Source organism: Callospermophilus lateralis, unplaced genomic scaffold (assembly GCF_048772815.1).
Source record: "Callospermophilus lateralis isolate mCalLat2 unplaced genomic scaffold, mCalLat2.hap1 Scaffold_103, whole genome shotgun sequence".
NCBI classification, from domain to species: Eukaryota; Metazoa; Chordata; class Mammalia; order Rodentia; family Sciuridae; genus Callospermophilus; species Callospermophilus lateralis.
In genome coordinates this window covers 1,334,002-1,622,359 of record NW_027510486.1, presented here as the reverse complement: position 1 = coordinate 1,622,359, position 288,358 = coordinate 1,334,002, and the positions used below count along the sequence as shown (strand labels likewise).

General features: G+C 38.9%; 1 protein-coding gene and 1 pseudogene across 1 annotated transcript; one reads left to right on the top strand and one right to left on the bottom strand.

The window, feature by feature from the left end:
* Positions 1-5,165: 5,165 nt before the first annotated feature.
* Positions 5,166-83,772, top strand: LOC143639971 (VPS10 domain-containing receptor SorCS1-like). Its single transcript, XM_077107977.1, has 14 exons — positions 5,166-5,250; positions 6,476-6,591; positions 7,172-7,307; positions 16,622-16,693; positions 16,959-17,035; positions 30,907-31,093; positions 37,173-37,306; positions 38,867-38,990; positions 44,242-44,354; positions 48,374-48,505; positions 64,728-64,827; positions 78,562-78,667; positions 78,796-78,956; positions 83,693-83,772. Exons 1-14 carry the CDS (start codon positions 5,166-5,168, stop codon positions 83,770-83,772), a joined length of 1,623 nt encoding a protein of 540 aa, XP_076964092.1.
* A 40,359-nt stretch (positions 83,773-124,131) lies between these two features.
* On the bottom strand, positions 124,132-261,414 carry LOC143387483 (integrin beta-6-like; annotated as a pseudogene).
* Positions 261,415-288,358: the final 26,944 nt, after the last annotated feature.

Here is a 288,358-nt window from a genome sequence, read left to right as displayed (position 1 = left end):
TTGCCTGGCATCCTCTGTGGAGCTAGAGGTGGGAAGTCTGTTGTTTTCTATCTTCTTGAAAGTGTATCTGAAGCTGGGCTTGGATGCAGACCAGCTTGGGAATTTCACAGGGCTCCTGTCCTCTGCGAGAGACCTGCATGCCGACCTCAGGACAGCAGAGCGGCTTCCCACATCCACTCACCCAGAGCCCCCCTTGCAGCTCCCAGGGCAGGAGCTCCAACCAGCCTACCTGGGCCGAACGGGAGGCCCTGACTCTAGAGGGAGCGGGACCCAGCTATGTCTTCCAGGAAGCAGGTCCCCCCAGGACCCAGACAAGGGGCCCCAATTCGGAGCTTGCTCACTGTCACACTTATGGTGCTGGTGCCTCAGCATCACAGTGGACAAAGTCTGAGCCCGAGTCTAGCACATGACAGGTGTTTAATAGACACTTTCATTCTAAAAAAAAGTTGAGCCCTAGCATACATAATAAGAGCCGTCCTGTGTGGTGGCATTGCAGAAATACCCACCAGGAGCTGGGGGAGGACACATGAGAGGAGCCCGTGGGCTTGGAGGGGTGACCTGGGAGGGCTTCCTGTGGGACACAGCTTGTGGAGCTGCCAGGCCAGAGGAAAGGAGATGGCCACTGGTTGTGGGGATCCTGGTTCTAGCAGACATCCACCAGCAGCCAGGGCAGCTGTGGAAGGAGGAAGGCAAGTTCCAGACCAGCCTGAGCTACTTCATGAGGCCTTGTCTCAAGATACAGTAAAAAGGACCAGGTGTGGCTCAGTGGTGGAGTGCCCCTGTGCTCAATCCCCAATACCAACAAACAAAAAGAAAAGAAACCCAAAGAGTTCAACTCTAGGCTTGAGGCTGTCAGAAGGTGGGGTGGGGGTGCACAGATGAGACTGGAAAGGGGGCAGACACAGGCCACAGTTGTCCCTCCTGAGCAGCTGGCACTGGGGAACTGGTGAAAGATTTTCATGCTGGACAAAATCCTCCACCCAGATTGAAGCCGGACTTGAGCAGTGGCGTGGGCCTGAAGGCCATCAGGTTTGGCAGGACTCAAGCAGGGGATGTGGAGGGCCGAGGAAGTCTGCAGTCCTGGAAAGGGCCACAGACTCAGCGTGCTGGGCATGGGCTTCAGAGGTTAGTGGTCCCATCAATAAAGGAGAGTCACACAGAAGACTGCTGCCAGTCAGGGCAGATCTGAGGAAGGCGCAGCTGGGGACCAGACAGCAAGGCTCAGGGAAAGATCTGTCTCAGAATCGGGGCCTCCCTAGGTGTGCAGAACCTCGGCAGAGGCCTGGCTCATGGCAAGGGAAGCTAACCAGGGGGTTGCAGGGTAATAAGAGTGTCACCAACAGTCCAGGTGGGACCATGGTGATCTGGGGCCCTAGAAGCTGGAAGCAGGTGAGATTCGGGAGGGACAGGAAAGGGCACTGCTGGTGAGAGTGGAGGGGGTGGGCCAGCACTGAGGAATGACACTCCAGGGCCAGGAAAGGTGGGGAAGTGTCTACCCAGAGCCCCCGGGGGAACAGCCTGGCTGAGACCCAAGTGGGACTCCAGCTTCCAGGTCCATAAGCCCCCACACTCCTGTGGTCTTCAGCCCCCAAGGATGAGGTGGTACAGGCGCTATGAGGTTGGTGCTCTGCACCGTCAGGGGACTGGCCAGTGTGGCCTGCTGGAAGGCTGGGAGCCAGCTCCTGAGTCCACCGACAGGAGAGCTTGGTGTGGTCTGTGCGGGGTGATTAGCACGGGTCACCTCAAGGCACAGCATGCTGTGTGATGACCTGAAGTCTGGGGTCCAGCTCAGAACAAGAGCATGAAGGGAGAGGCCAGAGAGAAGAGGAGACTAGGGAGAGGACACGGGGAGGGGGAAGGTACCAGGAGGCTTCCTCAGCAGGCCCGGGGCTCAGGACCGCTGGCAGCGACCACATCTCCAGAAGCATTGAGGACCTCTGGGCAGTTCCAGGGGCAGGGAGGGGACTGTCCTTCACCACCTTCAGCACTGCTCTATGGGTCCTCCCTCAAGCTGTTCCTCAGAAAAGACGTGTGAGGCCCAGTGTCTGGCCTGGACCCTCCCAATGCACACAGCTGATTAGCAGTTCTGGGGGTCCCCTATGACCAGCAATCTCGCTCCTTCTCATGCATGAAAAAGGAATTCTACTTTGCTCTTCAGAAGCTGTTGAATGAAGAAGGACATTCGGCTCTCTGTGGTGTTTTCTCTTAACCTTGGAAGCTGATCTCCGGCAGCAGCTTCTGAACTGGGCCTATGACATCAGCGGTCACAAATCCTGAAGTCTGAGGAACTGACTGGGGGCTTGAGGGGGAGGCTGAGGACCCCATGAAAGTCTCCAAGGTCCCTGGTTAATATCAGAGGAGTGGGGGTCAGCCCTCAACTTGCAGGATGTACTGCTAGAAGGAGCAGGCTTTGTCACGTCCATCAACCTGAACATTAGAGGATTTGGAAACACCCCAGAGTGGCCTGGAGAGTGGTCTATAATGCAAGATGTATGGCAAGTGGACAGTACCCATTTGCATGGGCTCCCAACTAAGGATGGATCCCAGGTGAGTCAAGTGACCTTACACATCCCCTTTTGACTCCTGGCCTCCTCTTGTGCTGGCCTGTATTTCTCTTGAAGTCTCTTCTCCAGGTCACTGTTGTCTCAAGATCAGCTTTTCCAAGTGACCAGAACATCCCAAGGTAAGTGTTGAAGTCAGCTTTTTTTGTCACTGTGACCAAAAGACCTGACAAGAAGAGAAGAAGAGCACAGAAGAGGAAAGGGTTATTTTGATGCACAGTTTCAGAGGTCTGTGCGTAGATGGCCGACTCCTGTGCTCTGGCCCATGGTGAGGTGGAGCAGAAGGGCAGGATGTCAGGACATGGCAACCAGAAAGCAGAGAGCGTCACTCACCAGAGACGGAATACAAACCCAAGACAAACCCCCATTGACCCAGCCGCACCCTACCTGTTTACAGTTACCACCCAGTTGATTCCTGTTAGTGGATTCATGTGCTGATTAGGCTAAGGCTAGCGTAGCCCCATCAGGTCACCTCTAGACTGTCCCACATTGTCTCACATGCAAGATTTGGGGAGACCTCATGTCTAAACTGTACAGTAAGTACCTAGGTTATGGTGCCCCTCACCTCCATGTTGTGGGTACCCTGTGGGGTAGGGGTGTGCATGGCCGGTGGACAGTTCACAAACAGGCCTAGGCTGGATGCTGTGTGTGTGGCCTGGGTCCCCTTCAGCACTTCTCCCCTAAGACCCTTATGCACCAGCCCAGGAACAGCACCCACCAGGGGCCTTGGCTGGGCCCAGTGGTCTGGGGTTCGTCTCACAAGAGTTCACGGGAAGATGGACAAAGCAGATTTTTGCTTTTCTGAAGCTACTCCCCATGCAAAAGATGGGCATGCAAAAGTAGGCAACACCCCCAGCCCACCCGGTCCTCTGTCCAGCTCTTCCTGTCCATTGCCAGCGTTGGCACCGGGTTGGCCTCCCTGGACTCCTGCCCACTTCAGAGAGCCAGCTCCCCGGAGAGCTCATTTCACCAGCCGCCCGGGGCTACCTCCCAAGCCCACCCTTCCACTTTCCCTCTTTCCTCGCTCTGCCTCATCCTTCATTAGAACATTCCTTTTCAGGGTCTGACTTTGTACAGATATTCAACGTTTTGAGTTTTTCAGGCCCTTCCTTCTGCAGTGCAAATACCATGGTTGGTATTTCTAAGTGTGGTTCCTTTTCCTCCCACCCAGGAACTTTTTCAGTTATCCAGTGGCTTGGCTCTTGCCCCTTGTTATAGGTTGGGTTTTATGGCCCTATTGCCATGGACTGTGACTTATGCAATTTCTATCTCTGTTAATTTTTCTTCTCTTAGTTCCTTTGTCACTTCTCTGTTCCATTTTTTTTCCTTTGGGAACTCCTGTAGGCCCAGTCTCCTGAGCAGGGATCTGTGTTCTGTCCTTTCTCTTATCTTCCTTGTTATTCATAATTCTCACCTTGTTTTCTTCTGACAGCTCAGAGAATTTCTTGAGTGATTAGGTATCTGTACTATCCAACATGCTGTTCACTGGTTCTTTTGAGCTAAAAAAAAAGATAATAGTTTTTACTTCAAAACACAGCACTTTAAAATCTCAGATGGTTCTCAAGTTTCTTTGAGAATAAAGTTTTATTTTTGTTTCTTAGTTCGAATTCACTTCATAGCAAAATATTTGCTGTGATTTCTCAATGAAGCCCCTTATCTTGGGTTTAGAGATGTTTTTGTATGTCCAATTGTTTTTCTCTCTGATGTTTTGAATTTGAGATGGATTTGGCTGAAAACTATATTAAAGTATTTCGGTCTCCCACAAAGGAGTGGAGAAACTCTCATCCTCCGTATTTTAATTTTATTTCACTGAAGGTCCCAGGCACCCTGAGGTAGAAAGCGAGAGTCAAGGTAGAAGCTGCACAGCGACAAAACCCTCTGTGATGGCAGTGGCACTGGCACTGAGGGGGCTTCCTGAGGCTGTGCATAGAGCGTCATCTTTGGCTTCAGGGCTGTGCCTGCCATGCTCTTAGGGGGCACTTTTCCCAGGCAGTGGAAGGGGGCTCCGTGGAGATGGCCGAGCAGCACCTGGGGGCTTCTAGTGGACTCAGGACCCCAGTAGGGTGCTCAGTGAGAGGGCCTTAGTCAGGGGAGAAAGCGAGACCAGGGTGACTCTGACAGTGAGTGGGTCATCATCCTGAAGGAAGCTGGGGACAGCCAGTGCTGGAGGCCTGCGAGGGTGTTATTTTTGACAATATGAAGGAAAACATTTAGGCAGTCATTAGAGAGCATGGTCATGGGGCTTGTCACTTGCTCTTGGCGACAGCTTTACCTCTTCTAATTTCTCCTGCGCCTCCAATTACCCTTCAGGGCGACTTGGTCCGCGGTGGAGCCCTCCAGCCAGCAGCTCTGTGAGAAAACGAGGTCCACGCGTCTTGAACGTGCCTCTCGGAAAGAAGACTGAGAAAAGCAATTAGAAGTTTCCGGAATTGCCTGGAGAGGAGAAGGCCCGCTAGGGCCAGAGAGGAAGGAGGAGGCGGACACCCGTCAGGACCGGCTGTGCGTTGAGAGGGGCGCCGGGGCCCCAGCTGGGCTGTGTCCTGGCCTCCGCCAGGGCACAGAAAGGAAGGGCAACAATCTCCATGGCAAGGACTTGGGTCAGGCATGAGCCGCCCTTCGAGTCCTGACTTCCGGGAGATGGCCCATGGCTCAATGAGACGGGGAGCTGCAGCCGCTGGGGATGGCACGGGTGCAGATGGCCTGCCCTGGTCCCTTGGAACCATGTGGCCATTTAAGACCAAGGCTAGCATCCCCTCAGGTCCCATGAGCCCTTGGACGTAGGGGCCTAATTACAGCAGCTGAAAGGCCTTTCGTCCCTGGGCTCAGAGCGTCCTGGCAGGAGGGCTGCCGCCGGGGAGGGGTGGGGTGAGTGGTGAGCAGCTGAGAGGCCCAGCAGGCCTCTCAGTGGCTCCCTCAGTGGCACATGCTAAGAACTCTGCTATAGTCCTTAGAGCCAGGAGTGACCAGAACATCGGGGTCTGTGCAGGGCCAGGTGTCAGGACGCTGGCGATTCCTCCCTTTGAAGAACAGGCAGATGAAACCCAGTGTATGAAAGCAAAGCAAAGAGGAGCCCATTCAGAAGTGGGAAGAGAGAGCTCGACAGGCTGTGCCCTCAGCACTAGGGACATATGGCATTTGTCAGTCAAACACAGAGCAACCTTCACAAAGCCATCAGAAGGCGGGCCCATGCCTTCTCTGCCATTCATGCCGACTGATGGCTCCCCTGTCCTCCAGGCCCCACAGACGAGCCGTCCCTGGGACTAATTAGCCTTCCAGAGGGCAATCAAGGGCCCTCTCCTGGAACTTTCTTAGGAACAGAGCCGATGGCTGGCTTCAAATGGACACCACTAGAAGTGGAGAGACCCAATTAAGCAGTGTCTGCATCCCAGTGATGGCCAAGGGCGCTGCCGGGGCGCCAGCCTCTGCCTGATCCTGTTCCTGAGCCAGGGAGGAGCCGCCAGCATCTGCAGGTGTCCTTTCTGATGCTGTCCCTTATCTATGTCATGTCATACAGCCCTGGCATTGATACCATTAACCTTACGCAAAGCCCCGTGGGGGCAAACTGGGGTCTGCTCTCCACAGTTGGGTCTTCAGAGCCCAGATGGCCCCCACATAGGTGTTCACTTAATGTGGCCAAATGCTGGAGCGCTGTCCCCTCTGGATGCTTCCCAAGGCAGTTCCTTTGAGGAGTGTGCTTTCAACAGGCCTAGGGTATTGGTTTCCATCTGTCCTCAGGCAGTTGGGCCCTACTGTCAAACTCACCACGCCCACTGGCCCCATCACTGAGTCTCTTCAGGGTGTTCTCTGTGCACCTTCTAGGGATGAAATCCAATAGAGTCGAGAGGAACTTCTGGTGCCAGCCAAGGGTCAGGCTGGTGCTTGTGCCTCACCTTCACCCTCCCCTTCCCTTGCAGCCCCAGATAAAGGAGTATCTGCTCCACTGACCATTGTGCCCTACCCAAGAGGGCCTCCCAGTTACTACAACCCTTCCAGGACAGGACTGGCAAGCCCCCTTTCACCTGGAGTGCAAGTCAGTTTCCCACTACTGTAACAAAATGTCTTAGATACTCAACTTAAAAGAGGAAAGGTTCATTTTGACTCACTGCTCTGGAGGTTCCATTCCATGATCCATTGGCCCTGTTGCTTTGGTCTGTGGCAGGGTGGTGGGTCTTGGTAGGAGTAACTCACAGAGGATGATGCTTACCTCATGGCTGGTTGCAAAAAAGAAAAGGGTGGGTCCCCCTTCTGGGGTCCAGCCCTGGTGGCAACTCCCTTCCAGGAGGTCTCACCACTTAGGGGTTCCATTACCTTCCAACTGCCCCAACAACTCAGGACCAAGGCTCCAACACGTGGGCCTTGGGGATGCATTGCAGATCTGAACTATGTCCTGGTTTCTTTGCCCTCAGGACAAAAAACTGGGGTCAGGACAGACTGCAGGTAGGAGAAAGCAATGTCTACCAGGGTAAAGCCAGAGCTTCGACAGCTTGATGCTCTGGGACATCGGCAAAATAAAACTCCATAGACCCAGGAAGGGAGAAGTCTTGAGGCATGGCAGAAAAAGGCGTCAGAGACCATGAATCCACCCAAGTCTCCTGAGTCTGTCCCCTCAGGGCTTGAACCAAGTCCAGACTGTGGCCCACAGGTGGCCTCGGATGCACTGTGGTCTCGCCGTGCACCAGGAGGCTGAATTTCCAGCGCTGCTGTTCTTCACCTGGAGTCAGTGGTCCAAGTGTGTCCAGGGCGAGGGTGTGGCCCAATGGGGAGTGTGGCTCGCAGGGTGCGACTCGGCTTGTCCCAGGCCCTGGGTTCCAGCCCAGCCCAGCATAAAAGATAAGAAAGGAAAAGAGGAAGATGCAAAAAAGAAAGAAAGAGGAGTGACACATCCATTGTAGAAATTTTGAAAAGTATGGGTGCATAAAGATAAAAATCTAAAATAAAAATTACCTGTATTCTGGCATCTAGAAATATCTACTTCAATAAAATACTCAATTTTAGAAGCAGACTTTAAAATTTATTACAGCATGAACCTCTTCATGTCATTAATTTTTCTAAACTTTAAGCCGTAGTGGCTACCTAGGGTTCCATTTATTTCACCAATCCCTGCTCATTGGACATTTATGCCTTTTCCACATTTTCAACCATCATAAAAAATGCTGCAGTGAACACCCCAGAAGATAAATCTTTGTCACTATCTGTAATTAATTCATTAAGACAAATTCCAAGGAGTAAAAACAGTGTATCAAACAGCATGACTGGACACACAGCCTACTTACCCTCCCGAGAACTTCACATCTGTGAAAAGTTCAACCTAAGAATCTCGCTCCTGAACCCAGCCTGTGCTGGGAGCCTTCCCCCACATTACTGAGGAAAAAAGAAGGTACGTTTTCATTTCTTTACCAGCAGACTTGAACTTTTTCAAAGATGTTCTTAGCCCCTCAATATTTTGTCTTTTAGAAATTTTCTGCCTGTATCCTTTGTGGATCTTTTTCACCAGAATATAAATCTTTTATAAAAATTGATCCAGTTTGAGATATATTCATTTCTTTAAAAAAATCCTTTTCTTTAAAAAATCACTAGTTCCTTTGTTTTTTTGAACTCAGTTTTGTTTCAGACCTCAGTCTCTTTATCTGCAAAATAAAACTCTGGGCCAAATAACGTGCTGCCCCCACCCCCCGTCATTCAGAGAGCGCGCATCTGACCTGTCTGTTGCCAGCTGCGGCTATTACAGGGCTCCTCATCCACGGCTGCTTGTGGCAGAAAAAATGGAATTGCACATGTCCGCCTGAGTTGGGTTTCCCCCTTGAAGAATCAAGTTGGGTCTGCGAACCAGGCTCCCAGGTGTGCATAGGCACCAGTCCCTGCCAAGGAGATGTCCAGGCCCAGGGTCCCACTGGGAGGCTCCGGAGGCTGGAGGAGGCTCAGTGGAGGCAGTTCTGAGGGATGCAAAAGGACACAATGGACCCACCTTGCCCACTGACTGGTTGAGGACATGGTGACATCCTCGGGGTACATTTGTGACAACAAAGAATTTACCTGTACACAGGAAATGTAGATTCAGAGCTCTGAAACCCCCCTCCCCCCCTACACACACACAGCAGGTACCTACAGGGAGAATGTGACCCAGAAGCACTTCTTTCAAGAACCAAAGGTTTCCACCCCTAGGAGGTACCAAATTTATTTCTTTTTTAATTTGCATTTTCCTGTATAAATGTGACTGTAGTTGAGTGAGCGACACCATCTCTCTGTTCCTCTCCTTCTGAGGGGCTGCTTCCTCGTGGATGGCTTTTAGGCAGTCGCTCTGAGGCCACCTGCCATTGTCAGGTTAGCACTCTCGACCCCCCTGCCCCTGGAGTGCATGAGCTGGCAGACACAGGCCCCAGCCGTACTGGAATGGGAGTTTTCTCTCAGTGGCCGCCATGTGGATCTGTAGGACTGGGGCCAGAACCTCTTCAAATAGGGATTCTCAGGAGCATTGGGGCAGAAATCATGACACTGCCACTTCTCCAAGTCACCAGGCAAAAGCGCGGTCTAGGAACGGAACACTCCCCCCGCCCCCCCCCACCCCCGCACCCGCTGGCTTTCTGGTACCCTGGGGCCTGGAAGTCCCTTGCTGGCTCCCAGGCCAGGAAAACAGCTGTTTAGTGTGACAGGTGGGATCAAGGCTGAAGCCCAGGGTGGGCGGCTAGTGAGAGTGGACCCACACTCGGGCAGTGCTCTGAGGCTCCTGTCACTTCTGCTCAGGACATGGGACAGCACACCTCTGTCACCACGGCCATCCTGAGGATGGCTGGCCCTGGTGCCCTGAAGCCCAGCCCTGGCTGCTCGAGGATCCCAGACAAGTCGCCCTGAAACAGAGCCCTAAGCTAGGATCCTTCTGGCCATGCCAGGGTCGGGGCAGACAAAAGCCCCCTTGCACATATCCCAGCCTCAGAGTAAGTGACCTCAGAGTGAGTGGAGGGGCAGTCTCCACCCTGAGAGCTCAGGGGCTGCACGCAGGCACCGCCCAGGAGGGCGAGAGGTGCTGGGCCTGGGAGGGCCTGCATCCTGGCTGGGCTGGGGTCCTTCCAAAGTGAGACACACATCATCAGGATTCAGAATGGCCACCGCCTGGGGCTCATGATGTCCCATCCATGTTTCCATTCCTTAATTCTTTAAAGGTAAGAAAATGCAGTTTTCATCTATTACTTGGGGATAAAGTGGGAGTGGGGACAATTGGAGTCAGAAAGGCCTCAGGCAAACCACATCACCTTCCCTTTACAGCGTCCTCACTTGTAAACAGGAATCGTGTCCAGATCTCCCAGGAAATGGGGGTTCTTGTGGCATTCCCTGGCAGAATTTTAGGAGCCCTGTGGGCAGGTAGGAAATCCTGCCTCCTTCTCCAGGTGCCCATGAACCAGGAGGAAAACATTCAGGTCAACAGGAAGAGGCTGAGCACCTGCCCTGGGTAGAGGGCACAGAGAGAGGAAAGGTAGAGACCAGAAGAGTCACACACACATGCATACATGCTTGCTCTCCTGGTCTCTGGTCATGTGATGCCCTGTACCAACTTGGGACTCTGCAATAAAGCCATCACCAGAAGCAGATCTTTGACCCAGACCTCCAAAACCGTGGGCCAAAATAAGCCTCTCTTTATAAACTAACCTGCTTCAGGTATTTTGTCATAGTAACAACAAACTAATATGCTAGCCCTGAAGGATTCATGTTCAGTAAGAAATAGAGAAATTGGTTAAATCATTATAATCATGGCAAAATATGTTTATAGACTCACTGACAAAGTGACATAGGGAGTCCAAGGAAGGGGAGATTGAACAGTTTCATATTTGTGTATTTATGATATATACATTAGGTAATTTTGTGTACATAATATGAAAGAGAGGAGTCCATTCCATACCAGGAGCTATATATATAGTGTGAGTCAATCAACTTGGACGCTGCACTCCAGAGACATGGAGGGACAGACAAGAAATAAGACAGACAGATGAACAGTTGGAGGTGGAAATTCAGTGTTATTATTTTACACATCAGAAAAAAAAACCCTCCCAAAAACATAGTGGGATATTTCCACCACCCTAAAAATCCATCTGGGCTCTTTTGCAATTAGAATCACACTCCCACCCCTAGAAAACCCACTCTTCTTCCTTATATTAAAATAGATTTCTTTTCTCAAATTTCATAAAATGTTATCAACTTAAACTTTTGAAAATCCACATCATATCTCTCATTAACTTCAGCATTGAAATGGTTTTCTAGTTCAAATTCCTTATCATGACTGACAGGTCCCATATGATCTGGCCTCTGTCTACTTCTCCCTGATCTCTAACCTCTGGTTCAGAGGGGTGGGTTCTTTTCACACCATGAATAGATATAATGTATTCATTTATGTCTTGGAGTGTTTGAATTTCTTATTATTTCTTTTAAAATGTCCTTCCATTAGTCACGCTTTTTCTTGGTATTCAGGTTCCTACTTCTCAAACTGCTTTCTTGAGAACCCAGTAAAGTTATATTCATCCTAATTCTTTTTTTTCCCATGACCTCTACTCTATCTGAAATCAGCACATATATCCATTGACTTTCTCGTCCACCTTCCCCTGTTAACTGCTTCACCAACATGGGACTGTGCCTGTCTTTCTGGCCATTCAAAGATCAGCTCCAAGAATCATATCTGCCACAGGGCAGGTGCTCAACATCTGTACCATGTTTGGGAGTTATGCTTGGAGTATACTTGAGAGTGTTGTTTGAGTTTCACATTTGGACTCCAGTGGAAGCCATGTGTTCCCTTGGATGATGACAAAGAAGGATTTGTTGTAACATCCATCTCCTGAAGCTCTTGGGCTCAAGTTGGCTTCAAAGTCAACAAAATCACAATCCTCATTAAGATTGAGGAGAGATGAATTACTGTGATGGAGATGTGTGGTACCCAGGAGTCCTTTATCCTTCCTCCTTCATTAACCCTGTTGCTTACTGCATTTTCAACAAGGATACTTAAAAAACAGATAGCTGACTGACGAAGGTAAAATGGCAAAGGGGTGGGGAGGAGAGACCAAAATCACTTTTTAAAAATCTGCCAAAGGCCACAAAATAGCAAGGAAATTCTTTTAGCTACAGGAGACCCAGACTGTTGAAAACCTTCTTTAGGCTCAGGAGCTGGTTGGCAGAGAGGAGATAAAAAGTGATTTTAGATTGTGAGGACTTGGAAAGTGACACTATCACCGAAAGCACAGCCTAGTGATTAGAAAAGAGATTTTTTTCCAGGAGGGCTGTTACAAATGTGGAATGAGTTCAGAACTACAACCCCGAATGGAATGTTCCTGGGAAAATGTATTCTATAGAAATAAGACATCCAGGGTAATTTAGGGCTGTATTTTTAGGACTTTCAGATTGATTGTTTGAAGGACTCAGCTGGGATTTCTTTCCTCAGAAGACTGCATTGTACAATTAGATAGGGTATTACAGGTCATGGTCCACTGGCCTCAAAGCCCCGGGATCGGGCTCCCAAGAGGCAAGATGTGAGCTGAACTGGGCCTGTGACAAATCCTTGATCCCCTGGGGAAGGTGCAGTGTTTCATGCAGAGGGGCCCTGACTTCTTTATAGATTCCTTTGGCAGTATTTTACTGGAACTGAGCAGGCAGTTGCCCCAAGAGATTCATGACTCTGCTTTCCACCTCACTGCGCTGTGTGTGACACTACATGTTGTGCTGGTTTGGAATAGAACCGAACACCCCACACCCAGCCCATTGTCTGAGGGCCTCCCTTGTCTTTGCTATTAAATCTTTACTGAAGAGCTAATGAGTCCTAGCTCCAATTCAGAAACAGAAATGACACATAAATGTGTGTATGGGGGTGAGGTGGTTATAGGTATTTGGGAATTTGCTTGCTGCCTTGTTATTTATGAAATTCTGATCAGTCCTTTCAGTAGAATATTCAGATCAGTAGTTTTTTGGGGAAAGGTACTGTGAAGATAGTATCTAAAGGCTGTTATAGAGGTTGGAAGGAAAAAGAATTTTAAGCTGGTTGACTCTCAAATATTCTCTAACCATTTGTTACGTTCATTTATATCATAGTGTAGAAAGGTCTTCTATCATTTGGTAATTCCCCACTGGTCGTGAGAGTGCCTCAAACAGGGTAGATAATTAATGATTCACCTGGAAAACATTATGCTAAGTGAAATAATCCAGGTACAGAAAGACAATTACCACATGTTCTCATTTATATGTGGAAACCTGAAACACTCAGACTCTGAGGAGCAGAGGACAGATGGTGGGTGAATGGGGAGATGTCCATCAAAGGGCACAATGCTTCCATTAGACAGGAGAAGTAAATGATAAGTATTTAAAGTGAAAAACTAGTAGTGGTTCAATTAAATCTAGCAGACATTTATGAAATACTTGCCATGGCCAAACTATCTTGTCAGTTAAAATAAAACATAAAAGAAGAAAGGTCGTTAGAACCTAGAATTCCACCGATGGTCTTTCAGGGTTTGTGAGCTCCCTGAAATTGAACAGAAGCTGTGTGCTTGTCCTTGTGCTTTTATGTGATCCTTAATTTGTATCAGATTTTCAAACATTATTCCTGACCCTGAAATGATTAAAGACTGAGGATCCAATTGTTCCTAGAATTGACCAATTGATGATGTGCCATGGCTCATGCATATGTGCAAGTCAGGCTTGTGACTGGTCCCGCCACCCTCTGTAAATCAGCTGCCAGGTCATTGGTGATTTCAGTATGCATTCCTGTATTTTTTTTCAAAGATTTTGCATATTTTTCTTTTTTCACACTTTTTATTGGTGTATTATAGTTGTACATATTGGTGGGATTTGTCGTGCGCAAGATATAACAACATAATTTGGACAATATTATTTCCCATTATTTCTGGAATTTCCTCCTCTATACCCCCTCTCTCATCCCTTTTCTCTGCTCTATTGATCTCTCTTTCATTTTATTTTTTAAAATGTGGAAATAGAAGAGATACAGAGAACTGCTATTGGAGCAAGCTGTGCTTTGACTCTGTTGCATTTGAGACAACCCTGGAAATATAGAAGCAACATTTGTGACCATTAGCATAGGGTAGGTAGGTGTACAGGGCCTGCTTGCTAACTTGATAAAAGAAGGCAGGAAAGAGCAGGACATGGTGGCCTGCACATGTAATCCCATCTACCCTGCAGTGTGTGGCAGGATGATTGCAAGTTCAAGACCATCCTGGGCAATTTAGTGAGACTATTGTCTCAAAATAAAATTTAAAAATAGCTGGGGATGTAGCTCAGTGGCAGAGACCTTGTCTATCTTCTGTGAAAGCCCAGGTTTAATCCTTAAGACTGGGGGCGGGGGTAGGGGGTGGGGGGTTGCTGTTGGGGAAAGTGTCTCTGCATGGTAAACTGTTCATAGGAGTCCCAGAGCCTGGTCTTGTGTCCTGCAGGAACTTGGAGTCACTTGATCGTCATTATAATAAAATCTCTCAATTAGTTTTAACTTTGGTGACTTTCAACTTTTTGACAGATGTCCAAAGCAGGTACAGAAGTTTAAATTAAAAAGTGACAATTAATCACTTAACATTGTTATTCTTCACATATTTTCTTCACAGACTATGTAAGTGCTTTGAAAAATAATATGAAAGAAAGGGGGAAAAAGAAAACCACAGAATATTCTCTATGTACCAGCTGGGGGCAATCCAGTACTACAATTGTGAGAGTGGAGAAAATATGTACCAAAAAGATCATTTCTAATGTTGCTGCTACTGTGCAAACTGGTGTCTTTTTCTCTCCAATAAATATGTCTTGGTCCGCTGAACACCATAGCAAGAGAGCAGTGAACATCCAGCCAATTGAAAACGTCCTGTTTCCTTTGTAATGGCAAGTTTCCCACACCAAGTAATCCTTGGCTCAAGTGGCAACTGAGCTTCAGTCTTCCAGCTGTTGCAGCAGCTGGCTCAGGATTGCAAGCTGGGTATTCCCCAGTGCAGGAATTTTCTACACTCTTTAGAAGGTGCAGCAGGCTTTGCATTAAGCCTAGATGTCTAGTTATGGTGCCCAACCAGTATGCTTCTTGGGATGCCATGGAAATGGTCACATTACTCAGATTGTATGATTTGTGATCAATTCCATGTACCTCTGGCATTGTTCTGAGTAGAATAGTTAATCAATGTCTTTCATGCCCCAATTAAAAAAATACAGTACTTGATATTGTATCCTTTTATTGATTCATCTTTTGTATTGGGATTCTATGCACAATTCCACAGAAGATGCAAAGAAGCAGTTGACGTGCTCTCTTCATTTGTAGAGTGTCTCTTTAGGAGATAAAACTGTACCATACCTGAAATAGATCACTCAGGATTGTGCACCATAAAATAAATTGTAGTTTATCAGAGAAGGGGAGGCTCTTTCTGATAAGCTGCAGTTGTCAGGAAAATGTTCACAGAGAATATGATTAATGTCCCCACTCTATCCTGTCTTAATGTTGGCTGAGCATTGGGCAATACTGACCTGGGACATCTACAGCATTTAGCAGTATCTATTCTAGTTTTCCTCTTGGACAAAAGGATGCCAGATACATGACTCTGGTGTTTCTTTTTAGAGGGGCTATCTTTCTTACTTTTACAGAGCATTATAAAGTGAAATGTTGTTTGAAAGTTTTACATGCAATTTTCATACAATACCAATTGATTGTTTCTTGGGAGTTTTACTTTCTGTGTTGACAGGAAAACACTCTCGTACTATCTGAAGTTTTATTTTGCCAGTATTTTGGTTACTTTTATTCCTGAGTTTCATTTTTAGCTCATCATTTACTCCATCCTATATAAATTTAATCATTGTATCTCTGTAGTCCTCTGAATATCTGTTGACTGAGACTTACAGAGCAGAATAAAAGTAATAACAGAGATACATTAGTGATTCCAAAGACTCAAGTTGATAAGATTAGAAAGTAATCTTCCTGGGAGATGAAAAAAAAATATGGGTTCAAACACAAACTTGTATTTTTTGACAAGTCAGTACAAGGACTATTTTAAACAAAATTTGTAGAAGATTTATTGTCCTCTTTTTTCTTTTTTTGGGAAGCTGTTGATATCTTAATCACGGAACTTGTTCAAGGTTTTCAGACATAGATAAACAAACCCCTCATATTTTCATTTAAATTTTTGTTACTAGTGCATTTTGTTTACAAGTATGACTACTGTATTGAACAGATTCTAGAAGGTAAGGAGGTGCAGGCCAACTTTGGAATTTTAATAGAGACACTGTGTCTGTTGTTTGGAGAATGTTAGGACAGGGGTACATGTCACACAGCCTTTTCCCAACTAAGACTGGGATTTCAACTGAAGAATGATTAAAAGATGCCAGCTGGCTTTTTCAAAGTTCTCTTGGCCTGACTCAACCTTTTCTGGCTTCAGATTCCATTTCTCCTCTTAATCGTACCTGGCGATACCCTGCAACTCTTCTTCTCTGTTATTGATGTTCCCCATGTCTGAACATCTTGCCCACAGTTCAAAGCCTACTCATCCACCATTTTCTCCTAGGAACTCCCCTTGCCCAATCCAAAGTTGGACTGTGCCTCCTCACTTTCTAGAATCTCATATAATGTGTTGTCTGTATTTATCTTATGGCTGTTAAAATACTCTCTTTATAGTAATAAATAGAAAGATCTCATGTCTTCTACTTGAATTGTAAACTCTCAAATGACCAAATTTGAGGCTTTGCAACCCTGTCATAAACTTCCTCTAGAGTTTTATGTATGTGGTACTTAAATACTCATCAAATTACCAAATTGGCACTTATATCAGGAAATTACACCTACAGTGAAGGAGTTTTCTATTCTTACAAACTTGGCAATTGTCTTACACTTAGAAGACACTAGATATTTGTGGAATGCAAGGTGGTAGTTGGGTGGACGAATGGGTTGTAAGAGGACACAGGAATGGGGAAAGTTAGATGGTCTGATGGGATGGACAGATATATGGATGCATGAATGCTCTGAATTGGGGCTTTAGGTGACCATTAGCTTTTGTGCTGTTATGACTCTCATTTCTTCCCTGTGTAGCCCTATTGCTAACTACACCTTCACCTGAAAGTCTCTGAGAATCCCTACACATCAGGAATCATTGCCAGCAGAGATACAGCTCCAAGCATCATAGTTGCTTCAGGTAAGAAGCTTGTCTCCTTTGCTTGCTGCTGTAGATGGTGCTGATTTTAAAAAGCTAGATATCCATGGTTGGAATTTAATGAGCAGGCTAGAAATATTTTCAAAGGCACCTAAACCATTAACCCTGAAGCAAGTATGTTGAAAACCCCTGCTTGGACAAAATGCTTGCCGTCAAAATCCTTCTCAGGCCATGAAGACTGCTGATCTAGGCCATTGTTAGTTTTTGTGGAAAGTTCTTTTCACTAAGGGTGATGTGCTCTTTCTAGGTAATATAGGTTCTGAACTGTCAGACAGCGACATCAGTATGTTTGTCTCTTCAGATGCAGGGAACACTTGGAGGCAGGTAAGAAAAGACCCTTGGTTGTATTGCCAAAGTTTAAATAGCATAAAAATTGTTCAATTTGGTTCAAGTTTAGGAACTTATTTAGCAGTGGTACATGCTACATATGAATCCAAAAACATATTAAGTGTTTTTTTTTTTTTAATAAAAGTCTCAGGCTGGGGTTGTGGCTCAATGGTAGAGTGCTCACCTCACATGTGTGAGACCCTGGGTTTGATCCTCAGTACCACATAAAAAATAAATAAGTAAAATAAAGGTGTTTTGTTCAACTACAACTAAAAAATAAATTTAAAAAAGTCTCAAACAAATCTTTTGAGTTTAGCAAATTTTTGTGCAATTTCATTTCGTTTGTTATTTAATAAAGATAATTCTTAATTAGGGCCTGGATGTAAAAACATTTATAAGTGAACATTTTTTTTAAATTAGATCTGATGGAATTTTTCCCATAAAAGAAAAAACAGAATCCCTGTGGATTTATCAAATAGGAACTTGGAACTTGAAGGGTTGATTATATATCTAATTCCAAGTTGCCACCATAAATTCCCTTTGCCTTGAAGCCAGAACAGAGAAGAATGAAATGATATAGAAATGGCCATTACCCAGATGGTATTTTGAGATGCTTAAATCTCATGTGCAAAAGACAGAGTAATAACCATCAGGATGCATATGTTAGATAAAGTAGAAATGGAATCACTTTAAACCAATGTGTTTAGCTTAAATGCTTCCTGCCTTTCTTCTGAATGAAAATTAGATATCCATGGCTTATAAACCAGGCAGTTAATGAGGTTTAGCAATCATAACAAGATAGGAGCCTAATGCATGGTTGTTACACTTCAATAAATATGTTTTAATAAGCCACTGATGTTTAATTATCATACAAAAACTAGCACTGTAAATTAAAATCTAATGCACAGGTAATCACACTTGGCAATGAGAGCACTCTACTTTGAATTTTAGAAAAAAAAAACATCTACATGATAGTCCAGTTGCCACTTATTACCTTCAAACGTTTGAAGAAAATCTGTGGGATTCTCAAATTTTAGGAAAAGCATGGCAGGGAAGAAGAATTGCATAAGAAACCTCAGAGTAACAAATCTTAGAGCTACGCAGAAATTCTTTAATGAAGAAGCTTCCTCTGGAAAAGAGAGACCCACTATTTCATTTTCTTCCTCCCAACACCCTAAACAAGCCATGGAAATCTCTACTTCTATGGTCCTGGTGTGTGTCTTGGGTATAAGAAAGAAACAAGGGGAATAAAAGTATCTGTGTATAACATCCAACAAGGCTCTTGTAGCAATCTGACTATAAGTATGGCACACATCTGGTAGAGAGGATTTAGAGATGTTGCCTCATGTTTCCATTTAACTTCAAATTATTTGCTTCATATTTTGAGAAAGGCCCACTAACACATGTGTCCAAGGTGACAATTTCATTTTGATCAGAACTACTTGCAAGTTGGTGGAACTTTTGTGAATTAAACAAGAGTACCTTTCTTTGGTAACACTTGGAAAGTTGGAATAATTAGATAGAACAGGGTACCATAACACAGCAAGTCCCAGTTCCCATCAGGGACTGTTTGCATGGTCTTTGGCAAGTCGCTACATCTGTCTAAACCTTAATCTTTTAATCTGTAAAAATGAAACTATTGAAGAAACCAATCTTTAAGACTCCATCCATCTAGAGATACATATGCAGTTTTCTGATATTTTGAAAACATCAAAAATGAAAATACATGGATATTACCCTAATGATAAGAGAATATTAACACAAACACATACTAGATGTTTTTAAATTCATTTTCTTTATACCTAAATATTATTTTTACATAACGCCAATGGTACATGTAGCCTATGTTGGGAAACATTGTTTAGCTCTATTCCCCGCCAAATTTAGGGAGATCTATTTTTCTCCTGGGAGGAATTTTTGCTCTCATATGAAAACTAATTCTCTGTACAGTAGGTGTGTGTGGATGTGTGTCCATGTGTGTTCGTTTTCCTCATCTAGATCTTTGAAGAAGAGCACAGTGTTTTGTACCTAGATTAAGGTGGAGTCCCGGTGGCCATGAAACACAGTTCTCTTCCAATTCAACATCTTTGGTAAGGACACCTGCTGCCTGGGGACATGCACCTGCTGGTTCTGCACTACAGGACTGCCCTGGGAATCAGGCTATCACACTGTGACTGTGCTTAGTAAAGTGTCAAGATGAGCTTGAGTTTTATCTACACCTTTGCTCCACTAAAAGAAGATTGTTGCCTGCAGTTTTTGGCAGGGGGAAGGTAGAAGTATAAAAGCGGGGGGAGGTGGTGATTTTTGTTCTGAAAAGAAGAATTGTGTTATGGTTTTCAAATGTGACAGTCACAACCTACCACCAGTACCTTTTTCTCTCATTGCAATCACGGGTAGAAGGATGTTCACTACTACTCAGTCTCTGAGTAGTTAAACTACTTGGTGTTATGTCCCAAATAACATCTCCTCAAATACAGAATGTGTTATGTACATTCTGCACAGAGATTAGCAGTTTATGATGGTCATACTCCTGTATCTCCCGTGAAGCTTCCTGAGCTTCCTTTTTGAGGTGACATTCTGCCACTTTGCCTGTATGTCGTCCCCTGGTGGATGTGCAAGGTCTACCTTCCAGAGGGGTTTCCAGTCAGCTTTTTCCTCTGTGTTTGTAAGTGACTGTCTCACATGTGAGCTTGTTCGAAATCAAAAGCCTGGTTTTCCCTCTAAGTTGTCAATTTGATGACTAAAGAGAAGGCTACAGAAGAAAAAAAACAAGGCTTAGTTAGCCTGGGGAACAGAAATCCACAGAGAAGGACAGCAAAAGAAAATCTCCTGTAACAAAATGCCAGAAGCTGGTTCACTCATTAAGAACAGAAATTTATAGCTCTCAGTTCTGGAATCTGAAAGTCCAAGATCAAGAACGCACTGACCAGATTCAGTGCCTGGTGAGGACTCTGCTTTCTGGTTCCCAAATGGTGCCTTCTTGCTGTGGTATCACCTGGTGAAATGAGCAAAACAATTATTGAGGCCCTTATAAGTCTTTAACCCCGTTCATGAGAGCTCTGCCCTTATGACCTGATCATCTCCCAAAGCATCCACCTCCTAATACTACCAACACATGTGAGGGCACAAACATTCAGACCATAATGGTAACCCTCAGAGTGGCACACTTCTCCACTCTCATTCTCAAGGGCCCATCCTTCAGTTCTCATCCATTAATTCAATGAGGGGAGCTATGATTTATAACAATGTAAAACCTGCCACATTTTGGAATTTGCCATTTAGAGATAGGTCTGTTGAAATCTATCTTCAGGATCACATGCTGCTAGATACCAGTGAGGATTTGGAGAGGGTCACACTGAGGTCTAAAGACTAATAAAATAAGTTAAAAAAAAAATCAGCCAGACACTCTTATTATTCCCATTTTGCACAATTCTCCCTTATTGGGATTTTAATGCTTGAGTCCCACTGGTTTGGCTACCTGTATTTGTGCCCTTTGATATAATGAAGAAGGCCTAATCAGATGGAAGGAGGGCTTATTTTGACAATGCCCGAACTGCCTTTAAAAATGCAGCCTTTCTTGGTTGATAGCATATTTTCTTAGAAAGGACTTTTTATATTTTCTCTTGAGATCCTTGACTGTTGTTTTCCTCTATCACTAGGTTGAGTTTTGATGAAGGGAGATCTTGGAGCAAATACAGTTTCACTTCTATTCCACTTTTTGTGGATGGGGTTCTGGGTGAACCTGGAGAAGAAACACTGATCATGACGTAAGTGGAAAGCTATGGTATGGTTCAGCCTTAATATAGGAGAGTAAATCCAAAAAGGTATTTTATAGCTGAGACTGCTTTGATTTGATGCTGTTAGGTTTGAAGTTGTTATCACAGTCAGTGCCCCCTGCTACAGGAGTCCCTAGCAAAAAGGAGGAAAAAAATGTGGGCAGTCATTTTCTTGGCTCTGATAAGTTTGAGGAGACTCAGACTGGGGGTGGTAGCAGAAGAGAAAAGCTCTTTTCTTTTTATATTCAATGAGTTAGGGAAATTAGAAGGAATTATTTCAAGAACAAATAAAACTATGCATTTAAAATTTTAATATAAGCAGAGTGTATATGCAGAAAATCTCAGGCATCTAAGTATATTTCTATTTCAGTCAGAAGACAGCATTTGATCAAAACCCCACAAGGGACTTTATTTTTCTCTGGCTCTTTGCCTAACCCAATTGTGAGGCATATTAGGAAAACCATGAGAACAATTTGTTCTTGTGAAATTGCATTTACACTCATTCTTGTCTGAAAAGTACACATAAGTTGGGGTATTGCTGTTCCTTAGGGTCTCAAAGGAGAGATGTTTGCAAAGAGTTTTGCTCCGCCTTGACCAGCAAAGGGAGATACCTGGCTGATTACTGAGGGTTTCAGCTCAATGAATATCCTAGGGCTTAGAGTCCTGAAATAGTCTTCAGTTTGGAATTTTACCCTCCTAGCCTGCTTGATTGAGGCTCTAATGTTCCACATCATTAACAGGGTGGCAACCACCCTCCAGTAAGGGCTTCACCACACCTGCCAATCCTTGACTGTGGATAACTTCCTCTAGCTCAGGCTTTGCAGTTTACCATTCATTATTCTATGCCTTAGTTTCAGGAGCTCAGTGTTCAACCTAATCCATAACTGATGTGCAATGGAAAATTTCTACCATGTCACAGCAGCACTTGAGTAAGTGCTGCATGTTCACCAGAGTTGAGATGATCCCATCAGCCCAAAGATGTATTAGGATACGTGTGTGTGAGTGTTCAATACCACCAATGATAAGAATAATGGAATTATAAAAGTCACTGCCTATCTGAACTAGAAATAGCAATAAGGATCCTTGGGTCTGCCCATCTTTAATTTAGAGGCAAAGAAATTGAGATCCACATGTTTAAAGTATTTCAAAGGACATGCAACTATCTGTTCTAGCTGACCTCTGCAAGGCACCTCTTCCACATATAGCACCCTGCTGGATCTCTGTAAACTCATTTTGATTCCACAACAGCCTACTAATTTGGAAAGGGGATGAAGCAACTTTAAGGGTAAGAAATGGTGCATCCATTTCATAGAAGGGGTTGTGTCACTTGGTGAAGTCCACCAAGTGATGACAGGCATAAAAACTGAAAGGTATGTGAAAATGTCTACAGCAAAATCTTCAAATAGCGATTCCACAGCTGTTATGGTAGTCTTGGTTATGTGTATGTGTTCAGGAATTCTCCTTGATTAAAATGATAGTCACTAATCTGTTGACAATCTGCTTTCTAGGTGGCAAAATTGTGTGCAATTTTAATTTTTTTTCAGCATTTTTTGACATTTCCCCAATGAATACACCATGACTTCTCTCTCTGTTTCTTTTCATAAAGCTTACATATTTCTATTACATCTTTTACTACTAGGAAAATCTGGTTGCCCAGGTAGATTCCTAAAGGAATCTTCCTACTACTCATTTAAAAAATGTAATTCTGTTCTTATTACATAGTTGAATGTTTTACTTTATGAGTGATTTTAAAAGTCACTCAGAAACATTTATAAGATTTATGTCCCTTGGTAACTCCATTGTTTTCCTGCCAAAGTCTACTGAGATAATTCCTTAAGCCACCATGTAGTGGTAATATAGAGAAAATTCTTAGTCATTTAAAAATATCTACATGGAGTAGAGAGGCCCCAATTTATAGTTATCTCTCTACTTACACAAGCCAAGTGTGCCTCTTCTATGTGCGCTGTTCTACCCTAAGCCAGGCACCAAGTACAGAAGACATAAAAACAAAATTTGAAAGTCTGTAGTTTCTTCAAATATATGGTGTTATACCCATTTGAAAGTGAAGGAGCAAATCATTTTTGAGGTTCCTATTGGAAGTTCTTGATCTGAATGTTACATATAGAAATACCTGGAAGTTTAGTTGGCAAATCCCAAGGATCAAAGTCCTCAGAGAAAGGCTTACAAACCGAGCTAGTTGCCATCTGATTAATAAAAGGTGAAATTATCATAAGTCAAGTCCAATGATGCGTTGGTCAATACTGTGGTCTCTCTGGTATCCCTGGCCTTGTCAGGCCTGACTTATGCCTCGAAACATTACTTACCACTCTCTTCAGTGTGATGGCCATTCCTCCTCCAGGTCAGACCATACAAGTTCATGTTGCCTTTGCTTGCCAAGAGGCCCAGGAGACCTGTGTACCTGGGGAGACACCTGTGCTTTAGAAAACCATCTCTGAACAGGCAAGGGGAGGTGGCTGCCTCTGTTCTGCACCTCTTCATGTGGTTCAGAGCTCAGGTTTGAAACTAAAGAAAAGCCCATAGGGCATGATTCAAACCAGAGGTGCTGGGGAGACTCTCTTCCAGCTGTTCTGGTGTGGCAGCCTCAGCTTTCAGCATTGGCAGCACCTCTTGAAAGGAAGACAAGAGGCCCAGGAACTTGCTTGGAGACAAAAGATAGTACAGTTGTAACTGCCTTTTGTCATAGAGTGGTTTGTTCTGCATAGGAAGTTCCCAGATAGATCACCATTATAAAATCTCCCCTGGGAAGGCCCAAATGGCAGTTATAACAGTTACTTCCCAATTACAGTTTCTCATTCATTGTTCAAACACTCACACCACCAGGGGTCCTCATAATCAGAATTTTGTAGCTTCCATGGTATTTTATAGAGCCTGGCACATTTCACTGGGAACCTCTTACATCAGTATTTTCAGAAGAATTTTTTACATGTTTGCATGCCCCTAAAGAAATTTAATTAGTGTCTTACTCTGTTTTGTACTGGTCTAACAGACTGAGATGAGTAATTTATAAAGAACAGAGATTTATTTGTTACAGGTCTGGAAGCCGGGAAGTTCATAGTCAAGGTACTTACATCTGGCAAGGGTCGTCTCATGCATCATCCCATGGTGGTAGGTAGGTTGGCAAGAGAACATGTGTACTAATGAGAGAGAAGGGGCCCACATTCATATTTTTATCAGGAAGGCCACACCTCTCAGCACTCTTAAAATGGACATGAAGTTTCCAGCTCTTGACCTTTGGAGGGCAATTTCAAACCAGAACAGTCAGCCCTCTGATTTCATGTATGAATGAATGCTCACTCTAGCACCCAACTAGACATGAGCACAGCAGAGCAGGATGAGTGTCCTGTGAATTAGTAGGAGTGTGAGACTTAGAGTTAAAAAGGACCAGTCTAATGATTCTAGGAAAATTCAAACAGGCCTGAGTCTTTCAGGGTTGAAGATTAAATAAGATAATACACAGAAAGCAATTTCTATTATTTCTTGCACAATAAACTTTCAAGAAAGCTTTCTCTGCTTCTTAGTGACCACCAAGGTATGTTCTAGAGTAATCCAGTTTGCACCCCAACTTTGTGTGTGAGTCACATGAGTTCAATCCTATTGAATAAGTGCAGTGTAGATAAAACTTCTATCCAGTGCTCCTTCCACTGGCTGATTACACATCTTATTTGAAGTCCAGGGTAAAAGGAAAGCGAGGAATGGGGAGACAGGAAAACGAGAAATGAAAGACGGAGACCAGGCAGAGATACACATGGGATTTTATTTGTCAGAGCCAACAAATAAAGGCACATCTCTCCATAGATGGAGAGAGGCAAAACAGGCTTGGGGATTTGGACTTTTATGGGGTGGTCTCAGGGATTAGAGAGCCAGGTGGGTCCTGATGCTGTGTGTGTGTGTGTGTGTGTGTGTGTGTGTGTGTGTGTGTGTAAGTGTGTGAAGTTTCAGGATTGTTACAAGGGAGTGATGAGCCTTTCTCAGAAACACCCTTGGGTTGGAAAGTGAAATGTTTCTTAAAATGGTGGCTGTCACTTAAGATGGCCAGCCAGATGCTAAGCAAGGACCTTACACAGGACACTTTGCTCCATAGTTTTCTCCTTTCCCACTTATCAAGATCTTGCTAACCTGGGTCTGCCTACCTGGAGTAGTATGCTAGGTAATGCTGAGTGACTTGCTCCCTGCCTAAAGATTGCCATAGGATAAAGGGCTGAGGTCTATGATTTCTGTTTAGGATGCTCAGTGTAGCATAAGGATTTTTTATTTTGGTCTCTTTTTCTTTTCTTTTTTAAAAATTTTTTATTTGTTCTAATTAGTTATCCATGACAGCAGAATGCTCTTCAATTCATTGTACACAATGGAGCCCAATTGTTGACTTGTCTGGTGGTACACTAAGTAGAGTCACATCATTCATGCAGTCATACACATACCTAGGGTAATAATGGCTGTCTCATTCGACCATCTTATTTTGGTCCTAATTTGTGGTCACAAGAGTACTTAAATAACAACAGACACCCAAACTAAAGTTGACTATGTTTCATCATCATCAAATATAATATCGGTGTCACATTCTGCTTAGGTCCCATATATTTAATCAATATTTCAATACTTATGGTAATAGTGGAGATAAAATATTGTGATTTGCAATGCTTCTATCCCCCTTTTAAATCTAATGGGATCACCATTTCCCCACTTTTCTCCCCTGTCTTTCAGAGCTCCTGTTGTCTTCGGGCCCCTTCCTTTACACCACCCAGGCCAGAGTAATCAGCATGGTTACATTGGTTAACACCCTTCTTTGTTCTCATACCCACCCACTTAGACTTATGGTATATACACTGTGACATTTTTTGTTTATTTTTAAAGAAATGGGATGTACTAACTCGGTCTCTACAATGCAGTTTTTGTCGGATGATCTTTAAGCTCCTTCGGAGACAAAATGTTACCGAAACCTGAGTCAAGCCTACTGTCATACTCTGACAATGAGCTTGGTTTCATGCAGCGTGTCTCTGACACTTCTGTGTATCTCTGTGTCTTGCTTCTGGACTGAGGCCTCGATGTGGAGTTATTATGGCATTTATTTTCTTCTCTGAGTCTATGTCACAGAATCTGATAGACTCACACACCTTTCACTGCTTCGGTTAATCTGGGCTTCATTGTGGCTGATTGATACATTTGTTTTTCTATTGCAGAAGTCAGTGATGCCCTTGGAGAATCCCCATCTGGATTTCTTGTGGCTTTTCTGCTTTTGCCAGGCACTTATTTGAGCCAGTCTTCTCAGTTCTGCGTCTATATTAGGGCAGGTGACTAAAGGGCTTTGGATGTAAAGAATTTTCTGTGATAGTCCAGGGGTTTGCTGGCCTGGGTTCAGGTGCAGAAACAATGGCTTTCATTCATTAAATTCAAGTAACTCTCAATTATACATAAAGTTTCCCCAACCATGGATTATGGAAACTGAGTCTTTCTCATATTCTCTATCTTCTCTATGGCTTGAGCATGATACTGCTTCACTGGGGCCAACCCTTCTTGAGTTAGAAGTGTCTAAGTCAAAATGTTGACCAAGCAGAAAATGTTCAAAGCTGCGAATAGAGTCAAACAAGAGAAGAAAGTGAAGCCTCATCTTATCATCTTTCTCTCACCCTGAAAGGTATTATTAGGAACTCTCACCTGAAGAAACTCAGAGAAAACTGTGCTAAATGGACAGTCTAAAACACCTCTATAAAACTCTTAATAGCTGTGTGACTCTAGGAATCTTATTTAACATGTCTCTGCCCCAGTTTCCTACTATATCAAAGAGAAATTGCGTCTGTTCTTTCAATCTCCCAGGTATCTTAACGACTAAATGAGATAATATGTTAAAAATTACCATTTTGATAAACACATTTTAAATGCACAACAATCAAACTGCATTAAAAATAATTATCTGAATCCAGACATTAACAGAATACATTCCAGCCTTTAGGAGTTTGCAAATGAGTGTGGTATCAGACAGCGACTCATTTTCCTAGAGAAGGCAGCTAATCTTGACTGCACATATCCCAGAACTTCTGTGAGTGATTGTGCTGTGTTCCAACAACAGGGAGTTTAGTCCTTTCGTTCCCGGCTTTATTAATGCACCTTTAGCACTTCAAATCCTAGAGCATCCTGAAGAAACTTTATCATCACATTAAAATCTAATAAGAATAGCATCATTTTGTGCTATACTATATTCATCTTTGGATGAATTCAATCACAAGAAGGCCTGCCATTCAACAGTCTGAACCAGAGAGCCTCAACCCTGAGTACAGCCCCATGTAGTGGGGGACCTTCGAGATCTGCAACAAGACTGAGCATCCTCCCCAGAAATCATGAAACATGGTTCTTGGGAGTAGTTGGGCATCAACATTCAAAAAAATATCTATAAGAGATACTGCTGTTAAATGCTCTGAATAATTGATTATGACACCAATAAACTATTTGTGAGTTAGTTTTCAGAGAGATGCATGTAACTTCATGAGGCAGCTTTTGTTTTCAGTCTGCCATTATCTACCCCAAATTGCCTGCTCATTAGCTTCCCAGCATACATGACCCCCTTCATTTCATCCTCCACATGGTAGCTGGAGAGATCATATATCACCATGCATCTTACCCCAAACTTCTGCTTGGCACACTTTAATGGCTTTCCATTGCTCTTAGAAGAAAGGTCAAATTCAGAAACTGGACCCTCAAGTCCCAGAAGGCCTGTGTCTCCTCGCCAGCCTCATTTTACAAGATGCTCTTGTCAACTCTTTCTTCTTCAGTCTCCTTTACCTGTTTCCACTGTACCATCTCCCCTTGCCACAGAGCCTTCCACTCTTCTTCCTTCTCTCTTTCTCATCGCCTCCCTCACCTCCCACTCTCTCACTCAGTTTTTTCATTTGGTTAATTTATTTTCTTCCTTCAGGTTTTCTCAGCTCAGTTATCATTTTCTCTGGGAAGACTTCCCTGAAGTTCCCAGTTCATGAGCTTTGCAGCTCTCCTTACTGTATGAACTCACCATGCCCCAGGACACTCCTTTGCTGGGAGCCATCAGCCAAGTAGGTATGACAAATTCCTTGCCAGCTTACTCCCATGCTGTCTAGTGGAAGGACTTCTGAAAGGTGACCTTGCTCAAGGACCAGGGCAGGATCCGTGTTTAGGGTGTTCCCCCTTTAGAATAGGGCAGTTTAGCATAATAGGAGAGTAGGGTGTTTCCCCTTTAGAATAGGGCAGTTTAGCATAATAGGAGAGTAGGGTGTTTCCCCTTTAGAATAGGGCGGTTTAGTATAATAGGAGATTAGGGTGTTCCTCTTTTGGAATAGGGCGTATCCTGCTGCTGAGTTCCTCTTGAGTGCTTAGGGTCAAACAGTATATTTTGGGAGACAGAAGCCCATGCGGAGTGGATTTGGGAGAGAGTGGATTTAGGCAGGAGGGGATTTGGGCGGATTGGATTTGGGCAGAGAACCTGGATTCCCCCAGAACGTGTTTGTAGACGGCCGGTGTGAGTTTGGGAATAAAGAATTGCTGTTTGAATCTACAAGCTGTGTGGAGACTCGTGATTTGTGCCCAGCCAGAGACTGCGGCACTCCTTCATGCCTTTTTCTTTCTGGTGTGATTATTTAAAATGCATTTATCTCACTAATGATGTGGGAGCTCATGAAATCTCAGGCCATGTTTGTATTGTCGATTTGGTTAATATTTACCTCCCTGCAGAATGTGTGTGTGTGTGTTTAGGAGATATATATGTATATTAAGGTTAGATATATGTCTATCTAGATATATGTACATACATCTAGATAGGTAAATGGATATTCTAAGAACCTGATTCTGCTGTGGTCTTAGATAGTGTTTGGGCCTCAACATTTTAAAATATTTAAAACATTTTCCATTAGAGATGCTTATCGCTGCATTCATGTAAACATTGAGTAACTCCCTTCTTTCACCAACTGTATGCATAGAGAACTTTATCATAAATCAAGATGTCAGAATATTATCAAGCCAGAGGACCACATGAAATCCAGACAGATAGAACTTGGAGGGGTTTATGTAATTGACAAGAGGTATAAGTCAAGGCCAACTAAGGGAAAATAGTGAATACCTAACAGGAAATTCACACCAATGTAGACTGAAATGATGTTGGCTGACATTTTAGTCTTGCCGGTTCTGTGGGTGGCTTCTGTCTCCTTCACTCTCTGTCTCTCTCTCAAGGGAGAATGAAGCAGAGTTAGCTGTAGGTGGAAATCTCCCCTCCGTCCTCTTGTAAGCGATGACCCCTGTCTGACACCTTCTTTGTCCCCACAAAGCCTGTCTCTCTCCCTCTCCCAGTCCACTGCTTGTTGAATGCCCTGGAGAACCCCCATCTACCCCTGATATTTACCCCAGACCCTCATTTCAAAAAGTGATCTTTTCCCCTCAGCACACACCTAGGGTTGGCTTCCCAACTACTCTGTCAAAAACCCAGAAGACCTGGAAATGGAAACTCACCAGAAACAGAAAGATGGATTCATCAGTCCACTCTGGTTGCCCAAGCAAAGGACAAGTTAGCAAGAATAGTTGACATTTATATTTATTAGTGAAGGGAATTCAAGTAATTGCACAATACTTGAGCTTGTGGATGTTTGCTTCATACTTTTGAGTCTAGTTTCTTTTTCCACCCCAGGGGAGGACTTTGGCCTGTGTGTTTCCTGAGAGCTGTACTAGGTTCTCAATGAGCGTTAGCTGCTGTGTGCCCCTCAACAGTGCTCGGCTAGGCATAGATCAGAGGAGTAGGTCACACAGATTCATAGGATTTGAACTGCTTTTCCTTTGGTATGAAATAATCCTTTAACCATCAGCTTTTAAATTTGGCCTTTTCAAAAAATGTGATACCATATAAACCTTACTTAATCAAAAAGGCATTTCTAGTTCAAAGGTATTTTTTCTTTTTCTTTTTATCTGAAAATGGGAAAGACTATCAAAAAGAATGAAACATGGTTTGATAAAGATGGACTGTGTGAAAGAAGTTTTTAGTTCTTGTTTTTTTGCCAATTTGCTCTAAGCCACTTTGCTTCTTGAGAAACTAAAGAGGTCTGAGGTTTTGGATTAGAGACTTTACCTTCTGTCTGCTCATGGGAGATTTAGAGTCATATAATCCCAGTCCATCTTTGCAGAAGTATTGTAGGTCTTTTACAGCTGTGTTGTTTTTATAGTCATTGATTTTTGTGTAACACTTTATGGATTACTAATTATCTACATATTTTTAAGAATCTTTTGAGTTAAGATGGTGTGGTAGTATTGTGTCCATTTCATAGATTTGGTAACTGAGACCAAAGCAGGCTGAATGATAGACCCCATGTATGAAGTCATCTAGCTTGTTAATAACACACTGGGATTCAAGCTTCAGGGGCTTCAACTTTACTCACAGTGGTATGTTGAAATGGATGAACCAAAATCCAGAGGACCAGGTCAGAATCCCGGTCCACCAGTTACTAGCTGTGTTAACCTGAGTGAACGATGAAACCTTTGTAGACTTCATAGTCTTCATCTGTCAAGGCATTTGAACTGTCCCTGTTCTTTTATCCAGACTCAGATTCTGTGAAGACTAAAATAAGACCATTTTCTTAATACAAAATACTGAATTTTAAGAGAATTCATTGTCCTATCTGATGTCAGGCTAGGTGTCCTCTACCCTTCCTCCAACATGGTTAGGGAACCAGAAACAAAGAGAATGATTCTGGAGAAGCAGGAGGTACCTGGTGACCACAACAGGTAGGCTGAATTTTTGAAGCCACCTGGGTGCAACTTTTATTGATGTGGATGATAAGACTGTTAACAAAGCCTTCTTGAGTAATTGAATATCAAATTGAACCTGATAATCAAACACTGTTAATCTCCCAAGCCTTGAAATTTCTGGTTGTTGGTGCCCTACATGTTTGGAGAGTATCCATCTTAGCAAATTCCTGTCTGCCAGGGAGTGTCAGGAGGGATTCTATCAAAACAGACAGATGTTCCCAGCTGTTGGAGGAGTCAGGACCAAAACAAAGCCCCAGGCCCCTAGAAAGTGCAGCCAAGCTCTGACTCCATTTCTGCTGACTCTGGGCTCTTTTGCAGGGTGATGTCCAGCGGACACTCATCCAAGTGGACTTTGGTCATGGCATTGCAGTGTCTTACGTCAATCTCAGCTCCATGGAAGATGGGATCAAACACGTCTATCAGAACATGCGCATTTTCCGAGTGACCATGCAGGTGGACAACAGTCTGGGGTCTGACAGCGCCGTCCTGTACTTACATGTAACTTGTATGTTATTACTGTTGTTGGCTTATGACATAGCTTAAATTTGTGTCCTTTTAAAATGTGATCCCACATTTCTTATCCAGAAGAAATACAGGAGTTACATTTTAGCAGATGGGGGAAAGGAAATGAGTCAGAGGGCAAAGTAGAGATAAAGTAAGAAGAAAATCCACGAGGGGAATCTGAGCCATCTTGGAATCTGAATTGCTTGAAATTGTAAATGCAGTGAGATTATTTCTTCCAGATACCCCAGAGATATAGCACCTGCGTGTGGGTCTGAATCTGGGCAATTTTCAGAACTTCTCAGTTGAAACATGGCATGAGTTGCCCCCCACCACCAGCTCTTTGGTTACAAATGGTCAGAAACAAAGAAATGCACAGTTCAATCAAACTAGCTCAGGCAAAGGAATTGCTCCCCTAGCCACTTATTTCTGTTTTCCAAGTTATGTCTTGCTAAAAATCATCCTTTTAACATTTTCACTCCTTTTTTTTTCTTTTTAATATGATTTCTGGGCTACTGTCTAATGATGGTTTGGTATTCCAGAGAAGGTGATATGGAGGGAAAGAGTGTTATGAGTGTTAAGAAAGCTACCCTAGGAAAGAGTTCCAAGACACGCTGTAGCTTTTCCCCATTGAGGAATCAGAAGGCACGGCTGGCTGTAATGAGATAACAACTAAATTATGTTGGGTATATTGTGTGTCATAAATATCGTATGCATGAAGTTGTCCCCCACAGTCCTCAGACTCATTTTTGGTTCTTAGAAAAATAGTTTACATTAAAGTAATTTCTTTACATTAAGGCTTAGCACAAATTTCAAGTCCCCAGATAAAGAGTATTAAGGCCTGGCAATACTCTATATCTCTCCCCTGCACCTTGTCCAGGGAACAAAATAAGAATAATGAAAGTGACATCTAGGTCTCTGTCTTTAAATAATAAGAATAATATAAAAACTGTGTGAAAGGACAGGACTATTTAGGGATGCCCAAGAGACAGTGTGGTTGCTGAAGACTCCAAATGTATTACTTCTTCTCCATCTTTGCCTATTGTACACTCATGGTTGGGGTTCTCTGAGGAAGCACACACTCCCTAATTTGGGTCTAAACAGAGTTAGACAGGGTTCCCACTTTGCTAACTGTCTCTCCCACTTTGGCTACACTTTATTAAGCTCTTCCTCTGTATGCCAGGTAGGCTTTGCACTATAAGCTCTTTATGTGTATTACCACACTTCTCAAAACAATCCTATGAAGTAGAAGCAGTGAGAAACCCTGCTTTGCAAAGGACCACAGAGCTAAAAGTGAATTGTTTGAGGTAGCTGATGTACTACCTAACAGAGCCAGGCCCCAGACTCAGGCCTGCCAGTCTCAGGAATTTCAGTTCTTGATCACTAAAGTTAGGGTCAGTGTGAAGGGTGGCTTGGGGCTGCAGGAACTATCTCCATCAGCAGGTATTCTCTCCCTCCATACCTTGGCAGACATCCTGAAGACACATGAGTGTTTAGGTTAGAAGTAGCTTCCTTGCTACACAACTATGCAGGTTTAAGATGCATTGCACAAGTTCCCCTCCATCTCATATAGCCCAAGACACAATACCCCCTGTCCATCAGTGTTGAGGGCAATAAAGGGATGATTATGAGAATAATCTAAAAATCTCTGAAGGTACACCACAAACAAACGTTAATTATTGGTAACAAAAAAATGACTTGTGACACAAATGACAGTCCATTTGCTGAGAATGGTGGCCTTTCTAGTAGCTTATCATTTCCTACAACTTGTTCTGTGAGGGTGGATTTCTACTAGACAGCGACCCTCCTTGGGAAATGGAGCTGCAGTCCACTTCTCATGTATTTATTATGCATGCACCTCACTCCAGTCATGTACAACTCTGGACCTAGAATTCAGGAGTGGCTCTGATCTGTGCTTCTCAGGGCCTCCCATTGAGTCCTCCCTGGCTCAATCTCCCTGTGCCCCTGGGCACTTTTTCTCATTTCTGTACATAATCAGATCCCTTGAGGGATCTACTGCTTCCCCTAAGGATTGTCCCAGATTTTCTAAATCCAGGGAAGGAAAATAATAGATAGTTGACCTCTGTCAAGATTAAGGCCTGCCAAAGCCCAAGGCTTCTAAAAGAAATGAGTTTCTTTGTTTCTCTGCATTTTTTTTTTCATTCCATCAACCTGGTTGATCAGGTAAAATAGCAGGAGATGATTTGTGATTGAATGTTTGTGTTCTGACTTTAATCTCTCAGACTCTTCTTGGGTGAAGTTGTTGGGTAAGCCCACCTCCTCATATTAATGGAACCCCTTTCTGAGCTTGGCCTTGGGGATGAGAATTCACTCTTATATACAGATTGTGTTAAAAGCAGGATCACATTTAAAGCTGTTTGTAGCTCACATTAACCTAATACCCACACCTCAGCAGGGTCCACAGGTTCTGACACATTAGCTCAGCACCTCTTCTAAAGTCTCTGGGGTGCTTTACTATGCCCTTAAACTCATTTTGTCTGTTTTCACATCTGTACGATAATAAATGACTTAGGCCCTTCCTTTCAGGTAGAAAAAACAAAGATTGGAGAAGCTCTCTGATTTTGGCCCTGTTTTACAATAAAAGGAAGTCACAATAAGAGTAGCACTGAGTCACACTCCCAAACTTCTAATGCCTGGGAGGTGTCGTAAGTAATTTTTAGTGCCTAAGTGCAGGTGGGGGACAGAGTTGGCTTTGTGAGAGAAAAGTTTTTAAAAGTACTGGTCAGAGTTTCTGATGTGCTGTTTAAGTCCAAATGCTAGTCATATTACTCTGTCTCACTGAACCTAGATTTTCTTCTCTATCAAATGGAAGCACATATTATTCTCAAAAGATCTATCAAGCAGTACCCTGTCAACTAACAACATTTGGTTTTCCATCATCTTTAAGTAGCATTTGGACTTCGTGGATTCTGAGGTATAGAACTAGCCACAAAGCTTGCTAACCTCCTCTCTGCCTCTGTCCCACTGACTCCCCCATCGGTAAACTCCAGAAAACCCATTTCTTGTATTACATACACATTCTCTCCACTCTCCAGTGCAGAAAGGTGATTTTATTCCAAATCAGAGGTTTTTCAATATGGGTTTGCAAAGGTCATCAGAAACAAATGGAGCCCATGTTCCTGCTTTAATGCATGCAGGAATGGGCCAGCTGCTCTGCTCTCACAGAGCACCTGGGTAATTTCTTGAAGGCTGACAGTTGGAAATTCCTTGGGGATGGTATTCACTGTGCTCTGCTGTTTTGCAAACTAATGAGACACATGCTGCGGCCAGCATTGCCTTCAGCTGGATGGGGCAGAGATTTTAGAGAGCATGCAGATTTTTGCTCAGAAAGCTGCCCTATCACAACCATCTTGCAGAAAAAAAAAATTGAAGACTCTGCAAACTTGCAGGATGGGAGGTGAAAGAAGATGAGGTAGATGTTCTAGTTCTTCCTCAAACATTTTCCTTAACTGCTCCCTTACATAGGAGCAATTTGAAGATATCTCTCTGGCCCCACCTTAGGGTAAAGTCATCCATATGGCTTGAAAAAAAACATGTGGCTTTGCAACTATCATGCCATCATTATATTGACTGGCAAATCATAACAGATTTTTTTAAGTGTGGTTGAATGAGCCACCTGCTCAAAATTAAATAGTAATTTTCTATTTCTGGGTTCTATCCCTAACCTACTAAATTAAGATAATAGGAAATGTAGTATCATAGTGTGCTTTGAACACAGTAGTATGCTTCTTATATATGCTGAAGTTTGAGAAAGTCTGATTTTGGTATATCTTCCTTATAGTTCAAATCCCCTTTACTTCTTCTAGTGTCTTTTTGAAAATCACTTCAGATAAATAAGAATATTACATATTTGCAATATTTAATTAAATATTCAGGACATAAATGCTAGAGGGAGATCACAGCAGTCAGCGTGCGTGTATACACACACACACACACACACACACACACAATGTTCAGTCTCACAGACATCAGCTGTTTCCTGCAGCATGGGAAGGCAATACAAAAAAAGGATAGGGAAACCCAATTCACCCAAGTAATTCCTAATTCTCTCAACCATCTTGCCAGGAATATTCATATGGAGTGATGCAGCGCCACCTGCTGTCCCTTTTGTGTATCACAGGCACCTATATGTAGAGCAGCATCTACCAATTTGTTTAGCTCTTTGAGCAGAACCATCAACTGGGGACTTCCATAGGGTGGAATTTTACTCTGTGGCTCCTTTAGGGAAGACTTCACCCTCTGTGCAGAACAGAGATGCTTAATGGTTAGGGTTCTGGACAACAAAACCCCACGTATTTTATACCCATGAAAAGTAGGTAAAGACAAGAGGTCAGGCAAATCTGAAAAATGTCACACTTTTATGGAGGTATAATGTATATACATGCAAGGATAAACTTATACAAGCCCATATATATGTACTTCAGAGCCTACAAGGCCAATGTGCTGTGTGTCCTTGAACCCTGATGGACTTGCTCGGCTACATGTTTTCCTCCATTTTTCCACTTAGCTGTTCTTGCATCCTTGCTGGTCGACTGATATGGAAAGGGCATCTTCTCCTCAAGGTCTTACACTGGAGCATCACAAACAGACACTTGGTATAATCTTTCACTCTATCTAGGCCACTGTCCAAACATCATTTCTTCTGAGAAGGCTTCTTTAACCACTCCATCAAAATTAGCCCTGCTTTATGTTTTCAATAACTTTTTCCCTTAAAATTACCTAAGCTTATTAAGTGCTAAATATCTCTGGGACCTAAGATTATACTCAATACCTAACAGTACTGATTAGTTAGCTTTTTCATCACTGTGACCAAAGGACCTAGCAAAAAACAATGTTTAAGAGAGGAAGTTTATTTGGGGCTCATAGTTTCAGAGGTCTCAGTCCATAGATGGCTGACTCTATAGCTCTGGCCCAAGATGAGGCAGAACATCATGACAGAGGAAAGTAGTTCAGGATCTGGCAACAAGGATGCAGAGAAATCTTGACTCCCCAGGGACAAAATATAAACCCTAATGGCTCACCCCAGTGACCGACCTCCTTCAAGCATACCCTACCTGCTCAGAGTTACTGTCCAGTTAATCCATATCAGTGGATTAATTCACTGATCAGATTGTATCTCCCAATTCTACCATTCTGCATCTGAACAATTCTTGCATTGTCTCAGACATCAGCTTTTGGGGGATGCCCCATATCTAAACCATGACAAGTGCTTAAGAATTATTGATTGAATGAATGACCATGACTCACTAACAAGGTGTCCTATTTGTCATTGACACAATGACAGGGAGAGCATCACAGAGGAGGTGATGCTGGAACCGAAACCTCAAGGCTGACAGGGCCGTGAGAAAGGTGTATAAGCACAGGACCTGCAGAAGGCAAAGGTGTGCCTGCTGGGGGAAAAGTGTTAGTGGCATTGGCAAGATCTGCACAATCAATGATGGCAAGACCAAGGGGCATGTTCCAAAGCCCGGAGCACACTGGCACAGAGCCCTTCCTGTGTGCCTCTTTCCTGGGCAAGCCTAACTCAGCCCCAAATATAGTGTGTTCCATGCTTACCAGGCAGATTCTCATTCACATGCTCATACACACAGGCACACCTATACACACCTTTGAAATGCAAAAATAATAAAAAAAAAATTACTTGTGAAATGATTTGGGGATTTGCATACTTCTAACCCCAATATGATTCTCAGCAGGTCCCCATGATTCTGGTTTATCACCAAGGCTATAATCTCTTGGAAAGACCTTGCATCTTCCTGGGAAATCTTGTCTGTTCATATAAGGACTTCATAAACTACTTGTAAATTTTTTTTAACTTTCACACATCTATAACTCAGGTTATAGACCTGGAAGTAAGATCTGTAAATACAAAATGACAAAATGACTTTGTTTGCAATATATTTCTGTTCTCCAAAGTGGTGAGAGAACCGGGCACTTCCCTTAGGGAAGGTGGCTGTGATGTTTGCGAGGCTTCTGAGTAAATATGTGTTCTCTCAGAGCAGGGAAGGCAGAATAGCTGAAGCTCTTTCCTCTCCATGGCCCCTCTTTTTCTTGTGTTTTAGGTCCCTTGGAGCATGTGCACCTATCTCTTCCCTTTGTCACCACAAAGAACAAGGAGGTCAATGCAAGTGCAGTGCTGTGGCCCAGCCAAGTGGGCACCCTCACTTATGTGTGGTGGTATGGAAACAACACGGAGGTGAGTCTGCCTTCTGTACAGGGCTAGTGACTGAGGCTCAGCTTATGCTGGCTGAAGCCAAATGGAAGGGAATATGGCTTATGAATGCAAGAGTTCAGGGGGAGCCCTAGCTTCAGGGCCAGCAGGCGGTCTACGTTAAGTATCTCATTACAAAGAGGCAACCCATATCCATTACAAACCCCTCCCCACTGCCACATAAATGCATGTACACACACACACACACACACACACACACACACACACAAAATGACCTCACATCCTAAATCAAACATGGTCCTTTCTTTAGGTCAGCTTCATTTTTTATGTTTTCCGTAAATATCCTGGTACTCAAAAGTCAGCAATAATTTTAAAACCAGTAGAGACCTGTGGCTTTGCTCTTCCAATGCTATACACCTCATTTTAGTAAAAACGTGATTTTGATAACTGAATTTTGGCTTTAAATAGCTGTGCACATGCAGGGAGGAGAGCTCTCTTGCACCTAGACCTGCTGCAAGCCTGATAGGGAAGGAAGCTCTTGCCCCCACTGCTGACACAACAGAGTACAAAAGAAGCTCCTTGATTTCTTCTGAAGCCATGCATGCAAATGTAGCCCATTGGGCCCACTGTCCAGAGTGGGAAAGGAGAAATCAATGCTATTTGCCCGAAAGCTGGTATAGACTGTGAAAGCACTAAACAACTTTCTTCTCTGCCTCCTATTATTTTTTTTCATAATTTTAATATAAAACAAAATTCTCAGCCGACCCTATTAAAAATAATTCTTATGCTGGACTTTAGTCTGCCCTTCACCATACAGGGAATTAAATGAATTTTGATTTTAGAACTAATTAAGATGGGAAAAAATATTTGTGAGGAGTGAGTCATGGGAGGTCAGCAGCTTAATAATTTTTTCTTCTAGAAACTTGGCATCTGCTTATTTTACAGCACTCCTCCAATACTTGTTTTTTTTTTTTTTCTTTCTTGAGTCCTGAAACCACAATCCAATAACTACTTATTTTCACGGAAGCTACTTCCAGGAAACTGTTGATGGTGCTTCTCACAGGGAGCCGCCACACCTCCCATTTCTATCTATTGTCCAATTTAAGTGTCCACGGTTGCTGTGTTCCATTGGAATTTCATATAATGGTAGAGCCTAGAGATGAATGTTTGGCAATGTATAGATTTTCTGTGCCTGCTATTAAGTTTAGATAAATAAGAGATCCCCTTTCTTGTTTGATTTGAAAGTGTGCTTGGATTAAAACATGTTCTTGATCAAAATAGATTGTGAAAAAAGAGAGACATGTAACCCATCAACAAGAAAGACCTGTTGATTTTCCAGTCCAGAGTCAGGATGATACCAGGAGAGAGGTGTCCAATCCCCCCAAAATGGATAGAATTACATGGGGCCATTGTTGCAATAGACAGCCTCCCCTCTGGCCTGCATTTCAGGTGATGGGGATGCATAGAAAGTTCCATGCTAGTGTACCAAGAAGAGCCCCTGCAGAGTTACTGACCAGCTGGTTCACGGCTATTTCAACTTTAACTAAGAAGCTTTCTGCTTGCTCTGTTTCCTATTTATTATAGCCCTTGATCACCTTGGAGGGAAGCATATCATTCAAATTTACTTCAGAAGGAATGAACAGCATCACAGTGCAGGTCTCCGCCAGAAATGCCATTCTGCAGGACACAAAGACCATTGCAGTATACGGTGAGTGCCTGTCTTTGCTGATCTGTCCCTGCCCCCATGCTCAGATGAGGATGTCTGGTACCATAGCACTGGGAGTCCTTCTGGCTTAGACTTTCACCTGGACAATTGAGAAAGAGCTGAGATGATTCTGGTCTCCTCCTTTAGGGAAATTTGATTCACCAACAAAACTGTGGCCACAGGACCAAGAAGGAGTTTGTTCTGTGTTTGTTTCTTTTCTTTCTTTCTTTCTTTTTTTTTTTTAAAAAGAGAGAGAGAGGAGAGAGAGAGAGAGGGAGAGTTTATTTTCCAGTTTTCAGTGGACACAACATCTTTATTTTATTTTTATATGGTGCTGAGGACAGAACCCAGTGCCCTGTGCATGCCAGGCGAGCACGTTACTGCTTGAACCACATCTCCATCCCTGTTCTATGTTCTTGAAGTTGGTCTGAAGCACTTAGACTGTTGGCTCACTCACCTTAAGTGGAACAGGCTGGGTTTCATTATGAGTAAAGCTGGTTCATTTCACTTGAGATGCTGGTAGCATTTGAATAGCTAAAACCAGTTCTAAAAGAAAAGAGCTAATGCTGCGGCATTTTTTGAAAGTTCAACTTTAAGAGAAATCTTCCATTATCAAATTACTTTTAAAAAACTCTTTCAAAAGTCAGCATTTAAAAAAAACACAAAAAAAAACCCCGAACAAACAAAAAACCCTCTATTCGACTAAAAGCAAAGCAAAGGAAGGGTCATAAGAGGATATCACTTGTAGCAGTAGACTGGCTATTGAACAATCTGATGTACGGAACAATTTTGTGATCAAGCTGGGAAATTGAATGTGGTCAAAGCATCAGATGGAATGAAAATGTGCTGAAATGGAAAAGTGTGATCATTGCTTGGAAATGGGATATAAAAACAATATATCCAGATTGATACCATTTTGGTAAGTTTTTTTTTTCTGCATAGAAAGCTGTTCAGGTGGATATGAACAAGGTGTTATCAGGAGAGGGTTAAAAAGGCAAACATTTAATATTAATATGGAAGGGGTACATATGTATCACAGAATAGTTGGAAAAGAGGATTTAAATTTAGGTGAGGAAAATATATGCTGTGCCGAAAGAGAGAACCAGAAGGTGGGAAGGAGAAAGACAGGCTGAGAAAGGGCAGCAAGGACCCCAGTTCTGTAAATTAATTGATGCTGGTGAGATAATTTGGGACTTCTTCTTTCTGTGGAGAGTCAGATTTTGTTTTTCATTTCTCCTCTTGCCAGTTTGATGTTCAAAACCTGAAAATCATTTGTAGGCCACTTCAAGCATGTCGAGGAACCAAGGGCCAAGGACACTATTCCATGCATGGCCGGCCAGGAATTAGATTTCATGATTTTTCTTCTCTCCCTTCCTCCTGAAGAGACTTGATCAGTCCAGATAGTAGCAGGAAGTAAACAAGGGCTGAGAATTTTCTAACTAGGCCCCATCAGTGAGTACAGCTTCTCCTCCAGGTGGCCATTGAGTGGCTGTGTGCTTCTCTTTCCTCCCCCACCTCTTTTCTTGGTCCGGGTAATGCATTTAATGCATTTAATCTTCTTCGTATCAAGCCTACTACCAGGCAGGTGATATTATTAGTCATTTTCTCCTGGAGGTAAATAAGTTGCCCCAGTTAGCAAGAGGTAGAGTTGGACCTCCAACCCAGACCACCTAGTCCCAGGGCCCATGGTCTGAAATCACCCTGATTGACTGACTTCAGTTTCTTTTCCATTGGATGCTCTATTTCCTCTCTCTGCCCCTTCTGGATGTCACAGGCTGCACTAATGGCACTCAGCCATTAGCCTGACAGATGTCCTCTTGGTTAAGTGTATGGACAGCTTCCTCATTAGAATCACAAAGAAAACCTTAAATCTGGAAAGATTTTGGCCTTTTCTTAACAGGTGTCATTTTACAGATAGGAACTTGAGACCCAAATTTGGATGAGTACTGGTTTAAAGTCATTTCAACAGCAATGGTCATGGTGAAGGTGATAATAACTAACACTGATGAAGCACTTACCACCTGTATCTGTTCTAAGCACTTGATGTATATGGTCTGTTTTATTGAATCCTTTGAACCGACAAAAAAATATCTGTAATTATCTCTGTTTTACAGATAAGCAAAAATGAGATAAGTGTAATGAATAAACAGCCTAAGGATTCTGAACCCAGAAGGCAAGTTTCTATGCACCTTCCACCCCACTGCTGTTCCTTCTTCCTCTTTCTGCAGTCTCCTCAAAGGAATCATCTGAGGGTGACTCACTTTACAATAAATGCATTCTCTCTCTTTTCATTAAAGATTTGAGCAGAGGAAGTGGTCTCCTCCTCCTTTAACCAAATTCCTGAGCCACCAACCATCCTTAACTCATCCTCAATCAAACGAGTTATCCAAGATGTCTACACATGATTTGGAATTTTTAGTGGCAAGTGTGACTTATTAAGGGAGAATCACACCAGACAGAATTAAACAGGCAGGATTGAACTCCACTGAAACAAAAGGCAGAAGACCCAACATGCTGGGATTAGCTAATAAGAAAGTACTGGAGGATATTGAGGAGTACATGGAGTTATCAGTGTGATTAGTCCTCTGCTCGAATGAATGACCCTTTGGGGGAAGTTAGTTTCCCATCCTCCCTCATAGCCAAGGAGACAGGGAAACCTTTATTTCTTGATGATACTGAACCCTTTCCTGAGTTGTAGCAGATTAGAATCTTGAGCATCTCAGTGGGGCAGAGAAAGAAATTACAGCTGCAAGTTATTTAGAGTAAATGCTCAAGGAAAGGGAGGTCAGGGGCCTCCTGTTAGACACCTGTCTAAAGCTTAGTCAAAGGGCAGAGGATACCGTTATGGTCAGAGGAAGAAGGCATTCCACAGAGAAGTGAATGGAGGGGCTGGAGGTGCAGCCCAGTAGCAGATGCTTGGCCAATATGCATAGCATACAAGAGGCCCTGGGTTCAATCCCCAGCACTGCACATACACAATAAAACAAAATTTGGCTGAGGAAGGAATAAAATGGAATTCCTAATAGAATGGAAGAAAGAAAATCTAGTTTGCATTGCTTCCATTAATTTGCTCCAGGGGATGGGTTTGCCTTTAAATAAAAAATGCAAATACTCTTTCAGCACCTGCAAAAGAGCTATATTTCTGGTGTTTGCCTGAAGTCCTCCCACAGGCAGCCCCTGTTTATTGAATTAATTCCGCCACACCATCACCACTTTTCCAGCCATCATCATGGAGGCAGCTGTGTCATCCATGTCCTTTCACTAAGGTGAACACTGTCCCCTGTAGATAACTCTCTAGAGCTTGGTGAGAGGTGCAGAGAAAGTGAGAGTAACATAAATCTATACCATCACAGCTGCAAAGTTACGACTCAGTTAGTGCATCTTCAGTGCCACGGTTTACCACGCTGCTAATTAACATGCATTTCATTTTCTCCATCAGAAGTGAATCAGTGATATTCACCTAGGTGACCAGTGACTCATAAAATAGTCAAGCTTTGAAAAATATGTCTTTGGAATCAGGTTACTGCCATAAATTCACATCTTATAATGTAAGCATCTTCAAAGCATGTGTTGGATAACCCATCAGCATCATTAGGAAGTGCACAAGGGGGATTTTATGTTTCCTGAATTTATAATTGATACCAGTGACATCGCTTAACCCCAACTGAAACCCAAGGACATGCTTAAAATAAGGACTGTGTACTGAAGAAGTAAACATAGAAATAACAGAGAGCCTTCACTATAATTTAACCATTTATTTATTCAATAAACATTTACTAATTAAATGTCCCAGAGATAATAATTGAAAACCTACTATGTTCTAGCACTCTCTCACAGCCAGGAACATAGTCCCTGTTCTTAATCATTTTACATTCCAGTTAGGGAGACATGTAGTGAAGACAAATTAGATAATATTAGGTATAAAGAAGACAAACAGGATCCAGAGATGGAGGGTATACAGGGCTGGTGAACAGGAGGCTGCCTGAGGTCAGTTGGTCAGAATGTCTGCTAGCAGACTGAATAATGAGAAGAGCTACATGCTGCAATGTGGAGAGGCAGAGGTGAGCTGGGGTAGGAGAGTAAGTCTACACCAGCGTGTGGGGGAACAGGAAGGCTTGGTAAGAATCTAAACTTCACTGTGGAGTCACTCACAGGTTGTAGGGGAGAGCTTACCTGGGTGTGTCCTTTGGCAAACACTGCCCTGTGTTAAGGTATAGAAGCCATAAAGATGCACCCTAGAAACTTCCAACTCTGGGAAGCAAAACTGACAAACCCTGGATGCTGTGCTCTGGAATTCCTCACTGTCCTGGGCCTGGTTGCTTCTTCTAGGGATGGATCCCAGCCAGTGATGGGGGTTCCAGGGGTACCGAGGCTGGCCCATTCCTGGGACACAGGGGACTCCTTTGCAGGTCAGCTTTGGTTCAACATCTCCCAGTCATCTTGCTGAGCTTTCTGTATGCTGCAGGGCAGTCACCAGCCCTCTTCCTCTATCTCACAGCCCTGCAGGCCTGTGAGCTGATGGCTCTCCATGCCTCCCCTGGGTCCCTCCTCATTTTCTCCCAAAGATGATTCTGTTCATAAAATCTTTGCTTGTTTAATCCCCAACCCATTTCCTGGAGGATGCAGATGAACCCAGGCCTAATTCAGGGGTTACACAAAAAACGAGCACAGTCCTCAACATAAGGAGCTTAACATTCCTTTCAATGAAACTTCTTTGCAGACAAAAGATAAAGTAACTATAATAAATAAAAGTATATAATTATATAACTATTATTATACAATCAAATGATAAAAGTATGTGAAAAACATAGTAGTTTCATTAAAAAATTAAAATGTTTGGGGTTTGGTAGAATGGTCAGTCGGGAAAACTTAAACTAGAGCTTGAAAGCTTTGTGGAAAGACAGTGGGGTGAATGGGCATTCCAGGTGGAGAAAGAGGACAGGCAAAGGCCCTGGGGTCATAAGTATATTATGTATTCCGAGCTCAAAAGTCAGTTAGGATCCAGGAAGGCCAAGTTTGGAACTGGGGATAATAGTCAGAGTCTATAGAGCTAGGAGTGAGCCAGAGTCCTAGAATTTGGTTTATAAAGTAAGGAACTAATGAGATACCAGGGACAGGGATAGAAAATTTTCTTTCTCTGGTGAGTGTGAAAGGAGAGAGGACCCTTCATGAGGGCTTTGCATCAAATACAAAGTTTATGCTGCTTGACTAAACTACCTGACTTCCAGTAATCCACCTGCTGTTGTATCCCCAGAGGAATTCTGTTCTCTTCACTTGTCCTTTTCTCCAAACCTGGATGACTACAACCCGGACATTCCTGAGTGGAGGAGGGACATCAGCAGAGTCATCAAAAAGTCCCTGGTAGAAGTGAGTGGCAAGAGTTCTTCTTTCATTTGGACCCATTTTCTCTCTTTCCTTGGAGAACTTTATGGAAGAACACCTAAAAAGGGACAGGAAAGAGATGGAGCCACAGGAGGCTAGTTCTGAGGTGTGGTGTCACCGGTGCTGAGCCCCCACATGCAGGCCTGTAGCACACACCAGGGTAAAGAGCAACCGTGAGGGTCACGAGGTGCTTGTCCCTCACAGAGTTGATTCTGCTTAGAGAGAGTTCACGATGGATGAGGCCTTTAGTGTAAGATGAGCCCCTGTGAATAATGATGGAGGGGCATGTGCCAGAGTGTCCTCGTGGGCAGGTGTAATTACTAAGAGCAGCCTGGGTGCCAGCCCCACCACTGTGTGCAGTGAGGACTCATACCTGATGGTGGGTCATATGTGCTGCTTCTCTTAAATAAGACATTTCCCTCCTGTACCAGTATCAAGAGGAAGCTATTACTATTTTATTTTCATAGATGAGGCAACTGAGGTTCAGAGAAGTTATAAGACTTTCATAAACTCTCACAGACAATAGGTGACAAAGCTTCAGAATTGAAATGAAGGGCCTGAGTCCAGTGTTTAAGGTTTGTAATGCAACATGATCTCCTGAGGTTTCTAGGGGCATCCAAGAGGGTACACTTTATCCCTCCCTGAGCAGATGTTCCTGAAGAGTGGGTAAGACACCCTTTGTGGGGGTACCATCTTCCCCGACATACTCCACTTGCAGGAGTAAGCACAGTGGGATAGCAGCTCCTTGGTTGCTTAGACTAGGTGCACAAACCCAGGACATTAGGCACGAGCTGTCTTTTCCTGAGGTTCTAAACCCACACAGAAAACCAGTTTAAGTTTCTGTATATCCTACTCCCAACACATGTTATCACTGATGGAAAATGGTGTTGTAATAAGACCTTCAGAGAACCCTGGTCAGAAAAGAGATCCTATATCAGCCTCTCAGCATTCCAGTCCTCACACCATCACCTTTATTGACATTTGTTTACCACTTAAAATATTCTAGACCCTCCCGTCCATGCTTCATACTGTTTAATGTTAAATACCAAGGATAAGCCTATGAAGCTTGTACTCCTTTTACAGGTATAAAAGATGTCAAGGAACTTTCCCAAGGTCATGCCGCTACAAATTCAGGCTCAGACCTTCAAGGCTAGAATCTCCATTTTGTGGTTTCCTACTGTTCCACAGTACTGCTGTCTGTTGTCTTTCTTCAAGGAGAAACAGGGATGGAAGCCATATTGGGGTAGAGAAGGGGGATCTTCATGTGTCTCCTGGTAATTGCAGTCCAGTTCTGTCTCCATGGCTTCACCAGGCATGCCCTTATTGAAGCTTCAACACTATGGCCACCAGGAAGGGCAGCTACTAGACTAAGGACTTTCTGCCTTTGGAGCCATCTTTCCCTGGAGTGACAATTGGTTTCTTTCTTCTGCTATTCAAGCGAGATGACTTACAACTTTTCATGAACCCACCCACAGCCCACTTGGTTCACTCTGCAACCTTCTAGAGACATGGGATCCCCTAGGGACCTAAGTATCCCAGCCAACAATCCAAACCCACCAGGTGATTGTGGGCACCAGCTCAGCAGTGATTAGCCTTCTGGGATGATTTCTCTTCACATTATCTAGAGGTCAGATGTCCTGGGCCACCTCCTTCCCACCAGCTGCCCAATAGGCCAGAAACCACTGCTCATCAGTATTCCTAAGGCTGCTGCATATTATAATCAGCTAAACAAGAATAAATGTGTTGCTAAGCATCCTTCAGGACAGGGTGGTGGTGGTGGGGGGGTGGTAATATCTTTTAGTACCCAAAATTTTCCAGTTACTCCATCCCAGTAGGCAGCTGATCCAGCCTGTGGTCCCCTGGAACCCTGTCTTTGAGATCAGTAATTACACTTGGCTACTTTCCTAAGTCTTAAGGGACACATTGCCAAGTGTGCCCAAACAATCCCTAGAAAATGTACAACTTAGAATCGGTTTATTGGCAGTTTTCTTCCTATTCATTTATGTGAGAGAATTTGGTATAAAATTAGTGGTACATTCCTCATCAAATTGGCTTTTGCTATTGACATATCATGATGAAATCTTTAATTAAATGTCATTCAGGAAGCATTTTTGTTATAATGAGGATGATTTAATTTAATCTCTGAGTTTACAATCTAATAGGGGCATTAAACAGCATGTGCTCAGCTGTAATGGGAGCTGGTATGTGTGTTTGTCAGGAGAAAGGAGGCCTAGAGTTCAGGTTACCATCACAGGCTTCACTGGAAATGCAGCTTCATAAGCCTCACAGCCTCTTCCTAAATGGTCTTGAGCCACTATTTCACCTGCCCTCAGCACCCATCTTTCCTGGGGTGGAGATAAGGACACATACCTAGATCCTGGCTCAGGAGAGATTTGTCTTGGCTGCTAGGGAGCTGTGGGCAGAGGCTTTACCTGCCTTGTCGTGGATCATGTCATCTCACAGGGTAGCTCCAGTCAAGTGATGGACATGTATGGTTATACACACAAAGTCCTGGCCATCTCATCCCAACCTACAAAAACTCTGAAGGCCAGCCTTTCTCTCCACAGGTCCTTTGAGACTGGACCTACATGGCTGTTCAGTTCCTCCCCTATCCATGCCTGCTAACCTTCTCTACCCCATAGGTGTTATTCTCAAGCTCTTCTTACTAAGTTCCCTGAACACTAAACTCAGAATGAGCATCCTGAGGCACCAACCTGTGATGTGATTTTTTACCATCCAAATGAGATGGAACTATACTTGCTTGCTTTATTATTTATTTATTTATTTTGCATAAAACAATATCTATAAGTTACTTAGCAAAATTCCAGGCACACGATAAGGAATCAAATGTATAAAAAAATTGTGACTGCTTCAAAAATGTAGCTCCAAGACAGTCACCTACTTGAGAAACTAGGGAACAATGTACTGAAATGTGTGGATTTGTAAATGACTCATGAAAGGTAAGCAGAGTTCTATCTGCAAAGAGAGAGAAAAGACATCCTGAGGGAGGTGGCAGGCACACAGAGAAACACAGGTAAAACTTGATGGGGTACACATAAAGATTGAATTGGGATTTCAGTGGTGGATGTTTAAGTGAGAAGGAACCAGTAGGATCATTAGTGTGGAAGAGGACTTGTCAGGGTCTCATAGGATGATTGCATGTAACAGAGTGAGGAGGGCATAATACAGGAGGTGAGTGTAAGGCTTCAGGCTAGGGAATCTGGGAAGGGCCTACTTCCTGTCACCTCAAAGATAGAATGAAAATGGCGGGGGGTGGAATGGCAAGTTCTTTTTTTGACACATTTGTTGGAAGTCCTAGTGAAGAGCCAAGCAGTGTGTTCTGACTGATCATGAAGAGAAAAGATGGGATTATAAATATTGATTCTAGAACTGTCTAGAGAGAGGGATTGGGGAACACCCTGGGATATAAGCTCAAGGGAAAGCTAGAAAAAGGCAAAGAGGAAATTGAGTAATATTTCTAATTTTTAAGAGAAGCGTGAGCACAGCAAGTGAAGAGCTCAGAGTGCTTCATGGAGCAGGACTGGCCATCAGCTTCTGGTACTGGACAGAAGTGAACAGGAGCCCCTGAGGGCTGTCCTAGTTGGGTTGATAATTAGAATATGACTGGTGGATTTGAAGAGTATCTCCACTTGGGTGACAAAGGAAGAAGCTGGGTTAGCATGGATGATGGCTGGGGGGGACAGATAAAGAAGTTAGTGAGGGTCCTGTTTTCTATTTGAGGAAATATAGGCAGTGAGAAGATAAGCGATGGGTGAGTCTCACAGTGGTGGAGCTGGGAAGAAACCTCTGTGGATCTCTCTGGAGTCTGCACTTGTGATCCAGGGGTGCCTCTCCTGTGCCTTCCTGCCAGGAGCACCCAGGCCTCTGCCTTCATGTCCCCCACACACTTCCCTGTATCTTCTGCCTGAACCCACACCCCAGCTGAATACCTGGTTCCTTTTCACCATTTTCTGAAGGACCTCACCTGAGTCTCTCTTTCTCAGGCCACAGGAATTCCAAGCCAGCACATCCTGGTGGCAGTACAGCCTGGTTTACCCACCACTGCCGAGCTCTTCGTCTTGCCTTACCAGGATCCAACAGGAGAAAACAAAAGGTCACTGGAGGATCTGGAGCAGGTAAGTCCCCTAGCAACAATTTTCAGCTTCTGCTTGCAGTCTGGGTCACCCCACTGCTAGTTCAACCATCACAGCAGCTCTGAGGAGTTCTGGGGAGCAGGGTCTGGGGGCACCACCTCTTTTGGGAAATCTTCTGCTTTCTGGTTCCATTTCTCAGTCACACACTGGTGGTCCTAACTGTAGTTTCACCAAATCAACACATACAGGACCGAATTGCTCATAATGCAAAATACTTGGCAACATTTATGATTAGTTAGAGAAATCTATGTGCATAGGCATGAAAACATGTCCAAGACATTATGAGAAAAAAATCAAGTAGCTGATTGACACATGGACAAGAAGCCCACTTAGAACTTACTTGACTTCTTTCATTTTGAGTGTCGTGGGAGTCCAATGACACCTGTTATAAAAGCTACAACTTTAATTCAAACATTGATCCTTTTATTATCACTGTGCTAAGATGATCTGATTTGTATTCACAACAATTATGTAATATCTGCTCTAGAGCTCCTCTTCTGGCTATGTGAAGGTTCACCTTCTCTTTATTTCAATCACTTCTGGAGTGTGTGTGTGTGTGTGTGTGTGTGTGTGTGTGTGTGTCCTGCCCTCTTTGGTCATTTTTTTTTCTTTCTCATCCTTTTAACTTCAAAAGGCTCTTCTCTTTCTGTATTGAGGAAGATATTTTTCTCCTTTATGCATTCAACTAAAATGATTAGTCTTGGTCTGTTGTTCTCATAAAAACCTAAGGATTTGGGTTTCTCAATTCTTTCAGGAACATAGATTTAAAAAGGGATTCTTCTCAACCACTAAATAAGTATTGGATTTGGCTCCTCAAGAACTTGGAGCTTTTTAATTTGCTTTGAATAAACCCATAATCCAGTCCCATGATCTCTAGTCTTCCAGGTTGGCCTACGAACTACAATACCCTTACTAACAACAACCGAAAATTAAAGCTCAGTCCACCTCTCAGCATATATTATCCTTTCAGCTGCTACTTTCTCACCCATCAGAAAAATTGCCTCTCTAATTTTCTCTGTATGTAAATCATGAAGAAAATAGCTGTCCTAGAAGTCCCGGATGAACCCATTTCCTAGCCAGATGCAATTGGAGAGCAGGCGGCAGGTAACCTGTTGGATTTGCATCTGACCTTGCCCTCTGCCATGCTCAGCTTCCCATTATATTATACAAATTATTATCTGCACTGTAATGTAATAGGAGAAAAAATGAATTATTTCTTACCACAGAATGCTGAGAACCTGAGGGGGAAGTTAATCCTTATCCAAGATATGGACATTTGTAGCTGTTCCTTTTCTGGAAATTTTAGGAATTTTCTATGAAATCCAGATTATAATTATTTTAAGTATGGAAGAGTGTCCAGAGATAGAGCCAGATATTTTCCCAGGCATAAAGTCATCCATGCATTTCTATGTTTCATACTGCCCCCCCCCTTTTTTTACTGTAATATTTTCTCAATGATTCCTTGAGGGGAAACATGGAAAGATGGGTCTATTTGTTAAACATGTTTATACAGGATGTATCTTGCTTTGACTGCAGATTTTTTTTTAACTTCTTTCCCTCTCTTCTCTGTCTCTTCTGGGTGCTTCCTTCACAGAGGCACACAGGTTGCTGAGGGAAGGTACTCAAGCAGCCTGAATGAGTCATTGAAAAACCATTTTATCAGAGATCTTAAGGCAGCTGATTCATTTGAAGAAAGACTGTGCAACATAGCACCCAGCACCCATGGAGGGGCATCAGCCATTTTGGTAGAAGATCACAAGTTTAGAGAAATGCAAACCAGGCTTCCAGTTTCAGCTCTGATATCCATGTGTCTATTTCATAGTGGAGGAAAATAAGGAACAGAAAAGTTAAATAATATAGCCAAAGTCACAGCGATTCCATAGGGTGTTTGAGAAGATAAAATAAATAATACAGTTGGGGAACTTGTTTTGATAGAAGATATTCCATAAGTGGCAAGTTGATAATAGCTATATTTATGCTTATTTCATAATAGGAAGATATATGGAAATGCAAATTCAAAGTTAAGGCTTATTAACCAGGCACGGTGGCACATGCCTGTAATCCCAGGGATTTGGGAGGCTGAGGCAAGAGGATCATGAGTTCAAAGCCAGCCTCAGCAACAATGAGATGCTAAGCAACTCAGTGAAACCCTGTCTCTAAATAAAATACAAAATAGGACAGAGGACATGGCTCAGTGATTGAGTGCCCTCTCTGGGCTTAAAAAAAAAAAAAGCCAAATCTCATTAAATGGACCATATAGTCAGGGACGTATGTTGGAAGAGAGGGTGTGGAGAGTAAGCAAGAAAAAAATTAGTGAATGGGATTTCACAAAATGGAGACAAAAACAAGGACAATATGAAAAGGCAAGAATGTATATTATTGATGTGAGTCCATGTAAATATGCAGATTTAGAACAGAAGTCTTATATCATTTTAAAAGAAAATAGGATACCAAGCTAGAGACTGTAACTCTGATTAATAAGGTTGGCTGCAGTCTCTTCCAGGACTCAAACCAAAGTAAACATGGTGACCACACAGAGCCCCTGAGAAAATGGTGTCTTGGTTGTGCATAACATTATTACCCTGAGAGAAAAGTACAGTAAATCAACTTTTGAAACAAGACACTTTTGGAGAGCCTGTGAAATGGGCTGCCCACTGGAAACCTGTAATTTTCAATCTAGGTGGATCTTTCGAGCCTCTGTTCTGACTTAGTCTCTTAAATAACTTCCCGGGGAAAGCAAGTGAGCTTATGAACTCACTTAATTTAGAAGTCCAGAGATTCAGTCCCTGCATGGATGAATTCAGAGCCGTTCAGAAGTGCAGAAGTGTCTACAAATTGCTTCCGTCTGTCTGTCTCTCTCTCTCTCTCTCTCTCTCTCTCTCTCTCTCTCTCTCTCTCTCTGTTTTTCTTGCCATCACATGGGTGTTTTGGAATGAAGCCTGAACATAGAAAGCAAGGATGGCCACAGCACCAGCTGCCATGTGGCCATTTTGTCAACTCCATCCCACAGACAGCACCAGCCACAGCCCCAGGTTTGCAGTTCTCACCACTCCAGCCTGGGTGAAGTGGGATCTCTTAACCAATCCCTGAAGGCTTGAACAGAGTGCTTTCTGTGACTACCCCAGTGTTTTATGTGCTCTCCGCCTCATGGGGTTAGGGCAGCCCTTCCTGAACCAAATGGGCTGAGAGCAGGGCACTCGGTCCCTCACAGAAAGATGAAGGGGGAGGGAGGAGGTCCACTGGGCAGGCAAACACAACTGACTTTCAATTCCATGAAATACACACAAATTAAAAAAAAATGCACAGAAAATCCAAACAACAGAAATGAACCTCTCCCTTGAAGATTACTCTAAATCTTAGAGGAAAGTTGGGAAGGGCTGACCTCATTCCCTCTCCTCATGCTTTGGCCTCCTTCTTGTAAACCTAAGTGTGCAGAAGCCCAGCAGGGAAGAACAAGGATCCTGGCCAGCGGGCCCTGAAGAGTGGGAGGTAAAGACCCAGCAAAGGCCCTGGACTATCTTCCCTGAGCTTCCTGTGGGAGCTTTCCCAGGGGAGCAGAGATGCTGCCTTGGATCAAGCTCTCTTTTCTGTGAAATAAATTGAAAACTCTTCCCTGTGATAGTACTTGATACTGTTATCAGGATCACATGGGCTGAGTTAATCAAGTGACCTTCTTCCAGGAGGCTTCCAGCCAGTCTTTCTTTCAGCTCTCCAGCAACTCAGAAAAGGCTCTCTTGGCCTCCGTGGCCTCTCTAGGGGTAGTGCATCCTGCTGTGCTGAGGCCAAATGTTCAAGCATGGACCAGGCTCAGCCTTCCAGGCACCGCATTTCCCTGCTTTCCTCAAGTCCTCAGGGGTGATGAGTCTGCACCCTTCTCTCCTGATGGGAGGAGGGAAGGTCACAATGCTCAGGGAGAATTTTTGTGATGCTGTTCTGGGGCGATGATGTTGTTCAGTGTTATCTTTCAGAATCCTTAAAGGCTATGAGAATGTTCAAAAGGAACAAAAATAGTCCATGTAAAATGTCAATCACAATACATTTCCTTGTCTGTTTGTATTAATTTTCACATTTGACAGATGGCAGAATACAAAATCAAAGGGAGAAAGCAGAGGCAGATATAAACATAGAATAGACTATTGGCAGCATTTTAGAAAACTAAAGATTCACTATGAAATGTAGTTAATACTTCCAGGTTGTATTCTATATCCACCTGGTCTACTTTCTTTGTTCTGAATTTTAATGCAAAGATTTGGATTACAAAGGTACTCTGGAGTTCACAAGGAAGGTTACTGAAATAGGAAATTATAACTAAAAGTAGAGTAGGTAAGAAACGGACCTTTTGGGGGGAAGAAGTTTAAAACTGGTGATGCAGAAAGAATTATTAGGGGTTTGATTTGTTTCTTCTTGTACATTATCCAGGAAACTCCTTCAGCATTTTCATCAAGCTGAATCTTTTCTGATAAGAAAGAATTGGATTGTGTGAACTGTGTTAACTCTTAGGTAGCTTTTGGCTGCATTGCCTCCCTGTGATTTAATCCTGACACTGTGTTGTGTAAGTTGGGGAAAATCTTCCTCCATTGAATATAAGAGAAAGATTCCTCAAATGCTATTTGAAGGTATCTTAAAATGTGACAGCATTAGGATTGACCAAGTGGGTCAGCTCTGGGGTTATCTCAGGCCAGGCTCCATCTCAATTATCCTGCCACAGTGCTTTTTTATGTTCATTAGGATTTGTGCTTCTCATACCAACATCATGGCTAATCGTTATATTTTGGCCAAGGTTAGCCTTATCATTGATAAATTTTCCAAACCCATTTTTAAACCTATATCTTCACCTGATGCCACTTGCTGGGAGCCATCAGCCAAGTAGGTATGACAAATTCCTTGCCAGCTTACTCCCATGCTGTCTAGTGGAAGGACTTCTGAAAGGTGACCTTGCTCAAGGACCAGGGCAGGATCCGTGTTTAGGGTGTTCCCCCTTTAGAATAGGGCAGTTTAGCATAATAGGAGAGTAGGGTGTTTCCCCTTTAGAATAGGGCGGTTTAGTATAATAGGAGATTAGGGTGTTCCTCTTTTGGAATAGGGCGTATCCTGCTGCTGAGTTCCTCTTGAGTGCTTATGGTCAGACAGTATATTTTGGGAGACAGAAGCCCATGCGGAGTGGATTTGGGCAGAGAACGTGGATTCCCCCAGAGCGTGTTTGTAGACGGCCGGTGTGAGTTCGGGAATAAAGAATTGCTGTTTGAATCTACAAGCTGTGTGGAGACTCGTGATTTGTGCCCAGCCAGAGACTGCGGCATCTGGTGGCTCGTACGCGGAACGTCTGAAACTTGGAGGTAAGTGAAATTGCTCGCCCCTGAGGGAAGGCGAGAGAATGGGTGACCATTTCAAAAAACAATGTGTTCTTCTTTTGATTTATTTTGTTTTTCTTTCAAGCTGCCTATCCCTAGAAATTTCTCAGGCAAACTGGAAAAAATGGTTGACTAAAGGCTTGAAGTTTGTCGGCCCTGAGGAAGAGAAAATTGATACAACGATTTTTTATTCCGTTTTTGCTTCATTCAATTTCAGTTTTGTTTTGTGTTATCTTATTGGGTTGTGTTATCTTTATAGTAGATTAAAACAAACTGAAAAGATGTTAAGTAAATTGTTAGAGGTTCAGAACATGGAGAAAGACATTTTAGATCAAGCAAAAGAGAAGGTCTCTCGAGCTAGTCAGACAGAGGAAAAAAATTTAAAGGAAAAGGGGTTGTTAGGAAAAAGGCCACAACAGGAGGCTGTTAATAACTCCGTTTTATCACAAGAGGGTTTAATTCAACCAACAGCCCCACCGATAGAGACAGCTGAGTGGCCCTCAAACCCCGTAGTTGATAATTGGGATCCTGAGACAGGACCTCGAAGATTAGCATGCCCTGTACTTGAGCAGGCAGGAGGGCAGCGAATTCACCGTGCTTTAGATTTTAAAACAGTGAAGCAGTTAAAAGAGGCTGTAACAACCTATGGTCCCCAAGCTTCCTTCACGGTGAGCATGGTCGAGTCCATTACTAACTTGGACATGACGCCAGCAGATTGGGCTAGCATGTGTAAATCTGTGCTAAATGGAGGACAATATTTGTTATGGAAGGTTGCCAATGAGGAATTTTGTGCAGAGACAGCTAGGAGAAATGCAGCAGCCGGTTACCCTCAAAGAAATTTAGAAATGTTGCTAGGAAAAGGACCTTATGAGGGTCAGCGGCAACAAATTGAATATGATCCTGCTATATATGCACAAATTGCTGCAGACGCAGTTAGGGCATGGAAGACTTTACAAGGACATGGAGATTTACAAGGTCAGCTATCTAAGGTAATACAGAGAGCTAATGAACCTTAAGCTGACTTTGTAGATAGGCTAATTCAAACGGCTGCCAAAAATTTTGGGGATATGGAACAAGCAATGCCATTAATAAAACAACTGGCTTATGACCAAGCTAATCGTTGCTGCAGAGAGGTTATTAGACCATGGAGACATGAAGATTTAAACACATATATTAAATTATGTAGAGATATTAATGAACAAGGGCAAGTCTTGGCAGCTGCAGTACAACAGGCTTTAGATGCCAGGCCAAAAACATGCTATGATTGTGAACAAACAGGACATTTTAAAAGGAGTTGCCCCATAGGAGGAGGATTTAACAAAACTAGGTATCAAAGAAATAGAATACCGGGTATCTGCCCACGATGCCGTAGAGGGAGACATTGGGCTAATGAATGCCGTTCTCAAACTACCATAGAGGGTACTCCCTTATCAAAAAACGAACAAGGACCAAGTATTTACCCACGATATCATGGAGAAAGGCATCAGGCTCCATTGCCAAAAAACAGACAAGTGGGCCCAATGCTCTGGGGCCCACAACCACAAATATACGGGGCAGTGGAGGAAGCCAGCAACACCATCAGAGTAGTGCCCAGGACACATTGTCCATTAAATCCCTCGTCAGACAAACCCGAGGAAGCGCAGGGTTGGACATCTGCGCCTCTGCCAGAGCAGTACTAACTCCAGAGATGGGAGTTCAAATCATTCCCACAGGAATAAAAGGACCTCTTCCCCAAGGGACAGTAGGCTTATTATTGGGATGTAGTTCATCTACATTAAAAGGACTTATGATAAGTCCTGGGGTAATTGATCCCGATTATGTAGGTGAAATAAAAATTATAGCTAGTTCTCCAAGAGGTATATCAGTAATTTCACCTGGAGACAGAATAGCACAGTTGTTAATAATACCCAGCCTACATAATAAATTTCCTAGTCATAGTGTAAAAAGAGGTTCCAGGGGATTAGGCTCCACAGGTGTAGATTGGGCTATGTTGTCTTTAAATTTATATTCTCGCCCAATGTTAAAACTAAATATTCAAGGACACGACTTTAATGGGCTACTGGACACAGGTGCAGACCTTAGCATCATATCTAGTAAGGAATGGCCAAAACATTGGCCATTACAACAAGCCACTCAAACGCTTCGAGGCCTAGGAGTGGCGACTAATCCCCATAGAAGTGCAATGATATTAGATTGGAAGGATCCTGAAGGTTGTGAGGGAACTATTCAGCCCTATGTATTGGATCATCTTCCTATAAATTTAAGGGGACGAGATGTCCTAGATCAATTAGGTTTGACGTTAACAAATAACATCAATCCTAATGCGCCCACTACTAGGGCTAGACAAGGTTTTAGGAAAGAAAAAAGATTAGGAAAACAAGGACAAGGTATAGCAGCACCAATTCAAATAGATCAAGGAACAGACAGACATGGGTTGGATTTTCAGAAAGGGCCACTGAGACAATAAAAATTACTTGGAAATCAGAAAGACCAGTGTGGGTTCCTCAGTGGCCCCTGACTAAAGAAAAGATACAAGTAGCCCATGATCTGGTCAAACAACAATTAGCGGAAGGACATATACAACCTTCCGTATCTCCCCATAATACTCCCATTTTTGTCATTAAAAAGAAATCTGGTAAATGGAGATTATTGCAAGATTTAAGAGCCATTAATAATGAAATGGTTATTATGGGACCTGCTCAATCAGGGATTCCTCAATTGTCTGCTTTGCCAAAAACCTGGCATGTTTTAGCCATAGATATTAAAGATTGTTTTTTTTCAATTCCAATTCATCCCGAGGATAGTCCACGTTTTGCATTTACTATCCCTGCACTGAATCATGAAGGTCCTGATCAGAGATATGAATGGAAAGTACTCCCTCAAGGGATGGCTAACAGTCCAACTATGTGTCAAATATATGTTAATAAAGCAATCCAGCCACTTAGAAATCAAAATCCTGAACTACAAATATTTCACTATATGGATGATGTATTATTGGCACATAAAGATAAAAACATATTGCTGGAATGTTATGCCACACTTACAAACTTATTAAAAAATTATAATCTAGAGATAGCAATAGATAAAGTACAATTAAATTTTCCAATTAATTATTTAGGAGTTCTATTATCCTCAACCATGGTCCGTCCACCAAAAATTCAAATATGAGTAGATCAACTCAAGTCACTTAACGACTTTCAAAAGTTATTGGGAGACATAAATTGGATAAGGCCTTATCTAGGCATACCAACAGGAGAATTGGGACCTTTATTTGATATTCTAAAAGGTCCATCAGATCCAAACTCACCTCGCATGTTAACTCCTAAAGCAAGAAAGGCATTGAAAATTATTGAAACATATATGGAAAATATACATTTGGATAGAATTGATATAAGTTTGCCTTTATTATTTATTGTACTACCAACAAAAAATATTCCTACAGGAGTATTTTGGCAAGAAGGTCCATTATTGTGGATACATTTATCTTATTCTCCTAACACTATTCTTACTAGGTATCCTGAGGCTGTAGGACAATTAATACTCAAAGGAATAAAAGCAGCAAAGGGAGTGTTTGGAATTTCTCCCAATAAAATTATTACTCCATATACTATGGATCAAATTGATGAGTTAGCTAATGAGTTAAATACTTGGGCAATAATCATGTGTAAATCTAATGTTTCATTTGATAATCGCTTACCATCTAATCCTTTGTTGTCTTTTTGGTCTAAGCATCCTGTAGTTTTTCCAAAAATGACAAGAAAAACCCCTATCATGAATGCTCCAAATATATTCACTGATGGGTCAAATAATGGTACAGCAGCAGTAGTTACCCCTGATCAAACTTTTACATTTTTAGTACCCAAACAATCAGCTCAAAAGGTAGAGCTTAATGCAGTATTACAAGCCTTTTTAATGTTTAAAGATTCTGTATTTAATTTATTTTCTGATAGTCAGTATGTAGTTAATGCTATAGTATCTCTTGAAGATGCTGGTAGGATTTCCCCTTCTTCTACTGTTTTCTCTTTGTTTTCCACTATACAAAGTCTAATCTGGGACAGAAAAGATCCATTCTTTATAGGACATATTAGAGCACATACAGGATTGCCTGGAGCCCTTAGTTTGGGCAATGATTTAGCAGATAAAACTACACATGACATACATATTTTCTCTACACTAGAAGAAGCTACGAATTTTCATAAAAAATTCCATGTTAATGCTAAGACTTTACAAAAGCGTTTTAAAATAACTAAGGAACAAGCCAGACATATAATAAAGCAATGTCAAAATTGTGTGACCTTTTTACCACAAGTTAATCTTGGAGTCAATCCTAGAGGACTGATACCTAACCATATTTGGCAGATGGACGTCACACACTTGCCAGAATTTGGAAAATTAAAATATTTACATGTTACAGTTGATACTTCTTCCGGATTTTTGATGGGCTCCCTTCATGCCGGAGAAAAAACTAAAGATGTTATAGCTCATTGCTTACAAAATTTTGCCACTGTGGGCGTTCCTAAACAGTTAAAAACTGATAACGGTCCTGGCTATACCTCTACCTCTTTTAAACAATTTTGCTCATCATTTGGTATTACTCATATAACAGGAATTCCATACAATCCACAGGGACAAGGCATAGTTGAAAGAGCTCATCAAACTATTAAAACATACTTATTAAAGCAAAAAGAGGGAATTGGAAAGGGGTATATATCCCCCAAAGATAAACTTAAAATAACGCTTTTTACTCTAAACTTTTTAAATTTGGATTCATCAGGACTTAGTGCTACAGAAAGACATATGTATCCAAAAAATGTACATAAGACTAAAGTACTTTGGAAAGATATTCTAACAGGACAATCGAAAGATCCTGACCCAGTGATTTTCTGGAGTCGGGGCTCTGTTTTTGTTTTTCCACAGGAGAACAGCAACCGATTTGGATTCCAGAAAAACTAACTAAAACGATTTCTACAGATCAAAAAGAAGATGATTTGACTCAAATCCATAGCAGCTGATATCCAGAACTCCAGCTTGGCCATTCTTACATCTGCAACAGTGATTAACCAGGATGCTTTTTTCAATATCTATTTTATTATTGCATTTTTCCACATCATAAGGTTCTATTTTTATTTTTTGAGCTCATACAAACCTAGGTTAATGTTTTTCTGATCAGTTTTATTTTTTGACTATAGAGTTTTTAAACATTGCAATGGAGATTTCACCTAGGTAAAGCTACAAGGCCTTTATTATTATCTTATGTGTTGTACGTTTGTTTGCACATTTGTGTTTTGTGTTATATGTCTGTGTGTGCGTATGTTCATATTTCATATATGAGGAGCGCTCATGAGAAAATGGATCCAAATTATTATTTTTTTATTCATGTGATTTAAATGGCTTAATTTAAATTAGGTAAACAGCTGTTAAAGATTATTTTTAAAGGTGGTTAACAGATCTGCTTGTTTACTAATTTAAATCAGGTAAACAGCTGTTAAGGATTGTTTTTTAAGTAGGTTAACAGATCTGTTTGTTTACTTTCACCTTTCCTTTTCATTATATTTAATAATTCTTTTCAGGATAATGTCTTTTTAGCATCATTGCCAGAATTCCTATCTTCATCCCAATGAATATAACTCAACAAGTATGCTCAATCAAGAAGTCAACTTACTTTGGGAGGAAACGGACTTTGGGAAGAGACGGACAGATTGATAGATACTTCCCCTTTGAACTGCTTACAGAACTTGCCTGGACTATGTAACTATAGTTTGGTACAGCGAATTGTGGTAACGCTGGCATATCTTTGCTGATGGTGTCACCAGTGATCTTTGCTGATGGTGTCACCAATGATGCAATTTTTCCAAAGGAACTGTCAATTGGCTTGGTGTCGTGGCATTTCTGTATCCTCCTCCCTTCTGCTAGTGATGGTCTAAATTTGGGGGCCAATGGCTATATGCTGGACCGGCAGTCAGTGACGGGTATGATCCAATTGCAATGGTATCAACCTAAGACAGGAGGCTGACGCCTAAAGGTCAGTTGCCTAAAGGTCAGTTTTCCGATGACGGGTAAGAACCATATGTTGAATTGGACAACCTACCAGGCGCGGTCCTTAAGCCACATTAACCTCACTCCCCCACTGGCACCAAGGCCAAATTTGGGGGCCAACAGAGGTGAGGCAAAGAACCTCACCCCCCCACTGGTGCATAGACCTATCCACAAGTATGGCTGTATGCTGGACCGGTAGTCAGTGACGGGTATGATCCAGTTGCAGTGGTATCAACCTAAGACAGGAGGCTGACGCCTAAAGGTCAGTTTTCCAATGACGGGTAAGAGCCATATGTTGAACTGGACAACCTACCAGGCACGGTCCTTAAGCCACATTACTTGTTGTTTAATTAATCAGAAGGGGGGAGATGCTGGGAGCCATCAGCCAAGTAGGTATGACAAATTCCTTGCCAGCTTACTCCCATGCTGTCTAGTGGAAGGACTTCTGAAAGGTGACCTTGCTCAAAGACCAGGGCAGGATCCGTGTTTAGGGTGTTCCCCCTTTAGAATAGGGCAGTTTAGCATAATAGGAGAGTAGGGTGTTTCCCCTTTAGAATAGGGCGGTTTAGTATAATAGGAGATTAGGGTGTTCCTCTTTTGGAATAGGGCGTATCCTGCTGCTGAGTTCCTCTTGAGTGCTTATGGTCAGACAGTATATTTTGGGAGACAGAAGCCCATGCGGAGTGGATTTGGGCAGAGAACGTGGATTCCCCCAGAGCGTGTTTGTAGACGGCCGGTGTGAGTTCGGGAATAAAGAATTGCTGTTTAAATCTACAAGCTGTGTGGAGACTCGTGATTTGTGCCCAGCCAGAGACTGTGGCAGCCACTTCTTTGTGCTACACGTTCTATAAATGTGCCAATTGCTCTATTGTTCTTAAACTTCTATTTTTTCATATTTCAATGATTGACATTTTTGTTCTGATAATCTGAGACTGATTATCCCTAATGAATTTAATTAAAAGTGGTTTAGATTTGTGTAGTAATCATCACAGGTGTTGGCTAAATGTTTCCATCCCACTGCCTGTGTTGTAGTGTAGGATCATACCTGTGTATCTCTTCTGATTGGGCAGAGCCCCAGTACTTATTCAGGCTAATGAATAAGTGATATGTGATACGTGTCACTTCCAGTCTGACAAGTTCAAGTGCCCATAAGCCTTGATAACTGTTTTCTCCTCCCGAGGTATAGCAAATAGAAATGTTTAAAATTACTGCTCCACTAGCTTGGTTCCCTGTGTGATCATTAAGAAATATCTATCCGCAGTGGTTACTACGTGTCAGCAAGAAGTATGCCTTTATTGTTTCAAGCCTCCGAGAAGTTACCATGCTTCCTTCAGTGCACCCTAGTTGATTCCCACTGCTGTACTTGATCTTCATCTTTTATGAAGAAGGCAAGAAGAAAGTTGGTATTTTTCCTCTAGCATGTCCCCCTAGCTTTTATCCTATTTGTATTGAATCTCCACTGTCCTCTAATGTGGTAATTTAACTGAAGTGTGGGCTACCTTTGAATAATGTGCATAGTCTACCTTATAAGTAGACACTGGGAATGATTTGTGTTTCTTTGACCATGATTGTTTAGCTACAGTACAGTAGGAGGTGAACTGTGTAGGAGAGCAGCATCAGGAAGATGTCAGTACAGAGGATAAATGAAATTGGCTAAAAAAAATGCATTTTTAAGGCTATGAACACCAAAACCTTTAATCAAGCTCATGTTTTGGTTTTAATTATTGGGATGTACTTTCTAAGAATTTGTGTTTTGTTTTCCATGTATTTTTATTGGTGCATTATAGGAACACAACTTTACAGGACAGAAAAAGAAATAGAAGTAAATTCTACCTGTTTTGGCAGGTTCAGTCTCCCAGATATCACATATTGTTTCACTTGGATCTTTATCAGGCCAGTGTTTTTGATCTGCTCATTTAGGTCTTGCTGTGCCTCTCTGTGTATTGCATTTATTGTACTCTTCTCAAAGCCCAGATGCTCCCAAATATTACAAAAGGTGCAGACTTGTGAAAATAATGTGACAGTCCTGAGATTAGAAATTGCCTATTCCTGTGGTCCATATTAGTCAGCTGACTTTGGGAATGGTATTTTAACTTGTGTGCTTCATGGATGAATCAGAGATGACAGTAAAATTAATAAAAGAAACCTTTCTTTTTTTCTATCTCCTATGCCCACTTAGCCAGAACTTTCTCTACATATCTCTGGTGGTCTTTGTCAACTTGTTCACAGACTTTCTTTTTAAATGAAAATTCTCTAGATTATGGGTCAAACAAAGCTGAAGTCTAGTCTCAATTCTTCAAATATGAACTAGGTAAACTTAGGTCTGTCCAGTAATCTCTGTGTTCCACTCCACATAGACACCAGACATGTAGTATTAGGAATAACAGCCAGAAAGAAGCAATTTTATCAAAATAAAGTGCTCAATGCAGTATAATATTCTTAAAAATATATGCAACCAGCTCATGATCTGATGCAAACAATCCAAGATTTGCATTTCTCCAAGTAACATAGTAAATATTTAAAATGTTGTCAAAATCTGTCAACAGTCTCACAGTAATTTATTTGAGTAGAAAAGTACATGGTTCTAATTGAGGTTATTCTTGTATGGAATGTAAATTTCACTTAGTTTTGTTTCTTATGCACAATTTCTTTCCCACAGAGTATGTGTTCTTTATTGAATGTCCTTTGATGCAAGTTAAATACATGAAATATACTTTCTGCTACCTGATGATTTTTGCACAGCCTGCTTAGTTTTGTAAATGATACAGAAAAAACCAATGAAGCAATGCTAGGAACCAAACACATCTAGGAAGTTAATCATTTTCAGAACGGAGTTTCCTGAAGATTATAAATGAGAAGCATGCAGTTCTGATAAAATCTATTTTATCCTTTGCTTATTTATTTTTCTCTCTTGAGGAAAAACATTTACAGGGATAAGAAATGAGTATAGCTTCACCTGGTTGAAAGAGGAAAGTCTTTCTCTTACAAGTACATCGTTCTCTTTTGTTTGTGATAATTTCTACATAAAAAGGTAAACTTTTAACTTGCTTATGACAAGTCTTTCATATTGAGTTAAAATAATTTTTATGTAATTACATATGTTCATATATGTATGTATATTAAACATTATTATATGTGCATGTTTGTATCTCACAGACAAAACCTTTATTAAAGAACCATTGTCAGATTCCTATCAAGACCCTATCAATTGAATGATAAGAATAAGATAGGAGGGCTGGGGTTGTGGCTTAGTGGTAGAGTGCTTGCATAGCTCATGTGAGGCACTGAGTTCGATCCCTAGCACCACATAAAAATATAATAATAATAATATCCCAATAATGTTTAAAAAGAGAAAAGAATAAGGTAGGAAAGGACCTTACAGGACATATAGGTAATCCATTTGATGGATAATTGATTAGAAATCCATTCCTCCTATAAACTGGAACCATTCTGGAAGATTGTCAGTACTCAAGAAAAGGAGTATCTTAATAGAGAGGAAAAAGTTGTTTTCAACATAGTTTTAAAAGTCTAATTTTTCTCTGTGGTTTGCCAAATGAAAGCAATTGATGTACTGGTATTACTCAAGATCCCGGGTGTCCATCCATAGTGCATGGAGAATTATCCCAGGCTCCTGTTATTCAGCAGAGAAGTTCATCTTCAGGTCTATTTAGTTCTATTGCCAACCAGGGCATTCTTTAAGGGTCTCTGCTGCCAAACTAAGCCATCAGGCCCTGTTTAATTATTAAAGAGATCAAAAGTGTCATTTTGGCAACTCAGTGGAGAAAATGAAGCTTGATAAATTGAAAAAAAAGGGGGAAATGAAGAATTTTACCAGCATAATGATTCTCAGAAAACATCTATTTACATTTAAATAGTTTATCAAATAAAATATGAACTTTATGATTAAAACAGATTATTAAAAATAGATAAGGATACCAGATAAAAATAATAGGAGCGTGATTATCCCTCATAGCTTTGCATAAATTCTTCAAAAGTATAAGCAAAACTGGGTAAAAGTCTACTCTAAACAAATGAATACAATTTTACCATATCTATAAACCTTGCATTGTAATATTTACCAAAACTAAGTTCTGCATCCCATGGTCAGGTTCAATATTCCATGGTCCAGAATTCTACGTTTCTGTCCAGTTCATGTGCCAGCCCAAGGAGCAAATAAGATCACTCCCCCTGTTGGTTACATTTTGTGTTTGTGAATACACTTTGTTTCAACTATACAATTTATTATTTCATAAGAATTTTATGTACCATTCAGTAGTACCCTCAAAGTACCTTGTCTGGGAGAGCCATGGGGTATGGTTTGGGGGAGGAAAGGAAAGGCAAATGAAATCTCATGAATCTTACCAGAATGTGTATATTGGGGTTGTGGCTTAGTGGTAGAGCGCTTGCCTAGCACATGTGAGACATTAGGTTTGACCCCCAGCATAACATAAAAAATAATAATAACAAAAAAGAAGTTTTTATCTACTTCATTTAAGTCCTTATGCATAACAAATGCTTTCTGAGAAAACTGAGAGTGACTTATCTAAGGTAACACAGGGTAAGTTTTAAAAGTAGAAATGATCTTATTTGCTAATATCTTGTTTTTTAGCAATCAGGATGTAAAGTCTGGTCATTCTTAAAAATAGTTCTATCTACATACTCCAGAATATAACTCAAAATCATATAAAACTTGCTTATACAATTTACAGGTATAATGTTGGGATACCTCAATAAGAATAGTAATATTTCTCAGCATTTTTATTCATGGTCAGTGTTAACAGTTTTGATAGCACTAACTATAACACTTCTTCTTTCAGATATCAGAAGTACTGATCCATAAACTCAACCAAAACTCAGTGCACTTTGAATTGAAGCCTGAGGTCCAAGTTCTGGTCCATGCAGCTCACCTAACAGCAGGTCAGTTTCTGTGTCCCAGGACTCTGGCTAGTGACCCTGTCAAAGGGAAAGCCCAGACCTTTGAAAAGAGGTGTGAAACTTATTTAATTAAATTTTCTATTCTGTTCAGAAAGCAGACTAGATCTCATAATCCTCTCCTGTGGCCACTGGAGCTACTTACTCCCTATGAATTTAGAGGTTGAAGAGCAACTGAACCTGATATTCCATACTGAACTCCATTTTAAGGGATCACTATCTAGTCCATCTTTTGTGGTCTAAAATTTGCTTTATAGCATAATCAGCTTCTGAATAACATTCTCAGGCTGTATGTTGTGTTCTGCACTGGTGTGATTTATCAGAAAACTCTCCTTTTACCAGAATCATCTACTGAAAGGGGGAGCATCCTAAGTCAAGCTGGATAGACAGCTAGCCTCATGTTTCCAATTCTTCAACTCTGGAGGTACGCCAACATTTCATCATTCTTCTTTCTCTCATAGTTCTCTCCCATAGTTTATTATTTCTGTTTGATTTTCATTTGACTTATTATTTTTTTATTATGTGCCAAATATTGCTCAGATTTTTGGGAGGGATTTGAAATATTAAATGCTATTTTAAAAAATGTTCATGCAAGAAGAATTGGGTTAGAGCTGGGACCAAGTTGAAAAATAGGAATTTAAGAATTTGGTAATTAACTGAGACTGGTTTGGCCAAGACTTGTGTCAAGATTAGCACTTTTCAAAAATTGAAACAAGGAAGCCAAATTTAAGAGGGTTCAGCTTTTTGTTTGAGATTGATTCTAAGTTAGAACTAGCTATCTGATTTAGAAAAACAATACAAAAAATATTTTAACAGGTGTTAGACTCTATCTACCAAAGACAATAGAGAGAGTTCTCCTTTCACACATGGAAAGACTGACACTTTGAATGAAGGATTTGTGGGATGAGATAATTGCCATAATTTCTCTCTTTCTTTGTTTTCTTTTTCTTTGGTACCAGGGATTGAAGCCAGGGGCACTCGGCCACTGAGCCACATCTCAGCCCTATTTTGTATTTTATTTAGAGACAGGGTCTCACTGAGTTGCTTAGTGCTTCACCATTGCTGAGGCTGGCTTTGAACTCACAATCCTCGTGTCTCACTCAGCCTCCCAAGCCACTGAGATTACAGGCATGCACCACAGCACCTGGTTTTGCCACAATTTCTTTTAATTTGAAATGAACATATTCATTTTGGGTGCCTAGAAGAGAAGCAGGAGGAAGTCTGAGGAAAAGGAGGAAGAGTGAGGAAGAATTCTCACTTCTCTTCACCTTCTTTTCCGTTTCATCTCCCTTGTAGGGAGGGAAAATGTTTTTTTTTGTTGTTGTTGTTTTGTTTTGTTTTAAGAAAAGGACCACTGTTTTGCAACATTTCATGTCTCATAAGCAGGATCGCTAATACCTTCCCAGGGACCATTATAACATGCTGCTGCATTCCATTAATTGCTCAGCAGATGTTCAGCAGTCATGTTTTAAAAATGTTCAAGGCAGAGTCTGTTGCCAGTGAGAACGGCAATTCATAATTTGGGTTGTCTCCAAGGGAAAAAGAACTGTCTCCTTCCGGGAATTCACTAGCCTTATTTTGGTTTTTAAATTCCGTTCCCTGTTTTCTTTCATGAGAATACAAGATAAGCATTTGCAGATACCTGAGAATCATCCAAGATTGGTTTTGCTGGTTTCCTCCTACATGTCAGAAAATCTTTAGGAAATTCTCTTTGCAGGAGAGATTTGAAATTGCATGAGAATAGGAAGGAGATGAGAAACATGTTATCAATAAGTTTGAGAAACATGACCTCAGTGGCTCCCTTAGGCATTTCTGACTTTGTGGCTGCCAGTGACCATGTTTAGCAGACAAAGTCTGGGGCATTACAGAATAATCCAGAGAGTTGGAAAGGGAGTAAAAACCACCATGTGGGAATTGGACTGGAAGCACCAGTGTTTTGACCAAAGTGTATCTTTGCTTATGCTATCCCTGATTGGAATATTTTCCCCAACTTCTTCATCTTTCTTCATCCCCTTATTCTATTTGTACTTTAAGGCTCAGCTCAATGTCAGTATTCACATAGAAACTTTCCAGAGAGCTTTACCTAAATAATATCTTCCCCTGGTCTGAACTCACATGTACTTTTAAATCTATATCTTTCTGATGATAATGGTCATGACCAATTGTTACCATATTTTTCATCATTCTTATTTAAATCCTGTGGGTGTGGTTCATTGTATATTTATATTGTCTTCATCATTGTACCTAGCAGAGAACTTGTACATAGCAGGTACATATTACTTTGGTAGCAATTAGATGTGTAATGAATGTATAACTTTAGCAATGTAGTCAAAATCTCATTCTCTCAGTTAGTTTTTAGATTCAACTTATTCAGTTGGGAATCATATTCCCTGTCACAAAACAACTGGTTTGTGGAGACTTGCATATATTTATCCAATAAGCATCCAGGGGAAATCCACCTCATTTTTCCCATATGGCATTAATTATATGTGGCAAGCATTGGGAATGGGCAGGTTGAAGGAAAATTAGATTCATGCTCTCTAGATTTTTGTGTCCTAGAAAAAGAGGTCTGAGAAGGACTCAAAGAAGGACCACCAAGAGGCTGTTGCTGAAAGAGAGTGAATCAAGTACAACTTATTAACCCTTATTCTATGTTCTGCTCCCATACAGGAGAGTTTCCAATATCAGAAATCAATGTTACATCATGATGGGGATCCAGGTCACATACCTGTTATGGAACCAACCTCACCTTACCAAACCAACATTTTTTATGACATTTCCCTTGCCTTCCCTCTCTCTCTCACTTATGCATTTTCCTTGCCCTTCTGAATTACACATATGTGTATATATACATATATTACATATATATGTGTTTGTGTATATACACACATATATAAAACGTATGGCATTTATTTATGTATTTATTTATTTTGGTACGGGTGATTTATCTCAGGGGCACTCAACCACCAAGCCACATCCCCATTCCTTTTTTTAAAATTTTATTTAGAGATAAGGTCTCAATGAATTGCTTAGGACCTTGCTACATTGCTGAGGTCAACATTGAACTCAGAATCTTCCTGTCTCAGACTCCTGAGCCACTGGGGTCACAGGCATGCAACTCAACTTGAATAATATATCTTAAGAGCAGTGAAGTCATTTTAAGGGGAATGTTTTCCAGTGATTCTGGAAAACTCTGATTCAAACCATTTGGTTTCTATAAGTTCTTGTGGAAGAACAAATCCCATCCATTAAGAAAATATTCATGAAATCCCAAAAGTTGTTTCATTGCTTCTGGTAACTTGAGATGTATCATCTTATTCCTCACATGACTCTAGCCCTAGTTTTGCAATTATTACTTTAAACCTGTGGTTTCTCAGAGGTCGTGAAATGAATTAGGACTCTCATTCACTCTATACTGGCTAGACTTGAAGCACAGGTGCTAGTACATGAACATTCACTAATTGTAACTACAAAGAATAAAAAAAATATATTAGTTGCAGAAGGTTGGGTAAGGATGAGACTTTAGGTTGAATGGAAGTTCACCCAAAGGAGAGGCAATAAGCCTGCCGGGTTGAGAGGCTATTTGAACAAAGTTGCAGCAACAACTGGTTTATGCATCCAATTATGCACTGTTTGATGTGGTTCAGGGCATCTAAACATGTGCTGTCAAATATTCATAGTTGGTGTGTTTATTGTAAGTAAATTATGACAAAGGGGAAGGGAGCAAAAATTCAAGGAACACAAATATGCCAGTGTATCATAAACTTCATTGACCCTCATCCATGTGTACTAGTGAGGAATCTCATTAGTGTAGGTTGGAGATAGTAAAACATGATAAATGTGGGGAAAAGAAAAAGAAGTACAAGAAAGAATTAAAAAAAATAATGTTTGAGTAATGGTCCACAATCCTTTCTCTTTATAACATAGATGTTTTCTACCCCATATGTCAAGATATGGTAATTTATTTGATGGCAATGAGGATCTAGCAGGAGAAGCCTCTTTCTTGGTTTTCAAAGAAGATAAGTTTGGTGGTTTATGTTGGGTTTGATGTCATAAAGCACATAAGTGAAACACCCCATCAGGAAGCTGGAAATCAGAGCTTGAAAACTCATGTGAGAATATCAGGACCTGAAAATACATTCAACTTTGAGTTCAAATTTACCACCACCTACCAGATTCTCAGGTGAGGGGAATCTGCTGACAGGTGGTAAATTAAAGCCCTAATTTGCTGGTACAAATCTTTCAAGCTCCATCAAACCGCAATCTTTGTTCTTGTGGGCAGTCATGTTCATGAATAAATTTAGTCCTTATATTTGACTGGGGTCAGGGACATTGGGAAGTGGCATAAAAATGTGTTGATTCTTCTACCATAGAACAGATAATGGTTCTGCATGAGAATAAAGAGACAGCAAGAAAGGGGTCACACTGACATTTTATTTGAGTAGGCAAAAGTCTAACTAGATTAATCCACACTAAACTGTAAACAATAACTTTTCAGGGATTATAGGCATTTCTCAAGAGTTGTTTATTGGGCAAATGAACTAAAATCTGAGTGGTGATATTCCTGTGCAGAATGACTAGTAAGAAGAGGGCTGACTCATTCCTTCTACCCAATTAGAATGAGTGAAAACCAGTTCTATTGTTGGAAAAGCTATTTCTAACCTATGGTAGGAGATATCTGTTGTAAATCATTTATTCTCAAACCCAAGCACATTTCAGTAAACTTATGAAATGTTGAAAAAAGAGAATTTTCAGACCTCACTGCATTCAGTGAAGCATCCCAGGAGTTCCCAAGGGATGATATCCAGGAATCTGCATTTTTTTTAGCAAGTTTCCCAAATCATGCTTATACAGCCATCACTTTCACCAGCCTCAACAACCACTCTTGGAAATAATTCCACAAATGAAAATCCATCTTCAAAACAAGGGAAGGTGTTGGCACCATCTCCATCAATGAATCTGATTTATAACTAGTAATCCACTCAAACAGAGAAATAAGAAGGGCCTGCGATATTAAATATGAGAGAAAATTATTAATATACATTAAAATCTAATTTCCTGGCATAGTTGGAGACAATGTAATTGGCAGAAAGGTAGATGACGGGGAGCAAAATGAAATGTGCCTCCAAATCTGGGATGTGCTCTATCTATAATCTAGAGGAATGGCAAAGGCCAGCCAAGCACTGTGGCCATGAAGCTGTTGAAAAAATGATTAAAGTATGAGTGAGAATCTTAGTGGCAGATATAATTGAATAGCCGTGAGTTCTATGAGAGTTAAACAAATGATATTATCTAGATAATATTCATATGCTAATAGGAGCAGAAAATGAACGATAAATCCACATCTCACTGGATCCCTACACATACTTCAAAATAAGGATGCTGTTCTACCCTTAGCTTTCCAGACAGGTCATTGTTCTCCTGGAATTTTGGACACACGTGATTAAAAAAAAAAGAAACAAAGGTTAATATTTCTCAAAGGAAGAGCCTCAAATCTCAGGTTAAATAAAATATATATTAAAAATTGCACAGTAATGTCACTCATACTGCCTATCAGTTGCCTTTTTTAAGCAGTTACATTTAGGATAACTGTCCTTTGTCAAGGGTATGTGTGGGTTTTGTAATAAAACTGTTATCTTGTGTCATCTTGGCTTCCATGGTTTTGCTGACTGGTTTAATTTCTTTTGTGGGTATAATAAAAAGATATTATCACAGAGATATTAGAGAATTAATATTTCCAGGCTTCAGTCGATGCCACTGGACATGTGATAAGTAAGGGTGGAGCATTAACAGCTCCAAATTTCAACCTAGGTTGTCCAACTCATGAATTCTGCCCTCCGGCTTCCTATTCAGAAAGACACTTCCTGTGTGAGGGTAGAACTGGCATTTGTCAAGAAGCTTTGAACGCTACAACGTCATCTAAGTTACAGCATTACAGATGCTACTGTCAAATGTTTGTTGTGGAGCTCTGAAATGTAAAGTGAAATAAATTGTTCCCATAACATTTTCCATTTAGGAATGGAATTAGTACTAGTGAAACTTCCACAGCCTATACATTTCTCTATTTAGTCTCTGGTTGCCTTATTATCCACACAGTGATCATTTAAAGGTCTCTTGTGAGTAACTGAATAGTGATAGTATTTGTTCTTCATTTTGTTTTTCCTAAAATTAATTTTTTTCTTCTTCAAATAATTCAGTTGTTTCACAGATATATGCAAATGTGGCTTTTGACAATTATGAAATCATTATGGTGTTAAGATGAATAATCACAGGTGCTCAGAGATCTAAATAGATCCCTTATCCCAGCGTGATGAAATGAATGTGATGTTTTCATAAATCTATCAAAGATAAGCAATGGAGCTATTCCTCAGCTTCTAATAGATTCTTTTGTCATCATCGTCTTTTTTTTTTTCATTTTTTTCAATTACCTGAGCTCATAAAAGAACTGATCAGGGTAACTGGCCTGAGTTGACCAGCCCTGAGGAGGCAACTAGGAAGCGCTGGTCTGGGGGGAAAAATCAGAAAACACATAAAGAGAAGAATCCAGAACCTAGGTCCAGCTAGTCTTCAGATACTAACCAAGTTTCTTATACCTAAAGTGATCGGACTGTCCTGGATTATACCTATTTGTCAGTACAAGCTCTAATACTCCTTTATTCTTAAAGTGTTCTCTTTAAGATGGGTTTATTTTTAACCTGCCTTACCAATTTCTTACCAAGTATTGGATAATGTGGAACCCAGAGGTGAGACTTGCCAGTTGGATTTTAACTATTTGAAAGAGAATTTTAAGGAGAGGAAGTAGACGTGGCTTTGTAACAAACCACCTAGAAGGTCAGCATCTTAAAAATAAGCTTTTATTGTTGCTTCTGAGTCTGTGGATCAGCTGGGTGATTCTTCTGGTCTTGTCTGTGTTCTTCCTGCTACCATTTAATCACCTCCTTGATCTTGCCTGGGCTGTCCCACGTGGGAAAGGGTAGCTGCATAGTGACTGCTCTAGATTGGTGTTGGTTGGGATGACTAAACTGTCCTCCACGTGGCTTCTCATCCTTTAGGAGACTGTTCTGGGTTTGCGCACCATGGCAGTGTTCCAAGAGGGACAGAGAACAGAAGGACACAGGTCTTCAAACACATGATGAGCACACCATCACTGCTATTACATTCCATTGTCAAATGCATGTTGTCATGGTAACCCAGACTCAAGGGGTGAAAGAAACAGATTTTACCTCTTGGTGGGAGAAGCTTCAAACTCATTGTACAAGGCCTGGACACAGAGTGTTAGAAAATTGAGCCAGCAATGTAGTCAGTGCCCATGAGGCTGACAATTCACTAAGGGGAGACTTGAAATGTTTATAGGTAATTTTTAGAAAACTCTGAGAGCCATAGTCAGATTCAGCTACTAATAGCAACAAAGAGATACTTTTGGTTTGGTTTGGTTTGGTTTTCATGACCTAGAAAATATGAAAGTCAGGTATGCCCTAAAGATATGGGCTAGATAATTTTATGAGTGATAAGTCTCAACTGATTGTGCATAATAGTCATTTATGTATATATATGCAAATGCACACACACGCACACATATATGTATATACACACACTCATATGTAAATATAGATTTTGGAGACTTAGTCTCAGAGATCATATTAGTCAATTTTGCATAACTGTAATGAAATACTTGAGACTGGGTGACTTTATAAAGTCAAGAAGTTTATTAAGCTCACAGTTTTGGAGGTTCAAGACTCACATCTGATTATAGCCTTCTTGCTGGTAGAGTATGGAAGTGGACATGGAGCATATGTATATGTCTGTATTCTTTGGTCCCCCTCTCTCCTTATAAAGCCATTAGTACTCACTCATGGGAGCTTTATTCTAGTGATCACCTACTTCTGATCACTAATGAAAAGCCCCATCTCTAACCACCATAGTCATTTTAAATTTCTACCGCCTTAACTCATAATGGGGATTAAATTTAACACCTATAACCCTGTGGGACACACTCAAACCATATCCAAGTCCTATCATTCAAATTTATTTTCTCCATTGCAGCATAAGGATCTGCTTTCCCACAGTCCAGGTAATTCTGATTAAGAAATTCATAAACTACATTTTGAAAAACAATTTATAGAGTAACAAGGGTTTCTCATTGAATCTCTTTGTGTATATGCACATGCACGCGTGCCTGTGTGTGTGTGTGTGTTTTATTTTTTTGTTCTAATTCATTATACATGACAGTAGAATACATTTTAACACTTCACACATAAGTGGAATATAACTTTCATCCTTCTGGTTACTCATTGTCTTTCAACCGTAAAAAAACCAAAGACCTGTCTATTCATTATGATGAGGTTTGTTCTTGGAGGTTCTCATGACTCATGATTGTCTTTACTCAGTCAAGTGACCTCAGCTCTCTCTGACAGGATACTTCTGAAGACTAATCCCCAGTTTAATTTCCATACAATACTTCACAAATCATTGAAACTATTAAAAGACAAACTGAAGCACTCTTCAAATACTGAAGAGGTAGAGTTAGATAGCCAACAGTTTGGGGATCCCCCAAGGGGCACTTGGGAATGGCCTTCATGGGTGGAATGTTGAAGCAAGACAAAGAAAATAATGTGACTGGATGAAGTGCAGGAGTAGCCTTATTGGATTATTCCAGTCAGAAGCCCTTGATTAAAGATTCATTGGTAATTTGTGACTGGTTAGCTTAAATCTTGTTTTCCTACAATATGACCATTTATGCTGAACTGGGTTTTGGAAAAGTTCAGAGGAACCTGAGCTGCCTCAGTCTACCAGACTCCCAGTTACTTACTTAGCCAACTTCCCTGGCAATTCCCATCTACTCTGTCCAGTGGTCCCACAGCTTTATCCCAATACGGTACAGCAGTCATTAAGACCATCACAGTTGGGCTTGAATTTGGCCAAGTGAGCATGAGTTTTTATGCCCGTTTTACACTCTAGGAAAGCTTTTTCTGTGCTATTACAACACCACCTTACTTTCCCCCCAAAAGTTCCAGATCACATGGATTTTCATATTGCCGTTCTACAAGTTGGACTTGGGTGTGCTTTGGGAGGTGGGAGAGGGTAAAAGAAAACCAAGTTAAGGTGAACTAATATGCTTCTGTAACTTCTTGACAGCACCAGTTCTTGGGTTAGAAATATATAGTAGTAGCTGAGAGTTTCAGAATCATAGTGCAGATAGAAGTTCTCCAAGATGATGCCTTTAATAGAAGAAGAGGGAACGCAAGGTAGCCACCATGGATTTTTTGCCTGGATTCACTGGGTTATGCTACCATGTCCTTGATTTCAGAACTTGAAAATCAAGTAAGGAAAGGGGAAAAGCTGCAGTTCAAGGGACAGTGGTTCTCAGGGTGAGGCAAGCGCTTTGTGGGAAACTGGTATGATGAATTGGTGGAAAACTATAGGAAAGGTAAAGGAGTTCCTTTCCTGCAGGCATGCAGACCTCTGATGTCCTAATGTGCATCATAAATCTTCAGAAGGAGGTTTGCCATTTTCCAAAACTAGTTCACCATGGAACTCTCTAGCACTATTTTTCTACAGAATACGCTTTCAGACACATGACAGTAATAATGACAGGGTAAAAATATTAGGCATGTACTGTGTGCCAGAAGCTGTAACAGTGCTTTGTAAATCCCATCTCATTTTATTCTTACAACTTACTACACCAAACATGATTTTTATCTCTATTCTGCAAATGAGGAAACTGAGTGTAATTTGAAGTCTCTTAGCCTGAAGTAGCAAAACCAGGATTTGATTCCCAAATGGGACTCTATCAGTTACTTAACCCCAAATAGGGAGTTTCAAATTTACTCTCAGATGTGCAACTGTGACTATATATGTCAACCATTTTTTACAAGAAGATGTGTTTATTAATGTGAGCATCCCTATTAGGATAATCAGCTCAGATCCTTATAAATAGAATATGATCATTCAAAGCATTGCTAAGATCCTCATAGGATTTTTCAAATGATGTGTGCCAGCTTTGGGGCTTAGAAATGTTGAGTCACTTGGAGCAGTGCTTGTATCTGTGTTTTGCTCTGTGCGCTTATAATGGGGGAAAAAAACTGCTCAGCACTTTTCCTCCTGCACATCTACTTTGTTTAGGCTGCAATTGAAGAGGGATTAATTTATGCTAATTACACACAACAAGCCAAAGCCCATTTATCACCACTTTCCATTCCTCAGCAAAACACACAGAAACGCACCTAAGTATTGGACAAACTAAGATATGCAGCCGCTGTTGTGTGGAGCAATAAAAAACCGTTTATATCCAGGCACACATCAACAAGCAGAAGCCACCCACAGAACACAGAGGGCAGTGGCACTCAATCCCTCTCCACTGCTGTCTGCTGTGTCCCACTTGCTGCCTCTGAGAATTGACTAAGTGAGGAGAGAGAGAGAGAGAGGGGATAGCATGAGTTTTGGAAATTGGGAGGGGGGTCAAAAGCTGCTTTTCCCCCACAAATGTGCTAATTGCTAACAGTGTTAACACTGTTTCCTTAAGAACCACAATTTGAGTGTGAATGGTTTAGGATTAAAAGATTTAACCTTGTGATGGGAAGAGAGATGGGAGGAGGAAGGCAAAGATGGGCGGTAAAGTTCTAGTGTGTGTGTGTGCCTGCGGGTGCATGTGCATAAGTGCATATGTAAGTTTGGTTTCATATGTGTTAGTGAGGACCTAGCCAAGGAATTTCCTCTTAGTTTTTCATTTATTTTAGATGCCACCCCTTCAAGTAAACTGTGTCTTCTTCTTGGTGGCACCAAGAAGCTATGCTGACACAGCTCACGTCCAGGGTTGGAAGTTTAAATACTCTTGACTCTAACCACCTCTAGACCTCCATTTATTACCTGACAGATGAAGGGTTTGCCTTAGAAGATTACCTTGCAAATATCTAGTTTTCAATATGATGATGGTTTCCTGATAATCAAGAGAGAGGAGAGAGATTTTATCTTTTAGATTTGCAGATGATGAAATTGTATGATAGAAGCTGCTTCAAAATAATCCAGTGGTTGAGACTGTGGAGATTAGATGGTGGTGAAGAGAAAATAAGATTGGCTGTCAGTTGATGGCTGCTGAGACTTAAATAATGAGTATATTAGGATTAATTTCTCTATTCTCTCTCTCTACATACACACACCCACCCACACACACACACATGCACACACCCACAAAAATTAATGCATATGTATACATGCCATCTACGTTTAAAAATGTATGATCTAGGATTCTAACTGTTTCTTTTAAAACAAAATTTTAGCTTGTCACTTGTTATTTCTTCCTGTACTATATAGTTTTAGTCCCAATGCCCATATTCATAAATATCTTTTAAAATTTCTAATTATCTCCCAGCAGCCTGAGTATATAGCATGTGTGTGTATGTGTATCTGTGATGACTTGGATTCAAGTATGTGTGCTTCTGTTTATTAGTTCCAAGTCTTTGGAGTGACAGGAACCAAGGAGAACTTCTCTGTTCTTATCTACACAATAAGGATCATTGTCCCCATTTCATTTGTGAAAATCTATGGAGATTTTGTCCATGATAAATGGAAGGTATTCTCCTGCCTGATGATATCCCACCAACCATAGTGCTAATTCTGAAGTGTTCCTGGACTTGGCTGATGGCACTGAGGCTTTATTTTCTTATTTCATATGGAAAGCAAATTTTCCTTGGGTGTTCCACACGAATAGGGCTGCACCCATCTTCTCACACACGCCAACACAGCTATTTCACAGCTTAATTAAGTGCTGCTTGACTTAGAGGAAGAGAAAAGAGCAGGGAGCTTCCTTATATTCAGTGAGCCAATTCTACTAAACTCACTAAGAGAAAGAAAAAGGCTTGGCTTTCATTTTACACTGAACTGGGTGGTGACATAAATTATACTTTCTAGTGGTGGCCACTGAGTGACAGTGATGTAATCGTAATGGTCTGTACTGAGACAATTAATATTGCAGTCACTTATTCTTGAATGTTTTTACCTTGATGACCAGAATGTTGACCTCTCGGCTCTCAACAGAAACAAGCCACAGAAAATGGTGCTTAAAGGTCACCTGCATTTCTGGGCATCAGATTCTGCTTAAATTGATGGAAGGTAAAGGTCAACATGCTGGCTTCCACGAGGTTCATGTGGATTGTTGCGCAGGCTGGAACTGTGCCAGATTTGCAGAATGTCAGTTCTTGAGAGGGTAGAAATTAATTGTAAACAAAGTCTTTACAAGTACAACAGGTTTCACCCTGAGGTGGAAGAAGATTTGGAGGTCAGGAGAGATGCTTTCCAACACTGCATGTGTGCGTGCCCTTTCAGGGAAAACTTGAGAAGACTAGTGATCGCAGAAGCTATATTTTTTGGAGGAGAAATCACTGCATTTGAAAGACAGGGGCTTGTTGTCAGGACTTCATGAAGTCATGGAGCCCTCTGCATGTCACACCTTCCCCAGCATCAGAGTGACTGCCCTTGAAAAATATTCACTTGGCTATCCACACCTTGTAGTGCACAAAAATATAACATGCACCATCACTTTCCAGTTCTGGTCCTTACAACTGCTAGAATAGGAGCAATAGAGATTGGGTAATTCACAAAAAAATATTCCTATTGGTGGTTTTACTGGTTATATGCTTTGCTTAGTGGGAAAAGCTTGCATGTAGAATATGGGAAAATTTAATAACATTTAGCATTATATTATTATAAATATGGATGGTCCCTGACTTAAAATGGTTGGGCTTAAGAGGTTTACTCATACCAGTGTTCAGTTTTTAACTTTCAGTATAGTATTTAGTAAGTTATATAAAATCATCTAACACAGACTTGCCCTCCACAGGGTGGTCTATAGTTTAATGTTTTGATCTGGTCCACTACACCTTATTCCCCAAACTCTTGCCAGCCCTCCAGTCCACCATCCCCAGCCTCTGAGACCTCTCATTCTTGTATATTGCTCATAAACATTTGAAGCCCAGTGTTTTAGGGAGGGTTTTTGCAAAAGGGGAATTAATTAATGAGAAAGGGGAATAAACTAAATAGAAGCAAGAAAGAGGCATCTTAGCTGTTTCTCTCAGGGATGAATCTGTGTTAGATGATTTTTTTTCCCTACCGTAAGCTAATGTAAGTGTTTTTTGCAAGTTTAAGGTAGGCTGAGCTAAGTTGTGATGTTTGGTAGGTTCAAGTTACGAAATGTATTTTGACTTGTGAGTATTTTCAATGGTATTATCCATGAGTTTATCAGGATATTATCCCAACATTAACTCAAGGAGGACATGTATTAATTAATAATGATAGTAGCAGCTGTAGAAATAAAAGCAAACCTTATTGAGTTCTTAATAATAAGGTACATTAACTCATTTAATCTTTGTGACCACAGAGGAATAGACCATTCATCTCCTCTAACCACAGAAACACATTAAGATGGAGTAACTTGCCCAAGATTCTACAGCTAGCAGGTCGTGGAGCATGGCTGGAATCCTTACAGTCTGGCTCCAGGGTCTTTGCTCTTCATTGCTCCAGTACTTGGTCAGGCCAATTGGAGCATCTGGGGGCTAGGACAGGCTCAGGTGCATACATGTATCAGCTGTATGATTTGTACTTTGTATGTTCCTCCCATGTGGCTTTCTGGGACTCACCAAGCCTGTGTGTGAACTGTGTGAGTCTCTCATGGAGTCTTACCTGCCTGAGTCTCTGCTTATGACGATTCCTTGTTTTCTTCCACAGCCCCACTGGTGGAACTTACTCCAACCCACAGTGGATCCGCCATGTTGATGCTGCTCTTGGTGGTGTTTGTGGGGCTGGCCATGTTCGTCATCTACAAGTTTAAAAGGTGCATGTCCCTCCATCCAGGTCTCCCCTACCTCTTCCCCCTCCCTCTTTCTGACAGGTTCCGAAGCACACATGGCAGTGTTGTGCTTCTCCCTTGCACAGCAGTGATGGTTTCTGTTAATGTTTTAGGAAGATCCTGGGGATTAATGTTTATGCCCAGATGCATAATGAAAAAGAACAAGAGATGATCAGTCCAGTCAGTCACACTGAAAACAGGCCCAATATCCCTCAGACTGAACTAAGAAGGCCTGGCCAGCTTAGAGATGAGAAGGTGGAATCACAGCTCGTAGGTAAATGATTCCCAGTAGCCATCAGTTGTTCAGCCTCTGTAACCAATGGCTGACTCTCCCTCTAACTGCTTTCTGGCTTCACATAACCACTTGCTTCTGTTCTAACACTCCCTGAGAGAAACAGCTAAGATGCCTCTTTCTTGCTAATATTTAGTTTTTTCCCCTCTCTCATTAATTAATTCCCCCTTTGCAAAAACCCTCCCTAAAACACTGGGCTTCAAATGTTTATGAGCAATATACAAGAAGGAGAGGTCTCAGAGGTTGGGGATGGTGGACTGGAGGGCTGGCAAGGGGTTGGGGTCAAGGTGTAGTGGACCAGAGCAAAACATGGCAGCCCAACTACAGACAACCCTGTGGAGGGCAAAGAGCACCACCAAAGAAGGGACATAATAAGAGTGACAAGTGTGACCATCCAGAGATTTTTTTAATGTAGCAATTATCTAGAAACTGGTTCCTGAGAACTTGAGGACAAGAGACACAAAGTTTGGGAGAGAGGATCCTAAGAGAGCCCAGTTACAGGATTAGACTATCACAGAGAAGATCAACAAATGCCTTTTTTTTTCCAACTGTCTCATATCAGATACCTTAAAATGGACTTCACATTTCAGTAACCTCTCTCCACCTGTGAAGTAAGCATGGGAGATAAGCAGCTAGGTATAGCATGTCTGAAGCTCAGTTTCTGAGTCCTAGTATTTATTGCAGAAGAAAGTTTCCAGGAAGTTAGACAAATCCATGGAGCCATCATTGCTGATCCATTTCTTCTGGGTTCCTCTTGTCTGTTGGCCTCAGGAGTTGAAGCTGTAAATGTTCACATCTAGATCCTGCATTACTGACCTTGAAGAATAAATTATTACATAAGTGTTTGCACTTCACTCTAATGTCATAACGCCAAACTGTCTAGAAGGCTTTTACATAAGATTTTAAATCTTTTATTTTAGGGGAAAAATGAGCATGTAAACAGAAACAGAACCCTGTCTTTTACATGGATATGGGACAGGTCTGTGGAGACATTCAGGGGGAATTCAAATACAATGACTGGCTCCTGTTGTAGGTGGTAATAACACCTGCAGCCACATCTGGTATCCGGTTTTCACCATGCATTTTCTTTTACGGGGGACATAAGCTAATAAATTCATACCCCCCACCCCACCCTGTCTGTTTACTTACAAAGCATCTAAGATGCTGCATTTTGGGGGTCATTTGCTTCTCAGTATCATTTCCACAGGGTATATGGCACATTGGCTGCTTACTTTGTTAAAGTAGCAATTCCTCCTTCTCCAGGAACATGTCACACCACATTGCAAATTCTCTGACACTTTTCCATTTCCAGTGTCATTAAATGAGTAAGTGTTACACGTTTTCTCTTAGGAGAGTAGCTTTACCCTCCCCTCCCTCCCCTTCTACTCAACCTGGTGACTCATCTCTCCAATTGCAAAGAGCAAGACACACCACTCCACCTTCAACGCCAAAGCGGGGATCTTCTGGGGCACAATTTGCAATTTAAGGAAAAACCCCAAAGGCTACAGGCGACCTGCTGAACAGGAAAGAATTTCGCTCTTGTCCAGCGCATCATCCTTCATGACCACTAACTTTATGTTTCTTTTCTTTCCTCTGTTGTTATGTTTCCTATTTTTGCCAGGAAGTATTTCCATAGTTGCTGAGAATTAAGGCACAAAAGAAATCCCTACCTATGTAAATGTTTGAATGGAGGACGCCAGTAAAAAAACAAAAACAAAAAAACAAAAACAAAAACAAATCAAAACAAAAAATAAAAATAAAAACAGTCAAAATCCAAACAAACAAAAACAAACACTCATTGCACCAGGACTTTTAATTCTTCTGACACAGACAACAAGGGTTTTTAGCTTTAAGCCTGTGCATGTGGACAATACCTTGAGGACATGTTTGGAGGGGCAGTGTACAGGTGCTCTATTTTAATGGAAAACACTCCCCTCCCCCTTTCTTCTTTTTTTTCTGATTGGTCGTGTTTGTAGAAAATTCATAACATATATAGGCCAAGGAAATCTGCATGTATTTTTGGAAATATTCTTGGCTCTAGATTTAACAGCTATTTTAGCACTCCTGGCCGAGGGGTGGATTAGCCATCCCGGGCCTTTTCATAAGACACAAAGACATGCACAGGGAAACCCTGAGCCGTTTCTCTGTCCCACTGTCCTTACTGTCGTTTCCCCCTTCTAAGTTAGCGGTGGTAGCTTTGTTGGTCAGCAGAGGCCACAAAGCTGCTTTCTCTCTATTCTCGTTTGCCACAGGGACAAAGATGCAAGTTGAAGATCTTGCGTGCAGGTACACTAGGACAAAAAGAGAGGCAGGGAAGCAAAGCACGTCAGAAACGGACCTTTGTTTCTTGTTCAGCTTTTTTCCTTGCAGCTTTCCCTACTCCCATCCCAACTGAAGTAGAAGATGGAATTTTTTTCTAGTAGTTATCCTCTGTCTTGCCTTCCCATTCATTTGCCATCCCTGTGTACCCATGATCCATCCATGTCTTTGAATCCCTTCCTTTCAATCCCCAAGTTATCCTTCAACTGTTCCTACTTTTTCTTCACAAACACGTTGCTAGATTTTGGACATCACCCCTGATGTCTCCTAAATACTGGCCTAGGCTGTGCGAACCCTGACCCCACCACTTGCAAGTCTCAGATCTCTGTTTGTTTTGTACACTTCCAAGCATGCCAGCTTCTGTGCCCACTGCTCCGGCTGCATCCTGCCCAGCAGGGTTCAGTTTCATGTACCCTTTGTCTCTTCCTCTAGAACCTGCCTTTTCCCAATATCCTTGCCTTTTCCCACCTGGAAACATGTAATGTGAAAGAGTTGATATATGCAAAGCAGTCACACCTGGCCATATTCTTTGGAAAAGAAAGTGCACAACTGAGTAGTGGTGTTCTTGCACATTAACAAACATCTCGTGCGTTCAGATTCTGGAAGCTTCTTGTGAGAAATGTTTTGAACATGTGACTGTATTGCAGGGTATGTCTTCCTGTGATAGTTGCTGTTACCACATACTCTCTTTCTCAAAACAGAATAAAAACACTTGTGAAATAAACACTGATTTAACCAGAAGGAGAAGCAGGTTAATGGACTTAATGTTTAAGAATGTCAAAAAGTCTGAGAAAATTAGGTCTTATCTTATATTAGGATGAGATTTTGATTACTTAGGGTGATCCTGGTGATTTCACGTGTGGTCTCTAATCTTTTGAGCATCACGGTATCAGTAAAGGAAAAATAACTCAGTATACACGGGAGGAGTTAGGCCTCCAACAAAGCAAAAGAAATCCTCACAGTCCTTAAATCCTGAAAGCGTTTAGATATCCTCAGTTTTCCCAGGGTGATCATGAAAGAAGGACCAGAGAAGGGAACAAAAGTCCATCCACTATTGAAGCCCCCTCAGTACTTGAACTGGACAAAGCCCATTTGAAAGGTGGGAGAAATCATTATGATAAACCACCCAGAGAACCTACTGTCCTTCTTGGCTGAGTCCCCAAGCCACCAACAGGGTATAACAGGGTCCTGGTGATGGTTAGGATATCCTAAAGATCCCAATGACTCCTGCCCTAATGTAGCTTACGTAGTGCGAGAGTAGCAAGCTGCTGCCAGAAGTTAACCGTGTAAAAGGTGTCATGGTTGAGGAGGCCGCATGTGAATCTGGGCAATGGGCTGTGCCTGGGGGCAGCCACCTTTTAGTAAAACTTGATTGATTCCCAATCTGCCAGGTTTCCTATCTCATAGAAAACATCCTCATTGATACTCTTCAGTTGGAGCCTCCCAAATTTCATCTGGAAGACCCAAGTGTTTAGAAACCAAAAGAGGCTCACTCACACCAGCACAGGGAGTTCTCAGAGTTGCAGTTCAATTCATTTTAATTAGAAAATTGTGAAAAGGGGTATATACTCTTAATCTAGCACAGTGCCTTGCCTAGAGTAGTATTCTGAAAATTATTTGTCGGTGAAATAAATGAGTGAAAAGTCATAGGGAAGAAGGGGCCCTAATTTAAAATAGAGGCAGACATGAGATGCTTGGCATTTTGGAGAGTGACCAAAGGTGGTCAGATATAGATTCAGCATCTCCAGTGTCCTCATGTGCCTCTCCTCAAAGCTCCCTCCCACCTGTGGGTGATTAGTGAGGCAAGGTACTGCTCAGAGGGGACCTCATTGTTCCTATGACTGTGGCTCCTCGTTCTCAAAGTGTGGTACTCAGGCTAGTAGTATCAGCATAACCTGTAACTTGTTAGAAATGATAATTCTGGGTCTATACCCTGGAGCTACTGAGTCAGAAACTCTAGGGGATGAATAGTGTTGCTCTCTCTCTCTCTGGATGGGAGTAGTCCCACCAATCAGTCCAACAAGCCATCCAGGTGATCATGATGCATGCTCAAGTTGGAGAACCACCAGAACAGGCCATTCCAGCTCAAGCCCAAAGACAAGGCAATGATGTCAGCCTACAAATGGGAGGGACCCAAGTGCCTACCTACTCGCTAATAGCAGGTGCAAACACAATGAGGAGTTTGGTGGGCCTAAGGCCAGAGGAGTGTGGAGAGGGATGTGTGTGGAAGGTAAGATTCAGGGCAAGCTAAAAATACAACACTGCAACATTTTCTAAAACCCCAGAAGGCAAACTGTGCATGTTCTACCTTGAACTACCCAACCAACATTTTCTCTCTTGCCTTATTCCTAATTGGATCCACTATCCAAAATGCAGAGGTTGGCTTTGCTTTTTATCAGAAGTTCCAAACAGCAACTTTGAGAGCAATGGGGTGCTTGGCAGCTGTTCTGTGTTTTCCAGGATTCCAACTGAGCATTGAAATCCCTCATTTGCCAACTTTTTTTTATAGGAAGCCAATTTAAAAAAAAAAAAAAAGAAAGTTTTCTTATAGTATTGGAACTACTTCTAATTTCAAAATGACTTTTTTTGATGTATTTTTTTTTGTTAAATACTATGTAGTGTAATGTATAATTGCTCTTGTTTATTGCTTTAACATTCATATTTATTAAACAGATAATGTCTCTAAAGTCTTTGCCTGGAGATGTTTATTTTTATCCCAAAACTCTGTATTTAGTCAAAAAGTTATGCATTTACAAGATTTCATAATGGCTAATTACAAAACAATATCGTTAACACCACAGGCTCAAGGTTTTTTATATTTTTTAATTTTTTTTAAACTAACAAAGTAGAATATATTTTCCAATCTAAATTGTACCTATATTTCAGTTGAGTGTACAATACCTGTCACTTCATTACATTGCATTATTCCATTTCAGCATCCTTCCACACTGGTTACATTGAAAGGAATAACATTATAGTTGTTATCAATTCAAAGTTACAAATTAACAGGGAGCAAACCCATTCAGATTTATTCGCAACCTTGTAGTTACTGAAGGGCCAAACTACATGTAATTAACTGAGACTTGGAAGATGCGCTAGAGGCTCAGATAGTAGAAAGAAACCTGGAATAGTTCTAGGACCTGGAATAGTTCCCTTCTGTCTCTACCAGCTGTGTGACCTTGAGCAAACCACTTTAACACAGAAGATTCACTGCCTCCATGTGTATAATTTGGAGGAAGAAGACCCCTTACTATTGTGGTGTTTTGAGTGGGTGAGTCATTCCCAAGAGTTCCAAATAAATGATTCAAAGTTAGTGGAAAACAAAGAAGTGGACTGGATCTGTCACTCTTTGGGGACCATCTGTTCCTTAGGTCAAAACATTTGTGCAGGCACAAAACCTTCCTCAGCACTCCCCCAATATTACTGGAGTCAGAAGGTTGTGGTGTCTTCAGTGCAGTCTCAGTATGCATGGGAATTTCCTTTTTTTAAAAATTTTATGGCTGCCTTTAGTTTTTTCCTTTTCCACAGACTGACGCCTCTCACCCTGCATTGCTCTTCAGGCCAATCTGTGCCCCATCAGAAGAAGATTATCTCCTGTGTCAGTCAGAGGTTAGCCACAAGAACAGAAAGCCTGCCTAGATATTTCACACAAAGGGGATTTAATACAGGGAATTTGTTACTTGAATAACGGAAGAGCTGAGATGCCAGTTAGGAGCAGAGAAGGCTATGCTGAGATTAGCCTAATGAGGACATCTCTAATTTCCCTGGTCTGGAAATACCAGGCATGATGAGAGCCTTGGAGCCAGTACTGACACATGGAAGCCAAAGTCACAGCAGATGCATCTGACAGGACCAGGGGGCAGGGCAGTGATGGTTGGCCAAGGGGAGGAGAGGGCAAAGGCAGTTTGTCTTTGCTCTGGTTCTTCCTGGGCAATCCTCCTCACTGCCCACACCTGGCCAAAATCCAACAGTCAATGAAACCTGGAAAATATCATTTACTGAAATAGCCAGAGCAAGTGTGGGTGGGAAGTCGACCTGTGCGAATACGGGCAGGTGACTGGCACAGACTCCCTTCAAATTCAGCCTGTGTGGAATCCGCAAATCTCCCCCAGCCCAAAGGGAGTCTTTACACAGGGAGAGCTTCGTGCTCTATGATTTTTTTCCCCACATAGTTAGAATTTAGCATTATGTTTATGTGTGGCATGTTACTCCTTTTTTTTCTGAAGTCTATGCTAATTTAAAAGAGGATCATTTTTATTTTATTTCATTTGATTTATTCCATTCCTTCAGCATTCAGCTGTGGACATTGCCATTAGGGGGCACTAGATAAATGTTTGATGAAACTCAGCCCTTGATTTTCAGCTTAGTGTTGTGAGCAAGTCCATTTTATTTAGACACGATCTCGGAGGTGGCGTCATGGGTCAAACCTAACCCAGCTTGCACCTCTAATTACATGTCCAATTGCTGTTTTTCAAGAACCAACACCTACTGCCCTTCCTCTCTGTTACCATGCAAGCTGTAGGATTCAACGAGCTATTCTTAGACAGTAATTTAAGTGAAATAATTGCACTTTAGAAAAAAGGGGGGAAAAATTGGCTAGAAAGTGGAATAAAAAATCAAAGGTCCAAGTTCGATTTCTAGATCGTTATATAATTTGTTTACCTACTTCCTGAGGAGCTAATAGGATTTTGAAAATGCATTTTTGGGCTGATGTTTGCATGGTGGGGGAAATCCCAAAATAATTCCAGATGAACACCTGCAAGGAAATGGCTATTATACATTTTAGTGTTAAATACATGGACAAGAATCTGTGGTTTACAGAATAAAGATATTTATTGATCTGTATGTGGCGTATACTGCTAGAGGTGGAGATGACACAACTACTATCAAGGCAGTTAAAATATCTGCCTTTGGGAAGCACATTCTAACAGGAATGATGTAATTTGGCATGTCATAAACAACACTCATAAGATAATTTCACAGTATTATAATGTGAAAATAAAACAGGATAGGCAACAGAGTGATTGAGGCCCAGGATGGGAGTGAGAGATTTGGACCTCAGAAGCTCAAATGTCTTGATGTTAAGGACCAACCTGTCCCTGATCTTAACACAGAACAAGAACCAGCAATTTGAAGACATGTGCATAGTTCCAAAGTGTTTCAAGTCAGCCTCAAAACCACCTGACCCAGAAAAAAACGATTTTGAATCTAAACAAAACTCAGAAATGCTCCTGAGATTCAGGGAAAATTCTCTCACATTGCACATGCAGAGGTTTTTTCCCAGAGGGTGGTATATATAATCAGTTGTTCTGTGATATGATGTGACATGGTATTCTGAAAGATCCCCTCACTATGCAAAAATGGCACAAGTAAAACACCACAAAGCCTAGGAACATAAAACCTCTTTCACATCTCAGGATAATGTGTCCAGGGACACACTGAAAAGAGGTACAAGCCTAATTAAAATGGTAGACCTTTTACACACATTAAATTGTTAACAAGTACACATGCACAAAACATGCAGTTTGCTTGAAAGAATGGTCATTCAAATGCTTCCAGCTTATGAGTTATTGTGAAATGAAGCAAAAAAGTTACCTGTAATTACACAGAAGTTTATAACACTAAATGTGATCAGTGTGGTGTAACACTCAGGGAGGAGAGGGCTGCTGGTCAAAGTTATATGTTGTGTGTGTGTGTGTGTGTGTTCTGTGTATTTTTACATAGCTGGTGTTTTGGTCAGCTTTTACACTGCTGTGACCAAAAGACCTGACAAGAACAATTAGAGGAGGAAATGTTTATTTAAGGGCTAATGGTTTCAGAGGTCTCAATCCATAGATGGTGATTGTATTCCTCAGAGCTTGAATGATGAGTGTGAATGTCATGACAGAAGGATTTGGTAGAGGAAATTGGCTAAGAAAATGATGATCAGAAAGGAGAAAGAGAGGGACTACACTCAGCTCACCACATAATTATCCTGAAGGCCTGCCCCCAGGGACCCACCTCCTCCAGCCACACCCTACCTCCAGCCTAAAGACAATACTCAGTTAATCCCTATCAGGGGAATAATTCACTGATTGTGTTAAGGCTCTCATAATCCAATCATCCTACCTCTAAACCTTCTTGCGCTGTCTCACAGGTAAGATTTTGAGGGACACCTGATATCCAACCATGGTATTTCTCATTCATGCAGTTATACACAAGCTCGTACAACCCTTGTATTATCTTCAAACTCTCCCCTAATACATCAGTTATATTGGAACAAATTTACATATTCAAAAAATACTTCATAGCAGAACAAACTAATGCAGAGTGTAGTTGAAAAGTAATTTGGATATACTGTAGAAGAAAAAACGTCTTCACAGCAGTGGGAAAGGAAAAGAAAATCACGCCATCAATCTCCATTATATTCCTCATCGCCTCTGCCTGAGGTCTTTGGTGTGGGGCCAGCAGCCCTATTCACCTCTATAGACCTGGAAGCAGTGCACAGTTCCCACCTCTCCAGCAACTCCTATTTGGGAACTTCACTGTGGCTCCATGGAATGTCAAAGTGTGGCCAGAATGCCTCTTTAAAGAAGATGGTGTGGAAAAGAAATTTGTAAGGTATTCAACAAGAAGTAGACAGTCAGGCATGGTTACACAAACCTGTAATCTCCAGGACTCAGGAGGCTGAGATAGGAGGATAAGAAGCTGGGGTACAGTCTCGGCAACTTAGTAAGACCCTGTCTCAAAGTAAAAAATGATAAGGGATGAGGATATACCTCAATGGTACGGTAGCTCTGGATTCAATTCCCAGTAGTGAAAAAAAAAGTCAGAAAAGGAAGAAGAAAAGAAAAACAAAAGAAGGTTGTGAAATTTTTAAAGTATAAGCTTCTAGATGAGAATAAAAATGCTACATGACCATACTAACATTTCAATATATGCATATATATGTATATTTATAAAATCTTGCATATGTAAGTATTAATAACAGCTGGTGGATGCATAAGAATTCAATGAATAGTATGCATAAGCTTAGTAGTTAGTAGGAAATACAGACACACACACACACATATGTATATATACATGTATATACATGTACTCATAACAGAAACTTTCTCTTAAAGTATTTTTTCTAAGAAATATTTAATGACATAGGATAAAAATTGATGTTAATAATAGAATTTAAAGTCTTACATGGTGTGATAACTTTTTACAGAAATATAGGACTGAGGAATAGCTCTGTAATAGAGCACTTGTCTATCATGTGCAAAGTTCTGGGTTCCATCCCAAATACTGAAAGTAAAATATATATGTATGGACATGTACAAACAGAAAGACTAAATATTAACAACAGTGGTTATTTCTAACTTATAAAACTGAATATTTTAATTCTTTTCATCATTTTTGGGCATACTTTCTAAGATTTTCTAAAATGAACATACATTTATTGCATGCTCAAAATGCTAAAAAAAATGCTAAATAAAATTTACAAGAAATATATTGTGAAGCAAGCATAAAGTTTTATTTTCTATTAGAATTGTGTAATTATTTATAAATAAATATGAAGTGTATAGAAAAATTCATTACTGCCAACAGTATATAGATTCTTTTAATAAAGTAAGAATAATTTCTTAGATAAAAAGATATTTTTTCCTCATTTTTATCAATTTAAATTCATATTGAGATGAAAATATTATCTTGCTGTTATGGTGCCTACAATTTAATATATGAATTTTCAAATGTTTTTACATTTTTAAACTGTAATTATGCTACCCATGTGTATATGAATCATACACACGTACATACCCACACAGAGATACATACATGTATGTGATTAATACAAATTTTCAGCATAAAAATAAATATGTATATTTGCATATTTTTGCATGATTTAAATATATGCACATACACAAACTCCGATTTAAACAAATAAGGAAGTATCAGTAGTTATTTATGTACCATAAACAAACAAAAGATGTGCTATTAAAGGTTGTAGACCTATTGCATAGACTGTGTGTTAACTCTTGGAGGATTTTGTGTTTCTTTAGTATTCATGGTGTGCAGCAGACTGAGGTGGGGAGGGGACATGTAGGCAGAAAAGTCCTTCCCAGGAGAGACGGGTGGAAGCTGCTGGAGGACAACACTCTCCATTTGAACTACTGTACCATCTTGTTACCTGCCTCTCCAGGAGCTCATTGCTTCCCTTACCACCTTTCAGCCACAAGAAGGAAGACAACCTGATTTAGTAGTGACACCAACAAGCACTACCTCACACACACACACACACACACACACACACACACACACACTTGACAAATGGCTGGGACTGGTGTAGCCAAGTGCATGCCGAAGAACCAAGGATAGGAAGTTCTCACTGGCCACAGCCAGGAAGCAATGCTCACCATCAATAGGTAAGTCAACCAGACTTTACAGTGCAAAGTCCAGGTCCAAACAGGTGAGCCTCTATGACCACCAGGTCTGAAGGGCCAAAGGCTACTAAGATTGAAAGTCCCAAGTGAAGAGTTAAAAGTTACATGAACCTAAAATATATAAATAAACCAAAAGTGTAGTGAAGAACAGGAAGTCCTGGATGGAAAACATTCAGGATAATGGACATAGGAAAGCAGCTACAATTATTTTTAACATTTATGTGACATTGTTCACTCATTATCTTTTTTAATCCACACAAGTTCCCTAGGAAGAAAAGTTTTCCTTCTTTTACATTTGATGAAGGTAAAGCTCAGAGAACTGAAAAGACTCACTAGTGATCACACTCACAAAGCTCAGAAACCCCAAAGGATTTGTTTCCTATCAAAGCTCAGTTGTGTGCTGGATTAAATGAGAGAGCTGTGGACTGTTTTCCAAAGTCTTCAGTGTGCTACATTTTAGGCAGCTCAAAGGCAGACACGGTTGTCCTTAGTGACATGCATGGCCAAGTTTCTGTCTGGAAGAATGCCCAGAAATGATTCGATTCTTCCTTCTTGCTATTTAGAGCTTCTCTTCTGGTTGAGATTTAATAGATGTCCCTGGGGAATTTTGGAATCAAAACCTCTGGACATCAAGACAAGGAGGGTTGGCATAAGTTGATAAAAATCTCTCTCTTTCACTCACTCTGTGTGTGTGTGTGTGTGTGTGTGTGTGTGTGTGTGTGTGTTAAACTAGTAAGCACAAAAAATAATTAGCATGAGATAGAATTTCCCCATATAAATATTCAGACATTACTTCCAATAAATACAAAAGGGAAAGTAGTATTTTTTTATTTTTAATATGGCAGACAAATCAGAAAGCTATTGGATCAATTGAGTGTATCATTTATAATCCCTAAATGCATTTACAAATGTGCCATAAATATTTCTTCATTTTTGTCTCCCAAATTTATGCAAACATTACCCAATGAAGGTAGGGACTGTGGGATAGGAGGATGTGAAGGGTTTTATATAAGTTGGGGCAATCAGCTATAAGGAAGGAAAGTTAAAGTTGGTGTCATATGGTACTTGTAATATGTTAACAGGAATAAGGGAATTAAAGATTTAAAGTATGCAAATGTTTTAAGGTGATTATGTTCATTTACTAATGTGGAAACATCAGTCTGGAAAAATTAATTCACTCATCTAAGATCTCATAACAAGTAAAGTAGCAATATCAGAATTTCAACTTATGGATGTACCCACTTGTCTTTCCATTCTACCAGTCCACCTATGGGTCAGCCACAAATAAAAGATGATTCAAAACAAGAGAATTGCATGTTCATGCAGTTCTATTCCAAATGTAGTTTTCATAGTTTACACAAGGAAAACAGTATCATTCTTCTGAAAGCATATAGCAAATCCTATCTCAGCCCTTGCTGTTGAGATACACAAAGAAAGACTTACTCTGTTTGACCTTATTTAACATGATATACTTGATAGGTGGAGCATCTAAGCTCTCCCAAAGGAAAAGACTGATATTTGCTAACTTCAGTAAATAAGTGGAGATGGAGTGTTTTCCAAATAGTGACACTAAGTAATCTGAAACCTAGCAGCTTATACAGCTTATATAAGCTATCTATCTACCTACCTATCTATATATGAATACCCATACAATATATACATATGAAATATATATAATATATACATATCATATACATACAGACATGTATGTATATAACTCCATATACATTTAGACATTGCTTGAACTGTTACAGATAAGAACCCTACATGTAATTCCCATTTTCATGCATGAGGCTTCTCTTCAGTGACCTCATTGTTGTGCAAGATCTTCCTTCTGCACTTCTCATAAAGTAGAAATTTTCTTGTAAAAGCTCAGAATGAGGCCTTGTGGCTCTATTATAAATAAGTACATTAGAAGAAGTACATTTCTCTTGCTTGTTTGTTTTTTAACTCACAAGAACTCATTCTATCATTACAAATAGGAGAAGCTAGTTTGGGGTGTTCTACTGAGTCAGGAAGCACCCTGAACTTAAGTGGGAAGGGTTAAGATAGCAGACTGGGAAGGTGCTAAGGCAGGATGAACCCTGCTAAGAGGCTGTTTCTTGAATTTAATCCAGTATCCAAAGAGGGGTAGAAAATTTAGATTGTGCTAGACCCCAAGCCAAAGGCAAGTTAGCTCAAGATTGTAATCAGTGATTATGCCAGAAGTCAGGATGATGGCCCAATTTTTGCTGATCCCTGCAAGTCCACAATAATGGGTCCCTGTAATAAGACCTGGCAGAGGAACCTGGGGTGGAGAGGTAGTGAAGGGCTGGCTGATTCTCCAGGACAGGGAATGGTGCAAATAAATCATGGCATCAGGGTTCAAGTGGTTCACATCAGAATATAATGGAGATTTGGAGTCTCAGCAAAAACTGAGACAAGTGCTCACATTTGAGTCTTGTGGTAAAGACAAGAGAGTAGCTGAGATTCAGTAAACAAGATTTAAGAGCTGATCTCAGGTACATTAGACATACCTTTGAAAGCATCTCAACTTCTCTCAGATTGAAAGAGGGACCTGGGGACTCCTAACAGCCCCTTCATCCTTGCCTAAAGGATGTTCTGGACACCATGGACTCGATTTTCTGTAAACCCTCTGGGGATCAATTATCTGCTGTTCTCAGAGCTTCTTTGACATAAAGAAGCAGCCACATAAATATAGTAACTGCCAATTTATTATAAGGTTCAATTAGATTTTGTCTGTATTTTCTTTCCCTCCACATTCTTCATACTATCCCTCTTTCCAACACCGACTTGGCTCCTAGCTCTGTGTAGTTTTAGGGAACAAGAAATACAGTGGGGGAACATGTAACCAACCCACCTTAAACTCCTTGGCAAACAAAATTTTCTTGAAACCAGCAGGTTTGTTTGTTCTGTGCATATGTGGATGTGAGTTCCCTGGTAGCATATGCAGTTGGCAGTTTCTAGGAACAAAGCAAAAGCAATGCCAAGGTGGCTTATTGAGCATATTACAGTGGCACACTCTGCATAATTTCAGAGTGGGACTGCCATGCTCTCCTGGGAAGAGGAGGCAGAAAGTAATTCGGCATGACTATACATTTTCAGAGCTCAGGGCAAATCTCTCTTAAGAGTCAAGCCTGGCAAAATTGCTTGACTTGAATCCTGGAATTCTAGAGCTTGAAGGAAAATTAGAAATAATCCACTAAGTAGATCTTGAGCACTGAGTATGAAGTATCATGCATCCTCTTCAACCATCAACTTGGCCAATCACCTCCTTTGAAGAAGATTTTGCTGTTTTTTCACGGACACATAGCAAATAGATAGCAGAGAAACCACATGTAACCAGATCAAATCCTCTTTCCCATACAAATTGCTAGTCTTATTTCTTTTCTCTGTGATGCTGTCTTTTATTTATGCAGAACACTGCCAAGAATGCGTGGAATGAATAGAAAACAATCCAAGAACATGGGGACAATAACAACCATAAAATTCATGGTCTAGAACACCATGAACATGTAATGTCCCTAAGGTTCACTTATACCTGATGATTCTGTTCCCATGCAAGTGTTAAATAAGAATAGTCCCTAATATATTATGTGGAAAAATTCACATGGTTTCAATGAACAGTGTGTAACAGTCCTAGAGATGCCCATTCATCAACCCAAGAACTCCAGGCAGAAACCAAAATTCTTCCTTTGTTACAGCAGCTAATAATACACAGTACAGAAATACTATCATTTGTTCACTAAAATTAAAAATCATAACAGTTTTTGCATAAGCACATTGCTATAGTTTGAATATGTTCCCCCAAAGTTAATTTGTTGGAAACTTTATCCCAAAATGCATACATTAATGGAATTTGGAACTGGGGCCTTGGGAAAGTAAATAGTTTGGATGAGGTCATTAAAGCAACCTCTTGTGATGGCTTTACCATGTTATTATAAAGAAAGAAGTCCCCATCAGATGTTGGCACCATGCTCTTGGGCTTCCCAGCCTCCAGAATCATAAGTTTAATAAACCTTTTTTTCTTTATATGTTACCTAGTCTTACATATTTTGTTATAGCAACCAAAAATGGATTAAAATGTTCATCTCAGAGCAAAAGTGTATAGAATAGCACTTAAGAACAAAGAGGAGAAAGAGGTGGAGAATAAAGATTTAAAACCTAAAAACAAAAACAAAGAAAAAAGGAAGAAAATTATTAAAGAGAAAATTTTGTTGACAAGTGATCCATAAAATATAGTGTCTTTTTTTTAAATATGAGGGAAGTTGAGAGTAATAAAACAAAGCATCATGACCACATAGGAGTCAGGGCAGTGGTCATTTCAACAGTGCACTTCTGAAAGCAGCAACTCTGAAAGAACAGGCACCAAGGGGCTGGGGATGTGGCTCAAGTGGTAGCACGCTCGCCTGGCATGCGTGTGGCCCGGATTTGATCCTCAACACCACATACAAACAAAGATGTTGTGTCTGCTGAAAACTAAAAAAAAAATAAATATTAAAAATTCAAAAAAAAAGTTACATTTAAAGTATTTAAAAAAAAGGAACAGGCACCAAATCAACAAGTCAACAGAAGAAAAAGACAGTAATACTCCTGACCAACCCCAGTCATTATTCCAGTGTCTCATTAATAGAATACCAGATGATGTGAAGCCTATTTTTTTTTTTACCTCTGATGGCATTCTAAAGATGTGTGTGTGTGTGTGTGTGTGTGTGTGTGTGTGTGTGTGTGTGTGTATCCTTCTGCTATACATAAAAGAATCACTCATATCTTCATTTCCTTAAGGAAGATAGTTTGAAATGAGTTTGCAGAAAAAAGTCTCTGTAATCACCATAAAAACATTACTATCTTTTTCTTTATTATTTCTGAAGTTTACTTTAGAGTAGGGTCTAGGATGAGTGGTGCATTAATATCTATTGCTGTATAAAACATTGCCCCCGAATTTCGCAGCCTAAAAGAAACATTTACTTATACACTCTCCAAGAGATAAGAATTCAAGAGTGAATCAGCAAGGCAGTCCCAACTCGGCAGTCCTCGTGTGGCTGCAGTCAAGATGTTGGCTCTGAATAGAGCCATATGAGAAGGTTTCAGGATAGCTCAATATCATGACTTTCACAGGAATCCTTAGCTTCTCATCACATGGGTCTCTATAGGTTGCTTAAATTTCTACAGGTCATTAGAGGCCAGCTTCTCCAAGAGCATTCCAAGAGAAAATGATTAAGAAGGGAGTTTGGTACTTTTAATGACTTAGTTTCTGAAGCCACACACTGTCACTTCTGCTTCAGCCTATTTACTTAAAAGTGGGTCCCTAAGTTCAATCTATATTCAAGGGGCAGAGGTCAGTTATTGCGCTCCACCTACTGAAGGGAAAGATAGCAAAAAAATTAAGAACCTGAATTAAAACCAACACAGATGACTTAGCCTCAGAATATTTTAAGAATGTTCTACTTTACATATGTATCCAATTCCAGAAGGTATTTGGGGCAGGAAAACAAATTATAAATCTAGTGCCATGGTCAAGAAGACCAACCGGGTAGACTTTACCTAAAGTTGTATGGTGACAGAAAGGATGTTAGAGATAATACACATGAAATACACTATGAAGGTAGATTATAGCAAGACAACAAATCAGATGTTAAGAATTTTTCAAATTTTATTATGTACAAATTATTTGTGATCATCATATGTGATTAGATTGGCAGATAATACTATCATGGCCATAATGAAGAAGTCTGAAGATATGCTGGTGAGAGATGGAAAGACGTTTTGTTTGTTTCAGGAAAGATTGAGCTTGTGATGTCATGGTCAGCACTTACCAGGCTGTTGAAAGACTAACCAAGAGCTTAACTGTGAGTCTGGAAAACAAGAATTGGGCAATAATGTAAACCAGACAATGAATGAATGTCCAAAGGAGAAAGAATGAAGGTTTTGTTCAGAGTCTTGATAAATGGCTGTGTTTCAGGGAAGGAAACAGACCAAGGAGACAGTTAAGAGTTGTAAGGGGCCCAAGAAGTAATACTAATGTAGACAATCAGAATCAAATTTCAGTCAATGCTTTGAGAGATCAGGAAGGGTGTGCATGGTGCGGTAATAGCTGTGGTTGGGAAATCATGCTGTCTGGGTGACAGAGTTGGATGGGGAATAAGGACAACCACATGGTGTGGAGGTGGACAGGGAGCGGAAAAATGGTGCACTGCAAAGGGTTAACAAATGGCCCTCCATGTGGGTAGGTTTTGGTGGATGAGTGGAGACATTAATGCTTTGATGTAAATACTTCCACCACAGCCAGTTTTAGAGTACCGATGATTTAATAACTGCCACATAACATTCTAAACACACACATACATAAAATTCTAAAATCATATATGTATGTATATATATACATACATACACGTGTGTGTGTGTGTGTGTGTGTGTGTGTGTTTGTGTGTATACAATGTAAGGCACTCTTTTGGAAATTCTTAGAAATAAACATTAACTTATGCTCTGTAAGTGTGGAAAGGCATGATACATCTCAGGAAACTTCTAGGAACCCTCATCATATTCAGAGGACAGACGGAAATGTTTTTCTGTTTTCTGTTTCACTGCCATGAGCTGTTCACCTGGTCACTTGGGTTCACTTTTCCTTTAGTTTCTCTCCCTCTTTCTTTCCATCATTCTTCCCCTAAGGAAAGACCTTATCTCACATACATTTTCCCAGTATAAATCTTTTGTATTGAACCCTCACATTCATCATGGATGAAATATCTCAAAAATAAACAAGACTCTTACTTCTTAGTATCTACCCTATCTCAACAGAATTTTGATTCATCATGCTTAAAGCCTTCTTCCACACCAGGAGTAAAAACCAGAATAAAAAAGACAAAGGTGAAGGAGAATCAGAAATTACCACATTCAGAATATATAGAATGAAATTTTATAGGGAAAAAAATTAATTACCAGGCCCTTACCCCACTGGAACACTGGCATATCTCCTCATCATTTTGATTTTGGGGTCACTGCTCTCCTTGGTGCTGAGCCACCATCTCCCACAAAGACAGCGAAGATAATTGTTCCTATAAAATATTCAAAGACAAGGACTCTCTTTACCTGTGAGTCTTGTCTGTGCCAGAGTATAATGTGCTTATTTGGGAGTTTTGAAGAAACTAATTGCCAACATTTATTCATGATGTATGTTCTTTGAAGCCTAAAATTACTAGACTTGAAAGCTGTGTGATTTTAAAGCAAATTGATTAAGACCACAACTGTTAATAAAATGCATGACTACAGTCTGTATATTAAACATGATCCCTGAGGAAATACACTCGGGAATCGCACACTGATATTTTTGCACTTCAGTTTTGAATCTTCATTTCTTAAAATGAAACTTTATTGTGATTATTAACCTGCAGAAATTTTAATTATCCTTCCAATGCTTGAAAGTTCTTAATGGAGAGGTGCCAGAAAAATCCCACTGCTAATTAAATCCAACTGAATATTTTCTTTACCTGAAGATATAGAAGTGTTTCTTATTTGTCAAATCCCTTTCAGCCAAATAACCACTTAACTAATCTCAAATTGAATATCTTATTTAGGATTTTAAATTATCCTTTCTCTCGAGGGAGCTGCTGTTGAATATTGTAATGGCATCATCCAGGGAAATATTTCTGAACTCTTCTGACTGGAGGAACAGAAAGAAAAAAAAACATGTTTCTTTATATTACTGAGGAGATTGAAATCTGGGAGAATGAACAAGCTGACATTTTTAAGCAAAAGAGCATTAGTAGAAGGTAGAAGTAGCTTTCTCCCTGCATACAAATACTAGTCTGGAGCTCACAAAATAGAAAAGACTCGGATCTTTTCCTTTATTGACTAATTTGATTGGTCTTGCTGAGAATTAAAAATTATGGTCCTAGTAATCATGGCTATAAATCACCAAATAAAGACCTAGAGATGCTTATAGATCATGGAAGGGGCAGAGCTACCTGAATATCAGCATGTGGGTCAGGGGAAACAGAATTACATCTGGCTCCTCTGCTTGTGAGTTTTATAACGATGGACAATTCACTTAAGTGCTTTGAATATCAGTTCAGACAGCATCTGAAACATGTCTGAAATCAAGCCTATATTTTTATTCTTTAGGTCTATTTTAATTGAAGGAACAGCAATGAAGAAACATTGCAAAGTTAATTCATGTTATGTCTGTTCCATGGAATAGTTTGTCATTTTGCTCAAGTTAAATTCTGATCCCCTTTCCATTGTCTGTAATCTAACTCCCCATTACTGCTTTGACCTCAACTCTCCTCCCTCCTGTGTCCTCACTGTGCTATCCATACTGGCCTCTTCCTTGTTTCTTTGTTTCTCTATGAAGAGAAACTTCTAAACCTGGCCTCTGCACTCACTAGCGCCTCTTCTTTGTATGTTCTCCAAGTTTTCCACAGGTTGCACCTGACTCTTATATTTCAGCAAAGTCCTTTGGACTTATAACACTTCATGGCTGCTAGCACTTCTTATACCTCTAGTTAAGAGACAATTTACTTAAAATTCCTGAGTCTCATATAAACATCTATCATGCTGAATTTTATGTGTCAACTTGAAGAAGAAAATTGTTAGATGAAATTGATGCTGGATCAGTGAACTTGGAGTAAGTGAATGCTTCTCCATAATGTAGTCAGGATCAATCCAATAAGTTGAAGTCTAAATAGAAATAAAATAGAATTCTCAGGAAAAAAAAAAAAAAAGCAAGATGAAATTCTCAGCAGACTGCCGCCAGACAGGAATTACACCACTGGGTCTCTTAGGTTTCCAGCTACTGGCCCAGACTGCAGATTTTGAATACTCACTCCAGTCTCCGTAATTGTGTAAGCCAATTCCATATAATAAGTCTTCTATACATGTCCTATTGGCTCTGTTTCATTGTAAAATCCATATGAATACAACATCAAATTAACAAGTGCCAAATATTTTATTTAACTCATTAATTAATGAGTGAACCAATAAAGTACAAGGACTGATTATAATGAAAAGTGTATTTACAGTTTCCATCAGTCAGGAATCTGGATATGGTTAATTGGATTCTCTGCTTAATCTCTCTCCAGGCTGTAATCAAAGTAATGGCCAGGGTTAGGTTGAGAACTGGGGAAGGATCCACCCCTAAATTCAGATTGTTAGCAGAACTTTCTTTCTTCAATTGTAGAACTAAGGACCTTGGCTTCTTACTGGCAGTTAGCTAGAGGCTGTCCTCAGCTCCCACAGGCCTGAAGTCCCGGTTGACTTGGCTGCATTTCCTTGCCATGTGGGTTTGACAATATGGTCACTTACTTTATCAAGTTTGCAAAGAAAGTCTCTAAAACCAGTGTTAGTAAGATAGAGACACATAAAATGTTAAGTAATCAGGACAAACCATCACTTTGTAATCTTCTGTTGGTGAGAAGCAAGTCACAGATCTCGATAGCGTTCAAGGGAAGGAAATTATATGAGAGCACTGTGTCAGATGTACGAAGTATTGTGTGTATTTTACAGTCTGTCTGTTATGCAGCTAGTGTCAATCAAAGACTCAAAGTCAAGTCAATTAGAATCATCTAATTCCTAGAGGGTCCACGAGATCACACTGCCATTTAGAAGACAGTTTTTTTTTCAATTTTTACAAAGCTTCACATAGTTTTATTATATGTTAAACAAGCACACTCTTCAGTACTTTAATTATGATTTAGAATCTGCACAAAAAGTATTTCTAGTAGCTTATTTTATTTTCATGAAAAACTGGCTGCAAAGACTTCTGAGGAAGGAGAAGGAAGGTTGAATAGGGCAGTGAAGCTATTCTGTAGTTGTAGATATATAACATTACACATTTTTAAAAACCCATTGAACTTTATGGCAAGACATGTGAAATGATGTGTGCAAATTTTAAAATAATTCATTTAGGAGTTTAAGAGAATCCTAGGATGGAATGCAAGATGTGAAGAGAATTAAATTTATTCTCAGGTAAATTAATGTCTGTTTTACTAATGAGAAAATAGGTGGGGCGAGGAGGAAAGGAAAATTATCACTTTCTTGGAAAATCAAAGGTCTTTCACATGCTAACACTTTGGTCAGCAAAACAATCATCTCCGTTGGTCCTTATAAATTCTTATTTTATAAACCAGAAGTTTGAAGCTGAAGGAAACTCGTTCCATCTTGCAAGTCTCCATGACGAGCCACGAGCAGAGTTGGGATTTGAACTGGATACCTCCTGTGTGGTAGTCAGCTCTCCATCACTGTGACAAATTACCTGATAAAATTAACCTAGAGAAGAACAGGTTTATTTTGGATCACAGTTTCAGAGATTTCAGACCATGCTTAGTAGACACCACTGTTTTTAGGCCTGTGTCAAGGCGGGGACATCATGGCAGAAGGATGTGGTGGAGGAAAGATTCTGAGCTTATGGCAGCCATACAGAAAAGAGAGAGAAAGAAAGAGAGGGAAAGAAGTGGGGGTGGAGGGAGGCTGGGGACATGACCTCATAGGTATACCCTCAGTGACCCATTCCCTCCAACTAGGGTTTCACCTCTTAGAATTTAAACCACCTCCCAATGATACTTTCAGTTATGCATATCTCAATGGATTAATCCACTAATGAGGTCAGAATTCTCAAGATCCAATCAAGCTCCTCCTCTGATCATTGCTGTATTGGAGGGCCAACCCTTCAGCACATGAGCTTTTGGGGTGATACTCCAAGTCCAAACCCATACATCATGTGTCCCTAACAATGTTTTTCTTATGTTAGGATATGATATATTTTCCGGAATACTTGGCAGACATTTTGTCACATTTTATAGAATAAGTGGTTTGTTTTTAACTAAAGTTTGAATGCTACTGTGTTCTCTCCTAAAGAAACCTTACCTTCTATCTTAATTATTTAAATGGTTTCTCTGGAAAAAAGGGAACAGTGGAGAAATGGAAATGCATTTGCTGGCTCTGAGAATAAATAGTGAGACAGCAAAAGAAGAAAGGTCAAGTTTGAGAGCCAAAGAAAAAAGGCAGGCCTGCTGACGGTATCAACTTGTGAAAGGGCAAAGATTGATTTTTTTGTGGGGAGTTCTCAGAGAATGAGCCAAGATCCACTTCAATGAAGTACCCATCAGTGCCCAAGACTGAGCCAGGTAAGGGTCCAAGCTGGCATAGGCTCTTTCCTACTATGTTGGCAAACATGGACGTGACACTGATAGAGAAGCCATTCTCTCCAAATGGACTGCTTTTTTTTCTATCTGCCCTCCAGTCACTGACACTTAAATTGAAAGGAAAGAGTAGGTGATTTTCTTAAGCCCCTGGTACACACAATTTTGTTACCAGAGCAATGAGAAAAATGGTATGGTTTTTACCAATAATGACTTTCCCAGTCTTTTATCAGCAGAGAAAAATAAGCACGGTATGTCCGAGTAGACATGAAAAGATGTTCCCTATCTGGAGCATCAACTTTGGAGTTCTTAGCAGCGAGGTAAGATGTATGAAGAGGTTATAGAGATACTTTTCTTGCTCATTTGTTTTCATAATTTCTTTGCTTTTCTATAGCCTGTGTGTGTGTGTGAGAGAGAGAGAGAGAGAGAGAGAGAGAGAGAGAGAGAGAGAAGAGGGTAGAATATTTTGGAAGAACTGAGCATAATTTGGTTGTTGTTTTGTTTATTTTATCTATCTATTATTTAGGGAGATTTTCTTTCCCTATGAAAAGAGTCTTTACTTACCCTTCTGTTTCTCCATAGTATAAAGCTGGTATTTCTTAGAATTTACTCTGCATGGAATTTCAAATGCTTAATATGTATTGGATTACTTCATCCACACAATTACTCAATGACAACAGTTATAAATGTATTTTACATAAGAGAAAGCCAAGTTACAGGGAGATGGCATAATATACTCAATACCATACAGCTAATCAGTGGTGATTCAAACCCGAGGTTGCCATTAGACACTCTGACAGCACTGGACTCAGATAGGACCAGGCATGTTCCTACTCCCACTCCCACCCCCAGTCATGTTGCTTTAGTAAATTTATTATCTAAGACAATTGTCACGTCATTTGCTCTGCATAGAATACGTGAGAAAAACCTAGGAAAACTCATGTGCGGGCTGAACAATAGACTGGCTCATGGCCTTCTTTCCTTTGGACCTTAAAATACCAGCATATCAATTCATACTTATTCCCATATGTGCAAGAAAACAAATTATGCTAATCTTAAACATTTAAAGCACTTAATGGAAAAATCCACAAAATTTAAAGAATGTTAGACTTGGCATATTCATATTAATTAGTCTACTTTTCAACTCAGTAGCCAAAATACCTGACAAGAACAACTTGGGTTAGAAAAGATTTAATTTGGCTCATGCTTTCAGAGAATGCAGTCTATAGCTGGCTGGGTCCAAGGCAGCAGGCAGCATCGTAATGGAAGGTCATGACAAAGAAAATCTGCATGGTAGCCAGGAAGGAGAAAGGGAGTGAGAGAGGGCTGGGGGAGAGGGAGGAAAGGGACAGGACCAATAGAGTCCTTAAGACCATGCCCCCAGCAACCCAGTGACCTACTTCCTATATCCCCACCCCACTGCTTATAGTTATCAATCAGTAGTATATTCTACTGTCAATGGATTAATCCAGCTAATGGGTTGATCCACTGATGAAGTCATTTCCCTAATCATTGCCTAAAACCCCATCTCTGAACCTTGCTACATTGAGGATCAGGCTTTTAACACATGAGCTTTTGAGGGACATTCTAGATCTAACCATAATATCATGCTAAGACTTCCTGGATCCATGATATAGAAGACAATGTTTAGGACAGATATGGTTTTTGGCAGAAAGAGAGTACATACGAGAAATTATACCCCATTTGATTCAAATGTATGATATGTCAAGATCATTGTATTATCATGAACAACTAATAGAAAAAATAATAAAAAAGAACTAAATGACCAAAGAGAGAGAGAGAGAGAGAGAGAGAGAGAGAGAGAGAGAGAGAACATAAGAGCTACAGAGATGTCTAAAGAATGGTGTGTCTGAGTGTGTTTTGGGTTGGGTGTTGGTTTTTATACAAGAGAAAAACATAATACTTATCTTTTAAAAAACACACACTCAGAATTTCATTTACATGAGAAAAAAACAATAATACACCCTCAGGAAACTTACAAACCAGGTGAGGACATGAGATATAGACTTATAGCCTGAGGGGTGTGATGTATGAAATTATTTAACTTGTTATAACTTTATTTGATATGTTTTTATGAAGTAAGTTAAAAAGTACCAATTCAAACCAATTTAGACACAAAGAGAATGTGTCAGCACATCCATATTCAGGGGTTCAAAATGTGTCAACTGGAAACTGACTCTATTGATTGTCTAGAAGGGTTTCCAGAACCTCATCTTCTTTCAGCTCAGTGACTGGTGGCAGCAGTGTATGTTTCTTAGTAATTACAGAAAATGTGAGTCTATTAAGCCGGGCACAGATTCTTAAATCCATAAATCCATTTCTGTAGCCTGGAGGAAAAAATTATCTGAATGACAGGGTCAAGAAAAGTATAAGTGTGGGTTGTTACCACCCCAAACAGATACTCTACTTTTGATAATTTCCCAAAATGAAATGCAGACACTCTTAGGTGAGGAAGAAAGGACTTTGTATGAGTATGATGAACAGCATCCTCCCATATGACTACAGAACCATGGAGATCATATTGGTCATTCTCAGTGACATTTTGGCTTGGGACAGCAACATCAGCCTCCCAAGGTATGGCTCACTTTGGGAATAACATGGAAGCATTCTTTTGCTGAATCTCATGTGCGGCTTCTTCTAGAGCCAGTTGGCTGTCCTCCAGTCCAGTACATTAACTTTTTAATTTATACTGGCTCTTGGTCAGCTTCCAAGTTTAAGTCAAGGTGTTAATTTTGAACCAATGTAAAAAATGTCTAAATCCATGGCCACTCTTGTGGCAAAAGAAGAGTTTATGATTTTGGTTCTGCAGATCCAGCTGCCTCAGTCTGATGGCTAAATTATACTATCATTTCTAGAGCCCTGTTATGGTTCTCACTATCTCCCCCACCCCTCCCACTCTGCAGAGCTCTGGGAAAAATAGATTTAAGACATATTTGTTGGTAGGAAAGTACAACAATGATATCAACAGAATGAAAACTTCCTCATAACTCTTAGATAAGACCTAAGATTTGCTTACTATTTCAATTGTCTTTATTAATATGTCCATTGTATTTTTAAATTGTGAGAAAATATACAACTTAAATGGAAGTGTGAAGTATAGTATTGTTATCCATATGCACATCACTGTACAGTAAGTTTCAAGAATTTTTTTGTCTTGCAAAACCAAAACACTATACTCATTGAACAACTTTCCTTATCCCTCTCCTGTCAGTCCTGAAAATCACTGTTCTACTCTAAGAGTTTGATGACTTTAGATACCTCATATAAGTGCAATCAGACAGTATTTATATTTTAGTGATTGGCTTATTTCACTTAGCAATTATTTCTTGAGGTTTCACTTAAAAGCAAAGTTGAATAATATTCCATTGTATCCATAGATCATATTTTATTTCTCCATTCACATATATTTAGATTGCTTTTATGTCTTACCATTAGTAATTATGCTACAACCAATATGGATTTATTAGTGAGCTTGTGCAGCTATAACAAAACACAAGGATCAAGTGGCTGAAAAAATTTTCTCACAGTTTAGGATGCTGGAATCCAAGATCAGGGTACCAGTACTGCTATGTCCCGGCAATGCTCAATTGGTGATGCCTTTTTCCTTGGATATTCTCACATGCAGAGAAAGAGAGAGAGAGAGAGAGAGAGAGAGAGAGAGAGAGAGAGAGAGAGAAGAGAGAGAAGTGGTGGTGGGATAACTCCATTGTTTTCATATGAGAACATTAATTCCATCATGGGAGTCCCAACATATGACCTCATCAAAACCTAATTATCTCCTAAAGACCCTATAATATACAAATATAATATACAAATAATAACACATTGAGGAATAGGGTTTCAAAATTTGAAATTGGTATATAGATATCTCTTTGAGATCTTGTTTTCAATTCTTTTGTGTATAGAAACAAAAGTAAGATTCTTGGATCACATGATTCTGTTTTTAATTTCTTTTGAGAAACCTCCATATTGTTTTCCATAAAAGCTGCACCACTTTGCATTCCCACCAACAGCATTCAAGTGTAGAATTATGATCATAATTTTTCCACATCCTCATGGACACTCATTTCCTGTATTTTTGATGGAAATCAACCTAATGAATATGAGATGAAGTTTCATTGTGGTTTTTATTTGTTTACTTCTTGTTATAGATTTTGCACATTCTTTTAAATTATTATAGGGAGTTATCTCTCTCTCTACAACAAATGCTAGAGGAACATTTGTGGACAATAAGTAATATGCATAATACTTAAATAAATGAAAACATTATAAAATTCCACAAGGTATAGCTAAAAAAAAAAGAGCAGCAGAAATGTCTAGAACATATCAAGTTACATTTTACAAGAAATAATTGAGAGACCAGAGATGCTTAATTTGAATGAGGGTATACACCTAGGGGACTTGAGAGCTGTATGCATGTGTCAAGTGTCCGCTGTGCATATAAACTGCTTCGAATCTGATTTTGAAGTAAGTAGGATGTACATTATTCAAAATAAATAAATTCTCAATGATTCCAGTCACAAGAAGAAAAAATTTAGTTTAATTTAAAGAAAGTACTTTGTAACAGGGCTGTCTTATCATAAGATGAGAATCCTTGGAAAGAACTGAGCTATCCACCATTGCAGGTATTGAAATATAAGCTGTTAATAAAACAATTGAATTTTGCAGGAGGTCACTCAGACGTCATGCAAGGATTAACTTACGTGTCCTCTTCGTCCCTTAACAATAAAATTTTTCCATAGATTTGTGAAAGAAAATGACAATGGCTTATTAGGTATTTGGCATTGCATAAATGCAAAATCCAGTGCTTCACATGAGATTCAGAAAGTTGAAAATTCAAGCTTTCTTAGGAACATACTGAGCCATAGTATACTTTATCAAAATTTAAAATACAGATGGGAGATATGGGACTTCCTTCTACTTTTGACAATAATGAAGTATAAGGAACGATTATTAATAACTATAAAACTGAGTAAAATATATTAACTGACTATATTCAGACCTTGAACACTAGGAAGTGCTGAAATATGATGCCTGAGAGAAGGGAAATAAATGAGGTAAGTACTGTAATTTCTAGGCCTCTTCTCAGGGACACTTTGAACCATGGATAGAGGGAAGGGAAAAACAAACAGAGCCTGGTGATCTTGCTGAATGAAGGAGACAGAGATCAAGTTCAAGGAGACAGAGACATCAGGAAATGTGGGTCAGAACTCCAGAAAAGAGAAAGAAATGTAGAAGAAAGCTCTACAAGTCTGTCCATAAGGGTGAACAAAATACAGACCACAAAGCAGAAAGCTGAACTAGACATAAAGCTTACAGAGAGGTTCAAGTTTTAGCCAGGCACAGGGAGAGTCCTCTAGGACTTTCTAGAGCAATTAGTAAACTCTCCAGAAATTGCACACTTCAGGTGTGGGCCCCAACTCTCCCAGAGTGAAGGTTACTCTGCCTTTAGACTCACCTACGAAAAGCTTTAAAACACAAAACAAAAAGATCACACTGATCCACTGGTAACTGACCTGCCTGACAGAACAAAGCCCAGTGGTCTTTAAAGAAAGACAGCAGAAATCTAGATACTCAACAATGTAATGTTCACAATATTAAGCTTTGGCCAGACAGGGCAAGAGGCTGGCAAGCAACTGTATTCTTCAACCAGGAAAAAGATCAACCATTCAAACCAGAACCAGAAATGACACAGATAACAAAACCAGCATGGGAGGATGTTAATGCAGCTTTTAGGGATGTAAACATTTTCAAAGAAAAAGGAAAGACAGATAAAAGAACCAATACAGTAAAATAAAGATATATAACATCTGATTATATAAATCCTGTATAAAATGAACAGAAGATTCAAAATCACTGTAGAACATATACTGTGACTTGAGAGAGAGAGAGAGAGAGAGAGAGAGAGAGAGAGAGAGAAAGAGAGACTGACTGACTAAAGGAAGCATATCATTGACTCAGGTACTTCTAGAACAAACTGGCTTGGTCTAATACACATATAATTTATCCCAGAAAAAGCAGGATGGGGAGAGGCAGGAAAAACATTTGAAGAAATAATGACCATGTTTTTTCTAAGTGTCATGAAAACTGTGAACACAGACTTAATAGAAAACCACACAAAGGCACATCATAATCAAATGCATGGGAACCAGTGGCAAAGGAAAAATGTTGTAGAAGCACTAAGAGATTAAAGGCACATCAAATGCTGAGGAACAAAGGTAAGAATTACCACAGGAAAGAAGTATATATCAGGTGCAGAGGAACAAGGAAAACATTACTCAAAAGAAGTCTTATCATAAACTATGCAAGCCAGAAGATGATAGAGCAAACACTTTTACGTCCATGGAGGTGGGGGGGAGCGGAAATTTTGACAATCCAGAATTTTATGCCCAGGAAAAAAAAATACCTTCAAAAATTAAGGTGAAATGGAAGTTTTTTCAGACAACAAACACTGAGAAAAAAGTTGTGCCAGCAGATTTTTACTATAGAAAATATTTTTAAAGCTCTTCAAGAGGAAGGAAGTGACAGGAGAGGAACACTTGCATTAACATGAGTAAGTGAAGACAACTATCAATGGAAAATATGAAAAACACTGGTTTTTCAGTTTTAAGTGTCTTTTCTTTAAAAGAAAATAAACTGCTCAATGCAACAATAAAAATTTTGCTGGGGTTTAAAAGATATATAGATAAAAAGTATGATAAGAATAGCACAAAAAAGAAAATGAAAGAATTGTGTAAGCCTTACATGATTTTGTACTTTGGATACCTATTGTGAACCCTAAAGCAACCACTGACTAATAGATAAGATAAAAATGAAGTGGAGCAAGTTGATCCAACAAGAGACAAGGAAAGGCAGGGAGAGCTTACACAGCATGATAGGAAAGGAATAACAGGCTGTAGATTTAAATTTATTCCTATTTTTAAAATTTGAACTTAAATTATGGAGACACCCCAATGTAAAACCTAGATTTTTCAGACTACATAAGAGGACAATATCCACATGCTGTCTATACCTAACCACTTAAAATATAAATACACATGGAAATAAAGACAAAATGTGTAAAAGGATATATATACCATGAAAACACAAAGTATTAGAAAACCAGGGCAGCTTTATTAGTACAAATGAAGTGGACTTTAGAAAAAGCAATATTGCCAGGGATCAAGGACACATTTTCTTTTTATGATAAAGAGTTCAATTGATCTGGAAGGTGAGACTCCTAAAGGTTTATATGTCTAATTACAGAGCTTCTGAAAAATGAAGCAAAATGTCAGAAAAGCAAACTGACAAATAGAAAATCCACAATTATAGCTGGAGAATTTAGGACTCCTAAACTGGTTAAGGACTCATATCCAAAGTATATAAAGAACTCTCGACCTTCAGACAATAATTAAATCAACCCACCTGAAAAATGATTTAAGACATATTCTCTAACAGAAGACACAGGGGAGGATAGCAAACACATGGCAAAAATGTGTATTAATCCTCAAACAAATGCAAATTTAAATCACGGTGAAACAGTCATCTGTCCATAGAATGGTCAAATTTAAGAAACTGACAAATTCCAGGTGCTGGCAAAAAAGAACAGGCCTTTTTCTAAAGCATGGTTAGAATGTAAAATGGCACAACATCTTGTTAGTTTCTTGGGGAATTAACATACATATTATCATGTAATTCAAGAATTCCATTTTTAGTTTTTTTTCACAAAAGAAAATAAAAATCCAACTTCTTCTCAAAAACTTGTATATAAATGTGGTTCAGTATAATCCCCAAAAGGGAAACAAATAAATGCCCACCAGTAGGTGAATCGAAAAGCAAAAGATAATGCATTCATTCAAGAGATGTCTACTTAGCACTACCTCAGAATATTAATAATACCATGGATGAATATCAAAAATATTATGTTGAGTGTAAGAAACCAGACATTAAAGGATACCTAGTATATAATTCCATTGGCAGAAAATCTTTAAAAGATAAAACTAGTCTCTGGAGACAAAAGAGAAACAGACCATGACTGCCTGGAATTTGGAGACGGGTGTGACTGGTGGAAGATGAAATGATGGAAACTTTCTGAATCTTGACTGGTTTCACAAGTGCCTAATTGACTGCTCTTGTGCTTTATTGGGTGCATTTTATTGTGTAGTTTATGTTTTATATACTTTGAACTATTGTATCTCTCAATAAATTTTAAAGCCATAAAGATGATTTTAAAAACCAAAGCAAAACAAAATTCAATTACAAAATAAAAGACATGTTAGAGATTGTTATGTTTTGGATGTGAGGTGTCCCCAAAAGTTCACGTGTGGGACAATGTAAGAAGGTTCAGAGGAGAAAGGATTGGGTTGTAAGAGTCTTAACCCAATCAGTGAATTAATCCCCGCTGGGATTAATTGAAGTGGTAGGGTGTGGTTGGAGGAGGTGGGAATTGGAATGTGGCTATGGGGTATGTATTTTGAGCTTAGAACTTTGATCCCCCTTCCAGCACAGTACAATTAGCAGAGTGAATCACCAGAGTGGAGGAGCACCTTCAGACCATGAGAGACACAGTCCTCTATATATACATGCATCGGATAACCAAGTATAAGGTCAGGCTTCATCCTTTTTGCCGTACCTTTAATCCTGAGAAAGTTCTGTATCAGCAGGCCAAAGCGATATGTCTTAAAATTAATTAAATAAATTTATTAGTGCATGATTTATTAGAAAGTCCTTCACAACTTTATTTTGTTCCAAGATCTGTTTGCAATATTCTTGAAAACTTTTGGTCTCTCTCATTCTTCAGGGAAAAGGTCTTTGGTGAAGTTCAGTTCCTGCAGTAGCCTAAAACAATTAACTGATAACATTATTCAGTGTTGGCTATTCCTTTCCAGTCAAAAAGCTGCTAGTTTTTTGTTAACAAAAGTACTCTATGGGTCTCCTATATATTGAAGTCGTTTCCCTCACAAGTCTGAAACTTGCAACACCACCCAACAGTGCTTGGTTTTGTCTGAGAAGAATATAAAACAGGAAGAACATTCTCAGCAAGGACTTGGTTTGATTTAACTCACTTAAGGGTGAATCTTAGTTTTTCAAACTGTGTTATACAAATAGTGATGACAAATACACGATTTCAAATGCCATACATATTAAAAAAACTTTTAATAATTCTGTTTTCGTGTACATTACGAAATATATTAGCAGAACATAAATTCTATAATTTCACAGCTGATCCTTTTTAAGACAAGGCTTAAGGTGACTATTTTGTTGACAACAAAGAGATATAAGTAGACATTTTAATTAATAATATACAGAGCAAACAGATATGTAAATATACTAAAGGTGAATTTTGTGGGAGGAGGATGCAACCTTAGGACACATGTTGGTTTCATTATCTTTAGGCTCTCTGGTTTTCAGAGTTATGTTACCTGGCCAGTCTTCTCTACCTTCCTTACTCTATCCCTGCTACAAGAACAAACAAACCTGGTTTCTGATCATAGCTACAGGCTTATGTATACACACACACACACACACACACACACACACACACACACACACAAACCTCCTTCATTGATGAACATGCCTCTGGCCTGTTTTGATGATTAAAATGACTGTGAACCTCAAAGTGTAGGTAACTGAGTGGCTAATGGGTTAGGAGTGGAGCCCAGATTTCTTAGCTGATCCCCTGACCTCTGGCAAGTATCTTACCCCATGGTTTATCAAGAGGAAGCTCAAATAGATTTTAGGGAGTTTTATGTGATTTATGAGCTTACCAGCTAGGTCATGAGTAGGAAATAAGTACTATTTATCAACTCTCTAGGGCCAATGGCACAGGGATAAGAACTGGCCTTCAGGCACAGCAGAAAACATCTCCCATGTACCCGGGGCGGGGGCAGGGAACACTGCTCCCCTTTAGCCAGAAGCAGGGACTCTGTCACACTTCTCACCAAACACTACTTTGCCAAGTAATTTTTTAGTTCCAGTTGGAAATCTTAAAAAAAAAATTGAGCACGTCAAGATTAATGTTGAGAATTGATGTTATGAATAAAAAATTGTGCCAAATTAACACTTCAGATTTAATTTTATGTGCAGCACACTGCCAAGTAACTTGGAACATTTGTAGGTTGTTGGGAAATAGTTATAAATGGCACACAGCTTCCTCCACCTCCTTCTCTTCTCCTCCCCTCTCCTTTATAGCTGCTCTTCCAGGACAGGCATTGACACTGGATATGGTGTGTGTGTGTGTGTGTGTGTGTGTGTGTGTGTGTACGTGTGTGTGTGTGTGTGTGTGTGTGTGTGTGTGTGTGTAGCAGTGTTTATGGCCCCTAAAGAAAAGAGGGACAGGAAAATGTCATGTCCCTAAATGTCTCCTTTGTGTTCCCAAAAAATCCTATCCAAATTAAGGGCCAGAAAGTTCAGATACATATTATCCTCAAGGGCACTGTCTCTGTGCTATGCACATTGGGAGCCAGGGCAAGTTAACATTATATGTAGAAAGCTGTTTTCTTGCATGCACACTATGATAGTTGCTTCTTGGGATGTGGCTCATGACAGCCAAGTAAGCTGATGCTGATGATGTCACTGCTTCTGCAGCCTAAAACACAAAACCTGTGTGAGTGGGGATGTTCCCACAGAACTGAGGGCACTGTGGGAAGGATATGTGAATCATATAGCTAGCCACCACTGGACTTAACATCATGAGGGACAGGAGACCCTGCTTGACAAAGCACTGTGAGGGACAGAGGTGCTGTCAGTCCATCTTGGATCATTGATGTTACTTTTCTCAATAAATCTCCTGTGAACTTTCCTAAATAAATCCTATGTCTCCCATGCTATCTCCAGGTACTTTCTTTGGTGTGTCTGCAACCTACTCCCCTTCCTGGCCCAAGTGGACTGTGGGTGAGACACAGTGATAAGGAATTTTTAGATTGTTTCTAACACAATTTCTTAAGAAAGATTTTAAGTTTCCAGACTTTGACTAAAGGAATTCATTAAATTCAGATCCCCATACTTTCAATTCACATCTCCTTCAACAGAAAACAGGAAAAACAATCAGCCTATTTTCATAACCTATAAGGACACAGAGTTTCTTTCACTTGGTCAAACACCTTAAAAATATTGAAATAAACAAAGTGTGTACTTTAATAGCATCATGTGCTTTAAGTCAAATTCTTTAAAAAAAATCCTGTGATGTCTACCTGAGCTTTGTGTTCATGTCCAACACATCTCTGACATGTGCTCTGAGGGACTGAATTTCTGCTCCTCTATGTCCACATTCTGATCCCAAATCAAATGGTTATCTTTGAAAATGTTGATTCGTGGCTAAATTCTATGAGGCTATTTCATTAAAAGGGGATTTTATTTTACTGAATCAGACTTCAAAATGCTTGTATTTTTAACTACTATTTCTTCTTCATGACTGTCTGTTTAATTATGCTATGTATTATTCTATGTATTACACTGTCTTTATTAACAAAACTGTATATTGGAGATAAATCTAGGAGGATATCTGGTTTCTTCCCCTTTGCATGAAGGAAACAGGTGCACCAAGAAGTTGTTTACCCAAAATGACAGTTACTGATAAGAGTCTGGTACTTTCTGCTTGCACTCTTCAGACAGGACCTCCCATGACATTCCTCTCATATAACAGGGATAAAGTCTGCATCCAAAGAGATGTTAGTTTGTTCCCTCTAGAAAGGATGTCTTAAATGTTTGGGGAGTACGTTTTTGCATACATGATCTCAAACTGCTTTTGAAGTTTTATTGTGTTCTCTTGTCAATCAACTAGCTGTCCAGACTCCTAGTTGTCTTGTGTATCACGGAGTCTTATCTGCCTTCAGCATTGCTGGGTGGGTTTTGCCCTTTCTTATTGGTGTGGAGAGCAGAATGCTGACTGCCTAGTGCATGAAGCAGAATACAAAAAGAAAAGGAGCTGTCTGCAGGCTGCAAGATGATACAAATATCAGACTCTTATGGGGAACAGGAGAACAAACAAGTGAGATACTCAGAGGACATGCAGTTAAGAGGCCATTCTCCAAAAGACAAGTAGCTCATCCATTTGTTTATTTATTTACATGACAAATATTAATGAGCACTCATTGTATAAATGCATCTTGATAGGTGTGATGAAAATGGCAAAAATAAATCACTCTGCATTCTTATCTCCAAAACTGAATTAGAAAGCCATGTATAAGAACAATTCCAAAAGAGAAGCTGTAAAAAATAGAATGCATTTATGTGAATAAGCAAACAAGGAACGCAGACAAAAATTTTAAGTTTCTGCATACAGAATGAATTTATTAAGACTCTGAGTATTACAGAGTGTTAGCCTTGTTGATGTTTCTTGCTTACTTCTTATGTGTCAAGAACTGTTCTGTGCCAATTCTCATAGTGGGCTATATTTTGGTAAGTTTTGAATAACTAGTCCAAACTCACACAGCTATGATATATTGGAAGCCAGAAGTTAATTGTTGTAATAATTTTAATTAAAAAGCCAAACTTTCACCAAAGGAGGTCCAAAATAGAAGGTCTATCAGTGGACCATGGATCATTTGCTATTTGGGTAGATGAGGATGACAGAGAAGGGCCCATCACTGGTGGACATATGAAGGAATGGCAGTGTCCCATGGAATAGGAAGCTGGTACTTCATGCCAGATCTCATGTATTGAGACACACCACTGACACGCAGGTGATATGCTGCGGCAGAGTTCAGCAGGTGTTTGGCATCCACTGACACAGAAGCAGATAAATCAATTACATCCTATATTGGGGTAGGAGAATTATGGACCTGCTCTTCATCTGTCACTATGACTAAAACAGAAGAAAGATAAGCCTCTTGAATCATTCTCCTATTGAATCCTTTCTTCTGTCCTAGGCTCTGGGTAACAACGCTTACCAAAACTGAATTAGAAAGCCATTTATGGAAAAAATTTCAAAAGAGGAGCTGTCAAAAATAAATAATCAGCCAGGTACAGTGGTGCGTGCCTGCAGTCCCAACTGCTCAGGAGGCTGAGGCAGGAGGATCGCGAGTTCAAAGCCAGCCTCAGCAATTTTGAGGGGCTAAGTAACTCAATGAGACCCAGTCTCTAAATAAAACACAAAGTAGGTCTTAGAATGTGACTCAGTGGTTCAGTGCCCCTCAGTTTAATCCCTGATATGCTCCCCCAATAAATAAATAAGTGAATAAATAAAAATGAAACTCACTTATGTCAATAAGCAAATAAGGAACACAGATAAAGATTTAAAATTTCTACATTGAGAAGGAGTTTATTAAGGCTCTGGGTGTTTCCCTTTTGATACTTCTCATTACACTTGTTATGTACCCAGCACTTTTGAGCCTAAGAAGAACTTGCCTTGAAGGGGGAAATGAGAGAAAGAGTCCTCCTATGAAGATGCTCTTCAACAAGAAACAAAACCAAAAGATCAGTTTTACTGAAAAGTAATTCTTTTACTGTTCAGAGGACCAAGATTAGAGACAACTAGAAATTAAAGATGATATTATTTTAATAATTAATTTAATGATATCATTAAATATTATGTGTCATTGGTACATTTTATTTTTATTTTTTTAGTTGTAGATGGACAAAACACCTTCACTTTATTTTTAGGTGGTGCTGAGGATCAAACCCAGTGCCCTCCACATGCAAGGTGAGCACTCTATAAGTTACAACCCCAGCCCTTATTTTTGTTTTTGATGTTATAGTCTATCCTCCTCTTCAAAGATGGGGAAGCTGAAATGAGAGGCAAAGATTTTGACAAGGTAATAGTAAGGTTAGTGACAGACACATATGGGGCCTCATGTTTTCTACATTCCATGGGGTCCTTCTAGGGGCACACCTTGATATTTTTTTTCCTATTAAATTCCTTAGGTGTTTTCTATTTGAATTTAAAAAAATGGCAAAATTGTCACTTTTATTATATAAAAATATACACATTTGTTAAGTGCCTTCCTACATTAGGAGCTTAAACCTGAGGTCCATATCTTAACCATCATAATATTTTACAGCCAGTAGCCCACACCAGGGTCTCTGAAATGGTACCTTGCTGTATGTGTTGGATGAATAACTAAATGCATATGTGCTACTGGGTCAGAGGCATCCTGACGGTGGCTAATTACACTGAACAATTAACATTAAGAGGTAAACACATGTCTTGGTATTATTTACTACTGTTGGGTTTGGGGCGAGTTTCTTCACCTTTTTAATTTTTCAATTCATTTTTTTATTTTGTAAAATGAAGACAGAAGTAGAACTTGCTTCACAGGAGTGTCTGTGACTTCCAGTGGATTAATGTACACAAATGTGTGGTACCATGTGTGCCATGTGATGGTTGTTGATTCACTGTAGAGGTGACTGTCTATGCCTACTCATGTTGGGGAACCTAAGAACCCAGAAGTTCTTATTTTGCCTCAGTGGGTTACTAGCAAGTTGGAACACCCAATGTTCCCATTGAGTTAAAAATGCACCGTTTTCGAAAACAAGCATTTGAACTCATGGAAGTGACTGAAAGGTGAGGGTTAATTTCCATGGAAGCACATGTGTTCTCTGAAGACACAGCCTGGAGTTATCTGGAGAGCCTGAGACCAGGTAACGTGTGGATCTGTGGATCTCCTGTTGTTACCACAGGACAGATTGTTCTTGTGACTTCTCATCCTTTTCACTGTGAAGCTATGATCCTGCCACCGAGTGGATAATACCTACCAGCCTCTCTCCCTATAGCTCTGTGGTTCTGTTTTGTGTTCAGATCAGTGGGTAGAAAGCCTCAGTGCTCTCCAGAATGACATATACATTGCTGGTAATTACTTTCCTAAACTGGAGAGGGAATTAAAATAAAAGCCTGAATGTAGAAGGAGGTGGCAGGTCTTTGGAAAAGTGTATCAGCAATTTGAAACATGAATAATTAATTTTGTCTGAGATTAAGTTCAGTCTGTGTTTATGATCTGGTGGAAAAAAAAACCCTCTAATGGGTTCTAAATAAATTCAGTATCAATTTAAACTATTAGAGGAAGTTAAATCAAAATAATTAGGATATTAAAATACTTTGTGCATTTATAACCACTGCCTTATTGAGGCCCTGGATCTTTTCCAGGAACAATAATAGCATGAATATATTAGGGTGTTTGCTTCCTTTAGAAAGTGGCTCTTTGCTCATGTAAAGAAGATTGAGAACTTGTAGGAGAAGGAAAGCCAGATTGATGTGTTGACATATTCAAGGGAGCTGGTGCTATATAAGTGATAAATTGTTTTGTACATATAGGTTTAAAACAGCATAGTACCAGTTCACTATTAAAATAGTTGAGCTTGATTATTCTTTACTTACAGTAATTACTAATCTCACACTATAGTAAAGGAAGCCATGTTTCTATGATATCTTCTGTTACTGTAGAAGGAGTCAGTAAATCTGAATAAGGTTAAGGTGAAATCCAATAGAGCCCAGATCTTGGTTATGTGTTTATTTTTCTTAAAATGGCATCTCAGTGTAATTTCAATAGTGATCAAGAAATCCTTCCCCCACATGTTTATTTACTAGAATTAATACCACTCTCTTTCCACTTTTATGCTTACTTGGAGCTTAGCAGTGGTGGAAATCAGAACAAATACAAAATTTTTTGAGATATGTTTTGGCCCTTTTTCTCTGGCAAAGCTCATTTTCTTATAAATAATTTCAGTAAACCTCTATAGCAACTACTGTGGTGGGATTTCCATGAGCATTTTAGAGCTCATAACCTCTTTAGGTTTAGTTGAGGATCTTGTAAGATTTGGTCTTAAAGAGATTTCTCTTCAATATTTCAAATTTTTTCACCTAAGCATTATGTCAATTCTACATTTTTAATATTGCCTCTTAGAATATTACTACTTGGTAAAGCATAATTTGAGAAGTGGCATGACAATTCATATAGTCATGTATGACTTCCTTTCTTATTTTTTTCCCAGAGAAAGAGAGAGAAAAGACTGAATTTTAGGGAATCCAAATTACTTTATTCTGAAACTGAAGTATGAGATTGAATGCTTCTTTGAAAATCAGAAAAGATAATTAGGATTTGCAAAATGGATCCTCCCTTTCTAACAGATAGCAGAAAATATAATTCCCAGTACTGTTATAAATGATTCAGCAAAACAAGACTAGTTTTAGATCTAAGGAGCTCAAAAAAATGATAAACAAAAATTAATAAGCAACTGCAAAATTATTCTTAGTAAAATTATGAAGCTGTGCTGTATCTCCTAATGAGAATGAATAACAGATAGTTAATTCCCTGAATATATATAGTGAGTTTTCCCTTGTTTTTGTAATGTTAATGGAAATCCACTCATTCTCTGCCTCATTAGAAAGGGGTTGTTATGCTTTCAAAATGTAAGTTTTTCATATTTTCTGAAATAGAGCTGAACATCAGTAATTGGAAAATTATATCTATAAAGGCTTTTGTCTCACTTCAGAAGATTCCACTGAGTGCCTCTAGTACTGATAGTGGCAAGATTTTTCTTCTGAATTATTGTCTCATAATATTTCTAATAGTGGAACAATGACTGCATTCATCTGAGCTGTATGCTTATTGCCTTTGTCATCTTTTTGTCACTGTGATGAAACTACCTGACAATAACACTTCATGGAGGAAAGGTTTACCTTGGCTCATGGTTTCAGAGGTGCCAGTCCTTGACTGGCCAGCTTCATTGCTCTGGCCCCAAGATGAGGGAAGACATCATGGCTGAAGAACATGGAAAGGAAAGCTACTGCCTTTATGGGCGAGGGGTTAGGCACAAGAAACAGCCTTCCACGGCATGTCCCTGATGACCTATTTCCTTCAACTAGATTCCAACTCCTACACCTTTTATCACCTCCCAATAGTGCATTCCAATTAGTAATCCAGCAAGTGGATTAATCCACAGATGAGGTTAGAAGCCTCATGACCTAATCACTTTCCAGAAGCCCCTAGTCAATACGTTGCTGCATTGGTGATCAAGCCTTCAACACTTGAGCTTTGAAGAGACAGTACACATCTAAATCAAGCATTTATTTACCTTTGTCATTTTCTATTTTAGGAATCTGGCTGTGGTATGTAAAATACAGTTAAAACCGTCGTCTTTCAGTTTCCCTTAGTATGTGAATAGGTATTGTGTGAGAGAAGCAAGCCAGAAAGATTGACAAGTTCAATATAGTGGGAAAGCCTTGGGTTTGGACCCTGATAGTACTGGAGTTTGTTGCTGACATCATCTCTGACCTTGGGCAAGTAGTTTTATTTCACTGAGTCTTTGTTTCTTCACTTGTAAAATAAATACATTGATAATATTTACATTGCAAGTTTCTCATTAATAGTAGAGATAATTAATGCATCTACTATGGTGCCTGGTAATTAATGCATACTCAGTAAGTGCTGGCTGGTAGGAGTGGCCAAGATCCGAGTCATTTGTAGTAGTTATCATTAATATTCAGGTAATATTATTTTGCTGTGGGTAAGTCATCAGTCATATATTCTTGAATTATTTTCTTTTTAATTTCAGAGTCTTCTAAATCCAGTGCTTAGATGTGTGGGGGAGATAGCTCAGATGAGTGTTTTAGATGAGGTATGATGTGAGGAATGGCATATGGCATTGAGGCTTTGATCAGGGAGACAGTAAGCAACTGTGGATTCTAGAATTCTGGAGGACACATATCCTATCTAAGTGTGGCAGGTGTTACTAGCTTTCAACTATTTTTTTAACCCCTTTACAACACAGAAGTCTTGGTGTTAACCACTCCTTTAATTACTTTTTTTCCTCAGAGAATCTAAAACTCTAAAAATGAAAAATATTCCCTTTAAATGTTTACAACAGATTCAAAAGTGTTGTGCACGCCGAGTGTGAGGTTGGGACACAGCATCCCTACAGAACATGTTCAGCCTGTGGATGCCAGTTTGAAATATTTCATATGTCTAGCAAAGTGCAATACAACTGTTAACTTACATAACATCCACCATTTGCTACCTGGGTATCAAATTTGTTTGCATATAAACATATTTAAGCCTCTTAATTACTCTAGAAGATAGGTACTGATAATGACTATTATTTAATCAAATCCACTTTAAAGAGAAAGAAATTGAGGAAAAGGGAAATGAAATACCATTCCCATAGATCTCAGAGTTAGCGGCAGAACTGAGATTTGAACCCTGTAACCTGGCTAGAAAGTGTTTGCATTTAACCCTAGGGTAAACAGATTCAAGTAATAATTCCTCTTATTTATAGGAATCTTTTTTGTTTCTTTTTAAAATTTTTATGGGAATCACTTTTAAAATGAGGTCTCACGAAAATTCTGTGTAAGACTTAAATGTTATTGTAAGGCACAAATCATTTAATAGCATTTATCGAATATGTTCAAGATGCTTGTCTTAAACAAGCAGTGATAAAGGTAAAGATATCTAAGTCAAGAGCTTTGTTTTTCAAGAGAAAATGCGTGACCACAGAAACTTCACAACATGTGATGGAGCTCCGTAGAATGTCTCTAAGTTTTCTGGTCTTGGAGGGGGAGCATTAATTAGCATGTTAATGGATGTCTTCACAAATGTGATGGCATTTAAGCTTAATTCTAAAAATATTTCAGATTTCAACAGAGATGAAGGCACTAAGGATCATTAGAAGCAGAAACGTTGTGGTGGGAGAGAGAACACTAGCAGATAGAAGGAAAGAAGGAAATTTAAAGGATAGTTTAGTTATTCTGTAATTAGGGTTTGTAGAGGACAGAGAAAGAAGAAGATGGAAAGATATCTGATGGCTATGAGTATCTATTAATGTGTTCTCTGATATTCCCTATTGTTAACTATATGGAATCCCTAACTCTGTGTGCATACATGCATGTGTGTGCTCACACACACTCACACACACTCACACACACTCATACACAAAAACTTTTACTCTCATAAAAACAGTAACACCAAACAAACATCAAGTTTCCAGAAGGGCCCAAATATTTCAAACAACTCAGAAGGATAGGTTTTTGGAATGATTTACTCTTGGTGCCCCCATAACAGAATTGTGAACAATCAAAGAGAGAACCATAAAGTGCTCTTTCCTTGTTTCATTTATAATATAAAAGTCCTAGGAGATAGAGATATTTCAGACTGAGACTCTAGAAAGGAAGATAAATTTTAGTAGAAGGGGAAGAGATTATGGATGACCATGAGTGTGAGTGGAAAATTACTAGACTACTACCTAGATTGAATTATAATTCTTGCTTCTCTACAAGAGGAACACAAGGTCTTTGTGATCTATAGCAAGCACAATACTGTTTAGTTATTAAAATGATTTCAAACTTACAAATGGTAGCTTTTGAAATCAAATAGTCATGCTCAATGATTACCACTAAGTAGATGGAAGTTATTATTTTCCTTACTTTAAAAATATTTATTGCTATCTTAAATATATTCGTGCAGTCTCAAGATGAACTAGCATAAAGCTGTTTGGACACAATGTGCAGTTACCTAACAGAAATAAACCAGTACTGAGGTGAGGTTCTCCTTAGTGCTGACTCTTCAGGTTCCTGACTAATTCATCTCTTCAAGTAAATATGTTTTATGTATATAGGTTGTTTAGCACAGAGCAGGGCATGGAAAACTGCTTCATTCATTTACCTAAGATAGCAATATTACATGTTATCATTTCTATCAGCAGCAGCAGATCTCTTCTCAAGCTGCATTGGAAACCCATATCCTCAATTTATCCTGGCCATTAACCTCTCTTGAGATGGTGCTGGATTCATGAAGTCTGACAAGGCAGAGTTTGGACAATAACCCATGGAAGGCCATTGAATTTCATCACCAATCACTGCAAATCTATTTATGTGCTGCCAAAGCCTTTAATTTACCATGTTAAATCACAACTGTAAAAATTGTCAAACCAAATTTCCCCCATCAAATTTCCCCCGACATCAGGAAACTTCAGATTCATTATTTAGGGCGATGATCTGAAAAGACTGAGGAAAAGTTTCTGTGATATTGGGCTCTGATCTACCCAAGGTGCCCTGTACTGCTACATCCCCTTTAATTTTTTCTGAAGAATCAGTTGAAGTTTTATCAAAAGGACAAATCATTTATGAAAAGTTGGAACGCTTCCCTGGCTCATGAGTTTAAGCCATGCCTAAGCAAAACAATGCACTAAATTCCCTGGTTCTATCAAAGTGAGAGCAAGAGGGCCTCACAGCAAGACAGGGAAGAACTGATCAGCATGCAGCCTGCACAGTCAGAGAATAAAGATCAGATCACAGATAAAGAAGGCCCATTAAATATGAATTTCACTGACACTCACTCTTGGAGGGAAGGATGGACATATTGTGTGCAGTGGAAAGAGCAGCTTAACCAAGGATAAAGTGTTGAAAAGCAGTGAAGCTGTGACTCTAATCCAGGTCTGTTTGATGCCAAATTCAGTTAACGTGTACGAGTCTTCATTTCGTTATCTGCACAACAAGAAGAATAATGCCTACCTTGATAGGACTCATCCAAAGGTTAGATGAGACATTACCCACAGTTTATTGAATGCTTTCTATATGCAGTTTACTATTTTCATTTAATACCAAGTGTGCCCTCAGGACTGGAATAGAAAATTAGATTGTGTTCTTTGGTGATTGAATACCACCGATAGCCTACCAAAACAAAGCAGTAAATGAAGCCCATTGTTCCCACTCAGATGGCCTTCAGTTTCTTTCCCTTAGTCTGGTGTGACAGCCTCATGCAAATGTGTACTTCGTATATCTTCCTTAGAGAAAATTGAACTGGAGACACAAATCTCTGAGCCCTTGCAACAAAGTTCTGTTTGGGGAGGGAAGTTGAGCTGATGTCAACATCAGTGGATTATAAGCAGTAAATTCAATAAAAATATGCTTTATTCTCCTAGCATAAAAGGCAAAAGTCTTATCCACATTAATGTATTTCCTCTTATTTTCACACCAAACAATGTAACATTTCTTGGCTTAACCTATCATTTTCTACTAAAACTTTAATGAAGGTTTACATTGGCTGACTGCTTCAACTCTTACATCAAGAAGCCCAGGGTCATTACAGATTGAATAAGTCCTTGAAATAATAATTTGAATAATTATTACTTTCTATTTAAGCATTAATAGAAAGCAAGAGTTATTTTTTTAGGGATTTTTATTTATTAGGTTACACTGATTCATTAATTCAGAATCCATGATTTTAAGACCCATAGATTTTTTTTAAATTTTCTTTCTTTTCTTTTTTTGTTTTTTGGTACTGGGGATTGAACTCAGGGGCACTTGACTACTGAGCCATACCCCAGAAGTATTTTGTATATTATTTAGAGACAGGGTGTCTCTGAGTTGTTCAGTGCCTCACCTTTTCTGGGACAGGCTTTGAACTAGTGATCCTTCTGCCTCAGCCTCAGGAACTGCTGGGATTATAGGTGTGTGCCACCATATTCAGTGAGACCCATAGATTTTTAAGGTTTTAGTATTTGGGGTTCACAGCAAGCAATGATTTTATTTATTAATTTAGTATATATTAGGTATTAATTATTGTGCAGCCAGAAATTTATGGGATAAAAACAATATGGAAATAAATTGTTCTTTTTGTTGTTGTTGTTGTTCTCCAATTTGTTAGAGATATTCATTAGATGTGATTAATAAGTAAAACTAAGCTGCTGGAGGACAGAGCAAATACAGATGTAAGAAATATAATGCATTATTAAAAGCCATACTTACCACTTAATAAATTATAGCCATGTGCATTTATTACACAAATAAAACTCATATATTATCTTCACCACAGTTTAACAAGGAAGATACAGTTAATGCTTTTTTTTCCTACAAGAAAAAAAAACAGAAATCATGAGTGATTATGTGTCTTGTCAAGACCACTGGCCAAGTTAGAGGCAGAAGTAACACTGGGACCAGTCTGAGTGTTACAGAAAAGTGATCTGTCCACTTTTCTAGATTATCTCCTTCACATAGATAAAGTCAATCCCAAAACAAGGGGTCACAATATGGAGTGAAATTAGCCAGGAGGGGGTGTCTATCCTCTCTTTATATCCATGTGTCTGTCTAGATTGCAAGTTCTAATGATGCTGTAATATTTGATAGATAAGTTCTTTAATAATTTGCTTATTCTGATGCTGCAATGCATTTTTTTCATAAATATTAAACTCCCTGGAGGACCAAGCACAGTGTTGCATGTCTGGAATACCAACGACTCAGGAGATTGAGGCAGGAGGATTGCAAGTTCCAGACCAGCCTCAGTAACTTAGAATCTAAGCAACTCCACAAGTCTCTATCTCAAAGGGAAAAATTTAAAAAAAGGACTATGAATATGTGACTCAGTGGTGGAGTACCTCTGGGTTTAACCTCAGTATGAATACATAAATAAATAAAATGCACGAGTAAATCCCATGGAGTTCTATGGATTAGGAATATGAATTTGTTGATTGTATAAAGTGACAATACATCACTAGTTTAGTTGGGATACTGGTAAGGCCAAGAAGCTATTGAAATTACATGGCTTAATTGTTCATTTTATAACAGAAGAACTGAAATCCAACAGTATTTTCAGTTCTGCACAACATTTAGGATGGGGCTGAAAAAGTTCAAAGGTCTTAAGAGACAAATGATACTTAACATGTTAGAGATTTTAGTGTGTCTACTCCCTCAATCCATCCCCGTCCCCTTCTCCATTTTTACTCTGAAACTCTATTCTAGTGTGTTTATGCTGCTAAACAAACAACCCAAAACAAAATCAAGTGTGGACTTACAGTCCACTCAGTAGTGAAAAACCCTGAGCGCTGAGTCAAAAGATTTGGTTGCAGTCAGGGCTCTGTCAACTAATAGCCTTGTGACATTGTGCAATCAACTTAAATTTTCTAGAATAATCATATAATAGATACCGTTGGTTGTCTAAAGTCACTTTCCTTCTCTTTTACCAGCTGACAAAAGACTCCTTAGCTTTAGGTACAAAGCTAGGCATATGCTGGGAATGTTAAGGTCCTATTCCCAAATTTCCAAATAATTCTCTGGGTCCTTTGAAAGTGAAGATAAAAGCTTTCTTTTGCAGCCAGGGCTGAAAGTACAGAGAACCAAGCATTCTCAGAAAAACAATCTTGCATTAGTCCCATAGAGCAAGGATATTATGGTCAGGGGGCAATTAGGTGGGGGTGGAGGTGTTAGCTTCTATGTGAGTGGGCTTAAATGTGTGTTTCTTGGGGGGGGGTAATTTCACATGGGGTGAGATATCTGAACAAAATGGGGTAAATATGGGCTCATTTTCAAATCAGCCCATAACAGGAGGAAGGTAATCTCCAGCTTGAATTCCAGAGGACTAACTGCTTTTATTAAGGACTGTCAGGATGATCACACTCTTCATTCTCTGTCATGGCCTCAGGGGAGCACATGTAACCTAAAAACAAAAAAAGAGAAAGATGTGGGCTCTGATATTAGTTAAGTGTGTCTGAAAGGATTCCTGTTTTGAGATTTAATTCCATTTATGAGGGAATAAGAGGTTAGGAACTTAATCCAACTATGGTATGTGGAGAGGGGGCCTTTGGGATGTGATTGGGATTAGACTGAGTCAATAGATTGGAGCATTCATGATTACAACATCCATGCTCCCTGTCTCTTTTCATGTCTCTTTTCCTTGCTAATTGCCCTTGGACTCAATTAGCAAAGATGTCATTGCTACATGTGGTTCCTTGACCTTAGACATTCAGAACTCTGAGTCAAAATGAACTTAAAACAACAGAACAATTTACCCCATCTGTGGCACTGTATTAGAAACAACAGAAAAGGGACTAATTAATGACTGAAGGACTTTTGGCGAATATTTTGAACCCAATGAAAAGAGAAAGTGTAAGGAGGAAAATGACTATCATCATTTATTCTTACCTTTTCTGTACTGGAGGCTACCCTGTGGTCCAACGAAAATTGTTCTAGCAACTTTGAGAATATGAATAGAGATATTAGCAAACCTACATGTTAGTGTAGAAGGAAAAAACTATGATGGTTTTTCTTTCCCAACTTCAAACTACCTTACTTTATTGTTCTTCATAAAACTTATATATGCGTATATATGCGTATATATGCGTATATATGTGTATATATATATATATATATATATATATATTTATACTTACATTTATATATGAGCATATATAGAGATATTTTATATCTATTTTTTAATGTTTCTCTTATCTTCAAATCCAAACACAAATGTAATAAAATTTGAAGAGATTAATGACTTTTTTGTTCCATGCTAAATCCCCAGTGGGACAAATGAATTTAATTACTATATAGATCTCTAGATTTCTTATAAAGTGAGATGGATAAGCCTGTATTATTTAAATGGATTTTACCCCATGTTGCCATGTATTGAAAAAATATTGCAATTTATATAATGTACAGCACAACATACTCTAAATCTATAAAACTTTTTTTAAAATGGTACCTTGTTTATTTGATGCCACTTGGACAATTAGTGAGATTTAGTATCTTTCTATTCTTGTACTTTCTACTTGTATCTACCTTATGTGAAGGATCTGCTGATTCCTTCTGCAAGTCAAGGTTTTATTTTTAGGAAGACAAGAAGAAGGACTGGGCATGTAGCTCAGTGGTAGAGTTGCTGCCTAGCATGTGCAAGTATGTGAGGCCCTGGGACTGATCACCACCACAAAAAAAAGACTTAAAAAATGATTTCCAAACTTATTGCATAATTTTCTTTTTTTCCATAGAATTCTAGATATCCACAGGAGAATCAACTAATAAGAATTATTATGCTAGGCACAATTAAAAGAACATATAAATGCTACAATGAGACATTCTTGTTCTCAAAATGCTTATACTCAAGCTTAAAAGCAATCTGAATACATACACAGAATCAGAAAACAACAACAACAATAAATATGCAATGTATTCTCAATTATGTTAGAAAGCAATAAGAGCTACTCCTGTAGCAATCTATATTCATTCAGCTTTGTGCTTAATTTTCCTTATTAAATTAAAATATTTTTATTTACACATTTATTTTTGCCTCTTGCATATAAGAATTTTAAATCCTTCACCCATGCAGCCTAATATTTGCATTTCTGGCTGCTGGTAACTGCATCTCAGCACAGTGTAAGTTAACAGCGAATGAACAAGTGATCAATGACATATCAATAGTTTGAAAAGATTCCCAGAAAACTTGGTCTTAGGAATTGAAGATGGAGATTTAAAAAGGCAGAGTGGGGCTGGAGCTATGACTCAGCAGTAGCGCACTTGCCTAGCATGTGTAAGGCACTGGGTTCGATTCTCAGCACCACATATAAATAAATAAATAAACAATTTAAATATATATATATATATATATATATATATATATATATATATATATATATATTTTTTTTTTTTTTTTTTTTAAAAAAAGGCAGATGGGAATGAGGAGTGTTACAGCATGGAGAACTTGATGATGTAATTCACTGAGCTGGGAATGACTATTGAGAGTTCATTGATTAGGAAGGCAAGAGAACATGACAAGGAAAGGATGTAGGTATAGAACAGGAAATGAAAGGGAAAGAGGTTCAGTAGGCAGAGATCACAGGAGTCCTGGAAATTGAGGATAAGAAATTGAAATCCACAGATATTGCAAAATGGATAAAGAGCTTTGGACAGAGGTGTGACCATGGAGACAATGACTGAGCATGTGGATTGACCAGAAAAGGACAGAGTGAGCAGAAAGACCATTTGGACAGATCCTGTGTGACTGGCGTCAGCAACAGAGCAGTAACATAATGGCTTCCAGTAATCTGACTTTATCATCTAAGGACCACCCTACAAAGGTTAGGTGTCTGACAAAAGTAGATATATGCAACTCTATTGAGCTTTCAAAACTGAGGGAATCATTCATTCATTTATTCAATAGGCATTTCTTGAATATCATGTGCCAGGTGTATGGAATTTATTGGGATTTGAATGTTCGGACATTGATTAGGGATTTAAAATTGAACCACTGTCTCAAAATGTTTAGCTCAAATCTCTAATTTTACCTCTAAAATTTTGAATAAAACTCACTTCTTTTTGTAATTTCTTGGAATTGATTATGCCTTTAATACTACGGCACCAAGCTTTACTTGGTTGTATTATATTCTGATGGTATACTATCTTAGGTTCTATTAGAGACCTGACTGCTGGTTAAATCAATAGTAAATAGAGCTGGTGTCATTCCAGAATATTTAATTTTCTGATAGAATTATAAAATTTCAGATGTAGTAATTCATTAAGTACTGCAAAAATAGGGCTGGAGAGAGGAGATTAAAGTATGCATCATTTTACTCCTGCAGTTGAAAATGAAAAATTCTATCCCAAAGGTCATTATTAATCACTGTGTTGATTTCTTCTAGGGAAGGTAGACTGCTGTAGTATTTATTAAAATAATTCCATGAAAGAATATGTAAGCCAAGAGCCACTAACAATCTAGTAGAAGAACAAATATCTGAGGCTTCCCTGAATGACTCTGCGCTTCCAGAGATGTTGCTGCTTGGATTTGCAATGGCAGGAAATGGCAGGAAGGGCTGATTTCTAGTAATTAGAGGGAAATGGCTTTGTTAGGGAAGAAGTCATAAGACAGGGTAGCTATAGTTTGTTGGGGAGATCATATGGAATTAACAAGACTATCCTAGCCAGGGGTAAACATGAGATCACTATAACAATAATTATAATAGCATTTCACTATGTTTATCATTTCAATAACAACTCCATTTTCCTCTAATTCTTTATTTTGATGAGGTCAAAAGTTAATTATATTTGCTTAATTTGTTTATTTTCTATTTTTTTCCCTCTCTGCACTGTTCTTGCATTACTTATAAGACTAGAGAAAATAGTTACAATGTATTTCAGTCCAAATAGTAACTGAATGAAATCTCCAGGGGGCATCTTATATATTCACAAACTTTTGTTTATATTTTCTGTTTTGTTTTTATTTCTCCTCAATTTCATCTATTTCTGCTGAGACCAGAAAATAACGTTCTTTCTTTCTCTGGTCCATGTTGTTGCTCACACTAACTTTCTTATTTGGCATTTTCTAATCCCGGATGCTAGGAAAGCTATTTCACTCTTCCACTTTTGACTGATTCTTTTATTCAGGTTACACAGTGGAACTACCTCATTTTTAAAGATTTTTAAAAAGTTCAGCAAGGCAGATTTTTTATTTTTACTGATTTTTATGAAAATCTAACCAAACTTCAGAGCAACTGAGCAATACATCTGTGAATGGTCAATGTTCTTCCCTATTTAAGATGAATCTTTCACTTTTACCACCATACCATTGTTCTTGGACCACCTTGTTGTTCCTCAAGATCTTTTTTCTTGAGTTATTTCTTGGAAGCTACTGGATCTATTCTATAAATACACTTCTGGAAGAACTGAATCACCCATCTTCAGATATGGCTAGACAAATCTGCAACCTTGGGAGAAAATAGTTTAGTTTCCTATTAGGAGCACTCACTTCAACATATAGATGCCCAGTTATTAGTCTATTTTATTGCTACTGTATTTTTTTTCATTGTGTAAAAGTATCTATATATATAAATTTCAATGATACTCTTGTCACAGAAGCCCTGGGTAGTATTTTTCATATATAATGCATTTAATATTAATTATTAAAATAATTGGCATCAGCTTTTGATTTTAGTATTTTAATAGTTTAAGCAATTATGGTGATTTCTTTTTATCACTTGGTTCTGATTATTTTGCTATATATCTCCATTCCAGATTGTAGCAAATCTTTCTATCAAAACAGGAAATAGGGAGAACAGAGAGACATACCATTGCTGTACTTGTGTTTGAATTGTGACGAAAGCTTTTATCTATAATATCCTAATATACTCAATCTCAAAAGTAAGTATATCAGTTATTGTGTAGTAGATCAAACCCCAAATTCTATACTGCAGAAACCATTTCCTTTGGCATCAAGTAGCTGTAATATTCATATCAAAGAGGCCATATATTTCTGAAGATCATTTTTAGTTTCGCAATATGAAAATCCTGTATCTCCTTAAAGTTACTTTAATTGAAAATTGAGAGCAAGGTTGAAGGCACAACTTGTTAGAGGCTGTCACTTGCACTTAATGACCCACAGTGTAGGTCTGATTTATTATGCAAATAAGGAGGCAGAATAATATATTTTGTTTAATCAAGCAGAATTTTTTTAATATGATGGTGTGTCCAGGCACACAAATGAATATTTTATGAGTCCAAAATCTACTTCAGAAATGAAGGTGTTCATATGGGGTTATAATAGCAAGGTTTCAGAACTTTGATTTATATGAATTTGCTTGGATGATGTTACAAAACAGTTTATCTTTAAACAACTGAATTTTATAATGAGAAAATTATCAAAAGCTTCGAGCTACTTAGATTATTTAAGTGAAATATGAATTCATCCATTATAGGCTATAAAACCCATTGATTATTTGGCTTGATTACTGAAACCTTATGGCCTAAGAATCTTGTCTGGCTGATATATCCCCTCTTCAACCAGAACATATTATTGAAGAAAGATTTTATCATATTGCAGCATTTCAGGTAAGCACTGTTCTCTCCACAAACACGAAGAGATAATTCACATAGGCAAACGGTAATATATTTGGAGCTTAGCAGCAGGTCTGTGGCAGCTATTTCACATTCCCATACCAGTGCCAAATCTTGCATCTCTAGTCCAAAAACTGAACTCATTGGGAGAACCATGGGTGCTTTGTTTCTAGCATTTTGTAACCAAATATTAGTCTCTAAAGACTAATATTCATCAGAAAAAAATGGTTGGAAAAAGAATAAATATGGAGATCAGTGCTAGATTTAGGTTACTGTGTGTTGTTCGGAGACTTAAAAACAAATATTATAAAATGCTTAATTCCTTTATGCCAAATGTTTAGGTAGGTGCTTTTACATGTATTTTGTAGATAGGAAGTCTTTAGAGAGATTAAATGGCTTTTCCAAGAGCACTCTTCTAAGAAATTGCATGGTTATGATTTCAAAATTGATTTTTTTTGCATGGTCTTCAAGATGGAAGCCTAGTAATTCCAGACCTTGATATTTACAAAGTATGAAAGGGTCATATAGAAAACAACTACCAAATATGTAAAAACTACTCACACCCTGTGAATATATTAATATTCTATGGACCTATATAATTTGACAGTCACCTTTTAGTTTTACTTCAAAAATAAGATCAGCACAGTTGACTAAGCTTGTAAGGATTGTAGTCTTCAGTGCTGTTCTCTAATACCCAAACTGAGCAGGATTCTTGCAGATTTCCTTTTATCTCTGCAAATCATGAGAGATCGATGAATTATTTCAAGCAGGGAAATTTGGAACTCTGTATGTTTTTTTTCTTTTTTGAAAAAAGAAGAACATAAAAAGATACAATTTGCACTCAAACTGGCAGATTTTAAGGATATGTAATTTGTGATGTTTGAAGTGAGCTGAGGCCAAGATTAACTCATAATCTTAAAATGATGTTGACCATCTGCCTTCTAGTATGTTATGTAGAACCAATCTCTGAAAAATATTCCTCATTACTGAAATAATAATGCAGAGTGCTGTGCAAATTTTATTTATTGGCTGTATCTGAAGCAGCCCCTGATGCTTCAAGGCCATTTGTAAAAAAATTCTTCCATAATATTTGGAAGCAATTCTGGTTAATTTCTACATCCACTCTTGTTCATATACGCCATATTTTTGTTTTAAATTCTTCTTTAAGGCAGTTGAATGTAAATAAAACCTTTGCTTTTAAAAGTTTGTCTATTCCTAGTACTCCATTCTTGAAGTTATAAATTCTGTTTTTATCTTTAGTTGTCATGGGAATGAATGAACAGCTTTGTTATAGAGGATTGGTAGTGTTCTGGTTCTGTGATTTGGGAAAGAGGAGGATCAGATTTCACAAAATCCCTTTCATGCCCTTTAAAAAAAACAAAGCAATGAACAATAGAAACGAGAAATAGACCCTCCAATGGTGGTTCACTGTGTTTGCATTTCTTTTCTGTGGTTGTACTTTATGAGCATATGCTTCCTCTGTGGTACTCCATATGTGGCTGGGAGCAGTACCAGATTCAAGGGAAAAGCACACAAGAGGGGCTTCCACAATATTTAATGGTTGTTCAACATAATGTATGACTACAATTTGGCCACTGGACTGTAAACTCTGAAAGTGAAAACCACTGATGTGTTGCTACTGTATTTCCAGTATCTAGTATGCAATGGAGCAACAATAGTTTCTATTTAGGGACTAAGACTGGCAATCCCACTTTCTTCTTCTACTTCAAGGTGTATCAGGTCAGAAGAACTCTTTATGTTTGGTTAAGGGACTAAAAATTTGTCAAAAGTGATAATTAGATTACTTCTTGGGGCAAAGGTTGGAGTCATCATATGTGTTGCCTAAAGGGACAAACTTGGTGGTGATGTGAAAGATAAATGGGCAGAGGGATAAATAAACTGTGGTAGATTGCCACAGTCTGGCTGGGCACAAATCACAAGCCACTCACAGCTTTGTAGATTCAAACAGCAATTCTTTATTCCCGGTCTCACACTGGCCGTCTATTAACACGTTCTGGGGAAATCCACGTTCTCTGCCCAAATCCACCACCCACTGGGCTTCTGTCTCCCAAATATATTCTGAATCCCGTGAGAACTCAAGGGGAACTCAGGCAGCAGGATACGCCCTATTCTAAATGGGGAACGCCCTAATCTTGTATTATGCTAAACCAGGAACACCCTAAACACGGATCCGCCCTGGTCCTTGAGAAAGGTCACCTTACATGCAATGTCGCTGCAAAATGTCCTATTTCCATGAGTCCTTCCACTAAAAAAACATGGGGGTATGCTGGCAAGGAAATTGTCATACCTACTTGGATGATGGCTCCCAGCAGTAGATTATTTTACAGCCGTATGAATTCAATGGAAAGTGAGCACCAGAGGCTTTGGAAAGAGATCTGAAACAATTCCCTATTTCAGTTACCTCACATGGTTATTATGAAGGGCCCAGTTTTGAATCACATGGAAAACTGTGAATGTGCCAGAAACTGTTATGGTAACTCAAATCTCCTAATAAATCACAAGCATCTGTTCTTCTGAGTCTGAATCAATGGACAAGACTTCACTTTTGCTTACTTAAAGACCATAGTAGGAATGAGATCTTAGAATAAGCTTTCTCTCATCTTTCCTCTCCAAGTCTGAAATTCAAGTGAGGGAGACTGACTGAATCTGTAGGACATACAGTTACCAAGGAAAATTGTGACCAAGCTCACAACTTTCAGCTCAGAAAGACCAAGAATCCAAGATTCAAATGGCTCAATGAGGGTTAAACGTATCTGCCTACCAAGGGAGAAATAAGGATTAATGGCTGCTGTACTTTGGTAATATCAGCAATCAGATAATAATGCCTCTTCCAATGGGAAAAAGATACTGTTAAGGGAGGACAGAAGGAGAGATTCCTCTCCCCGTAATCTCTGAGAGATAGACAGGGATTCCTTCTATATGATTGGTAAGAATTGAGAAAGACTCATTTTTTTTATTGACATTATTTTCTACATTATCACTGTGGCCTCTGCTTTTTTTTTCTTTTCAGTGACATGGGATCCAACTCTCTGTGAGGATCTTAGGGCACAGGCTTAGTGATCCTTCACATGTCTTTTCATGGTGAGTGAGAGGAGTATGAGGGTTGGTTAGCTTGCTCGATTGCTTTCCTGGCTACCCTTGACCCATCTCAATGATGCCAGATAGTGAACTCTTAACCCTGGATGTTCCATACTCTGGATATTCTTCCTGGTATCTACCATCCTAGGAGCTTCTTACCCTGTAAGAAGGATTGGATGCAAGTGCCTTTCATGAGTTTATCTCTATTACGAGAGGCATGACAATGGTGGCTACAATTATAAGGTGATTAGGTGGTAATTGACAACACAAGTGTACTTAAGTTATGTTCCACTTGTTTCAATTGTGTTTAATATAAGTGGTATTCTGTATTTTTTAGCAAGTGAGGCTTCTAATCAAGTCACAAATGATCTTCTTAATTATCTGCCATTGTCTGACTCTCTGGAATAAAATGTAGTTTTGTTTAGGAAAATGAAGTAGGTGTTACAATAATCCTAGTTCTTATCAGCAAGCCCTTTTTTTCTCTTTCCAATGGCTTTGTCAGCAGAGACAGAAAATCAGTGCTTATACATTGCAAGCCTCATGCATTCACTGAGTAAATCACGCCAGTATCCTTACCAACCAGGCAGATTACAAAATCCTGAATTGTGATTGGGCCATATTTTCTAATTGTACATTCAGTGGCTTCAACTATCATCAGTCTATAAAGGACTTTCCTAGCCAGTGGTTCTTAAGCCTGAATGCACATTAGCATCTCCTGAAAGATTTTTATGAACAACAAATGCTCACATTCAAATCCCATATCAACTTAATAAGCATCTCAAGAGATAGGACCCTTATGGTAGATGATTCTAATGCCCACTAGAGTTGAGAATTATACACTTTGGCCAATAGACAAAAGTCTTTTTTTTTCTTCTAGAGGGCCAGATGGGAAATATCTTAGACTGTGTGGGTCTCTTCCACAACTACTCAAGTCTGACATGAAGGCAATATGCAAATAAATAGGTACAACTTTGTCCTATAAAACTTTATTTATAACCGGAGGCACTAAATAAAACTTGGGTTGACATTAAGGATTTGACTTAACAATTCAATGATCCTGATTTTAGTCTCAGAATCCAATAATTAATTTATAAAATGAACACCACAATGTTACAGCAAAATATAATAAAGCATATATTTGAGCCTTACAGTTAAAAAGACCTCAGTTTAAAACATTGCTTCAAAACCACTACCTAATGTACAAAAATATGGGAATATCTGAGATGCAGTTTCTTCCCTTCTAAAATGGGATAATGAGATAACGATACCAAGTCAAAGAATCTGGATGGTGCTGGTCATACCACTTTATTGTTTGACACATCCACAGATTATCTAACTTAGACCTAATACCTTTGCAAATGGAGCCACATAAACTTGTTTACAGGCAGGACCCAAACATCTGGAAGTGTGGCAGAAGAGCAGTGTGCTCAAGAAGACACAGGGGACCTGAATTTAGTTCAACATTCCGGCTGTAGAGCTCTGAGGATCTGAACTCACTATGGTGATGAAGACAGAAGGAAAGGAGGATGCACACTCAAGAGTAAACATTGGAAGCTACAAAGAAGAAAAGCATGATTGAATGGGACAGAAACCAAGAAAGAAGTCTGAATTCACAGTTTTTCAGTAGTGGTATGTTGCCCCAACTTGGGAAGTCTCAAGGAAGAGGTGTGGTAGCTATGTGGTAGATTTAGTGTGACTATGCTCAGTTGGAAGTATTCAGAGAAGAGCTGTTTGACAGGCAGATGAAATTTTGAGAGAGAATGAAAATCAAATGGAACCTGTATTTCCAGAAGTTGGGTGAACATCATGAGCAAATTTCTGTGCAGAAATAACCTCTTCCTTTTCTTTGTTGGCTCAAGATTTAGTCCCAGCAGGAAATTATAAAGGATTTACTAATTGTCCACTAAGCTGAATTCATTCCAACAAATCATTGATTTATTCAAATTGTATGCCAAGGGTAAGGTTTCTTTTCAACTTGTCATCATTTGGAAGAGATTGACTGCACGTGTCTCTGATGAGGTCTGTGTTTTATAGTAAGATACTTTTTTCCCCCTATGTTTTCATTTGATGGTTGAGATATTTGATAAAGTTTATTTCCTTACTCAAGGAGAAAGGACATGAAACGTTTGAAGAAATAATCAATTATGAAATAGCAAAAGGAAAAAATGTGTACAAAAGCTCATGTAGGTGCCTTTACTTGTTCCTAAGGAATAGTGGACTCACCCTTGATATTGTCCAACTTTTTGTGTGGACCCAGGTTTTATAAAGAACATTAGGGATATGGGAGAACATGAAAGAAGCTGGGTATGCTTTAGGGGTAAATGGGGCTAATTGGGAACCAGGAAAAGTTTTGGAAATGAATATTGGAACAACCGTATTTTCAAAGTGAATGATACATACTATATTACATAGAAGAATCTAAAAGGAAATAGGTGAGTCAGGAAGCTCTTGAAGTGGGACCTAAGATTGTGAATAATGGAAAAATATATGAAAGATACTGCAGTCGTAGAGTTGATCATGCTTAACAAATGATTAAATAAAAATATATCTGAGTCAAAAGCTGCCACATTTTTTAAAACTCCACTGGCCCGAAGAAAGGTAGACCTATTTAACATGTCAGAAAAACGGCAGGAGATATGACTCTTTTCTTTGTCTTGGAGTGAGGAAGGCTTTGAACATGAACATTAGGTTATATGCTAAGGATGTTTGAAGAAAGAAGCCATGTTTATGCAATGATGATCAGGAATGGAAGGAGGGCTTCTGTCGGAGTTGAACAGGCGAAGGGGACATCTTTGCTTCATAGACATGCTAACTATGAAACCTATCAGTGGACACTATGCTACTATTTCCTGAGAAGGTTTCTGGGGATTAACTTCTAGGAGGAATCATGACAAGACACTGCCTACTTGGCAAGCCCTGTCTCGGGAGGAATGCCACGTACTTGATAGGTTACCACCTTAGGGTCATAAAGGGGAGAGAAGGGGGAAAGCAAAACCGTGGGCTCAGCTCAGTGCATGCACCATCTCCTGATATCATTTCAGTGTTTTTGGCTTTTTTCATTTTCATTTTTATTCTTCTTCTTATATAATTCAAGATTCCCCACAGCATGCTCACCAATTTGTAGTAGTTCTAGAAAAGTAAAGACTTTAGAATGTTGCCTTCAAAAAAACACTTTTAAGGGCCAATCTGCATTTCACATCCTGTCCCGTTGAATTTTTTTTGAAGGGTGGGTAGCTGCATTTTTGCTAAGCTTTGGGGTGCACATGTGGCTAGCCTAGAAAATATAATGGCAGGTAACAACAGAGTGTGGCTAAATTTGTTGTGGTATGGTGCTGATTTTTGTGATCACTATGTTTATGATGATTAAACTAAAACCCTCTATTTTTCTGTGTGTAAGGTGCCACAGCCTTAACCCAAAGTTTTCCTCATGAAAACCAAGAAAAACCCACAATATAAACTTCTATATCATCAATTACATTAGTTAGTAACCAGTTGTTAAGAGACACTCAACTGTTACTGTTTCTTAGTTACAATGAGCACATCTCTGAATTATGAAAAGGAAGTGGATGCTGCTTTGGTTTTGCTTATATTCAATTCTGCTATATTCTCTGGCCTTGGGATGAATATCAAAATTCCTTTCCCCACAACCTAGTAGATCCATGGCCTGTACCAGCTTCATTTTAACAGTCACTGTTGATCTCATTATTCTAAAAGTCAAAAATTATTTACTTGAATTAATCAGTTTGTGCTGGTAGCTAATGATACTTTTATAATTCTCAAGGAGGATTTATTACCAGGCTAAAGAAACTATTTCATTTGATAATAATGTATATCTTCACTCATTTTTTTAAAAAACTGATATTGTTCGTTTCTGGTAGGTTTCCAGGTCAGTAGCGATTTCTATATTTATTATCACTCAGATATGCAAGTCTTTACTTTGCTGTGCATTTGTCTTGGTCGCTTAAATTTTTTTTTTAAAGAAGGAGAAGCTTCCAGATTCTATGATGAGACAAATCACCTGCTGAAGAGGGAGATTAAATAAACCCATCGCTATTGTGTTGCAATGAGTGAGCCCACAACCAGGTGCCTTAACACCAGTAATTATCATGTGGCAGCTTTCATTTCAGAAGGTAACAGTAAATGGAATCACACCAACCCATCTCTAACGCTGCTGGCATGGCAATGAAGATAAAAGAAATTGCAGGGAGAAAAAATCCTATGTAGAAAACAAAACAACAAAGCATACAGGGTCCCTAAGAGTTTTTCATCAGCATAAACAGTATCTGTTTAGTGATGACTCAGAAGTAGGAATAAAGAGAGTCTTGTCTTGATAGGTGTGTTATAAAAGCAGAATAGACTTTCATATGCAGGTGGTGGTGGTGACAGGATTTTATACATATAAATTCTCTCTTAGAAGGTTTTACTCTTTGTTTGCTGCAACTGACATTATCTCCTTATGTTTTACTTTTCATTGAGATTAGGATAATCATCCTTAACTCCTCAGAGCACTCATAATTCCCTATTTTTCAACTGAATGCAGCCTAACTAAAGGGCTAAAGCTCATAGAAATCTCCTGGCCACATCCCCTTCTCAAAGTCATGTCAATGATAAGTCCAGTATCTGAGCTTGCTTTACTCACATGGATTCTCAGGATCTCAGTTAATATGAGTAGAGCTTGATTTGTTGCATGTATCAGTTCTGTCCTCCTTCTATATTTTTTTATTGTATTCTTAATCAGTTTCCTACCTTGTAGGGTCTGTACAGACCCAGGTTTTTATCTTATAAGCAAAACAAATCCAGTAAATCCAACACCTTCATTTCATAGCTTATGTCTTAACGCCATCTCTGAATCGGTCATGCTGACTCACTTGCATGGAATGCATCCAATTGGCCAGGCATGGTCATCTGTCAAAATGCAGGAGGAAAGCAGAAGGTGCACAGTCCCCTGTTAGAGAATCAGGGTGTATTCATTAGTATATGGATATGTGGATGCCAGGCACACATAATGTTTCCAAAATCTATATGCCTTGGAATTTATTAAACCCCGGGTTGTTCTTTTTCAGTTCTTTGTGAATACAACCTCTTTTTGTTCAAAACATATCCTTCACCACCTGTAATATTCATAATGCTCAAATGGGCTTAGACAATAGCGTTTATAACACTGTCCCATAATTATAATCAACATTACCGTGTCCTCAGACATCCTTCTCTCCCACAAAAATGTGAGAGGCCATAATAAAAGTGAAAAGGCACTTGAAAAGAAAAGTCTTGTATAAATTCCAACAGTGGCCACACAATAGATCCCGAGTAATTGTTCATGTCTCAAACATTATTGGTTCACATATATTTAAACCAGGGAACTCTGGTTGACTCTTTTTTCTTCATTGAGTCCATCTAGGCTTTATTTGTTTTTATTTGTTGTTTATATGTTAGTGCTGCTTCTTTTTGGAGAAGACTCCAAGAATGATTTTTACTTTGTATTTTCAAACATAAATCAGTAAAGGCAGCTCCTGGTCATCTTCTCCAGGAGGCACCCTTCTCTTTATAGATCCTTATCTGCTTATTATCTGTGCTCCTATCCTTTCTGGCTAATGATACCATTTTATATGTGTTTTTTTTTTTAAATCATGTCCATTCAACTATGTTGAAATGCCATATCTTATCTCATATCCTTCTCAAGTTTCTCAGAGCAGTCATGTGATTTCTGTTACATTGAAAAGAGTGAGGCATAAGAAATAAAAAGGGAGAAAATAGATTACAAAGTTGAAATGGTTGAAAAGACGTCAGCATTTTTTATTTTCTGTTTTTGATACTGGAGATTGAACCAAGAGGTACTTTACCTTTGAGCTACATCCCCAGTCCTTTTTACTTTTTATTTTGAGACAGGTCTCTCTGAATTGCTGAGGCAGGCCTTGAACTTGTCATCCTCCTGCCTCAGTCTCTCGAGTCTCTGCTTTTACAGGTGTGCACCACTGCAACCAACTCATTTCCTAAATTTCTACCACAGGTATGTTTTGTTTTATAGTTAGAAAAACATTAGGCTCTTCAAAAATCAAAAGGGATTCATTTGGTTTGTTATTAATGTCTACTATAAATAGTAATTTTGACATCACTTATACTGAAGTGTGTATTGTGCGTGTGTGTACATGTGATTATATATGATTTGTAAAAGTAAATCAACTCTGATCATAGGTGTTATAAATTCTGAGTTATGACATTTCAAATTAATGACTTTTATTTTTGAATTTACTATTATATTAATTCCCGTAGAAATTTCAATCTCTTCAATCATTATCTCTCCAAAGATACAGGACTAATATTTAGATAATCAAATGGTTATCTTAAAATATTATATAATAACTCAATAGGGAAATAAAAGACCTAAAATTGAATTTTTTTAAGGGAGGGACAGGCTCTGGGTTAAAGGTTCAGCAGGGAAAGTAGCACAGGAAATTTGTGATTAGTCTTACCTGATTAGTGTCCTTGGGTTTTGAGTAGAGGGAGATCTATATGCTTTAGATGTTCACATGTTCAGGTGAAATAAATGCATATTCTATTTACATATCCATCTTGGTTGAAAAGGTTAAAAAAATGAGTCAAATGAAATGTTTAAATATTCCTGGCAAAAATTTAACTGGAACTCCCAGAATTTCTGGGTACTACTGATTGTCTACCGCTTTGCTGACTTTAGTCAGGGAACGTGGGACAGGGGAGGCATAATGCACAGTGTATATCATCTGAAACCTCTAAAGATGGTAGAGGGATAGGATTAAGAGTGTTAAATGGCTTTGGGAGACTGGTTGGCTGGGCTGGTGCTCAGTGGGCAACTGAGACTTGAATTAGATCAAGTGCCTAAAGGAGTTTATCAGTGGACAAAGGTAGGTTAGGGGATGCCCAGTGGGTCCTGTATGATCTCTAATAGAAAATTTTATGTTGATAACTTCAAACTGTGATCTGTGCTTTTTAGTACAACTTTGATCATAGTTAACTCCTGAGATTAAATGCATGTAAAATTAACTTTAATTAACATAGGTCATTTTCTTTTCAGAGAACATCTATTAAAAACAGATTTTTAAATGTGATTAATATAAATGTCTTCTATTTCACTATAGTTACCTATGAGTCCAACACCTTAAGACATTTTGAAACTTAACTAATTTCAGAGTGTTGCCTTAACATGTTAACATGTTCTACATTTTCTTTTTTTAAAATATTTGTTTTTCAGTTTTCAGTGGACACATCATCTTTATTTTATTTTTATGTGGTGTTGAGGATCGAACCCAGTGCCTTGTGCATGCCAGGGAAGTGCATTACCGCTTGAACCACATCCCCAGCCCCTCTACATTTTCTTGAACACATGAGCTAGGGATGCTTTTTTCTCTATTCTAGATATTTCCTTCCATGTGGATCAATGTTAACTAGTACAATTCATCTGAATGATCTTTCCCTCTTTATTCCTTCTGCCCCAAGAAGACAGAGAGACATCTGATTGGTGGGATTGAAGGAAAACTTGGTATGTTAACACAGTCCCTTTCTCCTCTATCAGGTATGATACAGGGGAACCTGTGTTCCCTTTGTCTCTCTATGTCATTTTTCCAATAGACCTCACCTTGAAGGAGCAGGAGACACCACACCCAGGATTACTTGAGATGGAATAAATAAATTTACAGTTTCAAGTCATTGTTGGAGGACCAGAAAGATCTTTCTTACTAAAAAGTCTGATACACTTCTACAACAATTTCATAGCAGCACAATTCACAATAGCTAGACTGTGGAACCAAACTAGATGCCCTTCAATATCTGAAATGTGTTCCTGGAAGTAACATAGAGTCTCATTTAAAATATTTTATTCTAAAATATAGCAAAATATATGAGCCATCAAACTAGTGTTGATAGGACCAACTCACTATTTAGAGCATATATTTCTTCACAAGAAACAGATTTCCTAGAAATCATTATGTTGGAAATAAATCCTTCTTAAAGTGTGGGCAAATAGTCGTTGAAAGTTCCATTATTATCATCAAAATCATTATTTCGAAATTTGCCTTAATAAATAATTCAAATTTTCTTATTTAGGATTTCTTATATTATTGAAATGATACAGAAGATGGAATCAGAAAAATTTTGTAAAATAAATATGCATTAAAAAAACAAAAGGATAGCTATACACACATGTATATATATATATATATATATATATATATATATATATATATATACACACACACATATGTGTATGTATGTATGTGTGTGTATATTTGTGTGTGTGTATGTGTGTGAATATATATATATTTACTTATTTGAAGGCACATGAGCAAGAAATGAGTGATATTAAAGCCAAGATGAGGCTAGGCCTTCACAAGAAATTTGTTGATTTTTACTGCTTCTTTAGCAAACTAGGAAAGTACAGCAGTAGACTGATAGCTACTGGCTACAGGCAAATATCTTGTTGGTCTTCACATCCTATATTTAGACTAACTATGTGATATAAATTTGGTTTTGTATTACTAAAGATTTTCCAGCAATTTTTTCAGTATCTCAAAACTGTCATTTATTTAGTTATATAAATGCAGAGTTAGAACTACTTGAACTGCCACAAAAAAAATCTATCTATGGGTTTTCCACCTGAATTCCATAAATGAAAATCTTTTCCCCCCCATTTCAGGGTTCCAAATTGTGAATTGGTTGTAACTCTGTGTCATCATTCCCATATATTAGTTGATTGGTTGGGAAACTAAAAAACTATAATATGACTGATAATCTGTTCTAGAATAAACTAAACCTAACATGAGGTTACATATGTTATTTATTTCTTTAGAATGTCAGTAGTTGTTTTTTTCAGTGTGAACATGTCAATTACCAAATTATCATTGAGGCCTTGTACCTCTATGTAGTAATGAAGCAAGTGTTTGAGGCTCAAAAATGATGCTCCCCATGACTCAATTTCATCTGCTCAGGTATTATTTCTTCTTACAACAAGAACCTTTCATTTGCATGGACCTCAGTGAAAGAGAAATGGCCCTGTGAGCTCCTTCCTGATGAATGAATTCTGAACAAGAATGACAATTATCCCACATTCATAGAATAGAATGAGAAATTCATATCATTTCCAAGTGTCTTCACACTTTCATAGAAAATTGCTGAGCTCTGAGGTTCAGTATGCAAGGCAGTTTTGAAACTGCAGCTCCTCCCTGCCAGGAACTGCATTTTTCTCTCAGTCTGAGTGAACATTTAGAAATCTGTGACACAATGCACAATGATAGTGGCCACATGTGTGCAAACAAGTGTCTCATTGAAAGCAAGGAAGCACATTGTTTTATAGGTTCCTTAGAACCTTAAAACTATGGCTGCCTCCGTGCATACTCATGCACACAGTGGTATTTCAGTACTGCTGGCATATATAGCAAACAAAATATGGCTCAAATGGCTTAACAATCCTAGAAACGGAAGGCTCCAGTTTAATGAGGTCTCCTCTGCTTGAAATTAAAGTGGAAAGAGTTTTACAGAGAACAGTATTCAATAACAAAATATTAAATGATAAACACAGATTGCTTAAAATCAGACGGGCCATTTTAAGAAAAGCATTTTAGCTCATCATGATATGTAGCACCTTATTTAAATTAGGAGGTGTTAATTCATAGCTTGAATAATATATTAATATAATATGTAAAGTGAATGACATTGTTAATCACAGTCGTGCCTAGAACAACTTTGCTTCTGTGCACTGAATGTTAATTTTGCAAAACATTAATTTCAAAGATTTTGCAGCAGTGCTTTTGTAATTAAATACTAATGTCATATGTTATTGCAGTAGCATGTTTATGAAAGCTGGCAACACTTCAAGTCAACTCATTTGTTTTTATATTTATTCTTGTACATCTGCAATCCCTTCCATTTCACAATTTCAAAGTGAAGGCCACTTTGAATAGTGAATATGTGAACATTTTTCATTGTAAGTGTTTTTTTTTTTTAACGTCCAACAGGGTAAATATTTAATGTTGTGTTTTTAGCTGGTATAATTTTTCAGAAAATTGGCTATAACTTTTAACAACTCAAAGGTACCTAAACAGTCTCAGTTTTGGCTTAAGTGATCTGAAAATAAAGTAGCAATAAATGTGATGAAGCTGTGTAAAAATATTTAAGAATTAGAGGTGTTATGTGAAAGTTTGAAGTTAGAATTACAATTCTATGCACAAGATATCTTAGCACTTACTTATTTTAATATATTTTCTATAATGGTGCTGTATTATCTCAAGAAATTTAAAAGATGAAATTGACTTTTGGTTAACTTTTTCTAAGTTCCATAACTAGACAAAGAATAGAAAAATTTAACCTGTTACTTATTACATGATTTGAAGTTACACATTTGTTTTAAAAGATAATCGCCATCTTACTCCAAGTTTATACTCTTTTTATTTCACTATATTTGGTTAGACCAAATCACTACAGCTGGTGATTTTGTACAGATGCACCCTGTTTATTAATTACTTTTAGCTTAAAAATTAAGTCATTTACATTTGTGAACCTAGATAACAAGACATGCAATTCTAGGCATTATAGTTCAAAAATATTATTTTATGCATCTAGCAAAGTTGCTTTCTACAATGAAATCCCTTTTAAAAAATCACATTTAAAAAAATATTATGGAATGAATTATCCATATTACCAAAAAAATCTAGGAAAAATCAAGATATATTATGTTTGGTTATGGGCATATTTAACAGTTAAAAATTCTGTCTGCACCTGATGTTGCATGTTAACAGCTAATGCCATTTGACAGTGATGAAATTAAAGGATGAAGAAGAGATACAAACTACATTTTACAAGCATGATGGGTCTCCAACAATGCCATTTAAATATTATTTGTCACTATTTAAAATGAACCTTTCCCCTTTAAGCTATGCCATTACGCTCATTTGTCCTGTCACCACTGACAGGCTATATGACTCACACACTTAGGTACTGCATCTTCATCTTATTTAAAAAAGAAAGAAAGAAAGAAGGAAAGAAAGCATTTTGATGCTTCTAAAAGCCTGTAATCTTTTTCATCCGAAGAGATAGTGTTGCTCGGAAGGTAATTTAATAACCTTTTGCATGTACCTGGGGAATGCCTCTCCAGGGAACCAAGGTGCCGACACGCCATTCAGTCATCAAAACATGACCTTTAATGGTTGCTTGGAGAGAAGTTAGCGTGGAATGTTGTACAGAGTGCAATGCTAATATATGCAAAATTTAGTTCTTGAGCAATGATCTTTGTAAGATGAATTAATATAGGTACTGCTCCAGGAAACAAAAGAAATTGCAATGTGAAAGTCTCCCCCCCACCACCACACATAATCTTTTATACTTCAGTTTGAAGTAGCTAACAACTTGCACAACCTGTATAAACAATAGTGCAAAATACTCCAGAAGTCTTTGCTTCCTTTCCTCCTTTAAGTTGGTTGATGAATTCTATTCTATATACTATGGAAATGTAAAATAGGATTAAAGGGATTTCTTTGGTTCTTGAGAATTAAAGTATAATCTTGATTCTTGAACCCAAAGGTTAACTTTCCTGTTCAATGCTTGATTATTCTATGCATAAAATGCCCATAATAAAATCATAATTTATTTGACAGTTAGGTTTGAACGAGGCTACTGGATCAAATATGCAAAAGCTATTTTTAAAGCATAGGCAAGTGTTTACTCTTAAAAGAGCTTTAAACAATCTAAGATTAAGTTGAGTATAGTAAAAATTAATAATAGATTAATACATTAAAATCTATGAAGACACATAAGATAATGATTTAAAAAGGAATAATTTAAAGAGATGAATTAAAAAGTCGAATCAGAAAAGAAGGCCAGCATAAACTAGGGAAAAACATGCTGTGAATGAAGTCTGTTATATCTTGAAATAGGAGAACTGCTAAATAATGCATAGTTTTATTTTTCTATCATTTGCATAAACCTTAAGAGAGTATTTTTTTGTGTAAAACTTGATGTATCGAGTAAGGAGAATGAAAAAAATGGCATTCATTTTGTTTTCATTTTAGTATTTAGGAAAAATATTCTGTTACTTATGGACTATTTAGACCTAATCATCTGACTGAATGTGCTGTGCGCCTTGAGCCAGTTTGGAAAGGGCTGGCTGGAGAACAGTGCCCTGGTCTTGCTGCAGGCAATGCAGGTTGGCCCATGCTCTGCTGGGGAGCAGATGGTGAGCCAATGCTTGTCACACTTACCTTCCTTGCTAAATCCATAATCCCTCACTGGACACGGAGCCAATGAAGGCTTTGGAGGCAGAAAGGAGGTTACAATCTGGACTTGGGTAGAGACTGACAGAAGTGAGAAAACAGCTCAGAAATTTCAGTTGTAGAAAATGTGTTCCAAATTACGTATCAAAAATTATGCAATGAGAAATTTAAAATACAAAACACTAAGTACCATATAAATGATCCTTTAGTTAACTGGCTTCAATATTGCTTGAACTACTTATTTGGTAATTAATCATAATCATGTGTTGCCTAGAGACATCACCTGTATAGTGCTATTTATTGGTACTTAATTACTTATTTATCTCTGTAGTTTGTTTTTTCAACTTCATTTAGCCACAGACTATTTTGTAGAGGATCAAAATACTAGAAATCATTAGACAAATGCTGTAATTTTATAGATAGGAAACTGAGGCCCAAAGATGTAAATGCTTTTTATATTTTTGCAGTGGCAGAGTTGGAATGCAAACCCTGTTTTTCAAGACCAATGTCCTTATTTAAAAATATTAAATTGAGCCTAGCATAGTGGTACACACATGTAATCCCAGGCACTCAGGAAGTTGAGGCAGGAAGCTAGAAAGTTCATGGACACATCGGTTACACATCCACATTTTTACATAATACCATAATAGTAACTGTTGTATTCTGATGTGATTCTGAAATCTTTGTATTGTTTTGAATAATCAATAAAAAAATAAAATAAAATAAAATAAAATAAAAAGAAAATTTGGATTATAAAAAAAAAAAAAAAAAAAAGAAAGTTCATGGACAGCCTAGGTAACTTAAAGAGACCCTGACTCAAAAAAAAAAGAAAGTTCATGGACAGCCTAGGTAACTTAAAGAGACCCTGACTCAAAATAAAAATATAAAAGGGGTTGGGAATATAGCTCAGTGGTACAGCATACTTGGGCTCAATCCCTAGTACCTTTCCCCCCATCACACATCTGAAATGGAGAGGCTATGTCTTATAGTAAAGACAAATTTATATTGTTTTTATCTCTTAGTAAAAAATTTTATATCTTTTGTTCATTTTTGGTTTTAAATTGTTGACACTCATAATGTCCTAGCTCAATCTTTCATATTAACATAAATATGATTTTATAGGAAATTTGGATTGTTAAAAATAACCTTTAAAGTTTTCTTCCTTTGTGTTCTCATCCAAGAACAGAACATTAACATTAAATCAACCTTTAATTACATTAACTTGACTTGTTTAAAAGTCCATGAAAGTATCCATCAATCAAAACAAAAATTAAATAAGTGCAAATATCATAAGGTACATCATTTTTGGTAAAGGGATGAAGTGAAACTACTTTAAATCTTTTCATGACTTTTTATAGTAAAGTTTCCTACTGATAATTAAAAAACCTTGTAAATATTATTATATTTAGAGTTTATTTTTTCTGATGCAGCAATGATAAGATAATCATTACAAATATCAAGCACATTATTGTGTGAAAAAACTACACTTAATATTTCCAAAATGTATTATAATAATTATTTTTGCTCTCATATGTCCTTTTATAAATACTGACCTACACATGTCTCCTATCAAGGCACATTCTTGAATTACAAGATGGGGCAGATAATAAAGCTTCTACATTCTTATTTCTTCATATGAGTTTCTGAAGAAAACAGTATTATCAGGAAAGGAAATACTGAGTGATGTAGGTACTGGCAAGAAATGAATTCTGAAAGAGGTTCACAAAGAGAAGAAATTAAAAGAATGTTCCAAGTTTAAGTAAAGACGAAGTAAGTACTTTATAAAGAGAGGCAATGGAAAAAGGGAATAAAAAGAGAGTGAGAAAAGGATCTGATGATGGTCCCTGAATGGGAAGCTCAAGTTATTCACATATACACAGAGAGTACCAGTAGCCATTTGTCAAGGGATCAAAATATAGATGTTGCAGTGGACTGATGAAAGCTACAAAATATATGCTCATCAATGAATTTTACTGCAAGGATATCTAAGAATGTTTAGTAAAGGATGATGTCCAAGAGAAAGAGGAATGATTGAAAATACAGAGGAAAAAACCAAGAGATTTTTCTAATACCCACTAGGTAGACTAAAACCTATTTAAAATAAGCCACTGTTATGCACAACTTGTAATTAGAAGATTTAGCTTTTTCTTATATATTATTGTATAGAATTTAAGTCAATCCAGTCCTAATGGAATATGTTGACATTTTATGCCTATTTTGTTTTATATGAACACTCCATGGTTTTAGTTTACGAGATATGTATGCATTTTATCATTTTTTTTTACATTAAAGAGATGGCACTTACTATCTCTTTTATTACAAATGATTAGAATTTGGCTACCCACTCAATATTTTTATTTTGTATTTCTGATTTATAATGTCTGTGTTGATGATGAACCCCATTCACACATGTAAAAACATACATATACATACATAAGCATTATATATATGAAAATTAACTAATCATTTAATTTTTTGAAAAGATAACTCATTGAGAAGTCTATGTTAGTATTGATATCATGTTGCATAGCTATGTATTTTCTTATAGAAGGAAAATATTTCATATTTATAGGCTTGTATGGAATGTTTTCCTTCTATAAGGTCCAGATTTATAAAGAAAATAAATTGCTTTTTTTCTTTAAAATAAATGCTTCCTCTTTTTTATTTTTTACTCAATGTATTTCATTTCAATCACAAAATACAGTTCATTTTAAATGTATTTTTGCATAATGTCACATTAAATATGGCTTTTAATTATTGGTTTTGGTGATTTTTGAAGATTTTTGTATTTAGATGGCATACACATTTTCAATCATGTCTTAATTACTTTTAAAAATGATGCACTGGCTTAGGGACAAGACAGATAACTTGTTAAGCATTTGAAATTTATGATTTGTTTAATCATTAACACAGCCAAGTTATTCAGTGATGATTCTCACATTACTTGTGGTAAGAAAGGCAACCAGTCTGACACAAAGAGTTTCCTTGAATTCCTGAGAATACACTTGACCCTCTGTGCTGTGCTGACTCTTAGGGTAATATTCAAGGGTGAAAAGAAGTTAGCAGTGCAGAGCCCTGTGAAGGCATGTCCTAGGTAAAGGATAAAGGCAGGCAGTTGCAGGAAAAAGCTGCATGTATTTGCAAAACTTAAGAATCTATGGCCAGACAATTGTGTTCATACAGGACAGATGGATGAACAAAGAGATTAGAGCCCCTGTAGGCATCAGAATCTAGAAAGGAATATAGATTTTATTCCTGAAACTCTAGAATTGTTTGAAAGATTGTTGTTTTTATTTTGTTTTTTTAAATAATAATAATTGTGGAAAAATATCTGTGTAACATGAAATTTACCATTTCAACATGTGTAGTTAAAAGAGGATTAAATACATTAATTGTCTGGCAGCCATTACTAATATCCATTTCCAAAACATTGAGAAATGAAGCTTGATACTCATTAAACATTAATTCTTTGTTCCTTTTTCTCATCAAACCTTGGAAACCACCATTCTATTTTCTGACTATAAATTTTCTACTCTATGGTCCTCATTTACATAGATTCTATAGTATTTTTTATTTTTGTCCGATTTTTCACTTTTAATTAAACAGTGTTTTGAGATAATTTTCAATTCACATGCACTGTCAGAAAGTAAGTCAGGGTGATGCTGTCTCCTTTAGCCAGTTTTTGTACATCTTTAAAAATGAACACAGTGTGACAATCAGGATACTTACAATGATACAAATAAGATACAGAATATTTTTTTCATACAATAATCTGCCACATTTTTAATGGCTGCAATTATTTTTTTCTCTTGCCTCAACCCCTATCTAAACCCTGGCAATCACTAATCTGCTATTTCTTTGTATAATTTTGTCATTTCAAGAATTTTTTTTATGGTTGGTTGTTCAAAACATTACATAGTTCTTGATATATCATATTTCACACTTTGATTCAAGTGGGTTATGAACTCCCATTTTTACCCCATATACAGATTGCAGAATCACATCAGTTACACTTCCATTGATTTATATACTGCCATACTAGTGTCTGTTGTATTCTGCTGCCTTTCCTATCCTTTACTATCCCCCCTCCCCTCCCCTCCCCTCTTCTCTCTCTACCCCCTCTACTGCAGTTCATATCTCCCCCTTGTATTATTTTTCCCTTTCCCCTCGCTTCCTCTTGTATGTAATTTTTTATAACCCTGAGGGTCTCCTTCCATTTCCATGCAATTTCCCTTCTCCCTCTTTTTCCCTCCCACCTCTCATCCGTGTTTAATGTTAACCTTCTTCTCATGCTCTTCATCCCTACTCTGTTCTTAGTTACTCTCCTCATATCAAAGAAGACTTTTGGCATTTGTTTTTTAGGGATTGGCTGGCTTCACTTAGCATAATCTGCTCTAATGCCATCCATTTCCCTCCAAAGTCTATGATTTTGTCATTTTTTAATGCAGAGTAATACTCCATTGTGTATAAATGTCACATTTTTTTATCCATTTGTCTATTGAAGGGCATCTAGGTTGGTTCCACAGTCTTGCTATTGTGAATTGTGCTGCTATGAACATCGATGTAGCAGTGTCCCTGTAGCATGCCCTTTTTAGGTCTTTAGGGAACAGACCGAGAAGGGGAATAGCTGGGTCAAATGGTGGTTCCTTTCCCAGCTTTCCAAGAAATCTCCATACTGCTTTCCAGATTGGCTGCACCAATTTGCAGTCCCACCGGCAATGAACAAGTGTACCCTTTTTTCCACATCCTCGCCAGCACTTGTTGTTGTTTGACTTCATAATGGCTTCCAATCTTACTGGAGTGAGATGGTATCCTAGGGTGGTTTTGATTTGCATTTCTCTGACTGCTAGAGATGGTGAGCATTTTTTCATGTACTTGTTGATTGATTGTATGTCCTCCTCTGAGAAGTGTCTGTTCAGGTCCTTGGCCCATTTGTTGATTGGGTTATTTGTTATCTTGTTGTCTAATTTTTTTGAGTTCTTTGTATACTCTGGATATTAGGGCTCTATTTGAAGTGTGAGGAGTAAAGATTTGTTCCCAAGATGTAGGCTCCCTATTTACATCTCTTATTTTTTCTTTTGCTGAGAAAAAACTTTTTAGTTTGAGTAAGTCCCATTTGTTGATTCTAGTTATTAAATCTTGTGCTATGGGTGTCCTACTGTGGAATTTGGAGCCCGACCCCACAGTATGTAGATCGTAGCCAACTTTTTCTTCTATCAGAAGCCGTGTCTCTGATTTGATATCAAGCTCCTTGATCCATTTTGAGTTAACTTCTGTGCATGGCAAGAGAAAGGGATTCAGTTTTATTTTTTTGCATATGGATCTCCAGTTTTCTTAGCACCATTTGTTGAAGATGCTATCCTTCCTCCATTGCATGCTTTTAGCCCCTTTATCAAATATAAGATAGTTGTAGTTGTGTGGATTGGTTTCTGTGTCCTCTATTCTGTACCATTGGTCCACCCGCCTGTTTTGGTACCAGTACCATGCTGTTTTTGTTACTATTGCTCTGTAGTATAGTTTGAAGTCTGGTATCGCTATACTGCCTGATTCACACTTCCTGCTTAGCATTGTTTTTGCTATTCTGGGTCTTTTATTTTTCCATATGAATTTCATGATTGCTTTCTCTATTTCTATAAGAAATGCCATTGGGATTTTGATTGGCATTGCATTAAACCTATAGAGAACTTTTGGTAATATCGCCATTTTGATGATGTTAGTTCTGCCTATCCATAAACAGGGTATATTTTTCCATCTTCTGAGATCTTCTTCTATTTTTTTCTTTAGGGTTCTGTAGTTTTCATTGTATAAGTCTTTCACCTCTTTTGTTAGGTTGATCCCAAGTATTTTTTTTTTTTTTTTGAGGATATTGTGAATGGAGTGGTTGTCCTCATTTCCATTTCAGAGGATTTGTCACTGATATACAGGAATGCCTTTGATTTATACGTGTTGATTTTATATACTGCCACTTTGCTGAATTCATTTATTAGCTCTAATAGTTTCTTTGTATACCCTTTTGGATCTGCTAAGTATAGAATCATGTCATCTGCAAATAGTGATAATTTAAGTTCTTCTTTTCCTATTTTTATTCCTTTAATTTCTTTCGTCTGTCTAATTGCTCTGGCCAGTGTTTGGAGAACTATGTTGAACAGAAGTGGTGAGAGAGGGCATCCCTGTCTTGTTCCAGATTTTAGAGGGAATGCCGCCTCCCGAGTCTGAAACAGGCCCAGCGGCCCGCCGGCGTGGCAGTCACATCACCCCAATTGGAATAGGGGCAGAGCAGAGCCGCCGTCTGTGCCCGCAAGGTAGGCAGACCTGCGACCGCCCAAAGGAACAGGCCCAGCGGCCTGCCGGCATGGTAGACACGTCACCCCAATTGGAGTAGGGGTAGAGCAGAGCCGCCGCCCATGCCCAGAACAGGCCCAGCGACCCGCCGGCATGGTATCACATCACCCCAATTGGAGAAGGGGCAGAGCAGAGCCGCCGCCCACACCCGGAACAGGCCCAGCGACACGCAGGCATGGTAGTCACGTCATTTCAAAAATTTGTATGGGAAAAATCTTGCAGTAGGTAGTTTTTTGAAGTTGAATTTTGTATTCAGCATAATTCTCTTTTTTTGTCACACAAGTAAAAAAAGGTCTTCATTCATTTAATAAATCATTTAAAAGCTGGAGTTGTAGCTCAGAGGGAGAATGCCTGCCTACCACATGTGAGGAACTGGGTTCAATCATCAGCACCACATAAAAACAAATAAAATAAAGGTATTGTGTCCATTTATGACTTAAAAAAGTCACTTAAGTGAAAAAAGCATACAATATGCAGCTAACATAAGAACTGTTATTCTGGTAGATGTGAGGAAAATACTCTGACTAAAGCACTGAAATAGAAATATTAAAACTATGAAAGAAAAAAATAAGAGGATAGGAAGTTAATCAGTAGACATGTCAGAAAATTTCCAGAAAAAAATGGAGAGTATTGGTATTAGATAATGTTGAAAGAGAAAACTGCTACAATATTTCCTAAAATGATGAATCTTTGGAGTCAGGAAGCAAGGAAAAAATTGAAAGCCATATATACTACAGTTTAACTATAGAATTTCAAGAACAATGAAGATCTTTTTTGGGGGTGGTGGGTACTGGGTATTGAACTCAGGGTCACTCAACCACTGAGTAACACCCCAACCCATTTTGTATCTTATTTAGAGACAGGGTCTCAATGTGTTGCTTAGATCCTCGTTTTTTGCTGAGGATGGCTTTGATCTTCTATCCTTGAGCCTAAGCCTCCTGAGCTGCTCGGATTACAGGCTTTCACCAGCATTCCAAGTAAGAAGATCTCTTTTTAATATATACATTTTAGTTATAGATGTACACCACACTTATATTTTAATTATTTATTATTATGTGATGCTGAGGATCGAACCCAGTGCCTAACACATGCTAGGCAATCCCTCTACTATTAAGCTACATCTCCAGTCCAAGAAAGATGATCTTAAAAACAGCACACAAAGAACAACAATGAGAAAATAACAGACAGCAATAATGGACAAGGTAATGTAATAATACCTTCAGGAAACCATGAAATGTAACTGTAAGAATTGAATTTTGTATCCTGTTAAACCAACATTCAAAAGTAGAGAGAAGATGAATACATTTTCATATAAGACTGAAAATTTATATTTCTAAGCAGGTTACTGAAAAATTGAGGTTGAGGAAACTTACTGAATTTAGAATATAATATGATGTTAGAAATGTTGGTCTTCATTTAATTTCTGTAATTAGAAAAGTTTTACTAATTTAAATATATGTATATAAAAGATGAAGATAGAAAATTAAAGTAACTGCTTGGCACTCTTGTGAATAGATTCAGAGTATAATGTAGTGTCCATAGTGGGTACAAGAAGGTGAGTGTAGTGATTACCCCTTAAGTTGAGGGATATCAATGATTTTTGTATGCCAATAAAAATTATCTGATGGAGATTCAAGAGAGTGTGAATACATAAGAGGAGCAAAACTCTTTTGAAGTGGATGTGGGGTAGGGACTAGGCCATTCCCAGAAGAGGACAAGGATCTGAGAGCTATGAAGTGTACAATCTCATAGCTGTATGTGGTCATGCTTTATGACACTTAATAAAGTCAGAGACACTTTCACTTGAACAAATCAGAAATTAGATAACAGGAATAGATTTATGTTGTTTGATAGATGTACTCATGAGAAATCAATGTTTTTTTTTGTGGACTTGAAGTCTCTCTGAATATTGCAAAGAGCTTTTGAGTTCTGGGTGACATGTGCCACTGGAAGAGAAGTGAAAGTGTTAATAATCACCCAGAGTCTATATTAAACAAAGGAACTCACTATTTTGTGCAAAATATTGAGTGCTGATGCAGTTACTCTATGTGGAGATAAATTTTTTCCAGTGAAGTTGAGAGTTTCAGATGAAGGAGGTCAGGAACAAAATGTTAAGGGAGTTTGTAAGGGAGTTAAATATGTCAATTGTCTCTGAGTTTTATAATTGATGAAATGACAATTAGACAACTATGATACAGGTAGAAGACTGTAAGCACCTGTGTATTGAATGATTAGTTATAGTGGACAGAGAGCAGAAATTGGGTGTATAGACCTAGTCTTTGAGTTCTCACCTAGACCACTCAACCATTTCCAGAAATTGGGCCTCTCCCCCCATTCAAAGAGCTCATATGATGAAATCCAGGAACATGGTAGAGTTTAATTTTTAATGGATGAATTTCGTCCTTTACAGAAGTAGAACAATTGAATGCATGTGTATCAGAAAATAAATTTCGCTCCATGTCCCTTCCTGAGGTTTCCCTGTGGGTAGTTCACTCTTTCCTCCTGATGTTCTGGGACCATGTCTATAAACAGTTGATGTGCAGGCTGTTGCAAAGGCTGTGCTTTCCAGGAATAGAATAACTTTTGGGGTATTTGAAGTCTGGACTTCAGAATGGGACTTGAGAAGAATTGACAAATTTTAGTGAGTGACCATAATAATAAGGTGCTTAGGTAGTAAAGAGGAAAAAGTTAAGAGCAGTGGGAAGTCTAACATTCCTAAGCAAGTGTTAGAGTGAGTATAATAGTAAGTGGTGCTGGGAGCCATCAGCCAAGTAGGTATGACAATTTCCTTGACAGCTACTCCCATGCTGTCTAGTGGAAGGACTCCTGAAAGGTGACCTTGCTCAAGGACCAGGGCAGATCCGTGTTTAGGGTGTCCCAGGTTTAGCATAATAGGAGATTAGGGTGTTCCCCCTTTAGAATAGGGTGTATCCTGCTGCCTGAGGTCCTCTTGAGTTCTTAGGGTCAGACAGTATATTTTGGGAGACAGAAGCCCAGTGGAGTGGATTTGGGCAGAGAACGTGGATTTCCCCAGAATGTGTTTGTAGAAGGCCGGTGTGAGATCGGGAATAAAGAATTGCTGTTTGAATCTACAAGCTGTGTGGAGACTCGTGATTTGTGCTCAGCCAGAGACTGTGGCATTTGGTGGCTCGTACGCGGAATGCCTGAAGCTTGGGGGTAAGTGAAATTGCTCGCCCCTGAGGAAAGGCGAGAGAATGGGTGACCATTTCAAAAAACAATGTGTTCTTCTTTTGATTTATTTTGTTTTTCTTTCAAGCTGCCTATCCCTAGAAATTTCTCAGACAAACTGGAAAAAATGGTTGACTGAAGGTTTGAAGTTTGTTGGCCCTGAGGAAGAGAAAATTGATACAACGATTTTTTATTCCGTTTTTGTTTCATTCAGTTTCGGTTTTGTTTTGTGTTATCTCATTGGGTTGCGTTATCTTTATAGTAGATTAAAACAAACTGAAAAGATGTTAAGTAAATTGTTAGAGGTTCAGAATATGGAGAAAGACATTTTAGATCAAGCAAAAGAGAAGGTCTCTCGAGCTAGTCAGACAGAGGAAGAAAATTTAAAGAAAAAGGGGTTGTTATGAAAAAGACCACAACAGGAGGCTGTTACTAACTCTGTTTTATCACAAGAGGGCGTAATTCAACCAACAGCCCCACCGATAGAGACAGCTGAGTGGCCCTCAAACCCTGTAGTTGATAATTGGGATCCTGAGACAGGACCTCAAAGATTAGCATGCCCTGTACTTGAACAGGTAGGAGGGCAGAAAATTCACCATGCTTTAGATTTTAAAACAGTGAAACAGTTAAAGGAGGCTGTAACAACCTATGGTCCCCAAGCTCCCTTCACGGTAAGCATGGTCGAGTCCATTACTAACTTGGACATGACTCCAGCAGATTTGACTAGCATGTGTAAATCTGTGCTAAACGGAGGACGATATTTGTTATGGAAGGTTGCCAATGAGGAATTTTGCGCAGAGACAGCTAGGCAAAATGCAGCAGCCGGTTACCCTTAAAGAAATCTAGAAATGTTGCTAGGGAAAGGACCTTATGAGGGTCAGTGGCAACAAATTGAATATGATCCTGCTATATATGCACAAATTGCTGCAGACGCAGTTAGGGCATGGAAGACTTTACAAAGACATGGAGATTTACAAGGTCAGCTATCTAAGGTAATACAGAGAGCTAATGAACCTTACGCTGACTTTGTAGATAGGCTAATTCAAACGGCTGCCAAAATATTTGGGGATACGGAACAAGCAATGCCATTAATAAAACAACTGGCTTATGACCAAGCAAATCGTTGCTGCAGAGAGGTTATTAGACCATGGAGACATGAAGATTTAAACACATATATTAAATTATGTAGAGATATTAATGAACAAGGGCAAGTCTTGGCAGCTGCAGTAGAACAGGCTTTAAATGCCAGGCCAAAAACATGCTATGATTGTGAACAAACAGGACATTTTAAAAGGAGTTGCCCCATAGGAGAAGGTTTTAACAAAACTAGGTATCAAAGAAATAGAATACCGGGTATTTGCCCACGATGCCGTAGAGGGAGACATTTGGCTAACGAATGCCACAGTCTCTGGCTGGGCACAAATCACGAGCCTCCACACAGCTTGTAGATTCAAACAGCAATTCTTTATTCCCGATCTCACACTGGCCTTCTACAAACACGTTCTGGGGAAATCCACGTTCTCTGCCCAAATCCACTCCACTGGGCTTCTGTCTCCCAAAATATACTGTCTGACCCTAAGAACTCAAGAGGACCTCAGGCAGCAGGATACGCCCTATTCTAAAGGGGGAACACCCTAATCTCCTATTATGCTAAACCACCCTATTCTAAAGGGGGAACACCCTAATCTCCTATTATGCTAAACTGCCCTATTCTAAAGGGGGAACACCCTAATCTCCTATTATGCTAAACCTGGGACACCCTAAACACGCATCTGCCCTGGTCCTTGAGCAAGGTCACCTTTCAGGAGTCCTTCCACTAGACAGCATGGGAGTAGCTGTCAAGGAAATTGTCATACCTACTTGGCTGATGGCTCCCAGTAAAGTGAGATGTGAAGATCAGGAGTTATAGAAAAATGGAATGGGAAGAGGAGCATATGGAGCCTTGGAAGAAACAGCACTGAGAAGAAACTCAAGATTTCCTGGGCTTTAAGTTATCTGGGACTTGTACAGAGAAAGGGCAAGAGGGCTGGCTAGTGCCTGCTCATGACTTTGGTGGGAGCTTGATCTGGGTAGACAAGGTGCTCCAAATGCCTCCTGGAACTCCCTCTGTGAGCATTTGATTCCATTCTCTGGCAGCTTGGAATGTCACCAAAGAGCAATGTGTGTAGGGGCTCTCTAGATTTATTTACAGAGCATGGAGAATGATGAATGGAGATAGAGTAGTCATATTCACCACTAGGTGCCAAGCAAGAAAGGAATTTGTCTACTAGAGTCCAAATTAGTGAAATCTGTGCTGTATGCACCCCCCATAGACTAAAAAATAAAAAAAAAAACTAATATCTAGGCATGTAGACTTGAGGTTGTTGTAGATGGGTTTCTGTGCATGGATGTGCACATGTGTTCTGTGACTCATAGCAGACTGGTTGTGTAAAAGATATGCTTCAGCCTAGGGCACAGTTCCTCTGCCCCAGTGGCCTAAGCTCCTGTAAAATATCCTTAGTGCTTTTCCAAGTGTTGGTTTCTAAAGTGCAGAAAGTTCTTTTGGTTGTTTCTCTTGTGACCACATCTAGGTTGAGTCTGAACTAATGTTCTGAGATAAATCATGTCCCTGGGAATGGGTAAGTAAAAGTTGAAAGTATTATGTTGGTTCAAGCAATAGAATTCAGCCTGTTGACTCAGTTGCCTGTTATGTGATTTACACAAAATCCCACTGTGCATAGTGAAAGCCTCTGTGACCAAGATTATTCTGAGAACTTCATATTTTCTTTCATTTTTTTTCAGGAGGCATGATAGGGGATGCCTCACTGACTGTGTTAGACCAGGTTATGGGCACTGCCTGGCAGTAGGTGCATGGTTAAGTTTGATGTCTGCATCACTGCTGAGTGCACCTGGAGTGATGGAGATCTCTAGAAATTTCTCTTGTTGACTACAGGAAGCTGAAGCCATGATGCTACTGGTGATGTATGGTAGGACAGGAACACTTTCTGTGCAGACTGAACATCCCTAGAAGGGTGGAACCTTAGAAAAACTTGGTTCCATTTTAGTTGGCAATTTAGTGTTTAACTTTGATGACGAGTTTAATATCCTGGAAGCAGATGTGGGAAACATGAGGCCCATGCAAATGACTTGGAGGCAAACACTTTTCTTACCTGCCTGCAGGACTGCTCTCCAGTTTTTATGGTATATTATGAGGGAAAATAGCAGAAATCTTATGACAAAGAATATGTTAGAGTTGGAGCTCTAACACTGAGTATGGTCCTCAGTGTTCAAATAGTATCTTTCTGGTAATTTTTGTGAATGCTTGTGACAGAGTTTATCTCCACTTTTCAATGAGAGTGAAGATATGGCAGAAGGCACTTTACCCAGGCTCTGGAATTATGATATCATACTCAGCCATGTTCCAGAGGTCAATGCTAAGTTTTAGTTTCTTTTATCTCTATGTGGAGTTCAGGGATAGTGAGTGCGCCTTCCAACCTTAGAGGACTTTATATTTGTACATAATTATCAAATATTGGCACAGATTTAGGAGTCTTTAGTGGATTACTAAGTTTCACATCTGGTTAATGTGAAATTATTTCTCATGAGGGCTCACTCTTTGTTGAAATCAGAGCTGAACAAAGCTTTGCTGGATCTAATGGCTAGAGTATTTGCTTCCAAATGACAGTCCCAAGTATCCAGTCACTATTCAGGCAGTAAGTACCAGCTATGTACTAGGCTCTGCAGACAAAATGATCAATAATATGGCCTGACTCTTGAGGACTCGTGGTTCCATTAGTGTGATATATAGCAGCTTCACAGCAGTTCATCTCATGTACCCTTTTTCAAAAATAATATCATTATTAAGATGTACTCTACCCAAAATAAAATTCACTTGTGAAGTGCCCAGTTCTTGTTCTAGGCATTAGCACATCCACACTGTTGTGCACATATCACCACTGTCTATCAGAAATTCTTCTATACCCCAAAAGACAACCCTTTACTCAATTGTAACCATTCCCATTCTTACTTCTTCTCTAGCTCAAGGAACCATGAATTTTTCTTTCTTATTGATTTTTCCACTCAGAAGATGTAATACAGATGAACATACACTGCATGGCCTTTTAACACCATTTTTGGCCTTAATCAGCTCTTTTTCTTTTCTCTTATCTTTTGATGAACACCATCTTATACTTCACTGAGCCAATTTTTTTTACTTTTATGGCCTGTGTTCTGTGGAATAAAGGAAAGCCACACTTTTTCTCAACTAGTACTTATGAGAAGCCTCATTTTGTCACATTTCACTGGTCCATGTTACTAAATTAATACTCTGATAAAGGTAAAATGATAAAAATAAGCAAAGAATAAACACATAAATATAATCAAATGATCAGAGAAGCCTTTTCCAAAGATAAGATATTTAAGACAAAATTTGAAGAAGGATTCAGTTACATGAAACATTGGGGCCAGACATTTGGCACATCATTTGCAGAGGAACTAAGGTGAGCAGGTGTCTGGTGAATTTCAAGGCCTGAAACAAAGCCAGAGTGGCTGCAGTGCTTTGAGGATGGTGGGCACAGTTGAGAGAAACAGGCCTAGATTACCTGGGGCTTTGTCATTCAACACAGGTTTGGATTTTTTCAGATGCAGGATAAGGTTTTAAAACAGGAGAGTGCTATGATCTGATTTCTTTAAATAAAATCTGGTTGCCCTGTGGATAATGGGTAGCAAAGATCAAGGTGGAAACAAGTTTTGAGAAGATTTTGCAGAGATCCTGGAATAGGGCACTGGCAGTCTTGGACAAAACAGGACAGAAGAAATGAAGCAGATTGGACACATGAAAAAGCTATGTCAAGGCCCATTTACCTGCCTATTGCCTGTGCATCACGTGTCACATGCCACCCATTCATGGATTACCCAATGTTAGTCTGAAGACTGCTCACAGAAAGTAGTTGGATCATTGATCACTGCCCCCTGATGCATGCAAGTCCATTGTCACAGTACCCACTGTTTTGTTTACACATGACCACAATCATCTTGGGATACCCACTGGAGACTACACCCATTTGCCATCAACACTGCCACCTCCAGGCATGGCCACCTCAGTCTGGGGACACTGGCCAGGGCCTGAAAATATATTGGCATGGTACTTGTGGGTCTGGTTGCATCTGAGGTCTTTCTGCTCGGTGTGCAAGCGACCACCATCTGAATGCCTTTTTTGCAGGGCCACTCCTTTGTGAAAGTGCATCCCTCTGGTCTCTCTGAAAGGTGAAATGGCATTGAAATCTTAGAACTGCAGCAAAGCTGAATCTGGGGAAGCTGAAAAACAGGTTCATCTGACTGCAGCTTGGTTTGGGTGGACCAGTCTGAATCTGTCAAGCTGTGGAGAGCCAGAGGCTAGGGGCAGTTCCTCAAGGGAGCTCAGGTTGGAGAAACTAGAGAAACTCAGGCTCTGCCAAGCTCAGTGAGTCTTAAAATGCATGGGGAGAGAAAGGGCTGTCTACAATGGGTGAAAAGACTTGAAGAGGGAGTAAGAGCATCTTGCTATCTGCTCACATACCCAACTTGTCTGCAACCCACCAGAATGGAGCTACCATCAAACTTCAGAAAATTCTACCTATTGGTGAAAAAGGAATGTTCAGAAAAATTTCAAAAGCCAATAAAAGGTAACATTTAATAATCAATTGAAATTTTCCTTCTTTCCCCCTCTCTCTCATATCTCTATGTTATTTGAATGCAAATATTTTTTATTTATCAATTTATTGAGGAATGGGATGTTTTAATAATATATTAATGATTTGCTGCCTATCTATATGTTTCTCTATCTATCTATCTATCATCTATCTATTTCTTTTCTCCAAAATCTGTATGTATGTGTGTGTGTGTGTGTATATATATATATTTTTCCTCACCTCTTTGTCTCCATGAGGAATGGGATGTTTTAATAATATATTAAAATTTTGCTGTCTATCTATATCTATCTATCTATATCTGTCTATCTATCTATATATCTATCTATCTATCTATCTCTCTCTGTGTGTGTGTGTGTGTGTGTATGTATATATATATCTCTTTTTCCCAAATCTGTATATATATATATATATATATATATATATATATATATATATATATATATATTCTCACCTCTTTGTCTCCATGGATTCTCTTTCTCTCTTCTCTCATACTAAAACAAACCTCTAGTAATTCTTTTCTCACTCTTACTGTAAATTTTTATCTCTATATTCTCTCCTTCTCGATGAAAAACCACACATCTTACATTACTTCTGTTACCTTATTGCCCATAATTAGAAAGTGTGAACCCTTTCAGCTAACTTACTATTTGTATTGTAGATAACAATTTAACACATTATTTCTGTATATTCTGACAAACTGAAGCTACTTTAATAGGAGCTACTAAAATTAAAGTTGTATTGTTTGCATTGGGTGCTATTAATATTGGTCTCTCCTTTGAAGGTGAGGTACTTGGAGACTTCAGGGATGCTATAAAATGACAGGGTAGAAACTACTGCCTCAGAGTTGTAATGCTAGGTGGGAAAAAAACATAAACAACATGAAAATCAAGGGATCAACATGCTTCAAAAAACCAACATGTTCCAACAATGGAATCCATAAATGACAGAGTAGAAGAAATGTCAGACAAGGAATTTAGAAGATACATAATTAGGCCAAACTTTAAAATGAAGGATGATATAGTATAGGAAATACAAGAAGTAAAATACCACTTTAATAAAGAGGCAGAGATTATGAAAAAAAATCAACTAGAATTTCTCAAATGAAGAAAACAATAAACCAAATTTAAATTTCAGTGAAAAACATCACCAACAGACTAGACTGCTTAGAAGGAAAAAAATATCAGGTAATGAGACAAAGTATATACTCTTGAAAAATAAAGTTAACCACACCAAGAAGATGGTAAGAAATCATGAACAGATTTCTAAGAAAAATGAAATACATTGAAAAGACCAAATTTAAGATTTATTAAAACAGAGGGAGGCTTGAAGTTGCAAACTAAATTAATGCAGAAACTATTTAAAAAATAATGTCAGAGAAATTTTCCAAATCTTAAGAATGAAATGGAGAATCCACTACAAGAGGCTTACAAGACCCCCACTGTAAAAAATTACAGCAAAACCACACCAAGGCACATTATAATAAGAGTGAATAGTAAACAGAATAAGAATAGAATTTTAAAACCTGAAAAAATACATATGGTTGGGGATCAATTCAGTTTTTAGCTGATTTCTCAACTCAGACTCTCAATGCCATGAGGTCGTGGAATAACATATATCATGCTTTAAAAGAAAGTGGATTCCAACCAAGATTTTTATTTATAGCAAAATTAAGCTTCAGATCTAAAAATGCAGGCTCTGAGAATATGCCATATTTGGAGAAGGACACAGATAAGGTACCACTAGTTTGCAGATGGGGAGAAGGTATCAGGAGAGCTTGGTAGCATTCAACCACCAGAAAGCATCCTTTTCAGATGATTCCACCCCAGCTTAGGAGTCTTGACTCAATAAAGAGTAAATTCAGGGGGGCTGGGGATGTGGCTCAGGCAGTGGTGTGTTCACCTGGCATGCGTGCGGCCTGGGTTCGATCCTCAGCACCACATACAAACAAAGATGTTGTGTCTGCCAAGAACGAAAAAATAAATATTAAAAAATTCTCTCTCTCTCTTTCTCTCTCTCTCTCTCTCTCTCTCTCTCTCTCTCTCTTTCTCTCTCTCTCTCTCTCTCCCACTCTCTCTTTAAAAAAAAGAGTAAATTCAGTACAAAATAAGTAAATAAGAGATCCGCAAAGCAGAGGCAGAGAATGGAAGGCATTAGGTAGAAAAGTGAGAAGCAGAGAGCAAGGCATGGGAGAGCCTGACTTTATAGTATCCCTCATATTTGAATAAAATCTGTTATTACAGACTTAGCTCAACAGGTTTGTTGGCAAAAGTTCAGCTCCATTCTCACCACAATTATTAATTGGAAAGCCTCCTGGGAAAAATGTGCTGTGAAAAGATTAGGAAATTTTGGATTAGACAACCCTAGCAGTACTAGTTCATCCTTTCTTTACCCAGTATAATTATACTTCATGATTTAGTGATTAGTTTTTGTGCCTGCTCACAAAACTATACTGTTTTACCTTGAATGATTATAAATTAGGGGACATTCTTAGAACTTATTTATCTTTGAGAGCATGAATCTTTCCTTCAGTCTAGACTTGCACACTCATTATTAGAAGAGGTTAATTATTCTATCTGAGAGAAAAATTATGTCATCTGGTGATATGTACAATGTGTATATTTTTGTAATTGGAGCCTATAACAATGCATGAAGCCATTTTTAGAATGACTTATGGTGAGTATTTTTTGGTATTTAGAATCTCACCTTTATGAAGTCTGTGTTCATGATCTTTTTAAAACCTATCTTTCATTCTATGAAACCATTGATATACCATTATTGCCTAATTTAGTACTCTTAATTATCATTTACCAGTGATTTTTAGAATTTGGTATTATATCCAAAAATCTACATCATGCCAAGAACTTTGGAAAATTAATTCACTCCAGATACTTTTATTAACATTTTTCTTAATTTCAGTCTGGTTTGAAGCTATGATATTTCGACTGAATTTACTTAGTCATATATTTGCTAAATTTAAGAATTTTGTCTGTAGAAATGAATGTGAAAAAGTACTTATGGATTCAATTTAAAGTGAAATGAGACATTGGCAACCTGCCTTTGGCAGACCTCTGATCTTTGGTTGTGAGTGGACTATCTAGTTATTTAGTGCTTAGCCTTCATCTACTAGACTCTTTATGAATTTGAATAAATTGTAAATGCCCTGGGTACAAAGAAATAATTTCTTTGATCTTGTGATGAAATAAAGAATATTTGCCGTCATGTAATTATTGAAAATTATCTAATAATTAAAAATAAAAAAAACCCTATTTCTGAATTCTTCATCAAAAACCATCCTTTATTTACTACAATTTTTTGTTATTACTACACTTCTTAATGTCTTTAGGAAAATATAATAGTTAAACCTTGAAAAAAGGCAATACAAAATTGTAGGTAAGAATGTGTACTTAGAAATCTGACTGACTGTCTTGGTTCAAGTCCTGGCTCTAACACAGCACATCCATATAATCTTGGGCACACTAGTCAACATCTCAGGATTTTTGTTTCCTTTTTGGTAAAGATAGCATAATAATAATAATGCCTGCATCAGGATTGCTGTTGTATAATCTGTTCAAAAATGTGTATTAATGTGTAAATCTTTGGACCTGAAGAAATACCTAAGTCATAGAAAGACCATCCTAACTTTTCTTTCTTTCTTTCTTTCTTTCTTTCTTTCTTTCTTTCTTTCTTTCTTTCTTTCTTTCTTTTTTTCTTTCTTTCTTTCTTTCTTTCTTTCTTTCTTTCTTTCTTTCTTTCTTTCTTGCTTGCTTGCTTTCTTGCTTTCTTGCTATCTTTATTTTTTATTATTACAGGAGGTCTCTTATTCATTTTCCTCTGCATAATTTTAGTTACTAGGTCAGCTACAGTCCTAAATTGTTGCATGGAAAATTCCAGAAATAAAGAATTCATGAGTTTTAAATATGTGCTAGTCTTATAGTGATGAAATGTTGTTTCTTTCCATTGAGGACATAATGATGACTCTGTCAAGTGTTTTCATGTTTTATACACAATCTGGGTGTTATCAGATTGTTGCAATAATATTTTGTGCTCAAATAAGCCTATTTACTTAATAATTGCCCCCAAAGCATATGAATAGTGATGTAAATGAGGTATCAGGGCATTAAACATGAAGAACAGATTAACTCCTGTACTCTGGGACAGCATGAAGAATACCTAAAAAAATCCTTTTTTTTTGTGCATGGAGGTTTATAGTTTTCATGGATTCAGACATCTGTTGGGAGGTCTTGAAACATCTATACCCTGGAGCCCAGGGGAGAGAAAGGCTGTGTTATTACTTTTTTGAATGATTTCAAGACAGAAAGAGTCAGTGGTGGAATTTTTCTGTTGGGGTTAGTTCAAATTAGTATGAGCAAAATTTTGCATTTCTGATTATTCTTATATGACTGGAGAAATGAAAATTATTTTTCTTAATGTTTTTTTTAACAATTTAAATTCATAATAGCAGTAGGTTAAAAATAACTGATGAAGTAGTAGTGAAATAAGCATTGTGAGCTGAATTATGCAATTTTAAAGGTACTATCCAAATTTCTCAGTGCTTTTTAAATGATATTGTTCTTGGTTACAGAAAATTCTTGGTTTGATTCTTGGTATGAAACTGAAAGTGAAAAGCACATCTTCTCTTTGCTTTCTTTTCTCACCTTCCATATTAACACTGAAAGGAAAACCCATCCTGTGGACAACCCTTCAAAGATGCTGTTTGTCATTCAAGACCCTGTTTTAGCAGACAGAGAAGGTACTGGAGATCCGGACCTTCTTTTTTTGTTATTCTGAGAAAGGGTTCCACACTCACAATCTATGTCAGAGAAGGAGGTTCACAGCAGCAATGAAAGATATTTTGCCCTCTGCATCCTACAAATGTGTCTCATTTTACATGGTAAAGCTATGTAATGTATCTGAAAGTGTGTGTGTCTGCATATATGTGCATGTGTGTACCAGAAAACCAGTATTCATATTTTATTTTCTTTTGACCTTTGATAATTATATTTGATAATTTCAATTTGATAATTAAATAATTAATGTATATAATCTTCATATATTATAATCTTTTAATTTTTATTAGTTGTTCAAGACAATACAATGATCTTGACATATCATACATTTAAATCAAATGGGGTATAATTTCTCATTTTTCCAAGTACACAGGTTGCAGAATCACATTGGTTATAGAGCCACATATATACATACAGCCATACTAGTGTCTATTTTATTCTGCTGCCCTACCTATCCCCCCTTTCCTGCCCCTCCCCTCCCATCATCTCTATCAACCCAATCTAATGTGCACATTTCTTTTTTTTCTCACATCATCATACGTGTATTTTGTATAATGATGAGGGTCTCCTTCCATCTTCCGTGTAATTCCCCTTCTCTCTCCCATTCCCTCCCACCTCTCTTCCCTATGGAGTGATAATCCTCTCTCATGCTCTTCCTCTCTACCCCATTTTGAGTCACCCCCCTTATATCAGAGAAGACACTCGCATTTGTTTTTAGGGATTGGCTATCTTCACTTAGCATAATCTGCTCTAATGCCATCCATTTCTCTGAAAATGCCATGATCTTGTTATTTTTAGTTCTGTGTAATATTCCATTGTGTATCAATGCCACATTTTTTTTATCCATTCATCTATTGAAGGGCATCTACGTTAATTCCACAGTATAACTATTGTGAATTGTGCTGCTATAAACATTGATGTGGCTGTGTCCCTGTAGTGTGCACTTTTTAGTCTTTTGGGTACAGTCTGAGAAGGGGAACAGTTGGGTCAAATGGTGGTTCCATTCTCAGATTTCCAAGGAATCTCCATACTGCTTTCCAAATTGGCTTCACTAATTTGCAGTCTGACCAGCATTGTACAAGTATACATTTTTTCCCACATCCTCGCCAGCACTTGTTGTTTGACTTCATAATGACTGACATACTTACTGGAGTGAAACAGTATCTTAGAGTAGTTTTAATTTGCATTTCTCTGATTGCTAGAGATGATGAGCTTTTTTTCGTGTATTTGTTGATTGATTGTATATCCTCCTCTGCGAGGTGTCTGTTCAGGTCCTTGGCCCATTTGTTGACTGGGTTATTTATTTATTTTTGTGGTTTAACTTTTTGAGTTCTTTGTGTACTATAGAGGTTAGAGCTCTATCTGAAGTGTTATGGTTAGGGTTAGGGTTAGGGTTGCATTTTGTAACAGAAGCCCTTCAATATATCTATGTGATTTCCTTCATTCTAAAACTTCACTTGGGAATGTTAAATCTTATGCAAACAATGATAGGCTATATTTTAAGAGCTGATAAAAAAATAATGATTAATTATGTTGAAACCATTTGAAGATACTTCTATAATATATAATCATTTTTAAATCAGCACAAATATTCCAAAAATAAAATATCTGTTTGAAAATGAAAAAAATAAAAAATAGCCTTTTGCTTTCATTGGGTGTTATTATTGTTAGAATAACCATTTTATGGCATGTTGGTTTACGGTTTACCTTGTGGGTTTTTTTTTTTTTTTTTTGGTACCAGGGAATGAATTAAAGGACATTTGACTTATAAGCAACATTCCCAGACCTATTTTGTATTTTATAGAGAGGCAGGGTCTCACTGAGTTACTTATGGCCTCACACTTGCTAAGGCTGGCTTGAACTCAAGTTTCTCCTGTATCAGCCTTTTGGGCCACTGGGGACTAAAGGTGTGCACCAGCATGTCCTGCTTCCATGGAGTTTTAATGAACTTCTTAAATCACAGTAAAACCTTGCATGCCTATTTTAAATATTGTCTCAACCTTATTCTTTTATTTAGCATTTTGACCTAAAAAAAATCCAGGAGAAAAAATCTAAACTTTAAAGACTATGCTGCAGTCAAATAGTTTTGACAGGAAGAAATAGGTTTTAATACACAAACTACAATGTAATTTAATAACTGATATATATATATATATATATATATATATATATATCAGATATATGTATATAAGATATATATATATATCAGTTTCCAAGCTTACATAAATATTTTTCAGAAAAAAAGAGAGAATCAGATTTCAAGTGCTTGAGAGTCATGAAATTGAATGACCATATACAAAAAAACAATAAAAGTTAGTTGTTATGCATGCTACAAATATAACTTGTTCTTATTAGTCCTTACCAGAAAAATGAGATAATTGATGATTACACAAAACAGTGGTAAATAGTGTGTAAATGTAGACACAATGTAAAAGGATATCAATTATTTTCCCATAATTTCTGGAAGAAAGTTATGTTTATTATTTCGTTATTCATAAGCTAGTTTACTTAAAACTTAATCTAATATTTTGTAGATTTTTTGTGGAACAATATTTGGCCATATCATGCTAGCCTTAATAAGAGGGCTCAAAAAGCACTCTTCTACCAAGAGACAAAAATATGTCTTCTTAATCACTGTAGAATGCCTTCAAAAGTAAAGGGAGGAGAGGAGAGAAAAAAGGTACTATAGATAAAGAGTGATCAAATTATTTTTATGTGAATCTGTGAATATTTAATAATTAATTCCACTATTATGTATAATTAAATGCCCCAGTAAGCATTTTGTTTTAAATAATTTCACTTAAAAAAGGAAATAAAAAGAGAAAGAAAGGAAGGGGAATTCTGTCAATCAAAATCATTTTTTATCACATCTAATTCCTGTGTAAATGAATTGGGTGTCACATTATTATTATCATTACAACATACTTTCTATGTTCAGTAATCTATTTCTGACCTTGTTTGGGGAATTAAGAAGGGAACAACTTTTATACAAAGAACACTCTACATGGTGACACTTATACAAGAGTTGAAAGTATTTTCACACATTTCTCATCAAGAGCTCACCTATAATGAACCAAATGCTTCCAAAATTTTAGTCATATCTTATGAGAAGAAATCAATTACAATTAAAGAGCTATGTATTTTTTTCAAGTCTGAAAATCAGCATATAAAAGATCTTACATTTGAAACTGCCTCTCTTTTTTGCTTCTGCCCCACTATGAAACTCTCAGCATGTATGCTGAAAGTCTTCTGTGAAAAAAACCAGCATCACCCATTTTCTGTGGTTTATGGCCAAAAGCCAAGACTGACCTAGTAACAGTAAAGCATTTAAATACCCTGTCATGACTCTGTCATTAGTTTACATTTTGCCCTCAAGAAAAGTATAAATTTTTTTTAGAAAAAAATTAACATCCACTGGATTCTTGTCAGGTTTTTCACATTTATCTCTCCACACTTGCATTACTTTCACATTGCTCTAGATTCTAGTGATATTGCACCACTGGTGATTCCACAAGTGTTCTTTCTTATCTCATTGTCTTCATGCCCTCTTCTCTCTGTGTCACAATTTCTCCTTTTCTTTCAGGTGTTACATTGCATATCAGTTCCACTGAAGTACCTCAAACACTGAAAAAAAATTGGGACAGAAGTCCCTTCTAAGTTTTCCAGTAGTATCCTGTTTTATCCCTGTCATAATGCCAATGACTCTATTTAAATCAACTGCTTGCCTGATTTTCAAGCTATGGTATATGGCTGTTGAGTGGTTTCCATTATCATTTCCATGTTGTCATCCGAGTGCTTGCCAGAATACCCTAGATTATGGTTGTCAAATTCATGCATAAGTGGTGGAAAATCAAAAGATCTGATACACAGTCATAATGATAACTTTGTATGAAAATATGGGTATATTGCATTTCATAGTAATTTTGTATTGTGGACATACATATCAATTTTCCATTCTTATGATCAATGAAAAGTTCTCAACTTTTTTACTGATTCATGATTATAAAATCTTTGAGACAAATTATAATTCTTTTTCTGTCCACTTGCTACAGAATTTGAATCTTGATTATGGGAGCCTCTGCCTGAACAATTACTAGTAAGCCCAGACAAGTTCCACTTTTGAAAAAAACCATAAGGATATACAGAGATATTAAGAAAAAGCATAAGAAGAATAATATTGTGTTTTTCAGACAGTTGATATAATATTTTTATTGTTTGATGAAATGTATGATGTGAACACTTTATTGAAAAGGATGTGTGTATCATATATATAAAGAAATTCTCAAAATATGAAGCTTTATATACATCTGTAAGAAAATTTGAAGTGCATGTGCAAACCAGTTTTTATTGAGATGTTTTCAAATTGTCTAAATGCTAACATTTAAACTTCATTCATCAAGCAAATGGTCAACACTAATTTGGTAAATCTAAATATCACATTAATAATAGATAATATGTATTTAAAAAATGTATCCCTGAATATGGATCCAGAGATTTAGGTAACATTACTTTGGTATTGCATTTACTATATTGACTAATGGGTTAATGTATTAGAATTATAATATTGCCATCAAACATAGAGCCTTTCAATTTTTATAATTTTTATTTGAAGCTTTGACTTAAGACTTCTTTCTAATAAAATCAGTATTTGATTAATAGTTTTTTAAAAATTTTCTCTTTGTTTATAAAACCTTGGAAAATAATAGTGAAGTTTCAGATTCTAATATAAATTACTTTTGTTCACTGAATAATTTTAAAATGAATTGCTGACATATGCGGTCATTTATGATATTTTTAGTATTTTCTACAGATCAGAACACGCTAGATAACTACAATACAACCTTCATTATCAATGATTCTTCAAATATTGCCAAGTAACAGAATACTTGTTAATCATATAAGTTTAAAAATAAGGTTGTATTGTAGTTATCTAGCATGTTCTGATTGTAGTAAAAACTAAATATATCATGGATGATGTCATATGTCAGCAATTCACTTTAAAGTGCTTCAGTGGACAAAAGTACTTTGAATTAAAATCTGCAACTTTACTAATATATTTCAAGATTGTATGAAGACAAAAGGCAAAAAACATTAAGCAATTGCTTTTTTTTCTAATCAGTAATAATACATTCTATCATAATGCCTTCAACCACTTAATGCTCAAATTATTTTCATTCATTGCTAGTAGCATGGTATTGTCCTTTAAAGCAAAATATTTCATTCAGAGCCATGAAATGAAATTAATTGTTTTATTTTATAGATGCCTTCAGATACAAATAGCTCTTAGTCTCTTCTTTACCTTTGAATCTTTTCAGGGAGAAAGCATGTAGAATGTGCTTAAGATGGATTTTCTGGTTTCTTTATGATTGGAACTAGATTACATGTTTTTTGGCAAGAGTATCATAGAATCAATTCTCTGATTTTCTCTTTGAGTCACATCATGTGACATATAATGTCCTCACTACTGCTGATGGTAATATTGGTTATTAAGGTGGTATTTGCAGTATTTTACTTTGTAATTAAATTTTTTGTAGGGATAGAGTTTGAGACTATAAATATCTTTGTAATCATCAACCACTATTTTTTATTTAATTATACCTATACAGATTCATGGTTTATTTTATTGAGTATGTTGTTACTTGTTAGTATTTTAAAGAAATATTTTTCTTTCAGAAATATTCTTTTTTGACAGTTTCAGGTTTATAGAAGATTTATAACAGCAGTGCAAAAAATCCCTAGGAAATATTTCTCAAATGTTACTATTTTATTAACTTGTTTTACCTCTTTTTCTCCATTTCAAAAAATGTACATGATAAGAAAATTAAATTATGAATATCTACTCTACAAACCTTATTCAAAATTTGTCAGTTATTTCAACAATTGTCTTTGAACCAAAATAAATCCAATTTTGGGAAATTTTAATATCAATTATTCCCTGTGTACAGTGGTATCATTTTTTTTCTGTCTCTTTTAATCTGGGACAATTAGTGAGTTTTTATGGGCTATTTATGTTATCTATGATTTTGAATGCTGTATACCAGTAGCAGTTTTTTAAATTTTCTTTCAGTTTAGAATCATATTATATGTTCTCATGAGTGAATTCAGATTATGCCATTCGAGGAAGACCATCATGCATACAATGCCTAGTTCTTACACTAGAGCATATTCTGGTAGCACTGACAGACATGGTCACAAACTATGGTCAGCCTCTATTAATGGTGGAAAACTTGTAGGATCTAGAGTTAGCCTCTACTTAAAAGTAAGCAATATCTGGGGCCTCAATGACACAGGCACAAGAAACTGTGGAAGTATGTAGTGTTACTTTGTTCCATCACTGGTTATTTTTCGCTAATTATTTGGTTAAGAAGTATCTGCCAGGTTGATCCATGATAAACCTAGTATTTATATACCCTTTGTGTTTCATAAATATTTTGGATGGTGTCACTTTGTGACTTTATAAATATCTGTTTGGCTGTTTGCCCTAATTCCCAGTGAACTAACGGCATACAGCACTGGTGGTTATCTTTCATCAGTTCAGCATTAATGTGTATAATTGTGACTGCATATGTTACGCAGGTCTTAAGCACACAACAATAAAGGTGTCACAGAAGTAAGTGTCTTGGTCTGTGATGTGGCCCAAGTCCCAGGCATAGGAGATTTTTGACACAGGTCTAGCAACATGAGCATTGAAAAAAACAAATCAACTTACAGATTGCTCTGCTGAGATGCATAGCTGGCTTCTATTTGGAAAAATTCGAGGCTCAAGTGTGTGCCAATTAGCAAAGATGACTGAGGAGCTATTAGACCATTCAAAGAAAACTGGAATTTTATTGCTGCTCAAACCAATCCATGTTTTGGATGCATTTTCTGTAAGAGACGATTGTAAATTACTTAAGAGATTCTATTATTTGCAAAGGTGATAATGCACTGAAGTTATTACCAAAACATACTACTTTACATGTAATTGCTTCATCTGAAGAAACCCATTTAAGCTTCATATAAATACCTGTCTAAACTTTCCCCTCCCACAATATTCATATCTGCTTCAAGATCTTTTAAGTGAGGCAAAGGGTGAGCTAAAGCCATCACAATGACAAAACCAAAGCAAGTCAGACTCCTTGGACTCTAGTTCCTATTGTATAGAGTAAAATAGATCTGAAAAATCTGGTTTTGCTTCTGCCTAGAGAAAGGGAAAAAATGGGAAGGTTGATTGGATTATGAAAAGGGACATTTAAAAGAAAATCAAGTGTAGTATCTGGTTTTTTTTTTCACTTTTAAAAACTGAAAAATGAAATGAATGATTTCAATGTTTTCCAGCAGGATTCCTGTGAACTATAGAACAGGGAGGAGCAGACTGGATCTGAAGGACTGAAGTAGAAAAGGTTGGAAGCCAGGAACCCACACATGACAGACTGCCTGAAAATCACCACGCCAAATAAATCATGTCTTTCTCATAAGTTATACCTGAAGTTATTTCACTTGATTATTAGCTTAAGGAATTCCCTTTACATGACCATCACACAACTACTAAATAATGGGCATAAAACTAAATCATAGGTTTAGATTTTGCATTAGAAGTTTCAGAAAATGATATTACCCCTTAAAACAATTAAAAGCCATCTAATCATATTTGGCATATGTGGAGATGTTACAAAGTTTCTGAACATGTATTTAGTAAAAATCCAATGAATTTGCATTCCTGAATACTATTGAGAACCTTTAAATAAATGTGCCCAAAACACTTTTAAATAGCTTAAATTTCTTTTCAACTCCACTAATAAAACATTATTGTTGTCTGGGCTTTGGCTCAGTGGTAGAGCGCTCACCTCGAACGTGTGAGACCCTGGGTTTGATCCTCAGCACCACAAAACAATAAAGAAAGAAAGAAAGAAAGAAAGAAAGGTATTGTGCCCAACTACAACTAACAAATAAAATATTTTTTAAAAAATTACTGCATCATGTTTCATTCTTCTTCAATCTAAGGCAAAGATACTCACCATCTCTAAGGAGGTTTACAAGGAACTCCACCTCTGCTAATTAAGCTATGTCTATTAATGTGCTGTTATCAGACTGGCAAGAATGGAAAGCCTCATTCCAGGTTTTTTCTTCTTTCTGAAGTTTGTAGCAATTACGATTGTAGGGATTCCAGCCAGGCTCACAGTGGGTAGCGTGATATTTCCAAGCATCTTTATCTTTTTTCAGCAAAAAGCAATGTAATTTTCCACAATTATTTTTAACATGACTTATTACTCTTTATTTAAATTGCCATCAATATGATTACTTTGAAAATGTGAAAATCAAAATAAATGCAATGACATATAAATCATTGAATTTTAGATCCTCAGAATTGAGAAAGGCCTAGTCTCTGATCTAGATCTAGATCTAAGGTCTAATGAATCTCAGTTCCTTATTTTCCAGATGAGAAATCTAAGGCACAAAGCAATAGGAGACTTTACAAAGATCATGTACAACAAAAGCTGAAAGTCAGGGCTAGTTAACAGGGTTAGGTATGATTTCACTGCTATCTGGGGAAGAAAACATTCTTTTAAAATTGCTTCTAATTGTTGGACTCTGACAACAATTAGAATCATAGTCCAAGAATGTAGAATATTTAGACATCATCCGGTGGTTTTCAAGTTAGGAAACGAAGCCACACAGAATCCTTTTAAAATATGGAGTTTTAAACCTCAGTCTAAAGGTACGATAAAAAGGTGAAGGAGGAACTTTTTCTTATGGAAGCAATAGTAGAGTCAAGCAAGAACCTGGTGTGGCAGAGCAAGATGGTGGTTGAGGGCTGGGATGCAGCTCAGGGGTAGAACAACTGCCTGACATGTGGGAGGTGCTGGATCTGCTCCTCAGTATGTTTGCTCTTGTGTGCTTGCTGTGCACAGTCCCCCCACCCCCAAGATGGAGATGAGTAAGATCCTCCAGTGATGTTTCCCCACAGAACACAAAGCTGAACAGCTATTCATGCACCAAACTACCTTCACAAGAGCCAAGGAAATCAGATGAGAGACTCTAGGCCCTGCTTTTAGTACAAAATAAAAGGGCATACCGAAGAAGGCAGGAAGGAAAGTGTCACCTCTCTCCAACTCCAAGCAGTCTGGTACGTAAACAGATGCCTCCCCCTTGGGGGAAGTAGAGAGAACCATGTTCGAGGTCTTCAATTTGAAACCCAATACCAGGCCCACCATGGTGAAACCAGTGACCATGGCCCCTATTGCCAGACCAATTCCTGTGGACTGATCCCACGAATTGTTAGGCTGACTGTCTCCACTAAGTTTCCTCCAATCTCCAGCAGCAGAGCAGGGAGCAGGACTCCCTTCTTGGGGAACAGGGCATGAAAGCTAGCACAGGGCTTTGTGTTGGAGCCCCAGTGCCAGGCCCACTGCAGTGAGACCCAGCACCTCTTAGAAACTGAAGACCTCATTCACAGGCCACAACTCCTAGATAGAGCCTCTGCATCAGCCCCAGCATCAGCCGGAGATCGGTTAAGTTTTTACCTGCATCATCTCTGGCTGTAGAATGAAACGGGTACACCTATCTTCTTCCTGAGAATGTAAGGCCCCTGCAGCTATGAGACTCAAGTACAACCTAGTTTAATTCAGCCTTGGTGTCTTCCACCAACAGTCTCAGACAGCAGCTATTTTCTTTTCTTTTTTTGGGTGGAGTGAGGTAGGTGGATACTGGGGATTGAATTCAGGGCCACTCAACAACTGAGCCACATCTCAGCCCTATTTTGTATTTTATTTAGAGACAGGGTCTCAGGGAGTTGCTTAGTGCCTTGCTTTTGCTGAGGCTGGCTTTGAACTTGCAAACCTCCTGTTTCAGTCTCCCGGGCCACTGGAATTACAGGTGTGTGCCACCTAACTAGGCTAGCCAGTTATTTTCTGAGGGCAGTGCTCTCAGATAGTGATCTAGAACTGCTCATGAACTAGAAAGACCTACATCCCAGGGGCACAGACTCATGTTTTGGCCTGTTTCTCTGCCATCTGTGGTATGGGCCTCGGAATACCCCTGAGACTGTGCAGGCCTTTTCAGCTATGAGACTCAGGTGTTAAGCTTAGTGACAGTCTTAGTGGCCAAGGGACTGCCTTCACAACACTACCTCAACCTTGGACAGTATAATGTGCGGCAAAATGCCATTGACTGTGGGTAGGAGAGGGTAGTAAGTACAAGACTTTGCCCTAGACCTCAGTGCTAATTTGGTGAACCTTAACACCAGGCAGATCCTGTGGGTTCATCCCCAGGTCTGCCTACAGATGAAGCCTCTGGAACAGCTCCAGTGCCATGGGAAGATACATGGCCTCAGTCTATTGTATTTCTATTTTAGCTAATGGCAGAATAGGCCACAAGTCCACCTCATCAATACGCAGCCCATAGAGTGAGCCTTGCTCCTACCCAATTTGTGTTGGTCTTAGTGGGCTATGGGCTCAGGATGTGATGCAGCTCGGGTGGCCACAGGTATGACATAGAAACTTGAGGCTGGTTCATCTATCTGCCTAGGGCCAGGTAGAATCTTGCAGTGTAACCACAAGGCCAGTAACTGTGGATGAGGCATCTGGTGTTATTGGTGTTCAAGAAGGACTTGAAAATGCTGAAAGGGTAGAAAGTTTACTCGAAGAAATAATAACAGGAAACTTCCCAAACCCAGAGAAGGATACAAATATCCAAGTACAAGAAAGTTAAAAGTTACCAGTCAGATTTTACTTAACCAGAGCTAGCCCAAGGTATTTTATAATCAAGCTCTAAAAGGTGAAAGATGAAGAGAAGATTCTCAAAATTGCAAGAGAGACAAACAGCACATTGGAGTCTCCCAATTTACTCAACAGCAGACTTCTTAGCAGAGACCTGGTAGACCAGGACAGAGTGGCCTGAGATTTTCATAGTACTGAAGGAAAAAGAAATAAATAACTATCTTATGAGGATACTATACCCAGCAAATCTATCCATTAGAAATGAAGAATAGATAAAGACATTCCCAAATGAAAACTTGAGAAAATACAATACTACCAGATCTATTACACAAGAAATGCTAAAGGAAGTTCTTAAAACTGAAAGAGACATAAATGAGTAAAAGTATTTATGGGAAGGTAGAAAACCTACTAGTAAGAGTATATAAACAAATTCAGAATGTTCTCATATTTTCTCATATGGTAAGTATGGTGTTAAACCATTCATATCTTTAATATAAAAATTAAATTCAAAATGTTGAAAAATAATAACTACATTAATGTGTTAAGAGATAGGAAATATAGAAAGATGTAAAATGGACTATCAAAAAATTTAAATGTGAGGAGGAGGGGGCTGTGAATGTGTACTTTTCTTAGTAGTATATTTTCTCTTGTTCTTTTGTATTTTGTTCTGTTCTGGTCTTTAAGTTGGTTAAAATTAAAAATAACTTGTTATAATCAAAAGTTATGTTTTGTAAGCCTCATGGTAACCACAAAGCAAAAATCTATATAGACAAAACAAAATGAAAAGCGAAGAATCAAAACACACTGATTGAGTAAATCACTTAACCATAAAGGAAGACTGTAAGAGAGGGAGAAATAAAGAATTACAACAATACTAGAATACAAGTTATAAAGTGATTGTAGTAAACTTAGCTATCAATAATTACCTCAAACATAAATAAATTAAATTCTCCAATTAAAAGACATACAGTGTCTGGAGCAAAAAAGAAAAGAAAACAAGAACAACAAAACAAACAAACAAACAACAACAACAAAAAACCCACCAAGACCCAAATATACGTTGCTCACAAGAAACTCACTTTACCTCTAAGAACACATATAGGCTGAAAGTGAAGAGATTGCTATGATATGACATGTAAGTAGGATAAAAAAGAAAGCAGGAGTAGCCATATTTATATAAAATAAAATAGACTTTAAATAAAAAGCAGTAAAAAGAGAAAAGGAAAGTCACTATACAATAATAAGGGGTAGCCAGGCACAGTGGCACACAACTGTAATCCCAGCAACTTAGGAGCCCGAGGCAGGAGAATTTCAAGTCTGAGGCCAGCATCTGCAATTTAACAAAACCCTGTATTAAAACAAAAATAAAAAGGGCTGAGGATGTGGTTCATCAATATATGGAATGTGGAAAAACTGAAAGTTCTATTTTTAAGATCTACAACAAGACAAAGTTGCCAATATAGTCACTTTTAGCCAATATAGTCTTGGAAGTCCTAGCTAGAGCAAGCAGGCAAGAGGAAGAAATAAAGGACATCCAAATTGGAAAAAAAGAAATCAAATTTTCAGTCTCCAGAAGACATAATCTAACCAAATAACTTTTAGAACTAATAAATGAATTCAATAAAGTTGCAAGATAGAAAGTCAATATATAAAAATCAGTAATGATGCTTTATGCCAATGATGAATTATTTGAAATAGAAATCAAGATAGCAATCTTTCAATAGCTATCAAAAAGTCTTGAAATAAGTTTAGCCAAAGAGATGAAAGATATCTACAATGAAAATTTGAAACATTGATTAAAGAAATTAGAGACAAAATGTGGAAAGACATCCTGTGTTCACAGCTTAGAAGAATCAGTGTTGTTATGTATTGCATGAAATGATTTAGAGTTTCAGTGCAATTCCTATCAAAATACCAATGATATTCTTCAGAAAACTAGAGAAAACAGTCCTCAAATTAATATGGAAACAAACAAAACTTCAAATAGCCAAAGTCATCTTAAACAAAAGACCAAATCAGGAGGCATTACACTGCCTGATTTCAAGACATACTACAAAGCTATAACAATCAAAACAGCATGGTATTGGCATAAAAACAGACACATAGACCAATGGAACAGAAGAGAGAACCTAGAAATCTACCCATGCTTTCATAGCCAACTGGTTTTTTACAAAGGTGCTAAGAACACACATTGGAGAAAGGACAGTCTTTTCAATAAATGGTGCTGGAAAAATATCCACATGCAGAAGACTGAAACTAGACCCCTATCTCTTACCTGTTACAAAAATAAGCTAAAAAATGAAGACTTAAATGTAAGACATGAAAGTACTTGATGAAAAAAGGAGAAATGCTTCAGGACTTTGGAGTGGACAAGCATTTTTTGGTTGAGACCTCACAAGTATAGGAAACAAAAGCAAAAATGGAAATTACTTCAAACTATAAAGCTTCTGATAAGTGAAGGAATTAATCAACAGAGCACAGAGAGAATCTACAGAAAGGGAGAGATATTTGCAAACTGTGCATCTGACAAGGAATTACTATCTAGAATATAGAAGGAACTCCAAAAATTCAATTAAAAAAAACTAATAACCTGATTAAAGTGGGTGATAGGGCACAGTGGCACACGACTATAACACAGCAGCACAGGAGGCTGAGACAGGAGAATTGTGAGGTCAAAGTTAGCCTCAGCAAAAGTGAGGTGCTAAGCAACTCAGTGAGACCCTGTGTCTAAATAAAATACACAATAGGGCTGGGGATTTGGCTCAGTGGTTGAGTGATCCTGAGTTCAATATCTGATACAAAAAAAAAGTCTAGACTTTGGGCAGGGGTTGTGGCTCAGTGGTAGAACACTTGCCTAGCATGTGTGAAGCACTGGGTTAGATCCTCAGCATCACATAAAAATAAAATAAAAGTATTGTGTCCATCTAAAACTGAAAAAAAGGTAGTGGGTGTTCCTTATTCCCATGGAGCTGACAGTTTGAGATAGAGAACTTAAAAAAAAAGTGGGCAATAGATCTAAGTAGACATTTCTCAACAGAAGATATCCCAATGGCCAACAGACATAAAAAAAGTTTAATATCACTAGTCACCAGGAAAATGCAAATCAAACCACAATGAGATATAGCCTTGCCCCGATAAGAATGGCTATTATAATAAAGACTAAAGAGAATCAATACTGGCAAGGAGGTAGAGAAAATGAAACCCTTGCATACTGTTGTGGTGAATGTAAATTAGTACAGCCATTAAGGAAAAAAATATGGAAGTTCCTCAAAAAATAAATATATAACTACCACATGATCCAGCAATCCCACTAGTGGCTATATTTCCAAAGGAAATGAAATCTGTATGTCAAAGACACATCTGTTTTACATGCTTATTGCAGCACTATTCATATTAGTTAAGAAATGGAAACAACCCAAGTATCCATCAACTGGCAAATGGGTAAAGGAAATGTGGTGAATGAAACAGAATACTAGTCAGACATAAAAAAGATGAAATCCTGTCATTAGGAACAACATGGATGGAACTGGAGATCAGTATGTCAAATGAACTAAACCAGGCACAGAAAGACAAGTACTGCATGAGCTCACTCATATGTGGTTTGTAACAAAGTTGATCTCATAGTAGTTAAGAAAAGACTGAGGATTACCAGAGACCAGGGAGAATAAGTGGGGAGAGATGGGGAAAGATTGATTAATGCGTGTTGAATTACAGTTAGATGGACATGGGAGGAACTGGTGTTTTTGCACCATGAGGTAAATGTAGTTGATAATGATGTATTGTGCATTTTGAGAACCTGTAAGAAATAATTTTGAAAGTTTTACTGGGAAATGAAATCGGCCAAATTACATTGTGTGCATATGTGAATAAGTAACAATGAATTCCACTAATAAAGCTAGAATGCACCAATGAAAAAAGAAATGATTTGAGGAGGTAGAGATTTTAACCTGATGTCAATGCTATGCAATGTGTACATGTATCAAACCATTAAAGGTTGCCCTGTTAACGGGTACAATTCTTATTTTCTTTATGTGCCAGTTAAAACAAACAAACAAAAAACCCTGGGATTCCAGAAGCACAGTGTGAAGACACTGGACTGAATCATCAGAAGAATTTCTTGATCTCAAAGCAACAGCATATACTGCAAACAAACCTAATGCCACTATTCCCTGTCTGCTCTTCTAGTCTCAATTAGTAGATTAGAAAAACATAAAACAGAAGAAAGGAGGCAGGGGAAATCAGGAGGGCATAAGAAAGAATGAAAGGATGAAGAAGAAGTACATGGACAAAGAAAGGTGAAAGAAGGAAGAGACAGAGGGAAAAGGACAAAAACAGCTGGCAGCATTTTTAGGCAAATTCTTGAAAGAATGGAAAAATCCCTATGAGGAAAAAAAACGACAGGGTCCCTACCCCTGTTGTACATTATTCGCAGGCTGAGCTATTTAAAGGAGAATAACAGTTAAAACCTGATTGTAAGGGGCAATATTTAAACATGACAATTTAGCTTTTTTAAAATGTAAAGTTGTTTCTAATTATTCTTGTAATGATTCTTTTAAAAATGGTTATGTTTTATCTCTACTTTTGAGTTAAGACATTTATTCCCACAAGAATTAAAAGGAGGTAATAGACCTTAAAGACAGAAACAATTGGGCTAGATTGTAATTTGGTATTATTTAAGTCTTAATTATACCATTTTTTTGTTATTTTAGGGGGAGGGTGTTACTAATAAGAGATATAGATGTGGTACAAAATGGAGAAGGGTGTAAAGTTATAATTAAATAGGGGGAATTGGTTCTGCTGCAGAGTAGGGTGACTACAGTTGAAAATAATGCATTAGTCTTGGAATACAGCTCAGTTGGTAGAGTGCTTGCCTCGAATGCACAAAGCCCTGGGTTCAATCCCCAGTGTGTGTGCACACACACACACACACACACACATACACACACAATGCATTGTATATTTCAAAATAGCCAGAAGAGGGATTTTTTAATGTTCTCACTACAAAGAAATGATGAGCATTTGAAATAAAGGATAAGCTAATAATCCCGATTTAATCATTATGCAATGCATAGATGTATTTAAATATATCGAAACACAACATTCTATCTCATAAATATGTACAATTATTGTGGGTCAATTAAAAAATTAACAAAAAAGAAAATTAATGAAGTAAATGTTTAATTTCTAGGGGAATCATAAATAAAACTCAAATCTAGATTAGCAAAAAAGAGCAGGCATCTAATGCAGAATGATTAAAGAAGGCAAATTTTTTAAAAAGAGGAAGAAAATATTTGCTATGCTCAGGTTGTTTCAGCTTTTAGTAAAAGCCTAAATACATCTGTTAGATTCATTGTGCTTTTGGAAATACAGATATTATCTAGTTACACATTTTTATTCATTAAAATATAAATCAGCTTTAGCTAAATTTAAATTATGAATTAACAAAAATAGAGGAATTTGAATATACTGAGAGGATGAGTAAACAACGTGCAAGAACAAGTTAAAACACATACCAACTATTTCATGATCTGTGTGGTTTAGATGTTTTTTACATATATAAGGCAACGTGAACTCACAGTCCCTACTCCTCCAGGCATTCGACATAAATGTATTAAATACTCCACAGCGATATTCAACAAATGGATCAACGTTCGTCTCTGAAAATACAATGTGTGTGTTTCAAGAGAGTTCAACACACACTGAAATGTAGTTTTAGCATCAAAAGATACTTCTCAAAGATGGTCAAGTCTATTAGATATTATGATTTTGCAGGTAAAGTCCAGACATGACAATTAAATGATTTCCCAATGATGGCAAAAGAGCCAATTTCACTTTAAAGTGTTTTTTTTTTCAATTTGTTGTTATTTCTAAAAACAGCAGCTTGAATCTGAACTCTAACCCACATTCTCCTGCAGCCTCAGCTAAATAGCTTAACTTTCTGGCCTCTACCTTATTTGTCTGGAAAAACTTGCCTTACAGGATTTTTAGTTAGGCTAAAAAATATTTATAAGCCACTTCGAGAATAATGTCTTGTATATACATGGGACATGCTGCTGCTTAAGGCCACAGAATGATGCCACATGTCGAAGGTAAGTAAAACACTGTGGGTACCTGTGTTCCAGTTCAGATAGGTAAGTGGGGTGCCATCAGACCACTGCCAGCTAGTGTTTTCATCCAGCTGATTCAAACCTGTCTATACTTCTACTGCTTTACCACTTATGTGCTCTGAAAAGAAAATCATGGAATTAGAACGTTTTTAATGTTATACTTCTGTCTTGTTTTCCTATTCCTGGTTCATTAATCAATCTTAGTAACAGGATGGGGTTTAGGTGCTACTAAAACCCACCCTGATGCTTTAGAGGGACAAAAGCAAACCTCCACTGTCCTCAGGAACCCAGCAATCTCCTAAAGTTCACACTTGGCTGTCAGTGTTTCATTCAAGCATCCAAAAATGTTGTCCTTCAAAGGTTCTCAATGTACTCAGGGGTACATTGTTAAGGTTCTGAAGCCATCTTATTTTCAATGGGTTCATGCATTTAAGACTTTTAGAGTGTAGATGAGGAAGTGTCCAGGGCCACTCCCAGAAAGCCAATGGAGGCAAGTCTTTAAATTTCAGAAGGTGTGCTGAAGTACAGCAGAGCAGGGAGAGCCAGTCAGAAATGTGTGGCCAATAGAAGCAGCAAAATGCAAGGGACCAGAGAGCATCCAGAGGGATCCCCATCAAGTGTGGACTAAAGCCACATGCAATATGTTAGGGTTTAGCTATTAGATGTCTCAAGAACTCATGTGTGAGACAGTACAAGAAAGTTTACAGGCAAAATAATTGGGTTATGAGAACCTTAACTGCCGCAGTCTCTGGCTGGGCACAAATCACGAGCCTCCACACAGCTTGTAGATTCAGATAGCAATTCTTTATTCCCGAACTGTCACCGGCACTCTACAAACACGTTCTGGGGAAATCCACGTTCTCTGCCCAAATCCACCACTCCACTGGGCTTCTGTCTCCCAAAAATACTGTCTGACCCTAAGAACTCAAGAGGAACTCAGGCAGAGGGATACACCCTATTCTAAACAGGGAACACCCTAATCTCCTATTATGCTAAACCCAGAACACCCTAAACACGGATCCGCCCTGGTCCTTGAGCAAGGTCAGCTTTCAGGAGTCCTTCCACTAGACAGCATGGGAGTACGCTGGCAAGGAAATTGTCATACCTACTTGGCAGATGGCTCCCAGCACTTAACCTAATCAGTGCATTAATTCCTGATAAGATTAATTAGGTGGTAGTTGTAGGCAGGTAGGGTGTGGTTGGGTTCCTGGAGGCATGCCTTTGGGGTATATATTTTGTCTTGATTGAGCAGAGTGCTCTCTCTCTCTCTCTCTCTCTCTCTCTCTCTCTCTCTCTCTCTCTCTCTCTCCCTTTCCTGGAGCCATGTCCTCAGCTGCTTTTCTCTTCTATACCTTTCCACCATGATGTTCTTTGCTTTAAGCCCCCAAGTAAACTTTTCCTCCTAAAATTGTTCTTGTCAGGTCTTTTGGTCACAGCAGTGAAAAAGCTGACTAAAACATTTGAGGCTGCTCCCACTACTTAGGTCAGAGACAGTTTATGGCAGGCTGGCTCTGTGGCTCCTGTGGCAGCTTGGAAGACTGAGGCAGGAGGATCGAAAGTTCACAGCCAGCTTCAGCAAAAGCCACGTGCTAAGCATCTCAGTGAGATCCTGTCTCTGAATAAAATACAAAATAAAGCTGAGGATGGGTCTCAGTGGTTAAGTGCCCCCTGAGTTCTCTCCCTAATATCCGGCCCCCCCAAAAAATGCATTGACAAAACAGGGAGAAATTTCCATAATTAATATCTAGGCAAGTGCCAAGTGATGTTTTAAAGTAATCTAATTAAAATATAAATTATTCTTGAATTTTGAATGTCCATTGTGCAATTGTTTTATTAACACACATAAAAGCATTCTGCAATTTATGACCTATGTTTAAAGTTTATAGTCTACTTATCTTTACAACTAAATTGACCCTCAATATTGTAATAACAAACTCAAATGTAAATTCCTTTGGATATTGCTTGGCATTCATGACAGCTTAGATAATTCTTTATTCCCATAGTTAATGTTCACCAGTGACTAGCAAGAAACATTAGATTATTTTCATCATTAAAAAATAGGTTAATTAGAACAGAATTCTGTCTTTATGAATAGATTTTTGTTTTCCTAAACAACTTTCAAAGTCTAATTATAGAATTGAGGAATATAAATCAAAGTCTCTGACATTTTATTTTCAAAAATAGTTATTGAAATTCAATGCATAATTCCAAATCTTCTCACAAGATATCTTTGCAGTTAAGATAGATAAAACTAATTCATAAATGGTGTGCAAAATTTTACATAAAACCAGTCCAGATTAATAATAATTTTGGAAATTGGTGTTTTCCTCTAATATGAGTCACTCAAATCTGGGGGGAAGGGTAGGCATGCACTGTTTATCCATTTGTACCAATTCTTCTGGAAAATGTTACTGACTTTCAAAAGCTTTTAAGTAAGTGTGCCTCCTCTTCCATTCTGGGAATCCACTTCTATAAACTATTACAGAGAAATAATTGTGGAACTATGAACAATGAAATGTGTAGGAATGGTTAATAATTGTAACAAATAAGTAAATAAGATAATTTTATCTGTCTCTAATTAAAAGGAGATTACACAAATACATTACTGCCTAACTACGCTACTAGGTAATCATTAACAATTATGATGTATACTATATATTTACAGACATGGACACATGTTTCTTATAGGTAGGCGAATGAAAAAGGCAACTTACCCACTGTGTGCATGGTTGTTAAATGGTTAACACACACTGAGAATTCATTATGTGTGCTGGGCACTTTTCTAAGACTTCATCTGCATTATAAGATGTAATCTCCACTAAGCACTAGGTACTATATTATTTCCTCTAGATAGTGGAGGAATTGAGGCACAGAGTGTTTAAGTGAGTTGCTTGAGTAAATCTGTTACTAAGTGGTAGAGGCAGGATTCAATCCCAGGCAGGGAGCTCTCTGGTTCCTGCACCTATATTATGTGCAATAGCTGCCTCATACTTTCATATGATGCCATTTATTCATATATGCTATGTATGTCTCATGCATTTATATGTTTTTGCAAAAGGACATGGTTAACTCTGGTTTATAGAACTATAAGTAATTTTTTATTTGCTTTTCTTTCTGTATATCTGATTTAAAAAATGTTTTCATTGTCCTACATGTGTAATAAAATTTGAGGAAAAAAGTGTCAAAAACTCTTAATTAAAGTGACTAATTTTTTTTACACTTTTTAATGTTTCCAAAAAAAAATTTAAAGGGATTCCCAAACACATTTAATCTATAAAAAAGTAAAAGAATGATTTAGGGAATGGGTGAAACACAAGTCTCGCTTGTTAGTAAAAATCCTTTGACATTTTATATTATTGTCTTATACGGTTAGTTCACATGTGTGTGTTTTTGTTTTTCCCACTAAAATGTTCAATTCTTTGGCATCTTCCAGAAAGTCTAGTATGTACTGCATGCAGTGAGTGACAGATAAACTGTTAATTAATAGAGTACTTAATAATTTATAAATGGAATTCAATGACTAATGTCTTCAGAAGAGACATTTTTGCATATGTGAACATAACTGTTAACAATAATCATTTTATCATACCAATATTAATGTGTGTCATCCACCTACTTACTCCTTATGAAATTTTCTTCACTTTCATCTGCAATACTTAATAAAGCACTTCCTTGCATCTGGCATGAAGAATGTGCCTCAGTCCAAGAGAGAAATGAAAGCAGGTTGAATTAGTAGCAAATGTGTGAATTGAGATCCTTCTCCAAGACAGCATCACAACCTATCTCTGTAGAGGCTGGAAAAAATCCATTTAAAACATTCACTATAGTGATATTTTATCCATACAGACATATATTTCTAAGTCACTTTTGAATGGAATGAGTCCAACTTGCAACCTCTAAAACTTATCTATTCTTGATTAGGTTTGTTAGATGAAAATCTGCATTGTTATTTCATTGATGTCTTACAGTTAAACTTTTTCAAGATTTACCTAAGGATATTCAAGAAACTATCAATAAAGAAGCTCTGATACATTCAAGGAAAATAATAAAAATTGGTTTTAAGAGAAGGAAATAGAAGTGAAACATCGATAAAAAATAAAATCTGTATTCTTTAGTGAGTAATCATTTACAGTTTTACATCAAAAGCTTTGGTGAATTAAAATGTATATTGGAGACAGACACAAATGTTGTTTCAAAAGATTTTTCTGTCTAAATACACAAGTGCTAAGTGGAATACATAGAATAGAATAGTTACATGAGTCAATAGTGAACACAAATTTTCAAATACACATCAAGCATAGGAACCTTGATATTTGAATAGTTCTTTCGGCCAAGAGGAATAGAAGCAAAAATCCACTTGTAAGACATTGGCCACAGATTGCATAGTATGCCTGAAAGTAAATTTCATGAAGTGTGAAATGTGGATCTGAAATCTAAAGTTTCTTGAAATAACAGAAAATGACGACCTAGTTTGGGTGCTTTTGCTAAAATGTTAAATTAATCCCCAAGATAGAGTAAGCAGACAAAGAATTTCAGACTGTAGAAAACGTGATCCATCTGATAGCATGAATATAGCTGATGGACAGGCCACCTACTACAATCTAGAACATCCTTTCCCAATTGTGGTCCTCAGAATAAGATGAATTCAGAGTTTCCACAAAGTAGATCCAGGCCATAATGCACATGGGTGTCCTCTGGGAAATTCCCGGTGTGTATTAGCCTATTAAAGAATGAAATGTTCTACAGTTCAGGTAATTTTAATTCAGTATTCTTTAAACTTATTTGATGGTAAAAGCCTTTTTAGTTTCTTTTCCCCATGCTTAGTTAGGTGGTTCTCTTGGGAAATGTGGAAAGTTTTTTTTTTTTTCATATTTGGTTACAATACACATTCCCCAGAACTGAGTTAGTTAATCAGAAGTTATTAAATCACATATTAATCTCAGGTTGTCTTTAGAATTTCCTGGATGATACATGTATTTATTGAAGGGTCCAAAACTGAAGTGGGAAGAAGACAAGACTATCACAGAACAACAGATGAAGAAAGAAAAGGGAAAGAGAGAGGGAAATTAGTAACCATTTTGCCCTGGTGGCTGAAATTTCCCCATGAGATGGAATCCTTAGAGATGGTCTTCAGCTAAAATGCTAGGCCTTCCCATTTTTTAGAGGTAAGTTCTGTCATGTTCTTCCAGTGCAGCAGCTGAGACCAGAAGGGGGAGCAGGGAGGGAACTTTTTTTCAAATTAAGGGTGCAAATGATTCATGTAGCCAGATTATTTTTTAAAATGTAGATTGTCAGTCTCAGAGGTTCTGAAACAGTTGGTCTAGGGAAGGATTCAAGAACATGTCTTTAAAACATGTTTTTAAAACATGATTTTCAAGGCAGATGCTTCAGGAAGCAAATACTAGAAAACACTGTCTTAAAGGAAAAAATTCAAAACCCTTCCTAAGGAGGGCATGTCCAAGTAGGCCTTGGCTATTAGAAGAGAGTAGAATGTTAGAAAAGCAAATCTGAGGGCTGGGTTTGTGGCTCAGTGGTAGAGCGCTTGCCTAATATGTATGAGGCACTGGGTTCAATCCTCAGTAGATCTGAGAGGAGGCTCAGTCCTGGTGAGTGGGGTATCTGCTTCTCATCTGCTGCCACGGAGACTTGGCAATAAATCCTAATAAGCCTCCAGACCACAGCTAAATACATGACAAGAAAAGTTCTGCACTTTGATCTTATTCCCATTTATTTTTTTCCCCCCAAGGGTTAGTCTGGCTCTATCAATATGGCCTTTTGTAGAACCTACCTGAATTCTACATACTCAACAGTCAAGGTTAAAGGTTTGCAGGTGATTGTGTCTGTGCTGCACACCACATGGCCCAGTTGGTGTTAGGTTTTCCTTGGTTTTGAATTCTCAAAGTTATTTGATAGAGAAACTTAAGACAAATATTTGCAATAGGTGTTCATATACTCCTGACGAGTCAACTCATTTGTCATTGAAATTTGGTTTACCTGAAATGTAAGGATGTGTTCTTTTGTGCAGGTAGACACAAATGCTGTCTGTTTCCCTAGATGGATGGAGTGTCACTCCACAGATCTCACTGGAAGGTTGTTAAATACAAGTCCAGGCATAGCAGTGAGCACTGTTCTGGGTGGCTCTGCTCCCCATCAGGACCAAAGGATTTGTTTCTCCAGTTGCCAAGGGACACCCCTCAGCATTAAACCCTCTTCAAGTGTTACCTTGGCTGAAGAGTCTCTTTGTCCAGTGTCACTTCTCCCTTCCCTTCTCCACACCATGACTGGTCAAGGCAAGGACAAGACCCCCTTCCCAACTAGGAACAACTTGGAAGGGACACACCAACTTGAGAACTCCTCATCATGTTGGTCTAGGGGTTATCAGACTACATGATATCTACCTCTGTGCGCTTCTGCTCTCTTCCCTTCCTTTCCTCATAATCTCATCCTGAGAGGATTCCCAGGAGACTCCCTGCATACTAACCTCTGCCTCAGAGACTTCTCTCCAGGACCTACCTGCCACAGGCTCCTTATCTCTCTCTTTCTAAGCCACTGAAAACGCAAGACTGAAAGTCCACATCTCAATATGTTTAATTATTCTGGAAAAAAAAATAATCTAAGGGATGGAATCATCATCATATTTCTTTGCATATTTGGTTGTCTTTCTATTATCTTTTCTGTCACTGAATTTTGAACTCCTTTAGGGAAGTTGATTGTTTGCTAGAGATGATAGAAATCATTTGCATGATGTTGTAGGTTGGAGATCTTTCCCCTCTAAGCCACCTCTGTTGCAATGGGCTGAGTTGTTTTCATACCAACCCTGATTTTACTGTAAACTATGGCAGATATCAGCCTTTTCTTGCTCTTAAGTGTGGCTTCTTTTTCTTCCCTAAGGATATAGCTTCGCCCTTGTCCCAGGTGTACGGTATCTTGTCACTTTTTAAAATCGTTGAATTTTTTTAAAAAATGAAGACTAGTACTATCAAAGCTGCTATTGAATGCCAACTTGTAAAGTTACTACTTTTTGTCTCATTTTGGTCTTCCTGGACTCAGCAAATAGTTGCTGGGTGTCTGTTCCCTGTAAAGTGTCTTGCTGGTAAATCTCGTTTAACAGGGTATACAGGCAGAGGCAGGATCCTTGCAATGCACTTTTTGAATGCCTTATACACTCCTTGGAAGGCAGCTCTGATCATAATTGAAATTGGACGATACATTATGTGACTGCTTGTTGATCATCTGTTCCTCTTGATAGAAGCATTAGGAAAGCAGGAAGCATGTTCTACCTTGTCCATTCTATCCCCTAAGCTTCCTATCAGTATTTAAAGGTTGTTGGGTGGAGGAGGACCTGTTATCAAAGGAAGCTGAGAAGTAGTAGTCACCAAGGAAGAAAAATGAGTCTGCCTGTGTTACAAAAACTCCAGGCAAGAGATGGTATCAATTTTGTTATGTGTTGCTCTATCTTTGAATATGAAGATTTAGCTCATTAGTGACTTTATGGTGCCCTATTTCAATGAAGGAACCCAATCATCTGTCCCCTCTGTGCCTGCATCCAACAGAGGAGCATTGCCAATGAAAGTCCTTCCACCCATCTCATTTATCAACCACCCCTAATACTCCCTGGAAACATCACTAGCTTTTCAAGAAGCTTTCTCTCCAGCACCATGCTACCCATTTCACACCTTCCCTATTGTCCAAACTGCTCATTCTTTCTTTCTCCTCTACAAAGAGAAAGTCACGGCCACTAGACTGATTTCTCTACTTTTCTTCCATCACCTGATGTAACTAATGGGCCTGCACTGTACCCTACCTCATCTCTCCTAGAGAAATTGTCTTTATCTATAAAAGGCCAATCTGTGCATCTTTGATCTGGACCCTACTTCCTTCTGTCTTCTGAGAGATCAATGCCCTCTGCCAGCTGCCTCACTTTCCTGTATTTTCAATGTCTTTAGAGATCATTTTCAGATGCATTCATAGGTGGTTCAGCATCTCTCATCCTTAAAAAGCAAGAAATCACAACGAAGACAACTACACCACCAGTACCACCACCAACAACAAAACTCCTTACCTTGGCCTCCATATCCCAGTTACTGCCTTCTCTTCGTCTCCACCAGTCACATACTATAATACACATATGATTTACATTTCTTCATTTCCTATTTATCTAAAAACAATTTTATTAAAATATAATTCATATACTGTATAATTCACCCATTAAAACTTTACAATCCATTCCTTTTTTTTTTTTTTGTATATTCAAAACATTTTGCAACCATAAATGCCATCGATTTTATTTATTTTTACTGTGCTGGGGATTGAACCCAGGGCTGCATGCATGTTGGATAAGCACTCTACCACTGAGCTACACCCCCAGCTCAACACCATCAATTTTAGACCAAGTTCATCACAACAAAACGAAACCCAGTACCCATTGGCAGTCACTCCCCACTTTCCCTTCGTTCTTCCTCTCTACCCCCAGCCCACAAGAGCCACGAATCTAGTTTCTATCTCTAAGGTTTGACTATTTTGGACATTTAATATAATTGGAATTATAAAATATGTTCTCTTCGTGACTGACTTCAGTCACTTAGCATAATGTTTCAAGAGTTATCTTTATTGTAATATGTACCAGTATTTCTTTTCTTTTACTGCCCAGTAATATTCCACCATAGGGCTATATCACACTATATTTACATGTTCATCAGTTGACAGACATATATATTGTTTCCATTTTTGGCCTGTTATGAATTTTCTGCTATGAGTATCTATGTACAGGCTTTGTGTGGGCATGTTTTCATTTCTTCTGACTATATGCCTACTAGCAAAATGCAGAATGATAGGGAACTTTATATTTAATCTTTTGAGGAACTGACAGGTTGTGTTACAAAGAGCTATATCTTTTACAATCCTAGCAGTAGTGGATGAAGTTCCAATTTTTCTACATCCTCACTAGCATTTATTATTATCTCTCTTTTTGATAGTGGATGTGAAATGGTGTGTCTGTGGGTTTGTTGAATTTTCCTGATGGCTAGTGATGTTGAGTATCTTTTCATGTGTTTATTAGTCATTTGTAAATCTCTGAAAAAGTGTCTATCAACTTTTTAAAATAGAATTATTTGTCTTTCTATCGTTAACTTGTAATAATATATTCTAGATATAAGTTCCTTGTAAGATACATAATATTTGCAAATATTTTTATAGGAAATATTTTCTATTTCCCCAGTGGAAAATATTTGCAAACATTTCTCCCTTCTGTAGGCATTTGTCTCATTTTTCTCCTTTTGTTTTCCAGTGTTGGGACTGGAACCCAGGGCCTTGTGCATACTAGACAAGGGCTCTACCACTGAGCCATATCCACAGCCCTTCTTTCAAGTTTCTTGATAGTGTCCTTTGAAGTGCAAAAGATTTTTCACTCTGATGAAGAGAGACATAATAGCTTCTCTGATTCTTGTTGGAGGCTCAGGTGAGGTTGGCAATTAATGCACTGACATTGGTAACAATGTGCTCTATCATATCAAAATCATATCAACTGAATAAGGTTCAAGGACCATCAGGTCATTCCATAGATTGGCATTCTAAAAATATCTCAAACCAACTGTGACTCTCCAGCTTTGTAGGGCATAGAACCCCGAGAGACCAAGAATGGCCCCAAATGACCTCTGAACGAACCCAGAGAGATTCCTATGCCTCATGCTTATTCCTGAAGATCTTTAATCACACCCTTCACTGTGGTGTGTGTGTGTGTGTGTGTGTGTGTGTGTGTGTTCATCAGTATTAAGTTTTAAATTTAAATCACTTACAATCAATTTAAAAAAAAACAACCTCAGCATCGTGAGAAAAGATTTCCATGTGAGAAATGTGAGATGAAATGCAGAAGTATGAACCTTTCCTCTCTGTCCCATCCACTTGTTGACCCCATGGAAAGAGCTATCATTTTGCTCAGATGTCAGTCTCTGACACAGCATTTTGAGTTATGTTGGCCACCTGGAACCGAAAGTAACAAGAAAGGAAGAAACTGGAACAGCAGTTCAGCACTGTCCACACAAACATGCTCCCTGCTGGTTGTGGTAAAGGTCAGGAGAGGGGAATCTGGAAGTCTGTCAAGTAGAGGAAGCTTCTGAGCTGTAGGAAGCCAAGCAAAGAGATAGTCTGGGGGGTTAAAAGTCCTGAGCCCCATGAAACCCAGGCTTCCACTGAGAAGATGTAATGGCTATAAGTAACAGAGCTTTTCTGAGAATCTTAAAAGAATGCTATCAGTCTTTTTCTTTTGTTTTAAGTCACTACTATTAGATCCATGTGAAATATGTGTTAATTTGATTAGTATTGGTTAGTTTATTTGGTTTTAATGGCATCTACTGGAGTTAGAAATAGAGAAGATAATGCAAGCAATGTGACATCTGGTTAAGGAATTGAGGGTGTGTAGGGATTCCTTGCATGTACACCTGGATGTGAGATGGATGTGGATGGAGAAAGTTGGTGATCTGACACTTATTAAATGACAAAATATTGTCATGCTTGTAGAATAGCTAATGTCCCAAGCACCCTGCTACCTCAAACTTCCCTGCACCTCTTCATTCACATTCCAGCAGCTCGGGGGTTAATACCAGCAGTGGGCTTCTAGAACTCCAAACCCCACACTAAGATCTCTACTTGGATTGTTTAATAGCCTATACCATATTGGTTGTTAACTGTCCTAATGTCACCCTATTCATAGATGTGTGTTGCATGGAATTACCTGCATCCTGTGAATTCTTTGATGATGAATTATCTGCATCAGGATCACCTAAGGCACTTGTCAAAAATGCAGATACTTGAGTCCTGAATCCTGGACTCTCTGCATCTCTAGAAGAGCAAGCACTTGCATTTTTAACTATGTCTCAGGTTATTCTAGAACATCTTATCAAATATAGTCTGCATTTTCTGGCATAGAGCCAACCATAGAGCCATGCCTTTCATGTAGATGCCTCTTTCAAGGGAGAATCCAAAGTTCTAAAACTCTTGGTATTCACCACTGTGCTTAACCTAGTGCTTGTTGATAGGCAATAAAGAGGAAGGACCGTTGATTGAGACGTGTATGCAGAATAGATAAATTAAGTTTGATGATGATGGTGGTTGGAGTGGCAACCAATCCCTATGAGTGCATACTGTGTGCCAGGTGCTGTAAATCCCTCAGATGGATTAACTAATTGAATCCATACAATAACCCTAATAGGTAGTCTATTATCTCCATTTTATGACCAAGGAATGTAAAACCCAGAGAGACAAAGGGAACTTCCTAAAATCTCATTGTTGGGAGGAAACAGGACTCTAGTGTTGGCTTATCAGACTTCAAAGCCTATCATTCTTTGTATTTACTAAGCCATATTGGGTCTTAGATTAGAAAACAATTCTATAGATAATTTGTAAATCAGATTCTTTGGACTTAATATCTTCCATTAGCTTTTTTAAAAAAATATTTTCTCATTTCATTACATAAGTCGGGGGGAAGTAGGCATGAAAGATGAAGAGGTTCTAAAAACTATACTCTGACTTGCAGGAGCAAAGATGGAAGAAATAGAATAGAGAAAGCAGAAAGTGTATATAAATATTGTCCAATATGTAGGAACAATTAGAAACCTTTATGTTAAATAAAAATAAGATAAAAATTATAAAGCATTAATTTTAAAAAAAAGAACTTTGCATCTGTCACTAGAACTTTAAAGTCAATTTAAGAAGATAAAAGGATTTTGAGGCTATAGCTAGAAAATAAATAGTAAGGAAAGGGAGACAATTGAGAACCCATTGTGGAGAAATAATGAGGGAACTGTGATTTTATGTAAAGATCATTAAAGGGGCCAGTTGACACCTGGACTTGACAATGGCCAAGACAAGCAGTATGGATGTGGGAAAATTAGGGCAGCTCAGAAGAGGCAGTGGATTGAAAGGATAACTGGGCTTTATGCGCATTCAGGTTTGTTTTGAAGTACCCTGCCGGGAAGCTGGGATTAATAAGATCACAGAGTATTATAATTTGATTCTGGTTAAAGCATCCTTATGTACTGAGCTTAATGAAGAATGACTAATTAACATCTTTTTGAATGTAAGTGGGAAAAGGGAATATACATCTGAATTGTTTTTTCCAAGGCAAAAACAAGCCCCAAATCAAGATCGGGATTAATGGAATCAGGGTGCTTATTCAGACTTCAATAGATCAATGCTGGTGCTTTTCTTTAAATATGCATGCTTTCTATTCATCCTTGATTCATTCATGACATACAGAGAAGACTAGATTTATTCTTACTGGGATCTGGGCAAAATCCCCACTTCTTATCTCTTTTGTATCGGCTTGTGGTGGCACACCACAGCAAGTCATCTTCCCGGCCTTCCCGGGTGCATTCGTGAAACCACTGATGGTTATACTGGAAGGGCAACATGCATGGCATCCCGTGGGCATTCCCTTTGATTGTATACATGTCTAGGAGAAAAAAAAATGACAAAGTCAGATAAATACAGTATCAGCATCATCTCTGCACACTGTCATCTTGTTATGCATTTTTATTGACTGAAATCCTCCTAGCTGCAGGCACTAACTAACCCTCCTGAGCCCCCAGGTCCTCATTGTCCAGTGACAGTCGAAGAGCCAATTCCAGGCCTGGGTTCAGAGGAAGAACTGTTAAATGGTTTGCTTGTACATTCATCCACTTGTTTATTTACTACAGTGGGCTGCTACAGTAGCACAGAACTTGTGAATGGATGAAAAGGAAAATTTAATGAAGATTTTACTTCAAAGTATCCGCCAGTTCCCCAATACACTGGTGTTGGTATTTAAACCTCATTGGTTTCATAGGAATTTATTAATTTATTCATTCAATAAATATTTGGTGAGCATTTAATGTACCTTGCACTGGGGATATCTTAGTGAAAAAAACAGAAAAATTCCTTTTCATGAGGAGTTTCTGCTTTAGTCGGGAGAGACAAAGGGAAAGCAAAGAAACAAACATATGATAATTTCAGGTCATGGTAAGTGCCATGAAGATAAATAAAATGGGGTAAGAAGACTGTGCAAGCATGCGCAAATGTGCGTGCATGAATGTGTGTGTGTGTGTATGTGTGTGTGCATGTGTGTGTGTGTGTGTGTGTGTGTGTGTGTGTGTGTGTATGCACCAATGTAAAGTCTACCTGAATAAGAACTGGGTAAAATGGGCGTGTTAATTGTGGAAATATTTGTGCCAGCAAAAGGAACAACAAACGTAAAGGTGTAGAGAAAGGAGTGTGTGGGGTGAATGAAGAAGAGCAAGGTGGCTCAGGGGAAGGGGTTGCAGTGAAGTCCTGGAGTGTCTGCTCCCGTAGGACTATCTGCCATGTTGCTAAGGACTTTTCCTTTTTCACTGAGGGTGGTGGAGAGTATGGTGAAAGGTCACAGGCAAGTTTTGAAAGGGAAAGTGACAAGATTATATTTCCATTTTTAATTTATTTGTTTATTTTATTTTTTTACTGGGGTTTTAATTCAGGGGCACTCAACCACTGAGCCACATCCCCAGCCCCCTCTTTTTTGGTATTTTATTTAGAGACATGATCTCATGAGTTTCTTGGACCCTGGCTAATTTTCTGGGGCTGGCTCTGAACTCACTATCCTCCTGCCTCAGCCTTCTGAGCTGCTGGGAAAGATTTCCATTTCTAAAGAATCTCTGGGTGCAGTGTGGCAACCAGCCTAAATGGAGAGAAAGTGATGGAGGCCCATTGGCTAGAAAGATGAACACACAGATGTGGTCTGCTGGCTGTGTTCTCAATACACTGCAATCATCCACCATCCTTTGAGTTAACAAGGAGTCAACAAAAACTTCATGACTCAGCTGGGGCTTCCTATGGTAGGGGGCATTAAGGCCACCCTTAATTTAGTCAACAGGTCCTGGACAAAAGGGTCAGCTATGGAGATTCCCGTCCCTTTCCCAGAGTTGGCAGGGGCTAGACTGAGCTCATAGCACACCACCAGCCTTAGCAGTTACATCTGTTAGAAGCCAGAGGCGTTTTAGGACCAAATGCTTTGGTTTCAATCCCCTGCCTTCTACTCAGAAGCATATATTGCTGGGTCTTCCCCTGTGTGCACATGAGTTTGGGTATATGATCAAAAAATTGAAGCAAAATATTGAGTTCTTCTTTAGAACTATGGCATTTTGAGTGCTGGTTTGTAGCACTTGCTTTATTGTATGTAGGAAGCCCTGAAAATGTCTTGCTCTTAGCTCTCTGTTTACTCTTTCTTTGAAGCCCAGGAGATGATCTCACCTTGGGCCTTAGGAGTTCCATTCTCTGCTTCCATGGATGTTCTAGAGTCCTTCAGAGGACGTGGTTTTATTGAGGCATAATTCTGCAGGGCACCATAAGGGGAGGCACCAAATCTGCCTTATTGGCTTTTGTAAACCAGGCGCCCAACACTGTGCTGAAGAATAGTTAGCATTTAACAAGTGTGTACAGGATAGATGGATGGATGAACAGGTGGATGGAGAAGGCTACAAAAGAAACAAACCCTGAGGGAAATAATTTAACTATGTGACTTTTTGTTTGCTGTTTTAAAATGCCAAAAATAATAGAACTATAGAAAATATAAGTCCCCTGATAAATTGTGTCTCCTTATAGATCATGCTTGGTACACACAAAATAGAATGTCATTTATCATCCAGTATCTTTAGCATGACCGTTTCCTAAATACTGCATACCATCCCATGTGCACTTTGATTCAAAGCATTTTTACCTTTGTGAAGATGTTCACAAATGTCCCCACCATCTGACATGTAGGAAATCCACTTATGGAGATGTTTCCTTGAGGCCACAACCATGTCGTCCTGCTTCACCTGCACCATGTACTGGAGCGGGCCGGTGATCATCTTCCTGTTACAGCGCCACCTCCAGGAAACGTAGGTGGTGTCACATTCATATATACTTAGTGGCTGCTCTGGATTAGATAAATTCAGGCCCAGGCAACCACTGCCTCCTATGTTAAAGAGGTGGTGGTTTGAAACCCATTTCCACAGCATGTACTTGTTTGGCTGTTTGCAGTTCTCCAGGGTCAGTGCAGATTTACCTGCTTGAATGCATTTCTTAAGACTCTCACTTTGGATAATGAATATTTTTTTTATCTGTAACAAAAAATAAAAGATGTGGTATTTGACTTTCTTATGTAATTAACTAGTGCCACAAGGATCCCGTGTGCATATCTAAGCTGTGCTAGGTTGTAGCTGCTAGCCATTCCAGATACATCTGGAGCTGATGGGTAGGGTCTACTTGAAGGGCTTTCTTTGCTTAAAACAGGAGTTTTTTGGGGGGAAAATATAAAGGATTTATTGGAGATAATGGAGACCTCTGATCTAAGACTCCCTTGGCCATAGAAGAACAGAACTACCTGTCAATCATTTGGTGGTACTGATGAGAGAAAGCACTCACCACAACTGGACAGAAAGTGATATAATAATGAGAACAAGGGGGAGGGGTATTTGGTGTCCAGATATGTGGTGATACTTTAGGTTTTCTTCAAAGGAGTGCCTGGATGTTAGGAACATGACAACTGAGCTACTGAAATGAAAATTTCTACCACCAAGAGAATATAGGAAAGTGCTAGACAATTCTTCATGCTGTTGAAAAAACAATGCCTCTTAACATTTGCTTTCTGTGCTGGATCCATCAGGAGTAGAAAAGTGGCAACATTTTGCTTTGTCAGGAGTAACCTGGTTGCATGGAACTGTCAGCAGCAGGTAAACAGGACACTAGCTAATGCCCCATACCTAGATAAAAGACAGGTCCTAGAACATCACGACAGTGGTAGAAACCAGAGGCCACATTGCCATGTGGAGGAAGTAGACATTTTGTGACATAGTCCTGAACTCTTCCCTCTGGAGCAAGAAGAAGGGATCTGGGTGAGTTTCCTGTGCAAAAGCTAGTGGGACCCAGCCAGGGAATATGCTAGCTCCTGCCTGTTACCTGACTTAAGCTGCTGACTGGAAGTCACCGATTGCACAATCATTATGGCTGTGTTTTCTCACAGATTTTTTGTTTTCATTTTTAGAAGATGACAATCATGTTCAAGCACAGAGTATCCTGAACACAATGTCAAAGTTCAGTAAGTGCTCAATATTGACTGAAATTGCCAGTAGCTGCTGTTGAGGCCCATGAATGCTGAAGCTCCCCTCTGCTCTGAAAGTCTGATCAGGGCTCTTTTGCTCTCCCCTCAGCTAAGCTCCTGTCTTAGACTTTACTTCCTGTCTCTCCTTCAGAGCTCCCAAGGCACATAGTCAGGTTCCTTTACAATAGCCAGGGTTTAGGGAGGGTTTTGTCATGCAGCAAGGGCAAGATACAGCTTTCAAGAGATTTGAAACAGTGCAGAATGAACCTCCTCATGTTTGGGTATAAGAGAAAAATGCTTCACTTTTGGTAAAGTTTTTTGGTTTCTCCAAAATTAATCTGGCCAAGGAGAACTGATTTATGGTAACAAAAATCACTTAAGACACCATTAAAAAATTGTCAATTTATTAATGAAAGCCATATCTCATTTAATAATTGATAACCCTTCTTATAGCCATGTGTTTGAGAAGTTAAATTAGTTGTCAGAAAATTGCTTTGATCACCATACATCAGAGCAAAAGAGAAGGGAGTGGCAGTGGCCGGGGTGGGTTAGTGAGAGAATAAATGGTTTTAAGGAGATTTCATTTAGATCAGGAAATTTGTTTTCCTAATGAAGGTGACGTCTGCATGGTTATTAGTAATAGTCATTCAAAATCTAATCCACCTTTCATCAACGTGATATGGACTCTGATAATTAACCTTACTTCTAGCCCTCCTTTTCACCTTTTCATGCCTGGGTAGAATGTTAACTTTAATTTCTGTTGTAATCTACTAATTACTTTCTAGCTAGCTCAGAGTTCCATTAATTTTTCATAAAAGGATAATTATTTTACAATGATGGCACCATAGCCATGTATATTTATACATTCAAATATCTCCAGATCTGGGCCTCACCCCTTAATATACCTAACATAGGTAGATAGAATAGCTGGTCAGTGGCTAAGAGCTCTGGAGACTAAAACTGGGCAGATTCCTTGATCTCTGAAAGCAATGCCTTTCCAAAGCAGAAGATATGAGACAAACCCACTCCATGCTTCCTAATATTGGGGTACCATTACAATTCCATGCCAGCTGCCTGCAGGATGCAGCTTTGGAAAAGTTCTTCAGAATGTTTCATAAACAAGCACCTGGGGATTGCCTATAAAAATAAACATGCTACCTCCAAATATGTTAAGCTAATAAATGACCTGAGCCTATTTCCCATGAAGTTTATAATAAAATCTGATCCTAAGCACTTCATAAATCCACTAAAGATAAGGGTGTTTCAAATAGACTGTGAGGAGACCCACTATAGGAATCAATATTCTGATTATTACTATATGCACATGAATTGTCTCTAACAAAACTATAATGTGGAAATGGGCCACTAATCCTTAGTGTGTATAGTTGCTGGGTTTCAAAAAGGATGAAAATCAAATGTGGGAGGAATCAAGATTGATTATATATGTCAAGGACATCAGTTCTGCTTGAACACTGATTAAGTGATTAATGAAGTACTGCCAGAATTACTAAATCTCTTTGCAGGAAAATGTTATTATGCTTCCCTTCATAATTATAAGTTGAGGAGGAGAAGAAGGATCAATTTACTAGAAGTAACTTATAAGCTAATTTCCATCCTTTAAAAAAAATCATGGGAGTTAGGGCTCCTACTTTCTACTTCTGAGCTCCTTCTAGTGGGAGCCATAGATAACATACCCTAAAATAACACATACTCTTCTGAGGAGTGGGCTAAGAACGTTTCTTTGGGCAACTGTTAAACTTAAGTTTAGGAAATTTCTTTTATGACATTATTTCAATAAAATATTTCCTTCATTAACTAATTCATTCCATAAGCATTCACTATATGTGGTGTTAGAGATAGAGAAATTATTTGCCTAAATATCTGTCCTTTGAAACTGTATCTATTTGTTCTGAAACCATGGTAATTTTCCTAGTTAATAAAAAGAAGGAAGTTCCATTTGTTCTAAAGGAAATACTATAATTACAACTCAAGATAAGCCCTTTAAAAACAAGTGATAAAAGTCATGATCAAGAAAACAGACCAAAATTAAAGACATCTTACTGGACCCTCTGCTGATGTCATGTAAGGGGTGGACAGGGCTCCTTTCTGCGTGGGAAGTGTCCGCACATTTTCCAGGGAGGACAAGAAAGAACAGTGCTAAGGAATATGGGTGTGGAGACTCACTTTACCCATAAACCCAGAACCATGAGCTTCAGAGCTGGATGGGACTATAAAGATTATTTAATTGAATCATTCTTTTACTCTCACCAAATCCATTTTGTCCTAGAAGCTTTAGACCCATATACCCAGTGAGGACCATGTACAGTCCAGACATAGCTGTATTGACATGCACTCATTTGTAAGCTAGAAAGAAGAAAATGAACTAGTATAGAATGTTGTTGAATATTTTGAAGTAGAAGACTTGAAATTTCAAACCACCAACATTTATTGGGTACCTAATACTGCATGTGCTGGACCCCGGCAGGTGGAGGGGGCTGTGTTGCAATGCATGCCCTCCAGCCACCCATGTTCTCCCCAGCAATCACTGAAATGTATGGAAGAAATTATAACTCAGTGTCAAAATGTATTTTGACTAAGAGATAAAAGCACAACGGGGTGGAAATAAAGGGTAAAAGGCAGTAGTTGAGTGTAGAACCGAGAATCCACCAACTGCCTCATTTTCATCCCACAAACACTTACCAGGGACCTAATGTTTGTAACGACAGGGGTGCACTCATGAACAAGACAGGCAAAGATCCATGTCCTTGTCACAGTGGTCAGGAGAGTGAGGGAGTATCAATCTCCAGAAAGAGAGGCGAGAGATCATGCAGAGGAGACATTCCGGACAGAGAATGTCACCAAACGCGGAGAAATGATGCAAATAATCAGCTCCTGGGTGATGACAATCTGGGGAATGAAGGGAAGAGAAGCAGCATGGGAACAGGAAGGACAGAGGAATGAATCTAACATGACATTTCTATGTACATATATGAGTACACCACAATGAATCTCCACATCAGGTACAACCATAAGACTGGGATCCTAATTAGAGTAAGATATACTCCATGTTTGTATAAATATGACAAAATATATACTGTCATGTATATCTAAAATAAATAACAAATAAAAATTTAAAAGGATATTGACCATAGTAAAATGTGAAGTTAGAAAGAGGTAGTTTGGGATCATTTTATGAAGAACTTGAATTTTGGTGTGGCGGGCGGCTATCAGGAGATGAACTCAGGGGCACTTGACCACTGAGCTACATTCCCAGCCCTATTTTGTATTTTATTTAGAGACAGGATCTCACTGAGTTGCTTAGCCCCTCACTTTGGCTGAGGCTGTCTTTGAACTGGCGATCTCCTGTCTCAGCCTTCCAAGCCTCTGGGATTACAGGCGCGCACCACTGTGCCCAGCAAGAACTTGAATTTTATTCAAAAATTTGTATATTCTTCTTCAGGTGAAAGGGAGCTTTGAGACAAGACATGACTGAGGCTGTGGTGTAAAAGGTGAATAAGGGTGGGGAGTTATTCAACAAAAACATTACTGAGCACCTACTGTGTGCCCAGCATTGTTTTAGGTGCCAAGACAATCAAAGAAGAATGATTAAGCTCCTGCCCCAGAGGAGTTCTAAATTAGGTGGGAGGAGATGGTACCCTAGCACACTTGGGGAAAAGTCTAGAGACTATTGCTGTGATCCACGTGGAGAGACTAAAGGTGTCAGTGCATCAGTGATGCAAAGAACAAGAGAGAGTAGTTAGACCTAGCCAATAGGGAGACACCACATACAGGGAAGAGGTGAGTGGATTAGGTGATGGGTGGAGTTGGATATGCTATGGTTGGGACATGGTGTGAGTATGTCCAAGGATTCATGTGTTGGAAGCTTGGTTCTCAGTGTGGCAATGTGATAGGATTTTTAAGAAATGAGGCCTAGTAGGAAGTAATGAAGTCACGGAGGGGCTGCCCTTGGAAAGAACTGATGCAGTTCTCATGGGACTCTGGTTGGTTCATGTGAAAGGATTGTATAGAAAAGGTGCAAAACTGCCTCTTCCCCTCTGTCTGGCTTCCTTTCTTGCCATGGGGGATCTCCTTCTCACATGTATTTTGGCCAAGATGCCATCTGCAATAAGATACTCACCAGATAAATCTGTTTTCTTTATAAAGTCCAAGCCTTTGTTATTTCATTATAGTAACAGAAAACTGACTAATACATGATGATTCTGGAAAGGTAGTTGTAATGAATCTTTTTTTTTTCCTTCAAGTATTCAAAGGACTGTCAGAGGCCTGCCAATCTCTATAATGCCAAGATGTCAGAGTCTAAAGCCTGGGCTGAGAGTACAGTTTGATATGTACACTGCCAACTGGAGGTTCTTTTAGGAAGTGAACTTAGTACCCCTTCCAATACCTCTCCCGGCCTTCAATACTGTCTTCAACTTAAGATAACTATTCTCTTAGCACTGGCTGATTGAAGGTTTGGAGTGTTAAGTAACTAAGATGAGGTTTGAACTGTTAGGTCTCCATGAAGTGCCTGCACTTTTAACAAAAATAAATAAATAAATAAATAAATAAATAAATAAATAAATAAATAAATAAATAAAATTGAAACAATAAAATAAAATTCCTAAAGAAATACTATTTTTTATGGTGGCATTTTAAGCAAGCAAAGGGCTTCCTGCTATTCAATAAATTTCATGGTGATGGAGTTCACTGAATCCAACTACGTACATACAGTTGGCCTCTGTGCTGCTCTATGTTAAGAGAACTGAAAGGAAAAGTTCAAGTGTATGGTTCACATCATGTGCAATGTTTTAAGACAAGCTATTAGGAAGCCACAGTTTACAAGCTGCAATCCAATTTCAATGGCCTAGCCCAGTCCTCTGGGCTCAACCTCCTCCACTCCGTCAGCCCACATAGCTCATGCTGGGCTCACGTAGTTCCTGCCTGCAGCGTCTCTTGAGTGGGTCTGTTTTCTCACTGTTCCTAGAGCATTTCTGTTTTGGCAGGGATGGGGCCCATCCTTTTAGTTTATGGTCTATTCCCCCATCACTTGGCCTTATTTAACTGGAAGGTACCCAACAGACATGGGGAGGGCATCTCTCTGTAACCAGAAGGTGGTCAGATTTTTCTGGAGCTGTGTCCTCCTTGTCCAGTGACACAGATTTGGGTTTGTCACATCCCCTTCAGTGGACAATGAAGGGATGTTGTAAGCTGCAGAATCAAGTCCTGCTTACTGCTGAGTGCTATGGAAAATCTGGGTTCTTCACATGACTTTCCAAACCAGTAAGTGAGGAATTGGTCATGCCTACAGGAAGTGGTACCTGCATGGTTCTTGAAAGAACAGATTCACAGGACTAAGCAAAAAGTGTTCCAGCCATTCTGACCCTTTTCTGCATGAAATGTGCATTTTAGGTCAAATCTTCTGAGTTTTGGTGTGTCTATTAATAATCTGAAGTCTTTGAGTTTCTGTCAACTGCGTTCTATTAATTAACTAAAAAGTTACATAAGTACTTAAAAAAATCTCCTTGAATCAGGATGCTGAGGCGGGAGGATTGCAAGTTGGAGGTCAGCCTTAACAATTTAGCAAAACCTTGAGTCAGAATAAAAAAGGGCTGGGATGTAGCTTAGTGGTAGGGTTTGATCTCCAGGACTACAAAATGCAAGCAAGCAAACAAAAACAGAAATAAAACAAAAGCAAAACAACCACCTCTCCTCCCCCTGTTGTGGAACATCCTTCTCTTTCCCTGTCCTAGCATTGTCCTTGACTCTGAACCTTCTTTATTCTCCTGCAGCTTCTGAACCTGGATAATCAGCAGCTCCACAGGCCTTTGGGACCCCTCTTGCTAAATCTTTTTACATGTTCTCTTCCTCTTTCTCTCTAATCTCCCCAAATCACTGCTCCAAGTTCCATGAAGAACACAATTCTCTTTCACATGTGGGAAAAATGAAACCCAGCTTAATCAGCTCTGCTTGGCTGCACTTTTGTGAGGCTTCAAATTGCCTGTTACCAGCCCCCTGTGGGAGGGTTAACCCTTTCACACTGTCCTTGCTGCTTGCAATCCATCCTGTCTCCCTCTCTTTGTCCCTGGCTCTGTGCTACAACTTGCTATCTTAGCAATGCATTTTTAAACCTAGTTGGAAAACATTTTTCATCCTTTTAGCTTATGGTCTATTCCCCCATCACTTGGTCTTATTTAACTGGAAGGTACCCAACAGACATTGCTGGTATAAAAAACTATTATTCACAGTGGCTTTGTTATTATCCTATAGACAGTGTTGAAAATGTATCATCTCAGTCACCAGGGAGTCTCCGAGTTATGGCAAGCACAAGAAGACAGACATTGTTCAACATCTCACAGATGCCTGCATGTTAAAGCCTTGGGGGAAATGATACAGAGACTAGGTCACCAAATCAAACAAAAACAGAAAACAGCTCCACCATCAACCAAAACAGGTCTGGAAATAATACAACATTATTGAAGGTAAAAGCGTTTACACTGAGCTATCTGTCTTAATTGCTTTGAGAATATACTTATTTAAAATATCTATATATTTACTTAATTTCTAGGTAGGAATTAAAACAAAACAGCAAAAAAAAAAAACTTTTAGTGGTAGACATATTATAATCTCTGGTGCTAGGGTAGCCCTAAGAAAGGACCATGAACTGCGTGGCTTCAATGACAAGTTAATTTTCTCCCTATTCTGGAGGCTGGATTGTAAGATGAAGGAGTGGCAACCTTGGTTCCCTCTGAGGGCCGAGGGGAGGTGGGGAGGAGTTGCTCCAGGAATCTCTCCTTGGCTGTCTTCTTCCTGTCTCTTAACAGAATTTACTTTCTATGCATGTTTCTTTGTCCAAGTTTCCCCTTCTGATGAGGATGCCATTCATATGAACTAGGACACTCCAATCACCCCATTTTAACTTGTTTACCTCTATAAAGACCCTATCTGCTAACAAGGTCTCATTCCAAAATCATGTTTGGGGGTTCCATCCCTCTTATTTGGACTGCCTGCATGATTTGCAGGGTCCAGGATAAATTGAAAATGCGTGGCACTGGATGGACATGAAGTCAAATCAATTTCTCCTTCCCATGGGCCCACAAGGGATTGCAACTTCTGTGAATACTGAGGACGGCACACACTCAGTACCTGGATGGGACAGAGGTCATGGGCTCCCACTCAGTCCTCACAAAACATGAAGTGGGGCTGCCAGCTCAGGGCATGCAGCAGCCTGCCCTGAGATGCCACAGGGTGTCCAATCCCAGGCCCCCGCCTCTGCCCCCAAACCTCTTGGCAATGATGTTGCCCTCTGGGGTGGAAGGCAGCAGTGACTGTGGAGCAGGAATGGCAACTGAGAAGCTACCCTGGGAAGGTTTTACCAGGGGTAACTGAGCCCAAATCCTCTGTCTTGAGTGTCATTATTCTGTTAGATTCACACAAGTTCAAAGACAAAGAGTTAAAAAAAAAAAAGCAAGACGCAAAACTACAGAGCACCGAACCCTAATCCCTGAATAACTGTACTGGTACATGCCCATGAAGCCCTCCCTGTTCTTATCTGAACATGATTAGCACTGTGGAAAATAAAAGACAAACCAAAAAATCTTTGATGAACTACAGAGCCCTTCTCTTAGGGTAGATCTATTTGAAGCTAGAAGACTATCTGGCTTGGTTTTTTCATCTATCCTCTAAGTGCTGGTGACATAATTTGTGTGTGTGTGTGTGTGTGTGTGTGTGTGTGTGTGTGTGTGTGTATGTGTACTGGGGATTGAACCCTGGGACACTTAACTGCTGAGCCACATCCACAGCCCTTTTTATATTTTATTTTGAGACAAGGTCTTGGCTAAGTTGCTTAGGGCCTTACTAAATTGCTAACCTGGCTTTGAACTTTCAATCTTCCTGCTTTGACCTCCTGAACCACTGGGATTATAGGCTTGCATAACTGCACCTAGCTGATGTCATGGCATCTTGATAAAGGTGGCTTCAGTTCTTCAGTGGTAATGAGAGTAAAAACAAGCTGTGACTTTGAACATGGATGGTTCCAAAGAGCAGCAAAATAAGAAAATGTTTACAGTTAAAGAATCACTTTGAATTTCCTGTTTACAGTTTCATCATTGAAAATTTCTCAAGAGTAGAAGGCAGAAAATAAGAAATAGCAAAACGTTTTAAACACATTTTTTGGAACTATAGTAGTCTGGAAAGTATCATAAATTGAAAAGTCATGGGGTCACACATAAAAAAGCAGAGACCTCTTTTTCTTTTTTTTGCTCTGTATCATAGAACCCATAATACAGAAATCCTAATCATAATCCTCAACTTTTTTGACGTGTTTATAAAATATTTCCCCCTAAATGTCTTAAGACAATATTTATAATTGTTCTTTTGTAATTTTATAAACAATAATATTTCTTTTCATTTGATCAATTCAAGCTATGAAATTTATGTTCCTATCTGTGTATTGGAGTATCTCCTAAAAAGCTTTCAAGGATAATTTCTGAAAGCAAATGGAGGAAAGTGTCTATGAATCTCTTAAATATCTTACTTTGACAGATGATATGAGGGTTTGCCACATGGGGATGAATTCAGAAGAGGTAACACAAAGGCACAGTTACTTCAGAAAACCTGAGATAAAAAAGCAGATTGTTAGTCAAGGAAGCGGAACGGAGGGGACACCTGGGTTATCCCTGCAGCTCAAACTTTCTGGTCATTGGCTGGAATGTGCACTGTGTGGTGTCAGTTACTTTGACAACCACCAATGGGAATAGATTTCAGAACATTAATGAGAAAGAATAAAAAGGACCGGGAAAGCTGAAAATCTATTCTGATGTACAAAGATTCACGAGGAAAAAAGCCTGTCAGAGAAGGTGGGATTAAAAAAAAAAAAAAAACAAAACAAAAACAAAACCTGAAGTGGGGAGATGCTGAGAGATGACGGACAGAGACAGCAGAAACCATGTCCAGATGGCTGGAGTGATTCAAACCAGGAAAGGCAGCTAAGTCACTCTCCGATCATGCTTTTACTTAAATTCCAAATCTCCAGATTAAGGGAATGGCTCATTGCCTAGGGACATGGGAATTGCCTAGAACAATAAATAAATCAATAGCTCTGCACATTTCTGCTTTATGAAAATATTCACTCCCACATGTAGAACTAGTGGGTTGGAAAGGGAGGAGTTACAGAGAGCAAGAAGCTGACCTCCTGCTTCTCTTGCAGCAAGTTCAAATTATATGCTCTTGTCATGCAGCAGGGTACAGAGTTAACTATGTCATGGGGTCACATAGTTATGGCCAGGGGTTCTCTGAACTAGCGAGTGCCTGAAAGGTTGAGGACATATTCTTTTACAGATGAAGAAGGGTTAGGTATGCCCACAGAATTTTCCAAAGTTACTTAACTTTGCTTTATCTGTAAAAGGGGAGGTGTTAATACTACCTACCTCGCTGTTGTGAAGCTACAATGTGTGGATGAATGTAAAACAACACAGAGTAACCACTCTCCAAGTGTCAGAAAATATTAGGAGCAAAGAAGAGAATCATTTTAATCTTTGTGTTAGAAATAGAAGCTCTGGGGGACTCGCAGGGCCACAGCTGCTTGGCACTGCTGTCTCCAAGGGGGTGTCTCCTCTCAGATACCTCTCCCCACACCAACTCCTCTTCCTTTTCTTGCCATGTGGCCCCCACTGTCCCGAACCACTCTTCTCCACATTTGGTATGACTTTTATAGCAGCAGGTTTTCTATTGTCTTCCCACCCTATAACTTTTAACTTTCTTATGGATGGCTCAGCACTCTGGCCAAGTGCCTCATGTCATGACTAGCAAAACAGAATGGAATCGAGTAGGAAAGAGGCAGCATGTCACAGTAGGTAAGGATATTTTTTTGAAGGACATTTTTGTTTCGGATACATATGTGTGTGTGTGTGTGTGTGTGTGTGTGTGTGTATTGCAGGTTCTGATGTAACATATATATGTATATATATTTTGCAGGTTCTCATGTAAAATATACTGCTTTGCGGGGGGGTATGGGACACTTTACCACTGAGCTACATCACTCAGCCCCTTTTATTCTTTATTTTGAAACAGAGTCTCACAGCCTCACTAAATTGCCTATCCTCAGGCCTCAGCATCACAAGTTGCTGGGATTATAAGCGTGTGCCATTGTGCGTGGTGCGGAATATATTTCTTATTGTGGCTTACCAAAGACAGAGTTCTGAACTCTGGAGCTCCAGATTTACTACTGCTCTGGATGTTTGGTTCCTTGAACTTCTCTGCTGTGAGGACCTTCTTTCTCCACTTTAGTGACCACTTCTACAACCACCTCTTGCATCTGGTCACTACCCAGAATGGGTTCATCTCCAAAATCTGGAATTTCTGTTGAATTACCAGTACTCTTCCTATTCTGTAACTTCTTAATAAAGATTTTCTTTTTATTTTTAAAACTTCTTTCTTTCTTTTTTGGGGGCCCAGGGATTGAATTTAGGGGCACTCAGCCACTAAGTCACATCTCCAGCCCTATTTTGTATTTTATTTAGGGACAGGGTCTCACTGAGTTGCTTAGCACCTCACTTTTGCTGAGGCTGGCTTTGAACTTGTGACACTCCTGTCTCAGCCTCCTGTGCTGCTGGGTTACAGGTATGGGCCACCGCGCCAAGTTAAATCTTATTTCTTGAATCCAAAATTCCGACTCTTTGCCATTCCTACTAGAATTGACTCAGCTCAATTTTAACTTTTCAGGTGATGTCTTGTTTCCCAGAAGGGAATAAAGTCGGAAGAGGAATGACTTAGCAGAGATAATTATTTTAAGAACTTAAATCCACTGGGCACTGTGTATTTCTCAAAGATTTTGGTTCAAGAATCAAAGCAAATATTACAGAACAGAGATCTTCACTTTTTATACTTTCTTTGACATTTCTTTTGATACTCAGACTGAAGTTAGATTTCTGGGTGGGAATGAGAGTCACCTCCATCACTGTGTGATGTTTCCTATAGAGTCCAGGTCGATGTTGCACCTAATTCTAGGGTGCTGAGTGTTCAATGCTGTTGCTTGGACTAATCTGGTAACACATGTGACTATTGAGCACTCGGAATATGGCTTTTCCAAGTTAAGTTGTGCTATTGGTGTAAAATAAACACTGATTTTGAGCACATATTCTGAAAACATGTAAAATTTCTCGTTAATAATTTTTATATTGATTTCATGTTGAAGTGCTAGTATTTGGATAAAAGCAAAATTTATTTCATATGTCTTTTACTTTTTCATGTGGTTACTGAAATTTTTAAAATTATATATATGGTTCTGAAAACAATTCGGTTGGATATGCTGATCTAACATTTTTTGTGATTCACATGTTTGTTATGATCATACAGCCAGTGGGAGGCAGTATAGTACAGTGGTTAAGAGCACGGGCTCCAGGCCAAACAGTTGGAACTCCTCAACCAGCTCTGGTGCTTAATTAGTGCAAGATGCAGCAAATTATTTATGTCTCTATGCCTCAGTTTCCTTGCCTATACAACAAAAGTACCTGCCTTGTACGGTGAATGTAGTTTACACATATTAAGTGAATTAATACATGTAAAATATATGAAATGACAGCTTGCATTTGGTATTGGTAAAAGCTCCATAAACTAGAGTTGCTCTTATATTACTAGTAGTAGTACTGATGTTATATCAAATGCAGTCTTCTCTCTTTTCTTCTTCTAAACCACAAGGATCTGGATCCTCCACGCTGGAACCTACAGGTTCAAGATCAGCAGTAGTTGGCACCTTCTAGCCAGGAAAGCTCTTCCACTCTCATTCCTTGACTGTGATGTGCTTTTAGGCTCTGAAAATTTCTACAGAGGTAAGAAGATGAAGAAGTTCTGCCTGTGTCCACAAAAGTTCTGATGGGGCTTCATGGCTCCTTTTTCCCATTTGCTTGGAGGATGTGGGAAGCATTAACCTCTCTTCCCTTTTCTAGGTGCTCATTTTGTCTCTTTTCTATGCAGACTTCCAATTGTCCTTCCAGATTTCCGGGTCTGAAAGCTGTGGGAAGGGAGGGACTGGGGTGGGCTCTGCCCTCAGGGCGTCTGTAAGCACCAGGCTTACCCAGGAAATAGGGCTTGTGTGAAGGAAGAGGCGTCATTAGAGCCATCAGGGGACTCGTGTGATGCCTCAGGGAGGTAATTTTTCCCCTTCACTTTCCCCACTACAAAAGCACAGAGATAAATACAATAGTATAATAAAATTCATCAGGGCATCTGTGTGTGCTCTGAAGGATGGCGTGTTGATGTGCCACTCATATTGTGTGGAAGAATAAAAGAATAGTCGACAGTTTTGTAATGAGGAAGCATTTATCAGCTGAAGGCATGTTTCTCTCTCTCTCTCTCTCTCTCTCTCACACACACACACACACACACACACACATGCACAACACATCAAACCAGTATGATACAAAACCTTTGAATTAAAAACAGGGTCAGGGCCAGTTCTGGAAATTTATTTTTGGGGATATGTGTTTTTTTATTTATATCATACAGGATGGTTTTGATTTCAAGATAACCGCTAAAGCCACTGTCACAGTCACAAATAGAAAGTTAGGGGTGTAATTGGAGAATTTGACTTTATGAAATAGATAATGAGGAAGCAGGGTTTTTGTATTAGAAAGTAATTCATCCTTGTTCAGCAGGATTCACCTTAAGTCTCCTTAACTGAACGATGCAAGCTGCATGTTGTGTATGCATTTCAAGGAAGGTGATTTACACGGGATTTTTCAAGAGCAAGTCTCCAGGAGCATTCTGCCTACCTGAGCTTCAAAATCAAGTTCACACTTATCCTCTCAAATGGTGATGACTTCTCTCTCCCCTTCCCCTCAGCTCAGCAATGTAGTATTTTTCTGATCATGTTTTCTTGATCACATTGTGATGTGTTGAACTTACTTTCTGGTTATGATTGTATTGTTTTGATTATTAGGCTCTTAAGTGATACCAATTTGACCTTGGTTTCACATTCAGGACTAACTTAAATTCTGTCAGCACATTGAAGAGCAAGCACAGACAGCAAATGAACCTCTGTCTTATTGCCTGGACCAGAACTCAGGCTCTGGGATTTTTTGTGGGGAAGAAGAGGTTGTGGACGAAGTCTGATGAGGTCTGATTTAATGCAGCTGTCATTTGTGCTGGAAAGATTTAGGGAGGGACACATTATTAATTGAAGAAAAAAAATGAGGCACCTGTGAGAATCTGTGAATGCAGCCAGGGTGGTTAGGGCAGTTGCTCACAGAGACAGCACAGGACCAGCTTTGTTAGGGTCATGTTGTAAAAATACAGCATCCTGAGCCACACACATGGAGCCTGCTGATATAGCCTTTAAAAAAACAAAACAAAACAAAACAAAACAAAAAAAAAAAACAAGCCTGCAGGTGAATCTAGTACAAATGAAACTTTGGGAACAGTACCTTCTCCACTGCTTCCTTCTCTAACAAATATAAGCTTGGCTCTTCCCTTTGCTAAGTGTGAATTTTCAAGTGTCCCCCAAGTACCAAACTGACTCCATGAGGTGATGTGGATGAAATTCCACAGAAGCAATGGACTCTTTGGCACCCTTTATGGGTCACTTCTTTCCTTATTTGCTGCTTCTTGTCCTTGTTGATTCTGCATTATCATTCAGTGACTCATAGCTGTATGTTAGATATTACCACATGTTTTACCTTCAATCCTTGACTTGGCTCTTAGAAGAAAGTACTATTATTTTATAGTTGAGGAAACAAAGACTGGGGCAAGTATCTTTCAGAATGTTGAGCAACTATTAAATGGTAGCAGGATTTGAACCATGGTCTGATTCAATCCATCTAAAATCTGATAGATTCTTCCCTGTTAGCTTTTCCAAAAGATAGACCTTTTGCTTATATTTCATTTCATCAGTTTACCTTTCTACCGTTCAGCAGTCAGCTTTCAGGGAGATGATGATTGGTGTAAATACAAGTCATTGTGTTATCTGGTTTTCATAAAAGATACTGGAACACAACAAACCTTTTAATAGGTATCTCTCATTCTTTGGGAAAGTAGAGACACTTTATCTAAAATTGAATGTTTTTCCTGGCAAACTGCCTAAAGTGACTTTCTGGACATTTCCCCCCGTGTAGAATATCACTTACCATTGACAATGAGGTGCAAGCCACTCACCTTTTTCATTGATGCTGTGAATGATGGTTTTCCCCTCGTTATCTGTAGTTATTAGGAATGTAATAAGACATTCATTTTCTCCTTGCAGAGAGCAGGAAACAGAACTATCTTTTGAGAAATCTGCAGATAAAGATGTCATTCATTAGGTTAAATGAGATTCCAAAAAGATTATTTATAAAGCAAAATAGTATTGAGTTTTAATATGCAAATGAGGGTTTTCAATATTGCAGAATGAAAACCAAAAAGGCATAGGATTTTTCCCACCAAGGGAGATTTTCATTTTTATTCATGTTCCACAAGAACAGCTCCAGATGTGGTCAATCAGGACTGACCATCAAATGTACCTATCAAACTGACACAGGCAGAATTTCAATGGAGTGAAAGAACTGCAAGGCAGGTGCCCACAGCTGTCTTGGGAATAGAATGGCCCTGATTATGGTAATGAGGGGGCTATATGTTCCTCTTTGCTGAGAGCATCTGGGAGGATGTCTAGATTACATTGCTGCACAGTCCAAATGGATACTGATACTTTTAAAGGGGCCTTCTTTACAATGGTGTAGTCAAGCTTGCTGGCCAAGTATTGTCACAACAGTAAAAATAAATTAATGTTAGGAAACAGAGACCGCAGTGTTAGGTAGCTCAGGGTCCAACAGGATAAGGGTAAACTAGAGATTTAAAGGAACCCAGAATGACAGTATATTTTATCACAACAGAAATTGAAAATAAAGTAAAAGGCTAATCTTCAATTTGTTTATCACAAATTTTAGTGGTTCAGCTCCTCTGCCAAGATGTAGCCTTTTCTGAATTAAAAATAAAAAAACAACAACAAACCCTAAAGTTGCCTTGTAGTTACCCTACCTTCTAAATCAGAGACTTTTTAATGATACTATTACAAACACTGTTTTTCATAAACCTGAAGTAGAATGAACATTTGCTCTTAACCCAAACTTCGGGGACATATGGTTCGATATTAGTGTGTTTGACACAATGAGTCAGAATAATAAAATTGAGACCACTTCAAATAATCTTGGACACATTTATAACTTCTCTCATTAGCTTAAAAACAACAAGGTGTTAATGAAACAGAATCTGCCTGTGTTTCCTTGCTCCTTAGAAAGAAAAAAAATAGCCCATTGGGGTACAAAAGTGCTACAGCTATGGAAAGATAGAAATATAGGTCATTGTTTCTTGTCTTTCCTTGTAATTTGTAAGATAAGAATGTGGCAAAGTCTGTGAGAAGTTGCCTTGTATTATTCATGAAAACAGGACTGGTAAACATTTAGCATTATAATTAAGATTTTAGACAAGAGATTGAAGAGAATAAACTGTTTTTGAACTCATTGAAAACATTATTTACATAGGAATATGTAGAAATCTAATTATAAACCATTCTACATTGGTCATTTCCAAATGTTTATGACTGTCTAAATCACCTGGGGTTTTGGAAAAGATGGATTCTGACGACTTGCCCCGCCCCCCAGGTGGGGGGTATGCACAGGGCTGCATGTGAAGGGCTGGTATACACATGGGCACTTGGATTTTGAGTGTGTGGTTTAATAAGCAGTTTAATGAGATGATTCTGATTAGAAGGTTTGGGAACCTCTGGGCAACATGTGATTAGTGAAATCTGTGTCATTTCATGTGTTTGATTGCAAATGACACTGCATATACAATTCATACTTCGATCACTTTGAGGGTCTTCACCCACAGCTGCCTACCTCATCCCTCCAATCACCTGGGATTCCTAAAGTCTCCAGGAATGTGTTTTTTCTTAGTGCCATGTTGTCTTCCTTCCCTCTGTGCCCTGGCCATGCAGGCCGATCCTGCTCCCTTGAACACACTTAATGAAACATTCTGTTCTCAGGTAGGAAATGTGTGGGATGGCTTATCATACCCATTTCAGTAATATTAATCCTGCTTTTTTATTTTCTTTTAAATAGCTGCACTGATGCACAGGGAGGCTTACTTTCCTTGAACAGGATTACTTCAGTTTTAATGGAACTGCCAGTATGACCTTTGAGTCACAACTCCCATCTTGCTTTAATTACTTCACCACTCCTTTTCCTAACTGTTATGGCTCTAGACATAGACTTATTTGTAGTGTTTGGGTATTGAGAAAGTATTATCAAATGTGCAATGAAAGATTTGCATAATTTGCTGTTAAAGTTTTCTTTTGTTGTTCATAAAAAATGGCCCTTTCTTTTTTACTCTCCTTTGTGAGTGCCCACATGGCTGCTCTAGAATAATACAGTGAAAATGTGATCTCCTGGTGGCCCAAGGAAATCATTCTCAGAGAAGGAAGACATGTGAGAATGGGAATAATGAGGTTGGGGCTAGAAGGTCCAGGAAGGATGTCAAAATGGAAACTGTCTGTACCACTGAGGCAAGACAACCACGTGCTTTAAGCCCTCAGTTTTGGAATCAATTAGCAATTCTCAGTGGAAACAGTTTCTCAAGGGAAAAAAATGTGATTCTGTGGTCAAACATGTTTAGGAATCCCTCCCTTTGTCCCTCCTGGTGACTCACACACATATTTAATTTAATGTGCACAACAACTCTCAAAAGTCTGGCAAAAAAAGGGAAAAAATAATTTCCCATCTCTAACATTTATATGACCATGGGTGCTTTTCTCCATTGAATGCTTTCAGAGCTAGTGTCCCAAGAAACACTCTATGAGTACATGGATATTGGGGTAAATTAACATGACTCAGTAAAAGGAAGAGTGAGATTAAATCACATGTTCTTAGATGTGCCTGCCCAAGTCACTGACAGCACAATTTAGGATCAATTCACATACTTAGTAAAGTTATGCTTATTTTATTTTATTCTCCATGTCCTAGTGGGGGAAAGATGGGTTGCTAAAAGTCCCTGTGAAAGAGCAAATATGATGTGCTTCGTTCAAGGAGGTGTGAACAATAACAAAACTGGTTCATTCAAAACATGGCTTATAAAAAAGGCTCATTGGCAAAGTGGCTCTTAAATTTACAGTCTGACAAATACCTTTTTTTCTCTCAAGTCCATCCAGATTAAATGGTATTAATAATCCAATTATTATTTTCAATCCCCAAGTTGAAAATACCTGAATCCCCCTCTCTTGAAGATAACTGGGCCAAATACACAAAAAGAATAATGTAAATATTCTAAATGCCTCTCGAGACTGGCCTTCCTCTGAAATCCAAGCATTTTGACAATCTACTCAGAAAACTGTGTACTTAACATAGTAACGACCCTGTGGAAGCCATCACAATTTACATGTTTCTAAGGCTCTATCCCTTTTTCCTTCAGCACATTTGATTTTCCATGTTGCTAGTGAATTCAGTTCTAGTCATTTGTAGGCATTTTCTGCATTTTTTCTCATTTCTAAGAGACATCTGGTAAATATTTCCACTGTTTGCTGTGAAATTAACCTAGAAGGAAATGCTGAGACTCAGTACTGGTTACTAATGTGGACAGCCCACAAATGCTGCTTCGCTCAGTGCTTTAATGTATCTTAACTTTGGTATTCGTTTAAGGTACACACCATCGTGTCCCACTTACTGCTATTTGGCATGTTTATCTTTGGTCACCAGAAAAGCACTGATGAGGGGTCTAATGAGCACTAATCACATCCCTGCACATAGGGTAATTCAACTGTGCAGTCAGAACTCTCAATTTTGAAATAAGGCAAGTAATTTTCAAAAGAATATAAATGTCATTATATTATTCCATTTTGGAAATGGACTAATTTCCGTATTCTAATTCCATCTATTCAAAATACATATCCTACAGTGTCATAAATTATTGTCTTGACTATTTCCCTTCACCTGAGATAGATCTTGGTCACATTGCTATTGCATGCAGAGTAGCAATTCTACCTGAGCAGCATGAAAATGCAGGGTTGTGATGATACAAAACCAAATTCTCCTAGATTGTCCCTTTAGGCAGAATCAGTCATCTTCTTTGTTTTAAAGTCCACAAATTATTTTTTAAAATGGCCTTCCTAGCTAAAATGCAACTGATTGAAATATTTGCCATTATGAAGAATCTTATTGTAACTGTATTTAAAATAACAGATGAAAGCAAGAGTACAATTTGCTTAGCAGTTACAGATGATAGGAACTTATGAATTTTGGGGGTGGGGAAAAAGGAAATTAAGGGTGTACCATATGTGGGGGAGGGGAAGTGAATGCTTTTGAGAGGTGGAGGAAAAGTGGCCATTGACCAGAACCTGCCCAGCATCTGGGAGCTACAATCGGGAAAACCCTTCTACTGCTGCCTTTATCTTATCTTGAAATAAGGCAATCAGATGATTGAGGACAATTTATGGTTTGGGGCCTTAACTTTTGGTCATTTCTTCAATTTTCTTCCTTTCTAGTTTGGAAAATATACATTCTGGAATTCTCCACAATGGCATTTGTTAAGCAGAGGTGAAATGCTGACACTCTTGCTGATAGAGCTGAAGTCCAATAAAACAGCCATGACTTTAAATTGGGATTTTAAATCCCAAGCCACGGAGTTTTCAGCCTTGTAGAATGCACTCACTTTTAAACAAAGAATGGAAGTGATCTAATGCCCTGGTACAAATGGGGTCAGGCCAGAAAGGCTCTTGATTTATAGCATTTCTGCCTCTGAAGAACCATGCAAAGGAAATGAAAGCCATTTAAGACAAGCAGCACCTTCCTCCTCACTGATAGTTGTGCCCACTAGTTTGCATTTGTCCACACAATCTTCTTGGGACTCGGGATCTGCAGACAGGTGGCACTCGATGCAGCTCCTGCAGACAGACAGAATTAAAAGAGTTTATCAGTTCATGTTGGTGGAAATAGATATGTAGCTAGAATATTGCTTTATGCTCTGGTTGTAGATTATGCTACAAGAGTATCTTTCTAATGACACTGGCCTTTTGTCACTTTTGGAAAGATAGTTAGGCAATAACCAAGAGGATGCTGAATTATTCTGAATTCCACCCAGTAATCAATGTTCCCTGAGCCATCCCTGATAATTGCTGCTATACTCATTTTTCTGTAGCGATTGCTTCTGATTGATATTTGATTTAGATATATTTTCATTTTACTTTTTCCAGGGAAAGCTTACATTTATAAATATGATTAGAGACTAGGCAAAGTTCTGAATTTAATCTATATCTTAACCGGAATCCCAAGAATGATTCGTAGTCTTCATATATTCCACATATGATTATTTTAATAGTTCTCTCTTCTGTTATGCTTTTAAATAAATTCAAGTGTCGATAGGAGCATTTTTAAAAGCTTAGGATTAAGCCTGGATCCTCATTAATTCAAGCTTTTTAATAAAATATTGCATTTATTTACAGAAAAGTGTATTTGCAAGGACATAAGAAAATTAAGCTACCTTAAAGATGTCTAGGGAACAAAGTAAAATTAGACCCTGAATTAATCTTGTGCTGCAAATCATTTTGCAAATAGATGGTGCTTGGAGTAATCCAAAACAACAAAAGCCTTCTCACCGTGGGGATACATGGTGCTGCATCCTTCCCCCCAGACATGGAAATGTGCACTCTTATAAGTGCTGGTAAGCTCAGCTGAAGCTGCATCTCCTCAACCAAACCTTCCTAACATTAGTCTAGAGAGTTCCCTTGTAGTGGGGGGACTAGAACTCCTCTACAGAAAAACTTAGGAGTGGTAACATGTTTGGAGTGGGGCTATAAATCTTGTTGTGAAGTCGCTTTTGCTCTGAAAATGTATTGCATTTTCCTAGATTAAGTATTTATTTGGAGTGGCTTGGTGGGGGTCTGGGGGAGATAGTGGAAGCCCTTAAAGTCTCCTTTGTGCATCTCACTGATGACTGCACCAACTGGATCAATGCCCCTCCCCACTGCCAGCACCTTCTGTATCCCCTCCTGAAACTGGCAATCCAGACATCACCGTCATTACTTTAAAAACCTCTATCTTGCCCACTGGTCTCTCAGCACCTGTAAAGGTAGAAACTATAACTATTTCAGTCTTTCCTGCATGTCCATGGCTTAACACCATTCTTGGCATACAGTAGGCACTTAATATCTACTTGATAAGTGAACACACATGGATAAATGGAAGAATAGACTCATCTAACATAAACATCAAGATCACTCTGATTCCCAAATTGGAACTACTTGAGTATGAATTTCATATCTTCCAAGTCAGATTTAAGATTGAACCATGTTAAGAGAGGAGATGAAATAGAAAAATAATGAAAGGAACATTGTGAAGGGACACTTTACATTGGATCCTATTCAAATAATTCTGCTCATGCGTCCATGCTTTTGGCACTTGTCTTAGATTTCCAGGGATAATGACAGAGAAGTTTTGACACCTAAATGGTGAGTTATCAATGAGTAAAAAAATGATTTTCTCACTCCATTTTCATTGAATATGCAAATGTCACCATTTTGGGGTATCAGAAGTAGTGAAAACCAACCTCTTAAGAAACACCCCAACAGCCTTCTGGGAAACTTGCTTCACTTGACTGACAAATTTTGCCCCAATTTCATGAAGAAGGTAGTTGCTAACCAAAGAAACAGTTTTCTTACTGGAAAATAAGAAAATGTTCTTATAGTCTTAAAAAATACAATACACAATAGCTACCTACAATGACAAGGACAAAAAGGTGCCAAAGAGCATGGAGGCAGAATGGAAAGCTAAGCTCTTCTTTCTCAGCCTCTTTGCCTCCCTGATTCTGCTGATATGAAGAATCCCACAAGGTCAGGCTATGAACTTCTAGATAAGAAAGAAGCTTGTCTGTTTCCCCTGAAAAGGTACTGACTGCCTGTGGGTGTCAGCAGGATGCCTCCAGGACTTTCCTTCTGTGTGTCTGGTATTGTAACTGACAGGCCATCAGATGTTATCAGTGTGGGACATCAGCTCCACTTCCCCCTGTTGTCTCAGGCAGAAATGTTAACTTTGTGATTCTGGATAATCAGCGCTGAGAAAGTCTCCAGCCAGAGACTGACTGTTGTTCCAGGCTGAGGATCACAGGGGCCCTGTGGGTTTTTGTTTCGATGGATGCCTGGAGACCAAACCCGGCAAAGACATTCTGAGGTCTTAGTTGACAAAATGTCTTTAGAACTTTGATCGTGAGGAACGTTTTCCACAAAAGGGACTAAAGCGATAGAGACATTACCGCTTTGAGTTACAGGGATCACCGCAGGTAGGACATCGTTCATAGGTGGGACCCGAGGCTCGGGGTTTGTGCAAACACACTTGCCGCAAACGCAGTCCCCACGCCCGCTGCACAGCACTCCGTCTTCAGAGACACACGAGTCCGTGCTGGTTGTGCAGTTACAGTATTCGCCAGTCCAGCCGGTCCTGCACACGCACTCGCCACAGTCACAATCTCCGTTATCTGTAAAACACGCATTCGGTTCTCTGCTACCCATGGTCAAAGTCATCTGTAGGCTTGTGGGGAAGGGCATCTTTTCTCTTTGCCTTTAAATACTAGCAAAAAGACTGAAGAACAAAATGAGAAAAAAAGTGTGTGTGTGTTTGTGTGTGTGTGTGTGTGTATAAGCGTAGACATTTTATTAATATGTTTTGCTAACTGCATATGCTTATTGATCTGGTCTCCTAACTGAAGATCCACTTGATTACCTGATGTTATAGCAGAGAGAATTAATAACCAGATGAAATGAGAGAATCCAGACAAACCTATAGCAGCTACTTGGTGCACATATGTACATATGTATATATACTTAATTGTTATTTTGATTTTTTGCCTCTAATTAATATGACATAAGATGGAGATGCAAGACAGGTTTGAATGAATTCCCACCCTTCTACATCATCAAGCTGATTGATCATGAAAGCCTCATCTAAAAAACAGAGGGAACAAATCTACTTCCAATGATTTTGGTGGGATGAGATACAGTGTGATTCTCCTACTTCTGCATTCACCAGTTAGCTGTCCCCTGGGCATAGAATGAGAGTTGGACAAGTTCAATGTTTTATAACAAACTTTGAGCATATACTGTGTGCCAAAGGTTATATTACGCCTGAGGATAGAGAATCAAATAAGACAAAGTCACTGAATTTATAATTTAGTACAGAAGGCAGGCAAATAGATACTACTATTACTAAATACAAAACAGTGTATTGGATACAGGGCAAAAATTTCCCAATTAAACTGGAAATTCAGGAAAGTTTCCAAAGGAAGTGATACCTGGACTGAAGGAAGGTAGAAGATGAAAGAAGAGTTTTACCTACATTTCAGGCAAAGAAAAAGATAGACAAATGCTGAAAGTGTAGAATCATGTGGATTGCTTAACAACTGTAGCAGTCTCATATGGCAGGAGCCAACGCTGCTTGTAGGATGTGATAGAGGGAAGGATGGAAAGGTCAACAAAATGCCAGAAGTCAGAGCGTGAGATGGCTGAGCACTACAGTAAGAGCTTTGATCCTGGAGGTTATAAAATTTTAAGAAGGATAGAGCCCTGAACAGATCCACGTGTGTCTAGATATATCCTGCCATCAGTAGAGAGTCAAACCAGGACAGAAAAACCATTTGAGAGGATTTCCATGAACAGAGGGTTGAACAACAATGATAGTGTCAGTGGGAAGAGTGAGGGCTGCTGTGCTCTGGGTAAGGTGCGAAGTTACCAGGAGCAGTGTAAGGAGAACCAAAGAGGAACGGCATCCTCCCCAGGTGATCAGGCTGGAGCTAGTGAGTGATGTGGCTCTCCACTGACCTGGAAGGGAAGCCAGCTCATGGTCACTGCTGTGTCCCAACACCTGGCACATGGTAGTGGTTCATTATGGAATGAATAATTGGATCTAAAGCGGAAGAGGAAAAAGAGCTCTGGGTCTGTTGAGTTTGAGGGGCCTGTAGGACATCCTTAAAGGTGGCTGAATATGAGCTCTGAAGTTTGGGGTTGGGCATCCATGAGGGAAAGGCAGTGGTAGAGGCCACTGTGAACCAGGTCATCTAGGGGAGCAGGGAGAGTGAGAAAAGCTCTGGAGAGCATTGGCATTTAAAAGGCCATCAGAGGAGAGACTGAGGGAGCAGGAGCAAGGTGGCTGCAGAAGCCTGGGGCAGACACAATTCCAAGGAGGAGGTATGCGGAAACCAGGTGTGGACAAACGTCTCATCTAATCTTGCAAGTCCCTTATAGAGCTGACCACATAAAAGTATATGAAATACTCTGAGATGATAAACGTGTTTAAGATAATGGTGTGTGTCCACTCCTTACATTTTGGGGTGCCTGCCACGCCCAGTATACTAAAATAGGCATTTGATGTTCCAAACAAATAACATTTATTTACAAAGTCTCCTAACTGATACTTTCTTCATAAGTAAAAACTGTGCACTCAGGCATTTTGCCCCACAAGTTTTGATCTTCCAGTAAAACTTAGTATTACCTAAGATGGTGTCTAACAGTGTTTATAACAGTGCCTGGCCCAGCACTATGCACTACATAAGTGCTAGTTATCAGCGTTATTCCTTAAAACTATCCAGTAGCAAGAACCTGTAAGCAAAAGTATTCATCAGTATTAAAACTCTTATACCTTTACTGAAAACAAAGTAGATGTAAAAAAAAAAATAAAAATCACAAGCGAAACATGCTTCTACTTGTAAGAGGCACTGCCAAGTTCACTGTGGAGTAAGGGATCCTTTGCTGTTGTAGCTGTTTACTTTTCTCTCCTCATGATTGAGCCTAAGGGATTGAGAGTAGGAAAGTCCTCAGCTTAATCTCTGCCCAGTCAAAATCATACACACAAAGATAACAAAGATAACCACAAAGGTTTTGAAATTGGATTCCTGGTGTGTGCGTGTGTGTTATATGTTTATACATGCATATATATATATATATATATATATATATAAAATATATATATATACACACATATATACATGTACAGATACATTATAGATACATATACATACATATATATACACACTATATATATATATATATATATATATATATATATATATATATATATTATATGTATATATGGCATTAGAGAAAATACTTCCTGCCATTATTCACTTACAGTTGTCGGTCAATGGCTTTCTAGAAGAATCTAGCTCTCTAAAAAATCTTGGTGATTTTCTGGATCTTTAATTATCATCTTGCCTCTATATGAAACTTTTATAGGAAGGTGTTGCTGCTGTAGGAACAGGTGCATCCATATTCTATATGTATGTGTGTGTGTGTGTGTGTGTATGTGTGTGTGTGTGTGTGTGTGTGTGTGTGTATATATAGTATCTGTGTGTATGTTAACTTGTTCTTGCTCTCTCTCTCTCTCTCTCTACATATACTAAGGAGGGCACACTCCTCTAACAAAAGGTGATTTAAAAATTTATCTGGATCTATGACAGTAAGACATTCCAACTGTATCTCATAACCTATGCAATTCATAACTGAGCCAATTAACTCAAAGCTAAGAATAATTAGGTAATATAAGCCAATTTAAGTTTCAAATGTAAGTGATCTTCAGAATTACAATACTTTTTGATTTCTTCCTTAGCAAAAGGGGAAACTTACATTCACAATGGGGAGAAATTTCAAAATTACAATTTAATCTGAATAATTAATATAATCTATACATATTACAAAATGAAATGTGCATTTCCAAATGTTTCAAGAATGCCCAAGAGTATTATATATGTAAGAATTACTTAGCAGAAATTTAGAAAACCCATTCTGGAGCAGGAAAAAAGAACCATCACAGCAAAAACAAAGCACTCCTTTCAAATTTAGAAACCTTCCTTTCTGCTGACCTTCCAGAACCATCAGCCTGGTAACTGAAGTTGCTAATTGATATCCAAGCAACTAATTATTTAACGCACCTGTTCATGCAGCAACAACAGTGGCAGCACCCTCCTATAGAAGTTTTATATAGAGGCAAGATGATAACTAAAGATTCAGAAAAATCACCAAGATCTTTTTAGAGAGCTAGATTCTTCTGGAAAGCCATTGACAAACAAGTATAAGTGAATAATGGCAGGAAGTATTTTCTCTAATGCCATTTTCCTGTTACTGCTTCCAGTCTCTTAAAAATCAAAATATAAGAGACTAATGGAATTTGGGCAAGAAAAAAAAATCAATGGAGCCCTGTATGCCTGAGTGCTTGCAGATGGACGAAAGAAGTTGCATGAAAAGGAACATTGTGATAATAGCCCTTCAGAAAAGGAGCACATTGCCAAGTGTATTAGTGGTAAGATAAGTGAGATCAGCCCAAGTTGTGAGGCTGGGACATATATGGTCTGCTTTGAAAATATCAGCAGCAGCAACAGCAGCAGCAATGTCTTCTCAGAGCAGGGATTTTTATCCCTTCTCTAAGCACAGTGCCAGGCACATAGTAGATACTTCAAAACTACTTGGCAAACTTGAAGAATTGTACTTACTTTTTTTGGTGGGGGGTTGTACCAGGGATTGAACTCAGGGGCACTCAGTCACTGAGTAACATCCCCAGCACTATTTTGTATTTTACTTAGAGACAGGGTCTCACTGAGTTGCTTTTGCTGAGTTGCCTTGCTTTTGCTGAAGCTAGCTTTGAGCTTGCTATCCTCCTGCCTCAGCCTCCTGAGCCGCTGGGATTACAGGTGTGCACCAGAGCACTTGGCTGTATTTACTTTCATTAGACATTTAAAAGAGAAAATTACTATTCATCTTTTGTGATGTTACTAATCAACAAAATAGCTTCATAGAAACAGTTGTGGCTGAGGATCATAATGTACTCCAGAGGATGAAGGAAATGAACATCGGTGAAATTTTCTGAGCTTAGCTGAAGAAATCATTGTATTTTTCTTTAAAGAGAATTTCTTTAGCAACTGCTGTATTTGATTAAAAAAAGTTGCTATTGTCAGATCTTCGTAACTACAATGAACAGAGCAGGTCAACTCTTTTTGTGTTTATTCCCTTTTCCCCTGTATATAAAATAAGATGAAAAGCAGTCAGGGAGCACAGTGCTACAGAGCACATGAGCAATTTATGCTGTTTTGTATTCCTTAGATCCAGGACTTTAAGGGTGATGTACAGCTGGTGTTAGTATAGCTATTAGATTATATTACATTTAGCATATTTTGGAAAGTAATTGTAACTATTTTAAATGTGTATATATATTTTTAAAGACTTGTATTAGAAATGCAGTGTGGAATTCTGTCAGATATATTCTTTCTAGGATGTGGTGACAGCTTCTTTTTGCTTTCAGGTTGTGTCCTGTCTGCATCAAGTGAAGACAGTTTATGGACTTGGAAGCACACCCATAAAATCTGGAAATAAGGGGCTGGGATGTCTCTCAGTAGTGAAGTGCTTGCCTCAAATGCTCAAAGTCCTGGGTACTGCTCAAAGACAGTACCCCTGCCCCTTTATTCTGTGCCCAAAAAGGAAAGACAAAAATAAGCTTAGAAAACAAAGTTTCTGAGTTTTTCATTCTGTATTGTGGACAGGGGTGAGAGAAAGTGGATTTTCTCAGAAGATCCCATTTGTAGCCCTAGCTGCAGCAGAGAAATGAAAGGTAGTGGATTCCTAGGGGTATCAAATGATATTCAAAAAGCTTGGAATTCTCTGTGGCTTCCTTTCTTTCAGGTGTTTTTTCCTCCCTGAAAATTGGTCTCTCTTATATGTTCCTAACGCTGTGGTTTGAAAACCCAACTTGCCTAGTTTTCTGTAGAGATAATGGCTGTCTGTTTTGAAGAGCCATTTGCTTACATACTGTGAAAAACTCAGACATTAGAGCTTACATTTAACCATCAGTTAAGATTCCATTTGTAGTAGAAATTTATATTATTTTAAAATATATTAAGATATTTGTAATCTTGTCTTCATAGACCATTCTTAAATATATGTGTATAAATATCAGAATGATTTTATAATAGGCAATGAATTCTTAAACTCTAGTTACTTTACATCTATACATAATATTAAAATGTAAATATTTCTATTTTAAACTTTTCTTCATTTCTTAAGAAATTTTCTATTTTCATCCTTTCCATAGGCTTCTCATTTATGTTCTTACTCATTGTTGTTAGACCTATTGCCTAACCTAATACATATCACATAGTAGGTACTTAATAGAAAACTATGGAATGAGTGGGGGCTATGAGAGTCCATTTAGTGTCCTTGTGCTCCTTGTCCTTGGAAGCATGCCCCTTTAGCAGTCTGATTTTTATTTTCGCAAAGCAATAGGCATTTAAGGGTTGGGTCACACCCATCAGCTCGGTCCAGAAAATTCTGGAAGATAATGGAATTCAGATCACAGGCAATTTTGGGGGACCCTGGGTACTAACTACAGATTAGAAAGAGCCAGAAGAAAAATGCGAGAGAAGATTCAGTAATCCTAAATCTAAAGATTAACCCACCAAGTTGATCATTGAATATTTATAGAACACCCACTATGCCCAGGAATCTTTAAAGGTGGAAAAGATGCAAAGCCCCTTCCTGATATTTAAATAGCAGTGAGATGCCTTTAGATGTGGCCTACCTCCACAGAGCAGCCATTTGTGTCTCACGCAGGAGAAATTGTCACACTGGCAGTAAGGCCCATAAATGTTTCCTTAGGGAGACAGGTGGCAGATGCACTGCCCACAGTAGCAGTCGCCCCTTCCACTGCATGAGGGGTGATCGGGAGGCCTCCTTGCAGGAATCTGTGCTCAGGATGTCCTTGCCACACTCGCAGTGAGGGCCCATGTGGCCAGGATTGCAGGCACACACCCCACACTGGAAGGAGCCGTTTCCATTGTGGCATTTGGAGCTGTTCACTTCCACTTCTTTCTGACAGTCACAGTGGCACTCAGGACTGATGAGTATTTCCAGGGTGTCCCCCAGCCCCACAGGCTTTATGATAATGCACCTGCTTCTCTCACAGTTGGGTATGATCACAGTCACGTTGAATGAAGCCTGGAAAAGAAAATACCAATTATCTACTTCCTCCGACCACCAACCTGCAGGAGGTGAAACAAGGCCGTGTGGAAATCAGCTTTGCCAAAAGTGTCTATTAGGAAATCTTTGAAATTCTTGAAAGGAGCCCAGCTCCAGTATGCTAAGCTAACCTCTGACAATCTGAATATTTTTTTCATACAGCTGCATTGTCCATCTACTTACTATGTCTCCCACGTTCATGTGCAAGCATTTCTTTTGGTGTGGGAAGAGGGTGCCATTGTTACAGACAGCTGTGAAGGACAGGTTGAGTCCTTCGGTGTCTCCTAATACCTCCAGTTCCACCTCAGACCGCAGTTCCTTGAATTAAGGGTTAAATAAGTCACAACAGAAAGTACAACCAGAAGAGGAAACCGAGTCATTAAACTATAAATGAATAAAATTAAATTGGATCTAAAAGAAATTTACCATATTATTAATCAAGCAAGGAAATGACAATCAATATTGAATTTAAGACACCATTAATCATAAGATATGCTATTATCACATGATAAACTATGATAAAAATAACTCATGTGGTTCTGCACAACCTATGATAGTCATTAGTCTATCAATGCTCCGAAAATAATTCCATCCATTCTGAAGCATTTAGCAAATTCTCCTGCGTTGCATAGTTTGGCATATAAAAGACAATTTTTTTTTGCTTGTATCTTGATAATAAAATATAATAACAGTTTCATTTACTTGTAAGTGCCTTCATTTCTTAGGTCCCATAAAGTAACTGTTTGTCGATTTGTAAGAAATTCAGAATTACAGCCATTCCTCCAATGAGCAATATTTGCTTCACTGATATCAAATTTACACCCTGCTGCTCTGTTTTGGTACATTTCTGCATACATAATAACTTTCATCTTAATATCAACTCATAGGACAAAGTTTTCAAAGATATTTAAAATGGAAATTAAATTTAGCAGTTACATAGCAACAATGCATTCTAGGAGTTGAAGTGACAATGATCACAACTGTCAATAAAACCATGTCATGACTTCCACCTGGCATGCAGTGATTGTAAGGCACCATGAATTAACAAATTGATCCAAGATTTAGAGGTGGCAAAATGTAGGGGAAACTGCCATAAAGTCATTATTAGAATTCATTGAGTGCCTATTGTACATTTAATGTAGAGTCAAGTGTAGGATGAGACTGGATTTCTGTTCTCAGAAGCTTATTTTACTTTTCTATTTCTTATAAACTTACAACATCAATGTACATATTTTGGGGGATAAAACCAAATTATTAAAGATAAAAAACAGAATAAAAATGAATTTAAAAATATTATGAAGTAAGTTAAACTTCAATTCATCTAAAAGTTTTTGAGTTCATATACCCATTTCATTGATAGCATTTTATAAGCATATTTAGCTTCAAACTTAATTTTCCTTTCAGAGTCAGATGACCCTACCTTCTCCAAATTCTGTTTATTTTGAAATCATCAAGAATTAAGACAAAAGTAGCATTGGAGATGCATAGTGAATCTCCAGGAGCTAAATGAGAAATGAGGGATGTGTCAATAGGTGACATCCTTAATGAGGATCAGTAAGTGACATCATCTGACCTAACTGAAGGAAGTCTCAGCATTGGTATGATTGAGAATCATTGCAAATTTGACCAGGAATATTTTAGTGTAAATTTCCCAAGGAAAGGGCATACATGTTAATTTGTATGTTTTATTATTTCATTCATTTGCTGATTGAACATCTCCTAGGAGCCAGGACAACCAAAATAAACCAGTGGATTCCTTCCCAGGGTTTAAATTCCAGTAGAGGAGCTTGCCCTTGGGATCACTGGTATTTCAGGAGCCTTTATTATGTGGTTTGGGAAGGGAGGAAATTAGTAAGAGATAGGCAGATGAGTATACACCCAGTATTTAAAATTTTAAAAAATATCAATATGGCACCATAAAATACTCATCTAATGTTTATAGCCACAAACTATAAACACATCTGCCTCTGCCCTATAAGAAGTCAAACAGATGGATTTTATGTTTTCTCTCAATATAGTCTTTCCTTTTTTTATAGACTGAAAAAGAAATTCAGTCTGTAGGTCTCTATATTTTAAAGTCTTTTTTAGAATACATTTAAAAATAACATAGTAGAAAAATAATTTCTGCTTTTGTCATGATTGATCACATACTTTATTCACCCTGAATCATAAAGTTCCAATAACTCTAGACCAAGATTGTTTAGTAGAAGAATAATGGATACTTACTGGTATTTTGGGGAGAGTAAAATGAGGACACAGATTCAATTCAAATGTTTAATGCTTTGAGTTCAACTGCACTGTAACTTATGTGGTGACTTGGGACCATAAAGTGGGATATAACCTCTGGCAGAGCAAGCAGGGGCATGGATAGACTCGTCAGGTGGGAGGGGGAACTAGTTTTGATTATTCACTGTTTTCTAATTTGCTTGATTTCTTTGGAGATGTTACTGGCCAACACTTTGGAAAGTATTGGGTTAAAGAAAACAGAAAATGCTATAATCCAGTGAAGGATTGCTTTGTGATTTTATTTGATTCTACACATTAAAACTTTAATTACTGCATGGGAGCGAGGAAGGTTTTTATAGTGTTTTGTTGATGTACTTTCCTGTCTGGAAGAATTTCAAGCATGAGCTAATGTGGTGATTAATTTTTGATGTGAGCTAAGAAAACAGAAATTTCTGAGGATCATCAGTGAGAAAAACCCCATCCTCTTAAAATTTAAATGGACACATCTTTATTTTATTCTCTGAGGAAATAAAATACTTGAAAAGGAATTTGTTGCTTCCTTCCACTTCAAGTGAGTTTCAAAATTGGTGAGGTGAAATGGAGTTTTTTTTTTTTAAGAAAAATCATTGTGGAGGGTTTTTTTTTCCAAAATGTGTAGCTTCCACCTTCCCCTCAACTTCTTCAAAGTTAGAAACAAAGGAATCTGAGTATGCCTGGTTTTTAAAAAATCTTCTCAGATGATCCTGATATGTCATTAGTTAGGGAACACTGGTTCAGTATATGCTGAGTATTGTATACTCGCTAGGGTCATTTATTTGCAATTTTAATACATCCAAAATAGGATAATTTTATTCGTTCATTATTATGGAAACGCTGCTTAAAGCAAATGCTGGAGCTTTACTGCTTCCTAAAAATTTACTTTTTCTATGCCCCTCCTAATTTAGAGCTTCATCTACCTCTTTGTGGGGTTTTGCTTTTTTTTTTTTTTTTTTTTTTACATTAAAGGCAAATAAAGGGGGATGATATTTAGGAACCAAAATAAAGAAGATTTGGCAACTGGGCATGGTTGACTGAGTTAGAAAATGGGGGCAAAAAAAGGAAAACAATAACCCTGTAGGTATATATATCCCATTTTAAGGGAGGAATTCTGTCCTCAGTACTAACTCACCGTCAAGGCACACACACACACACACACACAAAAATTACCTACATACTTGTTAAACCAATGGAAATTTCCCTGGTTCACTAAAGTTGAGAGCCTTGAACGTGGCATGCTGGTGTGCTTTTGGTATTTTGGTGTGTAGCCAAGAGTCTGTATTCTTGCTTGAATTAATGATCTTGTCTCATTAAACCCCTGGAGTTGGTTCCCTACATAACTTCTTCAATCAATGGCAATTTACTGCCGACTCCGACCAGCAGAGTCGAACAAAAGAAAGACAAGGACCCAGCGGAACTGTGACAGGTTTTATTGAAGGCGCAACAAGAGGAACCCGGTACCAAGAAAGTGCGTAGTATATATAGGACATAGGAGCCAATCACAGAGAAGGTCACATATCAACCTTGTGGACACATAATAGGGAAGACAGGAAGCATTTACTGGGCCCGAGCTCTTGTGGTTTCTATCGGCCAATGGGGTGGACTTCCTGGTACAGGCACAAACTTGTTTATGCCAAAGGCGGCTGATTTGGCCCAAAACCAAGCCCCATCTTTCCTTGGGCAGGGGACAGCCCTTGGCCACAGGAACTGCCCCTGACAGCTCCCCCTTCTTTCTTTTAAAAGAAAAAACAGGAGCTACGGGATGGTGCCTGTCTTAGGTTGCCAGTGGCGCTCGCAAGCCTTACCCATCATTGGTACAACAGGCAGCATGGTGTGTTGGTCTGTTGCCCTGTCTTAGGTTGACAAGCGAGCCCACCAGTCTTACCTGTCTCTGGCTACCCATCCAGCATCAGTAGCCAAACCTGTGGGGAAGTGCCAGCCTCAAGAAAGGCCTGCACCATGGCCTGGCGATGACGCTGGTTTTGTTGATGTAAGTGACAAGCAGCAAAGAATGCCTAGAAATCCTAAGCATATAAATCTTCCCATGGCGATAAAGCTAAACCAGGATTGTCCAAATGAAAAAAATCCCACATTTAACCAGCAGAAAGCACTTGGACTCGAGTATTATTAACGTTAGCAATTTTTAACCGAAGTTGTTGAGTAAGATCTTTTAACTGTGTAGACTAAGTTTTACAAAGGTATGAGGATTATTCTTTGGAAAGACTGGCAGTTTGGGAAAGGTTTACAAATTTGGAGCTAGTGACACAAGATCTTGCGACATCAGCCAATATGTCCACTTTTTCTTGAAGGAGATTTGTTTTTTGGTTGAGCTAAATTAGGACTTATAGGAAGAGGGTGAGTAAAAAGCAGAGTCATCTTTGTGAGCATCAGGAACATCAGGAGCATTAACTTCTTGGGAGGTATCATGGTGATATTTGCGAGTCAATCTTTCTGGTATCCAGATTGGTGATTGTTGGTCCTGGGGAAAACCACAAACAGCGCCTCGGTTCCACACTAAAACTGGATCCGGGCCGAACAATTTGCCAGTTAGAACATCTTTCCACATCACTTGAGGGCGCTTTGTAAGATCAGGGGAGGCATGCCGTTCGGCAGCCGAGTGTCCATGTTTGTCTAAATTTAAAAAATTTAGGGTAAATAAAGCAATAGAGAGAAGGTCTTTAGGGGAGCAGAAGGACTCCCCTATTCCCCCTATTTGTTTTTGTAAGATGGCCTTTAACGTTTGATGGGCTCTTTCAATAATTCCTTGACCTTGAGGATTATATGGAATGCCAGTGACGTGAGTGATATTAAAACAGGCAAGGAACTGTTTGAAACTATTAGAGGTGTAGGTGGGGATATTATCAGTTTTAAAGGTTTTAGGGGACCCCATGCAGCAAACGCTTGTAAACAATGGGATATAACATCATTAGCCTTTTCTCCAGTATGGCAGGAGGCAAAAATCACATTAGAGTAAGTATCAATGGACACGTGGATGTATGCCATTCCACCAAATGGGGGTTAATGAGTGACATCCATTTGCCAGATGCAATTAGGGAGCACACCACGGGGATTAAAACCTAGGTTGCGTTGTGGTAGGAAAGTAACACAATTTTTACAATTGACAACAATATTTCTGGCTTGATCTTTAGTAATATGAAATTTTGTCTTTAGAGTGTGGGAGTTAACATGAAACTTGGAATGAAAATGTTGCGCCTGTTCAACAGCAAACAGAATAATGACATCTTTAGTAGCGAGATCTGCTCTACGATTGAGAAAATTGAGAGGACCTGGCAGATTAGTATGTGCTCTAATATGTCCAATAAAGAAAGGTTGGGTGCGAGCCCAAATGACAGTTTGGAGAGTTTGAAGAATATTGGTGATAGTGGATTTGGAGGATATAATGCCAGCACATTCAAGCCTTTGGACGGCATTGACTACATAATAACTGTCAGATAGAAGGTTGAAAGGGTCATTTTCATAAATTTTAAACGTTTGTAAAACTGCATATAATTCTATATGTTGAGCAGAACCTGGAGGGAAAACAAAAGCTTCTGTGTTTGTCATGGTTGCAATAGTGCCAATGCCTCCATGCAAACCATCTGTGCACACGGTTAGAGCCCCAGAAAGAGGTACAGAATGGGTGACACGGGGGAAAATGACAGGATGGTTTTGGAAGAAAGATAATAATGGATTTTTAGGATAGTGATTGTCTAACAAAGCATTGGTAGCAACTCTAAGAATGGCCCAACTGTCAATGGTATTAATCAATATTTCTATTTGTTCAGTAGTATACGGGGTAACGATAATATCAGGTTGTTTTCCAAAAGCAGACAAGGAAAATTTTAAAGCTTTTAGTATGACATCGGCTACTAAGGTAGGGTAGTAAGATATAACTTTACCTGGAGAATGTGCTAAGTAAATCCAGGCGATGAGACCAGTTTGCCAAAATACTCCAGAAGGGATGGCTTTATCAGGTAGAACACAGAATAAAAGGGGCTTACTGTAGTCTATTTTGTCCACTTGAGCCATCTGTAAGGCTTCAGTAACCTTCAACAGAGCTTCTCTAGCCTCTGGTGACAATGATCTAGGAGAATCAAGAGCTGGATCTCCTTTAAGAATGTCATAAAGAGGTTTAATTGTTATGTCAGGTATTTTGCAGTAAGGCTGAATCCAATTTATGTCTCCCAACAGTTTTTGAAAATCATTAAGAGTTGTCAAATGGTCAACTCTTAGGGTAATCTTTAAAGGACGTACAACCTGGGAAGACAATTTAGTGCCTAGGTATGTCTGTACAGAGTCAACCTGAATCTTTTCTGGGGCTATATATAGACCCCAGTTTTTTAAGATGCTTTGAAGTTTAGCCAATGATGGAGTCAGTAATAATTTATCTTGGTGGCACAGCAGGATATCATCCATATAATGGTAAATCAGAACATCTGGAAATTTATTTTTAAAAGGCTCCAATGCTGCATGAACAAAAAGTTGGCATAACGTGGGGCTGTTAGCCATTCCCTGAGGTAAAACAGTCCATTCATATCGTAAGGAGGGTTGTGAATTGTTTTGAGAAGGAATGGAAAATGCAAAGTACTTTGTATCTGTAGGATGTAGAGGAATAGAAAAGAAACAATCTTTGATATCTATGATAATAGTTTCCCAATTTTTTGGTAGTGCCGATATGACTAGCAAGCCCATTTGAACTGGGCCCATGGGTTCCATACAATCATTGACTTTTCTAAGATCATGAAGTAACCTCCATTTACCTGATTTCTTTTTGATCACAAATATAGGCGTATTCCAGGGAGAAGTAGGGGGTTTAATATGACCTGCATTTAACTGTTCTTGAACCAATTTGTGGGCAGCTTTTAATTTTTTCTGAGATAGGGGCCACTGAGAGACCCACACTGGTATATTTTTATTCCAAGTAATTTTAATAGGAGAGTAATTTGGAACATCAGTGGCCCCTAGGAAAAACCCAGGCCTGGTCCTCCCATGCCATTGTGGCCTACTATAGAAAAAGGAACCGGCTGTTGTCGTCCTTGTCCTTTATTTCCTAATCCTCCTGATGTATAACCTTGTTGACTCATAATCTGTCTTGCTTGGGGTGAATAATATCTTTGGGTAGTTAAGGTTACATCCATTTGAGTCAAGATGTCCCGTCCCCAAAGATTAACTGGAATAGGGAGGACATATGGCTGAATAACTCCCGAATGTCCCTCTTCATCGGACCATGAAAGGGTAGCGGTGCTGCAATTGGGATTTTCAGTTGTTCCCAATCCTCTTAGAGTCTGAGAATCCTTTTGAAGAGGCCAGGATTTTGGCCAGTCTACTTGTCTGATAATGGATCTATCAGCGCCTGTATCAAGTAACCCAAAAAATTTTTGTCCATTAATCATAATAGGATACATGGGCCGTTGTTGCATGTCAATATTGAAAAAGGCCCACGGCTTGTTTTTAAACTTATTAATGTTAGGAATTAAGGCAAGGGAAGCTATAACATCTCCTGGGGTTATGATGACAACTCCACGTGGAGGAGATAAAAGAACCTTTAGGGGACCTGCACTTGCTTCAACTAGCAGAGGATAGACTATGATGCCCTTGTGTGCCATATTAGGATGTCCTAATATTAATCCTTGACTATCCTTTGATAGAGGCCCTATAAAGTCTGTCTCTACTGGCTGTGTTCCCATTTCTGGAGTCAAAACGAGTCGAGCTGTGGCTCTGATGTCTCGTTGCTCACAGGAATTGTCCCTTGGCTCGTAGGGGGCCAATAAGTGCATGGGACCTGTTGAATCACCCCGTACATTTGAGGGCCCCGAGGTGATGGGCCCCTCTGCCCGTTTTTTGACTGTTGTTGTCTGGGTAGAATGGGTTGTCCATAGACATCAACCACAGATCTACATTCATTAGCCCAATGATTTCCTCTTTTGCATCGAGGACAGAGGTTAGGTTTTGGTCTCAGTAATGGATGTGGTTGATTTTGTAAAATAGGGCAGTTTCTTTTTATGTGCCCAGGTTGCTTACAATGAAAACAGGTGCCTGGAGCACCAGTGTTTGTTCTACTCTTTTGTAATCCTTGTACAATGGCATTGGCTAATACTTGTCCTTGTATTGCCACATCATTAACATCTCTACATAATTTTATATAAGTAGATAAATCTCTCTTGTTTTTCCAGGGTCGAATAGCTTCTTGACAGTATTTGTTTGCTTGTTCATATGCCAATTGTGTCACAAGGGGCATGGCTGCCTCAATGTCTCCAAAAACTCTACTAGCCATTTTAATGAGGCAGTCCACAAAATCTGAATATGGCTCATTAGGCCCCTGCATTATTTTAGATAAATGTCCCTGAACATCACCCGGTTCAGGTACTGCCTTCCAGGCTTTAACTGAGGCAGAACCAATCTGTAAATAAACGGCAGGATCATAGCCCACTTGATTAGCAACTCCTGCATATTGACCCTGACCAGTCATCATATCTACATTCCAATGAGGGTTCCCTGCCCTGGCATTATGTCTTGCAATGTCTGTACAGATTTCATGCCATGCTGCTTTCCATAATAAATATTGTCCTCCAGATAGGACTGCCCTAGTTATAGAGACCCAATCATCTGGTGCATAATACTGACTTCCCATGGATTCAACCATGGCCAAGGTAAATGGAGCTTGAGGCCCTTATTGACTAGTGGCCTCTTTAAGTTGCTTAACTAATTTGAAATCCAGCTGTTGATGGTATCTTGCATTATTTTGGTCTTGGAGAACGCGGAATGTTGCCGCTAGATTATGAAAATCAGTCCATCCTTTACTATTCTCGCGACAGCATTCAGGAACTTCCCGTCCTCCGCAAGGAGGCAGTGTCAGAGGTGGGGCAGGAGGCTGAGCCTTATTAACATTACAATCCTCCATTTGCCGGACCACTTCTTCTAGTTCATCTCCGGACATTTCACTATCACTCTCTTTATTACCTCCTAAGGAGGCTTGAGACTGTTTTTCCTTAATTTCTTCTAAGATTTTGTCCCCTTCCTTAATAGCTGTATGATTTTGTAAAGTTTCTGAATTTAAGCAAGTTTGTACAAGACTCCATATCACCAGGGTGCCGGCAGGCAATGCCTTTTGTGTGTCTGCCTTTTTTAAACTTTCCCCAAGATGCTGCCACTGGGGAATATTGAAGATTCCTTCATCTAAAAACCAGGGGGCGCACTGTTCTACTGTCTTAAGGAATTTGCGAGCAGTACCGGCTTTTAATGGTGTACCATTAGCCTTCAGCAATACTCTCAGAGGAGTTTCCATTCTCTGCCTCGATATTTCTGATCCCATGGTTACTAGCTAAATATACTTGATAACCCACAAAACACAAATAAACAAGAAACAGAAACAAAATACACGTAATACACAACCACAAATTAGACTTGAACACGGACACATACATATGCTCCGACGCTTACCGCAAACTTTCGATTCATCGCACTTCCGCGAGCTTTTGATTGTCGCTTTGCTGCGAACTTTCTCTGATCGCCGCTGAGATGCGAACTTGAATTGCCGCCTTCCGCGGACTTTTTTCGTTTCTCTCTTGTGCGAGAGGTTCCCGGGTCTCGGCACCACTTGCCGACTCCTACCAGCAGAGTCGAACAAAAGAAAGACAAGGACCCAGCGGAACTGTGACAGGTTTTATTGAAGGCGCAACAAGAGGATCCCGGTACCAAGAAATTGCGTAGTATATATAGGACATAGGAGCCAATCACAGAGAAGGTCACATCTCAACCTTGTGGACACATAATAGGGAAGACAGGAAGCATTTACTGGGCCCGAGCTCTTGTGGTTTCTACCGGCCAATGGGGTGGACTTCCTGGTACAGGCACAAACTTGTTTACGCCAAAGGCGGCTGATTTGGCCCCAAACCAAGCCCCATCTTTCCTTGGGCAGGGGACAGCCCTTGGCCACAGGACCTGTCCCCGACAATTTACAAGTAGATTTTTTTTTTCTTTTTGGAGACCGAAGAGAGCTTGATTGTATGACTCATGGAGTCTTTCTAGTCAACTTAAAAATTTTGCTGGGAACAGTGCTGCTGTGGGTTATTATGAAAATAACTTCAACTATCTCAACTTTCTGTCCAGGTTTGTGATTTTCTACCTGCTGCTCCACTTTTCAAATGAAGTAAACCAATTTTAATATTTTGGCTACATTCATACAGAGAGATTTTCTTTGGATCAAGACTCTTACCAACAAATGAGAGTGCAGTTCATTGCCTAAAACACATCTGAGTTTGTGAATACTAAAGAAATACAAAACAAGAAGCCAACTTCTTACAAAGTATCATACATACTTCATAAGCTGAGATAATGAGCTGGAGAATGTTTCCAGAGTCCTTCTGAAGCAGTCCCACTGTGGCTCCAGGAATAAGTTTTGCATAATTCTGTAAACAGCAGCAGCAACAACAACAACAAAAGTCAGTCAATCTCTGTTCTCTGTAATTGAGAAGTGATAAGTGTGGGGTTCAGCTCTCAGACTGTGATCACCTCTATTTAACTGGCTGGTGAAAACAGACTCCTTATAATAAAGGGGTGTTTCTCCCAAAACTGGAGCCCCTACATGCTGCTGCTTACTGGGCTCCATGGGAAATGGATTGGCCAGAGTTGCTACTGGGAAACCTAGGGTTTGTGGGTGCCTTTGTCTAGGGCTGTGATTTGTATCACGAGAGGAGTCAAGTCTCAAATAATAATAATAATAATAACATTTATATAATAACTTCCAGTCCTATAGCATCTGTTGTCCAAACAATTTTGAGCACGCATCCAGGAACTTCCTTCTCATTTAGGAACCTTGAGGAAACCCAAGTTTGGCGCACAGAAGGGCGGTGAGGGAGTCAGGTTGCTCTGTAGGTCACTGGGTTGAGAGGGCCTAATGAGCAATCACTTGCTGGAGGATGAGTGAATTTGGAGGCTTGCTGTTAACTCTCCCTTTCTTAATGGTAATGAGGGCTCCTTCAGGGATTTAGCACAGCCCTGGGTGGGTTGGAATTGCTCCCTGCCCATCATGATTGAGTGAGTCAACCTAGCTCTAAACCGTCTGAGTTCTGTACTTACCTTGCTTTTCCTGAGGTTTTCCACCTGAGGAGGACTCAGACCAGTTCATCAACTCTCTAGGTATTGAACACTGCCTGGGAATGAGGCATTGGGAAGAAGTGGATTTTCCAGAGAGTTGAATAGTATTCCTCTCTTAAGCTTTATGTTCTAAAACTTGGTTACCTTCAAATGAAATGTTTTCTATAGTGTGTGATAACATCCCTCTCTTCATGAGCAAAGACTTTCCAGTATGTTGAAGGAATATAGTTATACCTACCAATATGAACTATTGTTCTATAATCACCAAAGGCTTTCAGCGTCCATGCAGAAGTCACACAATGTGGGCCCTGACTGCTGTGCTCCTGTTTCTTGTATTTTTCTTTTCTTTCTTTCTTTTGGTACTGAGGATTGAACTAAGGGGCACTTAACCACTGAGCCACATCCCAAGCTCTTTTTTGTGTGTGTTTTATTTAGAGATAGGGCTTCACTGAGGTTCTTAGCACCTCACTATTGCTGAAGCTGGCTTTGAACTCGCAATCCTCCTGTCTCAGCCTCCCAAACTGCTGGGATTACAGACATGCACCACCATACCAAGCTTGTATTTGTTTTTAACTTGTTTCTACCTTCTTTTCTGGCTCTAGGTATCAATGCTGACTCATTTACTGGTGCACTCAACATCTTCTATTAAGTAGCTTAATATGCTGTGCTACATCAACAGATGACAGCACTGTCAGCTCGGGCTTCTATGTTGCTGTGTGTTGTGAAATCAGATGACTGAGATTAACCAAAACTGTACATAGAAAAGAGTAAATAATCTTTGAGTAATAGATTGAGGGCATCTCCTATGGCTCCAACATAATCTTGATATTCTTATTCCATAGAAGAGTTAAGTAGTTTAGAAAACGCACAGAACTAAATTAGAATCAATAATCATCATAATGATAGTGAAACTGAGTAAATAAATCAGGACAAAAGGAATGAAGGAGAGGCATGTCTGAGACCTGATGGCAGGACACAAAGGCATGCAGGAGGTCCCAGGCACTGGTTAGAGGTGGTCTTTCTACATGTCGTATGTGTAAAACAACGAGCTTCAGTTTTGATGTATGGGTTTTGTGATGTTCTGTTTATTTCAGCGCTCTTGTTTGAAGTTGCTGGAAACCTGAACTCTCTCGAATGTGTCACATGCTACTGTGCTTTGACACCGCATCTTAATACTGAGGGGGCTGTAATCAGTAAGCCAGGGAATGTACCTCACCTTCATCCTTGCCCCACATCACTGCCTGTTGGCGGAAGGCCCGTTTCTTTTTCCCCGAGTCAGGTAGAACTTATAAAATATGAGGAAGGCATTGCTTCATGGACTTACCTCTTCAAATAAACACATGTCACAAAGGGCCATGAAGCATGAGACCTGTTCTTAACAGCGAATACCTAAATTTAGGAACTTGAATTCCACTCAAGTGGAGCTGGAATGTGGGTAAATTTGACTGATACCAGAAGAGTAGTCAGAGAGAACCTTTAGAGCTTGTCAAAGAAAGGCTTAGACTCTTCTGAAAAGGAATTTCAAGGCTCTTAGCTTTGTATGCAACTGCCATCCTGGTGTCCCCAAGGATGCCACGTCAGGGGTATTTTCTGCAAGCACTAGTTCAAGAGACCTCCAAATTTGAGGTTAACTCTTGGCTAACAAAGCTGAACCTATCCACTTCCTAAAGCATAATTACGATCCTGCGTGTGGTTTGACATTTGGCATTTGGCTATTAGGACAAGTGGTTAGCATTAATCGCCTTTGCCGATTGCCACTTGAGCAAGAGTATAAAGGAGTTGGCAGCCAGTAGCAGGAACCAGTGACAACACTGACAATTATACAGAGGAAAACTATTAATTAATTTCTGGATGCTGATCTCCCCCCAAAGCACTTAAAATAATTAACTAAAAACATGGACCATTTGGCTTTGTGATCTAACACTGTGAAAAATTATACTTTAAATCTTGCAGTATTATGATTACTGCAAATATCATGTATCAAATGCCTTCCTTTCATTAAAGTCCTAAAGGGCTATTATAAATCGTCATGATTAAATATGCTTAATGTTAGAAAAAGGATGATTTTACATGCCTGAGTAGGATGAATTACAGCATTGTGATTCTGAAAGATGATGCTTGGATATAGAAATGGTGAATGCTGTAAATACAAGGGTGCATGATCTGATTAGAAATGCAAACTCCTAGGCTTGGGCTTGAATTCTTTATTATCTTTCTGAAGATGATCTTAATTATCGATTTCTTCCACTCTTCCCTGCTATGGTACCCAGGAGTACCTGAGTTGCTTTTCTCACTCACTGTTTCTGATTACCTTAGTTTTCTTAACTTTCATTATTAACCTCTATTTTATTGTTCACTCTGTTTCCATCTCAAAAAAGATTGTCCAACAGTTTACATTTGCTCCCTGAAAAATCTTTTTGTCAAGGATGGAGAATGAGTGCACAGAGGGTAATTTTGTGCGTAGGCATCAGAGGCTACAGAAGAGTGCTCTTAAGTTCACATCTGCACATTTGTCTCGAAGTTCAGTGCCACTCAATGTTGGGTCACCAGAACCAGCTGTCAAGTGTGCACTTCTCTTGGCTAAGGACAGAGGAATGCCACTAGTATCACACTTTATCTTATACTCAGCACTGCTTCAAGCTCAGTGCTGTTTATTTTGAGTAAACAAGTTTTAATAAATTACCATTAGTAAAATGTGGCTTATTATAAACCGAGAATTGAGAAAATTTATGATGCTATATAATCTGCTCACAAATATTTCCTCTAATCTTTCAAAGAATTTTCTCCCCCCTTGAATCTCTTAGGTCATTGGCTCCTATTTGTTCCTTTTATCTTTCTAGCTTTAATGGCAGTGCAACACATATATAAAGTGGACATGTAAATAAGCAAGTATAATGACCAAGTTCCTGAAATGGGACATAAACTGACCCCTGGAATCCTCTCTTGTACTATCTCCCAGTTATTACTCCTCTGGCTAAAAGGAGAAATAAAAGTCAGAACCACTGAAGCCAAGAGAGGTATCTTCATGGCCTTAATGTTAAAAAGTGTATTAAGTAAGATACAAAAAGTATTACCTATAAAGGAAAAGATTAATAAATAATACTTAAGAGTAAAAATTCCATCTATAGATCCAATGCCATCCCAATCAAAATGCCACAAGTTATTTTGTGGATACGAACAAACAGATTGTAAAGTTTATACAGAGAGGCAAAAGGCCCAGAGTAGCCAACTCAATGTTGAAAGAGAAGAACAAAGTTGGAGGACTGATACCTGACTTTAAAACTTATCATAAAGCTACATTAATCAAGGCAGTATGATATTGACAAAAGAATAGGCAGATAGATCAATGGAGCAGAAGAAAGAGACCAGAAATAGACCCTCATAAATACAGTCAGCTGATCTCAAATGAAGAAGAAAGGCCACACAACAAAAACAATCTGTTCAACAAATGTTTCTGGGACAATGGGACACCCACTTGCAAAAGCAAAAACCTAGACATAGACTAGGCACCTTTCTCAAAAGCACCTCAAAACAAATCACTGATTTAATTAATAAATGCAAAACCATCAGACACATAGAAGATAATGTAGGAGAAAATCTCAATGATCTTGAGTTTGGTGATGACTTTTTTGATACAATACCAAAGGTTCGATCCATGAAAGAATCAATGAGCTAGGCTTAAAAGACAAGACACACACTAGGAGAAGACATTTGTAAAATATATCTGATAAAGATCTGTTCTCTAAAATACACACAAAACCCCTCTTAAAATGCAAAATGGGGAAAAGACCTTACAGACACTTCACCAAAGAAGATATACAGATGACATATAAGCACATGAAAAGATGCAGTACATGACAAATCATGAAGGAAATACAAATTAAATAACAATGAGATTCTGAGAATGACCAAAACAGAACACTGACAATACCAAATGTTAGCTAGGATCTGGAACAACAGGAATTCTCATTCATTGCTGGCAGCAATGCAAAATGGTGGAAGATGCATTGGCAGTTTCTTACAAAACTAAATATATAATATATAAGATCCAGCATTCAGTCCTTGTTATTTACCTAAAGGAGTTGAAAAGTTACATCATCAAACAGATATTTATTTACAATTACTCAAACCTGGTAATAACCAAGATATTCTTCATAGGTGAATGGAGAAATAAATTTTGGTACATTTAGACAATAGACTGTTTGTTATTCAGCACTAAAAAGAAATGAGCTATCAAGCCCTGTAAAGATATGAGGAAACCTTAAATGTATTATACTAGATGAAAGAATCCAATCTGAAAAGGCTACATAATGGATTATTTCAACTACATGACATTGTGAAAAAGGAAAAGTACGAATTCAGGAAAAAGATCAGTGGCAGTCAGAGCATAGGAGGGAGAGAGGGCTGAATAGGCAGAGCACAGAGGATTTTTAGGGTGATGAAGCTAATATATACCAGAATCATGAATACATGTCCTTGCGTCTTTCTAGCTACTTATGGTGGCAGAAGTCCTCTCCTCGAAGTTTCCTGGATTGTAGATGTATCCCTCCAATCCCTAACACATTGTCACATGGTATTCCTAACTTGCTTTATTAAACCAAGGGTCTATCCTATCCAGTGTGACCTCATGTTAACAAATTATATCTGCAATGACGCTATTTCCAAATAAGGTCTTATCTGGGGTACTGGATGTTAGATTTTAACATTACTCTTTGGGGAACAGGCTTCAATTTATAACACAGGAATAGGTTGGTTTCTTTAATCTTCTGATTTCTTTAACTTTATACCCCTAGTTTAAACTGGACAGGTGAGTATCTTGCCCAGACACAGACGTCATAAAGTGGTAGAGACAGATCTTGACTTCAAGATTAATACTCTCTGTGTTTCACCAGGTTCCTGTAGGAAATTCCAGAAGCAAGTGAAGATGAGAGTTTCATTAAAAAGTTAAGATAATGATGCATTATATTTACATTTAGGGACTCTCTGGGATTATAGGACACTTCTACCCAAAGCAAAAAGAAAGGAAGAAAAAGGGTTGTGATTATAATAACTTTCAAATTCAAAGCCTGCACCTTGAAAGAAATGCAGGAAGTAGCAAATGCACAGAGAAAGAAAAAAACAAAGAAAAGAAAAAGAAATAAAGAAAGAAAGAAAGAAAGAAAGAAAGAAAGAAAAAAGAAAGAAAAAAAAGAAAAGAAAAGAAAAAGTCCCAGGGGACTCTGCTGTGCTATTTATCTGGTCAGGGGAAGACAGCTCTTTGCTGGTGAAACTCACTTTTGGGGAGAAGAGTTCTTCCATAACTGGAGCGGGCAGGATTTGCTAAAATAAATTCTTCTGAAGGCAATCAGAAGGCTTTCTTCCCATGAGGTCTTTCATTCTTGTGAGGTTTATTTCTCTGGTTCTCATCATGTTCATTATCGGTGGTAAATGCAGGTCTCCTGGTATTATGCAAAAGTTTACCCCCAGGCTTGTCTGCGTTACTAGGACACCCAAGATTCCAAAAAGAACCTGTAATTTTTTCTGGCACAAGGGTAGTGGGAATGTCTGTCTCTGGTTGCATGATATCTGCTTTGCCTTCAGGCTTTCAATTGTCAGCATTCTGTAGTAGGGCAGGTAGCCTGGGAGTGTGCTAATTAGATCAGGTGCTTGATCTTGAAGTCTGCACCAGCAACAACTAGGTAGTCGTTTTTGGAACTTTGAGCACTACCTGTCTTTTTCCCAGTCTGCACAGAATGTAATTATCTTGTCAGCCAAGAAGCCTAGTGTACAGCTGAATGAGTGCTCAGGGGCAGTAACAGAGTGATAAGGGAAGATGAATGGACCCACAATGCATGACTGCTCCGAGACAACAAATGCACAGAGAGGCATTGGAGAATAGAGACTCAGAGAACAAAGAGGCTGGGTTGAGTATTTGTTACTGAGGATACTTTAGAGCTTCTCTTAATAAGATTACCCTGCCTTTGCAGAGAGATTGTGGATCTTTGCTGGGGAAGGCAAGTTTCTCATCTGTAGAAAGCCCCTTTAAAATGGAAGCAATGTGGGGTTTGGTAGCAGCCTATGTGCTTTGCAAACCAACAGCAGATAATAAAATCTTGAAGGATGATAGTAGAAGGCGATGAAGGGGATAAGAAAACAGCAAGCAGGTGTGTGTGCGAGGACTGCTGAGGAGCTATCAGCCCTCCATATTCCAAGTGTGGCAGGTGGATTGGCAGCATCAGCATCTTCCTGAAGCTTGCTTAGAAATGCAGAATCTCAAGCCCCGGTCCAGACCTCCTGAATAAGAATCTACATGTTTATTAGCTCCTGGGATGGGTGATTGGATATGTCAGAAGAGCTTTAAAAAAAATTTTGGTGCCTGGTTCTCAGCCCAGGAGATGATGATTTATGGATCTGGGAATAGCCTGGGCATTGGGTTTTTAAAAAGCTTGCTAGATGATTCTAAAAGGCACCAAAGTTGGAGAATTGTAGGTGTACAAGGGTCTGTCCAAGAAGAATTATGGAAATTTAGAAATTAAGCATTATTCTTTTAAACCTTAGTATCCATAATTCATATAGAGTTTTCAGCCTGTCACACATGTATGACATCAACACTCAGCAACTAAAGTGGTATTTTTAAATGTCTGTGGCCCAGGGATTTGCACCAAGCTTTCTTTCCTTGGCCTTCAAGATTGAGGGGTCTGCTTCCAGGCCCCCTCTCCCATTTCATCTCCTTCTATATTTGCTCATTTCAAGCTGATTGGCATTTTTCCCAGTTTCTCAAACACACTGAACACAGAATCCTTTGCTGGCTCAGGGCCTTTGCTCATGACTTCACCTCTTGAAAACACCTCAACCTTTAGGTTGCTGCCTTATTATTACTTCTTGATAGGAGTCTTTCCAAAAAAATCTCATCCAAGGGAGGCTCACTCTTGCCCCATTGGTATTCTCAATTAATTCACACTACTTTCCATTTCTCTGACAAGACTATTAAGGTTATTTGGTTATTTGTTCACTAATTATTTCTTACCTATTTTTATGCAATAGACTAAGCCCATGAAGACAAAATAGGATTTAATTTTTATTCACCTGATGCCAAGCTCAGTGCTTTGCACATGGGAAGCACAAAAAATGAAAGTGCATGGACTGAATGGATGAAAGCAGGGATCAGCAACTATGGCCTGTGGATGGTATTTTTACTCCACCTGTTTTTTGTAACTACACTCATGCATTTGTTTATGGTCCCTGACTCTTCATGCAACAATGGTAGAGTTGAGTAGTCACGACAGACACCATATGGCCCTCAGAGCTTAAATTACTATCTGACTGTTTATGATACACTACAGATAAAACACAGCATGCCTGGTTAAGTTTGATTTTCAGAGAAACAATGGAAGTTTTTCTGGTATAAGTGTGTCCCCAATATACCAAGGGGCACACATAGACTAAAAAGGATTTGTTGTTTATTTAAAATTGAAGCTTAGATGGGTATCCTATATTTTTGTGTGTAAAATTCAACAACTCTACAGAATGAGTAGATCAGCCACTGAATTAATGACTAAAGTGTGCACAAACTATTCAAATTCAACAAATGGCTTTCAATTTTTTTTTGTTTTCTTTCTGAAGATTCAGTATTTCAGGGGCAATAAAATATTAAATTATGCTATAATTAATATTAGCTCCATTTGTAGCATATTTGGGGCTCTCAGATAGTTGAGCATGGAATTAAAATATATAATACTCCCAAACTTTATGTTAAGGAAGTTGTCAATTTAATTTGTCCTCTGGGTGTTATTGCCATATGTGGCTGTTTTAAAGGCTGTACCATGTGGATAATACTTAGTTCCAGCTAGACTCTTGCATTGTGGTCCAAGCTAGGGTGCGTTGCCTGTAAAGATAGCTGTAATTTGAGTCTCACAGACACTGACACATATGTGGAGTGGCCAAATGCAACCTGTGAAAGGCTGCAGGGATAGGTTAGTGACTGAACCAGGAATTCTCTCTTCCTGTGGAACCCAGAGAAAGCAAGGAGAAGAGTGATTACAGTTTTGAGCACTTGCAGTTTAGAGACTATTCACAGATGTTAGAGCCCTCACCAACACGGGGCACTTTCCAGGATAAGAAAATGATACTAAAAAATCATGTGTTGTTTCTATTGAAGTAGAACATGGACATGTAAAAAAATTACCACCATGTATTCTGTGAGTATGTTAAAGAGAAACCACCCAGGACGTAAAAGTGAAGTACATGCACAGGTTTGGGGCCTGGTGATTCGAAAAGGGCAAGTTCGTGTTTACTTGAAAGCAGACACCCTCTAAGCATGGCAAATACGTTTGTCATTTTGTAGGATGACCTTGACTTCATCTAAAGTTATTCTTGTTAATAAAAATAATTGATGTATAAATGAGTACAATTTAATTTTTATGCCATTCTAAGTCTATAACTATATAAATTCATTAAAAATTTGAACGTACTTACTATGTACAGCATGATGCCAATTGTGTTAAAATATGTAAATACATGCAAAGAAAAAGACAGGGAAGAATTAGTCTAAAAATGTCAACAATGGTTAGCTGTGTCTGAGGGGGTTAGTTTATGACTGATCTGTATTTTCTTCATGCTTTTTAGTATTCTATTCCCACTGCATTTTTTTTAACAAATGACATGTGTTAATTTTGTAACCAGAAAAACTAACTGAAGTTTGTTTTGTTTTGGCCACATTTCAACTGGTGGGAGATTAACTGATATAATCTTTTTGGAAGGCAACTCAGACAAAACCAGTAAAATGGAAGATGCCATTCCCCTGCGACATAGGAACATCACTTATAAATGTGGATCTTTGACAAGAGAATATGAGTGCAAGGGTATGCACAACTGTAACATTTACAGATCTACATAGTTGAAAGTGACCCCATACCCTCAATCTCAGGAAGAACCTGTTGTGGTACCTATGCTGATCAGAGCATGCACAGTAGTGGAGTGTAATCCATGGGAGCTACTGGGGTGTCCATGGGTGAGACTCAAACTCAGAGCATCAGCTTAGCAATGCTAATGTACTTAACACCACAGAGCTATATGCTTAAAAATGATTAAAATGGCAAAGTTTGTGCTATGAATATTTTACCACAATAATAAAATATAATAAAAAAATCATTAGAATTTATAATAATACCTCTTCTCAGGATCAGTCACTGAATGTCAAAGCTGGCAGTGATCAGGCCCAGATTTTTAATAATCAAAATCAAGTTTTAGAACTAAAATGTAAATTAAGCTTATACAAAATTAAACTTGTAAGCCATAACTACAAGTTATTATTGTAAAGGCTGTTGTTCTGTGCGTTAGTGTTTGGGAGTTGGCCTATGCTTTCCCTATAAAAGTCAGGGTCCAGCTACAGTTTATCTCAGCTATAGAGTCAAATTGTCTGGATCCAAATCTTGGTTCTCACAAGCAACTTTCTTTGCTATTTTAGGTTCCTATAGCCATAAGATGGAGATTAAATGATAAAATGAGTGTGGCACTCTTAATCCCCACCTAATTAACTCTCTGCAAAATCCCCTAATATGCTATTATTATCACAGTCATTGTTGCATATCATCTCTGGCCCTCCGTCTTCACTCGTATGAAGTGAAGGACTTAGTTCAACATGATCATACTATTAGCCTCAAAAGCAGTTTTATGGTTGCCAATTAATCTGCTGCTTCAGAATCAAAAGGAGTAACAACACTGACACACATGAATACTCTGGGTCCTCAGAAAATCTCTACCACGGGGTTTTGTAGCAGAACACTGTCTCTAAAATGCCCATATTCTGTTTTTTTTTTTCCAGGCAAGTTATTGATTTCCAAATCTGTAAATGCTCTATGAGGATCTTTGAGGCAGGGACTGTGTCTTATTGTCTACTATAATCACCAGTGCCAGCCTGATTCATGGGAGGTACTCATGAGATGTTGGATGAATGAATGAATGAATGACTATGCAGTTGGTAGCATCTTGCTGCAATGATACACTGGATATTGCAGGCATTGGCTGAATCCTGAAACACGCAGATCGTGTATTGATAAAATATCATATTTCTATATGGGTTGGCCTAAGAGGGTATCTCATGAAGGCCTTCCTTTAGTCTGTCCCTTCCTCTTACTGAGTGTGTATTTCCTGGATTAAGAGGATTTGGGTTTTTTAGGAGAAAAGTACTACGTGTGATTGAAGTGGTGAGTACTGATGTGTTTTCATGGGTGGGATTTACTAATTAGTCTGGAAAACACTCCCAACAACTCTGAATGATAATCTGAGGATAGGAGTTTCATTTCCAAGTCCTCCCTTTCTGAGGGATGTTTTCACTAATGAGGAAAGTGTAGGCAGCTGGCACTTCTCAGTCTTTCCTCCCAGATACCATCAATTCAGGAGAAATCAAAATCTTTTCCATTACATTTGAATTAAGAGCAATTTCTTGCCAGGCACTGTAGCACACACCTATAATCCCAGTGAATTGGGAGACCAAGACAAGAAGATCGCAAGTTTGAGACTATCCTTAGCAATCGCAAGACTGTCTCAAAATCAAACATAAAAAGTGTTGTGGATATAGCTCAGTGGAAAATAACTCCTGGGTTCAATCCAAGATGATTTATTTTCACTAAAATCATCTCTCTTTTTCTCTTGCTACAGTGTAAAGTTCAAAAGAGGCAGAAGAAGGAAGAAGGGTCAAATAATAATGAGGTTATTGATTCCTGAAAAATTGAAACTTGAGTACAGTGTATAATTTTCATGAGCCACAAAAGAACATTGGCTTGTGGCATATTGTGGCTTCTCTTCCAGCTTGTTTTTAGATCTAATAGTCTGATGAAGGCGGGTAATTGCTCAGGGGTTTTCCTCTTATGGCCCAGTAGCAAGGCTGTGGAGCTTTTCCAGCCGGTTGTCCTAAGACAGATGGCAAAGTGTTGCTTTCCTCTCTGGTGCCACCTGGGTCTAGGGTGGAAGGTGGAAGAAGAAACATCCTGGGCTGCAGAGGGTCCTAGTAATGGTTACGTGCCCTCCACCTGCTCTGTGTGCCTGGGCTTCCTCAACTTTGGTAAGAATTTATCACACAAAAACCTCAAATCACTAGTTGGAACATTTGACCCAATTTTAGAAAAAGTCAGGTGCTTTTATTGAACTTTTTATTCATTCAACAAATACTCTGTGTATCAAGAATTGCCTTAATCAAGATGATGAGCAAGACCCATCGTACTCTCATAATTAAGGTGATAATTGAGGGCTTTTTGTCTTAGGAAAAAAAGAGCACTTTGATGGTGTAAAAATCTGTTTGTACCCTTGTTTTCCCATATTTTAGATATATCACTCTGTCCTAATAACCACAGAAACAAGACCCTCTGCAGCCCAATTAGAAGTTGAAGTAAATTGGAAGTAACTCTCCCAATGAACTTCTTGTTTATTTTCTGGGTGCTGGGTTTCCACATCACGTCATCAACACCAGATCATATAATAATTATTGCTATTAACTTCATAAAAATCATCTTTTCCAGCAAGATGCAGACATTTTGAAAAGATATAGGATATTGTAAAGTCTTGCAAATAACCCAGGGTAATTCATAACATGATTTGATGATGTAGTGAAGAACAGTGATTTAATTGCTTTTTATCTCACTATCTCACTAGGAAGGAAAGACTAGTCAAATTAGACAGCTGTGGTTTAGTGGCCTGATACTATCTTAATGTAAATTAACAGTAAACATTTAAAAACAACAGAGAAGATATAAACATTTTTTTTAACTTGAGTAATTGAATCCTGATTCAAAATGATATTTAGCACTAGAATGTAATATACTACCTACTGCTCACTCAATTATCTATCATTATCTTTTGAACCCTGTAATTGGACAAACAGGAAACTATTCATAATAATAAGTTTGCTCAAAACCATCAGTTTGGAGGAGTCTGGGGTGCACACTGTTGTCATACTGCTGAAGATGAAACTGCTTACTGTACCCTTTCCATTGTTTGTTCCTCTGTTACAACAACATAGAGCAACACTGTGCACCTGGGCAGTCCAAAGCATCTTACCAAAATTATTGAAAAAAATGGTCATTTTTCCTGCATTCCATGAGTGGGCAACATAAATCTTATGTGCTGCAAGACAGAGCCGCCATTGAACCTGATCATCCCCTGCTCACTGCGCAGGCACCGAGCTATGCTTAGCACAGAACTCGGTGAACAACTGGCCTTCTGGAATCTTCATTAGATCTCAACACTTAGTTGCTTTATTTATGCTATCACTAGCTTTATTTTTCATTGGTTCTTTGGTGGTTATTTTTCTTCTATCCAACACCAGTTTGCACCGGACTCTTGCACACCTAGGGCTCCTTCTAAGAGATTTAAATTGAAAGGCAGCACGGCCATTATTGGTCTATTTTCAGTTTTCATTATCAATAAAACAAGAGATCAGCAATTTCATGTTGTGTGCAGCCTTCAGGGAAGTGCAATGTTGCTGTCATTATCTTTAGACCAGGCTGCTGCCTGGCCCCGCTAATGCAGATGAAATGATGAGCCCATCAGAATAAAAATAAAATAATGAAACAACCAGAGTCAGAATGAGTTGCCGACCGGGTCTGCTGCCTGGCTTCCTGAAAGTGTCCCTTTGAATTTAGTGGAGCCTGGATGGCAAAGACCACAGAACATGACAGAACATAAATTCGCCTCATAATGAGATTAGTAGGCAGGCAAAATAAATGTCCTGCCGTTAAATTACAGGCAAGCTTTAATCTGGTGTTTTCCTTGGAAATGATCATTTCTTTTGCATCAGGGGAATGGTGGATACCACTAGCTTAAATTCAACAGATTCTGTTTTGCACATAGTTATTTTTCATCTTCCTCTGTCTTTTTAATAGCAGTTCGGAGGAGGTGTCTAAATGAGTTGTGAGTCTTAAAGACTATTACCAGAGTGAATTATGGGAGTCTGTGTTCATGATCATCAATCGTGTTCCCCAGACTCCCCTTCAAAGACAAGTTTTATGAAGCTCCTACTCCCCCTTCTGAGCTGGAGCCTTGCTGGGGAGGAGGTGTTGTAACCCCTAGGGTCCTCTCACTTTACCTTAAGGATCTAAGGCAGAATAGACTCACTATTGTATTTGGGGCTATTAAAAAAATATTTACTGCAACTACTATTTAAAACCAGTGGAAACAGGTATCACATAATATAGAGCCTTAAGAAAATGCCCAGATCAGATGAACCCACATGGTCTATGAGCAGCTGGATTGCAAGGGACTTCCTTGGTTTGCAGCAGAAGGCAATCTCACCTGGGAGTACAAAACCCTCCTCCCATTAAAAATGCAAGATAGCATCTCCTCCTGGATCCTTTCTGTCGCGACCCCTTGCCCGCAAGGAAGACGCAACTCAGGAATCTTCTTTCAGCAGTTTATTCAGGCCTTGATTAAAGTATCTTTTTGTGACCCCCTTCTCTCTCTCTACCCCCGAGCGCCCAAGCACAGCCTAATTAAGCCTTCCACGTACCAATCATAAGCCGCCGTGTGGATCTTTCTTATAGGGTGGCAAGGGATAGCGTGCCAACTCTCCACAAAAGAATTTGTTTATCACAGGCCACAGTGGAAGCCGGCGCCATCTTCTAATGGCGGCCACAATCTACAACAATGGCTTACCACAGTTCCCCCTTCTATTTTATAAAACAATGCAGGCGAAAGTAGAGGTCCTATCCCACTGTGCAGAAGTGGCTGCAATGTATGGTTCAGTCCTAAGGAGGCGCCTTCCCCAGACCTGACCCCATATCAGCCGACGCCTTTTTTCGTAGGGCGGGGGTGTGGACGTCAAACCCGCATGCAATAGGACATGCTTTCCTTGAGGTCCGTTGAGGGATCACTCAAGTGCAGTGCTTTGCCTCGCATCCTGCATCGTGACGACGGCGAGAAGTAGGGCAACACAGGTAGCCTGGTAACATAACAAATTTTTAGTTGGCAACACAATCCCTAAGCCCCAGAGGAAAGTAAAGAGTCTGTAGCCGAGAAGAAAGACCAGTCCTAAAACCCATCTGCGTGCAATGGTAACAAGACCTGCAGAGTGCAAGGGCTATTCAGTACTGGGGGAGAATGAGAAAGAGGACATGCCAATCCCAGTGCAATGTGAAATTAACTTGGGGTGCAATGGCCATGTCAAAGATTTACTGTTTAAGCTGCGCAAGCCAGACTTGAGGTGAATTGCCATTTTCTAAAGCTGCAAGAGCTTGGATGATCATAGCCTTATCGTGAGCATTGCGGGCCTTGAGGCGACAGAGAAACCACAAACAGAGAAACATACCGAAGCAACACATTGCACCAAAAATGCCTACCCCCACCCACTCTTTAAAAAAGGAAAAGGCAGAAGATATCCAATTGGTGAATTGACCCAAAGTCATGGGATCAACACGGGTGCTATTCAAGACAGCTATCTGGGTTAGTTGAGACTGGATCATGTCTTCCGCTTCCATGGACCAATTTCCAGCCAAATATTCGCCAATGGTGCAGGAAGCATTCCTGGAATCATTAAATCTGACAGAGGTTATGCATAAATGTGCACGTTGGTCAACACAACCCAAAAGCACTAAGTCAGCCAATTCTTCTACCTGAGCTTGGAGTAAATCTATTCTTTGGTTGGCAGCTAAAATCCCTGACAAAATATGTTGATTAATTGTATTTTGGGATTCAAGTATGGTGGAAGTTTGTTGGACAACTTGATTAATAGTGGCAGCAGTTTGCACTTGATTGGCCATAGCCACTCCGGCCGTAACCGCTGCAGCAGCAGATACCGCCACGGCTGTCACTATAGCCGCTGTGATTCCAAAATCTCTGCGGACTCTAAGTAGCTCAACAATAGGGAATTTATCAGGATCCGCAGTGACCGGGATTGGGACAAAAGTTGGAATTTTTATAATCACTGCTACAGTCCAGGAACCATTCCAACACTCAGATAAGAGACAGGTAGTATGAGAACAATCCAGCATCCCCGATGAGGTGGCCTTAGCCAAAAGGAATAAGAAGGGGGATTGGACACAGACCATTGCAGGAGGCAATGTGGCATTATACAACAGAGAGTTGAATGAAACAGATGTAAGTCTATTACCTTGTTCACTTTCCCTAACAGTACCAGAAATATTAGCCAGCCAACTTTTGGCTCCTAGCAACTGAGCCAGTGCAGAAATATCAGCTGAAGCCCCCTTTTTATTGGAAATCAGCCATTGAAACCAGGACCAACCTACTCCTGTAGAGGAGCTGGCACTATTGTTAAAGTTATAAACATACCTATCAAGAGAGGGGGAAAGGGAGAAACCTTTAGCAACTTGATGTTTCTCCCAAGAATGATCCTGACAAGGCATAAATGTTGGGGGGAAATCAAGATTAGGGGAACAGTAAGGAGAGGCCTTGAAATGAGTGGCATTATAAATACTACTAGAAGAAGGAGGCACTGGGATTAGTACCTCGGAGATAATAGCCAAGGTAGTTATGTTAAGAGCAGAGCTACTGTTTGCGGGGGTCTCTGAGCCTGATTGTTTTCCCGAAGTTACCTTGTTCAATACATCACTGATAATGCTTCTTGAGACCTGATTGGACCGCAATGGGTCCTCCCAGTTAGTCAAATTTTTGGTCTTAAGGCTAATGCAATTAGCGTTTCTAAGGCTGAAACAAAAAACTCCTGTGAGATTAACTTGAGATTGATTAAAAATTCTCTCCATGTCCCCTCTAGGAGAGGCACAGGGAGCAGACATCTCACATGAGGTTGAAAAAAGAGTGGGGAGGACACTAGAATTACCATGAACCGGCATCGGCATTGGCCAGGCCCGTGCCACTGTTTACCACCGCATTGGTGTCGCCTGTGCCATCGGCACCAGCACCAGAGCCAGAGCACTTAGCAGAATGAAGATCCTCATCACAGGATTGTTGTGGTGTCTCTTGTTGCTCGTCAGTTGATGTCGAGACTCTTCTTGTCAAGCGTTCAGGGACCCACAATGGTTCCGTACGATCCTGGGGAAAAACACATACAGATCCTCGTGCCCATGTCAGCACGGGGTCAGGGCCGTTCCATTGGCCCGTAAGAACATCCTTCCACTTAACATAGCCAATCACAGAGGGCTGAGGGGACACATGTCTATCGGCTGCAGAGCGACCATGAATATCCAAATTCAAAAAATTAATGGTAAAGAGAGCTAAGGACAGGCATTCTTTAGGAGTGTGTTCAGCTCCTATTCCCCCTTTTTGTTTTTGTAAAGTTTCCTTTAAGGTGCGATGAGCACGCTAAACAATGCCTTGTCCTTGAGGATTATAAGGCAAACCATGAGTAAGTTGCACTCCCATAGTAGAACAAAAAGCTGTAAATTGTCTGCCAGTATAAGCAGGTCCATTATCAGTCTTAAGGGATGCAGGTGCACCCCATGCTGCCCATGTCTCTAAACAGTGAGTAATGACATTACGTGCCCTTTCTCCCGATAAAGCAGAAGCATGGATAATTCCAGAGCACGTATCAACGGAAACATGCACATACTTAAGGTTACCAAAGTCAGGTATATGTGTCACATCCATTTGCCAAACAATCAATGGCTTTAATCCCCGTGGGTTTACTCCATAATTAGGGGGATGAAGAAATGTGACACAATGGGGACATTGCAATACTATCTGCCGAGCATCCGCTCTTGAGATGGAAAAACGCCTGTGCAGCGTTAATGCATTAACATGGAAGTTTTGGTGAAACAACTTAGCCCCCTCTAAGGAGGAAGCCAAGCATATCAATTGACCTCTAGTGGCTAAGTCCGCACAGGCATTCCCCTGGGATAACGGACCAGGAAGAGAGGTGTGAGCCCTGATGTGCATTGGATAAAAAGAAGCAGTGCGGTTAGAGATAAGCTGTTGAAGCTGAGTAAAGTAAACAGACACATTGTGGGCATCACTAATAGTTCCCACGGCCTCCAGGACTTTTAGTGCTTGTACCACATAGCTGGAGTCCGAAATAAGATTAAAAGGAAAAGAACACTGTTTAAAAACTTCAATAACAATTTGTAGTTCTACACATTGTGGATTTCCAGGAGGAAATTGATGCTGGATAGGGGGAGAGTCATTAATTACATAAGGTCCCATTCCATACTTGGAACCATCAGTAAAAATGTTAACAGCCCCCTCTATGTTTGGGCATGGAAAGCTCTCCTCGAAACACCCCCACCGTACGGCGGCGCATCAGGAGGATCATTTTTTTTTTCTTCTTCTTCTGAGCTCCTGTTTATTTTTGTTCCCTTCTCCCATAGTTAGACTCCCTAGTTGCCGAGATAGTCTCCCGAGCTCCTCCTCCTCATTGTCCTCCTCTTCTGACCCACTTTTTCATGGGAGTGTGCGCAGTGTACTGAGATCTGGATACAAGCGTTTCCTCCCCCATTTCTCGCTCTGCACATTCCCTTCCTCCTGAAATATTTCACTCCGTGCCAGAGACAATCGCCTCCTCCCCTGTTTCTCGCTCCGCACACTGCCATCCTCCTGAAATACGTCACTGCCTGCCGGAGATAATTGTTTCCTCCCCTGTTTCTCGCTCCGCACACTCCCACCCTCCTGAAATACCTCACTGCCTGCCATTTCTGATCTTTCTTCATGTAATTGCTCTAAAACTTCTTGTCCTTTAGTAAGTGCTTCCTGACATCTGCCATCTGTGAGGCAACTACGGATCATCTTCCAAAGGGGTATCACCCCACCCTCTAATATGCCCTGCTCAGAAGCAAAGTCAAGATCTGTGCCTAACTTATCCCAGCTAGGCAGAGTAAGGCTGCCTGAGAACGCGAACCACGGGGCAACAATATCTGTCTTCTGTAAAAATCTCTGTAAAGTACTACATTTCACTTTTAGGCCCTTGGAACGTAACAGGTTATCTAGGGCCAGGAGAAGCAGACTTGAAGATACGGCACCCATGACACAACAAAAGACACACAAAAAACAAGAGTGAAAGTAAGAGCGAAAGTACACAGTGCAGCTGCAATAAGATATAATGCTCTCTCTGGCTTTACAGAGGAGCTGCCGCTTTGATAGCGGGTCCCAATTACCTAGGACTAATCTCCGCTTTGACCGCGGGTCCCAATTATCTAGGACTGATCTCCGCTTTGATAGCAGGTCCCAATTAATCTGGGACTGATCTCCGCTTTACCTGCAGGTCCCACTTACCTGGGACTAACTGGTGCACCACCCCTGACTGCTGAAAGTTCTGGTTCCCGGGTTTTCAGCACCACTTGTCGCGACCCCTTGCCCGCAACTAAGACGCAACTCAGGAATCTTCTTTCAGCAGTTTATTCAGGCCTTGATTAAAGTATCTTTTTGTGACCCCCTTCTCTCTCTCTACCCCCGAGCACCCAAGCACAGCCTAATAAAGCCTTCCACGTACCAATCTTAAGCCGCCGTGTGGATCTTTCTTATAGGGTGGCAAGGGATAGCGTGCCAACTCTCCACAAAAGAATTTGTTTATCACAGGCCACAGTGGAAGCCGGCGCCATCTTCTAATGGCGGCCACAATCTACAACAATGGCTTACCACACCTTTCTACAGAACCTGATGCAAGTTCATGGCTGAACTGTGCTTGGTAGTGAGTACATTTAATCAAAGGCTTCTGCTAAATAATCTGAGTTTCCCCAGCTCTGTGAACTCACCAAACAAATTAACCAGGTCCTTTCAAAAGGAATAAGAGGTCAGCCTCTAGATTTAAGAGTATTTGACACTTCTGCAGAGATGGCACAGATAATTTGATTTCCCCACATTTTCTTTGGCCCATTCTGAAGTCTCCTTCTTCTCTGTGAAACTTCAGATTATGAGTAGATCATTTCGTAGTACCGCAACTGACATCATTTGACATATATTTTTTCTTAGGCTGGAAAGAAACCATAGAAGTCTTTTACATTTGCATATATGTTTTGCTAATCTTTTCTGTTGTTGTTGTCAATGGACCTTTATTTATTTATGTGCAGTGCTGAGAATCGAACCCATGCTTGCCTCACACATTAGGCAAGTGTTCTACTGCTGAGCTACAATCCCAGCCCCTGTTTTACTATTTACATGGTGGCTTACCAACATCATTTCATCTAATGATACAATTCCCTGTTTGTAAATGGTGCTTCCATCTAAAGCCTTAAACTATAAATTCGAAATTTAATGGAGAAATGTCAAAGAATTTAAAGCCAATTCTTCTCCCACTTTTATTATTTTCTCTTCTGTTAACTCTCTTCTCATCAGATGCAATAGTTGAAGAGGAGATAGACTAATTTCCCTCTAGGCAGGTGGTTCTGTGTTTACTAGTACTTTATTCCAGCTCTCCTTTTTTTATTTTCATAACTTTCTTCCATGTTCTACCATGTCTGCCCTCACTCTCCACCACACCTCTGTTTTCTCATTTAAACTATAAAGTATAAATGAATCTACTTTGTCCAGTGCCCAGTGCATCCAGTGTGTATTAGGATTATCTAATGGCCTTCCTGTGAGTTGAACTCAGAGATAGTTTCATGACATCATCTCCCTGAAAGAATTTCTTGGATTTGTTTGCTTACCTCATATAAATGAACTTGTTCTTGGGTTACAGCAAAGATCAATAGCATGTTGTTTTGCACCAGTTTATCAATGAGTTGTCCAATTGTTGGATATTCCTAAAAGGAACATATAGATTTTAAGTATCACCTTAATAAAAGAATATAGAAAAATATTTTACTGAGTTAGACATTTCATTGCTCACAGGCCTTAATATATCACTCTATGTAAACAAATACACAATTAGAATTTTTGATTAGTTGCTTCAATAATTGTTTCCTAAATCTTAGGAATTCAATTAAATCTTAAGAGTTATTTTCCTGTTAATGTAGTGTATTGTGTACAATTTGAAAGATCACTTCTTACAGCATGTCATATTTTCAAGGATATAGACACGTTTCTTCTCCTGATGCTACTGGTCAGCAGGTAAAAATGTTTGTGTGGGGAGGGGCAATTAGACTTTGATGTATGTGTCGGAGGTGGCTCTTGTGACTCTGAAACCCTTCCTGGAATTAGATGAGGGTGACACAAAGGTTAAGAAAGGAACAGTCTTCTGAGGAATGACACACTACATTTCCTACATCTGATTCGAGACAGGTGTCTTTTGTTTTTTTTTTACTGGTTCTTGAGTTTGGTATTACTGCCTTTTTAATGTCATCAATGAATTTATAGTATCCTACAGGATAATTAGAAACACACTGTACTTCTTGTTCATTGACAGATTCTCAGTGATATGAGTAAGTTAAAAAATAAAAGCAGTCATTAATTATCATATTTGAAGATAGACATTACTTTCTCAATCTGGAAAACATAAGCACATATGAATCCAAATGTGAATATTGCACAAAGAGACACTCAGATAAGGGAGTAGCTTTGCAGCTAAATAAATTAAGAATGTGTCATTTATGACTGAAGTCAGCCAAAATTGAGGAACACTGAAAATAAGCCCTCCTATACACTAGTTGATGTGTTCTTATATACTTTCTGCACTACTGCAGTATTTTTGTCTGAAGTCATCTTTAGGTACCAATTCAAGTTGAGAGAAAGGTATAGTTTTGCATAAATATTCAGGTACATTTCCCAGCTGCAAATTTGGATGTGCATGGGCTTTCTTTCCTATTTGAATTTTATTAGAGACACAAGACTTGTTACATTTCTTTTGCTTCTCAACTGCCCAAACCTTAAGCATACCTCACCCTAAAGCCTAAATCCCGCCAGTTCTAGTCCCTCCTTATCTCTACACATTCTTGGGTCTCTCAGCTGCTGTGCATGCAGGAGCCAGGATTTCAGCACGTGGCCCCCATAGAATTCTGTTTTCTATGTGAATAAGATCTGTTGGTTTAATTTCCACAACTATATTGTTGATTCAAGCCCAGGAACCACATCTTATTATTTTGTGGCCCCAGGAATCTGGCCCAGTTCTGAGTACCTAGAAAATGCTGAAAGGGCCAGGTGTGGTGGCACATACCTGTAATCCAACAACTCAGGAGGGTGAGGCAGGAAGATCACAAGTTCAAAGCCAGTCTCAGCAACTTAGTGAGACTGTCTCAGAATAAAGGGTGGGGGCAGGGTGTTGGGGTTGTAGCTAAGTGGATAAGCACTCCTGGGTTCAATCTCTGATACCAAAAAATAAAAATAAGAATAAAATTAAAATTTTTAAAAATGCTCAAAAGACCCAGGGTGCGTAAATAGTCCAAGGCTTCTGCACATGTGTAACAGCTTATTCAGCAGGAGTGAATTGAACACATGTTACACAAGAAGGTCATATTAAGCAATGGGGAGAATTTACTTATATGATCTTCCTATTTTCAAGATGTCTATTATGGGACATTTGAAAGGTTGCAAGGAAAAGGTAATGAAAAGGAATTCATTAATCACAGTTTCCTGTCTGAAAATAGTTTCATTGGCTAAAAGCAAAACATTGTTATTCTCATTTCTATTGTAGTATGGAAAGTAAAATTATGTGATACTAGAATATATATGTGTGTATGTATGTACATACACACATATATATGAATACAACTGATAAAAGTTATAGACAATCATTCATGTTGAAGTGTAGAAATTTAGGTCAAAGAATGGTACCAAGTGATTTATGAATTATTAGCTTACAGAGAATAGATTTTCCAATTGATATTAGAAAGTTGGACTTTCACTCTCTTCCCTTCATGCCTTTCGTTTATACATCATTGTTTTAGGAAGTGGCTTGATTTTTCTGAATTGTATTTTCTCCTGTGTCCCATGGGGATAATGTGACCTGCCTGGGTGGCTGCTTCATAATTCAACTCTATTTCATACATTAGTCAATGCCCACTGTGTTCCAGGCACTATGCTGCCAGGAAACAGATAATAAACCAGCCGTGGCCCCGGGGATCTATGCAGTAAAGACAAGACAGATGTAAGCAAACACATCTCCTCGGAGAGATGTGTAAGAAGACATCTATGTTTAAGGGTGAAGGGAGAGACTATTGCTCCGGGGCCTCAAGGAAGTCAAAGAGGACTCTCTGGGAGCAGTAATGATTGAGCTGGTTTTAAAGAGCAATTAAGAGTTTCCTGGCAGCCCAGGAGGAAGGGCATCCCAAATGGAAGGAATTATGTGCACAAACAGTAGCCACATGGTCTGTTCAGGGAAGGTGGTTGGATACACAGGGTTCTGTTGAGGGCAGATGAGATCATGTATTCCAAAAAAGCTTTGACCTTGTTTTACAAAAGTTGATTTTTAAAAAATGGCACCATCATATTTTTAAATGCCAAAAAGATAGGTCAAATGTTAATATGCACTAACTTAGCCTTACCCGACTAGTTGTTTCCCAGGGAACCCCATATCCATCAGAAGCATGGCATGATTTAGGGGCAGTCGTTCACAGCAATCCCAAGGTGCTACTGTTTGCTTCAGACCTCCCTTTCTAGGGCCATAGTAGAGAACACAAAGAAATTACTGCTTTTTGCTAATGTCAGGATCTTGGAGAAGCTGTAGATATTCTGCGATCGCCTGTTATAGCATATCCAATCTTCTCAGCTGTCCCCACAACTCAGACATGCTCCAGGAAACCTCTAATGATGGTGAGGATTGAGAGGGGAGAGTTTGCTAATCTCAGATCAGGAAACGTGCACTGCTTTCTCAACCGAGAGCTATTTTGTGTTGTGTTACAGCAGTTGTTGCTTCCTTTGCCTGCTTGTGGCCCTGGCACAGAGTGTGGGTTACACACCAAGACAGTTGACATGGAATATTCATTCTTGTTGTCCAGGTGACAGAGCCCGTCATTGGGAATGACGATGCCTGCCAGTTTGCTGTCCATTCCAAAGTGTGAATCAGCATCACTCACAAAGACCAGAAGGTGGAGGGAATCATTCCACCAGCCGATCTTTTCCTAGAGTGATAAAGAAATATTCGGGTTGCATTGGAGAGAGGTGGGCACCTATTGAATGTGAATCAGTTCTGCTCGGACACATTTGCATTATTAAAAAAATATATTTTTCGCCTATCTAATTTATCCACTTTCATCTACTGTGAATTGATAATATAGGAAATACACAAAATTCTGTGGCATTTGCTTTTTCCTGGACAACATTTTCAGATGATTTATGCTTCAGAAAAAAAAATAGCTCGGTAATGATTAGGATTCAGTTGATCTTGATGTTTACATACTTAATTATTTTGCTGTCCAACTTTCAATGAGCCAGAAAATAGAGGGGGGTGGTAGGGGAGGTCATAGATAATTCCAAATCCAAGCTCAAGCAAAGTGAGTCAAAAATGCAATAAAAAATGATACAAAGAAAGCCTGTTGCATTAAAATGTCATGCAACACTTAGGTATATATTTCTCTTTCTAATGATGTCATCTAAAGATTATAGAACTAATACAAATAGAAGAATTGCTCATCGAAGGGGGGCTCAAAGTCCTGCTGTTGTGGTTGTCCACATGGAGTCTGTATCTTAGCAGAGCTTTCGCCTTTAAAGCGTATCAGGCTAGGAACTAGTTAGGCAAAAAACTCATCCTACCTGTTCCAACCTTTTCCTGCTTATCCTTTTCCTCTTCCTCTAATTCCTTGGCCCTCCCACCTTCTAGAAGCTTCAGACCTGCCCAATTCTGAATTTCCCAAGAAGGGCTGTTGTCTCAAGACAGACACCCACTCTCATGAATAGGTGTCAATCAATTAGAGAGGAGCAAGGAACCTAGCATGTCCTAGAGACAGAACGGCTTCTAAGGCTTATTCTGTTTCCAGAACAATAGATAGCTGTTCTTAAGTATAGGTATATACTGATTCAGGGCATTTTTACTTTTTTTATTAATGTTCTGCTTTTGATTTATTTTTTTTAACCATAGTTATTCCAAAACTAAATTCACCTGATCTAGGTGTTTAAAATACACTAGATTTTTAAAACAAGACTATTGTTCCAACCAAAATTACCTCAAAGCTACTATCATTTTCTTTGATTATTCAAATATTAGGTGTATAAAACAGTCCCCATTTAAACATGATTGAATTTAAAATTTTACAGAAATTCTGTGTCTTCAGCATCAATTGAAGAAATATGGTGAATAAAAGAAAGAAAAATATACAAGCTTTCCAAAGTCGATTTGTTAATAAGAGATAAAATTTATGTTAACGGAATGAAATGTGATCTCCTTGGCACAGCATACCTTACACACAGCTGCTTGCATAATTGCATCAAATCCACCTTCGGGTGTGTCGATATTAGCAGAAATTTTCCGATTCTTCACAATTTCATTGAATCTTTCAGCATCATTTGTCAGTGGCAAAATGTGCTTGAATCCAAATGTAGGTAGGCAGAAGTAGGGTATACTGCTGCAAAAGTAAGGTGCAAAAATATTTTTGAAATATGATGCAACACACAGTTAATGGATCTGAGATCCTAGCAATAGTTCTTCAAATAAAGATTAGTTTTGCTACCAGGCCTAACTCTATAATCTGGCTGTGAATCTCAGGATTAAGGTCATTGTCATCATCTCTGCCCATCCCTTCCATGTTGACTATATTAGCTAATATTATTAGCCAATACTTATTTAGAGATATGAGTTTGAGTCATTCACTTACTCAAACTCATATAACAGATAATCAAGTGATCAAACTCCCTATTCTAGTGTGTGTAATCACTATTTTCTATTACCTCCCAACTAAAATCCTCCATTAAGTTTACCTGATGACAATTTCTTTGTATTCTGATATCTCAAGCTGTCATCAAATAGGAGTCATCTCATAGCAAGACAAGACAGGAACTTGTCTTCTTCCTCTGCTCCCTTTAATATTATATTCCCAGCTCTGCCTACCAAGGGCTCAGAAATCGTAGTAGATGGTGGGACTGCAAATTGATGCAACCTCTCTGGAAAGCAGTATGGAGATTCCTCAGAAAACTTGGAATGGAACCACCATTTGAGCCAGTTATCCAACTCCTCGGTATATATCAAAGGACTTAAAATCAGCATACTATCATGACATGGCCACAATAATGTTTATAGCAGTTTAATTCACAATAACTAAACTATGGAACCAACCTAGGTGCCCTTCAACAGATGAATGGATAAAGAAAATGTGGTGTATATATACATGATAGAATTTTACTTGGCCATAAATACAAATGAAATTATGATATTTGCCGGTAAATGGATGGAAATGGATACTATGATGCTAAGTGAAATAAATCGATCCTCTAAAACCATAGGCCAAATGTTATTTCTGATATGTGGATGCTAACACACAAAAAGTGGGGGGATGGTAGTGAAGAACAGAAGTACTTTGGATTAGACAAGGGGGAATAAAGGGAAGGGCAGGGGAATGGGAATAGTAAAGACAGTAGAATGAATCAGATATAACTTTCTTATGTTCACATATAATTATGTGACCAGTGTAACTGCACATCATGTACAACCACAAGAATGGGAAGTTATACTCCATGTATGTGTAATATGTCAAAAAACATTCTGCTGTCATGTATAACTAAAAAGAACAAATAAAATATTTTTAAAAAAGATATTATTGAAGGTTGAAAAAAATACCTAGCAGGGCCTAGGTTCTAGAGTCCAACTCTACCATGCTTGAATTCTTTGTTGGGGACCAGCCTGGGAATAAAACCCCCGCTTATATCATGGAAGGATGAAATCTGCTCCTAATAGTAGAACATAAAGAGATGATCATGAGTTCAGCTACATCTTATCCTAAAAGTCAGTTACTAGCTGTGCCCAAAACCTTGAGCAAGTTACTTAACCCTTCTGAGCTTTGAGCTTTCATCTATAAAAGCAGGATAATGGTATGGAGCAGAGGTTCTCAAAGTGAGGTTCCTGATACAGCAGCATGAGCATCACATGAAAAAATGTTAGAAATGCAAAATCTGGAGCACTAGTTCAAATCTCCTGCCTTAGAAATGCCAGGAATGTGCTCAGCAACACGTACTGTACCAAACCTTTCTGACACACACTAAAGTTTGACAACCATTGACACAGAAGCACAGAGACAGATAGGAGTAGCCTCCATTGAGGCTGTGGTGCGCTGCCTGGGAGCCTTGGTTGATTCTTGTGGAGCACACATAGGGCCTGGGCTTGAGCTTGCAGGTGTGGCAGGCTTTCTTGTTAGCACTTAGAGAGCAGGTGCGTCTTTCAGGGTCAGACCCCTGTTACCAAGTTCATCTGCCTATACATCCTCATCATTTGTGAATTTTCTCCTACTTACTAAAATTGATCTTTAGCGAATCAATAAATAATTTTCTTCATCATTTGTAGACATACACAGAGAAGAAAAAAAAAGTGAGTTTCCCTATGTGCACATTACCTGCTGAGGTCAAACAAGATGATGTTTTGCTTTCTCGAATCATCTCTCACAGTGTAAATAACGTAAATAATAGTAATGAATCAACCCTATCTATTAAGCAAGATGTTTTTAAATATAAACACACAAAAAACAAGGTTATATATTGGTCAGTTGATTAAACTTATAACTAGAGACTCACAGGATTCTAACCTATTTTTCCCTTTGGAGCAATGTTCAGTATTAGAATAACTCAGTGCCTGAGGCAAGTTTATAGAATGACTACCATAAGTGATGAGAATCGAATGTTCATTCAAATCAGAATGGCTGTAGATTCTTTTATACTGAGTAGTAAAGCTCTCACTAAGACCAGCAAGTAGGTGTCCATGAGGGAAGTGATTTTCTTCCTGTCAGTAGACTTTCAAAGAAAGAGGTCAGAATCCATTGTTTTCCGACATTTCAGAACACTGAATGGCACAGCCTGGGCTGTCCTAAGAAGGCCATCTCAAGAACAGATGCTCTTGACTACATCTGGTCCCTCCCTCATCTGTGGTCAACCTCCTCACCTAAGAAATGTTTCATAAGTCCTTTTAGTCAATGGGGCTGGAAACTCTGGAAGTGACTTGGCTGAGGTTCTTGAATGCCTATGTCTTCTGTGACCCTTCTTTTTCTGTCTTCCCCCAACCCACCAGGACCATCTATTATTTCAGTGCTACCAACACAGCTGTTCTAGTGATCCAGGAGCCAGTCTGCTGTTTCCAGGCCACTTTTTATATTTCTTTCTGATTCATTACATTTTACCTTAACTCCCAAAAGTTAATCTTATTCCCTTTTTAAAGAAATCATGTATCAGGTTTCTCTGAAATTCTGAAGTCTTGCCCACTGATAGTATCTTCCTAGAAGGGATGTTGTGAGGCTTGAAGAAACAAAATATGCAGAGAACACTGCACAATGAGCTTTTTGGGGTTGGGGCTTCACAAACATTAGTGTTTTTCTTACATCAATCACATAGAGATTAGCACAGACCTCAGGACAATAATGCATGGATTTGGCTAATGATATCTCTAGAATAGTGTTTTTTTCCTGATTAAAAATAAATGCCTTTTTTGTTCATTGAAAAAAATGAGGTTTTATATGAAAGTGTGAAGAAGAAATTTTAAAAAGGTTGCAATGCCTATGAGATATATCAGAGTTCAATCATTCCTCTTGCTAAGAATTTTTTTTGAAATCTTTTGTTAATTAGATAATAAGGTGATCCTTTTTCATATATTTTTGCAAACTAGTCTGTATTTTTGCTTAGAATAAATTTTTTGATAGGGAATTGCTGGGTTATCTTTTGGTCCTTATTTGCTAATTCTTTCCAGATAAGTTTGTATCAGCTGTCATTTCTGATAATTGTATGTGAGACTGTACCATTCAACAAAACAAAATAGCTGATTAGCTAAAGTGAAATCTGAATTTTATTTTTAACTTTCATTTTGTTAGTAATGAGACTGATCCACTTGTCTATATTTATTGACATTTTGTATTTATTATTTTACCAATTTGCTGGTTTATACCCTTTGTTTATTTTCTTATTGGTATATTTTTTTATTTTCCAATTTAATTTGAAGAACTCTCAGAAAAATATTAACCTTTTGTCTTTGATGTTTTTGATACATACCTTAAAACTTTTTATTAAAGTCAAATTTTCCCCCACCCACCCTCAAATATGAGACGTATTTATTTTATTTTTTTAATTAATTTTTATTGTTGGTTGTTCAAAACATTACATAGTTCTTGATATATCATATTTAACACTTTGATTCAAGTGGGATATGAACTCCCATTTTTACCCCGTATACAGATTGCAGAATCACATCAGTTGCACATCCATTGATTTACATATTGCTATACGAGTGTCTGTTGTATTCTGCTGCCTTTCCTATCCTCTACAATTCCCCCTCCCCCTCCCCTTCCCTCTTCTCTCTCTACCCCCTGTACTGTAATTCATTTCTCCCCCTTATATTTTTCCCCTTTCCCCTCACTTCCTCTTGTATGTAATTTTGTATACCCCTGAAGGTCTCCTTCCATTTACATGCAATTTCCCTTCTCTCTCCCTTTCCCTCCCACCTCTCATCCCTGTTTAATGTTAATCTTCTTCTCATGCTCTTCGTCCCTATGAGACATATTTTAAAGTGTGATATGAGGAAGAGCTCTAATTTTTTTTCCAATTGTTTAATGATGATAATTCAGCATGTGTCATAATTACTCCCGTAATGATTAGAGTAGCTCTGAGGTGATAGAAAATTCATTAAAATTAGAATAAAAGACAGAACAGTTCTATCCTGGGGCAAGTTAATTAACCTTGCTGGGCCTCGGTGCCCTTATCCATAAAATGGGTATGATAACATCTACTTCATGAAGTTGCTATGACGTTTATTTCAGATAAAAAGCATGTAGCTGTATTTGTCATTCCATTGTCCCTGGGACCTAACTATTCTTGGAAATTTTTTGTTTAATCTTACACTTGGGGCTGTTGATTTACCCTGTACCAAAAGCTGTTGGAGCATCTCCTAGAACCAAAGAACTGGCAGTCCTACCTTCCTGTGAGAAATTTGCATCTTTGTTGGTTAAAATTATATCCCAAGCAGATAATTCTAATTATCAGAAGTCCATGCTTTTGAAAAGTGGATGAAATCTTAATGTAACTCACTGAGCAGATTCATGTGATGGAAGAACATGTGGCAAAAGCAAAGCAGAGCATTAGAGGGGGGTTGCCCTTGGAATTGGAACTGAAACCCTTATTTGGACTAGAATAACTCTAATGAATGCTTACATTTGGATGTTGATTTCTGAGACAGCAAGTATAGACAGTAGGAATCTCTTACCAATGGAGGATTTTGAGTTCCTAGAAAACAACAAATTTACATTTAAAATGTAGGATAATTGAGAAACACAATATAAAGAAGTACTACTTACATATTTTGTTAAATTTAAAATAAATATTGTTAAAATATATCAAAGTGCATAAGTGCATTCTACTGTCATGTATAACTATTTAAAACAATTTAAAAATTAAATAAGTAAATATTTTTTTAAAAAACTATAATGATATATACAAAAAGATTAACATCTTTTTCTTAGGGTTAGAACTTATTTTGATTTTCTTCTTTTTGTGTCACATGAACTTATTAACTTTGCAATAAGAAACTGTACATTCTATACTCATATATGCTTTTGTGTATGTATATATATTGGAAATCCATTTAAGCATTCCATGGCTCTGTCTCCTTTTTTGTAAAACTACAGTGAATTATTCACCATTGAAGCCAAATTTGAGATTAAAAAAAATCATAACATAGTGTATGCAGATTGATGTTAAGAAGAAATTCTTCAAAATGTTTGATGGAGGGAAAAATTTAATTTTTGTGCTGCTAAGTATTTTAAAATATATATTATGACTCATTAATAAATATGAAATGAAGAAAACTTTTCTTTTATTCTGTATCTTAGACAAAAGCAAAGAGAACTCTTTCAAAACTGTAAGCTGCTTTAGCCTTCTTAAAGGGTAAAATGAATTTTTAGTGCTTCAGCCTTCTTATGATAAAATGAATTTTAGTGACTCTCCTTCCATTAAAAATAAAAAATACTCCAAAATCCATTAGAAATTAGATTTAAAAGGTAGCATTTTGTCTAGTGTGATGGCACACCTGTAATCCCAGTGGCTGGGGAGGCTGAGGCAGGAGAATCACGAGTTCAAAGCCAGCTTCAGCAAAAGTGAAGTGCTAAGCAACTCAGTGAGACCCTATCTCTAAATAAAATACAAAATAGGACTGGGGATGTGGTTCAAAGGTCGAGTGTCTGTGAGTTCAATCCCTAGTAGCATTTTTTTCTTTCTTTACAGTGTTGGGGATTGAACCCCAGGCTTCACACATGCTTGACAAGTGCTCTATCACTGAGCTACATCGCCAGTCCTAAAAGGGTTTGTGAAGAATGGTGCATAGACTCTGGGGTTCCTGAGACATTCCAGAGGGCTTTTAGGGTCACACTGTTTTCACAGTGTGCAAATATGTCATTTGCCTTTTTTACTGTGCTGACAGGAGCTCTGATGGGAAAGCGTAGTCAACTGCTGGTGCTTCAACCCGTGTCCAAAGTAATATATATATATATATATATATATATATATATATATATAGCCAGCAAGCACTTATGATAGTAATAAAAGCTATACTAGTTTTACTTGACTGTCCTTGCAAATCACAAGAATCTATAAAAATCAGACTAGAATAAATGGGAAAATTTATTAAGGTTACATAAGTTAATGTGAAAAATCAATTGCATTTCTATAAATCACCAGCACACCATTGAAAAATGAACTTCAAAAATTACTCCTGGGGATTGGGTACCGTGGTGCATGTCTAAAATCCAAGATACTTGAGAGGTTGAGGCAGGAGGATTGCAAGTTCAAGGCTGACCTCCACAGTTTAGCAAGAACCTGTCTCAAAGTAAAATTTTAAAAAAGGGCTGAGTATGTAGCAGCATTTTTCATGACATCCAAGAAACGACACAACTCAAATGTCCATCAGTGGAAGAAGGAATAAATAAAATGTAGCAAATCCATTAATGGACTACTTATTAAAACAAAAAGGAACAAATTTCCAGTATACACAAGATCATTATTAAATCTCAAAACATTACACTGAGCAAAAGAAGCAAAACACAAAGGTGTATACTATTTTATTTTAGCTGTATGAAATCCAAGAATAGACAAAACCAATCTAAATTATAGAAATCACAAAGTGAGTACCTCTGAGGAAGTAGAAATGACTGGAAGGAGGCATGAGGAGACTTTCTGAGGTGATGAATGTACCTACATCATGTTTTGGGTGTTGATTATACTGGTATATTCAATTATTAAGAGTCTTCAAACAGTATTTTTGATGTGTGCATTTCAAGTACATGTTAATTATACTTTAAGAGGGTCAGATAGTGCCCTTAACTAATCTGTCCCACTTTTCTTCCTTTCTTCCTGCCTGGAGTGAAGAAATTATGCTTAATACCCTAGCAGCCTCTTGGATCATGAAGACAAAATCCAAGTGCTAAAGATGATGGAGCAAAAAAACACAGAAGTTGTGGATTTCTGGTGTTTGTGGAACTGTCACCCAAGCCCCGACTTCACTTTGTGTAAAAGAGAGAAAAAAAACTCTCTCTTTTTAAAGTCACAGTTTCTGATACTCTTAACCAAACACAATTCCTAAGAGTTATAATCAGTGGTAAATTACTTTCACAGTTAAATAATTTTTACCTATGTTAGATTATAGTTCAGAAGTGCACTGATGTGTTTTTAAATATGATAGAAGCTGTTTGTCTTTTATAGGGATTGCTTGCTCTGGTGTATAAGAATATTAAAAATTAACATTTTAAAAATAATTTCATATATACTAAATGCATAGTAGTAAAGGGCTTGGTTTTGGATCAAACCAGATCTTGGTATACTTATTAGTCATGTGCCCTTGGGCAAATTATTAACCACGCAGAAACCTGCCTTAACCTGCTGTCATTATAGAGATTGAATAAGGTCATGTATGTAAAGCCTTCAGTGCAGGGTCTGGCCCAGTGCAGATGGTGGCTCTTTCTCAATAGAATGGTATTAAATAATTTGATTTTGAACATGTCATTGGCTGCACAGGTAAGCCATCACAAAGCTATTTGTCCTTGGCCATCCTGCATAAGACACGGTTTTAATAGCTGATTATAACACATTATAATGGAGTCACTGACTCATTTCCTGTGAATTTAGTAGCAGTGATGGATGCAAAGGCCTTCTCCAAACAATGAGAGAAAATCCACATTTCCCAAACTACGTCAGAGGACGCTGCAAAAATTATTATTTTGACAGAAGTCATTGCAGTAGAAAAAGACTCAAAACGAATAGAGGTTACTGTCAGACAGCTTCAGTGGTGGTCATTGGGGATTGAAGGTCTCCCAAGGGCAGGGAGGGGGATAAAATCCAATGGAATGTACAGCCCCCTTTGTCCACAGAACACAAAACCTCCCTGGCCACGCCCCCTGGCCACGCCCTCCATCGCCAAGTAGGAAAGTTACCTTTCTTCTGAAATTAAATTTTGAGAATATAATTTGTCATCTACCAGTCAGGCTTTTGTGTATTTGAGGCTCTGGCAAACTCTCTAACTTCTCATAATGTAAGGAAGGCAAACAGTGGCTGATAGAGGCACCTTCTCAACACCATGCAGTTGCTATCAGCTGTAGTCACAACCTTTGCCAGAAGGTCAGGGGTGGTGTTAACCACACAAGATATTTTCTGTTCTTCCTAAGCAGAAGTCTATTTTGCGTTTTGTTCCAATTACCTCAATTGATAAACTGATAACTACTTTTACTACTGGAGTGACCTCTTAATCTTGCCATAAAATTTGACAATCATTTAGCTACCAAGGGTCATTCAAAAGTAAGGCTATGAGAAACTCTCTCAAATGACTTCTAAAAAGTGCATTTAAACAAAAATTCTAGAATGATTTGCCATTTTCTGTCTCTGAAATGAAATTAATGCTGTCTTCTTTAGAAAGCCAATGTCCAAAAAATTATGCCTACCCCCCACATTTACATTCTCAATCCTGCATTTGAAATCAAAAGAGCACAATTCCCCTGAATGCTGTTTTGTGGCCCCTATCTGTCAAGGGAGTACTGGGGAAGTGTGCCAGTTTTGTGCTCTTTTTATTATTATTATTATTAATTTATTTTTATTTTTAAAATATATTATACAGGAATGCATTACAATTCTTATTACACATATAGAGCACAATTTTTCATATCTCTGTTTGTATATAAAGTATGTTCACACCAACTCATGTCTTCATACATGTATTTGGATAATAATGTCCATTACATTCCACCATCATTGCTAACCCCCTGCCCCCTCCCTTCCCCTCCCAAGCCTCTGTCCTATCTAGTGCATGGAAAGAATAGATGTTTAGATTATCTTTATGAGATCCAGTTGGGGAAAGACTTGTTTTAAAATTCAGAGTTAGTGCATCTCTATCTTATCAGGATAACTCTGCAAATCACTCTATGGTGTCACAGCACAGGCAGTGACTTCGAATGGCTTGCTATATGCCCGCAGGCATCTTCACACTACATAGTTTTCAGTTTTAGATAAGGAATGTCTGTTTGGGGCTTTGTCATTGGTATGATACAGAGTGACTGAACTCATGAAAATATAAGTTTCAAAAGAACTGAATAAGGACTGAGTAGTAAGGTTTTCCCCAATACTACAATGCTCCTTGTAGAAACTAGCAGTGGCTCACATTGGATCCTGGTTCATGGATGGAATACAGCTATAGTCCTGATATCAAATGTGTGTTTAACTTCAGAAAACATCTCCATGATTACTGATTGTCCAGAAAGGCTTGACATTTTACATTTAACCATGAGAAATTACCTTAAAATAAGAAAAGGAACCAGGTCAAATAAAGGACCCTGAGTTGATTATTTTATTTAGAATAATTTGACATGCATTCCTTCCATGAATTGTGTTTGAAAGCAATCATGTGAATGCCACTTTGATCCACTAATACTTTTATTATCCTTTCTTGATTTGTTTCACTCATATAACCCCACAGAAAGAAGGACATTATCTGAACTATCATTGAGGAAATCAACATAAGTCTAACTGCACAGAGCTTTTAAAAACATGTTGAGGTCATTTGTTTTACCTCCTGGGAACACCAGGCACACTGAGGTCCAATGAGTAAGCAGTCTCCACAGGTTTCTGCACCTCCCAAGGCACAGCCACCTACATTTAAATTCAGCAAGATGCAAGGAATTAAATACACTTTCATTCATTCCATTTACGAGACTTAGGCCTCTTAAATTACTTGAACAAAACAATATCAAAATGCATTTTTGTCTTCAAAAATCAATTCTCAAAATACTAGCAACTCACATAAAAATTTACACTTCACATCTATCACGTTGAAAATACATGTGCCTTATAAGCCAAAAATTATCCTCCTCTTCCTTTTTTAAAAATAGCTGTTGAAAAATACAGAATCATCCTGGTTTTTATTCTTATTAAATACCTGTCATTTTAATTTTAAAAATTATTTGTAACCATTTAAAATGCTTCTCTTATAAATGTGGTATTTCTGTTTGTGAAATAACATCCTTTTTCTCTCCCAAGATTATTACTCTCAAGAGGAAGAACTTATTGTATAATAAAACAGAAGTTTCCAAAAGGACTGTCACAAAGGCATTAAGAAGTCCTACTGTGCAGTAATGTTGTTTAATTCTCCTCATTAAAATGCCTGTGTAACCTTTGTATTTATTTACCTTAAGCCTAGAACATTCAAGGTGGGACGAGCCCTGTGTTTGCCTGTAATTTGTTAAAGTATTCACTCGGTGGCAAAAGAGCCATCTAACAGATCAAATAAAAAATGATTTCAGCTCTAGTTTCTGAACCAAATGACAGGTTTGTCAAGCATATCGTGAAAGCAACATATCCGAGAACTTAGATCTTATCGTGTGCACGATCATTCCTTCCTAGAAATAGAAAGAACAGGCAGAGCAGCTCAATCCCTATTTGTTTCAGTTCTCGCTGTGCAGATTAAAAAAATGAATTACCTTCAAGGTTACAAGACCAAAGCTGAAGATCGTTAAAGGCTTTCTTTCTTGAAGTGTAAAATATTAAATACTACTTACACTGCTTTGAAATGAAACTTGAGATGTAAATTAAAAAGTTTTCATTATGACTGAAATGAAAACAGAGCAACTTCAACATGATTTACTTCCTTGTTCTCCTTATAAGGAAGGCAGGTGTACAATCACCAAGAAGGTGGGGAAATTCATTCAGGAGAAATTTTTGTGTAAGTTCTATTAGTCTCTCTGCATCCTAGAGAAAGTTGATACCTTTAGTGAAATGTTGATCGATAAAATGTCAAAAGAACAACTGAAATAGGATTGCTTCTACAATGATTTTAATTTAATGAAAACAGCAAAGATGTGAAATAAAACATAAGCATTTAAGTTACAGGTAAGGAGGGTAAAAAAGAAAAAGAAGCTAAATGAAAATACCTCAGGCTTCTGTACTCCATGTTAAATCCTCTGCAGAGAATTTCAATAAAGTCTGAAAAATAAAAAATAAACATAATTTTATAGGCAGACTAGAAGTTAGGGTTAGGGAAAACAAAGCACTGTTTTCTTATTTTTTTCATTGGATAAAAGACATTTCCCATGTACTGTTCTTATTTAAAAGTTTATTTAGCTTGTTTTTCCATTTCCAGTGCCCTGGATATTGCCTCCATTTTAAAAATCCACTATTAGCTTGTTATTCATCCATTCATTCAATAAATATTTACTGAGTATTGGTTTTGTGTCAAATATCATTTTTAAGTATATATATATATATATATATATTTATATTTTAAATTTCTTTTAAAATATAAATTTATTTTATTTATATAATGTGGCATTTCTATACATACATACAATGTATCCGGTCAGGGTAATTAGCATATATATCACCTCAGATGAGAATCTTTCTTTGTGTTGGGAGTGTTCACAGTCCTCTCTATTAGCTATTTTGAAATATTTCATTAATTGTTGTCAACCATAGCTTTCCTACTGTGCTTTACAATAGTTGGCATTATTTCTCCCTATAACCATTGATTCTCCTTTCTCCATCCCTCCCTATCTCACATCCTTTCCAGCTTCTAGTAACCACTATTATATTCTCTACTTTTTTAAGATCAACTTTTTATCTTCCACACGTAAGTGAGAATATGTGGCATTTCTCCTACTGTGCCTGACTTATTTCACTTAATGTAATACCCCCAGTTCTATACATATTGTTACAAATGACAGAATTTTGTTCTTTTTTATGGCTGAATAACATTCCATTGCACATACAATACATTTTCTTTATCCCTTCACCAACTGATGGACACCTAGGTTGATTCCCTATCTTGGTTAATGTGAATAGTGCTCCAATAAGCATGGAAGTGCAGATGTTTCTTCAACAGGCTGATTTCCCTTCTTTCAAATATAAACCTAGTAGTGGGATTGCTGGATAATATGATTGTTCTAATTCTAATTTTTTAGGAACTCCATTTTCTTTTTCATAATGAAGATATTCTCCTTGAAACAGATTGTGTCCTTGAAAAAAAAAATCAATCAAATACTGAACTCTTGCAGCAAATACTCCTGGAGAGCAGTGGGAAGAGACTCAAATTCAGACAGTGATCAGAGCTAGGATGAAGAATAAAGCTGGGTTAAAGGAAGGAGGGGCAGTGAGAAGGTGTTGGTTTATGTAGGAGAGTTGGAGAGTCTCCTTGACCAGTGCTTTGTCACAGAGCTCTCAATGACATGGGTGACACAGGAAAGTGCAAAGACTCTGAGACTATAAGAAAGGAAAGGAAAAAGGATGAGTTTTGAAGACAGAGGTCAGATTATACATAGTCTTGACCTTGAATTTTATTCTAAACAGGTTAGAGTGTCATAGGAAACCTAGAAAGATCCGATGTAATTTACATTTTAAGAGAATCACTCTGGCTGCTGTGGAAGTTACAACTCCTGTGGCAAGGTTGGAAGGTGTTTGGGGCAAAACAATAACATGTGGCTGTTGAGGACAGACACGGTGGTGGTGGTGGTTGTAACTAGAAAGAGGTGGTCAGGACATATTTTGAAAATGGACTGATTATGGATTGGATGTGGACATGAAAAAAAGGGAGAGGTTTTTGGTCTGAGTAACTGAGTGATACTCTTCACTGAGAGAGGTTAGGCTGGGTAAAGAGGATGTGAATAAGAACATGATCAGTTTGAGATCCTAGAAGATAACCAAATGCCACTTAGGTAACTGGATATGGAAGTCTAAAAAATGGGGACACGTTTGAAGCATAAACTGTAAGATTGGGATCATCAGCTTGGATTGAAAGATATGAAGCTGGTGGTATTCAATGAGTCCTGAGTTGTCTGCACACAGACCTCCCTAGTAGCTACTATTAGCCTCTTTGGATGAACTGAGGTAAGGGATGCCCGAAAGCTGTCTATCTGCCCACTCTGTGGAAACTTCTCTGGGGTTCTGCTACCACCCAAAATCTCTTCCTCTTGGAAGACAATCAGACTACCTCTCCTGGCCTGTTTTGAAGTTAAGAGAACCCCAGTGACTAGCTCTTGCCAATGGAACATGAGTGGGAGTGGATAAAATTTCATTCCCACTGCCAACAGGATGCAGGCAGCAACAAGGTCCTGGGAGAACTCCCAAGACCCAATTCAACCTGTGAAATTGAATTTGTGCTTTACATTGAGTGCCCTGTGCCATCCTGTATAAAGACTTCCAGTAGTTTATTGTCCAGTATTGTTATAGGGCAGGAATTTAACGGATATTGAGTACATAGGTGAGTACATGAATAAATGGTTTAGGAGGGTACAGAAAGCAACCAGGAGAGGCAAAACATGTCCCCTGCTTGGGCTATGATGAAAGCTTAAAATGTAGGGTAGAGAAAATGCAGAGAGGAATTTAAGAGAAATTTACTTTCCTTGAGAAAAGGTAAGTAAAATTGGAAATCAATGAAGTGTGAAAGTGCATGTTTATTACAAATAAGGGGGGAAATCCATGACAGCAAGTTACTGAAGCCTTGGGGATTCTAGTCCTTTGTTTTGTTTTGTTTTGTTATCACCTTAGGCAAGTCACCAGAGATGCTTAACTAAGAATGTTTCCTGATGGTAATCTGGCTTCCCATTCTCCAGCCACTCACAGGTCCCACCACTCCTAAGCTCCCACTCCTCAAATGGGGGCCCCTCTGTGGTTTTCCCTCAGGAGTTGTATTTACTTATTATTTTTTATATTTTATTTATTTATTTTTTTAGGATTCGTATTTACTGTAGCTTCCTTTATTAAGCATCTACCAGTGTCAGGCACTATTGAATATTTTATTAGTATTGCCTGATTTCATTCTCGAAAAACCCTCATAAAATAGGGACTATTTCATTTCCATTTACCAGATGAGGAAACTGTGACATGGAGAAGCTATATAACCTTCCCACCATCACACAGCTGCTCAGGAGGCCACCCGGGTATGAGGCCACTGCCCTCCAACCTGAGTGTCGTATTACTGTGCAAACCATCTCCCGGTGGATAAGAGATAATCATGGAGTTAAAACAAACAAAAAAAGGTGCCCACAAGAAATAAAACTCTACCAGAAACTTTTAAAAAAAGGGCTGTATCTTTAGCCCTCTCATTTTAGCTCTGGCCCTATACCTGGCTGTCTCTTTTTTATTTGTTCATCCTGTGAATCATTTACTACCAAAAATGAGAAAAATATGTCATCCTGGATTGTACAATCCTTTCTTATTCCTTCTCTGCTTGAAGTCTAGTACAATCACTTAAAAACAAAATGAAACAAAATAAGCCGCCTATCCCTTTAGGCAGCAGGAAACAGCTTCAGGAAGAATCCAGCCAGGCCTGGCACTGAGTACAGGGGAGGGCGGTCAGGGTATTTCCTGTGGCCAGGAGATGACTCAGGATTAACTCCTGGTGCTTGAGTGGCAGCCCCCCTCTGACTTTTCAGCCCCCCCAGGCCCCATGCACACTAGAGCGCAGTGGGCACAGGAGTCAGAGGAAAACCATCCTTGTGATCAGACCATTTGAGAAGTCCCTCACCTCAGGGTTTGGAAATTCTTTTGAAGTCCAAAAGAACTGATCTCTTTTTTGTCTTTTTGTTGTGGAATAAATCCAAAGATGAGGTTTTCCAGAAAATGCTAGCAAGCGTGAGTTTATCCTGACTTGACTCTGAGAAAAAGACTTGTTATGCCGCTCTTTCCCCATCTATGAAGCAAATTAGTGGTCAGCCAAGGCAAGAAGTCCATGTGAACAAACAGACATTGATTGCCAAGGGATTCACTCATACTCAGCTTGCACAAGTGATAAGCATCTCTTTTTCTTTTCATTTTAAAAGATAAGTTAAGCAATCTAACTGAGGATTAGGATTCCTTGATTTTGAGCATTTATTTTTTTCTGATAAGAACCATGTCTTCTAGGGTTGCAATGGGCAGATATGTTACAGTAAAAATGAATTCTGATTTATTTATTCATTCACTCATTCAGCAACCATCAACAGATTACAATTTGTGCCCCGTTCTGAGAACACAGTGTTGATTAAAGCCAACAAGATCTTGCCTCTTGGAGTTTACATTCTTGTGAAAGAGACAGAAAACACATACACAGATGCTAAGAAAAATAAGGCATGGTAAGAGATGGCTGAGGTGGGATGGCTAGAGAAAGCTTTCTGCAAAGGTGTCATTTAGCAGAGCCCTGGGGAAGTAAAGGAGGCTGTCACATAGCTGTCTCTAAGAGCAGACCATGCCATGGGAAGAGGGAGTACAAGACCTGGGGAGGAATATTTGGGGACGAGCAATGTGGCTAGTGAGGCTGGAGTGGAGTGAGAGGGTGATCTGAGGAAGGTAGTAGGAACCAGGCCAGAGAGGTACAGGAGCCATCAGAAGCTCCTGAAGGAGAGTCTGGGTTCGGGTTGGGGGGCAGCGCTGTGGTCAGAACTATGGGTTTGTATTCTGCGTGAGAAGAGAAGCTCTTGTGGAGTTTTGGTTGGATGTGAAGGAGCTTATGTTTGAAAGGATCACTCTGAGTGAACAGTAGAGGCAGCAAGGACAGGAGGCAGGGCGCTGACCAGAGGCTGCTTCAGCATCTGAAAGTCACAGATAATGAATTACTTGAACTGTGGTGGACCCAAGGAAAGTAGTTCAAAGTGGTTGGATTCTGAGTATACTTCTATGAGACAGGATATGCAAATGAATTGCTCATGGGGAGGGAGAGAAATCAAGGGATCAGGAATGACTCAGGGAGTTGTGGAGGCCCCACCTGATAACCCCACCATCTCTGACAGTTTGCTCCAGCTGCATCAGAGAGACATGGTGCAATATCTGTCCATCATTGGAGTCACAGTGAGCTCTGATCTCCTCCAATGACCTGTGGAGCCATGAGGAGTCATAACTGCAAAAGGTTCTCTGGGATAGAAGCAGAGAGGTCTGAATCATGCAGGCCAGTCCTCTATTGTGAGACTGCTTATATGCTTGTGCAAACATTCCTCCAGTCCAGTGAAAGTCTGATTAGCCAGCCTCTTCTGTTCTGGAATTCCCCATGACTTTGCACTGAGGGAGCAAAAGAAAATCTGGAAAATCCCTATGGTCTGTAATCTTCCATGGCTGTGATGGTAGACTCACCAAGGTCAGTAACATAATAGTGCCCCTTAACAGATTTAAGTATGTCTCTCTATCTACATGTATATTTGACTATCACCTATCCATCTCCATTCTTCATGAGGGCATGTAAGAAGGAAGATGAGATGAAATATTTTACTTGAAAAAAAAAACTTTCAGTGGAAGAACTTCATACTTCTTTTGACCTTAAAGATGTAATTTATGCAGCTGTGACAGTAGGGATGATTGTTACCCTTTCAAAAGCTGGGAGAAACGATGGCCAGTGATTGTTTGAGGAGCAACCTTGAGGAGATTGGTGGAGGATTTATTACTTTCTACTCCCATTTTATGGACTTTCCTGATTGTTTCTGATGTCCACTCACTGAATCCTGTCTGAAAGTTACACAAAATCAAATAGAGTAAACGATTGAGTATGATGTGAACACCCTAATCATTAAAAAGGCTAAACAATAAATTATTCTAACAAGCTAATCAAAATGTCATTAAGCTGGTGATGTCTGAAGAATTAGAAGAGGAGAAAGAAGAAAAGCCTTTAAAAGCAAATACAGCTGGCATCTAATTAAAGACAATATGTTGGGTTATTACACTGCAACGGAAGTAAGAAATCTATATATTTTGGGGCATAATTACTTTCAGACCAAAAGTGATTTCCCTGAGCTGTCAGATGTGAGAGACTTTGAGGGAGTAGAAAACCCACCTACAGGCAGTGCTAACTGTGGCCTCCTGGCTACTCTGGTGGAGCCTCACTTGCAACTAATGCTGGAGCCCCCACTTAGCGCCCCCTAGCTGTTGAGTGTGTAACAGGCTACTCAACCCAGGCAATGCTGCTAAGGGCTCAACAGTGATTTCAACATTGGAGAAGGAAGTGAATCTTTTTTATATATCAGGGAGTTCAAAATATTAAAGTTTCAACAAAAACAACAACAAAACACCCCCCACACATACACAGTAAAAGCTTTTTTGATAGAAGAAAATTTTCATTAAAATCAAATATTTGAGGAGATAGTAGGGGGCAAACTTCATTAAATATTGATGAAATTGTTATCTTGAATTTTCAATAGCATGGAATGGTGACCAATAGTGTGGAAAATGCAGTTGTCAGCCCTGGTCTCAGAACAGACCTTGGTGGATTATTGGACATTTGTTGCACAGTATCAGTTGGTCTTAAAATGTTTTATGGCCTTAACTTTAGGCAATCAAAATTTAGGAGGATGGGATTTAAATTTTAACTGAGAGAATGATTTATTTTTATGTCTGTCTCTAGTGGAGAAGCACGATTTCCCAAACTGTGTTCTGAAGGAAGCTGTTAATCCTTGTCCTGATAATGAATATGTTCCTATAGTTTATTTAATATAGACTATTAAATCCCCCTATCAGAAATTCATGATACTCATTAATCTAGTAAACACTTCAAGAGGCTCCATAGGGAAGAAAATTGCTAATCTTTGTTTAACAATTAAACAAAATCCCGTTTCCCCAGGAAAGTGTTTTTCTTTATGCACTTATGGGCATCCTTGCGTTTTTTCTCACCTAATGTAGTTTCAGAACTGCTAATGGTGAAAACAGATACACTGGAAGCATTGTGGAATTCTATGTAGCCTACCATCAAGGAAACACAGATTAAATTTAAAAGTTTTCTCATAATAGTGTAACCACATTTCTTAAGAAAAAAACCCAGGTGTGAAATCATTTGTTCACTGCTCTCTTTCAAATACATTCTCCAATTCAAAGACCTTTCAAGATGGTTTTCTGGGAGAAAATTCTCCAAGGGAACTCAGAAGGCAGATCCATTTTGTTGATGATTCAGACAAAGTACTTGGGGTAGTGATACCTCATTATAAATCTCCAGACTCAGACTGGGGCTTTGACCTTGGCTACTTAAAAAGTCCAGACACTAAGAGTTTTAGTATGAATGACCTAGGATGGTTTCCCTTGAGAAATGGGCTCCAAGCACAGTCATCTGTTACTTTCCTGTGATGTCCCCTTCTCTGGGCAGAGGAATCAGTTGCTGCTTGTGTCTCTCATTGTCCTTTTTGCTATGTCCCCAAGCTCTCATCTGCCTGTGTGTCTATCTACCTGTCTCATTTATAGAAGGTCCAGAAGTGTAGCTCCCTTAAAGCAATAGCACTCTCCTCTTGGGGTAGGGAACACCATTTCAGGTGATAAAGTGTGCAAAATTTTGTTCTCAAATTGTCTCTGCTGCTTTCTTAGTATCTTAAGATACAGACTTCACACAGGTGGGACCAATCTGCTTGAATCTGAATGTCCTCTCTTGATACTAGATCATTCTCTTGAAAAAAGTCTTTACTTCTTAGAATGATTGGTTTTATCAGAAGTTTAATTCTTTCCTAGTTGTGGGAATCTAAGTGAACATAGGAAATGCATCATTTGTTCACTATGTTGGATGTCAAAATAGTAATCACTGTAACCCATTCCGTTTGGTTTTCTAGAAAAAAGTAAAATATGGTATAGGTGTTTTTAAAAGGTTGAATTCCATAGCAGTTAGGAGGGGGAAAGCATAATGATAAATTTCAAAGTTATATTTGCAATTTGCAAGTCTTCCTATTTCACATCTCTCAGATAAACATGCTAGATCTTGTTCACATAAATTGCATGCAAGTAGTAGGTTGGAAGTCAGAAACACAGTTGGAGGAGATCTAAAAAACCAAGAAACCCTGAGTTAGAAAGAATGTTTAGTTATTTTATTTGCCTTTACCTAGCTTTGGAGCTTGGCAAAGTTATAAAAGCATTTTCTAACAACTTTACTCTAAATATGTAGTGTCATCTTATTTTTTTATAGCCTGTTTCATGGAATATTGCAAATATGAATTTTTTGGTCCTGTTACTAATCCTAAAATTATAATAGCTAACAGTAGCCCGTAAAATATGCCAGACACTATTCTAAATTTATCGTACTGTGAGGTGAGGTACTGATAATAAAAAAAAAATATTTAACTTAATATTTTAGAACAATTTTAGATTCATATCATCATTTTTTTTTCTTTTTTGAGTACTAAAGATTGAATCCAGGGGCACTCAACCACTAAGCCACATTCCCAGCCCTTTTTATATTTTATTTAGAGACAGGGTCTCACTGAGTTGCTTACAGCCTTGCTAAGTTGCTAAGGCTGGCTTCAAAACTCACAATCCTCCTGCCTCAGCTTCCCCATCCAGCCACTGAGATTACAGGCGTGCACTACCTTGCCTGGCTTATTATCCCCTATTATTAACATGTTATGATTGGTATGGTGCAGTTGTTGCAATTGATAAATCAGCATTTGATATATTATTGTTTTCTAAAGTTTGTAGTGTATTCAGATTTCCTTAGTTTTTGCTGTTTCTGTTCAAGGATCCCCTCAGGATACCGTACTGTATTTGTAGTCATGTCTCCTTAAATTTCTCTTGAATTCTCCCCATTTTACAGAAGAACAGATGTGACATATAGGAAGCTAACTGACTTGCCCCCAGCCTCAGAGTTCCTAGGAGGAAACATTGGCCTCAAATTCCTGTAGTCTGTAGGCACGTGTCTAACCTCTGTGCTAAATAATTGATATCTTAATCATGTTATTTCATCTTGAATTGCTTGAGTTACTTGTCAGTTCAGGCAGCACCATGGTGGAGTGGTATGCATACCTGGCCCAGGTGATTTCATTGGTGGTCTGTGACTGGCTGGACTTACATAGACAGTTTTCAATAATAGAACAATAGTTGCTCGTTCTTAGAGCCTTCGGGAGATCTTAGAGGAAACAAGGAGGCTTAAAATAACAGAAATTGAAACAAGGAGGCTTAAAATAACAGAAATTGATTCTCTCACACAGTTCAGGCCATAAGTCCGGAAGCAAGGTGTCTACAGGCCTGGCTCCTGTGGGAGCACTAGAATCATCCCTTGCTTCTTTTCTGGCTTCTGATAGTCACCAGCAGACCTTGGCACCCCTTGACCTCGATCTGCGTCACTCTGATGCCTTATCTCCACATGGACCTCTGCTCTGGTGCTCTCCTTCTCTGTCTCTTCTTCTTATAAGGACACTTATCATGAATTTGGGCCCATCCCCCCCAAAAAAAATTGGGGATGATTTCATCTCAAGAGCCACATGCCTTCAATCAGATTTCCTGGATTTGAGGCCAATTCTTCTACGTAGTACCTATGAAGCTGTGGGCAGGTTAGTTTATCTCTCTGTATGCCAGAGAAATGGGGGGAATTCAAGAGGAACCCAAGGAGACATGCTAACAAATATAAAGGGTCTGCAAAGATCCACATCTACAGATTCTGGGAAGGCAGACACATCTTTTGGAGGCAGCCAACATTTGACCCACTCCAGGTATTAGCAACTCATAGAGGGTTGTTGGGAGAATTAAGTAAGATAAAATGACACAGACTACCTGTGTGGTAGGCATGCCTTCAACACGACAGTCATTTTTATTAACACTTTTGATTAATACTGTTTTGTATGATATGAGGTCTCCCATTACAAAATGTTAAATTGTGTAAATGTCCCAAATGAAATAACTTCATTCATCTGTGTCTAGTTTATGTGACTATTATTAACCCTATAATTGCTTGACATTATCGTCGTTGTAGTTTCTACTAGGATCTCCACAAGGTTGTATGAATGCAGCCTCTCCTCTTCCTTTTCTTGGTGGCCCAGGTGGGGCAGGGGGAGAGGTACCTTCTGCTAATAACACTTGTCAGAAACACAGAAGCTCTTTAAGCCTCATGAAGCCAGGATGCTGCTGAATGAATTTCCTGTTTGTTTGCCCATGTTGATAGACGTGCAGCAGAAAAGAAAACAGCTGCGCAGCTCAGCTGTTTCTCTGTCCTTTGGTTACCCTCTGTGGTCACTGGTTGCAGCCCTTCCCTTTTCTGCTCAGGATCTTTACCCAAGGGAGGGAATTCCAGCTTGGTGCTGAGCATCAGCCTCACCCCACCCATGGCACTGCCCTGCTGCTCCGCCCACTGCCTGCGCTGTCTCCTGTGGTCACTCCTGGCAGCCACAGGACTCTGAGCTGGCTTCAGTGAATTCCTTCTGCTTTTGTCACAGTCTCAGAATGTTAGGGCCCTTAGGAGCCAAGTCCAAACCTACTTCATTGTCTCTCGGTTCCTTTCTTCAGACAGTGGTTTAGCATAGAGGCAGTGAGCCCCAAACCCTGCAAGGTGCTCTGCTAGGTTCCAGCAGCAAGCTCCAGGGGCTGACTTCAAACCAGCAGTGGGCCTTCTCTGAGCTGCCTGAGAAGATGTCTGTATGATCTCCAGAGTGCTGATAGCCTATATCTTACCTAGAAACAATCCTTTAAATTATATATCCATTTTTCCTGCGGTCTGTGTACTAACACAACATGTAGACTCTATGACCTTGGAAGGGAAAAAATTGCGTCTTCATTTGCAGCAATCCTAGTCTGAAGTTAAACATTTCCCTTCACTGTAGGCAGCAAACTACGTTAATATTACCAATACCTGGAACTTGCACTAAGATAAATCATGTGGATTTTTCATATTACTTTACAGTTGTTACAGATATTGAGAAATGTTATCAATACTTAGCATTCTTCAGAAATCACCATAATCATTAGATCTGCCACTGGCCTTGTTATTTAAAGTGTAAAGAAAAAGGTACATGTGTTACAATAATGTCAATTTGCTTTTCAATATTTTGATAACTGTTGCAATTTAATTGGATTGTTTCTGTAGTCATATATATTTTATTTTAGGAATTCAGTACTTTTTATCTGAAAAATAACATTCACTATTTTTATTCAATAAATTTCATTCATTCAAGATTGCCAAAGGGGTCCCTGACACAGAGAAAATATTTGGAATTCCTAAGCAAGTACCTTTTCTAGACCACCCAAAACCCACTTGACATAATCATCTTCCTTTTTCCTGAATGAGATAGAGACATGATATGCAGAAGTGGGCCATACCACTGTTCTGGGATCACTCTGGGACCACTCAACTCATTGCACACATTGTCCTTGTAGGAAGTGAAATAGTATTGCCTGGAGTTTTCAGAGTAAGGAATAGCACTGAGGAATTATGCTATATATATATGTGTGTGTGTATATATATATATATATATATATATATATATATATATATATATATATAAAATATGATAATTTATATATATCTATATGGTAAATAAATTATTCAGTCCTTTTGACTATAAAATCACGGTAGGAGTTTCTTTGTACATGTGTCCTTTGGGGTTTAACCTTACCAAAACAAAAATAAGGTGCAAGAAATGTGGAACTGTGTCTGTTCATTTAAACATATGAGCATAAAGTTGTTTTCTTTCTCTGCTCCTTACTTAACGTGATGAATTCTTGAATATTCTTTGGGATAAGAAAGGATTTGAAACCACCCCTTCAATCAACTTTTGAAAATCTTTGATTTTGGTTAAGCCAATACTTCCAGATCTTCTGAACCCCAAAGTTAATAGCCATCCTGAGTTTTAAAATATTACAGAAATGAATTCCAATAATGATTCCATGATTGAAAACCAAAACCTGTAAAGAAAGCTTTGAAGAATTTTATGCACATACACAGTGAATGCATTGATTTAAACTTTTGTTTAACCCACTAAATTTCCCATGGTAATTCACATTTGAATTTCTAGACTCCAGTGGATGAATCAGCATCTTAATTTAAGCTATTATATATGGCTCTGTCTGGGTGGCACACATTTCCACTGGGAAGCAGTACCTTCTTTGTTTATCAAAGTTTGAAAAATTGAGTATTTTGTTAAATTAAATAAATCTGACATGTTTTCAAGTAATTGGATGGGAAAATAAAGGTGCTGATGCTGTTTATGAGAAGAAGAGATGTCATAAACTTGGAAATCATTAGATTGAAAACAGCACACATTTAACCTTTATTTCTTCACTAAATTGTGGATTCACTTATGAAAGAAAAGGGAAAAACTTAAAAACATAGATCAGAAATATGCCACTCATAAAAAAGAGGCATGACCAGGTGAAGGGTGGGCTGGGATTGAAGATCATAACCTTCCAACTCTGGGGGATCCAATCTCTGTCCCCTCATCTCATGTCCCCTATAGGAGAACTTTTATACCCTAATTTCTACATGAATTTCAGGAAAACAGGGCTGTGTGCTTTTGAACTAGCAACCTAAACATTTACACTTCACTTTTCCCACCCCTGCCACAACAAATGACAGTAATAATTCTTATGTCAATAAGATGAATTCTATCTTGCCCAAACCTGCCGACTCCCACGTTAATCTCAGTTCACAAGTGGGTGATGAAAGAATAGCTAGTCTGCTTTAAGTAGTCATTAAGTGGTCTCTCATCTCCCAGTCCTTGTTCCCCGACTCCCATATTATACAACTAAAACAGTACTTTCATAGGTCACCATCTTTGGTGACTCTTCATAGCTCACAGAACAAAATCCAATTACTTCAACATGGTATTTAAACCTTCCAGAATTTTGTCCTAATATCTCTCTCTCTCTCTCTCTCTCTCTCTCTCTCTCTCTCTCTCTCTCTCTCTCATACCAGAGATTGAACCCAGGGGTGATTAAGCATCCCCAGAACTTTTTATTTATTTTTTTTAAAATTTTGAGACAGAGTCTCACTGAATTGCTTAGGGCATCAGTAAATTGCTGAGGCTGGCTTCAAATTTGCGATCCTCCTGCCACAGCTTCCTGAGCTGCTGGGTTTATAAGTGCACCCCACTGTACCTGGCACCCCAATCTCTTATTGTGATTTATTGTACAGGACTCTCTTAGAAAGCTATGGTTCTTGTCAAACAGAATTCCCCCATTTCCCAACAATCCATTATTTTGTTTGTGGTTACCAACCCTCTCACACCCTTTTCCTTGTTAGAAATGAGGGCACTCAACCACATCTGCTTAGATTATACATACCATCTGCATCCTTAATTGCGAAGTTCAGATCCAGTCTTTTCCCCAGTAATTTAGGCCACAATGTCCATAATCCTAAAGATATTACTCATTTGGGATTTATGAACTATGCTGAAGTTGTTAATGTGTAACTGTATTTCAATTTCTTTGAATTGAGAAATAGCACATTTCCAAGCACATAGTAGGATTCAATAGCCCTAGACTTGTCATTTATTGATTATTTGATCTTGACTTCTCTAATGCTTAGTTTTCTCATTGGTAAAATTAAAATAATTGCTATCTTGTAAGACTGTTGCTAGAATTAAAAATTCTATATGTGAAGAGTGCTATATAACATCACAAATGAGATATCCCTATCCTAAAGTAGCTTATAACTTAGCTGGATAAATAGATGATTAAGAAATTCAATCTGGTATGGGGAAGGATGCTAACAAGAAGCTAGAAGATTCAATTCTATCTCAATTTAGCTTCTCAATAAGTCAGAGACTTTTCTGCTCATTCTTTTTCCAGGTTTCAATTTCCTCATATCTAAATCAAGGGGAGGTGATATGTGTGGAAGAAAAAACTCTAAAATCTTTTCCCACAATAATACACAATGTTTCTAGAAACAAAACATAAATATAAGACCAGAAAGATGTAATTCTGAGTTTTGAGGGTTATAAAGAGGGGAGTGCAGTTACTTAAAGAAAAAAAAAATTTAAGTTAAGATTTGAGACAACTCTTGAAATTGAAGAATAGAAAGGGATTCAAAAAGAGAATGGGAGAGGGGAACAAGAAACAGCAAAGATTAGCATCACAAGCAAAATACTGGAGGATTAGTGAAGAAAGCCATCTGATTCTTGGCTGATATGAGACACTGGGGCTAAGAGACAGTTGGGCATGAGGGGAAGAAGCAGTGGATGGCAGCCTTGGACACCAGGCTACAGAATTTAGATTTGAACTGGTTGGCAGTAGGGAGTTGCAGAAGAGTATAAGCAAGTCAATGCCAGGAGTATTCAGGAACGTCCATTGAAGCAGCTACTCCACCATCATGCAATATGGAGACACTAGAGGCAGGGAGACCAGCTCTGGTGGAAACGCTTCCTTCGGAGCCTGATTAGATAGATTTAAAAATGTAATCTAAAAATAATTATATTAGATCTAATAACTTAGGCTCCAAGTGATAGGAACAACTATCCTTGACTAGGAAGGTGTGATAGACTGTTTTATTGATCAAAATATTCATTTAATCTCTAGAAGGATTTGTACACTCATGCTCAGTGAGTTCAGGCTTGGCCATGTGCCTTGCAAGGCTCCTCATTTTAAAAGTATCATCTATCTCTTTCTCCTGAACTCAAAAATCATGTGTCTTTTCTTTAGCCAATGAAATATGAGAAGACATGATGCATGCTACTTCCAAGCCAAAGCTTGAAGGGCTGTGTTGAGGTCCCATGTTTTTTTTTTTTTTTCTTTCTTTATGCTATGAAGCTGGTGATGTTCCAGAGAGGAGCTGCTCCTCAGCCTGGACACTGGAATCACAGGGTGTGAAGCGGAGCTGCAGTCAACCCACAGATTCCATGCAGTATTTGTAAAGAATGCACACTGCCTTGGTTAGGCAGTGACATTCTGGAGTTGTTACTGCAGCTTATTTTAGCCTTAGCTGATGGATACAGATGATAACTGTAAAAGCACACTCTGAGAAAGAGGAAAAAGAGAGATAAGGGAGTTGCTAATTTAAAGAAGTAGAAGACAGCAGCACCTCAGGAACTCAGGGCATTAGAAGTTTACCTCAGCCATTACGTCTTTTCTGTTACTTCTACCTCTTGAGTTTAAATTGATTATGTTAACAGTAAAATAATGATGCATTGAGGAATATCTTATAGATGTTTAATACAAGCCTTTTAAAATAAAATATTTAAAAAAAGAACTTTACCTCAACCTGGTGAGGACCTCTTTCAAAGTTTAGAGGTAGGGAGAGCAAAGGGATCCCTGGCCTCATTCTTGATGTTCTGAGTTAGGTCTGACATCAGGACATCTAAAGGGAGATTTCCTTGGGGGTCAGGCCTAACCTGACTTTCTTCCGACTCCTCACTTCTCTAACTTCTACCGGTGGGTCTTGTGTGAGGAGTAGGGTGCTAGATCCAATGGGAATTAACCTTTCCAGGACTCCCCAACCACAGAATATACGACATGATAACCATTAGTTCCAGGATTTTGTCTTTAGTCAGTAAGTGCTGGCAGTTTACTGATATAAGAACTGTGTAGTAAGAAGAAGTATGGGACAGGTAGCAATAATTTAGGTGGGCTGCAGATGGGAAGAGGGAATTAATGAATCCAATCAAGGAATAGAGGGTCTGATCCCATATAAGACATGGGAATGGAGAGGGATAGAGGTCTTAGAGATCAAATTCACATGACTAATTTATAGACTTACTACTGCTAGATACCACGTTTATCCTTTGCATTACCCCTGAAGTCTTATATTCTCAATGAAACCTCCAAGAAAGGAGTGTAGAAATTGGTTTCCACTTCAATCAACCTATCACAGATAGGTTGTAACTTTCACCTAACTGCCAAGCCTGCTTACTGCTACTGTTTCCTGTTAGGTTCTGCCATCAAGGGCAACAGAGGGAGCTTCTAAGTGTGGGGGAGTTAGGAGGGAGCTGCTCCTTCTTTGCTTCCTGTGCTGATATGTGTCCCCAATGTCCCCAGCAATGCCTTCTCACCCTGACAGTGGGTTCATTTTAGAAGCAATAGTTGAATCCACTTTGCTGGTTTCAACACTCACAAAATCAGCCTTAACACACCCACTCACAGACCCTGATGCAGCCGGGCCAGGCACCTCCTTACAGGTCCCAGGCTCAGCCCTGTGAGAACCCTTCTGTCTCTAGGCTTTAACATTGTAACTCTTCCCATTCTCCACCTAGTCCTAAGGTGGCAGTTGCTGCCTCAGTGATACTTAGGCTTATCTTTTTACCCATTTAGTTACCTAGTTAATAACTTTATACCTAGTCATCAATTCTTTATATTTAATTCTTTTCGTTGAAACAATGTGGCATTTGTGTCTCCTGCTGGGACCTTGAC

Bases quoted from the DNA above. Each gene is read 5' to 3' on its own strand.
- LOC143639971 (XM_077107977.1), top strand. From the start codon at position 5,166: ATGAGCCGCCCTTCGAGTCCTGACTTCCGGGAGATGGCCCATGGCTCA. The intron at 31,094-37,172 runs GTATGTTATTAC...CTTGTGTTTTAG, and splicing joins CCTGTACTTACATGTAACTT to GTCCCTTGGAGCATGTGCAC. The intron at 48,506-64,727 runs GTAAGTCCCCTA...TTCTTCTTTCAG, and splicing joins CACTGGAGGATCTGGAGCAG to ATATCAGAAGTACTGATCCA.